Here is a 264,296-nt window from a genome sequence, read left to right as displayed (position 1 = left end):
AAAAATTTTGGGAAAAAATTGTGAATGCTGAGAAAAAAATAGTGATATGAGAAATTATATTGAAATTATTATATTTTTTCAAAAAATTTTGTGTTTATTGAGAAATTATATTGAAATTATTATATTTTTAAAAAATTTGTCTTAACAATTCACCAGGTGGTATGCCGTCATTTCCGCTGGTATAATGTATCAAATGCCACAGAACGTCGTTTATTCGCCCGAGTACTGGAGTTTTGCGTCAGCATCGGACAAAACGGTCAACCCGTTTCAAATCTCACCAAGACGGGGGTGAAGTATAAACAATTTTTTTTTTCTTTTCGTTTATCAAATTTGGTTTTCGGTAATAAATGGAAATTTAAACTAAAGAAAGGGAAATTACAGCAACAAAATAGAAATTAGGACCAAAAAATGTAAATTCAAACAAAAAAAATAGAAATTAAAGAATTAAATAGAGAAGTTAGGGCAAAAAATAAAAATTTGAAACAAAAGGATAGAAATAAAAGCAAACAAAATAAAATTAGGACAAAAAAATAAAAATTAAAACAAAATAAATAGAAATTAAAGCAATAAAATCTTAATTATTTCTTCTTTTGACCCACACAATAAACTTAGAACAAAAAATAAAAATTAAGAACAAAAATAAAAAATTCTCTAGAACCAAAACAATTATAACTTTAAAACAAAATAAATAGAAATTAACAGCAACAAAGATAGAAATTATAGGACAGAAAAAATAGAAAATGAGAATAAAAAAATAGAAATTAAATAAAAAAAGTAAATGTAATCAAGTTCGTTGTCTTAGCCATTACTGAATAAAAATAAATCTAGAAAACAAAAGAAGTAGAAATTAAAACAAAAATGTAAAATCTATTTTGGAAATTCACTGAAGAAAATAATAAATGGAAATATTTTGAAAAAATATTGTAGAAAATAAAAAAAATTCTTTGGAAATAAAAAGACTAAAACATAAATTTTCAGGAATACCTTAGAAAATAGGAAAAAAATTTGAAAGATTTTTCTTGCAAAATTTCGCAGTCACAGTATTTTTTTTTTGTTTTTATTTATTTACTTATTTTTTTTAAAAAGATGAATTTAAAGCCAGAAATGAAAAAAGATGGGAAAAAATTGCAAAATTATTAAGATTTGATATAAAATATACATAAGAGTTAAATACCAAGTATATTTGTTCTCTGATGTAAGAAAATACACCACCTCATCATTTTCAACCCACTACCACTAATTCTAATATTATCACGCTATTTTGGTTTCAGTCTTTCACTAAAGAACGTCTCACTCAGCCTATAATAGAAGAAATAACAATTTTCAAAATTCTCAATAATTTTCGCAAAAGTCAAATTCGCAGAAGGAACATTTTCGGAAATCTTATTTGAAAATTTTCTATTCTCATAAAACTTGGAAATTTCAATTTTCACAATTTTCATTCTTTTTTCTCAGTTTCGCTTATTAAAAAAAATTGCAACGAGAATTCGAGAGTAATAATTATAATAATTTAATCTATGGGGGGAATATTTATTTTCTATAAAATATAAAATCAGATGTTTCAATATTTTAGATTTGACACTTTAAAGGTACATTTTAAATACAAAAATTAAATTATTAAATACGAATTAAATACAAATACAATTTAAATAAATAGAAAAATAATACTTTAAATTACATATTAATTATTATATTTAATAAATTATAATAATTCACGGCTGCAAAAATTAATTTTACCAAATAATACAAGTGTTTTATAATTTCAGACCTTGAGTTTAAAAATTTAGAGATTGTAGAGAATAAAATAAATTTTAAAATCAAATTTGAGTTTTGAATTGAATTAAATTAGAAAAATTGAAAAACAAAAAAAAAATAAATAAAATTTAGAAAAATTAAAGATTCAAGAGAAGAAACAAGTTTTTAAAATTAAAATTGAAGAAAATAAAAGTAGATGTGAAATTTAGAAAATTTAGAGATTGCAGAGAATAGGAAAAGGATTTGAAAAATAAAATTGAGAAATTGGAAAATACATGAAATTCAAAAAGAATTTATAATTACAAAAAGTAAATACTTTGGGAAGGATAAATTGAAAAATTTTGAAATTTTAGATTTAAAAATTTGGAAATTTCTGAAAATAAGAAAAATTGAGAAATCCAGAGATTAAAAAAAATTTTTTGTTAACGGTAATTGATAGAAAAAAATTTTGAAAAACAAATTTAAGGAAATTGATTTATATATGAAATTAAAAAAATGTTTAATTGCAAAGAATGAAAAAATTTCACTTTCATAAATAAATTCAGGTGAAAATAATTTTTAAGTTTTACAAAATTTAAATTTTAAATATGAATTTAGAAAAATTATAAATTGCAAAGAATAATGAAATTTGTGAACGAAATATTAAGGAAATTGAACATTTTTATGTGAAACTTTTAAAATGATTGATTACAATGAATAAAAACATTTGGAAAAAGAAAATTAAAAAAAATTAAAATTTTGTATACGAAATTTAGAAAAAATGATTTCAGAGGATAAAAATTTTTAAAATCAGAAAATTGAGAAAAATAACACTTTTTAATACGAAATTTTTGAGAAATTAAGAATTTCAGAGAATAAACAAAGTTTTGAGGACCAAAAATTGTGGAAAACAAAATTTTTTGTCATGAAATTTTGAAATATTTTAGAGATTGCAGAGATTAGGAATAAAATTTGAAGAACAAAATTGAGAAAATAAGAAATTTAGATTTAAAATTCAACAAAATTTAATATTGCAAAAAAAGAAAAATTTTTTTTAAAAAAAATTTACATTTTAATTATGAAATTTAGAAAAATTAATTAATGCAAAGAATAAAAAAAACTCTAAAGAAATTGAAAGTTCAGATATGAAATTCTAAAAAATCAATGATTATTATTGACAAAATTTAAAATGAGAATAATTGAGAAAAATGAAATTTTTTATATGAAATTTAGAAAAATTAATAATTACAAAGAGAAAAAAATCTGGAAGTCAGAAATATAGTGAAAACAAAATTCAGAAAAATTAATGATTTTCGAAATTAAAAAAGAAACAAATTTAGAATAATTAATAATTTTTAGAAAATAAAAAAATTATGATAACCGAAAATTGAGGAAAATAAATTTTTAGACATGAAATTTAGAAAAATTAATATTTTCAGAGAATAAAAACATCTTTGATAACCGAAAATTGAGGAAAATAAAGTTTTAGACATAAAATTTAGAAAAATTAACATTTTCAGAGAATAAAAACATCTTGATAACTGAAAATTGAGGAAAATAAATTTTTAGACATGAAATTTAGAAAAATTAATATTCAGAGAATAAAAGTATGTGAAAAACCGAAAAACAAAACCGAAAAAATTGGAAATTTAGATATGAAATTCGAAAAAATGAACACAAAGCATGAAAAAATTTGGAAAATTAAGTTTTAGATTTGAATAAACAAATATATCTAAAATAATTTTTGTTATATTAAATTATTAATTAAATATATATAAATATTTGAGAAAGAAATCGAAAATCGAAGGAATGAATTTTGCGCGTAAAAAATAATTAAGACTGTAATGTAAATGAATTTTAATGAATCTCATCATCCTGACATTTATAAGAGAAAATGAATAATATATATTTTGTTTTTTGCAATTAATATACTGAAATGAAACGGCAAATTAGTGTCAAATGAAAATTCCTCTCTTCACGAATCGTTTAATTTATTAAAGTAATTTTCTTGCAGGGACATCATCTGTAAATTCTGCACAAGCCAATCATCCATTCATCACGATTCCTCTAAACGTAGCAATGACTGCCGCCGGACTCTCATTGCCAGTGACATCGAAAGCCATGTCTCCGCCACATTCTCTCACGTGTACTTCGAATTCAGATTTACCTTCGGACCTTAGCAAGGATCGAAAGTGAAGTGATATATAAGATAAATTTATGTTATATATTTAAAACTAGAATTTTTTTTTTTCTGTGAAAATTCACAAAGAAAAACAAAAAAAAACCAAAAGGTAAGTGCCAAACTTCATCTTGAAAATCCTCAGGAAGCTTGCGGGAAAAAAAGAGAAGCGAAACTCTTCGGGGAATTTGAAAAAAAAATTTTCCCTGTAAGAAAAAAAAAATATCAAATATCTTGTTAGGAGTTTTCAATTTTTAAAACCAACAAATTTTTGTTTATATAAAATTGTCTTCCTGAATGTCGTAGAAAAATTTCTTTATATCGTAAAGAAGAAATGTCGAATATGGCAAAAAAAAGGTTCTTTATATTTGTAAAGAAATGGCGAATATCGTAAAGAATTTCTTTCTTATTTTACTTGATGATATTAAAATTTAAATTTAAGTTTTCTTTAATTGTTGAAACATAAACGTAAATTATTTTTAATGGTACGAAATTTAAAATATCGTCTTTTTTATTTTTGTGAAAAATTCACAGATTTCTTTTTTTGGTTGTAAAATTTCAGGCCTCGGACTAAATTTCAGGCTTCGTTATAGTATTTACTACTTTGTTCAATTATTTCCCAAAATTCTAAGACGTTTATTTACAAGAATTCAATTACTTTTACAAATAATAAAATTCTTTGTTGTAATTCAATTATTTACAATTTAATTTTAATAACATTTTTCCTACGAATTCTTTTTTGTTTAATTTTAATAAACTTGTAAAAATTCAATTATTTAAGAATTTTTTTTTAAATTCTTCCCAAAAATTTAATTTGTTAATAATAAAATTTTTTGCTGGAATTTAATTATTTTCAATAGAATTTTAATAAAATTTACCAAAAAATTCCTTTTTTTTGTTAATTTTAATAAATTTATGAGAATTCAATTATTTTCATAATTGTTTCATAATTGTTTTCATAATAGAATTATTTGCAAAAATTCAATTATTTTAAAAAAATTTTTATAAGATTCTTAGCAAATATTCAATTGTTGAACTGAATTTTTAAAATTTTTATATTCTTTTCAATTTTTTTCATAGGAATGCAATTATTTTAAATACAATTTTTTAAGAACCAAATAATACAATTATTTAAAATATATTAAATAAACATCTTCGAAAGAAATTGATAATTTTCAAAAATTTGGATAAAATTTAATTATAAGAATTAAATTATTTTCAAAAATTCTGATAAAATTTATTCATAAGAATTCAATACAATTTTAATTAAATTCCTTGAAAGAATTAATTTTTTTTCAAAAATTTTAATAAAGTTCTTCGAAAAATTTAATTATTTTCAATATTTTGAAAAAAATTGTTTAAAAGAATTTAATTATTTTCAATACAATTTTAATTCTTCGTAGATATTCAATTCTTTTCTAAAAATTTTTAATACAATATTATTTGCAAGAATTCAATTATTTTTAAAAGTAATGAAATTTTTCTAAAAAATCCAATTGTTAAAAATTTTTTTAATAAAATTCGTTGTAAGAATTTAATTATTTTCACAAATAATACAAATATTTGCAGGATTTTAATTATTTTAAATAGAATTTGAAATTAAATTCTCGAAAAATGTAATTATTTAAAAAAATATTTTTCGTTAAAATTCGTCAAAAGGAATCAATTAATATTTTTAAAAATTTTTGAGAAAATTTGTTTATAAGAATTAAATTATTTTCATAAGTAGTAAGATTCATACCAAGATTTCAATTTTTAATAATTTTAATTTGTCCCAAGAATTCAATTATTTTTACTTATAAAAAATTTGTTAAGGTATTGAATTATTTAAAAAATAAAAAGAATTACATTTATAATTTTGTCGCTTGAGTCAGAGGCCTGTAAATTTATTATGCAAAATTTTGAAAAAATGAGTAAATTTTTGATTCGTCGATTTCTATAAAATAGAATTTATATTAAATCAAATTTTCCTGTCGAGAAGTTTTATTTCAATAAATTTCTATTTGGTCGTGATAAATGATGTATTTTTTTTATTAATAAAATATTATTTGTTATTAATAATAGTAATTTAATAAAATAGCATAAAATATTTAAAACATAAAATAAATAAAAAAAAAATAATAATATTAAATAATAATGGTTAAAATTTTCATTTAATTGAATTTTTGACTAAATAGAACTTTAGATAAAAATTCTGTTTCAATTAAAAAATGGAAAAAAAATTAATGTTTTAATCAAAATTCTACTTTATAGAACTTAAATTTTCTTTTCTGTAAATTTTTCTGAATACCAATGAAAATATCAGTGATGAGATTTTAACAGTACTTAAGAATTAGTTGAAATTATTTATAAGTAAATTATTCCTTTTTTGTGGATTGATATTTCTTTCTTTTTTATGTTTTTATTTTAAGGTTTTTTTTGCTTGTTTTTCAAAGAGACGATTTTTTAAATAAAAATAATATTTGATTCTCGGTTTTTCGGGTTTGGCCATTTTTTTCTCGAGATTCAATTTTTTTTTTTTTTTTAATGCGAATTATTAAAAAAAAAGAAAGTATTATTATCACAAAAAGCAGAGGAGAGGGAAAAATAGAAGAGGGCCACCTCTCACTGCAGATCTCATTTATAATGCTAAATACGAAACAGTTTTCCCCGAATAACAACCGCAGAGAGTCCAAATATTTCTATACTTTTTGTTTCCGTGTTTCTTCCTCATTCTGTTGAAAGAATTTTACCCTGTGATTTTAGCGTCGCTAAATATTACTTTGATAATAAAAAAAAAAATTATTGTTCATTTTCGCTACTGAGTAAATTACGCGAAATTTCGTTTCATTACGAAAAATTTATTTTCTATTGAAAATAGAAAATAAAATTAAATATAGAAATAAAATTAAATTAAATTCGAAATTTTAAATTAGAATTTAAAATATTTTTTTGTAAATCAAAATTTTAGAGAAGCATATTTCCTGATAATAGCGCAGCAAATTTAATTCAAAGGAGAAAAGTAACAAAATTTGTAATAGAAATTACATTTTTTGTTTCTTTTTTCCAAACAGTAAAAATCGACAGTTTTCAAAAATATTAAATATGATTTTCAAATTTTTAGAATTTAATTAATTTTGTTAATTTTATTAATTATTAATTGCCTAATTATTCTAATTTTTATGGTTTATTATCTTTTTTTTTTAATTTTTGTCATTTTTGATTGAAAGGGAAATTTTCTTTTTTCTATTAAAAAAAAATAAAAATAAATATATAATTGTACGTGTGTCGAGAATCAAAGAGATGGAAAAATACGTAATTCGTTAGTAAGGAAGTGTTAATCATGACAGTTCCTTTTTTCCTTTTTGGAAAGCAGGAACTAGTCTTGCTCTTTTCTGTAATGTAATCGAAAAGAAAAAAAATTGCCCAAGGGAATAATCCCGTATGGCGAAAGTGCATTGACTTAAAAATAACTCCCGCTGCGCTAATTTCGGATCCAAAGCAAGATAACTTCTCCTCAGCCACTCCAAAAGAGCTTTAGTAGTTATCCCGGAGAAGTCTTTCTGCGAGAAATATGCTTTTGCTTATTCTAAACTCTACTCCAAAATTAGAAACTGAATTTTCCATTTTTTATTTTTCAAATTTCAATTTTTTTTCTTTTTTTCTTGAAAAAGCCAATAAACTTTTATTTATTAGCAGAAATATCGGGGATCACAGTGAATATGTTTTTGCTTTTCTAAACTCAACTCCAAATTAGAAAATTAAATTTCAATTTTTTATTTTTCTAAATTCTACCAATTGTTATTTTTTTTTTTTTTGAAGCAACCAATAAACTTTTCTTTATTGATAGAAATTTTAAATTCAATTTAATTTTTTACATTAAATAAACAAAATCTTTCTTTTTTTAAATTTTTGATAATTTTTAGAAAATATGTTTTTCTAATTAAATTAAAAAAATTTCTTAACGACACTAAGAAATTAAATAATTTCAAGTACAAAATTTGTAAACAATGATGAAAATTCTTAGGAAAATTTAAATTATTTTCTAAAATAATAAAATTTTTTGCAAAAAATAATTAATTTTTATAAAATACTTATCAGAAATTAAATTATTTTTTATGCAAAAAATTTCTCGAAAGAATTCGAGAAATTAAACAAAAACGAATTATTTAACGAAATTATTACAAAATTCATCAAAAAAGAATTCAATTTTTTTTTTCCTTTTTGATTCATTTTTTTGTAGAAATTTCAATTATTTTTAATACAATTCTTAGTAGAATTCTAATTATTTTTAACATAATTTCAATAAAATTTTTCGCTGGAATTTAATTATTTTCATAAAAAGTGAAATTCCTTGCAAAAATCCATTAATTTTTATAAATAATAAAATTCTTTGAAAAAGTTCAATTTAATTGTCTGTATATTCAATTCTTGATATTTTTATAAATAATAAAAAACTTCTTAGAAATTTCAATTATTTTTAATATACAATTCTTGGTGGAATTTTAATTATTCTTAACATAATTTCAATAAAATTTTTCGCTGGAATTCAATTATTTTCATAAAAAATGAAATTCTTGGTAAGAATTCAATTATTTTGATAAGTAATAAAAATCTTTACAGAAAATCAATTATTTTTAATAAAATTTACCAAAAATTCGGTTTTTTTCCTATTTTTAATAAATTCATGCAAAAAAAATTTCTCATAAAAAATTCTTTGCTGGAATTAAATTAAATTCAGTTCAATTTTCCAATTCAATTTTAGTAAAATTTTTTCAAAGAGTTCAATTATTTTCATAAATATTAAAAGTCTTTGCAGGAATTCAATTATTTTTAATAGAATTTTAATAAAATTTCTCAAAAAATTCATTTTTTCGTGAATTTTAGCAAATTTATGAGAATTCAATTATTTTCATATAATTGAATTCTTTGCTGGAATTCAATTGTTTTTATAAATAATACAATTGTTTTTTAGCATTTCAATTATTTAAAAAATTTTTTAGCAAAATTCTTCCTGAAAATTTAAGTCGTAAATAATAAAATTCTTTACAGGAATTCAGTTATTTTTCAGCATTAAAAATGTGCAATGTAATTTTATACAAAATTTTTAATCTCAATGAAATATTAAGAACATTAATTCTTTTGAACTAACAAAATTTTATAAATGTAAAGTAAAACAATTTTAACGGTAAACTAAAACTTTTTGAACGTTCAAGTAAAACGATTTTAACGGTAAACACAACATTATTATTTATTAAATAATGTTTTTAATTAATCAATTAATTATGATATTCGTCATCAGTTTTCCAAAAATCCCAAATTTTAATCTTTCCATCATTAGCAGACGATAATATTTTGTGATCATCCATTTTGATTTTTAATATTAATCCATTACTTGCGTTCAACGTTCGAAAACACAATTCTCTTGGATTAGACGTAGGATCGAGACAAGCTACCATATCCCAAATTTTTATTTTTTCATTTTTTGATCCGCTTATTATGTACTTTTCGTTGAAAGTTATACTTCTGACCATTTCATAATGGTCTTTTAACTCTTTGAGGCAACAAAGCGTGTCTACTTTCCATATTCGAATAGTTTGATCAGCGCTGCCGCTAACAATTATATTATTTTCATATTTTAAGCAGGTAATACCTCGAATATGTCCTGTTAGAGTGGAATGAATCCTAAATGTGGACCTATTCCACAATTTTATTGTTGTGTCAGTGCTGCCTGACGCAATATATTTTTCATTTAAATCGACAACATTTACTGAATTTTCATGTCTCAAAGAAATTTGCCTATCGAATATTTTTGGAGAAATAATTGTCCATACTGCAAGTGAACAATCCTTACTGGCCGTTATTAATGTATTATCTTTTAAAGCTATGTCCATTACATTATCAGTGTGATGCCTTAGGATTTGTATTATTTCACCATCTTCTGTATTCCGTACAATAATTTGCTTATCACACGAAGAGGAAATGAGATAATTTTGATTATAAAATTTCAATCCCAATATTGCAGCACTGTGGCCGCCCTACAGGATTTTCGTAATTGCTTTACTTTCGATATTCCACACTCTAATTTTTACCATCATTGTGTCCGGAAAATATTTAATTATTATTGAACGTGCGATTGCATAAATTACTTTGGCCTTTTTCACTTCTGTTTCATATTGAGTGACACAAATTTCTTTGTTTCTCCAATTATCATCAATTTCTTTTGCAATTGATGAAATAGAATTAAACATATTTTGGTAAAAATTATTTTCGTCACTTCGAAAATCAATTTCTTTTCCTAAATGTTTGTTGAACTCCATTTTTTTAATAACTGTTCGCCACAAAGAATTATTTTCAGCCTTCTTTTTCTATCAATTTTTTCCACAATCTTTCAGTGGATATGACTTTGTACCATTCGGTATTTACATATTGTACGTTGTTGAGTAAGGGGGCATCGAAATTTTTAAAAATCTTTGCTACGATGCAACCTTGTCCGCGTTTTGAAAGCAATGATATAATATCTGCTGATCGATCCCTCTCAAGTTGGTAGTCCGCATATTTTTTAACTTTCTTAAGATCTTCATCATTCATCATTCACCATGAAAGTGGAAATCTTTTCTAAACGTTGCCAAAAAAACTGCAAAAATCCCACCTCCAGGTAAAAATCAAAATTTGTTCCATAATAAAAATGTAGAAAATAACGTAATAGGAAAAGGGAACCGGATATTGATAAATTGCTCCACACGCTGTCAGGATATGAATTCTATGTGAATTTCTGTTCACCATGAAAGTGGAAATCAAATTTGGAAAAAAATCTGCAGCTCGATGTGAACGGTGGACGTCGAAGGGCAGTATTTATAAAACAAGATGGCGACCAGCCAGTCCTACGTACCCAAATTTGGAAAAAAAACTGCAGCTCGATGTGAACGTTGGACGCAGGAAGTTGGCATTTCTCAAAAAAGTTGGCTAGCAGACAGTACTACGAACCCAAATTCGAAGAGAAATCTTCAGCGGAAAGGCGAATTCAGTTATTTTCGTAAATAATAAAATTCTTTGTTGTAATTCAATTATTTTCAATAGGATTTCAATTATATCAATTCAATTTTACTGAAAGTTCTTCAAACATTTTTTTTTAAATTTTAATAAATTAGTTAAAATTCAATTATTTTTACAAATAATAAAATTCGTTTTTAAAATTCAATTATTTCCAGTAGAATTTTAATAAAATTTATCAAAAAATTCTTTTTTTGTTAATTTTAATAAATTCATGAGAATCCAATTTTTGTCACAAAAAAATTCTTCGCAGAATTTTAAATATTTTCAATTAAATTTTAATAAAATTTCTCCTAAGAATTTCTTTAATAGGAATAAATTCGCAAAAATTCAACTCTTTACAATTGAATTTTAATAAAATTTTTCAAAATAATTCGGATATTATCAAAAATTCTAATTAAGTTCTTTTCTAGAATTTAATTACTTTTAAACTTCAAATTCTCTTTTTTTGACAAATATTTCGTTGAAAAAATTACTGCGATCCCTGAAATATTAATACAAAAAAATGAAAAGTATTTTTTCAATTAATTAGAATTTAGTAGAAAAATTTATTAATAAATAAATAAACAAAAAAGGAACTAAATAATGTAAGCAACAATTCAAAAAATTACATACGTAAATGTAATAAAAAATAAATAAAATAAAAAAAAATCAGATTGGTAGGACTCGAACTCTTAACATAGTATTACGAGTCGAGGACGCTAACCACGTGACTAAGCCACTCCTAATTATAATATATACTATAATTAAAAATTTTTAAATAGATAAAGTAAAAAAAAGTAAAAATTGTTTTATTAATAATATTAATATTAAACAAATCAAAAGAAAAATTCACAAATGGAAAAAACTAATTTTGGAGAAGAGTCTAAATAAGCCCAGAATCCGATATTGTTTATTTTTTCCCGTTTAATATTCTCATATTTCTATAGATTCGATTTTTTTTTCTCTAGTAAATAAGATTTCTAGTCGTCGAAAGAACTGTTAACGTGCAATCGCTTAGGGCGAGAAAAAGAAGTATATTTTTAGAGAAGTGCGCAAGATAATAATTATTATATTTTATATATAAATATATATTATATTTTGCATCTTGTGACATACACTGCGGCCTTTCGCGTAAAAATTAAGGGGTCACAAGAGAATTAAAATTATATAAGTGAATATTTTTTAAACACTAAAAATGTCCTTATAGTCAACCAACTAGTTTATCATCATATCTGCCCTTTCACAAATTTTTCTCATTATTTATTAGTCTTTTTTTCTTTAGTCCTTTTTAGTTTTTTTCATTGTTAAAATATATAATTTTTATTCATTTCATTTAAAATATAAATTTCTTTTTTGGAGTTGAAACATAAATCGAAATTAATTATAATATTAATTGATTATAAATTAATTAATTGTCATATTTTATTAATTATGATATTAATTAATTATAAATTAATGAAATGTAATATTTTATTAATTATTATAATATTTTTTTTTAGTAGAAAAATTGAGTGCGGTTGGTGGGACTCGAACTCTTGATGTCGTATTGCGAGTCGGGGACGCTAACCACGTGACTAAGCCACTCTTATTACAAAATTAATTAATAATTATAATAATTACTTTAATATTAATATATTAATTTATATTATTTATTATTATTAACATTATTATTATTATTAATGTTAATATTAATATTATTATTGGTAATTATTATTATTTTTTTTTATTAGTAAATTAATATTAATTTAACTCCAAAAAAAAATTTTCTTCTTGTAATATTTATGTAAGTGTATAGGAAATGTTTTTAGAAAAATTTGATATGACGAGTGAAATGAGAAATTTTTGAAGTCGAACCCTGGCGAGAGGCTGTTTTGTAAATACTAACTTTGTAACAAATTTTTTATTTTTTTTTTTTTGATAAAAATAAAGGGCGTGTTATACATATAGCTGCGAATATGCAAAGCATGATGAATAGCTATTCTATTTGTTCTTTCTCGTTAATTAATTAAAATAATTAAATAAAAAAATACTATTTCGAATTTTGTAAATTTTGAAAACAGAAAAAAAATATATTCTCAAAGTTTGAAAATAAAAAAAATTAACATAACGGGGTTTGCACTTATTAAGTAATTGGCTACAATTATTATAATAGCCATAAATATTATTTTATTATGCGAGCGTATAGTCGTAAATAATATTACCATGGCTTTTTACGTTCAAAGTTATTAAATTAAAAGCTATAATAATATCGGGTTAGATTCTTCTTTAACACTTTACCATCGAGTATACATTAATTTTCATCCCTTATTTTCAAATTACATATTTTAGAATATCTATTTCATTTTTTTTCTTTTATACATTTCTGTTCGAGTTGAAATTTTTTCTTTGGGAAAAAAAAATATGAGAAACGTTTTTTAATGTATTTTCTAAAGAGGGGAAAAAATGATTTTTAATAGTATTATAAACGTTGAGGTACTTCAAAAGTACCGAAAAAGAAATGCTATTGTTGATCTCATCTTTCTGGTATCAAACCAAGATTTTTGATGATATTTTTGAAATTTTTTGTTAATATTAGAAATTAAAAATTTTTTAATTAGTAACTGTTGGTAAAAAATTTTTATAGTGACTGTATTTTTTCGAATTTGAGAAAGAAATTTAAGACTGAAATTTTGAAAATACACTGTAGAAAAAAATTGATTGTAATAACCGATTACTTGTATCAAATAAATATTTACTTGAATCAAATAATTTTTATTTAAATCAAAATAAATTGTTGTTGAAAGAATAATTTCAGTATTTGCAGCAAATGAACTTTAATCAACTTAAATAAATTTATTCAAATTAATATTAATATTATAAATAATATTATAATTGTTATTATAATTAATAATAATAACAATAATAATAATAATAATAATAATAATAATAATAATAATAATAATATAAATTTATTTATTCAGTGAAGATTTAATTCATTATTTGTTGTATCAACGAATAAAAATTTTCAACTCTGTGAGGATTCGAACGCATGACGACACGCTCGATCTGATTCACATTTCTTAATGCCTTAACGACCGTGACCAATTCCTAGAATTAATTAATTATATTAATAACAATACATATCTTACACATAAATAATTAATTATTTCTAGTCAAAATAAATAAAATAAATAATAAAAAAGTAATAATAATAAGAAACGGCTTTTTTGTAAGTAGGTTTAGACATTTAAATAAATTTATTCTACTTTTTTTTAATATAAAAATATAAATTATTACTGACTTTTGCTAATTTTATTAATTTGATACAAATTAAATAAAGTAATCGTTTATTTAAATCAAGTCAACCTTTTTTTCAGTGCAAAATTAAAAAAAAGAAAAAATTATTAGAAACTTTAAAAGAAAATAAATAAAATATTAAAAGAAGAAAAATGTAAAAATAATTTTTACTTTTTTTTCTATTAGAAAAAAAGAGAAAAAAATCAAGGTTGGATATCGAGGGATTTTCACATAATGCTAGAATTGCTGTTATAAATATTTGCAATTGTTCATTGCTGTACATCGTCAAAAGATAAAAGGTGCGTCAACTTATTTTTTGTAAATAAAAAAAATCATGCGAATTGATAATCTTTCAATATAAAAAAAAATGAGGAAAAACATTGCCCTCAATATTTATATTGTATATAACGCAATATATAAACAAATACAATAAATATTGCTTAGGGAAAAAAATCTAATAAAACGATTATGTCATCGCAAACCTTTATAATAATGTACAGTATTGTAACAAAAAATACGTTATATATATTTTATATATAACTTTTTTATTACTCGCTTTTACGATAAATATTTGCGCAAAAAAAATGGTTTGTAACATGTTAATTAAAAAAAAAAGAATTAAAAATATACAAATGCACGTACCGCAAAATTAATCTTTATTTATTTATTATACCCTTACCTTTTTTTAATAAATTTTTAATTATTTTTTTAGTTAATAACAAAGACGTTCAAAATAAAACAATTTGCATAATAATTAATTAACATTAAACTACGTTCTTTATGTTTTAGTGAAAAGTAATTAGAAATTAATTTAAAAATAAAATAAAATTCAAAATTCTCGCGCTAATATAAGACAAGTGGCGCCAAAAAATGGGTGTGAGTTTTGGCGCCACTTGTCTCATATTAGCGGATTTTTTGGGAACTAAACTCTACTTTTTATTTAACTTTTTCTCTATTTTTTTGTTAGAATAAACGTTTATTTATTAATATTATTAGTTAAAATAAAACCTAATACAGTAAAAATATTTTAAAATTGAATATTTAAGTAATTTAATGAATTATTAATTTTTAGGTTAGTTCCCAAAAAATCCGCTAATACAAGACAAGTGGCGCCAAAAATTAGACCCACTTTTTGGCGCCACTTGTCTTATATCAGCGGATTTTTCAGGAACTAAACTCTACTTTTTATTTATTATTTTATTTAAGTTTTTTTCTATTATTTTGTTAGAATAAACTTTTCATCATTAATATTATTAGTTAAAATAAAACCTAATACAGTAAAAATAATTAAAAATCGAATATTTAATTAATAAAATTAATTATTTAATTTTTAGGTTAGTTCTCAAAAAATCCGCTAATATAAGACAAGTGGCGCCAAAAATCAGACCCATTTTTTGGCGCCACTTGTCTTATATTAGCGGATTTTTCAGAAACTAAACTACTTTTTATTTAATTTTTTTTGTATTATTTTGTTAGAATAAACTTTTCATTATTAATATTATTAGTTAAAATAAAACCTAATACAGTAAAAATAATTAAAAAAACTAATATTTAAGTAATTTAATTAATTATTTAATTTTTAGGTTAGTTCCCAAAAAATCCGCTAATATAAGACAAGTGGCGCCAAAAATCAGACCCATTTTTTGGCGCCACTTGTCTTATATTAGCGGATTTTTCAGAAACTAAACTACTTTTTATTTAATTTTTTTTGTATTATTTTGTTAGAATAAACTTTTCATTATTAATATTATTAGTTAAAATGAAACCTAATACAGTAAAAATAATTAAAAAACTAATATTTAAGTAATTTAATTAATTATTTAATTTTTAGGTTAGTTCTCAAAAAATCCGCTAATATAAGACAAGTGGCGCCAAAAAATTGGTCTGATTTTTGGCGCCACTTGTCTTATAATAGCGGATTTTTCAGGAATTAAACTCCAGTTTTTAGTTTTTAATTTATTCATCATTTTTGTATTCTTTTGTTAAACTATACGTATATTTATTTATATTATTAGTTAAAATAAAACCTAATACAGTAAAAATAATTAAAAAAACTAATATTTAAGTAATTTAATTAATTATTTAATTTTTAGGTTAGTTCCCAAAAAATCCGCTAATATAAGACAAGTGGCGCCAAAAATCAGACCCATTTTTTGGCGCCACTTGTCTTATATTAGCGGATTTTTCAGAAACTAAACTACTTTTTATTTAATTTTTTTTGTATTATTTTGTTAGAATAAACTTTTCATTATTAATATTATTAGTTAAAATGAAACCTAATACAGTAAAAATAATTAAAAAACTAATATTTAAGTAATTTAATTAATTATTTAATTTTTAGGTTAGTTCTCAAAAAATCCGCTAATATAAGACAAGTGGCGCCAAAAAATTGGTCTGATTTTTGGCGCCACTTGTCTTATAATAGCGGATTTTTCAGGAATTAAACTCCAGTTTTTAGTTTTTAATTTATTCATCATTTTTGTATTCTTTTGTTAAACTATACGTATATTTATTAATATTATTAGTTGAAATAAGACCTACAAAATTATAATTAATTAAAAAACGATTATTTAAGTAATTTCATGAACTATTTAATTATTAGGTTAGTTCCCAAAAAATCCGCTAATGTAAGACAAAATAGTTTCCAACTTTTAACATCACTTGATATATTGACAAAGAATGATTTACAATTAATTTATTTAACAATTCATTAACTTATTATTAAAAAATATTTTTAAAAAATTAAAAAATATTTTTAAAAAAGCCTTATTTATTAATTAACAAGCATTTTTTAATGCGCATGCGGGACTTTCAAATTTGAGCTAAAGAATTGTGATTTAACAAGAAATTTGACATGTTTCTCTCAAAATTGTATTAGGAGAACAGAAGAGGTTGAGGATATTCTTAATTTAATGGCGCGTGCGCAATAGAAACTATTTTACAGAGCTCAAAATTTCAACGTTTTTGAAAAGTTCGTACCAGGAGAACATGAGGAGGTTGGAGTAATCTCCGAAAATGTGAAGTGGCGCTGCCATTATGTTTTAATTTGAAATTAATTAAGTTTTTAATAAATATATGAACAAGAAATTATGTACAATTAATTTATTTACTAATTAATTAACTTATTGAAAAATATTAAAAAATAAAGCCTCATTTATTAATTAACAAGCATTTTTAAATGCGCATGCGTGATTTGTAGATTTGTGTCGAAGAAATGTTTGAGAAACAAGAAAATCACTTGTTTCTGAAAAAATTGTATCAGGAGAACAGAAGAGGTTGGACGGTATTCTTAAATAGATGGTGCATGCGCAATAGAAACTATTTTGCAGCTCAAAATTGTCCTAAAATGCATCAAATTAAAGACGTTTTTTGAAAAATTCGTATCAGGAGAACATGCTGAGGTTGGAGTAATCTGAAAAATACAGAAATGGCGCTTAATTCAAATGTTATTTGAAATTAATCAAGTTTTTATTATAAATAATAGAAAAAAAATTAAGCTCAATTAATTTATGTAATAACTAATTAACATAACATTCATGATCTGTGTATTAAACATGAAAATGAACACGTTTTTGATAAAATTATATCAGGAAAGCAGAAAAGGTTGAATGTTTTCTTCAGTAGTTAGTCCACTTGCCACCAGATTTCTTGCCGGATCTAGGTGAATTATATTAGATTAAATACTCAATTACAAAAAAAAGTATCAGGAGAATATAAGGAGGTTGATGTTTTCCTAATATAAAAAAATCGCACTATTTCGATTTTTTGTAATTAAAAATTCATTAATAATAATTTTTAAAAAAAGTGAAAGTTAATTTACTCTTTTAATTAATAAAGTCAATGCTTTTTAAAAATGTATCAGGAGAACATGAGGAATTTATAGTATTTTTAAATATCTCGTGTCCAGCAAAAGTAGGTATTTTTGGCGATAAAATTTAAAAATTTATTCTAAGGCGTTTTTTTTTCAACGGAACTGCCATCTAGCGGTGACCTCGACGTTCTCAGGTGGAGAATAACGTCTCCATATTGAATCTCAAAAGATCTTATTATTTTTTAATTATTTATGATTCTTCTTTAAATCAATTATTGTTTAAAATAACAAAACATTTAGATTTCCAAAGATTTGAATTTGAAACATTTTCAAAATTTAATTATTTCTAAAAATCCATGTTATCATTAAGCATTAATGCTTTTAATATAAAATAATTATCTAAAATTTTAACCAAAATTCATTTTTAAATAAATTTTTATTAGAAAATTCTACGCGAATTCAATTATTTAAATACAAAAATAAATAATTTATTCAATAATTGAATGTTTATTAAAATTTAAATTTCACGAAGAATTTTATTAACAACTTTTGAAAATAATTAATTTTTCTTTAAGGAATTCAATTAAAATTTTACTTGAATTTATTATATTAAAGAATTTTATAACAATTTTTGAAAATAATTAAAAACTTTTTGAACAATTTTCTTAAAATTTTTAAAAATAATCGGATTCCTGAGAAGAATTTAAAAAATAATAATTTATGAAAATAATTGAATTCATGCGATGAATTTTATTAAATTCTGTTTAAATAATTGAAATTCTGACAAGAAGTTTATTAAAATTTTTGACAATAATTTAATTCTTGAAAAGAATTTCGCTACCTATTTATAAAGATAATTTAATTATTGAAGAGAATTTAAAAAAAATTTTTGAAAATAATTCAATTTCTGCAAAGTATTTTATTACTTTTCAAAAGAATTGAATTCTTATATGATAAATTTTGATATTTATCAAAATAATTGAATTTTAGAAAAGAATTTTATTAAAATTCCTTAAAATAATTTATTTTATGTGGAGAATTTTGTTGTTTAACAAGATAATTGAATTCTTTTGCAGAATTACTTAAAAAAAATTTTGAAAATAATTGATTTTCCGAGACGAATTTAAAGTTATTTATGTAAATAATTGATTAATTGCAACAAATTTTATTATTTTTGTTTTTGAATAATTAAATGTTTCTTAATTTTGAATTCTTTTGTCAAATTTCAATAAAATTTTTAAAGAATAATTGCATTTTTCAAGAAATTTATTTAAAATAGTATTCAAAATATTAAAAATTCCGCCCGTAAAAATAATTGAATTCCTAAAAAAATTTTTATTATTTATGAAAATAATTGAACGTTTTCGAAGAATTTTATCAGAAATTTTTTCAAAATAATTAAATTTTTTGATAAATTTTATGAAAACAGTAAATATTGAAAATCATTGAATTACGAAAAACTTTTGAAAATAATTGAAATTTTGCAAAGAATTTTATTTAAATTTTTGAAAATAATTGAATTTTTGGCGACAAATTTTGCTATATTTATAAAGATAATTTAATTATTGACGAGAATTTTTTTTTTAATTTTGAAAACATTTTAATTTCTACAAAGTCTTTTATTACTTTTCAAAAGAATTTAATTCTTACGATGAATTTTGATATTTATCAAAATAATTGAATTTTGGAAAAGAATATTATTAAAATTCCTTAAAATAATTGATTTTATGGGTAGAATTCTTTTATTAACAAGAGAATTGAATTCTTTTGCAGAATTATTAAAAAATTTTTGAAAATAATTGAAATTTTGAAAAGAAATTTATTTAAATTTTTGAAAATAATTGAAATTTTGAAAAGAAATTTATTTAAATTTTTGAAAATAATTGAATTTTTGTCGAAAAATTTTGCTATTTATAAAGATAATTGAATTCTTGACGAGATATTCGTCAAAAAATTTTATAAATAATTGAATTTCTTCGAAGAATTTTATTACTTTTGAAAATAATTGAATTCTTCTGATGAATATTGTTATTTAAAAAAATAATTGAATTTTGCAAAGAATTAAAAAAATTTTTTTTAATAGGATTGAATTTTATAAAGAATTTTTTTTAATTTTTGAAAATAATTGAATTTTTGTCGAAAAATTTTGATATTTATAAAGATAATTGAATTCTTGACGAGAAATTCGTTAAAATTTGTAAAATAATTGAATTTCTTCGAAGAATTTTATTACTTTTGAAAATAATTATGAATTCTTCTGATGAATATTGTTATTTATAAAAATAATTCAATTTTGCAAAGAATTAAAAAAAAAATTTTTAAATAATTGAATTTTACAAAGAATTTTTTTTAATTTTTGAAAATAATTGAATCTTTGTGAAGAATTTTGTTATTTATAAAGATAATTGCATTAAAACTTTTGAAATAATTAAATAATATTAAAAAATTCATTCTTGTCAGAAATAGAAAAAGTTTTTTCGCATAGTTTATGAGACAAACAAAAAAGAATCTAAAAATTCGGAATTTTTTTATGAATTCTGGAAATTTAATTTTTTTCAGTACTTTTAATAGTAAAAAATCCCTGACTTTTCCCTGAATTTCCTGATTTCCCTGATCTATGGCAAAACTTTAAATAGATATTTTAAATCTTGGTTTGTTTTTAGTTTTAAGTTTGCTGAAAAAAATTGCTGTGTTAATAAAATACAAAAATAGCAATCTTTAAAAATAAGAAACCACTGGCAAAATTTTCTATCTTCTCCTAATTCGGCTCACTGCAGTTTTTTAATTTTTCCCATGCCACAAATTTTTATTTTCGCGTTCTTTTTCTGCATAAGTATCTTAATAACAAAAAAACTGGAAATTAAATAAAATATTTTTCTCCTTAAAGTAAAATAATAATTTTTTTTTCAAATTGCAGAAAAGAAAAAAAGTTTTTTGTTTTTTAATTTTTAACGGTCAATTGGATTTTGTTCAACACAATAAAAAGATCGTCAATTTTTATTTTTTTGATTTAATCAGATAATTATATTTTATTTATTTCCAGTATGAGAAGATCCACTGGGTTTTCTCTAAGGGCACTCTGATTAATGTCTAAAATGTGCAAACGGTAAGACTTTTTCGACATGTGTATTTTTTTTTTTATTATTTTTTTCATTCATTTTTACTTCACGTAATAAAAAAATGATTTGTTTATATTTATACTTATCGCCTTGAATTACATTGCATATAAAATGAAAAAATTCGTGTGTAATTTATAAAAAAGACTATGTATATAATAAATATGCCAATAAAGCATATTAAGATATACATTTACACAAAAAAAGAAACATTTTTTTTTTTTTGGAGCAAGATTTCTATTTAATTTTTGCCCCGGATTTTTTTTTTGGTGTTAGGGCAGGGGTATAGATGGGGTGCAAGAGCGAATGATTTTCTAGTTTTTCGTCGGTATAACAATCTTGTACTTAGTTATAAATTTATAATGTTTTGTCGATCATCATCATCATCATTATCATTTTTTTTTTTGCTTTTAAATTTTAACTACAAACTCGTAATAGACTTTCCCATGAAGCAAACTCATACTTATAAATTAATATTTAATATCGTGAAATCTTTTCTTTTTCGAAGTATCATTATAGCATTTTTTTTTTTTTTTTTTTCTCTTTTTTTTATTCTTGAACACCGCGATTCTTTACAATCGGAAACAGGGTTTCATTTTCTCTCTCAGACTCTCTGTTCTTTCTTTCATTCTTTTTGTTTTCTCGTTCAATCTCTAAATATATTGGGGCTGAGGGGCGAAAAAAAGATATATTCGCACTTTTTATATCCAAATCACTTATCTTTACACAGAAAAAAAACTTAAATTACTCAAAATACTCTCATTTTTTTCCCTTTTATTTTCCAAACGTGAAAACTTCTGTTTTTTTAAATCGTCGAAAAAAAGATTCCATTTAGAAAAATGCACTCGTTACTTAAAAATCTCTCTAAAAAAAAAGAAAATTTGAATAGCAAAATTTCAACATGAAATTCAAATTCAAAAATATTTTTTTGGAATTTAGATAGTAGTACTTTTTTTCAATAAAGTACTGCGATTTTTAAATTTGAATTTATTGAAATTCAGCGAAGAGACCAAAACTTGTAAAACAATAAAAAAAAGTTTACAAAAATTGGCCTGATATGAATAGATTCTGAAATAACTTATCAATGACTACATTTAGCAAAATTCTAATAAAGATTTAAAAAATAAAAAATAAAATAAAAATTTCCCGCATCCAAACATCGTCGAAATTTGCTAAATGTCTCGTAAATATACATATACACTCTATGAATAAAAATTCTCGACAAACAAAAAGAAAGGAGAAAAAACTATAAAAAAAATAATAATTAGAAGACTTTCTCAGACAAGTAAAATTAATAAAAAGATAAAATATGTTTATACACTTGAATTAAGCTTGTTATAAAGTAAGAATCTTTTCTAAATATATATGTATATAATATGTGGCTAAAATCAATATGCGGGGCACCACCTGCTTGATTTTTTTTTTTTTTTTTGATACCTTTACGATAAAAAAAAATCATCAAGGTATCATTTCAATTTAACGGTGCAAATATAATTAGCAGTTTAGATAACAAACTGTTCTCTAAATATTTATTCGAATTCACCTTAGATCTGCAGAATTATTTTTTTCTTTTTCAAATTTGTATTTAATTAAAAAGAGAAGAAAAAGTCAATTCGCGCAATAAACGAGAAAGAAAATTGCGGTAAATCACGCGAATTTTTTTTTATTGCAAAACTTAAAAAAAAAGAAATTTCTTTTAGAAAAAAATTTTTTTTTAGAAAAGAAATTTTTCTTTTGTATCAATGATTAAAAAAAGAACTGCAGATCAAAGACTCGACGAATCGTTGATTTTACAAATATTGCTCGATTTTTCAGTGATCATTTCCTTTTTTTCATAAATGATCCTTTTACTCGATTATTATTATTTTTTTTTAATATCTCTGTTTCACAGAACACTTATAAACCCCAAGACATATATATTTGTACATAGTTATCATAATCAATGGGAAATTGTATGTTTAAGCCCAATTGAATCTCATTACGATTCACTTACAACATCAAAAATAGACTATTACAAGAGTGCATTTTATAGTACAGAATACACCCTGTCGATCGTCTTTTTCTATTTTAGTGTTTTGTTTACTTTTTTCCTTTACTCTTTTTCTTTACTTTTATTCTCTTTCCTTATACTGTTTTCCCTCTTTAAAATCATTTTAGCTCTTTTTTTTTTTTTTTTTTCTTTAGACACATCTTTTTTTTATATTTAATTTTTATTGAAATAGTCTGAGCCGTAGTCGATATGTACATAACAGTATATCAATCATTATGATTAAATTAATTTCGTATCTTCTCTCAAAAATGATTATATTTATCAAAAAAAAAAAAGATTTTTGATAAAATTTAGTGGAAAAAATTGCAAAAAATTTTTAAAAAAATAAAATTTATTGTAATTTAATTCATTTTTATATTGTTGCTATATTAATTATTAATTAATTATCAATCTTCAATTTAATATATTTAATCATGAGATTAGATATCAAAGAACTCGTATTTTTCACTTTGAAAAGTTTTTAATACTTTTAATGAGAAAACAGTTTTATAAAAGCCATTCGTTTTATGAAACTAAGTTTGAAAATTAGTATCAAAACTAATAAATTAATAAATTAGTTTCGAAACCAATAAATTAGTAAATTAATTTCGAAACTAATAAATTAGTAAATTAGTTTCAAAATTAATATTTTAGTAAATTAGTTTTAAAACTAATGAATTTTATGAAAATGTTTTCAAATTATCAGTGAATTGAAATTTGTATTTTTTTCATAATTTTGAATTAATATTCTAACTAAATAGATTTCTATTTAGTTTTCAACACTTTTAACAAAATAAAATGTTTTTAATTGATTGCAAATATTTTAACTAAATAAAATATTTTAATTGATTGCAAATATTTTAACTAAATAAAATATTTTAATTGATTGGAAATATTTTAATTGAATGTAAATATTTTAACTAAATGAAAATATTTTTTTACTCAATTTTTTTTACCAAAATGTACAATTTCTCTAAAAGCGAATAATTACGAAAATTTTTATTCAAGCAAATTCTTTTGGAAGAATTTTTATTTAACCGAATTTTCATTTAGCCCAATTCTCAGTTAGTAAAATTTTTAAAGAGCTAAATTTTTTATTTACAATTAGTAGAATTTTCATCAAATTTTTTTTCATTTTCTCTAATTTTCATTAGTTTTTTTTTATTTTCTATAATTTTCCTTAAATTTTTTTTTCATTTTTTATAATTGTCATTCATTTTTTTTTTCATTTTCAATTTCTGTAATTTTCATTGAATACGAAACGAAAATGAAATATATTTGAACATTTCTGGAAATAAAAGGACGAATAGTTCTTTCATTTCCAGAAAATCATCAAAAAATTCTAATCAATTGAATAATTTAGAAAATAAAGGGAAATTTTTTTAAATTAAAAATAAAGAAATATAAATTTTCTGGAATAAAAATTCTAACGCAAAGAACACAATTCTTCTAAATAGAGAATATTTACGAAAATTGTTATTTAACCAAATTCTTTAAGCAGAATTTTCATTTAATCAAATTTTCATTGAGCCAAATTCACAGTAAAATTTTTAATGAACTGGATTTTTTCATTATTTCATGTTTACTTAAAGAAATTTTTATTTTTCTTATTTTTTATTTGGTACAATTTTTATCTTATTTTTCATTTGGTAGAATTTTTAATTTTCTTATTTTTCATTTGGAAGAATTTTTACTTTTTTTGGTTTGGTAGAATTTTTCTTTTTTCTGTTTTTTATTCAGTAAATTTTTTATTTTTCTTACTTTTCATATGGTAGAATTTTTCGTTTTCTTATTTTTTTATTCGGTAGAATTTTTATTCGAGAAAATTTTCATTAATTTTTTTCTATTTTCAATTTCTGTAATTTTTATTAATTTTTTCTATTTTCAATTTCGGTAACTTTCATTAATTATTTTATTTTCAATTTCTTTAATTTTTTTTTATTTTAAATTTCTGTAATTTTCATTAATTTTTTTTATTTTCTATTTCTGTAATTTTTATTTAATCCGTTCTTTTATTTTCAGATAAGAATCTAGTTGAGAAATAATCAAAAATTACAATCAACTGAATAATTCTGAAAATAAAGGAAATGTCTTTAAATAGGAAATAAAAAAATACAAATTTTTTTTAATAAAAATTCTACCGAATGAAAAATAAAAAAATCAAAATTCTACCACAAAGTACAATTTTTCTACAAATGGCGAATATTTATCAAAATTTTTATTTAATTCCTTAAAGAGAATTTTTATTTAACCGAAAAAAAATTCTAATTTTAAAAAAGGAATTGAATTTTTCATTCAGTAGAATTTTCATTTTACTATTTTCTTATTTTCTGTATTTTTCATTTATTCTTTCTTTCATTTTCCAGAAAATAATCAAGTTGAATAATAATCAAAAATTATAATCAATTGAATAATTCTAGAAAAAAAAATGTTTTTAAATAAAAAATAGAGAAACTGAAATTTTCTCTAATAAAAAAGTTCTACCGAACAAAAAAATAAAAAGAAAAATTCTACCAAAAAATAAGAAAAATATAAATTATACAAAAAGAGGGGAAAAAATAAGAAATGCGAAAATTCGACTAAATAAAATAGAAAAATTGTACCAAATATAAAACAGGAAAAATTCGACCAAATAAAAAATGGCAAAAATTCTACAAAAATAAGATAAAAATTGTACCAAATAAAAAATAAGGAAAATTAAAAAGTAAGTAAACATTGGGCTAACTGGAAATTCCTATTAAATCCTGTTAATTAAACCAAAAATAATTCTTTTAAATTAATTACTAAACTTTTTTTTTTTGTAAATTCATGTTAAATACAAACTCTAAATTAATTCTGTAATTTACAAATTAATTCCTAAATTATCCAAAAGGATAATTCCTTTAAAATAAAGGAAGGAAAATATTAATATTAATATTCAAATATTCAAAAATTCTTGAGGGAAAATATACTAACATTTTTTTCTTTCATGAAATATAAAAAACGTTTTCCTTAAGTTTTTTTTTTTGCAGAAAAGAGAATCTGCAATTAATTATCAATGCATTCACAATTAATTGTTAAAGTTCTGTTTGCTTCTTTTAGCAAACAGAATTTTTTTGTTCTGTTTCCATTTTTACTTTTTTTTTTTTCATTTGCTTAAATTGTTCATACCACGTGTACATATTTCCTACGATGCAGACACTGTTGTATGTAAAACGCAAGAGGATAGGTAACGTATCGTCTTATGCTCGGCCACGTGATTTCTTGCGCGAGGATGCTTCTTCTGTGTTTGGTTGAACGCCCGTTGTCGCGGCCAATACTCGTTTAGGGCGGCTCGTGGTACTTTTGCTTTCTTGCACTTTTTGCATGGCACCACCTAAAAATTTTAGGCTCTCTCTCACACTGTTTCTCGATTTTTTTTTGTTTCTTCTTTTCTTTTTCAATTTCTTTTATTTATTATTTATCTCTCATCAAAAACTTCCAAAAAAATGAAGAACTTTATTTTTTTTTTTATTCACTATTACTTTCTATTTTATAATAGCAAGTAATTATTTTTCCTCATTATTTTTGTTGTGATTTGTATTTGATTTTGATTTTTATTCTTATTTGTATTTGTTTGTTTTGAAAAACATTTTTGAGCAAAGAGAAAAAAATTTGTAAATTTACACTTGCCTTCGAGAATATAGTAGATTTTTAAGATTTGATTAAGGTTTGGAATTTAAAACTTTCATCGAAAGTAAATAGTTCTTAAATTTAGTTTTTTAAGCATTTCTTTAAATTTTAAGAAATATTTATTTTTTAATAATTCAATTTTTAAATATTTTAGTTCAAGTTTTTAAATTTTAACAGAGTGTCTACTATTTTCGTTGAACAAAATTCCCGGCTTTGTCCTAATTTTTCCCGTTTTTTTCCTCATCAAATTTAAATTTATTTGATTTCAAACATAAATAAATCTACAAATGGCTTTAAAAAATTTTTATTAGAGTTTCTATGAAAAATTAAATTCTTTTGACGAGTTTCTTTAAATTTTTTGAAAATATTGTTTTTTGAATAATAATAATAATTGAAAATTTAGAAAATTATTGAATTATACAGAGAATATTTGTTATTTTTAAAAATAATCTTGTCTGTTCATAATTACAATTGAAAATTTGATTCATTCAATTTTATTAAAATGTATTAATACTAATTGAATTTTTGCAAAGAATTTTACTATTTATAAAAGTAATTGAATTCTTGTGAAGAATTTAATAATTTATCAAAATAATTGAAATTTTGCAAATTTTATTAAAATTTTTGAAAATAATTGAATTTTTTACTTAAATTGTGATGAAAATAATTGAATTTGTACGAAGAATTTTTATTATTCATGAAAATAATTGAATTCTTGCAAAGAATTCATTATTTATGAAAAAAATTGAAATTTTGCATATTTTATTAAAATTTTTGAAAATAATTGAATTTTTTTTCACTAAAATTCTAATGAAAATAATTGAATTTGTACGAAGAATTTTATTATTCATGAAAATAATTGAATTCTTGCAAAGAATTTTATTACATTTTTTTTTAAATTGAATTCTTTTGAGGAATTTTATTAAAATAGTAGATTTTAAAAATATTTTAATTTCAGCGAAGAATTTCATTAATTGTGAATTGTAATTGAATTCTTGCAAAAAATTTTTGAAAATAATTACATTATTCGAGGAATTTATTTAAAATTGCATTAAAAATAATTGAAATCCTATGAAAAATTGTATTATTTATGAAAATAATTGAATTCTTACAAAGAATTTTATTACATTTTTTTTAAATAATTGAATTCATGAGAAAAATTTTATTACTTGTAAAAATAATTTAATTCTTACGGAGAATTTTATGAAAAATTTTGTAAATAATTTAGAGAACAGTATAAATATCTATAAAAATTGAAGTAAAAAGCGATTTTTTAAAAAACAAATAAAAATAATAAAACTTTTTTTAATTTGGTGGAAAAATTCCCGGTGTTGGCATAAAATTCCTAGCTTATTCCCGGTTTTTCCCGTTCAAATTAAATTCTCGGCTATTTACCGGTTAGTTGACACCCTGTTTAATTTTTAAATATTTGAGTTCAATTTTCTTATTTCAATTTTTTTTAATCTTGAAACATTTTAATTTAAGTTTTTATAAGTTTTTGTTTAAATGTAAATGTCTTGAGGATTTCTCATTAATCCATTATATTAATTACAAAATTAAAAATAGATTTTCTGTAAGAAATTTTAAATCGGACGAAACTGAATTAATTATATAAATTTTCGTGTTTTATATTCTCAAATTCTTTTAAACAATTACACTTCATAGTGTATATTAAATTTTATACTTTGCACAATATATTTTCTCAAAAATCTAAATATTTTTGTTCTTGAAATTAGGCAATAATTATTTTCAAAATTAAGAAAACTTGTTTCAATTTTCAATTCTTTCTTCAAACCGGACAATTTTTTAAATATTTTCAAAAGTTAAAAATTTTAAAAATCAATGATCGAAAGTTTGTCAATTTTATTTTTACTATTTGCTTCTGCAATTGATTTAAAAACAAAAAATAAATTAATTTAAAACTAACAATAATTGAAAATCTAAATCTAAAAATAATTCAAAATCTAAAATAAAAATAGGTACCAGTGGAAAAGAATTTTATTTTGAAAAAACGTAAAAAGAATTTTCATTTAAGAAATAATGTAGATTGAAAATATTTATAATTGTAATTATAATTGTAATTGTAATTATAATTTTAATTCATAATTAAAATTTTAATTCATAATTATAATATTAATTTATAATTAAATGTAATTGAAAAAATATTTACAAGATTGGAAAATATTAAAAATTTAAATGCATAAGATTATTAAATTTATAAGATTTGTAAACATTAAAAATTTAAATTCATAAGATTTGTAAACGTTAAAAATTGAGATTCATAAGATTCTTAAATTTACAAGATTTGAAAATATGAGAAAAATTCCCGATCAAAGAAATAAAGAATTGGAAGTGAAGCAAATTGTTTGAATATTAAGAAATCTATTCGCTGGAATAATGAAATTTATCGGGCAATAAAACCGTATTTTAATAACTCAAGACTTACCACGGGCCTTTGCTTTTGAAACCCCGCTGGTATTGTTGCTTTGGGGCTTATTAACTTTTTTTGGATCGTCTTTTTTCACCTCCACAGATTTTTTAGAAGCACTGTCCGATTTGCCGGGCGATGAAGAACTACTTGCCTCCTCGGCGGCGATTTTATTGCTTCTATTCATTGCCCGCTCTTTTCTACTTGGTCCTTTGGCCATTGATTTTGCAATGGCCAATGCCTTATTGTTCGATCGTTTTTTAGTAGCGTTTGCTTTTGGTTCGGGTTTCTCATCATTATCATCATCGTCATCATCATCATCGTCGTCGTCGTTGTCTTCATTGTCATCGTCATCGGAATCTTCTTCAGAGTCGTCATCTTCCGAGTCGCTCGATTCACGTTTCCCCTTCTTGCGTTGACGTTTTTGTTTTGAACCGCCTCCGCTGCCGCCGCCACTTTTTCTTTTCTTCAATTGTGACTCGTCTTTGAAGAGCGAAAGATCCACTGAAAAATGAAAATTTATTTCCGTTATTTAGATTAAATATTTTTTTTTTGTTATTAAAATTTATTAAAATATACATTTTATCCATTTTTATCAATTTTACTAAAATTCTTATTTACAATTTTTTATATTTTGTTTGTAAAATTAATTACGACTTTTACACTAATTACTAAGTTAATAACAGGCCTCGAAACCTCGAATCGACTTGAAGATGCAAAGAAAGACGCTTTAATCGATACAAAGCACAAAAAAGTCGAAAAAAACCGTTCATTTTATTCAAAAATTGCCACAAAAATTGATTTTATATTCTCTGACTTTTCAATGATTTACGGACATTTTTAAAAATTTTATTCGCTATCCTGATAATAACTTCAATTCTTTGAAGTTAACAATTCTTTAAAAAAATAATAACTTCAATTCTTTGAAGTTAACAAAGTTAACAATTCTTTCAAAAAGAAATAACTGTAATAAGTTTTTGCAAAATTCAATTATTTTCAACCAAGTTTTTCATATTTTTTTCAAAAGCACGATTAGTTTTAAAAATTGCAATAAAATTCTTTAAAACATAAAATTTATTTCAATAAAATTTGCCGGAATTTCCGATTGTCTGAAAATTTTTCAATTAATTATTCTTCGGAATCCAATTATCTTAAAAAATTTTAACTTCAATTTTTTCAGAATTTCTAAATGAAATTTATTTTAAACTTGAATAATTTTGTTAAATAATTATTTAAATACTTATTATTTATTTTCTCACCAGAATATTAAATTTTTAAACTTTTCCATTTAAAAACTTCTGAAATTGAATTATTTCTAAAAATTGCAAACTGTAATTCTTCCAAATTCTTCAATTATTTCTAAAATTTTGAACTGAAATCATTCAAAAGTTTAATAATTTTTAAAATTGAAAAAATGAAAAATTTTTGAACTTCTATATGAATTGAAAAATTCATAATTTTTATTTTGTAACCTTCTGAAATTTAATTATTTCTAAAAATTCATATAAACTTCTCCAAAAATTACTATAATTATTACTATAATTATTTAAATAATTTCTCTAATTTTTTTTCGAAAACTTTGAACTAAAATTCTTCTCTAAATCAAATATTATTTTTAATAATCTTGAGAAAGATGTTTAAAAATTCATTCATTCAAAAGAAGGAAATTGAATTGAGTTTAAAATTGTTCAATAAATAAAGTTCTTTAGATTTTTTGTAATTAAATTAAATTATTATAATTTTTAATATAATTATTTAAATAATTCTTCGACTTATTTTCTAGAACTTTGAACTAAAATTCTTCTCTAAATCAAATATTACTTTTAATAATCTAGGAAAAGATCTTTGAAAATTCATTTATTCAAAAGAAGGAAATTGAAATACGTCTAAAATCCAATTGTTTTGAACTCAATTTTAGAAAATTTCCGATTATTCAACTAATTTCAATAAAGTTTGAGTTTAAAATTTTTCAATAAATTAAGTTCTTTATTAAATTAAGTTCTTTCGGAAATTTTTAACTAAAATTCTTCTCTAAATCAATTGTTGATTATTTTTAATAATTTACAGAAAGTTTTTAAGGAATTTAATTATTAAAATATAAAAATTCAATTGTTTCCATTTCAATTATAGAAAATTGAAATTTCAACTAATCTCACAAAAAAATTTGAATTAATATTTATTCAAAACAACCAAGTTCTTCAAAATTCCTAGTTAAATTATTCAAATTTACAAAAAATTTCAGTTTGAAACCTTTTGAAATTTAATTTATTTCTAAAAGTTTATACTAAAACTCTTCAATAGTCAATTATTTTTCATAATTTATAATTAAAATTCTTCACTTTCCAATTATTTACAAAAAAAAATTGCAACTGATTGTTTTTGCTTTTTCTTTCAAGTTTTTAAAGCTTTACAAAAATTTAAGTATAATTTAATTAAGATTTTCAATATTTTCAAAAGACAACAAAAACAAGGATTTTTTGTAGAATTGATAAAACAATTTTTTTTTTACTACTTAAGACAAAAATCCTTGACTTTCCTAATTTCCTCGACATGTGAAAACTCTGTTACTGTCGAAATTCACACAAATGCAAAAAAAAAGTTTAACTCAAAACTAAATTTTTTATATTTATTTTAATGAATGATTATTTGTCTTTTTAGGAAAAAAGTTTGTTCTATGCCCTAAATGACTTGCAACAAAATTAAGACACTTCAAAGGGAAATTTTTTAATTTTTCGCTTTTTAAAATCGAAATAAGTAGCGTTTTATATATAAAAAAATCATACTATCCGAGGTCTGTTTTAATTTTTTTAAATAAATTTTTGTCAACTGCTTCTATTTTGTATTTTTTATTTTTTAAAGAAAGCTTCAGACTTTAATGACAAACGACGTTCTCAAAGTTTCGAACGTTCAAATGAACGACATTTTTTTACTTCTTTTGAATTGTATTATTTTCACAACAAAAAAAATTATTCAGTACATTAAAAAAAATTAATTCATAACTAAGTAAATATTTAATTTTAATTATTTTTCTTTTCTTTGGATGGTAATTTTTAAAAATATTTTTAAATATATAAAAATATTAACTTAACACTTGGGGGGGGGGGGGGGGGGGGGAGAAAAAAAATTCTCTTAATTTTTCAAAATACTTACGTCCATCGGGATGTTCCTCAGTAACTCGAGGCTTCTCCGAAACACCAGCTTCAACGTCAATCGCCCTCTTTAAAATATTCTCAGTTCGCAGTAGCTCAAGTTTAGTGAGTTGATATTTATTTTTCTCGACCTTATTGAGATTTAAGTTTGTCAATATGCAGTCGAAATCTAAAAAAACAAGAACAAATAAATTAATTACAGGTAAACTAATTACAAATAAATTACAAAGAAAATTAATTTCAAATTAATAATTTAGAAAAAAATTAAGATAATTTACTTCTTAAATAACAATTACTGAATTATTATTATTAATGTATAAATGTTCTTTTTATTATTAAATTTATTATTAACTTTTAAATAATTTGAATATTGAATATTAATATTTAATATAAATAATACTTTTTAAATTCAGAGGTAAAATAATATGCGATGATATTGTAAAGACTTTATGAAAGGTATACAATAAAATCTTACTTTACTTTTTAAATTCAATAAACAATAATAATTATTAAACTTACTTGTAAATAAAAAAAAAAGAAATAAAAAATATTAAACTTATTAAATTCAATAAAAATTAATTTAATTACTTTATGAAATTAATAGAATTTTTTTTTTTTTTTTGAAGTTGGAAGAAAATTACCTGTGTGATCGTAAAAATCGGGAGAATAAATTTCCCCGTTATTTTTATCTTGTGAGAGCCAACGAATGCGAATGCGCTTACTGCTTTTGTAAATATTTTGCATAGCCTGACAAACGAAGAAACTGCCTTCCGTATTTCTTACAGCGAGAAATTCGTTTCTGAAAATAACAACGATCAATTAAAAATTAATGTAAAATGTTTCTTTTTTCTTCTCTTTATTTTTTCTCTTTTCAATTTAAATACAAAATTCTATTTTAAAAATAAGCTTTTTAATTCTAATTTATTAAAAAATTTTCCAATTTAATTACAATAATTAAAAATTTTTTTTTAAAACTTTTTTTAATTTTTTTAAAAGTTCAGCGATTCTTGAAAATAAAATTCAAGGTTTTTTCAAAGTTTTCGTTTTTAATTTATCAATTAAGGTTTTGCTGCAAAATTCAAGAAAATTTCAAGGTTTTCAAAGTGAAAAAAATATTTCAAGATCTCTAGACACCTTATTAATAGAAAAGAGATATTTAATTTTATCAATTAAACTATTAAAATACAATTTTTTAAAAGAATTAAAAATATTAATTCAAATTCAATTCATTAATTTATTTAATTGAAATATTTTTTTTCGAAGTTAAAATTAAAAATTTCAACAGGCGACTTAAAAAAAATAGAAGAGAAAGAAGAAGTGTATTGAGAATGGCACTAACTTGTAGAAAACGATGAGCTTGTCGTCCGGAGCTTTGGTTGAGACAGGTTTATTAAGTGTTTTGACAATCATCGCAATTTCGGGCAATGGACTCTGATAGGGTTGTGTTTTTATGCGATTTCTCTTCGGCTTTGGACCACCTCCACCACTGCCACTGGCCGTTGCACTTTTCAAATCCTTGAGCTCTTTGGGTTTTCGTTTTGTGGCCCTCGTCGTACTTGCGACTTTTGTTTCCAATTTCGGCAAAGTCGTCACTGTACTTTCAGTGGCGCTTGGCTTGGCAACCGGCGATGGAACTTTTGGTTTTTGCGTTTCACTTTTTGCCGGTGATTCCTCTGTTTTTTGCGTTGGCACTGTTTTACTTGGTGACGAGCCCGGTGTTAATGTTGTTGTTGTTGCTCCTCCTGCTGCCGCTGCAACTTCCGTTTCCTTCGAGCCATTATTAATTGGCGATTTCTTCTCATCGATTTTACTCTGCGGTGAAGCGCCCACAACTGTAATTATTTTTTAAATAACATTAAGTATAAAATAGTTCTTTTTTTTTACTATTTACTACTTTTTACTTTTACTACGTAAACTGTAAAATTATTCGAAAACATCAAAAAAATCATTTTTTAAATGAATATTTAATCATTATTATTCAATAGGAACTAAGATTTTCAAAAAATTTAAAATTGAAACCTTTATGGAATTCAAAAAATTTATAAGAATATTATTATAAAACATAAGGATATCAATCACTCCGAGTCTTCGAATCGGAGTGATTAATATCTTCATGTTTTATAATAATTTAAAATTCCATAAAATTTTTCAAAAAAAATTAAATTATTTACAAAAATTTTAATAAAATCCTCCGCAAGAATTCAATTATTTTCAAAAATAATAAAATTTTCTTAGGATTTCAATTATTTTTAATACAATTTTAAGTAAATTCCTCGAAAAATGTAATTAATTTTCAAAAATTTTTGCAAGAATTCAATTACATTTCACAAATAATAAAATTTTTCGCTGAAATTCAAATATTTCCAAAATCTACTATTTTAATACTCAAAAGAAATTAAATTATTTAAAAGTTACAAAAAATGCAAGAAATCAATTATTCTCCTAAATATTAAAATTCTTCATAAATAGTCCATTATTTTCAAAAACTTTAATAAAATATACAATACTTCAATTATTTTTATAAATAATGAATTCTTTGCAAGAATTCAATTATTTTCATAAATTATAAAAGTCTTCGTACAAATTCAATTATTTTCATCATAATTTTAGTTAAAAAATTGAATTATTTTCAAAAATTTTAATAAAGTTTGCAAAATTTCAATTATTTTGAAAATAAAAATAATCACAAGAATACAATTATTTTCATAAATAATAAAATTCTTCACGGGATTTTAATTATTTTAAAAAAATGTAATAAGAATACGTTGTAAGAAATCAATTATTCTCCTAAATAATTAAATTTTTTTCAGGATTTCAATTATTTTTAATACAATCTCAAGTAAATTCTTCGAAAAATGTAATTATTTTCAAGAATATTAATAAAATTCTTTGAAAGAATTCAATTATCAATTATTTTTAATAATTTTTGAAAAAGTTCCTTGAGAATTTTCAATTCAATTTTACAAAATTTCGATTATTCGGAAATTCTTTATTGAAATATTTAGAAAACTTGAAATAATTTCAAAAGAAAAATTCAATTAAAATTAAAAAAAAAATCAATTCTAAAGAATTATCAGTTAAAAGTGAGAAAATTTTATATTTTGAAAGATTTTAATTAAAAACCTTTTTAAAATTCAATTATTATCTACAACTTTAAATAAAATTAATTTTTAAATCAATTTTTTAGTATTTAAATAAAAAAAGAAATAATTTATTGAGTAATTGAATTTTTCTCAAAATTGAATTCTCATAAAGAATTCTATCAACAAATTTTTAAATAATTGAATTCTTTCAAGGAATTTTAATAAAATTTTCAAGAATAATTACATTTTTCGAGGAATTCGATTAAAAGTGTATTAAAAATAATTGAAATTCTACGATGAGTTTTATTATTCATGAAAATAATTGATTCACTGTAAAAAAATTTTTATAATTTACACAAATAATTGAATTATTGCGAAGAAATTTATTCTTTCAATGATTTTTTTTTAATTATTGAAAATAATTAAATTTCTTCGAAGAATTAAAAATATATCGGAAATAATTGAAATTCTTCAAAGAATTGTAATTGTATTGAAGATAATTGAATTTTTTTAAATAAATTTTTTCAAATTGTTTTAAAATAATTGAAGAATTGTTTCAAAGAAATTTATTAAAATTTCCGAAAAAATTAAATTCTTTCTTGGAATTCAATTAAAATTGTGTTGAAATGTCATAAGCAAATTTTATCTAAATAAAATTTTCAAGTATAATTACATTTCTCGAGGAATTCGATTAAAATTCCATTAAAAATAATTGAAATTCTACGATGAGTTTTATTATTCATGAAAATAATTGAAATCCTGTAAAGAATTGTAGTATTTATGAAAATAATTTGAATTTCTTGTGAAGAATTTAATTATTTATAAAAATAATTGAAATTTTGCAAATTTTATTAAAATTTTTGAAAATAATTGAATTTTTTTACTAAAATTGCGATTAAAATAATTGAATATTTTAACTAAAATTATGATGAAAATAATTGAATTTATACGAAGAATTTTATTATTTAAGAATATAATTGAATTCTTGCAACGAATTTTATTACATTTTTTTTTAAATAATTAAAATTTTGAATATTTTATTAAATTTTTGAAAATAATTGAATTTTTTTACTAAAATTGTATTGAAAATAATTGAATTTGTACGAAAAATGTTATTATTTCGGAGAATAATTGATTTCTTGCAATGAATTTTCATTCCATTTTTTTTAAATATAATTGAAATCCTGTAAAAAATTGTATTACTTATGAAAATAATTGAGTTCTTGCAACGAATTTTATTACATTTTTTTACATTGAATTTTTTTGGAAAATTTTATTAAAATAGTAGATATTAAAAATCATTGAATTGAGGGAAATTTTTAAAAATAATTGAATTCTTTTACTAAAAATGTGTTGAAAATAACTGAATTTGTACGAAGAATTTTATTATTTAAGAAAATAATTGAATTCTTGCAAAGAATTTATTACTTATGAAAATAATTAAAATTTTGCATATTTTATTAAAAGTTTTGAAAATAATTGAATTTTTTGTACTAAAATTGTGTTGAAAATAATTGAATTTGTACGAAAAATGTTATTATTTTGGAGAATAACTGATTTCTTGCAATGAATTTTCATTCCATTTTTTTTAAATATAATTGAAATCCTGTAAAAAATTGTATTACTTATGAAAATAATTAAGTTCTTGCAACGAATTTTATTACATTTTTTTTACGTTGAATTCTTTTGGAAAATTTTATTAAAATAGTAGAAGTTGAAAATCATTGAATTGAGGAAATTTTTAGAAAATAATTGAATTTTTGTCAAAAACTTTATTATTTTTAAAGATAATTGAAATTTTGACGAGAATTTATTTTGAATTTTTTAACATAATTGAATTTCTGCAAAGAATTTTATTACTTTTGAAAATAATTGAATTTCTGTATTAAATTAATTTGTAACTTCTCCAAAATTCAATTTTTTCCAGTACTTTAATAAAAATCCCTGACTTTTCTCTAATATCCCGGACCAGTGGTAACCCTGATTTTCATTTTGCAATGATTGCTTTATCGAATAAAGAGAAAAAGAAATAAAACCTGGAGTTGTTTCCGGTTTGACGGCAGTCTCCGCCTCGGACTGTGACTCAAGTTGCTTCTTGTCTTGAGTTTGTTGCTCCTGACTGGGAGTTTCGGGACTCATGTTGTTATTTCGGCTGGGCTCGCTCGATTTAATGGGACAATTTTGTTCTTGCTCGGTTTGGACTTTACTGGACTCGACGCCATTGGCAATGACCTTGTCGGAGTCGGTTTCCTTTTCCGCATTATTGGTGGTGTAAGTTGAGGGTTGTGCTTGATACACTGGTGGCCTGTGATCTTGCACAAGGCTCAGGGGCTGTTGCGGATGATTTGGCGGTTGTAGAGTGACGTAACTCAAACCACTGGTGTTCAATGGTTTCATTCCACTGTTGGACTCGGTTCCTGGCACGACTTTTTGGGCCATCATGTTCATTGGCAACACTGAATGGCCTGCGGACGACGGGGATGCACCTACTCCAGGCATTGATGATTTTATCGCAGGTGCACTCATGCCCCCCTTTTTAATTTATTTTAACGCACTATTTAACTCTGCAATAGAAGAAAAAAGAAATTTTTTTTTTGTTAATTACGAAATTTTGACAATTTATAAACGTGTAAATAAATTTTGGCAAAATACCATTTTTTTTTGCAACAAAAAAAAACTAATTTATGAAATGGAAATTAAAATTAAATAAAAACAAAACTCAAATAAAATAGAAATTAAAAAAAAAATATGAGACTGAAGTCCGCAACGTTTTTAAAAACGAAAAATCAGAAAAAATTGTTTTGTTAAGTTAAAATCATTTCTAATTTTTATTTTCGTGAGTTTTTAAAAAATTATTACTTAATAATTTTTTAAAAACTCACGAAAATAAAAATTAGAAATGATTTTAACTTAACAAAACAATTTTTTTATTTGATTTTAGAAAATAACATCATTTTGAAACTAAAATAAAAAAAACGTCGCATTATTTTTGAGTTTTAGTTTATAAAAACGTTGCGGACTTCAGCCTCCTGAAAAAACTGAAATATAATAGAAATTAAAATGAAATAAAATAAAAATTGAAATAATATAGAAATAAAAATAAAATAACTAAAATATAATAAAAATAAAATAAAAACAAATCTCAAATAGAAATTAAAATAGAGTAAAAATTTAATATAAATAAAATAAAAACTAAAATGGAAGTAAAATAAAATAACAACTAAAATATAATAAAAATAATTAAAATTTTCTTCGAAGAATTATAAAATTATATTGGAAATAATTGAATTTCGAATTTCTTCGAAGAATTGTAATTGTATTAAAAATAATTGAATTTCTTCAAAAAGTTTTTGCATGAATTCAATTACATTTCTCAAATAATGAAATTCTTCGATGAAATTCAAATATTTTCAAAATCTACTATTTTAATAAAATTCCTCAAAAGAATTCAATTATTTAAAAAAAAATGTAATAATATTCGTTGAAAGAATTCAATTATTTTCATAAATAATAAAACTCTTCACAGGATTTCAAATACTTTTAATACAATCTTAATTAAATTCTTCGAAAAATGTAATTATTTTCAAAAATATTAATAAAACTATTTGAAAGATTAGAATTCAATTATCAATTATTTTTAATACTTTTTCCAAAAGTTCCTTGAGAATTTTCAAATCCATTTGTTTACAATTTAATTTTCCAAACTTTCGATTATTAGGAAATTCTTCAATTAAATATTTAGAAAATAAGAACTTAAAATAATTTCAAAAAAAAATTCTATTAAACTTTTTCAAAAAAAATAATTCTACAGAATTGCCAGTTAAAAGTATGAAAAATTCATATTTTTAAAAATTTCAATTTAAAACCTTTTCAAAATTAAATTATTTTTCTAATTAATGATACATATTTAATATTCAATTATTATCTAAAACTTTAATTGAAATTAATTTTAAAATCAATTTTTTATTAGAAAATTCTATGAGAATTCAATTATTTAAATACAAAAATAAATAATTTATTGAATAAATGAATGTTTTTCAAAATTGAATTCTCAAAAGGAAATTTATCAACAAATTTTTAAATGATTAAATTTTTTCGACTAATTCTAATAAAGTTTTTAAGAATAATTACATTTTTCGAGGAATTCGATTAAAATTGTATTAAAAGTAATTGAAATTTTATGATAAGTTTTATTATTCATGAAAATAATAATTCAATAAAAATTAAGACAAAATAGAAATTACAATAGAGTAAAAATTCAAACAACAAAAAAACTAAAATAAAATAGAAATGAAAATAGAGTAAAAATTAAAGTAAATATTAAATTGAAACACAAACTAAAATATAATAGAAAATAAAATAAAGTAGAAATTAAATTAAAATGAAAACAAAACTAAAATAGTATTTAAAATATAGTAAAAAATAAAATAAAATAATGTAGAAATTGAAATAAAAGCTAAAATATAATAGAAATTAAGGAAAATAAAAATTAAAATACAATAAAAACTAAAATAGAGTAGAAAATAAAATGAAATAAAAAGTGGAATAAAATAGAATAAAAATTAAAATAAAATCTAAAATAATATAGAAATAAAAATAAAATAACTTAAAAAATAGAAATTAAATTAAAATTAAAAAATAAAGTAATAAAAATTGGAATAAAATTAAAATTAAATTAAAAACTAAAATATAATAGAAATTAAAAATACTAAAATAGAATAGAAATTAAATTAGAAAAAAAATAAAAATTGAAGCAAAATAAAAATTAAATTTACATAATTTTTTGTTTATCTTTTTTTTAATAATAACAATCATTTGATATGTTTTTCCATCTCAAAATTTTCAATCTAGTGAAAATTCACCTGAAAATAGTTCCAAACGAAAAAAAATTACAAAACGCCAGCACTGAAAAAAGTACAATTAACAAATTTCGAAAAAAAAATCAAAATTCATAAATGATTAAAAGGAGAAAAAAATTGTAAAGTGCAAATAAAATAAATAAACCAGAAAGATAATGATATCAGTTTCATAATGTAAACCTCATTCGTACAAATGACATTGAAATTTATCAACGTGAACTTTTTTTTTACAATAATTACATATTTTTTAAACTATTTTCGATTTTTCCATTTTTAAACAATATCCTAAATTCGGTGATTCAACTCTTTTCGGAATAAAATAAAATTAATATTTATACAGCTAAATAAACACATGTGTTCTTTAAATAGAAAAATCGTTTTCAATTCAATATCCTAATCGAACTTATGAAAATTCAATTTTCCAACAGTGAAATTCTTTACAAAAAAATTTTCCATCAGTAAAATTCTTCATTAAAAATTTTTTTTTTGAAGGGGAAAATAAAAAAAGTAAACGTATCAATCAATAACAGTTGATTTAGAAAATTGTGAGAAAAAAAAATTTTTTGGAGTAAAAATCGAGTAAAGGGAAAAAAACCGAAAAATAAAATTTGAAAGTATTGACATTCGACAGAGTGAAAATCTGAACAGAAAGAGTTCATAAATCAAAATTCAGGAGGCTAGGGAAAATAAACGGCAGGGTGACGGCAGGTTATGAATCAGAAATACTAATGGACTGCAAAGAAAAAAAGAAATCTGTTAATCATTGAAAAAATTCGGAAAAAAAGAATAAAAATTTTATCAATTGGAGAAAAAAATCCAAGATAAATACGTTTGAGAGTTGAAAATTGTGATTGTTTGTGTAACATTTACGTGTAAACTGTACTGAAGCGTCCGAGTAATATCAAGAAGCAAGAGAGAAGGGCCGGGAACAGAGGTGGGGGAGGTAATTAGGGGAGTAAACATAAACATGAATCGACTTTTATATGGAAATTTGATATCACTGACTCTATAGATATTTATCATATTAAAAACATATTCAAATTTTACTTCTCAGATATTTACCTAAACGAAGCAAAATTGCTTTAATAACGATATAACACTCTTTTTCTCTCGCAATGATCTTGGCTCGGAGGTTGACCGCTGCTTTCACGCACTCCACGGTTAACTCATCCTTCTCAAAAACATTTCTTTTATATATATTTATTTAAATAAAACACAATTGTTCTACCACCATTCAACACAACGCGATTGATACATCGCGAAATACGTGTGAAAATTTTATTTTAAATACTGATAAAACACTAATTAAGAAGGACAAAATGCCTCGCACAACAGACAGAAACGAAAATCCAGGAATGCCAGACGTTAGATGGCGTCTTTCCGACGCCATATGTAACGCTACGTCACAAAACGCGCGGGAGGGCGGAGGCGACAAAAGAAACTTAAATAAACTTTTGAAAAAAAATACTTTTCCGTTAGATAAAAATTGGGGGAAAGTAATTCAACTTTACGAACATACCTTTTTTTCATAAGTTGTCTTTCCTTTTTATCCAGACAATCCATTAAATGTGTTGTTGAACTCTCCTGTGCATTCTAACCTATAAAAATTCTTCAACACCACTTGAGTTTGTTTTCCCTTCGTTAGTAGGATATTTCCTTTTACATTGGACCCGGAAACTTGGGAAATATCACTGAATGTATTAATTTCACGAAATTTTGATAATATCCCGAGTTTATTATCACTTTACTTTCTTGAAATTCGTGTAAACTTTGAACGCACACAATATCACTACTGGAGTCAGTGGAACACAGGGTTGGGAAGGTACTAACGTCTAAATTATCTAAATAGTTCAAAACGTCAATCTATGTAAATTACTGTATGTTAAGATAAAACTACGTAGTGAGGGACGTACAATACTGTAACTACCGGTCATTTCGATTTTACGTACCTTCCCAACGCTGGTAATTTCTTACCGCCAAAGTCAAACTAACGTCAAATTAGTTTTTCTTCGAAAAAATTAGGAAAGCAATGAAAACGGTTTAGAACTAAAAGGAAATTTTCGAAAATAAAATTAATTTCTGACCCACAGGCCCAACGGGGTCCTAGTAATTATTATATTATATAGAAAATATAAAAAAGAGAAAACTAACCTCAAAAAAAAAATTGACAAAAAAATATTGTTTCTTTGTACAAAGTGAAAAAGATCCTAAATAACAAAAAGGAAAAAGTTTTGTTTTTACGATTTGTTAGTTGTTGCTTGTTGCAAGGTAAAAGATCATTAAACTCGTCACCAGGTGGAGGTAACATTCATTTCTCGGGAAAGTTTTATCCATTTTTTATCAAAGTAGTGAAACTATTTTTTTTTTTTGCTAAAAAAGTCGCAAATGTAATAAAGTAGATAGTGTACACGCAGGTGAAAATGGAGTAAAAAAAAATAAATAAATATAGGTGTGGTATTGCCGGTATAAATATAAATTATAACCAATCATCAGTGTACATAACCCCAATGACAGCACAAAAATGCTTTACAGAGATAATTTGGAATTTTTTTGAAACTTAAGAATATACATGATAATATTTGTGACTTGTATAACTTTTACCTCTATAGCATTTCCGGATAAGTAATGCATTGGCTACGACGTTGGAGAGAATTTATTTTTCTGTTCGTGACAACAGGTTGATAATAACAATCAGCATATAATTATAACACTTGAAAAAACAAGTATATCTAATTTTTGTACAGCATTTTCTTTTTTATTTTTATTTATATACAAAAATAATTAAGCACAAAAAAAATGGGTCTTGGAAGTTTTCGCTATCGTATTTTAATCAGCGTTATTTTGATATTTCTTCTCTATCAATCGTCGAAAATTTGGTTTCCATTCACGGGATCGAGGAAAGACTCTAATCAGGTAATTAAAAGATTTTAAAGTTCATAAAGTTCACAGTTTAAAAATTTTTTCACTCCATTCATTATTTTTTTGTAAATTTCAAAAATTTTATATTTTTAAATATATTTTGAACATCAATTTTTGAATAATGACAGATTCAAAGTATTTTAAAAATTCTCTTATAAAATATAACAGCAATTTTGATCAAATTCTTTGGGCGAATTCAATTATTTTCATTAATAATAAAATTCTTCGGAAGAATTCAATTATTTTTAATAAAATTTCAACAAACAAATACAATTATTTTTAAAAATATTATAATTGAATTCAACAATTTTCAACAATTTTGATAAAATCTGTGAAAGAAATTATTATTTTTAAACGTTTTAATAAAATTATTAGATTGAATTTAATTATTTTCAACAATTTTGACAAAATTCTTCGAAACAATTTAATTATTTTTCTAATTTATAAAATTCTTCGCAAGAATCCACTTATTTTTAATACAATATTTTAATAAAATTTCTTGAAAAAATTCAATTATTTTTGAAAATATTAATTGAATTTGTTTATTTTCAACAATTTTGATAAAATACTTAAAGAAAATTATCTCTATACATTTTAATAAAATTCTTTTGAAAAAATTCAATTATTTTCAAAAATTTTGATAAAAATTCTACGAAACAATTCAATTATTTTTATAAATTGTAAAATTCCTCGCACGAATTCAATTATTTTTAAAAATTATAAAATTCTTCCCACGAATTCAATTATTTTTAATACAATTTTCATAAAATTTCTAGAAAAATACAATTATTTTTAAAAATGTTAATTGAATTAAATTAATTTCAACAATTTTTGATAAAATACTTTTTAAAAAAATGATTTTTTAACGTTTTAATAAAATTATTAGATTAAATTCAATTATTTTCAAAAATTTTGACAAAATTCTGCGACACAATTCAATTATTTTCAAAAGTTTTGATGAAATTCTGCGAAACAATTCAATTATTTTTAATGCAATTTTAATAAAATTTCTTTAATAAAATTTCTACAAAAAACATTCAAATTTTCAAAAATTTTGACAAAATTCTTCGAATCAATTCAATTATTTTCAAAAATTTTGATAAAATTCTTGAAAACAATTCAATTATTTTTATAAATTGTAATACATAAAATTTTTCTAAAAAATTTAATTATTCTTAAAAGTTTTTGATAAAATTCTTTGTAAATTTCAATTATTTAAAACATTTTCAATTAAACTAATTAAAAATAAAACTACTTTATTTTCACAAAAGTCAAAAAAAAAAAAAATTTAATTATTTATGAAAACTAATAAAATTGTTTAAAAGAATTTAATTTTATATCAATAATTTTAATAAAATTTAATAATAAAATTATTAATTAGAATTAATAATAATTAATTACAATTAATAATATACACAATTCTTTTAAAAACTTAAAAGTTTTATAAATAGTATTATTTGCGAGAATTCAATTATTTTCAATAATACAATTTTAATGAAATTTCTCGAAAGAATTATTTTTATTTAACTTTTGAAACAGATTTTGTTTCCTTTTTCTTTTATCAAACAAAAGGAAATAATTTTTCAAATTTTTATTTTTTATTTTATTAATGAAAAGAAAAAGAAAGCCAAAAATATGCAGTTAAAAAAGTTTCCTTCATTTATAACACGCTAATTTTATGTAGAACAGGTGAATCATGGAGACGCACCGGCAGATTTAAATTCAAATGCTCCAGTTGTGCAAACAATTCTCGTTACAGTTTATTACGAGGCTTTATGTCCTGATTCACGGAGTTTTTTCGTCAAACAATTGCTTCCAACTTTTGAGAGAATTTCCGAGAATATTCACCTTAAACCAGTACCGTACGGAAAGGCAAAGGTTATTATTTTTTTATTTACTTTCAATAAAAATATTTAATATTAATTATTTATTTATTTATTTATAATTAATATTAATTAATATGATTCTATGATTCTAATTTAATATTTTTCTTTTTTTTTCTTTTTCTTTTTCCAAAAAAAAGACAACAAAAACAGATGAGGGTTTTAGTTTTGAATGCCAACATGGACCAAGAGAATGTGAGGCAAATATGATTCACGCCTGTGCGATTGATGTTATAAAGGATCAAAAACAACAATTAGAATATTTAACGTGTATGATTAAAAAAAATTACGAACCCCAGGATATCATGAAGAGTTGCGCCAATAATATGGGAATAAAATATCAGCCAATAATTGATTGCTATTTATCAAAGGGGGAAAATTTATTGGCCGAATATGGCGAAATGACGGAGGCGAATCGAAAGCGAATTAGTTTTATACCTGCAATTTCGCTCGATGAGGTGAGAAATTAACATTTTTCTTCTCTAAACCAAAACTATTATCAAAAGTATAATTATTTCATTTATTAGGTAAATAATAATTATTTCTATTATTAACGTTCGAAATTATTTTCAGGATTTCAGTAATCAACCAGCGATTCTGAAAAATTTACTCAAACAAATATGTCTTCTTCTAAAAAAACAACCAGACGGTTGTTTTTAATCTAGAGCACAAATACTATATTCACACTTCCATTTTTAAACACTGAAATTTAAAAAAATAGCAAATTTTCACCTATTGAGAATAGTTTTTATATTCTCAATTATAAAATCATAACGAATATTTTCATTATATTAGAAAATTGATTAAGACTTTGAAAATTTCTAAAAGGAAATTATTGAAAATAAAAAGAAATTATTGAAAGTGAAAGAAAATTATTGACGAGAATAAAAGAAATAAAAGACGTGAAAAATGAATACATAATAAAATATTAAGAAAGATATTAAATAATTATGTTAAAGTTACTTTTACACATTTTTGATAAAATAAACTCAGGTTGATTAAATATAATGTTAATTATTGCGTATTTAAAAAGAAAAAAAAACTGTTGTTTCATATCTTCCATGTTCGTGTTGTTCGATATTATATCAATTTATATATATTGTATATTATATTATATTATATTATACATTTAAAAGAAAAGGTATGTGAAAAATATATATATTGATTTCTAAAAAAAAGACTCTTTCTTTTTACCTTCAAAATTTCGGGATTTAAATAAATTTTAAGAAGATTTATTTTAAAAATACAATACCTTATTTTAAAAAAAGTGACGATTTAGTCTAGTAATTGAAGATTGTCTAATTTTTCACTAGAATAAAAACCAGCTTTTACATTTCGTCCGCCAAAAAATCGTCCATTTAAATCGACCACTGCTTTAATTGCACTCTCTATCCTTTTGAATTCAACGAATATTCTCACTGCCTCCTCGGCCGGTGCTTCGCGAACTTCGTGAATTATTACTCGCGCCACATCTCCATATTTTGTGTTACATTCGTCTTTTACCTCTGGCTCCAAATCCTCGTCAACTTCTCCTGGTCCCACCATATTTCTCAAGAGCACCACCTAATTAAACGAAATTTTTTAAAAATTTATTTCCCTTTATTTAAAACTTATTTTTTAAATAACTAATTTAAGTTTAATTTTTAATTTTTTTTTGTTTTATTTCTCTTTATTAAAAAAATATAGGTACTTTATATTAAATTTCTTATACATTTTTTACTATTAGGTTTTATTTATTTATTTTGCAAGTCAGGATTGGCAGGAAAATTTGATTTTGTTTTTCCCTGATTTCTATTAGACAGAATTTTAGCTATTTTTCTGTTATTTTTTATGAAATTCTAATTTTCAAAAATTTCAATTCGCAATCTTCGAAAATTTAATTATTTATAAAAATCGCAATTGCAACTCTTCCAAAATTCAATTATTTTTAGAATTTTGTGATTTGTAAAATTATTCGAAATATTAATATTGAATAATAATAATTATTTGTTAACGAAAATTCAAATTTTCAAAAACTTATTTAAAACCTTCTAATTGAATTCTAAAATTAAATTATTTAAAAAACAATTGAAATTGCATATCTTCCAAAATTATATTATTTTTAGAATTTTGTAATTTGTGACATTATTCGAAATATTAATAGATCTAAAAAAATAAATATTTAATTACTATTATTATCATCTTTCTACGGAAATTCAAATTTTCAGAAATTGCTATAAATCTTCCAAAATTCGATTATTTTTAGAATTCTCAAGTAAAATTTATTGTCACATTTAATTTAAACCAAAAAATGTTCACTCTCAACTTATTCAACACAAACTTTTATTTTTAATTTTCACCAAAAAAATTTTCACTTTCGGGAAAAAACCTCTTACTCTAAATTACACTTAAAATATTTTCACTTTCAAACAAAAAATTACTTAAAAAATTTTCATTTCCACTAAAAAAATTCACTTTCAATTTCGCCAAAAAACATTTCACTTTCAATAAAAAAAATTTTCTGTGAAATTGTAAGTGATATTGTTTTTATTGAAAGTGAAAGTTAAAATATTTTTTTAGATAATAAAGTGAAAATATTTTGCGTTTTAAATTCAAAGTGAAAAAACTTTTTGAGTGAAAGTGAAAATATTTTTTGGGAAATTGAAAGTTAAAATATTTTGGGTGAAATTGAAAATTTGTTGGCAAAATTGAAATTAAAAATCTTTTAATAGTGAAAATTCTTTGAGTAAAATTCTAAGTGAAAATTTTTTCATAAAAAGTGAAAGTATTTTGGGTGAAATTGAAAGTGAAAATTTTTTAATTGACAGTAAAGAAGAAAAATTTTTTTTGGTGAATGTGAAAATATTTTGAGTGAAATTGAAAATGTTTTGATTGAAAGTGAGAATTTTTCGGGTGGAGGTGAAAATTTTTTGCCTTAATGTGAAAATTTTATGAGTGATAGTGAAAATTTTTGCGTGAAAGTATCTGCCAAAAAATTAAATTTGACGAATAAAAAATCATCTTAAAAATCAGAATTCATGAAACAGTTTAAAGTAAGAGAAAAATTAAATGCAAAAAAAAATTATTTTATTAACATTTCATTTAAGTAATAAAAAATATTGTTTACACTGATTCACAAAATTTAAAATGATTTATAAAATAGTAAACATTTTGAAAAATCTTTTAAAGTTAAAACTTTCTGTCGAAAAATTTATTTAAATTTTTTTAATATATCTTTTTCTAACATTCATAATTTTGTTTGACACTAAATAAATTCATTTAGTTTTTAGTGTAAACTTTGCCAAAATGATTAAATTGTTTCTTTGATAGTTAAAGTTATGTTTAGTAATAAAATATTTATATTTGTAAAATAAGGTATATTTTGTAATCCCTGAATTTTTTATTTATTTATTGAAGAAATTTATTATTATTGCAAAGAATATAAATATAAAATCTATTTTTAACGTTGGAGTTAATTATATTTATTTACTTATTTATTTCTTATTAATTTATTAATAATCAATAATGGATTATTTCCTCTCTTTTCGCACGTTTATTTACGAATTCTATTTTTAATTTTACTTTTCTTACATTCAATTTTCATCTTTAATCATCAAATCTATTCACTTGTTTATTTTTATCTAGTTATTTAGATTCTGACTCTAAAATTCTATATTTTCTTCAATATTTGAATATTTCATAGTTTCAAATTTTGTATCAAATCAAAATGTATTTTTGTATTTTTTAATTTTTAATTCATTGAAATTTCATTTATTTTGATATTTTCAATTTCAATTTATTTTTTATCCTTAATTATTATTTTTTATACTGAAACTTTTTAAATCAATTTTTTTTAATTTATTAATTTTTATGGGCATATTTCTAGAACTTTTAAACTTTTAGGTATTGGAAAACTTAATTTTTCTTTTTAAGGCACATTCTTGAAATTAATTTTATTGTTTTGTGCATTGATCAAATAGTAGAAAAAACCTTGCGATACTCATTTCTACATATTGTATTGTCGTTCCCTACCTAATTAAAATGATTATTATACACAAGGTATATTTAAAGAGCACAATAATTTATCAGATTATGGTACTGCAAAATTATATTTATTATTTTTAAAATATAATAATAAACGGAAACATAAAGTTTAAAAGTTCTAGAAATATGCCCTTATATGTTACTCTAAAAATAATTATTAGATACTCAAAAAAATGATCTATTGCTATAATGCTTTTAATATTTCATTATTACCTAAACTTTTAACTCAAATTAATTTTTAAATCAATTATTAATAGAAAATTCTACGAGAATTAAATTATTTGAATACAAAAATAAATAATTTATTGAATGATTCAATGTTTCTTAGAATTGAATTCTCATAAAGAAATTTATCAACAAACTTTTAACTAATTAAATTCTTTTGATGAATTTTAATAACATTTTTTAGAATAATTACATTTTTCGAGAAAATCGATTTAAATTGAATTAAAAATATTTGAAACTTTGCGATGAGTTTTATTAAATATGAAAATAATTGAATTTGTAAAAAATTTGTAAATAATTGAATTCCAGTAAAATTTTTATTATTTATGAATATGAAAATAATTAAACGTTTGCGTAGAATTTTATCGAAATTTTTTTTTAAAGGTTTTGTATTAGAATTCGTGGTAATTTCATAGTTTATGAACCAAACATAAAAGATACAAAAATTCAGAATTTTCTTCTAAATTCTAAAAATTTAATTTTATTCTAATACATTTAATAAATAGTTAGGAAGAAAGCAGTAAATAGGAACTTTTAGTAGATGAGTGCGAAGCCTGTATAAAAATGTTTTCTTTCTATTCTATAAATTATTCTGTATATCAGATTTTTTGTTTAAATAAAATAAATAAATTTCGATAATTACCTTGCTTGGTGATTTCATTATTTCCGTAATACTGGGCTCCTCGGGAGGTGGCATTTGTTGTTGTTGCATTGGAGGTGGTGAAATTGGAACTGGAGGCGGAGGTGGCATTAATTGTTCTCGTTCACTGACAATTCTACCACCGCGTTTACTTGTTTTTTCAACTTGCAATGCAACTGACATTCCTTGCTCCTTTTTCCCGAGGCCTTGTCCCTCTTTGAAACCATATTTTGCCATTATTTTCGCCGCTATTGAACTCGAATTAATACCAAGATTATTGTTTTGCTTCGAAAATAATGGAGGTGCTTCGGAATATTCCTGTAACGATGGCGGAGGCGCAATCGCTGCTCCACCCTGCATTGCTCTCGACGTTGGAGTTCGTTCCTCGTCTCTCTCGGGAACAATCATTGTATTCCCCGCAGGAGATTGTTGCTGCCAATTGCAATTTATTATAAATTATCATCAAAAATATATCAAAAAGTGAATAAAAATACAACTACAATTTATTTTAAATTATTAACAAAAATATAAATAATGTGAATAAAAATACAAATAAAATCCTTCCTCGATGAGAAAGCAATAAATAAAATTAATAAAAGCTAGAATTTTCCTGACTATCCAAAGCCATAAATTAAAGAAGAAGAAAATGTATAAAACAGGATTGCCACAAAAAATTAATTTTGTTATTCCCAGACTTTTCCCTGATTTACAGATAAAATTTTGAATTTTTCTCTGACCCTCAAGAATATTCTGATTAAGATTTTCAAAAAATTTCAAATTCAAACCTTTATGAAATTTAATAACTTATAATAATTTAAATTTTCATTTAAAATTGTTCAAAAAGAAAATTAATTAGTTTACAAAAATTTTAATTTTAGTAAAGAAATTCAATTATTTTCAAAAATTTTAATAAAATTTGAAAAATTTCAATTATTTTGATAAATAATTAAATTCTTCACAAGAATTCAATTATTTTCATAAGTAATACAATTCTTCGTACAGATTCAATTATTTTCTTCACAATTTTAGTAAAAAAATTCAATTATGTATTTTCAAAAATTTTAATAAAATTTGCAAAATTTCAACTATTTTGATAAATAATTAAATTCTTCACAAGAATTCAATTACTTTCATAAGTAATAGAATTCTTCGTACAGATTTTAATTTTTTCATTAATAATAAAATTCTTTATAAGATTTCAATTATGTTTAATACAATTTTAAGTGAATTTGTCGAATTTTAATACTTTTTGCAAAAGTTCCTTGAGAATTTTCAAATCCATTTGTTTACAATTCAATTTTTCAAAATTTCGATTATTCAGAAATTCTTGAATTAAATATTTAGAAAATAAAAACTAGAAATAATTTCATAAAAAAATCCAATTAAACCTAAAAAAATAATTCATTAGAATTGTCAGTTAAAAGTATGAAAAATTCGTATTTTCTAAGATTCTAATTTGAAACCTTTTCAAAATTCAATTATTTCTAGAAATTTATGCTATAATGCTTTTAATTTTCAATTATTATCTAAAATTTTAACTGAAATTCATTTTTAAATCAATTTTTATTAGAAAATTCTCCGAAAATTCAATTATTTAAATACAAAAATAAATAATTTGTTGAATAAATAAATGTTTTTCAAAATTTAATGTTTACGAAGAATTTTATTAACAACTTTTGAAAATAATTAATTTTTTTTAAGTAATTTAAGTAAAATTTTATTGAAATTCATTGTATTATAGATTTTTATACCATTTTTTTGAAAATAATTGAAAACTTTTTAAAGAATTTTATTACAATTTTTGACAATAATTTAATTCTTGAGAAGAATTTCGCTACCTATTTATAAAGAAAATTTAATTCTTGACGAGAATTTTTAAAAAATTTTAAAAATAATTTAATATCTGCATAGTATTTTATTACTTTTCAAAAGAATTGAATTATTGTAATGAATATTGATATTCATCAAAATAGTTGAATTTTGTAGAAGAATTTTTTTAAAATTACTTAAAACAATTGATTTTATGGGGAGAATTTTGTTGTTTATTAAAATAATTGAATTTTTTCAGAATGTCTAAAAAATTTTTGAAAATAATTGAATTATTGCAACGAATTTTATTATTTTATTGAATAATTGAACTTTTTTTAAAATTGAATTCATTCCTCAAGTTTTCAATAAAATTTTCAAGAATAATTACATTTTTCGAGGAATTCGATTAAAGTTGTATTAAAAATAGTTGAAATTCTATGATGAGTTTTATTCATGAAAATAATTGAATATCTGTGAAAAGTTTTATATTTTATGCCCAGAATTGAATGATTGCGAAGAAATTGATTTATTCGATGGATTTTATTAAAATTATTGAAAATAGTTGAATTCTTTTAAATAAGTTTTTTTAAATTCTTTCAAAATAATTGAATTATTTCGAAGAAATTTATTAAAATTTTCGAAAAAAGTATAATTCTTTCTTGGAATTCAATTAAAATTGTGTTGAAATGTTATCAGCAAATTTTATCTGAATAAAACTTTCAAGAATAATTACATTTTTCGAGGAATTCGATTAAGCTTGTATTAAAAATAATTGAAATTCTATGATAAGTTTTATTATTCATGAAAATAATTGAATCTCTGTAAAAAATTTTATTATTTGTGCAAATAATTGAATTATTGGCAAGAAAATTTATAAAAAAAATTTGTAAATAGTAGAATTCATGTGAAATTTATATTATTTATGAAAATAATTTAATGTTTGCTTAGAGTTTTATCAAAAAATTTTTAAAATAATTGAATTCTTTTGAAAAATTTGTTTAAAATAGTAGATATTGAAAATCATTGAATTGGGGAAAATTTTTGGAAATAATTGTAATTTTACCAAGAATTTTATTAAAATTTTTGAAAATAATTGAATTTTAGTGAAGAATTTTATTATTTTTAAAGATAATTAAAATTTGGACGAGAATTGTAATTTTTTCAACATAATTGAATTTCTGCAATCATTTGTAACTTTTCCAAAATTCAATTTTTTTCAGTACTTTAATAAAAACCCCTGACTTTTCCCTGATATCCCTGACCTGTGGCAACCCTGTAAAAGTACGAATAAAAATAAAATGAGTAAAAGTACAAATAAACAAAAAATGAATGAATCGAATAAAGACAATAAAATAAAAAATGAGGGTGTAAAACAGGAAAAAACGACAAACCTGAATATCCTCAAATCGTGTGCTGTCTCGCCTACGTTTTCGTAATTCACTTTCCTGATCATGTTCCCTGTCCCTCAAGTCCCTTAACTCCTTGACAACTTTCTCGTATTCATTAGGCCACATTGGATCATATTCATTAACAACATTCCAATCAAATTCACTCGAAATTCCAATATTATTCCCTCCTGAACTGACAAGAGGACTCGATATTACCTGCTCCTCCTCACGCTCTGTTTCCCTAGATTTCGACTTTAAATCAATTACAGGTGCCAATACTGCACTCGCTTTTCTATATTGTTCCCGTTTTGGCTGTAAATTCATCAATTATTATTATTTACAATTAGCCGATAAATTGTTTGTCTCAAAAAGAAAAGAATTGTAGGTTAGGAATTGCTTTCCTACCTGAGTTGTGGCCGCTTTTTTTAATTGTAATTGCGATTGAAGTAATTTTATACCAGACGACCAGCCGGCTACTTTTTCCGCGGCACGATGCTTATCAAAATCGTCGTAAAGTGACATTTTTATTCATTAACTGAAAAGAATTCGATTTACTTTTCAATGTTTTCAATCAAAGACAAAGTGACATTTTCAAGTTGACATGTCAAAGTTGACGACGCCATTATGGAAAATGACGTCACTGCTGAAATCTGATTTCTCATTGGTCGAAAAGTGACGCGCTTATTTTCAAAAAAATTCTACAAATATTCCTCCGCGCGTTTATTGATTTCACCAAATTATCCAAAAGTGTCGAAATTTCAACTCCCCGAATGTTCAAAACTCCGAAATTCAACTCCTCGAATGTTTAAAATTCAAAACCTCGAATATGTTCAAAATATAAAAAAAATTTTGGCGCGAAATTTGAATTTAATTTAGAATCGAAGATAAAAATAAGATATATTATAATAAATATAATAAAAATTATATAAATAAATAAATAAAAATATATTAAATATTAATAAATAGATTGGATTAATTTGATCGATAAAGCAGAATATAAAAGATGAAGCTGAGGTTATGTGATCGATTCATAGATGTCGCTAGTGAAAAATTCCATAGTTCCTACACTTCCCGCAGTTAAAAAGTAGATGGCGCTACTCAAATTCAAATAACTCTCACCTGATTGGCTAAAAGCAGAACGCGCGAATATTTGAAAATATTCTCGCAATTTTGAAAACTTTTTGAATTAATATTAATTTTTCTTTTTAAATATTTCAATTTTTAAAATTAATTTACTGAAAATCATTGAATTCTTGTAAAGTATTTATAAAAAAAATTTTAAATAATAAAATATTATGTCGAATTTAATTATTTTTAATAATTGTTATAAAATTCTTTAGTCAATTTTTAAATAATAAAAATTTTCGTAAATAAATTCAATTATTTTTATATAAATAATAAAATTCTTATCAGGATTTCACTTATTTTCAATAGAATTTTAATTAATTTCTTCGAAAATTTCAATTATTTTTAAAAAATCTCGTTAAAATTCTCCGAGAAAATTTCCATATTTTAAAAATAATTGAATTTTTCACAGTTCAATTATTTAAAAAACTTTTAATAAAATCCAATTAAAGAATTCAATTATTTTTAAAAATAATGAAATTTTCGCTGGAATTCAATTATTTTAAATACAATTTTAATTGAATTCTAGGGAAAATTAAATTATTTTTAAATATTTTCTTTTAAATTCTTCGAAAGAATTCAATAATATCAATAAATAGTAAATTAAATTATTTGTAGAAAATATAAATAAAAAATTTTTTTACAGGAATTCAATTATTTAAAAACGTTTTAATAAAATTCTTTTCAAGAATTCAATTATTAAAATTATTCATAGAAAATTAAATTCTTTTAAACAATTTTATTAGTTTTTGTAAATAATTACATTATTTTTTTTTTTTTTTTTTGAAGAATTTCTTTAAATTTCGTAAAAATAATGTAATTTTTAAAAATAATTTTAATTGGAAATTTTGAAAATAATTGAAATTTACAAAGAATTTTATTAAAAACTTTTGAGAACAATTGAATTGCTTAGAAAAATTTTATTACAATTTTTAAAAATAATTGAACCTGTTAGAAAAATTTTATTAAAATTGTATTTTGAAAATAATAATTTTAAATTAAAGGAAAAGGAAAAAAATTCATTTTTCGTTTTACGTTCATAAAAGAAGAAAAAGACAAATTTTTTATAAAAATGTGTTTTAATAAATACCAATAAAAATCTACAGTGATTACAAAGTTGAATAAAAAATTACAAATCCTGTTATTACGAATTAATACATTTTCAAGGACACGGTTTTTTTTCGTCCTTATTTTTTTTATTTTTTAATTCTTTTATTCCTTCAATAATATTTATTACTAGAATGAATTCTTAAATAATGTATAATACTTTGCATCGATAATAATAGAAAAATATTGTCACTTTTATTTTGCTTAGAAGCTAATGTGGTGCATTGAATGTTCTCTTTCTAAGCTACAAAAAAAGTACATAATCAGCTGAAGAAAAAATCAAAAAATCCCAACCAGAAGCTATTAGGTATGAAAAAACCAAAATTTGATGATTTCTTTTTGTTTTTCTTTGAATGAATTCCATCGGAAAATTACAAAAAAAAAAGAATCTAATTATCAAGGTACTTTTCTTCTTTTTTTTCCCCCTATCAGAAAAATGCATCACATAAATATTACTAAATTACTAGATAACAATATTGCCTGAGATTTGTATATTAAAAAACAAATTATTATTATTATTATTGTATGCAAAGAATTTGTACCCACAAAAATATTTTTCATATTATAAAATATTCTTCACAATTTCTAAAAAAGGTTTTCTACAAATTTTTTCTACAAAATGTTTCAAAAATTTTCTAAAATTTTTTACCGAAAGTTTTTACTAAAAGTTTTTTCCAAAAGTTTTTACCAAAAGTTTTTTTTTCCAAAAATTCCTTTCATACACAGAGAATTCGTCCATTTTGAGACATGAATTTTAAAATTTCGATGCAAGGAAGACAAAAATATTATTACATTGTCATTAATTATTCTATACGTATACATTTTGTTTGTTTTTTTTAACCAGCTCGCAAAACTTTCAAATTCTACGCTATAAGAAGAGTAGAAATGAAAAAAAATTATCTATACAATAATTATTTTTTGGAAAAAAAGTTTTCATAGAAAACGCGACAATTTGAAAGTCCGAGTGGTTTAATATTGTCAGACATGTATAAAAACAATTTTTCTTTTAAGATTAATTTATATAAATATTATTATAGGCCTTTGAATTGTTTTATTGATAGAGACTCAAGAATAAGAGTCGGTATCAATTTTTTTACAGTCATTTCGATAAGGAATCGATGTGAAAATATTTTATTCGTGACAATTTGAATTTATAAATGTTTTCCTACTATTTTGATTTTTATTTCCTTATTTTTCTATTTTTTTCATTTTTTTTATTGTTCCTATTAACATTGTTTTTTACCATTTTTAAATTTTTACTCTCCGAAGGAATGAAAAAAAGTGTTATTTTCTGATTCTTTTGAATTTCGAGTCGCAGGCCTCGGAACAAATTTTAGGCGTAAAACAATTGTTTTTAATTTATAAATTTTAATTAATAATAAATTATTATTTTCAAATTTTATTTTAAAAATGTCCTAAATGGAACCGAGGAAAAATTTGTTTTATTTTAATTTTTGGAATAATTCTCAAGAATTATTTATTATTATTATTCTTGAAAAATATTCATTATTATTTTTAAGAAATTTTAATTTCAAAATTTCAGAATTAAATTCAGACAAAATTCATTTTTGTATTTAAAACTAACTTTCAAGATTATTTTAAAAGAAATTTTATTCTAAAAATTTCAAATCTGACCTGAGTCAAATCAAATCAATTCAAAATTAGTAAAAAAATTTTCTAATTATTATTAGAATTTAACTAATTTTTTAGAAGTTAAAAATTCTTTTACTAAAGTTTTAAAGTGAAAAGTTGATAAAAATTAGTAGAAAATACTTATTTAAATTTTTTGTCAACTTTTCATTCAGATTTAAAATTAGAAAGAAAGAAATTTGCGAGTTAAAGTAATTTTTAAAATAGAATGAATTTACAAAAAGGAAAAATTGTCTAACGAAAAAATAAATTTTGAAAAATATTTTTTTCAAAATTTTTTAAATTCATAATTGAATAAATTTTAATAATTTCACTTTTTAAGGTCAAAAAATTTAAATTTTTAAAAATATTTATTTAAAACATTTTGAAATTTATTAATTTATAAAAATTATTTAAATAATAATTTGCATTATTTATCAAAATTAATTGAATAAAATTTTTAATTATTTATAAAGGAAATTAAACTAAAATTCAATTATTCATCAAAATAATTGATTGAAAATTCAATTATTTTTCTAAATAATTGAATAATTTTTTATTTACAAGTAATGTAACAAAATAATTGAATAAAAATTCAATTATTTAGAATTTAATCTATTCAATTTATTTAGAAAAATTCAATTATTTTTCTAAATGATTGAATAAAAATTCAATTATTTTTCTAAATAATTGAATAAAAATTCAATTATTTTTCTAAATAATTGAATGGAAATCCAATTATTTCTCTAAATAATTGAATGAAAATTCATTTACTTTAAAAATTCAATTATTCATTAAAATAATTGAATGGAAATTCAATTATTATTCTAAATAATTGAATAAAAATTCAATTATTTAGAATTTAATTCAATTAAATTTATTCAGAATAATTCAATTATTTTTCTAAATAATTGAATGAAAATCCAATTATTTCTTTTAATAATTGAATGAAATTTAATTTACTTTAAAAATTTCAAAATTATTCGTAAAATCTAACACTTTTGAAAGTCAATTTATTACAAAAAAACTAATAAAATAAAAATTTCGAGGCCTGCACTCTATAAACTAATGAACTTTTTTACTAATAACAATAATTGTTATTAATTTTTATTAACAGAAATTCATAGTAATTATTATTAATGAAATTTAATAATTTCTTTTTAATTTCTGCATAAATTGTATTATTTTTAAATTTTCTATTTGGAATAGATTCTATTAAAAATTATAGATTTTTTCTAATAGAGAGAGAAGAGTAAAAATCTCTTACTTTAAAATCAAATTGTCAGGAATAATCTATTTTTTCCACACAGATAATCAAAATCGATTTTTTTTTCGATAAATAATAATAATATAAATAGAAAAGATAAAAAAAATTACTTTTTTTCTTTTTTTCCTTAGAGAGAGAGAGAGAAAGAAAATTTTGGCAGAACTAGACTAAAGCTTCCGCATGATAATGATGATAATGATGATGAATATGTTCGTGAACGTGTTTTTGTCCAGCGGCCGCGGCGGCTGCTGCCGCTGAATTCTGCGAGAATTCACGTTCCAACCAACGAACAACTTGCGCCATTGCCCTCGCTTGATCCTGTTCCCTTGTTGCGTGTTTCAATTGATGTTTCTTACTCCCCTTATTACCAGTGATTGGCGACTGTATATGTTGAATGTCATTTTTCAAATTGTTCGCCTGTGCAAAGGCATTATTTTTATTGATTATTTGCTGTGCAACTTGGGCGACGTGACGTGTCGCTGCGTTTTGTTGGAGAACTTGCGCTTGGATTTGCGAATGCACGTTACTTTTTGGCGAGCTGACGGGTGTGTTTCGCGGTGCATTTGGATGATTTCCCCTTGTTTTCCTTCCGTTTGCCTTTGATTTTGTTGGCACTTTTGTTGTGAATACTGGTTCTCGATTTGGTTTATGATAGGCGGTCGAATGTCGATGCGTCGTCGTGAACTGCCTTTGTGTATAGGGACTCGGCGGCTCTGCATAGGGACTTCGAATAGGTAATTGTTCATTCTGGTGGTGCTTCCTGACAAAAGAAGATATTGACTTTAATTGAGAATTCGTATTATTGATTGTGGGAATTAATTGAATTTTAAATTGGAATTATAATAAAGAGTTTAAAATTCATTACCTAGAATTATTAACACCAAGATTATTTTTTTCCATATTCGCTTGAATTATTTCGAACAGTTGTTGTCGTTGCATTGCCGCGCTTCGTTTTCGATGATTTGATACAAGGGGTGTCAATGGTGTGAGGGTTGGCGAAATGTCACTGGCTTCACTTACATCGCCCTCGGAACTGTTTGAATAGGGCGAAATGAGATGGGGTACCGGCCCTACTCTTCTTCGTAGCTCTTCTTCCTTTGATGGATTTGTGGGAACGTTCTCCGCGTCTTCGTCACTTGGATTTTTCACCGGTTGCTCCGACTGAAAGTAAAAAGGAAAAAGAAATGAATTCAGTGCAAGAAAAAATATAAATTCAATATTTTTTGAAAGCCATAAAATTATATATAAATAAAACCAAAAACATCTTTTATTTATAAGAAAAAATATAGTTATATTTCTCTCAAATTCTAAGTTACAGGCTTCGGATTGACTTTAAGGCGCAAAAAAAGTCGTTTTTAGTCGATTCAAATACGGAAAAAGTCAAAAAGTCGAAAAGTCGTTTATTTTATTCAAACTTGTCAGAAAAAGTTAATTTTCCATTTCCCTGATGTCCAGAAAATGTTTCCACTGTTTCCCTTATTTCCATAATATTTAACTTAAATTCCAAGTTTTTGTAAATTCAATTACTTTCAAATAAATTTATCACATTTTTCGTATTTTTCTGCATAAACACAATTGTGTTTCAAATTTTTATAACTGCAATAAAATTCTCCAAAAAAAAATTTTTTATAAATTTTAATAAAAATTACAATAAAATTCCATAAAATACAAGATTTATTTAATATAAAATTTAAGGAGACTTTCAATTGCTTGAAAATTCGCTTCAATTAATTATTCTCGGGAATTCATTGTAATTAAAATTCTTCTGAAATTTATTGTTTTCTATTATTTTTGAATTTAAATAATTGAATTCTCGAAGAATTTTAGAAACTTTTTTTGAAAATAACTGAATTTTTATAAAAGAATTTAGAAAATTTAGATCAATTTAGAAAATATTTGAAATTTGAAAATAATGAAATTTTGGGTAAATCAAGTATTTTTAAATTTTTAATTGAAGTTCTTCAACAATTTTATTATTTTCAAATATTTTCTAAAAATTCTTTTACAAAACCAATTATTTTCAAACAATTTTACTAAATAAAAAAAAGAAAAAAAAAGAAACTTCTTTGAACTCTTTTATCTTTTTAAATTGATTAATATTAAGTAATTGAATTTTCGAAGAAATTGTGAAAAAAATTATTAAAAATATTTGATTTTGAAAAGAGGTTTGGATAAAAGAATTTTTCTCGGGAATTCAATTATCTTCAGAAAATTTTAATTAAAATTTTTCAAAAACCTAATTTTTCTCAGAATTTCTAAATTAAAAATATTTTTAAACTTGAATAATTTTGTAAAATAAATATTTAAATCAGTTATTTATTTTCTCACGGGAATATTAAATTTTCCAAAATTTAAATTTAAATTTTTCAAAAATCTACTTTTTCTCCGAATTTTGAAATTTAATTCTTCTAAACTTGAATAATTTTGTTAAATGAATATATTTAAATACTTATTTCATTTTGTCACGGCAGCATTAAATTTTTAAAAATTTCAATTTAAAAACTACCAAAATAGCAATTGTTACAAAATTAAATTATTTTTCTAAAGTTTTTAACTAAAATTAAAGAAAAAATTCGATTTTTTTTAAAATAAATATTTAAATATTATTTAAATTCTACAGCATAGAAATTTCAATTTCAAACATTCTGTTAAATATTCCTAAAAATTACAACTGTAACCCAACCAAAATTTAATTATTTTCTAGAAATTTTAACTGAAATTCGACTCTAAATCAATTATTATTATTTTTAACAATTTTCCAAAAGTTTCTCAAGAATAATAAATAATAATTGAATAATTAATTAATATTTTAAATTAAGGTGAATTATTGAAAATATACCAACAGAAAATATTGAAAATATTTTATTTTTAAAAACTTATAATAAAAAAATTCTATTAATTAATTTTTCTCAAAAAATACTTTAAAAAAATCAATTATTTTCAATAAAATTTTTAAAAAATTTCAATTATTTCGAAATTATTAAAAATATTTGACCGAAAATATTGAAAATTAATTTTTAAAAAATTGTATTAAAAAAATTCTTAAAATCAGTTTTTTTTTAAATATTTCTCATTATTTTTTTAAAAGATAATTTTTTTTATACAGAATTGACAAATTTCCAAATATTTTATAACAAGTGTTTTTTTATAAAGAATTAAATTTTTTAAAAGACTTTTTGTAAAATATTTTTAAAAATAGCTATAAGTTTTCAAAGAATATTTATTAAAAATATAAAAATAAAAGATTTTTTCAAGAATTTAAAAATAAATCCAAAAAAATCGATTTTTAAAAAAGTTTACTTTTCTCTTTCTGCAAAAATAAAAATTGAATCTTCGTAATTATGTATTGAAAATAATTGTATTTTAAATTTTTGAGAATTTAATTATTTTCCAAATTTGCAATTTTAAATTCTTCGAAATTTGATTTTCAGAAATCTTAGAAAAAAATACTTGAGAAAAAAGCAAAAATTTTTTTTTTTAGAAAGAATTCTGTTTTAAGCGCTAAAAGGCTTGAAAAAAAAATTATGACACTATAATTACTTTTTACAGTATAAAAATCGAAAAAAGTGGTTTTTTGTTGTAATATTTGGAAGATAAGTCGATAAAGTCCCATTTTTTGAAAATAGGTCGAGAAAATGCGTCTTTCTTTAAATCTGTTGCAATATTTGGAAAAGAAGTCGAAAAAGGCGCATTTTTCGAAAATAAGTCGAGAAAATTCGTCTTTTTTGAAATTCGTTGCAATATTTGTAAGAAAAGTCGAAAATGACGCATTTTTTGAAAATAAGTCGAAAAAATTCGCCTTTCCTGAAAACAATCGCAATATTTGGAAAAAAAGTCGAAAAAGACCCATTTTTTCGAAAATAAGTAAAAAAAATACGTCTTTTTTGAAATCAGTTGCAATATTTGGAAGAAAAATGGTGAAAGTCGCCCTTTTTGAAAATAATTTGAAGAAAATTCGTCTTTAGTATATTTAAAAAGATAAATAAAATGAAAAAATAAATAAATAAATATTGTGCCCACCTGAAAACGATGTCGAGGTGCTCTTCTTCGGCGATGAGTCCTGTGAGATGAGACTTGATTAGCGTGACTGCATGGATCGACGTGTGTCACATGACAGCAGGGGGAATTTCGATTTTGACTCGAAGTGGTTTTTGGCGTTCCTTGAGTCGTTGTTCGTTGATCGGGCGAAACAGTGAGTTTTACTTTAATTTGCCCGCACGATGGTGCTTGAATTTTCGATCCAAGAGTATCGTAAATTGCCTTCACAAGACCTGCAATGTCGTCCTTTGATATTCTCCCGTGGCCGTCGACTCCATAGAGGGTGAAGGAAAATTCCTGCCTTCTGCCTCCTCCCTCCGCCACCGAGACATCGCACTCGAATTCCTATTCAACAAGAAAAACAAAAATACGTTATTGCATTATCAACAATATTCAAATCAATTCATTCTCTTATACTTAATATTACTTTTCACTTTTTACTTCCTTTTTCCTTATTTTTTTCTTTCTTCTTACTTTTTATTTTTTATTTCTTACTTTTTACTTCCTTTTTCCTTATTTTTTACTTTTAACTTCTTTTTTTCTTACTTTTTACTTTGTAATTCTTTTTTTTTGTTTTTAATGTTTACTTTTTACTTCTTACTTCATTTTTTATATTTCAGGGTTTGAACCAGTAAAAGTATTTAAAAATACGGAATTTGCTAAAATTCTTCTTTAAATCGATTATTTTTAATAATTTTCGAAAAAGTTCTTTGACAATTTTCAAATCCATTTGTTTACAATCTTCAATTTTACAAAATTTCAATTATTCGTAAATTCTTCAATTAAATATATATTAGAAAATAAAAAACTTAAAATAATATAACAAAAATTCAATTTAACTTTTTTAAAAAATTAATGTCAAAATTCAATTATTTCGAAAAATTCGCGCTATATTGCTTTTAATATTCAATTATTATCTAAAATTTTAACTGGAATTCATTTTTAAATCAATTTTTATTATTTTGAAAATAGAATTGAATTTCGCAGATTTTATTAAAATAATTGAAAATAATTTAATTTGTACGAAGAATTTTATTATTTACGAAAATAATTGAATTTCTAAAAGGAATATTATAATTTACGAAAATAATTAAATCCGTGTAAAAATTTTATTATTTATGAAAATAATTGAATAATTGCGAAATTTGGAAAATCATTGATTAAGGAAAATTTTTTTAAATAATTGAAATTTTGTCGAGAATTTTATTAAAATTTTTGAAAATAATTGAATTTCTGCAAATAATTTGTAACTTCTCCAAAATTAAATTTTTTTTAGTATTTGCAAAAAAAGTTTTTCTGTAAATCCATTATTTTAAATAATTTTTAAAAAAAATTTTTGAAAATTTTCAAATGTATTTGTTTTTTACTGAAATTTATTGTTAAATCAATTTTTATTAGAAAAAATGTTATTATTTATGAAAATAATTGAATGATTTAGAAGAAATTTATAAAAAAATTTGTAAATAAATGAATTCCTGTGAAATTTTTATTTAATGAAAATAATTAAATGTTAACGTAAAAATTTATCAAAATTTTTTTAAATAATGAATTTTTTTGGTATATTTTATTCAAGTAATAAATATTGAAAATCATTTAATTGAGAAAAATTTTTGAAAGTAATTAAAATTTTGCCAAGAATTTGATTAAAATTATTTAAAATAGAATTGAATTTCGCAAATTTTATTAAAATAATTGAAAATAATTCAATTTTTTTTTACTAAAATTGTGTTGAAAATAATTGAATTTGTACGAAGAATATTATTATTTACGAAAATAATTGAATTTCTACGAAGAATTTTATTATTTACAAAAATAATTAAATTTGTATACAAAGAAATTTTACTATTTACAAAAATAATTGAATGTTTGCGCAGAATTCAATTATTTATGAAAATAATTGAATTTGTACGAAGAAATTATATTATTTACAAAAATAATTGGATTTTTGCGCAGAATTTAATTATTAAATAAAAATAATTAAATTCTTGCAAAGAATTTATTTATTTATGAAAGTAATTGAAATTTTGAAAATGTTATTAAAATTTTTGAAAATAATTGAATTTGTACAAAAAATTTTATTATTCACAAAAATAATTGAATTTCTACGAATAATTTTATTATTTACAAAAATAATTGAATTTTTGTGCAGAATTCAATTATTTATGAAAATAATTGAATTTTTACGAAGAAATTACATTATTTACAAAAATAATTTGATTTTTGCGCAGAATTTAATTATTAAATGAAAAGAATTTAATTCTTCTGTGGAATTTATTTATTTATGAAAATAATTGAAATTTTGAAATGAAAAGAATTGAATTCTTCTGTGGAATTTATTTATTTATGAAAATATTTGAAATTTTGAAAATGTTATTAAAATTTTTGGAAATAATTGAATTTCTACAAATAATTTTATTATTCACAAAAATATTGAATTTCTACGAATAATTTTATTATTTACAAAAATAATTGAATTTTTGTGCAGAATTCAATTATTTATTAAAATAATTGAAATTTTACATATTTTATTCTAATTTTTGAAAATATTTGAGTTTTTACTAAAATTGTGTTGAAAATAAATAAAGAATTGAATTTCTACGTAGAATTTTGTTACTTTTGAAAATAATTGAATTTCTGCGAAGAATTTTATTACTTTTGAAAAGTAATTGAATTTCTGTAATCATTTATAATTTCTCTAGAATTCTCCAAATTATATCGTACAATTTAAAAAACTTTCGTTCGCTTTTAATCAAATTACGGATTTTACGGACTTTTTTTTAAAAACAGACTTTTACGGACTTTAAGCAAATTTACGGACCTAGTTCGAGTCTTGTTATTTTTAACTTCCAACTTAAAAAAAAATTTCTCAACACCAGAAAAATTCTCAAAAAAATTTCCCTTCAATTCAAAACAGTGAATAATTACGAAACAATAAAACTCGAAACAAAAATGCTTCCACCATTTCCCTTTAGGCAGAGATATTAAATCATAAATCAAGAATCGTTTTTTGTTGAACTCAGCATTTAAAATTGAAGGATATTTACCTCGAAGCTAAGCTGCCGAGTGGGATTTGAATTCGTTTGCTCTTCATTGGTAGCTGGAGGCGTTGGAGAAACGGGGGTGTTAACTGCAGGTGGTGGAGATTCAGATTGTCGGTGATGGGGTGGCGGCGGTGCTGGTGGCGGTGAACTATTGCAAGGTATCGCGTCATTTCGCAACAGTAATTCAGAATCACTTCCGTCTGCACTGCCTCCAACGACTGTAAAAAACAGAAAAAGAACCAAGATTAACATTTAATTTATATTTTATAAACTGCAATCAAAAATTAAAAATATTCAATTAAAATCAACCATTAAAATCATCTTTAATGCGAGTCTTTACAAATAAGGAAATCTAATTAATTCACAACCCATTGTTGTCTACAGCACTATAAAGGCACATTCTATAATCAACACAAGATTGCGACTCAAAAAATTGCCGAGGGGGAAAATCACAAAGGGATTTTTTCGTCCTTAAAATAATAATCAATCTTTGTAATTATCTTTATGGATTCTTATTTTTTTGTATAAAAAGAATTGGTGAGCAATTTGTTATTATTATGAAAAATACAAAGATTTTTATTTTTAAATATCAGCTGAAGTTATTAATTGAAAGTGGAAATAGAATAATTAAATTCTTCGCAAAAATTTTCAATTTATTTTGTAAATAATTAGAATTCAATTATTTTCATAAATAATTGAATTGAGCGTAAAAATTCAATTATTTTCAACACAATTTTAGTAAAAACTCAATTATTTTCAAAAATTTTAATAAAATATGTAAAATATCAATTATTTTCATAAATAATTGAATTATGCGCAAAAATTCAATTATTTTTGAAAATAATAAAATTTCTTTGTACAAAATTCAATTATTTTTGTAAATAATAAAATTATTCGTAGAAATTCAATTATTTTTGTGAATAATAAAATTCTTTGTACAAATTCAATTATTTAAAAATATTTTAATAACATTTTCAAAATTTCAATTATTTTCATAAATAAAGAAATTCTTTACAAGAATTCAATTATTTTTGTAAATAATAAAATTCTTCGTAGAAATTCAACTATTTTTGTAAATCTTAGTAAAAAATTCAATTATTTTCAAAGCAATTTTATTGAAAAATTCAATTATTTTCAAAATTGTTCAAGAAATTTGCAAAGTTTCAATTATTTTCATTAGATAATTAAATTCTTAACAAGAATTCAATTATTTTCGTAAATATTAAAATTCTTTGTACAAATTCAATTATTTTTAACACAATCTTACTAGAAACTCAATTATTTTCAAAAATTTTATAAAATATGCAAAGTTTCAATTATTTTCAAAAATAATTGAATTCTGCACAAAAATTAAATTATTTTTGTAAATAATAAAATTTCTTTGTACAAAATTAAATTATTTTTGTAAATAATAAAATTCTTCGTACAAATTCAATTATTTTCAAAAATTTTAATAACATTTTCAAAATTTTTATTATTTTCATAAGTAAATAAATTCTTCATAAGAATTCAATTAATTTCATAAATAATTAAATTCTTCGCAAGAGTTCAATTCTTTCCATAAATAATAAATTCTGCGCAAAAATTCAATTATTTTTGTAAATAATAAAATTTCTTTATACAAATTGAATTATTTCCATAAATAATAAATTCTGCGCAAAAATTCAATTATTTTTGTAAATATTCAAAATTTCTTTGTACAAATTCAATTATTTTTGTAAATAATAAAATTCTTCGTCCAAATTTAATTATTTTCAACATAATTTTAGTAAAAAAAATTGAATTATTTTCAAAAATTTTTATAAAAATTTGCAAAATTTCAATTATTTTCATAAATAATTAAATTCTTCGGACAAATTCAATTATTTTCAAAAATTTTAACAAAATTTGGCAAAACTTCAATATTATTTTTTTCATAAATAATTAAATTTTTATTTGCAAGAATTCAATTATTTTCATAATAATAATATAATTTTTCCCATGATTCAATTATTTATAAGAAATTATTATTTTTAATACAAAATTTGAATGAAATTCCTGGAATGAATTCAATTACTTTCCAAAATTGTAAAAATATTCTTTGCAGGATTTCGATTATTTTCTAAAATAATTTTAATAAAATTAATTACAAGAATACAATTTTAATAAAATTTCTAAATTTAATTATATTTAAAAAAAGTTTTAGTCAAATTCTTCGAATGAATTCAATTACATATGATTAAATGTTATTAAAATTCCTTAGTTGAATTCAATTATTTTTAATACAATCTATAAAAAATTCCTAGTGAAAATTGAAATAAAATTCTTTTTTTTTCATTAAATTATTTTTTTGTTATTAGTTTTTATAATTCAGTAAGAAACTATTCAAAAATAATTAAATCAAAAAAGAAAGAAAAATCAAAGTAAAAAACGAGCTTTATATAAAAAGAAAAAGAAAAAAAAAGAAATTAAAAAGAAAGGAATAGAGAATAAAAAATTAAAAAAAGAAAACAAATAAAACGAAAATTAAGAAAAGATTTTTTCTTTAATTTTTGATGAATGAAAAAAATGAAAGGAGAATTTAAAAAATGCCATTGAAGAAATTGGAGTTGTTTGACAATGTGTTACAAATTACGAATTCGACTGAAGAATATAGGAATTGACGGTGCTTTACAATGAGAATTCAGTTAGTCTAAACAGACTGTTAGATAAGTACATTGGGTATAGTAAACATTCGAGCAAAATCGACTGTGTTCATATATAACATTGCGTATGTATTTATATGTACGCTTCCAAGTCTCACTATCAGTATTTTGCTCACGTATAAAGCTTATTAGTGAATGAACATTCTCCAAACGTTGATTGCAAACGTGCCGACACCTCATTTTTTTCCCTCCTATTATTATACTATATACATATATATACGCCGTCACGATAACAATTTTCATTGAAAATTATATTTCCCAATCGCTAAAAATAATTTTCCCTATAAATTCCATTTTCTCTTCAATTTCATATTCACAATTTTTTCACACTTTTTTTATAAGTAATTTAGACATTTTTTAAATTTTTCTATTCATTTTCACATTTTTTCCTGTCAATTTTCCTATCCGTTTTCACAATCTTTACAGTTTCCTATTCATTTCCTAAAAAAAAATATTCAAAACGTTCACAATGATAGATAGAGAAAAAATGTCACATTCTGTTCACCATATGTTATATTCATTCCCATCTGGCATTAAAAAGAAAGCATTCTCTAAAAATTTCCAAATTTGGAAAATATCTTTTCTTTCGGGGAATATTAGAAATTGTTTTCTTTTGTCTGAATTTTTGTCTTTGCGTCGATAAAATAATAATAACTAGGGAGTGTTAGTATAACTAAACTAATAATTAAGAAGCATAGTTACTCCGAAATAATCTCAGAACGAAAGAATATAATTTTTAACGCAAACGAAAATATAATATAAACTTGAAATTAGTTTTGAAGAAACTATTTTTAAACTATTCGAAAGAAATCAAGTCGGATTCAAAATCTTTTTTCAAATAATAATTTATATATTTTTTTGATAATTATTTCTTAAATTTTTCTTTCAGCTCGAACAAAAATTGCAATTTTTATCGAATTTTTCGTAAACATTGACTTATTTTGCTCAAAAATTTTCCAAATTATTCAATGAATATTGTCAGTGAGATATTCGATGCAATTACAATTATTTTAATAATTATTTATGTAAAATTATTGCAATAATTATTTTAGTAATATTATCGCAATAATTATTTCAGTAAAATTATATACAATAATTATTTTATTAAAATTATCTCAATAATTATTTTAGTGAAATTATCGCAATAATTATTTTTGTAATTATTCTAATAATTATTTTTAGTAGAGTTAAAACTATTTTCTATAATAATAATTTAAAAATTTTCTTTCTTAAGTCAGAATTCAATTATTTTTCATACAATTAAAGTATAAAAATTCTATTATTTTCCAAAAGATTATAAAAAATTTTCGCAAAAATTTAACTATTTTCAAAATAATAAAATTCTTCACACGAATTCATATATATTCATACGTAGTTAAATTCTTAGCAAAAATTCAAATATTTTTGTAAATAATAAAATTCTTTGTACAAATTGAATTATTTTCAACACAATTTTATTACAAAATTCAATTATTTTCAAAAATTTCTAATTATTGCAATAATTTTACAAACATAATTATTGCGATAATATTACTAAAATAATTATTGTAATAATTTTACTGAAATAATTATTGCAATAATTTTACATAAATAATTATTAAAATAATTTTAATTTTATCGAATATTTCAATTATTTTCATTAAATAATTAAATTCGCAAGAATTCAATTCTTTTCATAAATAAAAACCTTTCATGAACGAATTTAATTATTTTCAATACTATATTTTAGTAAAAAATTCAATTATATTCTAAAATTTTAATAAACACCTTTGCAAGTATTTAATTATTTTTGCAAATAATAAAGTTCTTCGTATAAATTCAATTATTTTCAATACAATTTTAGTAAAAAAACTTCAATTATTTTCATAACTAATAACATTCATGAACGAATTTAATTATTTTCAATACACTTTTAGTAAAAACTTAAATTATATTCTAAAAAATTAGGGGAAAAAAACGTTTTGCGCAGAAGACAATATTTTCTTATTTTATTTTATTATTTATTCATTTATGACTTTTTAATTTTATTTTTGATTTTATTAATGATTTCAAACTGTAATATTTTTTTCTTTTAACTTATATTGATCAGAAAATTTAGATCTTATTTGCGTTAAAAATTATTTTTTACTTTTAAAGTTTATAAATTTCAAATTATTTTTTCCAATTTCTTTTGTGAAAAACTAATATAAGAAAAGATTAAATTCTGATTTGAAAACTTTTGAAAAACCAGAGGGAAAAGTTTTGAAAAATAATTGAAATTTAGAAAGAATTTTATAAAAATCTTTTGAGAATAATTGAATTTTTGGGAAGAATTTTACAATTTTTCTTAAGAATTTGATAAAAACTGTTGACAATAATTGTAATATTTTTAAAAATAATTGCATTCTTTCGAAAAATTTTATTAAAAGTTCTATTGAAAATAATTATTAGTTCCTGTAAAGAATTTTATTATTTATGAAAATAATTGAATTTTTTAAAGAAATTAATTAATTTTTTTAAAAAATAATGGAATTCTTTTGAAAAATTTTATCAACATTTTTGAAAATAATTCAATTCTTTCAAGAATTTTATTATTAATTGAATTCCTTCCAAAATTTTTATTAGAATTGAATCATGGAAAAGATTTCAATTCATTTGAAACATTTAAATAAATTTTTTTTTTATAAATAAATTATTGCAAAGATTTTTAATATTATATTTGAAAATAATTAGTTTTACTAAAATTGCATTCAAAATAATTTAATTCGAGAACAAAATTTTTATTTATGAAAATAATTGAATTTATGTGAAGAATTTTAATATAATTTTAAAAAATAATTAAATTTTCTCCCAAAATTGAATTAAAAATAATTAAATTTCAACAAAATATTTAATTGTTTACGAAAATATTTGAAATCGTGCGACGAATTTTATTATTTATGAAAATAATTTATTGAATTCATGCGAAGAATTTAAATATTTATCAAAATAATTGAAAATTTTGCAAATATTATTATAATTTTTGAAAATAATTGATTTTGTTTATACTAAAATTGTGATGAAAATAATTGAATTTGTATGAGGAATTTTATTATTTATGAAAATAATTGAATTGACTTTTGAAGAATTTAACTATTTATGAAAATAATTGAAATTTTGCATATTTTTAAAAAAAATTTTGAAAATAATTGAATTTCTTTACTAAAATTGTGTTGAAAATAATTGAATTTGTACGAAGAATTTTATTATTTATGAAAATAATTGAAATTTTGCATATTTTATTAAAACTTTTGAAAATAATTGAATTCTTTACTAAAATTGTGTTGAAAATAATTGAATTCCTCCAAAGAATTTTATTCAGAATTTTTGAAAATAATTAAATTTATTGAAAGAATTTTATGAATAATTTAGAAAATATTTGAATTTAATCGAAAATTTTTATTAAAACGTTAAAAAGTAATTAATTTTTAAAGAATTTTTTTTCAAATTGTTGAAAATAATCGAATTCAATTAATATTTTAAAAAAAAATTGTATTTTTTCTAGAAATTTTTTTAAAAAATTGTATAATTAAAATAATTGAATTCCTTCGTGGAATTTTACATTTTAGAAAAAATAATGAATTCTTCAAAAAAATATTATTATTTATATATAATTGAATTTTTTTGAAAATAATACAATGTTTTGAAAGAATTTTATTTAAAATTTTGGAAATAATTGAATTAAATCGAAATATGTTATTAAAATGTTTAAAGGATTAAAAGAATTGAATGAATATTGTACTTAATTTTTTTTTTGTTGGAAAAACTAAAAAAAGAATGAATTCTGATTAGAAAAGTTGAAAAACTAAAGGAGAAAATTCGTGATTTCGAGAGAATAATAAGAATTAAGAGAATATTGTTTCCAATTTTTTTTAGACGAAAAAATTTTTTCCTAAAATCTAAGAAAAGAATGAATTTAAATCTGAAAACTCGAAAAGCCAGAGGGGAAAATTGGTGATTTGAGAGAGAAGGAGAGAGAAAGATGCTTTACAAAGGAATTCCTTTGGCGAGACCGCCACATCACCTTTCTAGAGTCTGTCTTCTCTCTCTAAATAAGAAAAAGAGAGAGAACTGAGTCATTAAAAAAATGAGTAAATTCGGAATTGTGACTTTTTGACAAAAAAAGAAAAAAAAAAAAAAAAAAAAAGTAATTTGTGAGGAAAATGTGGAATTCTCTTTGCAGTTTAAGTCACAAACAACATAACATCAACATCGAATGTAACGAATGCAGTTGAATGTTGGAGAAGGTTCTCGCTTGGTGAGACAGTGAGGTGAAGAAGCAAGAAGCAAGAAGAAGAAGAAGAAGAAGAGAGGTGGAATGGAATGGAAAGGGGACTGGGGAGCCGCTCTGTCGGGTCTCTCTTCCTGGAAACCAACAATAATAGCGGTCCAGGAGAAGAGTAGTGCCGCCTGCCTTCGACCGCCAACTGCCTCTCTTCTCTCTTGCTTCTAGGAATATACCTAGATCTCTCCTCTCTCATGTCTTACAATCCAAGACTCGAGTGAATCAGAAAAATACGAGAAAAATAGCAATGCATTCTCGCGCACAGAGACGATTGTCTATATAATTCTCTAGCTCTGCAGAGTCTATTGCTCTCCATAGTAGAAAATACAGAATGAAGAATCACAACTACTATGCGCTCGCTCTCGGTTATCGAGAGAGGATAACGAACGGTACTAGTAAGCAAGCAAGCAATCGAGAGAGAGAGAGTCGGAGAGAAAAAGGGAGCGAGAGGGAAAAAGACAGAAACAGAGAGAAAGGGAGAGAAAGAGAGAGAAAAGGAGGGAAAGAGAGAAAGAGAGAGAAAAAGAGGGAAAAAGGGAGAAAAAAGGAGGAAAGAGTGAGATAAAGAGAGAAAAAGAGGGAAAAGGGAGAAAACAAGAGCGAGAGAGAGAGAGAAAAGAGAAAAATCTAGAGGTAAAAGAGAAAGATCCAGAAAGAGAGGCAAAACACAAGAAAAGAAGAGAGGTGGGAGAGGATGCAATGCACCCTGGTGGCTGCTGGTCATCCCGAGTGCGATTGAGACTACCGAGATTTTTATGCCTCGCCCTAAATTTAGATTTAAAGCAAGTCCACGATGAGACGCGGGCTACTGCTTTTATGAGCACCGGCTGTTTGCTCCTTTTTTCATCTTTCCCTTTCTTCTTCTTCTTCTTCTACTTCTTCTTCTTCTTTCTCTCCTTCTACTTCATCCTCACGTCTTCATGTGTTACACATATTTTCAAAATCCAACATTGCCACGCGACCAATTAATTTTCCTCACAAATTGCATCAAAGACTCACACAAAGCAACCTGGAAAATTTCGAAATACATTAATATTTTAATTTATACTCCCGAAAAAAAATTCATTATATACCTAAAATTAATTTTTTTTTCCCCTAAGAAATTAGACGAAAAAAAAATTGCTTTTTTAGAAGAAAATAATTGTGACACTCTCTCTATTAGAGAATAGACACCAAAGAAAAAAGAAAACTGGAAAATTACAAACAATCTAAAATAGTTTCAGCGAACTTGAAAAATAAAAAACAATAATTGTTGAAAATAATTAAATTATTTCGAAATATTTAATTAAAGTATTCAAATTGATGGATTTCTCCTCAAAAAGATATTTTTGAAAATAATTCAATTCTTATAAAGAATTTTAACAAAATTTTTTTTTTTTTTACTTCGAAAATAAAAAACAAAATTTTAATTGTTGAAAATAATTAAATTCATTCAAAATATTCCATTAAATTTGTATTCAAATTGATGGATTTCCGCTCAAAAACAAATTTTTGAAAATAATTCAATTCTTATAAAGAATTTAAACAAAATTCATGAAAACAATAATAGAATTGATTCGGAGAATTTTATTAAAATTTTCAAAATAATTTCATTTATTAGAAGAATTTTATTATTTATGAAAAATTTAATTATTTTCACAAATAATAAAATTCCTTGACAGAATTCAATTATTTATATAAAATTATAAATAATAACATTTTTTCGAAGAATTTTATTATTTATGAAAATAATTGAATTCCTGAGAGGAATTTTACTAAAATTATATTTAAAACAATAATTGAATATTCTTACAATAAATTTTGTTAAAATTGTTTACAAATTAATTGAATTCCTGCGAATAATTCCAATATTTACGAAAATAATAATTGAATTCTTGCGAAAAAATGCATTATTTATTAAAATAATTGAATTTTTGCGAATTCTGTTAAACATTCTAAAATCACAATTAAAAACTTTTTGAGAAATTTCATGAAAATGTTTTTTGAAAATAATTAAATTGTTTCCAAGAATTGAAGTATTTATAAAACTATAATTAAATTTTTGCGGAGAACTTTATTAAAATTTTTTTAAATAATTGAATTCTTTCAAGAAACTTTATTAAAATTATTGTATTCTTATAAACAATTTTGTCAAATTTTGTTTTTTTCACAAATAATTAAATAGTTTTAAAGAAAAAAAATTAATTTTATTAAAATTTTTGAAAAAAAATGAAATTTTTTAAAGAAATTTTAATAAATTTTTTTTTTAAATAATTGCATTTGTTCCGACGAATTTAATTATTTTTGAAAATAAATAAATTATTGCAAAGATTTTCAACATAATTTTTGAAAATAATTGTAGTTTTACTGAAATTGCATTCGAAATAATTTAAATTCGAGAAAAAAAATTTTTATTTCCTAAAATTATTGAATTTATGTAAAGAATTTTAATATAATTTTAGGAAATAATTCAATTTTCTCCTAAAATTGAATTAAAAATAATTAAATTTGAACAAAGTATTTAATTATTTACGAAAATATTTGAAATCGTGCGACGAATTTTATTATTTATGAAAATAATTTATTGAATTCATGCGAAGAATTTAAATATTTATCAAAATAATTGAAAATTTTGCAAATTTTATTAAAATTTTTGAAAATAATTAAATTTTTTTTACTAAAATTATGATGAAAATAATTGAATTTGTATGAAGAATTTTATTATTCATGAAAATAATTGAATTCTTTCGAAGAATTTTAATAATTTTTTTTGAAAATAATTACATTCTTCGATGAATTTACTTAAGATTGTATTAAAAATAATTGAAATCCTGTGAAGAATTTTAATATTTATGAAAATAATTGAATAATTTTGAAGAATTTAATTATTTATGAAAATAATTTAAATTTTGCTTATTTTAAAACATTTTTTGAAAATAATTGAATTTCTTTACTAAAATTGTGTTGAAAATAATTGAATTTGTACGAAGAATTTTCTTATTTATGAAAATAATTGAAATTTTGCATATTTCATTAAAACTTTTGAAAATAATTGAATTCTTTACTAAAATTGTGTTGAAAATAATTGAACTATTGTAAAAAATGTTATTATTTACGAAACTAATTGAATTCATTCGAAAAAAATTATTAAAGTTTTTCAAAATAATTCAATTCTTTCCAGGAATTTTAATATTTTCGAAAATAATTAAATTATTGCGAAGAATTTTTTATTAGTTTTCAGAAATAATTAAATTCTTTCGAGGAATTAAATTAAATTTTCTGAAAATTATAAATAACATTAAATAATAAGTTAAATAGATATTATTTGAATTTTTTAAAATTTTGAATCTGAAATTATTCAAAAATTAAAGTTGACATATTTAAGAATAAAAAATATTGTAATTTGCATAAAATAATGACTTGAGTATCGCATTTCACACGATAGTAAATAAATAAATAAAATGATGAATAATAATTTAAATAAATATTTTTTGACACTCGCTGACCAAAAAAAAAAAAAAAATAAGAAAAAATAAGAAAAAAAGAGGAACTTGTCACGAAATTGTTTTAATTTAAATCAATGAAGCTAAGCATCCTGCTGTTGCTTTCCATCAATGGAACAAACTCGAAACCTAACAGTGGGGGTAGAGAAGTCGAGAGGAGAATGTTAAATGAAAAAAAAGGAAGAAAAAAAAACTGCGCCTTTCGTTTGACTCTGGTTTGTATACAAATAAGGATACCTGCCAGGCAGTGGCTTCGCCTATAATGTGGCAATGATAATTACTGAGCAACCTACCATATCCGGACCTGTCGTAAAAGATCTAACCACCTTAATTAACTTTAATATTCCTAAATTTGTTTAATTAAAAAAATTCCCCTTTACATCAAACATTATTTACCTCAAGGTATCACCTCGTTAGACCTTCGTTATAAATAACGAAAAAAACAGACCTATTTCGTCACACACACTCACACATACTCTCGCACAATTTTTAAACGACTTCTTTTCAATTCAAAACCGAGAACAGCATCACAACCATCACAAAAGAAAATAAAATGGAATTTTAAATACAATTTTCAAACTTGGAAATATTTCCGATTTTGAGATTAATATACAAATAGTTTTTCTTTCTATTTAGATTATTTTCATTAGACTCTTTCAGAAAAAAAAATAAAATGCTAAACACAAACAAAATAAATACAAAATGCAAAAATGGAGAAAAATATACACAGTTTGAGACCAATGGATATTAAAGGCAAAAATTGAAGAAATAATAAATAATTCAAAAACCATTTTTCTCTTATTTTACATAACAATAGGTCTAGAATCTTGACTTGCAAATTTCGAGAAGCAACAGTTTGCGCCACAAGTATAAATATAAAATTCGAATATTTTTAAATAAACGGAGAGAAGTGGAAATTCTATTAAATAGAAAAAAGAATTCACTTTTTTTTCTATGCCAAAGAAACTAAAATAGCCAAAATGTTACAAAATTCTAATTAACGAAAATAATTAGGTAAAATTCTCATTTCTGATAAAGAAAATGGAAAACGAACAAAAATATAAAAACAAACTACATACAATTTTTTCGACATTTCCGAAACTATTTTGTACAAATTTTCTTGAAATGGAAAATTCGAAAAGTCCGACAATAACTTTTCTGACTCTACGAAAAATTCAATTATTTTCAAAGTTGTAAATCAAAATTTTTTAAAGAACTACTTCGTTTTAAAATTTTAATTAAATTCTTCTAATGTTCAATGTTTCTTCTAAAATTTAATTTAACGTTCAAAAATTTAATGTTTCAATTATTTAGAAAAGATGAAATTAAAATTTTTTTTAGAAAAATTAGAGTTTTCGATAAAATTCTACGAAACTTAAATTAACTTTAGAGAATTTTAATTTTAAATCTTTATAAATTTAATTACTGCTAAAAAATTTAAATTTCAACTTTACTGAAAATTTAATTACGCACTTAAATGCACTTTGAATTTTTTAATATTGCTGTTAAAGTCCAAAAAATAGGCTAAAAAATTCTGGCATTTCGTGAAATTCAATTACTTTTCAATTTTTAAATTGTGGTTCTTCGAAAATTTAATTATTTTTTTTTTTAAAAAGTCAAAATTTTTAAAATTAAGATTTAAAACCTAAAATTCAATCATTTCTAAAAATTGCAATTATGATTTTTTCAAATCTATGCAATTTTTAATTGAAACTCTTTACTGAATTAATTATTTTTACTTAAATCATTAATTTTTGTTTGATTACAATTATTGTGATAATTTTCTCCAGTAATTAAAATACTAAAAAGTTTTTAAACTTTTGAAATTCAATTATTTTTATAAATAGCAATTATAATTTTCCCAATTCACTAAAATTTGTAACTAAAATTCTTTGGGAAATTAATCTTCATCAATAAATTTAAGAAAATTTTTTGAGAAATCAGTTATGAATATTAGAAAGAAATATATAATTCTATTTCTTTTTTTAAAAACAAAAATTGACTTTTAGAAATATTTTTAATTCTAATAAATTAAAATATATATCTAAAAGTGAATTTTTGTCAGAAATCAGAAAAAAATTAAGATTTTGTTTTAAAAATTCATGAATTCAATGTTTTTAAATAGAAAAACAATACTCAAGAAACTAAAGTCTTTTTTCTTCAAATTACGTCAAAAAGCAGAATTTTCGAAACATTTCTAGATATTTGATACTTTTTCACTACTTTTGACAAAAAATTCCCTGACATTCCCTTTATTTTTCCAAATCAATGTCACCTTTTTCTTCAATTTCCGTCAAAAATAAATTTTTTTAAATCATTTCTCGATATTTGATATTTTTCCTCTACTTTTGATGAAATTCACTGAATTTTCCTTGATTTCTCTGACCGATTTCTCCAATTTTTGTAAAATAACGTCAAAAACCAGATTTTTTGAATCAAATTTGATATTTTTCCAGAACTTTTGGTAAAATTTCCAGATTTTCCAAGAATTTTTCTGACATTCATCACTTTCTCTGACTATTTTCCTCATCTTTCTGAATCGCATCGAAACCCTGAAAATGAATAAAAATATAAATAAAAGGAGAAATAAAATACAGAATTTAAATTGCGCCATTTTCGAAATTACAATGAGAATAAATTTCTTTTCAATTTTTTTTTTCAAAAAGAAAAATTGAAAATAATTCTCTCATTTAGTGAATTTAAATTAATTCAAAAAGGAAGTAATAGAAGAATTAAATTACTAAAGACAAAAAAATTTCATCTTTTAAAAAATCCTAATTAAAAAAAAGAAACAAAAATTCTGCCAAAAGAAACATAAAAACGTTTCTTGGCAGAATTTTTGCTTTTTTTCCCTTATTACGATTTTTTAAAAGGAGAAATTTTTTATCGTTAGTCATTTAATTAACATTCACAAAAATACAAATTCAAAGGGAAATAAAATATAGAATTCAATTTTTCGCCTTTTTCGAAATGAGAATAAATAAATTTCCTATTTTTCTTAAAAATATTAATAATTCAAAATAATTTTCAAACTAATGAATTCAAATTAATTCGAGAAGAAAATTAATAGAAGAATTAAATAAAAATTTTCTCTTTTAAAAAATTCTAATTTAGAAAAAAAGCAAAAATTCTGCCGAAAAACATGAAAATTCCCAAAAATACAAATACAAAGGGAAATAAAGTACAGAATTCCATTTTTTCACCATTTTCGAAATTACAATAAATAAATTTCAAATTTTTCTTCAAAATATTAATAATTCAAAGTTCAAACTAATTCTCAATTAATGAATTAACTTTATTAAAGTCTGTGGTTTTTCATTCTGTCCGTTCGCAGTATGAAGTTAGTTGTTAGTTATCATTTGCGAATTATTATCATGATTTTTTTGTTTGTTTATATTTTTCGTGATGTTTTGACATTTCCGATGTTATGTTATGCGGTAGTGCGGGTGTTTTTAAAAAACGTTAAATTGTGACAAGAATTATTGTGTTTGAAAAATCGTGGAAAAATATCTGGTATCAGGCGAGAGGTTACCGTTTTCAGTGGAAAAAAAACTGTAGATTGGTAAATTCTAATTATTAATTAAAATTTTCTTCTTAATTAAATCATTTATATTATTTCATTTTATTTTGTTAAATAAAAATCTCAAAATAACTTAAAAACAAATTTTATTCGTATATCTTATTATTATTATTATTATTTTTTTTTATTTATAATTATAATTGATAATATTTATTGTATTTTGATTTATTATTATTATTGAAAATTTTATGCATTTTTAAAATCTAAAAAAACTGAAATATCGAATTGTCAATAAAAGTTGTATTATTTTCAATTTTCAACGATTATTAATTTTAATTAAAAAATTCAATTTTCCTGAATCAATAAAAAATATCGTTCTAAATTTTATTACATTGGTCGTTTTCGTAAATTACTATTCAATAATATTAATTATTCAAAATAATTAATTTTTTAATATTTAATTTTTCAAAAATTTAATTAATCTTCAATTATTAACTTATACAGTGCAGGATCTAGAGTCTAAATTTTTTGGGAAGAGCGATCCCTTTAGTGTGTGCTTTTTTTGATTGCTATTATGAGTGATAATAGCTCCTGGTTCTTTTATGTTTAAAAAATTGTTCGAAATAATTAATTTTTCAAAAATGAAAAAAAAAAATTCAATTGTTTCAAATTTTAATTAATTTTAAAAAAATGATTTTACACAAAAAATTTATTTATTTTTAAAAATAATTGCAATTCAAAATCTATTTGAATTTAGTATTTTAATAAATTACTTTTTTTATTATGTTAAAAATAAATTGTTTTTTTAAATATTTTATTAATTTTTTACAATATTTGAATTTTAAATAATTCAAAAGTCAATTATTAATTATTCAAAAATAAATCAAACAATTTTAATTAATTCAAAAATAAATTATTCTGTTTTTAATAAAAATTTAATTATTTTGAAATCATTGAAAAATGTAATTGTTCAAAATAATAATTAATTATTCAAATATCAAAAATACAATTAATTCAAAATTAAATTATTTCATTTTAAATAAAAAATTGAAATTAATTTATTGGCACTTACGTAAAAAATAAACGTATTTCTGTGTGTGTTTGTGTGTAGAATTAACTTATAAGTGCTTTCTTTTGCAAGAATTAAACTTATCGTTATCTTCTGTTCAAATAAAATATAAAATGTTAACGTTTTTTTTAACACAATATTATAGAAAATAGATTTTCTAAAAAGAAAAAAAAATAATGAACTTAAAAAAAATACTTTAGGCACCGCCTTTCATTTCAACTATTTAAATACTATCAAGTCTTTTAAAGACTATATAAAGTCTTCAAATCATGAAAAATACATAATAAAAAATTGAATTATTCCGAAATAAAATTCAAAAATCAACAAAACAATCAATTTACAATTAGAGCCATTTGGGGTAATTGTAAACAAGGGATAAATGTAAACAATAGATGTTTCAACTAAATTTACAAATTTAAAAATTAGTTTTAAAAACTTGAAAAAAATTGTTCATAAATTTAAATTACTTTAAAAATATCCAATTAAAATTATTAAAGAAACACAATTATTAAACAAAAAATAAAAAATAATTCTTCAGAAAAATTTAATTAGGGTTTCCAAAATTGATTTAATGATTTTTAGCGAAAATTGAATTATTTTCATAAATAATGACATTTTTTGAAGAAATTCAATGATTCTCAAATTTTTTGCAAGAATTTAAATGAAATTCAATATATTAATTTTAATTAAAGAGGCATTTCACGTCAGAAATATCACGATTTGCAAAGGGTATGCCGATTTTCGCAAAAGTTTGTGGGATTATAGTTCTATATAAGAGACTTCTTTCCCCCAAATTTTTTCAAAAAAAATTCAAAATTGTTGAAGATACGCCATTTTGAATTTTAATATTAATTTTATAAAATTTTGAATATCTCGGAATATTGTTTATGGATTTTTATGAAATTTACACATTTTTCAGGTAAAAGTATGTACTTTAAAATGCAAATAAAGTTAATAAAAAAAAAATTAATTTTTAAATAAAAAATTAAAAAAAATTTTTTAAAACAATTTTTTGTTTATTTACTCCTCTCTGAGAAAAATGTTATTAACATATTTGGATTCCTTATGAATTCACCTTTAATTTCATAAAAAAAAATTGATGGAGACTCAACTGGTTCCAGAGATATTGAATTTTTTGTAAAAAAATAGTCATAGTTACAGCAGCAATGCACGACTGCGGTAACGTACTACGCGACTTGTGCAGTATGGTGCTATGGCGCGGCGACGCTTTTTTTTACAAAAAATTCAATATCTCCGGAACCAGTTGAGTCTCCATCAATTTTTTTTTATGAAATTAAAGGTGAATTCATAAGGAATCCAAATATGTTAATAACATTTTTCTCAGAGAGGAGTAAATAAACAAAAAATTGTTTAAAAAAATTTTTTTTAATTTTTTTATTTAAAAATTAATTTTTTTTTATTAACTTTATTTGCATTTTAAAGTACATACTTTTACCTGAAAAATGTGTAAATTTCATAAAAATCCATAAACAATATTCCGAGATATTCAAAATTTTATAAAATTAATATTAAAATTCAAAATGGCGTATCTTCAACAATTTTGAATTTTTTTTGAAAAAATTTAGGGGAAAGAAGTCTCTTATATAGAACTATAATCCCACGAAGTTTTGCGAAAATCGGCATACCCTTTGCAAATCGTGATATTTCTGACGTGAAATGCCTCTAAAATTAAAAATATTGAAACATAAAATTATTAAAGAAGATAGGAAACAAAAAAGTAAATTACAACTAAATCAAAGAAGATAGAAGAAGAAGATATTAATATAGAGAGAAGATATAAAGATAGAAGATGTTAATTGAATAATTTTATATTTCTAAAAAAAATGTATTTTTCATTCTTTCCAGCATTTCCATTTTTTAAATTTATTTAAAACATTATAACGTCATAATAATAATTAAAATACCCTTAAAAATAATAATAATCATTTTAAAGAATTGCTATTTTAATAGAAAAAATATATTTATATATATATTAAAACATAAAATTATTAAAATATTAAACAAAAAAAAAATATAAACTGCGAACAGATATTTTCAATTAATAAATAAAAATTTTAATTTATTTATATAAAAAAAGAAAATGCAAAAATATATTAATTAATAGAAGATGAAATAATTTCTTTAATGGCATTTGAACCATAATGACGTCACAATTTGTTCACAGCATTTGCTAAAAAATTGTGACATCATAATGGTTCAAATTCGCTGAAAAAATAAAGTTTTAATTATTTAAAATAAAACGTTGAAAAAAAAATGCACGCGCGCTCGCGCGCGTCAGTTTTTGCTAGTTAACTATATTAATCTCTGTGGTTTTTCATTCGTTCTGTTCGCAGTATGAAGTTGGTTGTTAGTTACTTTTTTGTTTCCCAACTTTTTTAATTATTTTCTTTTTCAATATTTTTTATTATTTCCATTAAAATTAATGTATTGAAAATCATTGAATTCTTGCAAAAAATTTCAGAATAATTCAATTCCTTCAAAAAATTTTATTATTCAGTAATTAAATTCTCGCAAAGAATTATTAAATTAAAATTAAAAAAATGTTTAAAACCCTAATTAAATTTCTTTGAAGAATTATTTTCAATTTTTTTTTTTTTTTTTTTTTTTTTTTTGAATAATTGAATTTCTTTAATAATTTTAATTGGAATTTTTTAAAGTGATTAAAATTTATTAACAATTTCTTTCAAGGAATTTCATTAAAATAATTGGAAAACAATTAAAGTAATTGAATTCTAACAAAAAATTCCTTTATTTATTGAGTATAATCAATTTACAATTAAACTTTTATTAAAATTATTCATTGAAAATTAAATTCTTTTATATAATTTTATTAGAATTTTTCTAAATAATTACATTTTTTTGGAGAATCTCTATAAAATCTTTTATAAAAAAAATGTAATTTTTCTAAAATAATTTTAAATGAAAATTTTCAAAATAAATGAATTAAAGAAACAATTTTTTTCAACTTTTTAAAATTATTGTGTCAGGTAATAATTATAATTAAATATTTGATCATTCACAAGTTTACTAAAACTGTATTTTGAAAATAACTGAATTCCTGAGAAGAATTTTATTAATTTTCGAAAGTAATTGAGTTATTTGAATGAATTTTATTAAAAATTTTAAAAAATTGAATTGTTTTGAAGGATTTATTGAAATTGTAAAAAATAATTCTATTTCTTTCGAGAAATATTATAAAAGTTTTTAAAAAAATTGAATTCATTCATGAAATTATATTAAAATTTTATTAAAAAATATTGCGAACTTTTGCAAAAAAAAATTACTTTAAAATTTTAGAAAAAAATTTGATTATTTCGAAAAATTGTATGAAAACATAAAACAATTCATTTTTCTTTTTCAATATTTTTATAATTTTAAAATTAATGTATTCAAAATCATTGAATTCTTGCAAATATTTTAGAATAATTTTACAGATTTTAGAAAAATAATTGAATTTTGAGCAAATAATTTAATTCTTACGAATAATTTTACTAATTTTAGAAAATAATTGAAATATTTCGAAAAAATTTCTATAATTATTTATTTATTCATTTTTTTATTTTTACAATTAATTGAATTTCTGTGAAGATTTTACTAATTTTTTTTATTCAAGAATTCAATTACATTTTCACAAATATAATAAATTTCCTGGAAAGAATTCAATTATTTTCAACAATTAATAAAATTCCTCACAAAAATACAATTATTTTCTAAAATTAATAAAATTCTTCACAGGAATTCAATTATTTTCAAATATTAATAAAATTCTTTCCAGGAATTCAATAAACTTTGAAAATCAATAAAATTATTTACGTAAATTTAATTATTTTCAAATATTAATAAAATTCTTTAAAGGAATAGGGTCATTTGGGGTAATAATGTAAACGGAATATCTATTTTTCACAAAAAACGTTAGTTTTTTTTTGTTAAAAGGTAAAACGGACGGATTTCTTTTGCATGAACTTGTTACTTTACTTCCCTAGAAAAATTTTATGAGGTACAAAAAAATATTGATGCACCTGAATCGCCTAAAACTGAATGTTTACATTTACCCCGAGATGTTGAAATTTTCCTAAAATTCGGGGCAAATGTAAACACCTCTGTAGTTAAGCGAGGTTTAAGAAACAAGTTATTTCAAGCATACACTGTAAAAAAAATTTTGGAAATTTTCCCAAAAAAATTGAGGAAGCAAATTCACATAAAAAGTATAAAAATTTCCCACAATTTGGAAAAATTCCTTTAAAGATTTAGGAAAATTCCTAAAAATTTGTAAATATTCCTTAAAACGTTTAGAAAAATCCCTTTCCCAACAGAATTTAGAAAAATTTCAATTCGTATCGAAAAATTTCCAAACACTCAGAAAAATTACCATTTTTTTGGGAAAAAATTTTTTCTAAACACGTTTTAGGAAAATTCCCATGCAAAAGTTTGGAAAAATTTCCGAAATTTTTTACAGTGTACTACTGTCTTAAGGGATGGAAAAACTGAAAACAAATTATTCGTAGACGTATAGTAAATCAACCAGTTGACTGATAATGTATCTTATAAAAAACAATCAACCATTACGAAATTAGTAATGTAAAAACTTGAATAACTTAAACAAATTTTAATAGATTTTCATTCAACTTGGTAAAAAGTTTTTTTTATTTTTCTGAATAAGAATTCGAGTTTTCGAATTCTCGGGGTAAATGTAAACACTTAATTATTTATTAATTAAATTGACGAAAATCAAAAATCAAAGTCAATTTTTGATAGGGCATTAATAAGGAAGAATTACATATTTTTGTTAGATTTTTTAATTTATTTTTATGTTATCTTTTAATGCAAAAACGATTAAAAATCAAAGTTTTACTGTTTCAGTTTTTTTTTTCTCGCATTTGCATAAAAATAAATTAAAAAATCAAACTAAAATTTGTAATTCTTCCTTATTAATGCCTTAACAAAAATTGACTTTGATTTTCGTCAATTCAGTTAATAAATAATTAAGAGTTTACATTTAATTGAATAAATTACTATTTAAATGTATTTGAAACATTATGATGTCATAATAATTAAAATTCATTTAAAAAAATAAAATTTTAATTATTTTAAATAAAACGTTGAAATAAAAATGCACGCGCGCTCGCGCGCGTCCTTTTTTGCTATTATTCCATATAAAATGTCAAATTCGACCCCGTTGCGTTAGTTAAATATTTTGTCACCAGATGGTGTATCGCAGTTCTGCGGTTCCTTATAGCTTTTCAAAAATTAAATTATTCAAAAAAAATTCAATTTTAAATCTGTAAAGTTCATTTATTGTTAAAAATATAAATAATTAAAAAAGTGTATTATTCAACAATGCATTTAGAACATGCACGCGCGCTTGCGCGCGTATCTTATGCTAGTTTAAATTAATTTAAGCAGGAATTAACAGAAGAATCAAATGACTAAAGATAGAAATCTATTTTCTTCCTTTAAAAATTCTGATTATTAAAAAAAGAAAAAATTCTGCCATAAAACGGAATAAAAATTCACAAAAATAAATTTTTATTTTTGTGAATTTTTATTCCGTTTTATGACAGAATTTTTCACAAAGAAAAATAAAATAGAGCAGAATTCAATTTTTTGCTATTTTCGAAATTGCATTACAAATTTCCATCTTTTCTTGAAGTGAATAAGTCAAACTGAAACTAATCGAAGAGGAGGCGAATAATAGAAGAATTTAAATAACAAAACAATTTTCCATTTTTAAAAATCCTAATTAAGGGAAAAAAGAAAGAAAAAGAGAGAAAAGAAACCGACAAGAATTACATCAGTTTCGTAAATCGTAAGTTGAGCTGCTCATTTTCTCGGTAAAGTCCATGTAATTAACAGCAAAACGTTAGGAGACCGTAATTTTTCATTTCTGACAAGGAATTGGATCCTTGCCGATGTGAAAGATTGTTAGAAGAATTTCTCCCGGCGTGAAGGCTTTTTCTCGGTACCTTTTTTCATCTTTCGGCATCCCTTTGGAGTTTACCGTCCATTGCCTTGGCGTTGCGTTGCGTTGGGTCGGAAAACTTAAGGCTTAGAATCCCCCAGCGGACAACAATGTTTGGTGGCATGGATATAGAATCCTGAGGGCAACATTTTTAGGGCGTAGGTAAAGTTTTGCTCGTTAGTCGAGTGAAGGAGAGGAGGACGACGACGACTTTTCAAGATTCCAGAACCACCTTCCGAGTTTATGCTGGTGAACGAAAAGTAATGTACCACCAGGGGATAAAGGGAAGACGACACCAATGAATTGTTTGTCGGTCTATTTTCAAAAGGATCTGCCTAAGGAATGTCGGCGAAGGATTTTTTTTTCCCTCTCTTTTTCTTTTTTCTCAAATTCTCTTTTCCCTTTTTCTTCTTCGTCTTCCAGTTTCGAATTTTTCAAAACAGACCGACTATTTTGACGAATTTCTAACGACCATGAAAATTATGTACAAACCCTATTATCACCTTGATCCGAACTCGACATAATAACTTCTCATTTGTTCCGAGAACATTTATTTTGCCACCTTTACAAATATTCATTGCTAAATTTCTTTCTTTCTCCTTTTCACAAATTTTTATTTTTTCAAACTGTCTTTGAAATTTGCTTTCTATTTCTTCTTTTATTAAACATTTTTAAATCTTTTTCGATAATTTCTTCGATTGATTTCAATTAATAATAATAAATAAAAATAATAACAAAAAATAATAATTGATAATTAAATCTTTTTCGATTCTTAATCCAGACCCGCAGAATTTAAGAACAAAAAAAATATTTTAGACGCAATTCGAAGCAGAAAAAAAGCAGAAAAAGTCAGGATTGTCAAAAAAATTTGATTTTCTATTTTTGTGGTTTCGAGAAAATTTTTTAACTTCTTTTCCTAAGCGAATAATAAATTCAATTACGAGTTTTTGTAAAATTCAATTATTTTCGCTTAAGAACTCAAAATCTTTTCAAAATCCTTTGAAATTAAATTATTTATGAAAAAATTTCGACTGCAAATTATTTGAAATTTAATTATTTTCTAGAATTTATGTAATGAAAATTTTTTCTCTGAATCCATTAATTTTAATAATTTTCAAAAAGCTATTTCAATAATTGATTTAATAAACAGTTAAAGTTGAAAAATTTCAAAAAATAAGTTTTTGTATTCAAATAATTGAATTCTCGAGAAACTTTCTGAAAATTATTATAATTTTTACAACAAAATAATTCAATTTTGAAAATCTCAAAAAATAATTCAACAATGAATCCGTTAATTTTAATAAGTTTCAAAAAGATTTTTCAATTATATTTAAGAAAAAATATAATTTCACAAAAAATAGTTGATTTTCTATTAAAATAATTGAATTCTCGAAGAACTTTCTGCTTTTCTAAAATTGAATTACTCTCCTGAAGAACTCAAAATTTTGCAAAAATTTCAATTCGAAATCATTTGAAAATAAACTATTTTTATGAAAAGAATTTCTACTGTAAATTATCTTTAAAATTTAATTATTTTCTAGAATTTTCAACTGAAATTCTTCTCTGAATCCGTTAATTTTAATAATTTTCAAAAAGCTGTTTCAATTATTTTTACTAAACAGTTCAACTTGAAAAATTTCAAAAAATAAGTTTCTCTATTCAAATAATTGAATTCTCGAGAAACTTTCTGAAAATTATTTAATTTTTCCTTGAAAATAATTCAATTTGGAAAATGTAAAAAAAATTTAATATTTGTATATTGAAAATAATTGAAATCTCGAAAAACTTTTTGAATATTATTAAAAATAATTGAAGAAGCGAAGAATTCTAATTAAAAATTCGAGGAAATAAAAAACAGTACAAAATTTGTAATTTCTAGAAAGAAGTTAAAAATTTAGATGTGTTTTTTTTTATAAAAACTTCAATTTCAAATTTTTTTTATAAAATTCAATTATTCTCCTCAAGAACTCAAATTTTTCCAAAATTTCAATTTAAAAAACATTTGAATTGAATTATTTCTAAAAAAAAATATTGTTAAACTAAAATTTCCAACTAAAATAAATTCTTCTCTAAATCCAAAAAAATTTAATAATTTTCAGAAAACGTTTTCAATTTTTTTTTTTTAATTGAATAATTAAATTTTATAAAATTCGAAAAATATTTAATGTTTTTGTATTTAAGGTATTTGTCGCGCGACTGGTCACTATCAAAAGTTTGTATCCGTTGACTGTACTTATGAAACGATTAAATGAATGCGAGTTTCCGAAAAACTTTTGCGGACGTACAGTTTGACACACAGATGTTCTCAAAGTATATTCATAACCTCTCGCATGAAAAACGATCGTGGCAACGTCGCAAGTTTGGCGTATGGCCGTCTTTAAAATTTCGCGCCAAAAGTAGCAGACAAGCTGTAGTATTTAACAAGCGCTATTGCCACGTTTACAAATTCACCTGTCATTTACAGTAAATGTTAAAATAATTTTTCAAGTTTGATGTTAAATATCTTTTAAACAAGACGGTGAAAAATTTTCATTTTTTTTATAAAAGTTCATTTTGGTTCAATAAATAAAACTTTAGTTTTTCTAAAAAATCTGTCGATTAGTATAAGTGCAAAAATTAAAAATCTGTGGTTTTCATATGGTTTTCCTATACCGTACATGTTAAAAATCGAAACTTTGATTTCATTTTTTGAGACTTACAGACGGTCAATTTTATTTTAATAGGCCTTATTTTGTAGATAAATATCCAAAGAATAATTATGTGAAATTTAAAAAAATTCTGTCGAAAACGAATTTACGCGACAAATACCTTAAATAATTGAGTTTTTGTAAAACTTTTTGGAAATTAGAAATCTTAAGTAAATAATTTAATTAAAAAAAAAAAAATAATAATAATAATTGAGATTTTTGGTAATAAGAAATTTTCTAAAAATTTTATTAAAAATAATTGATTAAGAGAAGAATTTAAATTAAAAATTCAAAAAAATAATTGAATATTGCAAAATTTATATAGTTTTTCAATGAAATATTATGAATTGAAGTCGTTTCAAAATATTTGGAATTTAAATTTTTATAAAAACTGAATTTTTTAGAATTAGTTTTTAAACTAATAAAAAATTTCAAATTTCAAAAATTTCAATTGAAAATGTTCTGAAAGTTAATTATTTTAAAAAATTTCTACTACAAAATTTTGCAAATATTTAATTATTTTCTAGCATTTTTAACCAAAATTTTTCTCTAAATCAATTATTTTAAATATTTTAATAATGTTGAGAAAATTTTTTACTTAAAAACCTTTTACATTTCAATAGTTTTCTATTCTATTTTAATAAGTTGCTCTCCATAATTTTCAATTATAATTATTTTAACTCCAAATTTTCGAAAAATATCAAAATTCTTTCAAACCTTTTAAAATTTAATTAGGATATTTAAAAATGTTCTCTATAATTCTTCTAAAATTCGATTATTTTCTAAAATTTTAAAACAAAATTTTCTGTAAATCATTTATTATTTTTAATAATTTTCAGAAATTTATTCCCGAATTCAATTATTTAAATATTCAATTTTTTTTATAATAATTGAAACTATAACTCAATTATTTTTCAATTTTTTTTAATAATAATTGAAACTATAACTATTTATAATTTTTTAAAGTTTTTCCGAAGAAAAAGAAAATTCAAAAATAATATTTAAGTTTTTCAATATTTTCCAAGGACAACAAATACGAGAATTTTGAATTTTTGTAGAATTTCCAAGAATTTGAATTCGTTTGACTACTTCGGTTGGAATTCTCGGAGTTTTTTTGTCTTTCCTGATTTCCCTGACCTATGACAATTCTGCTACTGTCGAAATTCCTAAAAATGTAAAAAAAACAGTCTAATTAAAAATAAATTTTGAAAATTATTTACTAGAAAATTTTTAACAACTATTCTAATGAATATTCAATTTTTTTTTGACAAATATTTGTTTTATGAATTATTGTCTTATGTCATTTAGATTTGAAAGAAAAAAATCAAGACACTTCACAGTTTTCACTAATTTTTTTCCACACTGTCAAAATCGAAATAAATTGCATTTCATACCAAAAAATTGGTATTTTGTTGCAAAATGTGTAACGAAAAGTCGAAATAGTCGATGTTTATTAAAATAAGTCAATAGACTTTTACTATTACGAAAATATTTTTTTTTCATTTTTCCTAATTTTTCGAAAAAAAAGTCGAAAAACTATTCGAGGCCTGTTATTAGAAGTCAAATTCTATAAAATTGAAATCAATTTCAAAAAATACAAAACAAGTTGAAACTCTTTGCTCCTAAAAGGTTCCGCGACACAAATAATTTGAAAAGCAAAAAAAAAAAAAAAAAACCAAAGAGTCGATATTTATCAGAAAAAGAATTCATATATTCCGGAGAAATCCAGTGCAAGAATGTAGACTAGAATGAGATAAGTCACCTATTCTTTTGACCTGAATAATACCTATCTCGAGCAATAAAGATACACACAAATGTCAGGGTGAAGAATATTACATAATACGTCGTCTCCCAACAAACAAAAATACTATACAAGAATTTCTCAATTTTTTTTCCAATATCGCACTCGATACAAAAATAATTACCAACATTCCAAAAACAATTCCAATCACCAAAAAACCAATTTTCGATTTTTCAATCCAAATTATTTGGAAGAATTTAATTTTTCCGATTGTAAAATTTTCTCCGCTCTTCCTTACTACAGGAAGGAATATTGATTTTTCTCTCTCACCTAAAAACGAAAAAAAAATGACCAAGAAGGGAATTATTGAGAGAGTAAAAGAATTTATGATTGTGTAACGCATTAATGTGAAACGTTAGCTTACGACAGATAAAACTGGTTAGGGGTTATTGCACGTTGGAGAATGAAATGTTAGTGTGTAGAACTCTAAACCCGTTCATGCAACTTTTGATGACGATCTGAGATATAGAAAAATGATAAGCACAAGAAAAAAAAAAAAAAAAAACCCCGACTTCAAAGCCGCATAATGTACATAAATGGGTTATTCGCGTGTTTGTACTCGGTTCACGTTGCAAAATGCGTGCACGAGATCCTCGAGACTTCCAGAATACTTGACAGGCAAGTGATAAAAATTCAAATGCACACCAGGAAAAGCGACATTCAATGGTGACCGATCCTCATTGTAAACACAATAAATCTACATTTTTATCATTTACATGACTTCATTTGTCTTCAAAATGAAAAAAAAAAAAAATTTGTCTTCAAAAGAAAAAAAAAACTATTTTTGTCCTACAAGTTAACTACTATGTTATATTCCTCATCGTAAATTTCAAAATTATTCCAACTGTCCTTCCTTTTCTCTCCATCCTCTACTTCTTCTTTTTATTTTTTATTCCCTCACAAAGATGGAAATAACATTTTTTTATAGAGAGAAATCCGGTCTGAATCTTAAAATACCATCCTTCAAAATCTAGAAGATATTTTTTTTATTTTTTTGGGAAAAAAAGAGACCTTTTAAGAGAGAAGGTAGTAAAAAAAAATTTTAGTATCGGAAGAAACGAAATCATTTTCGAAATTATAGTTCTTTTGGAGATTTTCATTATTGGGAGAGGGAGAAATAAAATTTTGATGAGAAGAAAAAATACTTCCGGAGAAATATGGAAAATACGTCGTTCGTATTTTTTACCTGATTTCGACAAGAGAAAAATAGCGAAAAATTCGAGGAAAAAATGGACAACGAGCAAAATTCGATTTAATAATTAAAAGAAAATTTAAGTTTACGAAAAATTGAAATTTTACAAACTGAATGAACTGACGAAAAAATTTTAAACCAAAAAAAATACGTAAAAAAATCAAAAAATTCGAATTTAATTTGAATTTAAGAGAAATCGAAAATTTGGATAAACGAATTTTTAGAATAAATAAAGAATTTAACAAAATCCAAAAATATTTGAAAAAATAAAATTTGAAAACTCAAATAACGAATTCTATAAATGACAGGAAATTTTTTTTTGAGATTAAAAGAAAAACGACAAACACCTGCCAAAGAATATTATTTCAAAGAATTCTCTATTTTCGAGTAGAAAAAGAAAAAGAAGATAAATTTTTTTAAAAGAATTTCTAACTTGAATTTTCGAAAATAAAATATTTTATTCTCAATTTTGAAATTCATTCTCGAAATAAAAAATATTGAAATAGAGAAATAGATTCATTTAGTAGAAAGTTCAAAGAAATGATTTTTTTTCGAAACCCTTTTTTCGGATTCAAAAAAAAAAAAATAAAAATACTTTTTTACAATATTAATTATTTGCAAAAAAAATTTCAAAATTCTAGAAATATGACAATTACTCAAGCAATTTACAAAATATTTCTAAAATAATTCTAAAATTCAAGAAAAATACGGAATGAAACACAAAATTCGAAAAAAAGCCACAAACAAAAAATTTTCCCAGGAATGAATTTTTCGAATAGGAAAAAAAGGAAAATTAACGAAAGTTTGTATAATCCAATAAACACAAAAAGCAACCATTGAACCTGCTAAAAAATATTATTCCATTCGTCTGAATTCACTTTTTATTTTTCAGAGTTTTGTCAATTTCCAATTAAAATTGTTTCGCAATTTACAAAATTGCAAGAAAAAAGGCAAAAATAACGAAAATGGAGGAAGCAATTAAAAAAATTAATTGAAACGATTCCTGAGCGAAAAAAAATGGAAAATTCACGAAAAATGAGAAACAAAACCGGAAAATTAAGACTTTTTAGAAAAAAACGAACAAATAATAAAATACAATTTTCAAAAAAATTCAATTGAAATTTTTTCATCGATTTCTAATTAGAATTTTTTTGTAATGTTTCAGAATTGTAAAAAATATAAAACAAGAATGCAAAAATAATGAGTTAAAAAAATTAATTGAAACGATTTTTGAGCAAAAAATATGGAAAATTGACGAAAAATTTGAAGCAAAACAGAAATATTGTAATTTTTTTAGAGAAGAATATTCAAAATAGGAAAAAATATAATTAACGATCAAATAAAATGCAATTCAGATAAAATTTCAATACCATCTTTTCGTCAATTTCTAATTCAAATTTTTTGGTAATATTACAAAATTAAAAAACAATAAAATAAAAATAAGAATGCAAAAAAAAAATTAAAAATTGAAAAGCAGTTAAGAAAAATTCAAACGATTTTTGAGAAAAAAAAATTGAAAATTGATGAAAAATACGAAACAGAACAGAAAAATCGAAACTTTTCAGAAATTTGGTAAAATCTTTCAAAAATAATTTAAATTTGGTAAAATCTTTCAAAAATAATTTAAATTTAGTAAAATCTTTGAAAAATAATTGAGTTTTTAAAAAAAGTAAAAAAAAATAATCAATTTTTTCAAGTATTTTAATTATAAATGATTTTTTAAAAATTCTAAAACAGTAAATTTAAAAAAATTCTAATTTACTTTGTTCGAAGGTAATAGAATCTTAAAAAATTATGATAAAACAATTCTAAGAATTAGTTTTTTTATAAATAGGTATTGTAATGTAATTCTTCAAAAATAATTAATTAAAATTAATAATTAAAAATAAAATAATTATTTTGTGTATGTTGTTATTTTAATTTTCGGAAATATTGAAAATAATTGAATTTTAAAAAATTATTTCAAAATAATTCAGAAAATTACTTTTCTCAAAACTATTTTTTTAATATTATTTTTAGAATCTAAGTTTCATTAATTTTCATTTTTATTGAATTTACACTTGTTTTCAATGAATAATCATTCATTAAAATTCTTGAGAATTCAATTATTTCCAAAATTTTCAATTAAAATTCTTTAAAAGTTAATTTTCAAAAATTGTAATAAAATACTTGAAAAAAATGATTTATTTTCAATTAAATTTTATCAAATTTCAATTATTAAAAATCTTTTTAATTGTATATTTTGAAAATTAAATGAGAAAAATGATTCAAAAATAATATCTGAAAGATTTGTCAAGATAATTATTTTTCACACTATAAAATCGAAATAAGTTGCATTTTATACTAAAAAATAAGGTATTTTGTCGAAAAATTTGGAAAAAAAGTCGAAAAAGTGGCCATTTTTTAATGGAAGTCGATAAAAGTCGGATTATTTGAAAATAGTCGAAAATGTCAAAAATAACGAATTAAAAAATTAAATGAAATGATTTCTGGGCGAAAAATATGGAAAATTGACGAAAAACATGAAACAAAATATTAGAAGATTGCAGGAAACAAGAAAACAAATACAAGAAGGCAAAAAAAACGAAAAATGCAAAAGCAAACAAGAAAAAAGGAATGAAACGATTTCTGAGTCCAAAAATTGGAAAATTGACGAAAAATACGAAACAAACCAGAAAAATCGGAACTTTTCAGAAAATAAAAGCAAATAAAAATAGAAACTAATAGAGAATAGTAAAGAAAAAGTAATTCATCGAACAAATAATAAAATACAATTAACACACAAAATTTCAATTCCTCCTCTTTGTCAATTCAATAAGAAAAAAGAAATGAAATGACCTCCGAGCCAAAAAAAATGGAAAATTCACGAAAAATACGAAACAAAACAGAAAAATCGAAGCTTTTCGGAAAAGAAAGGAAATAATAATAGAAAGTCATGTAGAATAGCAAGGAAAAGTCATTCGACGAACAAATAATAAAATACAATTTACAAAAAATTTCAATTAAATTTTTTCATCGATTCCTAATTAGAATTGTTTCCTAATAAAAAAAATTGCAAAAAAGAAATAACAAGGAGGCAAAAATAAGGAATTAAAAAAATTAAATGAAACGATTTCTGAGCGAAATATTGGAAAATTGACGAAAAATACGAAACAAAATAGAAAAATCGAAACTTTTCAGAGAAGAAAAGGAAATAAAAATCTCTACATAATAGAGAATAGTAAAGTCATTCAACGTACAAATAATAAAATACAATTAAGACAAAATTTCAATTATTCTCCTCCTCTTTGTCAATTCCCAATTAAAATTGTTTCGCAATATTTACAAAATTGCGAAAAAGAAAAGAAAGAAAAGAATGCAAAAATACTGAAAACTGAAGAAGCAATTAAGAAAAAGAAGAAAAAGAAGAAAAAAAGAAAAAAATAAATAAATGAAACGAGCCCGCAAAGAGAATGACTTGATTAGTGAACGAGTTGAAAAATTCACCAATTTTCGAGGAATTTCCAAAGGTATTAAAAGCGGCGAGTACAAAGGGAAACGACAAAATAATTAAAGAGCATGAGGTTTTCAAGCATTTGCGCGCACACGGGAAAGAAATGTTTTCTTAAGGAGTTAATCCTCTTCAAACGGTTAACGCCTTTTATGCTAACTGCCGCCTGTATCTAACAAACTCACGAGGGTCCAATAATGAAATCCCATTCGTGTGGCCTCTCTCTCTCTCTCTTATTCTCTCTCTACAACCCTCGTCGCATCCCCTTCAATTAAAGGGTAGTGATAGAGGTGCTCCATTACCTTGAAAATCAACCCCCTTCTGTTTGCACACGATGCTAAGGGTTAAAAAAAAAAGAAAAAGGAAAATAGAGAGCGTAATGCACGCGATTCTTTCGCAATCGTCGTCGCGCATACCGGCGGAAACCTTTGATCGTCGTAAAACGTAAATTCTTACAACGTGACTCTCTCTTGATTCACCGCTATATACTACTTATGGAGTATAGAATATCGTCTGCAGTAAACTCTTTATTTTTTTTTATTATTATTATTTCGTCTCGTTATTTTCTTTCCGTCTTTTATTCACTTCTCTATACTATATAGAGGGTTATAAAATGTCGCGAGATTTACAACGTATACCACGTGGAATATCTTTATTCTAGGTATTGCCTCCTCGCCGGGGTGGAAGAAAAGGAAGATGAAGATTTCGTATCGTATCGTATCGTTCATTTAACTTTAACTCCTCTTCCGAATTGCTGGAATGCTGAGCTGAGAGAAGTATCTGGTGAGAAGCAATAATCGCTTCAAATTGAAGCGATAGGAACGAGTGGGGACCAACTTTTTTAAAGTTCATTGTGGACCACCCACTCAAAAACGTCTCTGGTGGTCGTCCAAACACCTTTACTCCCAAGGGGAAAATATCTAGAATTACAGAAAAAATTTGTTAACTAAATTTTCTTACAAAAATTTATTACAAAAATCTTTCTATATGGAAAAGAAGGAAAATCGTAGATGTTTCGATAAATATTTTTCTGAATTCTTCCCTTTTTTTCCGGGAGGGAAAATTGATTTCGAAATTTTTCTTTTCTGATGAATTTAAATTTTTTCTTTCCGAACTTGAACGAAGAATTTGATTTTGATTTCAAGACAGATTTCTGATTTTTCTCCTAATCCGACAATAATTTGAAATTCTGACTACTTTCGTATTAAACTTCATTTTATTTCAAAAATTTTAAACAAAAAGTTCTCCAAAAACTTTAGTTTCAAACAAATTTGAATTCCCAAAAATATTCAAACTTTTTTCAATAAATTGTATTTTTGATGTTTCGATTGTTTGGATTAAGAAAATTTTAGTTTAGATGTAATTTTTGTTTAAAATAAAATTTTTTTTTTAATAATCTTTCACGAAATTCAAAATTGAAAATTAAAAAAACTTTGATTTCATTATTTTCGAGAATTCAACTATTTTCGAAAAATTGTAATAAAAATATTTTAAAAATCATTTTTTTTTAGAAATTCCAATAAAACTATTAAAATTCTGACTCTGTAAAATTCACTTTGTTTCAATAATTTTAAATAAAAAATTCTCAAAAAAAATCGATTTTATAAATTTTAATTTGATCCCCGAAAATATTTAAATAATTCGAATAAAATTTGACGAAATTCTAAATGAAAATTATTTGCAAAAAGTTTCATTTAATTATTTTCGAGAATTCAATGATCTTCAAAAAATTAAATTGAAATTTGAAAAAGAAACTAATTTTTTGTTTATGTCTAATTTTTAATATAATTATTCCAAATATTCTGTAATTTAGCTAATTGAAAAAAAATTTTTTTTTGTCAATTCAATAGATGATTTCATTAAATTTTAGACTTATTTCAAATAAATTTATTTTTCTCTTCTCGTCGAAATAATTAAATTCTCTAAACAAAAAATTCTTAAACTTCTTCAAAATAATTAATTCATCAAAGAATTTTATTTGAAACTTCTAAAAAATTGGAATTAAAAAAATAATAATTTCAAAAATAATTTACGTTTTTGAAAGAAATTTTTTGAAAATTCTATATAAACAAAATTCGATCTTTTAAGAATTTTAATTCAATATTTTCTGAAGATAAATGATATTTTCGGGGTTTTTCAAATAATTTAAAATTTCTGAAAATAATAGAATTTTTGCAGAATTTTGACTTGAAATTTTTGAAAAAACGTGAAATTTACCAAAAGTTCGAAGTTTTTAACTATATTATTTGGATTTTAAAAGTAAGTAACATCGAAAAATTTAAATTGCATCTAAAAATACTTCAAATTCATTTAGGTCATTATTTTGAAAAATTTTGAGAATTTTTTTTAGAGAATTTAATTACTTCAAAGAGAAAAGAAAAATAAATTTATTTAAAATAAGTCTAAAATTTAATGAAATCATCTATTGAATCATCAAAAAAATATGAATTATCTTCAGAAAAGATTAAATTAAAATTCTTAAAAAATCAAATTTTGTTTTTAGAATTTTCAAAAAAATTCTTCCAAAAACGTAAATTATTTTTGAAATTTTTAATTTTAATGTTTTTTAAATGTAACTAATGTCAAAGATTTTCAATTTCTGTCAATTTAATAAATGATAATTTAATTAAATATTAGAGATATTTTATTTAAATTAAATTTCAATTTTTTTGTGGAATTTAATTGAATATTCTTCGAAAGTTCTCGAAAATTCCAGGAAAATCTTTTTTTAAATTATTAAAAATAATTCATTTAATAATTAATTATTTTAACAAAATTTTACAAAAATTCTAATAAATTTCAAATTATTTGAAAAAATTTCAATTCATTTTACTTTTTTAAATTCAATTATCATAAAGAGAATAAATTAAAATTTTTGAAAAAGTCATTTTCTTAGAAGTTTCAATAAAAACCTGAAAAAATAATTTTTTTTCAGAATTTTCAATTTTCTTTCTAAAGTAGAATTATTTTTAAAATAAACAATTTGAAATCTTTTTAAATATATTTAAAAGTAATTAAATATAAATTATTAAGTCCTTAAATTTATTAATTAAATAAAAAAAACGTGATTTTACAAATTAATTTTAACCTTAACAATATTTAAATATTTTAATCTGCAGTTTCAATTGTTTGTTGTTGTTCTTAAAACCCCAAAAAAATTTTCAGGTTATCGTCAAATTCAGTAATTTTGAAAAATTTTAAACAATAAATTACGCAAAAATTCGATTATTCAATAAAATTTTAATTAAATTCTTCAAACTATTACATTATTTTTCAATAAAATTCTATCAAGTTTCAATTTATTATTTTTTTTTCCCAGAAATTGAAAATTTCAAAAATTTAAATCCATAAAGTCTTCTGAAATTCGATTATATTTTTAAAAATTGCGACTGTAATTTTTCCAAAAATTCCTTTCGGAATGAATTATTTTGAATAATTTCAAGAAAGTTTTTCGAGAATTCGATTGTGCAAAAAATAAATAAATAAATAAATTCAATTAAAATTTGTCTAAAATTCAATTATTACAGAAAAAAGAGAAAGAAAATGAAAATTTTGCTTTAAAATTCATCACAATTTTAAAATCTTCAAAGAGAACAGAAAAATTCAAGGAAAATTTAAGATTTTCAAAATTATCAAAAAACGTCAAAAATCAGAATTAAATTTCTTTTAGCATTTCATAAAATTTTCTGAACCTTTTCCCTAATTTTCTAGAACCAATTTTTCCTTTTTCTGACTTTTTCCTCATTTTTCTGAACAATTTTTCCTATTCTGACCTTTTCCTAATTTTCTAGAACCAATTTTTCCTTTCCTGACTTTTTCCATACTTTTCTAAACAATTTTTCCTTTTCCAACTTTTGCCTAATTTTCTAGAACCAATTTTTTCTTTTTCTGACTTTTCCCTTATTTTCCTGAACAATTTTTCCCTTCCTGACCTTTCCCTAATTTTCTAAAACCAATTTTTCCTTTCCTGAATAATTTTTCCTTTTCTGACCTTTTTCTATTTTTCTCGCCAAATTTTTCCTTTTCTAACTTTTCCCTGACCTGCCTCAACTATTTCAAACTCGATAAAAAGACTTTCCATTGAGTTCGAAATGGTCATTTTGGTATATTTTAGAAATCGATTCACTTTTCCAAATACTTTGAGAAAGAGATTATACAAAAGCGACTAAAGAGTGGGTATACAAATTATATTTTCTAGCCAAAAAGGAAATGCGATAAGATTCATTTGTCATGTCTAGCCTCTAGCGATCGTTGGAGTGTTTACTCAGGACCAAGTCCTGTCGCGTTTCCTTCTTTTTTCTCTCCCCAAGTTTTTTTTTTTTCTTTTAATCTTTCCCGACAAACTAATCTCGTTAGCAAACAGTTGGAGTTGAATTCTCTTCTCCTTCTCTCTCTCTCTCTCTCTTTTTTTTTTTAAGTGTTTTATTAGAGGATCGAAGAAGAAGTTAGCTACCTGGTAACGCAGTAGTTTTGGAATTAATTGAATGGGACGATTCTTAGATCCCATTCATGAAGTCGATGCTGGGTAAAGTTAGTACAACCGGTGGTCGTCGTCGTCGTCTGGAAGGGATAAATAGAAGAGAAGAAGTGGACGCAAAGCGCCAGGGAAAGTGCACTGTATAAACTCTCAAGCTCAACTTTTAAGAATAACTCATTCGGCCTCAAAAATATTTCTACAAAACTCCAACGAGCAAATAAAAACTGAGAATAATAATTCCAAGAGAAATTCAAAATTCTAATTCTATACAATTTTGAACAATTGGAACAATTTGAACAATTTAAAATTACAACCCCAATTTTCGAGAGTATTTTATTTTAGGAACAAGAATGATTTTTACCTTGACGATTTCCTTCTATTTTCGGTTTCATAAAAGTAACTTTTTTTCGGTTTTTCACTCGAGTATAGTATCAAGGTCTTATTGCCAATGAATTTTTATTTACGACGGTGAAATAAATCTATCAAGATTTAACTTCCACTTGTGTTAAATTCTAAAGAGTCTAATCTCCTTTGATATATTTGCGCTTGTACCTTTACTACCAGACTGAAATAATATTTTCGCCAAACACGACTTTTTCAAAATTACACTATTCGGCTCCTTTACTTAAAAAAAAAAAAAAAAAAAAAAAAAAAAAAAAAAAAAAAAAAAATACTAGCGAACCTAAGAAAAAAACTAGTAATTTTTTTAACAATCTAATTGCAAAGAATTCGACACTATTTGAAAAACGAAAAGAATTCTAACTAAAAAAAATTGTGAACAATAAAATGAACGACAATCTTTTTCTTTTACTCTATAAAGAACAATTTTAAAATTATTTCAAAATCAAAACTTTAAAAAATTCTCTTATTAACTGATGAATTCTTATTATTTTCAAAAATTTTAAACAAACGTAGCGAAACAATTTAATTATTTTTGTAAATAATAAAATTTCTCACAAAAATTCAACTTTTGTAATAAATAGATAATAAATTTTTTCAGAAGAATACAATTATTTTTATAAATAATAAAATTTTTCACATAAATTCAATTATTTTCAAAAAATTTTACTAACATTTTCAAAATTTCAATTATTTTCATAAATAAATAAATTCTTCGCAAGAATTCAATTATTTTTATTAATAATTGAATTCTACGCAAAAAATCAATTATTTTCATTGAATAATAAAATTTTCCTCAATAATTCAATTATTTTTGTAAATAATAAAATTATTCGTAGAAATCCAATTATTTTTGTGAATAATAAAATTCTTCGTACAAATTCAATTTATTTCAAAAATTTGAATAACATTTTCAAAATTTTATTTATTTCATAAATAAAAACATTCTTTACAAGAATTCAACTATTTTTTTAAATAATAAAATTTCTTTGTTCAAAATTCAATTATTTTTGTAAATAATAAAAATATTCGTACAAATTTAATTATTTTCAAAAAATTTTACTAACATTTTCAAAATTTCAATTATTTTCATAAATAAATAAATTCTTCGCAAGAATTCAATTATTTTTTATTAATAATTAAATTATACGCAAAAAATCAATTATTTTCATTAAATAATAAAATTTTTCTCAATAATTCAATTATTTTTGTAAATAATAAAATTCTTCGTAGAAATTCAATTATTTTTGTAAATAAAAAAATCTTCGTAAAAAATTCAATTATTTTTAAAGCAATTTTATTGAAATATTCAATTATTTTCAAAAATTTTTAAGAAATTTGCAAAGTTTCAATTATTTTTATTAAATAATTAAATTCTTCTCAAGAATTCAATTTATTTCGTTAAATAATTAAATTCTTCACAAGAATTCAATTCTTTTCATAAATAATGGAATTCAGCGGAAAAATTCAAATATTTTAAACACAATTTTTGTAAAAACACAATTATTTTCAAAAATTTGAATAAAATTTATAATTTTATTTAAATTATAATTATAATTCGCAAAAGTTTAATTATTTTCAATACAATTTAAATTAAATATGTCAAAAAATTTTAATTTAATTAAAAAAAAATTGTGAAAATTCAATTATTTTTTTTTATTTTTTTTTCATAAAAAATACAATTTTTTGCAAAAGTTTAATTATTTTTAATACAAATTAAATAAAATTTGTCAAAAAAAACCATTATTTCAAATTTTTTTTTATAAAATTCGTCAAAAGAATTTAATTATAAAAAAATTTTGACACCATTCTTTGTAAGAATTAAATTACTTTCATAAATAATAATTATAAAATTCTATGCAGGAATTTAATTATTTTCAATACAATTTTAATAAAATTTTTGAAAGAAATTCAAATATTTTCATAATTTCTTTGCAAAAATTTAATTATTTTCATTAAAATTCAAATTAAATTCCTCAAAAAAATTGTATTTAAAATTTTTTTTTATAAAATTCGTCAAAAGTATTCAATTGTTTTAAGAATATTTGATACAATTTTTTAAAAATTATATTGAAGATAATTGAATTTTATCGAAAAATTTTATTATTTATGAAATAATTGAATTTTTGAGAAAAATTTTTTTAGTTATGAAAATTATTGAATTTTTGAAAAAAATGTTAGTTTTTATGAAAATAATTGAATTTTTGTGAACAATTTTATTATTTACGAAAATAACTGAATTTTTGTGAACAATTTTTGTTATTTATAAAAATAATTGAATTGTTAGCAAGAATTTATTAATAGATTCTGCAAAAGAATTTAAATTTTCTTTGCAAGAATTGAATTTGTATTTTTACAAATTTCATTATTTTCAATAAATAATAAAATGCTTCGCAGGAATTTAATTATTTTTAACACGATATTAATGAAAATTTCTAGAAAGAATTGAATTATTTTTAAAAAATTTAATAAAATTTGTTTATTAGAATTGAATTATTTTAAATACATTTTTTATTTTTCTTGAGAGAATTCAATTATTTTGAAAAATTTTACGAAAACAGTCTTTAAAAGAATTCGATTATTTTCTAAAATTTTGACTAAATTTGTAAATTAAATTATGATTTTTAATTTTATGTTTTATATATTTGTGTCAATATTGTTGCGCTATCTTTGAAAAACTCTAAAATCAAAAATCGAGAGTAAAATCGAATTAAAGAGAAAAATTTCATAGGAAAAATGAAAATGAAAAAATATATACTTGAGTGGGAAATATTTTTTCATTGGTCAACGTTGTCGACTGCAACTTGGGTGGAAAATTAAAATCGAAATAAGGAATCAAAGTAGAAAGTAAGATTCAAAAACAAAATAGAAAGCAAGATCTAAAGATAAGAACCAAACATCGAAAGTAAAATCAAATTTAAGAAAAATTTCAGAGAAAAAATCCCAATAAAAAAATAAATCAAAAGAAAATAAAAAAGAAATAAATAAAATACATAAAATTAAATCAAAATTCAAAAAAATCACTAAAAGAGTAAAATGAATTGCAAAAATCGCCCCTCAAGAAATCAACGATATTTCGAAATAAATAAATTGTAGCTGTAGAAAATGAAAATAAAATCCAGTGGGGAAAAAGTAACGATCCATTTGATTCGCAGATCAATAAATCGGGACATTATCATTGGAAGGCAAAGAAAGGCAAAGAAAATATAGTCACGATGAAAAACAAGCTAAGCATCCGGTATCAAGAGCTGATTAAGATTCGAAAGCGAAGTTTAAACTCGACGTCTTAGACTCTTAGAGAGTAGTGGAGTATAATTTGGAAGGTATTTGCTCGGAAGATCAAAGGCAATCGCATAGAGTGGCCTAGTCACGTTCTCTTGATCTACTCGTTTATAATAGAGCCCGATTTCTTCGCCTCTGGCAAGCCTTTGCTTTGCCTTTGCTAGAGAACAAGAATCTAAGCTTGCTTTATATTTATACATATACAAAATACAAAATACAGCCAGAGAAGCAGATACCATCAGCAAGCTTTGAAAACCAGGGTAAATCATTTCCTGAGAACAAACTAGTTAGGGACGTAGATTAGTTAATCCTCTCAAAGATTCAAAAAAAAAAAAAAAAAAAAAAAAAAAAAAAAAAAAAAAAAATGAGAAGGATCTGCATCAGTCTGGATCACCACAATCTTCAATTTTCGGAACTGGAAAATAAAGATTCAAAGCAGAAATATAACATTAATCGCAAATCGAAAACAATTCTTAATTCAAAATTGTCAGAGAGAAGAAAATATTGCATCAAGATTAGAAAAATATTAATTAAAATTTCCAATCAATTTATGAGCAACCAGATATTTCCTAAAATATTTTATTCTAATAAAATTCGTCGAAATTATTTGCAAAAAAAAATTCATTTAATTATTTTCGAGAATTTAATTATCTTCAAAAAATTAAATTTAAAAACAATAACTTTTTGTTTATAAAACCGATTTTCAATAAAAATTACTCCAAATTTGTTGATTCCCAAAAATATTCAAATTTTTTCAAATAAGGTTTGACGAAATTCCGTTGGAAAATTATTTACAAAAAAATTCATTTAAATATTTTCGAGAATTCAAATATTTTCAAAAAATTATTTTTTTATTCATTTTGACGAGTACGATGATTATAATAATTATAATAAAAGTATTAAAAAATCAATTTCTCTAAAAAGAATTTTCAATAAAACTCTTAAAATTCTAACTCTTTGTAAAATTCATTTTGTATATAATTTTAAATCGAAAATTCACCAAAGAAAACTCGAATTACTAAATTTTAATTTGATCCTCTAAAATATTTAAATCTTTTCAACGGAATTGGAAATTAAATAAAATTTATTTTCAATAAAATTGAAAACTATTGATAAATTAAAATTTAGATTAATATTGAAGTAAATATGTAAGAACAAAAAAAGATGAAGAATTTAATTCTTCAAAAAAAAAAAAATGTTGATACTATTTTTCACAAAAATTGAAATATTTTCAAAAATAATAAAATTTTTCACAAGAATTTGATTATTCTTATAAAATGTATTAGTCAAAAGTATTCAATATTTTTTGTTTAAAAATTTGATACAATTCTTTAAAAGAATTCAATTATTTCTTTAAATAAAAAACTTTTTCAGAAGAACTCAATTAACATGAATTCAATTTCAATTAAATTTATTTATAAAATTCAATTATTTTTAAAGAATTGAATAAAATTTCTTGAAAGAATTCGATTATTTTCATAACTGTTGATAAAAATTTTTAAATAATTTAATTTCTGCGATAAATTATATTTTTTAAGCAAATAATTGAATTTCATCGAAGAATTTCATTACTTATGACAAGAATTGAATTTTTGAGAAAAATGGTTTTAAAATTTTTTTTTAAACAATATAGAGTTTTTGCGAAGAATTTAATTATTTATAAAATTAATTCAATTACCTCAATTGAAAATTGAACTGAAATAATTGAATGCTTGAATTATAATTCAAGCATTCAATTATTTTCAGTACAATTTTAATTAAAATCCTCGAATGAATTAAAATTTCCTTTGAAATAACTGAATTTGTATTTTTATAAATTTTATTATTTTCTTAAATATAATAAAGTTCTTTACAGAAATTCAATTATTTTCAATACAATTTTAATGAAAATTTCTATAAAGACTTTAATTATTTAAAAAAAATTTTGATTCAATTTTTCCTTGAAAATTTAAATATTTTCATAAATAATAAAATTTTTCACAAGAATTCAATTATTCTTAAAAAATTCGGCAAAAGTATTCAACTTTTTTCAATAATTTTGACACAATTCTTTATAAGAATTCAATTATTTTCATAAATAATAAAATTCTACGGAGAAATTCAATTTTAATAAAAACTATTGATAAAATTCAATTAGTTTTAAAAAAAAATTAATAAAATTTCTTGAAAGAATTCGATTATCTTCAAAAAATTTGAGAATAATTTAATTTCTTCAAAGAATTATTTTTTTTATGAAAATAATTGAATTCTTGTGAAAGATTTTATTATTTATGAAAATAATTGAATTTTTGCGAAGAATATTATTATTTATGAAAATAATTGAATTTCTTTGAGAAATTTTAATTTTTTATAAAAACAATTCAATTACTTGAATTGAAAATTGTATTGAAAATAATTGAAGAATTTGTAAAGCATTCAATTATTTACAGTACAATTTTAATTAAATGCCTGGAAACAATTTAAATTTTCTATGAAAAAAAAAATTGAATTTGTATTTCTAACAAATTTTATTATTTTCTTAAATAAAAAAAGTACTTCGCTGTAATTTAATTATTTTCAATACAATTATAATAAAATTCTTGACAAGAATTATTATTTTTTATGAAAATAATTGAATATTTGGGAAAAATTTTATTATTTATGAAAATAATTGAATTCTTGACAAGAATTTTATTATTTATGAAAATAATTGAAATCTTGACAAGAATTCTATTATTTATGAAAATAATTGTATTTTTGCGAAGTTATGAAAATAGTAATAATTTAAATCTAAAAATTCTAAATGTTTATATTTATAATTGAGTTTTTAAATACGTAACTCAATATTATTGCAATAAAATTTTAGTTCGGAGACGAAATAAATAAATTTCGTTCAGTTAGAAACATATTCGGAACATTAGGGACAAGATTTTGTTCCTTTAATTCTGAACGTTTAAATGAACGAAATTAATTTATTTCTTCTTCAAATTAAAATTCTATTACAACAATTTTGCGTCAAGTGTAGAAAAAAATAAATTAGGCAAAGTTTAAATATATGTTAAATTTTTTTCTTTTTTTTTGTTAGATTTTTCTATTGTTACTTTTTGAAAGTATTTCGTTCATTTTGTTACGCTCGAACTAATTTTTACAGAAATGTACAACTTTTACTGCGCAAAAATAGTAAAAATTGACAAAAAATGTAAAATGTGCACAAGTTTCTGCCTAAGTTTCACTTTGAAAATAGTAGAAGTTATTGTAAATACAAATTAAAAAACAAATTGTTTTTGTAAAACAAAGTTTTCTCGTTTTTTTATTCGTTATATTTCGTTTAAATTCAGAGGAGTTTGTATTTCCCAAGTTGATGATAATCCAAATTCTTCAAAATTGATTATCATCAGAAACTATAGAAGAATTGAAATTCCTCCAGTTGATGATCATCCAAATTGTCCAAAATTATCACCAATTAAAGAAATTGTTATTTTTCTCGTTGATGATAAACCAAAGTATCCAAAATTATCTCCCAACTAAAAAATTTGTTATTTCTTTCGTTGATGATAATCCAAACAGAGAAATATCATCAGCTAAGGGAATATCATCAACTACGAGAAAATCATCAGCTAAAAGACTATCATCAGCAAAGGGAACATCATTAAACAGAGGAGCATCAACTAAGAAAAAATCATCAGCCAAAAGACCATCATCAGCAAAAGGAACATCATTAAACCAAAAATCATCAGAACCACGATCCACTATCCAAACAACAACCAAAATACTTTAAAACACGAACACAACATCAATTGAAATTAAAAAAGACCATAAGCTAAATAAGGACCCCAACATTTCCTGTAGTATTTCAAAAACAAAAAAAAAAAATTGAAGAAGTAAATTATCAAGATGAACGAGAGCAGACGGAGCAATCAGATAGCATCTCAAGAAAAGGGCAAAGATGATGGGAATATTACCAGAAAAGGACTTGTAGTTTGTGAACAACTTTGTCCGGCACCATCTCACAAGTCCGGTAGCCATGGGATCCACATGCGTGCTTCAATATACACTCCAAACAATTTTTCCCTCCTCGTCGTCGTTGTCGTTGTTATTATTGTTGTTGTTCTCTCCTTGTTGACGACGACCCTATTGTTGCTCCTCTCCTTTTAGTGTCGTCTACGTGCCGCGATTATCGTACACCCACAATTGTTTACGTGTCCATATTTTTTCCTTTCTTTTTTACTCCTTTTTCCTTTTTTGCTTTCTTTACTTCTTTTTGCCTTTTTTACTCCTTTTGGCTTTTTTACTCCTTTTTGCTTTCTTTACTTCTTTTTGCCTTCTTTACTCCTTTTTGCTTTCTTTACTTTTTGCCTTTTTTACCCCTTTTTGCTTTTTTGCTTTTTTGCTCCTTTTGGCTTTTTTTTTACTCCTTTTTGCCTTTTTTTGCGACTTTTCGCCTTTTTTACTCCTTTTTCCTCTATTTCCACTTGTTTTTGCTTCTTTTTACTTGTTTTTGCTTTCTTTTACTTTTTTCTTGCTTCTTTTTTTGTTGCACCTTTTTCTTCAACTATTTTCGTTATCCTTTTTCAATTCTTTTTTCCTCGAGGGGCCTTTTTTCTCCTCTTTAATCTTCAACTCCCTTTTATCTTGTTATATCTTCCGGTCCCTTTTTCGTTTTGCCTTTGCTTCTTTTTATCGCTCTTAATAACCTTTCCTCTTTCTTGTCTTCCTCCTTTGATCTTTCTAGCTTATTTAACTATACACTCCTTTCTCTTTAGGCCTCCAAAAGTTTTCTCTCTCTCTCTTTCACTGACACAAACACTATCTCCTAACTCTCTTTTTCTCTCTCCTCTTGCTTTTGAAATTCCACTATTTTCTAACGTCGTTGTTTGGCAGTCGTCATCACTTCACTTCTGAACTTGGGGGATCATCAACACCACTCACACCTTCAGTTGGAAAACACTCACTTTAACGCGAGAGAGAAAAAAAAGAGAGAAAGAGAGAAAAAAAAATTCAAAGAGAGGCAGCAGGATGAAAATAAGTATCCTTGACACGTAGAGGCAATATTGGAATTATAATCAGCACGTGGGTTTTTATTTTTATTATTTTTTCGCGAAAACTAATTTTCCGATTCATTTAATAATTCTTTTTTTCCAAATTCAAAATCTAAACCGAATTAAACTAAACCGATCACACTTTTTTTTTTCTTGGTTCTTTATTTTTTCCGGGATTTTTTATAAAACGAGGACTCGTGAATGTCTCGAGACCATGACGTTACTACAACTACAGTCGTTGTTTGACTACGGCGATCGTCCTCGCGTGAACCACGTTCCCCGTAATTCCTCCTCTCCGACGACGGGGCTTTCTCCCCACTCTCGAGAAATTTCTGTTCATCTCTCTCGCTCGCTCGACTCGCTCTCCTCAGGGACGTAGGGAGGTCACTTGGAGCCCTATTTCTAGAGTCAAACAACAGTCGCGAGTCGCCGGCAACAGTTCACTAGCAAGTTCAGAAGACTCGGCTGTGTAAGGAGGAAGCACCACAAGTTTTGCCTCTTTAGATCCAAAGAGAGAGAGAGAGAGAGAGAGAGAGAGAAAACTCTCTCTCTCAACACCCAGTGACAGAATATTTCACACGTTGATAAGAAGCCATTCATAAAGCCGATGCGAAAAACTTGCAGGGAATCTTGGAAAAAGTATACAATTATAAATGGGGGAGTAACTGATACGGATTACGTTTCCACAACTCGAACAATAATATTGTATACGTAATTCGAAAATAGAACCTGCGAAAAAAAGAAAAATATCAGAAAAAATAATTTCTAATAATTTTTAATGGTTTTTCATTTAAGAATTAAATTTCTGCTAAATTGATGCTGAATTAAAATTCAATTAGATTTCTTTACAATAAAAAGATTATTAATTAACAGTTTTGTCAATTGAAAATTCTGTCATCTGTGAAACAAAACTTCGTTGATATCAACAAATTTTTATTGAAGAGAATTTCCAATTTTTTTAAAATTTTTAAAAAGAATTCAATTAATTTCTAAAATTTTAATAAATTCTTCCAAACAAATCAATTATTTTCTAAAAAAATATAAATTCTTCGAAAAAATTCAATTCTTTTCAAAAATAATAAAATTTTTCACAAGAACTCAATTATTTTTATAAAAAATATAATTTTTTGCAGAAATTCAATTATTTTCATAAATAATAAAATTCTTTCCAAAATTCAATTATTTTTATAAAAAATATAATTCTTTGCAGAAATTCAATTATTTTCATAAATAATAAAATTCTTCGCAAAAATTCAATTATTTTCTAAAATAATATAAATTCTTCAAAAAAATTCAATTCTTTTCAAAAATAATAAAATTTTTCACAAGAATTCAATTATTTTCAATAAAAAATATAATTTTTTGCAGAAATTCAATTATTTTCATAAATAATAAAATTCTTCTCAAAATTCAATTATTTTCATAAAAAATACAATTCTTTGCAGAAATTCAATTCTTTTCATAAATAATAAAATTCTTCGCAAAAATTCAATTATTTTCTAAAAAAATAATTTTTTATTTTATCAAAAAATATAAATTCTTCGAAAAAATTCAATTTTTTTCAAAAATAATAAAATTTTTCACATGAATTTAATTATTTTCATAAATAATAGAATTGTTCACAAGAATTCAATTATTTTTATACAATTTCAATTAAATACGTCAAAAACTTCTTTTCATTTATAATTTTTTTTATAAAATTCGTCAAAAGAATTTAATAACTTAATAAAATTTTCGATACAATTCTTTATAAGAATTCAATTATTTTCATAAATAATAAAATTCTTTAGAAGAATTAATTTATCTTCATAAAAAATGTAATTTTTTTTATAAAATTTCTCAAAAAAAATTCCACTATTTAAAAAAATTTTCATACAATTCTTTATGAGTATTCAATTATTTTCATAAATAATAAAATTCTCCGGAAGAATTTAGTTATTTTGAATTTAATTTCAATAAAATTTCTTGATAAAATTTCATAATTTTTAAAAAATTTAATAAAATTTTTTGAAGGAATTCGTTTATTTTAAAAAATTTTAAATAAATTTTAAAATAATTGAATTTCTGCAAAGAATGATATTTTTTATGGTAATAATTGAATTTATAAAAATATTTGAATTCTTCCAGAATTTCTTCAATTAAAATAATTGAATCCAAGTGAAGAATTTTTTTTTTTTTTTTAATATAATTGAATTTTGGTGAAGAATTTTCTTATTTTCTGGAAATAATTGAATTCCTGGAATAATTGTATTATTTAAAAAAAATTAAATCATTGTGAAAAAATTTATTATTTTTAAAAAGAATTGAATTTTCGTAAAGAATTTTCTTATTCTCTTTGGAATTAATTGAATTACTAGAAAAATTGTATTATTTAAAAAATAATTGAATCTTTGTAAAGAATTTTATTATTTTCGAAAATAATTGAATTTTGGTGAAAAATTTTATTATTTTCTGGAAATAATTGAATTCCTAGAAAAATTGTATTATTTAAAAAAAAATTGAATCCTTGTAAAGAAATTTATTATTTTCAAAAATAATTGAATTTTTGTGAAGAATATTGAATTCCTGTGAGAAATTTTATTAGATAGGTATTTAAAAAATAATTGAATCTTTTGTGAAGAATTTTATTATATTGAATTCGTCTTAAGAAATTTGTTGAAATTGAATTGAAAATAATAATTGAATCCTTGCGAAGATTTTGATTAAAATTCTATTTAAAACAATTGAATTCTTTCAAGAAATTTTATTTAAATTACTTTTAAATTAATTGAATTCTTGCAAAAAAATGTATTATTTTGTTAAAATAATTGAATCCATCTAAAGAATTTGATTATTTCTAAAAAATATAATTGAATTCCTGCTAAGAATTTTATTATTTAGGAAAAGAATTAAAATTTAGAGACAAATTTTTGAAAATAATTAAATACCTGCGAAAAATTTTATTTATAAAAATAATTTGAAATTGGTCGAAAATTTTATGAAACTTTTTGAAATTCTTACGTAGAATTGAATATTATTTATGTCAATAATTGAATTCTATGGAAAATTTTATTAAAATTATATTGAAGGTAATTGAATTTCATCGTAGAATTTTATTATGTATGACAAGAATTAAATTTAAAAAAATTATTATTATTATTTTTATTTAATAAAATTTTTGAAAATAATTGATTTTTTGCGAAAATTTTAATTATTTATAAAAAGAATTGAATTCTTATAAAGCAATTTATCAAAATTTTGATTATTAATTTCTATAAAAATTATTTCAAATAATAACTGAAAATAATGAATAATAATCGAAATTATCAAAATTCCTATTAAAAAAATTTTTTTTCAACAAATAGAATAAAATAATTAAATACAAATCAATTATAATTTGATATAAAACAAAAATTGAAAATGAATCGAATAAAATAATTTAATCCAAATCATTTAGTAAAATTACTAAAATTGTTATCTATAAAAGATTGAAATAGAAAGGAATTTTTGATTTTCTCCTATCGCTGGTTTTTTTTAAATGCAACAAAAGAGGAATAATTACGTGAAAGAAAATGACTTTTCTATAGAGTATTTGGTTTTTATCTACGCTTTTAAAATAGCAACCCCTACACATTTTGAATAAGAATGAAGCTCTAGTAAAGTTTATCGATTCCTAGTATTACAACATTACAGTGTTTATACCACATGAAATGTTTCAACCCCCCCGGAAATTATATTCTGCCTGGATAAATCAATAAATATTCATAGAGCATATAATATCCATATGGGGGGTGAACACATTCACGATAGTATTTTAATGCCGTTCTATTGAAATCCAATCTATACATACCGACAATTTTTTAACAAAGTGAATTTCTAATTTCATAGAATTGCAAATTTTTCACCTCTATAACCAAAGTTAATTCTTTTTCAAAACATATGAAAATAAAAACCAATTCTATCGAAATCTATCGAAATCTATCAAAATCTATCAAAATCTATCGAAATCAAACATTAATTTGATATGAAATCAATCAAAATCAAAAGCAAATTCTATTAAAATTCTATTAAAAATAAAATTAATTTTATAGAAAACTATCAAAATAAAAAGCTAATTCTATCAAAATCTATAAACAATTTTCAAGAATTAAATTCTGTTTCTGGAAATTAAAATTCGATTAGATTTCTTTTAAATAAAAAGATCGGTAATTAAAAATTTTTTCAATTGAAAATTCTGTGAATAAAACTTCGTTGAGTATGCAGATCAACAAATTTTTACTGAACAGAATTTTCAAATAATTTTTTTTCTAATTTCTCCGAAGAATTCAATTATTTTCTAAAATTTTTAAAAATTCTTTCAAACAATTCAATTATTTTAATAAATAATAAAATTCTTCGCAAATAATTAATAAATTCCAATAGGGGAATGTAGTCAAGGTTGGCCTACTGTCTAGGTAGGCCACTCGCGTTTTTTTGTCAAGTTCACTAGCGCCACCCACGCGCATTTTTGTCGAAGCTTGTCTTAGTGAAACCTAACTTTTTGTTCAATTACATTTTCGGAAAATCGAAAATTGTGTTTTCTGTGACGTCGGTACAAAAAAAGCTCAAAAAAAGTTTTGTGCATAATGTGAAAAACCATTAATAAAAGATAAAAAACAAATTGAATCGTCAAGGCAAGTATGCAGAAAATTTGTGGGACTCATGGTTGAAAGGAAAACAAAGTAAAAAATCGAATCCCGAAACGTATTTCTTTATGGTTACAACAATTCGGTAATGTTACTTACTGTCAAGGTCGGCCACTATGTGTTTAAAATGCGCAAAGTTGAGGACGAGCTACTTCATTTGCAAAAACTGCAATTCTGTATAACTCATAATATAATTGATCATCTTATTAATATTTTTATTTAATTTTATTAATATTTTAGTGCAAAACTTTTTTTTATTTATATTTATTTTTTTATATTGTTTATTGTTATTATTTTGTTATTTCATTAAGTTACAAACTGTAAACAATAAAGAATCAATTTTCCGTAACTCCAAACATGTTATTTTATTTTTTAACGATTAATGCCCTTTGAATTTTAAACATGGCCGACCTTGACTGTAATGGCCAACCTGGACTACAAATTTTTTTTTTTTTTAATCTTTATAACTTTTTCATTTTTAAACCTGTCAATTTACTTTGTACAGAAAAAATGTTCCTATTAAACAGGACTTTCCAACCATATACTTCAATTGTCCAAATTCATTTTTAAAAAAAAGTTATAAACAAAAGTCAAAAAGGTGGCCGACCTAGACTATGTTCCCCTACAATTTAAATTAAATTCCTCAAAAGAATTCAATTATTATTTTAACAAATTATTATAAATATCGTCAAAAATTTTGATACAATTCTTTATAAGAATTCAATTATTTTGATAAATAATAAAATTCTTTTCCTGAATTCAATTATTTTTGTAAATAGTAAAATTCTTCGCAGAAATTAAATTTTTTTTAATACAAATTTAATTAAATTGGTAAAAAAAAAATTGCAATGATTAAATGATTTTCAAAAATAGTAAAATTATTCGCAAGAATTAAATTATTTTTGTAAATAATAAAAGTCAATTTTATTTATTTGAATTCAAATTTAATAGAATTTTTTGAAAGAATAAATTAGTTTTAAAATTTTTACTAATGGAAAATAAATTATTTTCAATTAAATTTCAAATTAAATTCTTCGAAAGAATTTAATTTAGTTTCAAAAAGTTTCATAAAATTTTCGAACAATTTGAATTCTTTTCAAAAATAATAAAAGTTTTCGAAGGTTTTTAATTATTTTCAAAAATTTGTCTCTAATATTCAATTCTTTCCCTAGATATTAAAATTCTTCGCAGGAATTAAATTATATTTATAGAAATAATCTAATTTTTCATATGGATTTCAAGTATTTTAATAAATAATACAATTTTTTGCAAGAATCCAATTAATTTGAAAACAATTTAAATAAAATTTCTTGATTAAATTCAATTATTTTAAATATAATTTTAAACAAATTCTTCGCAAGGATTCAATTATTTTCAATTTAATTTCAACAAATTTCTTAGGACGAATTCAATAATTTCTATAAATAATAAAATTTTTCACGAAAATTCAATTGTTTTTAATAATTATAAATTTCTTTACAAGACTTCAATTTTTTTTTAAAATAATACAATTTTTCTAAGAATTCAATTATTTTAAGAAATAATAATTTTTTTCCACAAGAATTCTATTATCTTCATAAGTAAAAATATTATTCGCAGAAATGGAATAATTTTTAAAACAATTTCAAAAAAAAATTTTGAAAGAATTGAATCATTTTCATTAATAATACAATTTTCTGGAAGAATTCAAATATTTTCATAAATTTAATTATTTTTATAAATAATAAAATCTTTCACAAGAATTCAATTATTTTCATAAAAAAATACAAAAAATTGTATTTTTTGTATAAAAAATACAATTCTTTGCAGAAATTCAATTATTTTCATAAATAATAATATTCTTCGCAAAAAATCAATTATTTTCAATAAATTTTTAAATTAAATTCCTCAAAAAAATTCTATTATCTATTTTAACAAATTTTTATAAATATCAACAAAAATTTTGATACAAGTTTTTATAAGACTTAAATTTCAGTAAAATTCTTGATAATTTTAAATTATTTTTAAAAAATTTAATAAATATTCTTTAAAGCATGCGATTATTTTCAAAAATTTTTAATAAATTTTCAAATAATTGAATTTCTGCAAAAAATTATATTTTTTATGAAAATAATTTGAATTTTTTCGAAAAATTTTACTTATTTCGAAAATAATTGAATTTTTGAGAAGAATTTTATTATTTATGAAAATGATTGATTTTTTTAGAAGAATTTTATTATTTATAAAAATAATTCAATTAATTGAATTGAAAATTGCGAGAAAAATTGTACTAAAAATAATAAAATTATATCTAATACAATTTTAATGTGCCATTCGAACTTTTATTTATTCAATAAAAAAAAATTCTCTCCTCGTGTGCTGGACGTTTCTCATAATCGAAAAATAATTAAAATTGAGTGAAAAGATTCTCGAATTGAAAACGTTGGCACGTTTTTTCTCCCCCTAACGTCATGAATTCTCATTCCGAAAATTTCCCAGAACCTTCAACCCCTACTGCTTCCCCCATTATCCATCCCTTTTTCCCAAATATCCTCAATAACAGACTGAACGTTAGGAAATCGCCAAAAAAAAAAGATCGTTTAAGATGAATTGCCCGATAAAAAAGAGATAAACAGTATTGCCACAAAAAATTTTACTTTTTTCCCTGACTTTCCCTGATTTCCAGTCAGAATTTTTATTTTTTCCCTGACCCTAAAGAATATTCTGATTCACTCTAAAAATAATTAGAAACTCGAAAAAATGTTCGAATTTATTGTTACTTCTAACTTCTTTGAAATTATTTTCATAATTTAAATTCAATTATTATTTTCTAGAATTTTTAACTAAAATTCTTCTTCAAATCAATTATTATTTAAAAGAACGAAAAATTTAGATTTTCAAAGATTTGAATTTGAAACCTTTTCAAAATGCTAATTCTATTAATAGTAAATTAACCGAAATTTTAACTATTTTTTAAAATATTGAAATTAAATTTTTATTTTTAAAATTTTGTTAAATTTTAAACCGAAATTCATTTTAAAATTTAATTTTTACGAAGAATTTTATTATTAACTTTTTAAAATAATTAATTTCTTTTAAGGAATTTAATTTAAATTTTCTGAAATTTATTATATTAAAGAATTTTATAACAATTTTTGAAAATAATTGAAAACTTCTAAAAGAATTTTATTAAAATTTTTAAAAATATTTGAATTTCTGAGAAGAATTATTTTAAATAATAATTTATGAAAATAATTGAATTCATGCGATGAATTTTAAATTTTGTTTATAATTGAAATTTTGACAAGAAATTTTTTAATCAATTTTTGACAATAATTTAATTCTTGAGAAGAATTTTGCTATCTATTTATAAAAATAATTAAATTTTTGACGAGAATTTAAAAAAAAAAATTGGAAAATAATTTAATTTCTGCAAAGTATTTTTATACTTTTTAAAAGAATTGGATTTTTGGAATAAATTTTGATATTTATCAAAATAATTGAATTCTGGAAAAGAATTTTATAAAAATTCCTTAAAATAATTTATTTTATGGGGAGAATTTTGTTGTTTAACAAGATAATTAAATTTTTTTGCAGAATTTATTTAAAATTTTTTGAAAATAATTGTTTTCTTGAGACGAATTAAAAGTTATTAATGAAAATAATTGAATCATTGCAACGAATTTGATTATTTTATTGAATAATTGAATGTTTCTTAAATTTGAATTCTTTCGTCAAGTTTTAATAAAATTTTTAAAAATAATTGCAACTCAATTCAATTAATTTGAATATTTTCAATTCTTGTCATAAATAAATATATAGTTTGACAATTATTTCAATAAAAATTTAATTCTTTGCAAAAATTGAATTATTTTAAAATTTGTTTAAAATTTATGAAAATAATTGAATTCTTAAGAAGAATTTTATTATTTAAGAAAATATTTGAATTCTTATAAAGAAATGTATCCACATTTTTTAAAACAATTATTGAATACTTTCGACGAATTTTATAAAAATTTTTCAAAAGTATAGAATTGTATTTTTTGAAAAAATAATTAATTCTTTCTAAAATTTTATTAAAATTCTATCGAAAATAATTAAATTCCGGCAAAGAATTTTATTATTTATGACAAGAATCTGAATTCTTGAGAAAACGTGTTATTAAAATTCTTGAAAATAATTTAATTCCTTAGAAGAATTTTATTATTTATGAAAATAATTTAACGTTTTCGTCAAATTGTATCAAAAATTTTTTCAATAATTAAATTTTTTGATAAATTTTATGAAAATAGTAAATATTGAAAATCAATGAATTTCGAAAAACTTTTGAAAATAATTGAAATTTTACAGAGAATTTTATTTAAATTTTTGTAAATAATTGAATTCTTGTGTTGAATATTGTTATTTATATAAACAATTGAAATTTTGCAAAGAGTTTTATTTAAATTTTTGAAAATAATTGAATTTTTGGTGAAAAATTTTGCTATTTATAAAGATAATTGAATTCTTGACGAGATATTCGTTAAAATTTGTAAAAATAATTGAATTTCTTCGAAGAATTTTATTGCTTTTGAAAATAATTGAATTCTTGTGAAGAATATTGTTCTTTATAAAAATAATTGAAATTTTGCAAAGAATTTTATTTAATTTTTTGAAAAGAATTGAATTTTTGGCAAAAAATTTTGTTATATTTATAAAGATAATTGAATTCTTGACGAAATATTCGTTAAAATTTGTAAAAATAATTGAATTTCTTCGAAGAATTTTATTATTTTTGAAAATAATTGAATTCTTGTGATGAATATTATTATTTATAAAAATAATTGAAATTTTGCAAAGAATTTTATTTAAATTTTTAAAAAGAATTGAATTTTTTTTTTTTTTTTTTTTTTTTTTTTTTTTTTTTTTTTTTTATTTTTTTTTGAATTTGCTACTTATAATATAAATTTTGCATTTCATCGAAGAATTTTATTACTTTTCAAAAGAATTGAATTCTTATTATGAATATTGTTATTAATGAAAAAAATTGAATTTTGCAAAGAGTTTTTTAAAAATTCCTAAAAATAATTGAATTTCTGTGAAGAATTTGGTTATTTATCAAGATATTTAATTGTGTAAAATCTTTTGAAATAATTAAATATTATTAAAAAATTCATTCTTGTCAGAAATAGAAAATTTTATTAAATGTTTTCTATTAGAATTCGTGGTAGTTTCATAGTTTATGAGGCAAACAAAAAATAAACTAAAAATTCAGAATTTTCTTATGAATTCTGAAAATTAAATTTTTTCCAGTATTTTAAAAAAAAATTCCTGACTTTTTTCTTATTTCCCTGATCAATTCTACTTTCCTTGACTTTTTCCTGAATTCCTTAATTTCCCTGACCTGTGGCAACCTTGATAAATCCCTTTTTTCTCTGAATTAAAAAATTTGGAGCAAATTTTGCTCCAAATCAAAACTTTCATGCCATTCGAAAATAATTTCGAATTAAAAAAAGAAGAAGAAGATGAAGAAGAAAGAAATAAAGAAAGAAGAAAAAAACAAGGACAATAATTAGAAGGATTCTTATCAAAAATTGCCCGCGAGAATATCTTGAAGATTCTCTACGCCGAAAGCTTAAAATTACAATTCATGCGTAAAAATAGCTTTCCCAAATTATAAATTCCCTTTGAGGATATTCCGCAAGCAGGTTTTTGATTTTTTCAAGTCCGAAGGTTCCACTTTGCTTTCACGCTTAGTCCCCAACTTCCGTCGGCAGTGTGTAATTTTCCAAAGTAATTTAGCGAGACGAAAGAGAGAACTCTAGTGAGTCTACCGAAAAATGGGGGAAGAGGGGGAGAAGAGAAACAGGGGCCTTATACATATATATATACACACACAGATGGCGAGAAATAATGCCGCCACGGTATTCTCTTATTAAAAGAACAACAATTCCGCAAGCTGACATGTCGGTGAGTGAGCACAATTTTCTGACCAAAAACCGACTACACCGTTTTTTTTTTTTTAAAGAATGCTTTATAACTTTCGCAATCAACCAACATCTCTATATATTTATATGAGCACCACTTCTCTCTTATATTCAAAAATAAGAGGAAAAAAATTAAACGGGAAAAAACTTTCATAGACATGCACCAATCAACAGTAAAAATACAGTGGTATTTGTCTGGTACATTTACATGTACTACAAACTCCATGATGGAAAAAAGAAGAAAGAAACCGCTCATTTTCTTCAGATCTAGAAACACACACAAAAAAAAAAAAGAAATGAGAGGAAAAAGAAACCATCAACCTACAATTCGAAATTATTTTCATTTCTTTCCAGCAATTGTTTCCGGCGACTATTTTTTTAGTTTTTTTTTCTATTTCCTTTCTTTGTTTTTAAAATTTAGTTAAATATTCAATTTATTCTTATGGACATTACAATTTTTTATTTTCAATTAATGTATATTAATTCTTCAATTTCAGAGTAAAAATTTTTAAAAATCAATTATTAAAGAAAATAATTAATTATTGTTTAATATTTTCAATAATTTTAATAAAACTCTTCGAGAGAATTCAATTATTTTCATATAAATAATAATATTCTTTGGAAAAATTCAATTATTTTTATAAATAATACAATTCTTCGCAAAAATTTAATTATTTTGAAAATAATTTCTAAAAATATTTTACGAAAGAGTTCAATTATATAACAAAAATTGTAACCAAGTTATTTTTTTGAAAAATTTAATTCTTTTCACAAATAATAAAATTCTTCGCAAGAAATCAATTAATTTTCAATAGAATGTTAAATAAATTTTGCACAATTTTTTTCAATTTTAATATTTGTAACAATTCAATTATTTTCGTAAATGATAAAATTCGTTGCTGAAATTAAATTATTTTCAATAGAATTTTAATAAAATTTCACTAAACGATTATTCAATTACTATTTTTTTTTTTTAATATTTCGCAAGAATTCAATTATTGTCTATAATTTTAATAAATTCGTCAAACAATTCAATTATTTTCATAAATAATAAAATTTTTTACAAGAATATAATTATTTTTTTTTAAATTTTAATAAATTCTTCCAAACAATTAAATTATTTTTATAAATAATAAAATTTGTTCAGGTACGAAAATTCAAATTATTTTCAAAAATACTAACATTTTTCACAAGAATTCAATTATTCTCATAAATAGTAGAATTTTTCGAATAAATTCAATTATTTTTTAAAATTTAATAAATTCTGCCAAACAATCAATTTTTTATAAATAATAAAATTGTTTAGATACAAAAATTAAAATTATTTTCAAACATAATAAAATTCTTCACAAGAATTGAATTATTTTCATAAATAATAGAATTCTTTACAAGAATTCAATTATTTTCATTGAAAAAATACAATTCATTGCAAAAAATTTAATTATTTTCAATACAATTTAAATTAATTCTTCAAAAAATTTTAATACTTTAAATTTTTTTTTTATAAAATTCGTCGAAAGAATTTAATTATCTAAATAATTTTTTTTATACAATTCTTTATAAGAATTCAATTATTTTTATAAAAACTATAATTTTTTGCAAAAATTTAATTATTTTCAATACAACTTACAATAAATTCCTCAAAAAAATTCATTATTTTTTAAAAAAAATTTTAATTAGGTAATTTAAAAAATGTTGTGAAAATTTTTATAACAATTCAATTATTTTCATAAATAATAAAATTCTTCAGAGGCATTTAATTACTATAAATCTAATGTCAATAAAATTTCTTGATAAAATTCAATTCTTTTTAAAGAATTTAATAAAATTTCTTCCAAAAATTCGATTATTTTCAAAAATTTTGATAAAAATTTTAAATAAATTTTAAAATAATTAAATTTTTGCAAATAATAATATTTTTTATGAAACTAATTGAATTTTTGCAAAAAATTTTATTATTCATGAAAATAATTGAATGTTTGTTGAAGATTTTAATTATTTATGAAAATAATTGAATTTTTGCGAAGAATTTTATTATTTATGAATTTTTGAGAAGAATTTAATTATTTATGAAAATAATTGAATTTTTGAGAAGAATTTAATTATTTATGAAAATAATTGAATTTTTGAAAAGAATTTTATTATTTATAAAAATAATTTAATTACTCGAATTGAAAATTGTATTGAAAATAATTGAATGCTATAATTTTAAAATTGAAAACATTTAAGAAAAAAAAATTTTTTGAAAAGGTTAGGGAAAAACAAAAAAAAGAATTAAAACTCTTGAAAAATTTAGATAAAAATGTGAATTTTCGTTTTACCGAAGAAAATTTTAAGGAAACGAAAAATCTGGTTTTTTATAGAACGTGAAACAAATTTTTCCGGTAGAAAAATGTGGTCTTTCGTTTCACCGAGGAAAATTTTACAAAAATGAAAAATCTGATTTTTTATGGAACGAGAGTAAAAGAAATTTTTTCCGGTAGAAAAATGTGGATTTTCGTTTCACCGAGGAAAATTTTACAGAGACGAAAAATATGTGATTCTTTGTGGAACGAGTAAAACAGCTTTCTTCCGGTATAAAAAGCATTACGAGTTTCTTTTTTCTTAAACAATCGTTTTTATGAGAGAAAAAAAATATTTCAACCTGAGAGTGTATTACTATACATATTCTACCATTACTCTAATTCCTCTTTATTTCAGATAAAATTGTTCAAATTCAGTGGTAAAAAAAAACATTATCACTCATTAAAAATAAAAAAAGCTTATTTTAAAAATCTAGAACTGATAAGCTTTTTTCTTCTTTAAGGGCATTTGAACCTTGATGACGTCACACATGCTTTGCATAATCTGTAACGTCATCAAGGTTCAAATGCCCTTAATAAGTGGATTTTATTTTTCGAAATCTACAACTAATGAAGAAACCTAAGGAGTAAATTAATTTTTTAATTCAACATAGAACAAGACAAAAAATGAAAGAAATTTATTTTTTCTTCGAAAATAAATTTAATTTATTCTCTAAATAAATAAAAATTTCTATTTTGTATTAATTCAAAAATTATTTTTTTTATAATAATTTATAAATAGCTATTTTTATAGTTTAGAATATTAAATTGATTTTACAAGTTAAATAATGATTTTCTATTCCAAACAAATTTTGTTTCAATAAACAAATTTGAAGAGAATAATTGAATTCCTTCAAAGAATTTTTTTATTTATGAAAATAATTAATTCTCGCAAAGAATTTTATTAAAATTTCTAAAAATCCTGATTAAATATTCTTTTGAAGAATTTCTTTGAATTCTTTTAAAATAATAAAGTTCCTTTAATAATTTTAATTGAAAATTTTGAAAGCAATTGAATTTTTAAATTCTATTGAAAATAATTGAAATCCTGATGAGAATTTTATTATTTATAATAATAATTTAATTCTTGTCAAGAATTTTACTATTTATAAAAATAATTGAAGGCTTCCGTTTCCGGTACCGTTTCGGTGTACACGCGTGTGGAAAGAGTTAAGAGTTTTTTTGAGAAATATAAAGGTTTTAAAAAAGGGTGGGTAGTGTAGAGTGCTGAGTGTGTAGTGTAATTTGCGGTAGTGTAAAGGAAAGGTATGTTGGTATAGAGTAGTGAATGTGTGAGTGATAAAAAAGGTAAAAAAGAGAAGTGTGTTTTGTGAGGTTAGGTTGCTTGAAGTGAGAGAGAGGAGAGAGAGACAGTGGAAAAATTTTGAGCATTTGAGTGATAAGGTAGATTTCTGGAATGGCTGAGTTTGACTCAAGTAGTGTTAGCGAGAATGAGAAAAAGGCGCGGGTATTTGAAAGGGGAATAGGAAAGAATGGAAAAAAGATGACGTGTGAGGATTGCATGGATTTGTTAGAATTAGTATGGATGATGAAGGACGCGATGGATGAAGGAGCTAAGAGAGTGAAGGAAAATTTGATGGATATATGTGAGGATGGGGAATCAAGGGACAAAGAGATAATGGAAATTGAAGAGAGGTTGGAGAAATTGCAGGAAATGTGGAATGAATGGGATAGTAAGTGGAAAAAGGATAAGGAAAGCATGTGGAGAAGAATGAATGGATTAGAAAAATTTATAAAGGAAGTGAATGAGGGGACAGAGAAAGTTGAGGGAAGTGAACATGATAGGTTGAAGTGGAAAATGGCGGATTTGACAAGACGAGTGGATGTAGTAGAAAATGAAAAAAGGAAAAAGAATGTAGTGATCAGAGGTATGAATGTAGGTGTGTTGGAGGGTAAAAGAGCAGTGGAAAAAGTGTTGGCGTGGGTGGGGGTTAATGTCACAGTGAAAATGGTACAAGCGTTAGGAAGGGGTGAATATGGGGTTCCAAAGTTATGGTTGGTGGAGTTGGGTAGTGAGGAAGAGAAAATGGATGTAATGAGGGTGAAAGGAAGACTGAAAGGAAGTGTAATAAGAATAGATGAGGATAGATGTTGGAGAGAGAGAAGAATGCTATGGCTATTGAGAGAAAGAGCGTGGACGGAGAGAGTGAAAGGAAAACAGGTAAGAATGGGTAAGGATTGTATTTGGGTGGATGGGGTAAAGTATGTTGTGGGGGAGGATATGGGTGGAGTGATGGAAGTGTGTAAAGTGTGATAGACAGGTATAGGCTGAGAATGAGGTGAGAAGATTTTGCTTGGATGGATGGATGGGTAAAAGTGGATGACTGGAGGGTGTAAGAGAGGTGAGAAAGGAGTAGAAGGTTTTTGAAAAAGGGTGGGCGAATTGGGTCGAAGCCAGCATGGGCATAGAAGGAACTGGAAACGGAAGCCCGGCACTGGCGATAGGTTAAGAGCGTAAGGTAGAGAGCGAAGAGAGAGTTGCGTTTTTAGGTTAAGTTGTATGAAGAGAATGTTTAGTTGTAAGGATTTTTGTAAATATAGGTTAAGATTGTTATGTATGTACTTGGGAGTCTCGAACCCTACCTATTGTAGGGAGAGTAAATAAACTATAATAATAATAATAATAAAAATAATTGAATTGTTTCTTAAGAATTTATTAAAATTTTAGGAAATAAATGAATTTTATGAAAATTTTTGAAAATATTGCAATTCATTTCAAGAATTCTATTAAAATTGTTTTGAAAAAAATTGAATTTCTGCAAAGAATTTTAAATTCTTGTTGAAATTGAATTTTATTGAAATTTTTAAAAATAATTAAATTCTTTCATGTAATTTTATTTAAATTGGATTAAAAATAATTTAATTTCTGCAATGTATTTTAGTATTTACTTAAATTTAGTTAAATTGTTTCGAAGAATTTATTAAAATTTTAAGAAATAATTGAATGTCATGGAAATATTTGAATTCTGCCGAGGAATTCAATTAAAATTTTTTTGAAAATAATTGAATTCCTGCAAAGAGTTTTAGAATATTTATAAAAATAATTGAATTGTTTCGAATTATTTATTAAAATTTTAGAAAATAATTGAATTCTTTTGAAAAATTAATAACGAATTAAGAAAAAAATTAAATTCTTTCGTGAAATTTTATTGAAAATACTTGAATTTTTGCAAAGATTTTACTATCTAAAAAATAATTGAATTATTTAGAACGATTTATTAAAATTTTAGAAAATAATTAAATTCTTTCATGAAATTTTTTTAAAATTTTGTTAAAAATAAATGAATTTTTGCAAAAAATTGTTCTATTTATAAAAATAATATTGAACTCTTCTGAAGAATGTTATTCTTTATGTAAAAATAATCGAATTCTTGCGAAGAAAGAAAATAGAAAATAATGTTTATAAAAACTCTAAAATAATTGCAAAACAATGAAAACTGAAAATTGAATTATTTTCAATACCTACAATTTAAATTAAATTCCTCAAAATAATTCTATAATTTAAAAATTTTTTTATAAAATTCGTCAAAAGTATTCAATTGCTTTCAAAAGTGTGGATAAAATTCTTTATGAGAAATCAATTATTTTCTTAAATAATTAAATTCTTCGTAAGAATTCAAATATTTTTAAAGAATTGAATAAAATTTCTTGAAACAATTTAATTATTTTCATAAATCTTTTAATAAATTTTTAAATAATTCAATTTCTGCAAAGAATTTTATTTTTTATGAAAATAATTAAATTCTTTCGAAAATGTTATTAAAATTATATTGAAAATAATTAAATAAAAAGAAAAGAATTCAAAGAATTTTATGAATTTTTGAGCAATTTTAAATAAATTTCTAGAAAAATGCAATTATTCTTAACAATTTTATTCAAACTTGACGAAAGAATTCAATTTTAAGAAACATTTAATTATTCGCAATAAAATAATAAAATTCGTTGCAATAATTCAATTATTTTCATATAAATAACTTTTAATTATTATATAAATATAAATTATTTATTTAATTATATAAATAGCAATTAAGTTATAAACAAAATTCCTAAATAATTATTTGCAAAAAAATAACAATTAAGTTATAAAAAAAATTCATAAAATATTTGTTTCCGGAAAGAAAATAGAAAAAAGTGTTTATAAAAATTCAATAATAATTGCAAAACAGTGAAAAATGAAAATAGCAAAAATTATTTTAAAAAAATTACTAAATAATTATTTCCAAAACAAAAATGTAAAAAATGCGACAAAATAATATTTGATAAAAACGAATTCTATTTATAGACGGAAAAAAGAAACTCTTGGACGTAATGCTTTATCTGATTCTCTATCTCTAATTCCACTATATATAAGAGAGTTGTTCTCGGGTTTCGGAAGCGGAAGACCCGGACCTGAAACACCATTAGTTTCTCCCCCTAAATCTCGAGTTGATGGTAATAGAACTTTTGGGAGTCCTGCATTAGATACCACACAGTAAATCGCATGTCACGTTCAGACATTCCACATATATATATCTATACATATCTGTATTCCATTCTCCAATTGAGCACAAGAGGGAAATGACATTTCCAGATATTGCTCTATAGCGCTTTAATTTGATCCATTTTCAAGAAGCTGCGGATAATCAACAAATTTATATCTGGACAAAAGGGTTTAGGAGAGAGAGAAGAATCATAAAAGACCAGTGAAGCCCTCAGGGCGATAGAGCGTGTATAGGATTTGTGGAGCAAGAAAACTTTATGAAGAGACGTCTTTTTTTCATCTTCTTCTTTTTTTTCAAGAAAAAAGGGGAAGTCCCTAATCTACTCAATAAATAGACTCATGAAAATCCAGTCTTAAAGAAATATAAGCAAACTTCATTGAAACCTCTTCAGAGAGAAAAAAAAATATAGGGGGGGACTCGTAAATTAAAATAAAAAAAATACTATTTAATTGTGAGAAATTATTTGATGAATTAGGGACAATATTAATTTGAGAAAATGGACCAGTTAACTAGACTAGAAATAACATTGACTTAAGGAGACGAATCATTAGCTAAACTAGAAGTATAATTTCAACATAAGGAGACGAATCATTAGCTAAACTAGAAGTAATTTCAACTGAATAATGATAAAAAAATTCCCCGTTTTTTTCAAAGTTTTAATTAACTTTTCGATTAATAATAATAAACAACACTCAACTGAATAAAGTAATTTAAATCAAAAATATCTCAACTGCCTGAAACTTTTGCGTATTTTTCATAAATTTTATTACTTTCAGAGAAAATTTTGCTACGTTCGAAAAGTATATATTTTTACAAATTTTTAAAATGTACATTGAACGTAGCAAATTTTGCTTCGAAAATATGAAAAGTTTCTAAAAGTGAATTCTTCGAATTAAGTAAAAAATAATTTTATAAATAATATAAATACTAAATAAACATAATACAAAAATCAATTGATGCAGAAATTAAAAAATTCGTTATTTTCAGATAACTTTGCTGTTTTAAATTATTAATTTAAGGGGATGATGAAAAATTTTAGAAAAAAAATAACGAGCACGAGCGTAATGGAAGAAAAAAATTACTGAAATTACACTTGGCACACGAATTTAAGAATTATTATCGAATTTGTTGTATAAGATTCTTTTCCCTAGCAAAACAATCATCTGGCCCCTAAATAGTAAATCATTTTCAAGTTTAAATTTGACATCCATAGTATATTTTTTCAAGTAGAAAAAATTATTCAGATTATTCAGTTATTATTGACTCGCGACGAAAATTATCATATTAGAGCTAAACTGGAAATAATTTCAACTGAATAAAAAGAAAACTCAGTTGAATTAGAAACGAAAAAAGAAGACCAATGTTTTTTCTATCAAAACAATCATTTGACTTTTTAATTAAACTAAAAAAATTTTCAAGTTTAATCTCAAAAAGTTGATAAACTCATCCCAGACTACTTTTTTAATCAAAAAAATAATTTATTTTTTTTTGACTCGCGATAAATAATAATTACAATAATTGAATGTAAATGTTAAAGTTTTAATAAATTTTTTTGAAAATAATTGATTTCCTAAAAAGCATGTTATTATTTATGAAAATAATAAATTGAATTCTTGCAAACAATTTTATTAGAACTTTCTTAAATAATTAAATTTCCCAAAAAAATGTATTACTTTCAAAACTAATTGAATTCTTGTGATGAATATTGTTATTTATGAAAATAATTGAATTTTGCAAAGAATTTTATTAAAATGCCTCAAAATAATTGAAAATTCGGGAATAATTTTGTTATTTATCTTTAATAATTGAATTCTTTCGAAGAATTATTTATGTTAAAGAATTGAATTATTCTTGGGAAGAATTTTATTAAAATAAAAAGAAATGATTGAACTAATTCAAAAAAATTTAATTTAAATTGCAGGTATATTTAAACTAATTGATTTCTTTCAAACAATTTTATTAAAATATTTGAAAATAATTGAATTCCTGTGAAAAATTCTTATATTTTTGTAAATAATTGAATTCTTGCAAGAAATTAAAAAAAAAACATTTTGTAAAATAATTTGTTTATTCGAGGAATTGAAATTAAATTTTTAAGAATAACTTTGGAAATTATTGAATTAAACAAAGAATTCAATTTCGATTCCTGCGAAGCACTGTATTATTTATGAAAATAATAAAATGTAATTAAAATTGTTATGAAAATAATTGAATGCTTAATTGAATTACAATTCAAGCATTCGAATATTTTTCTGTGAAATTTTCAATTCAAATAATTGAATTATTTTTATAAATAATAAAATTCTTCTCAAAAATTAAATTATTTTCATAAATAATTAAATTCTCTTCATAAATCCAATTATTTTAATGAATAATAAAATTTTTCGCAAAAATTCAATTATTTTCATAAAAAACATCATTGTTTGCAGAAATTTTATTAATTTAAAATTTATTTATAATTTTTAACACAATTTTTGAAAATAATCGAATTTTTTAAAGAAATTTTATTAAATTTCAAGAAATAATTTAATTTTATCAAGAAATTTTATTTAAATTAAATTTACAATAAGTGAATTCTTCCGAAGAATTTTATTATTTATGAAAATAATTGAATTCTTATAAAGAATTTATTGCATTAAAATTTTTTTAATCAATTGAATATTTTTAACGAATTTTATAACTTTTCTTTTAAATAATTATAGAATTTTTTTGAGGAATTTAATTTAAATTGTATGGAAAATAATTAAATTTCTGCAAAGAATTATACTTTTTATGAAAATAATAATTAAATTCTTATGAAGAATTTGATTATTTATGAAAATAATTGAATTCCTATAAAGAATTTTTTCGAGAATTATATCAAAATTTTTTTTTTAATAATTAAATTCTTTCGACGAATTTTATAAAAAAAATTTTGACGAATTGAATTAAAATTGTATTAAAAATAATTGAATTATTGCGAAAAATATTATTAAAATGTTTAAAAAGAATTGAATTTCTCTGAAAAATTTTGTTATTTGTTGAAAATAATTGAATTATTCATAAGAATTTTATAAACATTGTTTTCAATAATTAATTTTCTCGAAATATAATAAATACCATGAAAATTTTATTTTAAATAATTTGAATTCTTGTGGAAAATTTTATTTGTAAAAATAATTGAATTTTTCGATCAATCAATTGAAAATTGTATTAAAAATTGTTGAAATTCATCGATGAGTTTTATTATTTATGAAAATAATTGAATTCTAGATTAGAAGTTTATCAAAAAATTTGTTTTGAAAATTAAATTTCCATGAATTGATTTTTTCGTTTTTTTTAAAATGCTATTCTGTAATTTAATTCCTGTGGAAATTTTATTATTTATGAAAATAATTGAATTTTGGATGAGTTTTATCAATTTTTTAAAAATTGAATTCTTTTGCGAAAATGAAAAGACTAGATATTGAAAATTATTGAATTTCAAATATTTTTCGTAAATAATTAAATCGTTTGAAAGAATTTAATTAGAATTTTTGAGAATAGTTTTTTAATTTCCAATTTTTTGTAGTGGAAATTCTAAAAAAAAATAACAGAAAGTAGTAAATAGTAGTTTTTAGTAGATGAGTGCGAAGCCTGTGTGCAGAATTTTCTGTTTTGATATTTTTTATGTACTGCACATAGTAAATTTACTATGTAAGAAAAAAATGAAAAATCGACTGATTGTTTTCGATAAATAAAATAGACGTCAACATTTAAGTGAGAAATAGATGTATATATACGTTGGAAAATAGTGTTTGTCCAATGAAGTCATGCCAGCTGTTTGTTTATCTCAATGAACATTTCATTCACTGTTTAGGCAGGGTTCACCTCAGTTCCGATCCGCGGCTGAAGCAAAGGCGCTCCCTTCTCCTTCCTCTTTTTTATCCGCACACAATTTCTCCTCTCTCTCTCTCTCCTAGAGTATTTTTACTCAATGATGATGATTCCCAAATAATCAGCAAAGAAAAATCTCCTTCCAAATTAATTGAATTCGCAATTTTCACACATCATCGAAAATGGTTTTTTTTTTTTGGAAAAATTATAATAGGATTTACGACTGCGTGGGACCATCTGTAATCCAACACAATTCCAACATCTGGCAACTCGTACAACTCGTCTTCTTTTCCATATAGTGTTTTGATACGAAACCTCCGTTTGATTCTCCTTGCGGACTGAAAACAAAGAGAACAAACTATATATGTGTTTTAAGAGAATGTGTATATACTCGAAAACGAAAACTGAGAAATCGTTGGCGACTTTTTTTTTTGTTTTATTTTTTGTTTTCGGGGGACTGTACCGGCATGCTATTATCTAGCGGTGTTTCAGAAGAAAACATTGGCGTCGCATCTCTTTACCAGGCACTGCTGATTTTCAAACTGAAAGAGGATGTTCGAGCAAAGTGCACCTTTGGTGTTCCGTCACAGACGGCCTTTGCCTCAAAGGAAGAAACGCCAAGCGTTTTAAACGGACTGCCTCTCTCTCATGACAGCCACCAGTCGGAAAAATATCCTTTGCGGAACTCTCCCCCTTTTCAAACCAAATCGACCATCAGCTAAAAGGATTCATCTCTCTTTCTCTCTCTCTCTCTTTCTGTCTTTTTTTCTTTCCTTTTTGAAACAAGATGATGCACTCCGAAACTACTAAAGCGATTCACTTTTATCTCTGTAAAAAATAGAATATGGTAGATTTAAATAAAATGAAAGCGCGTAGAAACAATAAGAGAATTAAAAGACACGCTTAAGAGCAAACAGAATAGAGACAATAAAAAGAGGAAGAAAAAAAAGATGGAACAAAAAAAATGGGGGGCGAATATAAAACAAAAAAGGGAAAATAAAACAAAAAAAAATGGAAAAATAAAACAAAAAGAAAAAAGAAAATAAAAAGGAGAAAATAAAAAAGAGAAAATAAAACAAAAAGAGGAATATTAAGATGAAAATAAATTAGCAATCAATATAAAAAGAGAAAAAAATAAAACGAAATATTGAAAAATAAAACAAAAAGAAAAAATAAAATTAAAAAGAGAAAGTAAAGCAAAAAGAGGAAAATTGAGATGAAAATAAATTATTAATCAATACAAAAATAGGAAAAATCAAAAAAGAATAAAATAAAACAAATAAAGGAAAAAAAATAAAATAAAAAAAGAGAAAATAAAAAAGAGAAAATAGAAAAAGGTAAAATAAAAAGAAAAAATAAGAAAAAACAAAAGAAAAATTAAAAAGTTAAAATAAAACTAAGAAAAGGGAAAATAAAACAAAAAAGAGAGTAAAAAGCAGAAAATAGAACAAAAAAGGAAAAATAAAACAAAAAATGGAAAAACAAAGTAAAAAAAGGAAAATTGAGATGAAAATAAATTATTAATCAAAATATAAAAAGAGGAAAAAATAAAACGAAATATGGAAAAATAAAATGAAAAGAAAATAAAAAAGAGAAAATAAAACAAAAAGAGGAGAATTGAAATGAAAATAAATATAATATAAAATATAAAAAGTAAAATATAAAAAAGAAAAAGTAAAAAAAAAAAGAACAAAATAAAACAAAAATAGGAAAAATGAAAGAGAAAATAGAAAAAGGGAAAATAAGAAGAAAAAGTAGGAAAAAAGGTAAAATAAAACTAAAAAAAAGGGAATATAATGCAAAAACTAAGAATAAAAACCAGAAAATATACCAAAAAAAGGGGGAAAATAAAATATTGCAAAAAGAATAAGAATAAAGAGGAGAAAACAAAAAAACTAAATAAAACGAAGGAAATGTAAAATGAAAAAGGAAGAAATTAAAAAATAATAAAAAAATAAAAAAGGAAAATAAAAAGAAAAAATAAGAAAAAAGAAAATGAAAGAAGGAAAAACGTAAGAAAATAGAAGAAAGATAGAACAAAAAAAGAGGAATATAAAAGAAAAAATGGAAAAATAAAGCAAAAGGAAAAGAGAAAATAAAACAAAAAGATGAAAATTGAGATGAAAATAAATTATCAATTAATATAAAAAGAGGAAAAAATAAAACAAAAAATGCAAAAATAAAATGAAAAGAAAAAAGAAAATAAATTAAAACCAAAAGAGGAAAATTGAGATGAAAATAAATTATATCTATCTGTATAAAAAGAGGAAAAGTGAAAAAAGAATAAAATAAAACAAGAAAAGGAAAAATAAAAAAGAAGTAAAAAAAGAGAAAGTAGAAAAGGGAAAATAAAAAAAAGAAAAAACAAAAGAAAAATTAGAGAAAATTAAAAATGCAAAATAAAACTAAAAAAAAAAGGGAAAATAAAGCAAAAATAATAAAAATAAAAAGCAGAAAATATAACAAAAAAGTGGAGAAATAAAACAAAAAATGGAAAAATAAAATAAAAAAAGTGAAAAAAGGGAAAATTAAAAGAATAAATAAGAAAAAAGGAAAAACAAAAGAAAATAGAAAAATTAAAAAGGTAAAATAAAACTAAAAAAGAGGAAACTAAAGCAAAAAAAAAGGATAAAAAGCGGAAAATAGAACAAAAAGAGGAAAATTGAGATGTAAATAAATTAACAATCAATATAAAAAGAGGAAAAGTAAAAAATAAAGAATAAAATAATAAATAAACCAAAAAAAGGGAAATTAATAAAGAAAAAAAACGAGAGAATAGAAAATGGGAAAAGAAGAGAGGAAAAACAAAAGAAAATAAAGAAATTAAAAAGGTAAAATAAAACTAAAAAAAGGGAAAAATAAAGCAAGAAAAGAAGAAAAAGAAGAAAATATAACAAAAAAGTGGAGAAATAAAACAAAAAATGGAAAATAAAACAAAAAAAAAAAATAGAAAAAAAAGAAAATAAAAAAGGAAAAATGAAACAAAAAGAGAAAAATTGTTAAATTTAAATTAGAAGAATTTCTAGAATTTAGAATTTCGGAGTTACATTGAAATTTTACTCGATTTTTTGTATTTTTTTCATTCAATCAATTTTTCCTCTTTTTTTGGATCGTTTTCGAATTTTTGATTCATTTTCTCCTTAGATTTGAGAAAAAAAATTTAATTCAAGTTGGATAATTCATTGTTTGTTAAAAAAAAATCCATTGTTTTCTAATTCAAAGATAAAATAATTGAATTTTAATTAATTTCGAATTTCCCGAATGTGCTACTTTTTTATTAAATTTAAACTCTAATAAAAAAATTTTCTATTTTTCTGAATGAAAGTCAAAAAAAAATTCAATCTGTAACAGTGGAATTTTGAAGTAAATTGAAGTTCTATTCTAATAAGAATTCAGTTTTAGAGTGATATTAAAATAAAATATTATTGTCACTCGATTTCTGTTCGAATTTTTTCCATTTTTATCGATTTTACTCTTCTTTTTCCTATCGTTTTCGAATTTTCAATTTATTTTCTCTTCGAAAGAAAAAAAATTCACTTTCTTAATAATTCCGTTCAAGCATCGAAATTGATATTTTATAGGAAAAAAAATTATATTTTGTAGAAAAAATTTTCTAATTGAAAATAAAATAATTATTAATATAAAATAATTATTGAATTCAAATTCCTAGAGTTGTTAAAATTCGAGAATTGAATATGAATAAAGTGGAACAAATGCGGAGAATGGATTTTAAATAGAAAATGGAGAGTCGATTAAATAGAAATGGAATAAATTTTTCTAATTCTCCTTGAAATTGAATTTTTGAATTTTAAACTGAGTTTAGAATCGATTGAAATTAGAATAGATTTTTCGTACTCGATTTCTTGTTTGTATTCGTTTTTCGACTTTTAAAGGTTCGATAGGTCGTCATGAGGGTTCGTCTTTGTAATTTTTTTTTTCGTCCTTACCTTCGAGACTTTTCAAATTGATGCTGAGCCTTGAAGGGTTCATTCTACTTCCCTCACTCGGGATATTCAATCATTTGTAGAAGAAGATTTATTCGATGGGCTTGGCAAGACGTTATTTTACATGAGAAAACAAGAGTAGAACAAATTGTTGTTAGTTTTTTTTTCCCTCTGTATATATAGTTGATTATGAGATTTCTTCTTTTTTAAATATTTATGAGGAAAACAATAATTTTCAAGAGTTTGTTTTCAAAAAATCGTGGAACATTTCTTTTTCTCTAAATTTAAATATAGAAATCGAAAATTTAAATTTTCTGAATTTTGCCAAAAATCCTTTATTTGTTGATTTTTCTTTCTCTTTATTTTTGTTTATTCTTTTTAATTTTTTGTATTTTTCACATTAATTTATTTTTATTTATTTATATTTTGTTTTTTTTTAATTTTTAAATTTCTTATTTTTCTTTTTTTTAATTTTGGAATTTAAATCAATTATTTATTTTTGTTTATTTAAATTTTGCACTTTTTTAAATTTTGAATTTCTCTTTTTTATTTTTTTTTTATTTTGGGATTTAAATTCCAAAATAAAAAAAAAATAAAAAAGAGAATTCTAAAAATTATTATAAAATTTTTCCCATATTAATTATTAATTTCGTTTAAAATTCTTGAAAATCAATATACAATTCATTAGGGAAATTTCTCTTGAATTGATACAATGATCAACTTTTTCGTTGGAAAAAAATTACCTGAGAACCTTTTTAAAATTTTTTCGTTTTAGATTTTAATCCGACAAAAAAAAGAAGATGACGTGTTTATGATAATTTTCTTTTTTTAGTTTTGAATGGATTTCTTTTTTTGTTGAAAATATTGAGAATACCGAAAACAATAAGAAAATTCAACTTGCCTTTCAGTTCTTTGAATAAATCAAGAAAGTTAAAAGGGTTCATAAAAATCTACTTGAGACTTTTATCTCGCTATAAGATAAAGAACGAAATGGAACTTGGAAAATAAATGTCAATAGAAGTTGAATTTTGTTTAAGGCACTTTATCTTCATTTTCGTTTTATTACTCACTCTTTTCGTTTCTTTTTTCTTTCTTTATTTTCTTCTTCGTTTCTTTTTTTTCTCTTATTTCTTCTCGCATTTTTTTGCGTTATTTAATTTATTCTTTTTTTTATTTTTTCCGCAGAGTATTTTTTCTTGGTTGTTTTTTTTTTCTTTTTCTTATTGCATTTTGTACTCTTGTCGATTGTTTGCTTGTTTGTTTATTTTATTTCTTTATTTATTTGTATTTTGTGTATTTCTATTTTGTTCTATTTCAATGTTTATATTCAATATTTTTTAATTATTTCGTGGTTTTGTAAACATTATTTATTTAGATTTGTCTATTCTTTGTTTTTGTAAAAAGAAATTTGACAAAATTTTACAATTTTGTACTTTTCGATTTTCACTCAAAATTTATTGGAAAATTAATAGTAAAAATTAGTGGAAATTTTTTCGAATTTAAATTAGTGGATTTTTTTGCTTCTTTTAAAATAATTTAGTTTTAGAGTGTACTTCTGCTTTTTAAACCGTCATTCTTCTTTTTTTGCTTGTCTTTTTTTTATCTGTTTTCTCTCTCTCTTTGGGTATTTAATGTTTTACATATTTTGCACCTGTCGTTTCAATTCTCCTTTACGAATTCATATACTTCTATAATTTCTCCAGTAAATTTTATTTTTATAATTTTTTTTAGTTTTTTTATTTATTTATTTTTTTTATTTTCTCTTTCCTATTTTATTCCTTTTGCTTTATTTTCTTTTTTATGATTTGTTTTTTCCCCATTTTTAGTGATATTTTTCCTTTTTAATTTTTTTTTTCTTTATTTTCTATGAGTGAAAAAAATACAAACAGAAGTAGAGTGCCAAAAATTCACCTAAAAATCGAATTTCAAAATTGAATTCAAAGTAAATTGAAAAATTAAATTGAATTCACTTGTCCAATAAAGTGTCATTTCTCATAAAAAATCTCTTTCTCGATTTGAGTGCGAGGTGAAATATATAAAATAGTTTCCCTTATGCGAAAATAAAAGAATTATTGAAGACCTCGGTAGTACAAGTGAGAGAAGAGTCTTCTTACGCCACTGGTCGCCTCTTCCCTGGTGCACACAGCAAGGCTAGTTGTTTCTTTTCTTTATTCCTTTGTCGGAAAGTCGGCTGATAAAAGGAAAAAGACAGCTGCGGCCGCCGGGGGAATATAGTGAGTGGGGGCCCAAGAGAGAGCGAGGGCAAGAAGAATAAAACGCAAGGCTTGAAAAAAACTTGGTTGTACCGCAGAGTTAACTCCGATATGTCGCTGACAGCGCTCAAAAAATCGGACACTGACTATTAATAATCTTCACGCACCCACACACCTTGAACAAATCCAATTTGTCCAGTTCCCGGCGACTGGCGAGTGTTTAATCCCACTGCGAGTGTTTCGAGAATGTTCATTTCTTCACGCTTTCATTCGAATCAACAACCTGGAATTGGGATTTCAATGGTGAACCTGGAAGTTGCGAATCATCTGCAAGTGGAAAAAAAATATTATCATTCTGCTAAAGAAGAAAAATAGCTGGAATAAAAATAACATTCTCTAAATAAAAATACCGCATGTAGATAAAAATTGCACGACTCGGCTCGACTTTAAGGGGCGAAAAAAAGTCACATTTGTCGATTAGAGAGACAAAAAAAGTCGATTTCCTTCAGTGATATCAAAAAAATTTAATTTTGTATTTTCCACACCTTTCAACGATTTCCAAATTCAATTAATCAAAACTTCAATAATTTTCTCCAATTTAATTAGTTAAATACTCGTTATTTAATTCCAAAAAATCTTTTGTTATTTACCGTAGAAAACCACACGAATTAAAATTTTTTAAATTTCGATTTCTAACCTTTTGAAATTTAATTATCTTCTAAAAATTACAACTGTAACACAGCAAAAATAAGAGGCTTAAGTTCGCAACGCTTTTAAAAACGAAAACAAAAAACAATGCAATAATTTATTTTATTTTCACTTTAAACTCATGTTATTTTTTATCAATTGGCTTTTAAATAACAACTATTAAAAAGAAAATTTCTCAAAAACGGACAAAAAATTAGAGATGAGTTTAACTTAAAAAAATTCTTTTTCGATTCTTCGTTTTTAAAAACCATGTAGACAATATAATTTTTCGAAAAAATTACAATCACAAAAAGAAAATTTTTTGACAATTTAAAAGTCTAATCAATTTTTTAATGGATTTTAATTACAATTTTTGAAAATGATTGTTTCTTCGAAAATTGTAATATGTAAGAATTCCAGAAAATAGTTTATGTAAAAAAATGTTAATTAATTAATTTATTCATAAACAGGAGATTTTAATGTTAATATTTTTTGTAAATATTTAAATTTTTAGAAATAATTAAATGAAAATATTGAAAAGAATTGAAAATTAAAGAAACTGTAAGGAAAAAATTCTAAGAATTACTTTCTTAAAAAAATAAGTTTAATGTAATTTTTAGAAGCTAATTTTCATTAATTTTCATTTTTAAATTTTCATTTAAAGATTTTTCACTAAAATTTTTGGGATTTCAATTATTTTCAAAATTTGCGATATAAATAAAAATACTATACCTATTTAAAAAAATAATCAATTCTTTTTTAAAATTCAATTCAAAATTTTGAAAATATTAAATATTTAAAAATATTTTTAACGACTTTTTGAAAGAAAATAAATTTCTAAATAATATAAAGAATTGAAAAATTTCCAAATAATTGAAATTTAGTTAAAATATATTGAAAATAATTGAATTTTAAAAATTTATGATAAAAAATTCTTAGAATTGGTTTTTATTAAAGTATTGCAATATAATTTGCAAAATCGAAAAATTTGGAAAATTCAATTATTGGAACAAAAAAATTCTATTTTTAATAATAATTGTATAATTGCAACTCTTTTAAATTATTTTTAAATTATGAATATAAATTATTGGAAATATTTAACAAAAAATATTGAAAATAATTGATTTTAAAAAACTTAAGTACAAAAATTCTTAAATTTAGTTTCTTAAAAATATTTTTAAACAATTTTTAAATACTTTTTGTTTGATAATTGATTCTTTTAATTATATAGAATTCAAAAATTTTCAAATAATTGAAATTTAGTATGATTTCTCAAAAATAACTGACTTTTTTAAAAGAATTATTGAAAAATATTAGAAAATAATCAATTTTTTGAAGAATTTTAATAATTAAAAATATGATAATAGGTACATCATTTTGACAAAATTTTATTATTTTCTACAATTTTTAGCTAAATTTCTTCTCTAAATAATTTATTTTTAATAAATTTCCAAAAGTTCTTAGGAGAATTTAATTATTTGAACAGAAAAATTCTATTTTTCATAAAAACAGCAATTTTGCAACTCTTTATAGTTTTTTAAAAATTATTAACGTAAATTATTAAAAATATTGAAAAGAATTAATTTTTAAAAAAATATAATTACAAAATACTAAAAATTTGTTTTTTAAAAATATTTTTAAATAATTTTCAAAAGATAACAGATTTTTTAATCATATAGAATTGAAAAATTTCCTAACAATTGAAATGTTCAAAATTTTTTTTTAAATTAATTCAATTTTTTAAAAAAAATTTGAATTTTGCAAAGAATTTTATTAAAATGCCTCAAAATAATTGAATTTTCGGGAATAATTTTGTTATTTATCGACATAATTGAATTCTTTCGAAGAATTATTTATGGAAATAATTGAATTCCTGAGAAGAATTTTATTATTTATGAAAATAATTGAGTTATTGCAAAAAATTTTATTATTTTTAAAAATAATTGAATTCTTTGAAAGAATATTATTATTGACTGAAAGTAATTGCATTTTTGCTGAAAATTTTATTATTTTCTAAAAGTTATTGAATTCTTAGGAAAAAATTTATTTATTTATGAAAATAATTAAATTCCTCATAAGAATTTTATAAACATAATTTTAAATAATTGAAATCTTGTGGAAAACTTTAGTTGTGAAAATAATTGAATTTTTCGATTAATTAATTTAAATTAATATTAAAAATAATTGAAATTCTTCGATGAGAGTTTTATAGTTTATGAAAATAATTGAATTCTTGCTTAGAATTCTATCAGAACATTTTTTAAAAAATTAAATTTCCATGAAAAATATGAAATTGTGAAAGAAATTGAATTATTGTGAAGAATTGTATAAAAATTTTGTTAAATAATTGATTTTTTGGAAATTTTTTTGAAAAATTGATAAATTAATAAATTAACTAAATTCTTCTGTAAATTTCATTGTTTAGGAAAATAATTGAATTTTGGATGAGTTTTATAAATTTTTTTAAAATGAATTCTTTTGCGAAAATGAAAAGACTAGATATTGAAAATAATTGAATTTCGAATATTTTTTGAAAATAATAGAATCGTTTTAAAGAATTTGACTAGAATTTTTGAGAATATTTTTTTGATGTCTAGTACTTAGCGAATTTAAAGCAATAATTTTTCGAAAGATAAATCAAATCGCAATTTTGGACTTAAAAAATAAAGTTCAATTCCAAACGAAATGGCAAAAGGACAACGAACCAAAAAAGTAAAAAAACAATTTTAAAAAGCGATCGTTTCTTCTAATCCCGCAAAGACTATACAGAAGTATTTTATATACTCTTGTTAGTCTTTCGTTTCTACAATCTTGATTTCTCTCTAAGAAACTTAGAATGAAAAAGAGAAAAAGGAAAACAACGAATAACATGGAATTAAATTTTGAACCAAAGACTCTAGAAACTGGAATCATAAAAAGAGTCTGAGGATATTATCGAAGAATCAACTAGCGTGCTCTTCAAAAACAAGTAATCATGGATGAAGAGTGAAGAATCAAGAACCATGTAATCAAGGATCGTGCGCTTTTGTCGAGGAGTTTGAAAACAGAAATTACCAATAAAGAATAGGAATCATGAGAATTCACTGGAAAATAATATTCTATAAGAAATAAGAATATATTTTTAATTTTATCCAAAACTGAAAAATATTTTTCCAATTTTCTTCAGTTATTCCAAAAGTCTAAAAAAAATTGTAAAAAAAATTGCGAGAACTAAAAAAATAACTAAAAAACTAAAAAAAACTAAGAAAACCAAAACATTTCTTTCTTTTTTTTATTAGAAGAATAAAAAGAAGAGAGGTGCGGATAAAAATAGAATAGGGAAAAAAATATCAATGGAGCCAAACATTTCTCTCGTGTATATAAATCAAGAATGAAAAACCTCTTGATAAGTATCTAAACTAAACAGCCAGAGAATAAATATTGTGAATAATCAGGAAAATGATAATATAATCTAAAGCAAGAATGCGTAACAGAGTTATTCAAGTACCCGGAAGTACATATCAAAGAAACAACTATCAATGAATAAAGTCAGAACTATTTTCTCGCTGAAGAATAGATTTTACACTCGAATATTTTTTAGAGGCAAAATATTTCCTCACTGAAAAATATTTTCTTTACAGTTATTTTTTTTTACAATTTTACAAATATTTTTTACAGTTAAAAGCATATTTTATAGTCAAAATATTTTTTCCCTTGAAAATTATTTTTCTCAGCTAAAATATTTCTTATAATAAAATATTTTTTTGGCCAAAATAATTTCTTATTGAAAAATTTTCTTATTTTTACAACTCAAATATTTTTTTACAGTTCGAAATATTTTTTACAGTCGAAAATATTTTTAACAAACCAAAATATTTTTTAAAAGCAATATATTTCTTGTAACAAAATATTTCTTGTGACAAAATATTTTTTACAGTCCAAAATATTTTTTATAGTCAAAATTTTACTGACTGAAAAAAAATTTCACAACATTTCTAGTAACAAAATATGTTTTACAATCAAAATATTTCTTGTGTTTTTTACAGTCCAAAATATTTTTCACAATCAAAATATTGCTTGTAATTAAATATTTTTTATAGTAAAAACATTTCTAGTAACAAAATATTTTTTACAATCAAAATATTTCTTGTGTTTTTTACAGTCCAAAATATTTTTCACAATCAAAATATTGCTTGTAATTAAATATTTTTTATAGTAAAAACATTTCTAGTAACAAAATATTTTTTACAATCAATGTTGTGTAAAAAAAATTTTTAGTAACAAAATATTTTTTTCAGATTAAATATTTTTTAGTTTAAATATTTCTTGTAACAAAATATTTTTTACAGTCAAAATTTTGTTTCAGTGAAAATATTTCTGAATTATTATGAATGAATTATTATTCATTGAAAAATTCTTTTGACTGGCAGAAATATAAAAATAATGAAAAACATTAAATAAATGCAACAACTTTGCAGCAACAGAAAAAATCTTGGAGAGAAAATAAAAAAATTTCCTCAGATTCATAAAACAAGAAATTTTGTGAATATTTTCGAAAATTGTCAAAAATAAAATTTTCCCTAAAATTAGAATCCTAATGACACACTAATTCCACTTTCTATTTCATTATCCGCTCTTCCGCTTTTCAAAAACAACTTAAAATTTATCAAGAATAGACTGCGAGTTATTAACAACTTGAAAAAAATATAAAAAGTTATCAAACAGTTGCTACACATCTGCCACGATGCTGCGGGAATTAGTAAAATGTTTTCGAAAAAACTGCCGAGGATTTAGAAACTTGAAAATTAGTTGCACGCACCTTCATCTTTCCTTGGTTTGAAAACAAAATTTCGAAATTTTCAACTTCGTCGACAGAAACTTCAAAACATTTTTATTAAATAATTCGACAAAAAAAATAATTAATCCTTCAAATCACTGACGAGCAAAAAAAAAGTAAAATGTATTTTTTTTTAATTAAACGATTCCTGCGTAAACTATCAATTTTGGATTTTGATAAAGACGATAATAATTGGAAATTAATTATAGAAATCGGAAATTTGATAAATTTCAGTTTGATGAATAGAATTAAAATTTGGATAAATTTTACTTCGTATAAATTATAATTTGAATGAATTTAAATTTCAAAAAATTGGAATTTCGATCGATTAAAATTTTAAATTAAGTAAAATTTGATAAAACAAAAAATTCGGAAAAATTTTAATTCGTTTGTTATTATTTGGAAAAATTAATCTGTGATAATTTGTAGTTTAAATGGAATTAAAATTTGAATGAATTTAAATTCATATAAATTGTAATTTGGATAATTTTAAATTTGAAAAATTGGAATTTTTATTGATTAAAATTTTGAATTGAATAAAATTTGATGAAATTTCCAATCAAGAAATATTTCAAGTAATTATTGTAAAGTTTCAATGAATTTTGAACCTAGTAAATTTGAAATCAGTGAAAAATTTTGATAAATTAAATCTCAGATCAATATTGAATTTATTTATAAAATAGAAAAAAGTGAAAAATCTATAAATCTGCGATCCATAAATTAAAATCTAAACTCAGGAATGTTAAAAAAATTTCCTCTTAAGCTAATGAATTTTTTTCAACATTCCTAAGCTTCTTTATTTCTTTTTACATTATAAATTTAACTATTTTTGAAATAAATTACAACCGAAATTTAATCGAATCAAGAAAAATAGTGAAAAATGTAACAAAAATTATTTTACACTCTAAAAATTAATCGAATCACAAAAGAAGGATGAAAAAGGTAAAAACTATTTTTGAAAATTAGATCCAAAAATTAATCGAATTGTAGAAAAAAGGAAAAAAAAAGGTGAAACTATTTTCGAAATAAATTTGAACCAAACTTTTCAATCCAAAAATTACTCAAATCATGAAAAATAGTGGAAAAGGTAGAAAAAAAAAATTTTTTCGAAATAAATTTTAACCAGTTTTGAATCTAAAAATTAATCGAATAATTGTAGAAAAAATGCAAAAAAGGCGAAACTATTTTCGAAATAAATTTCAAACATATAGTTTTCAATCCAAAAATTAATCGAATCATGAAAAATTGTGAAAGGGGTAAAGAAACTATATTAAAAATAAATTTGAATCAATTTTGAATAAAAAAATTAATCGAATCATAGAAAAAAGGCGAAACTATTTTCGAAATAAATTTGAACCAGTTTTGAAACAAAAAATTAATCGAATCATAGAAAAACGGTAAGAAAAATATTTTCTAAATAAATTTCAATTATTTTTGAATAAAAAAAATTAATCGAATCATAGTAAAAAAAAGGTAACAAAACTATTTTCGACATAAATTTGAACCAGTTTTGTGTCCGAAAATAAATCGATACATGAAAAATAGTGAAAAGGGTACCAAAATAATTTTTAAAAAAAATTTAAACAATTTTTTCAATAGAAAATTAATCGAATCATTGAAAAAAGTCAAAACTATTTTTTAAATAAATTTGAACTATTTTTGAATCTGAAAATTAATCGAATCGTAAAAAATAGTAAAAAAAGTAAAAAAAAAAAAATTTTCGAAATAAATTTGAACCAGTTTTGAATCCAAAAATTAATCAAATCGTAAAAAATAGTGAAAAGGGTAAGAAAAATATTTCCGAAATAAATTTGAATTATTTTTGAATCAAAAAATTAATCGAATTGTAGAAAAAATGCAAAAAAAAGGTAACAAAACAATTTTTAAATAAACTTAAACCATAGTTTTTAATTTAAAAATTAATCGAATCATGAAAAATAGTGAAAAGATTAAAAAAAACTATTTTCGAAATAAATAAAACATAGTTTTCAATCCAAAAATTAATCGAATCGTAAAAAATAGTGAAAAGAGTAAAAAAAAACTATTTTTTACGATTTAATTATTTTTTGGATTCAAAACTGGTTCAAATTTATTTCGAAAAAAGTTTTTTTTTGATTCTTCACTATTTTTCATGATTCGATTAATTTTTGGATTGAAAACTATATTTCGAATTTATTTCAAAAATAGTTTCACCTTTTTTTGCCTTTTTTCTACAATTCGATTAATTTTTGGATTCAAAACTGATTCAAATTTATTTCGAAAATAGTTTTTTTTAACCTTTTTCACTATTTTTCATGATTCGATTAATTTTTTGATTGAAAACTATGGTTTAAATTTATTTAAAAATTGTTTTGTTTTCTTTTTTTTTTTTTGCATTTTTTCCACAATTTGATTAATTTTTTCATTCAAAAATAATTCAAATTTATTTCGGAAATATTTTTTTTACCCTTTTCACTATTTTTCATGATTCGATTAATTTTTGGATTCAAAACTGGTTCAAATTTATGTCGAAAATAGTTTTGTTACCTTTTTTTTTTACTATGATTCGATTAATTTTTTTTATTCAAAAATAATTTAAATTTATTTAGAAAATATTTTTCTTATCTTTTTTCTATGATTCGATTAATTTTTTGATTCAAAACTGGTTCAAATTTATTTCGAAAATAGTTTTAAAAAAAATTAGTATCATCACCTTTACTTTTTTTTATGAAATAAGGGTCAGTACGAATTTTTTTCCCAAAAATAGTTGCAAAATAGTTGCAAGAAGAAAGAATAAGTGTCAAAAAGAGTCAAAAAGAGATTTATAAAAACTTTCCCTAATTCCATAGCGTTGGAGGAGAAAATATGTAAAAAATTGTTCATAACTAAAAACATATCTTCATGAAAGAGAATTTTTCTCAAACAGAAACTAAAGAAACCTGGTGGAACGGTTCCTCTCCTTTTGCTCGTAAACCGCTATAATATAACGTCTCGTAACATTCGAGCTATAGTTGCCTCTCTATTTATTACGTCCAGATCCCTATTACGGGACAGTCTCCTTCGCCAAAGTGGAACCGATGCGACCGATAAGAGGACATTTCGTTTGGGTCGCATATTTCGTCCGGTTTTTCTAAAAGCATAAGATCAAAGAGTTCTTCGAAGCATTACATACTTATACGCATTCAACAACCACAACGACAACAATATTCTCAATCTTCTCTTTTTATATATCTCGCCTCTAGTTTTTCAAATCAACAAACTAGAAACTAGATTCTATCATTTATATTCGACTTCTTTAGAGATCTCATTAAAACTTAAATAGTCAACAATCGTAGACAGAGAAATAAATACGGGGTTCAAAGTTGAGACCTCAAAAAAAGAGAGTGCGAGAGATTTGCATTTATTTTATTTCATTAAAGTAGGATAGATAGAAAGAGGATCTTTATGAACCAAAAAAAAAAAAAGAAAAAAAAGAAAGAAGCAAAAAAAAGAGAAAGAAAGAAAGAAAAAACCTTGCACTGAATACATTAAACCAGAACCAAACGTGGAACAGAAAAACCGGAATCGAAACTGGCACTCGAGTGAAAATATGATTCTTGCAACCAGGGTCGAAACGTAACCCAGAATCAAGAGCAACAACTAAAAAAGCATTCGATTAAAATCGAATTCCATTTAGATTTAAAACTCATTTCCATTTCAAGTTATTAAAATGAAACTGAAGGAAAATAAAAAAGATACTGGTAATTTGAAAATTATTACTAAATTTTCGATTCTTTTACGATTCTAATGATTGACTTTAATTGCTGCAAAAAAACCACATTGTTAAAAAAATTTAAAAAGTCAATTCAATTTTATTCATAATTGTCACAAAAATCTATATTAACATTATTTTATATTTTCCTGACCTTAATTTTCAAATTCAAGTATTTGAAAATTCAATAATTTTATTAAATAAATATTTAAATACTTGTTATCTACTTCGATTTATTATTTTATTATTTTTAAAAAATTATTCTTAAGAAATTGTTGAAATTAATTTCTTAAAAAATTAAAATTAAATTTGCTACGAATTTTATTATTTATAAAAATAATTAAATTATTCCCAAGAATTTTATTTGAATTTTAATAAAAATAAGTAATTTCCTGCAAAAAATTATATTATTTATAAAAAATAAATGAATTTTTGCTAAGAATTTTATTAATTCTAAAAATAATAATTGAATACATGTGTCAAAAATTTTTTTCCATAAAAATAATTGAATTGTTCCCAAGAATTTTATTTGTATTTTAATGGAAATAATTGATTTTTTGCAAAAAAATTTTATTATTTATAAAAATAATTGAACTCTTGACAAGAATTTTATTATTTATCAAAATAATTGAATTCTTTGGAAAAATATTATTAAAATTTATGAAAATAATTAATTTCCTGCAAAAAATTTTATTACTGAAAGTATTTTAATATTTACGAAAAATTTTATCATTTTCTGAAAGTAATTGAATTTCTTAGAAAAATTTTGATATTTATAAAAATATAATTGAATTTAAAAATTTTAAATTTTGTTTTAAAATTAATTGAATTGTTTCGAAGAATTTTATTTGTATCTTGAAAAAATTGTTCAGAAATAATTTTAGAAAGATTTGATCATTATTATTTTTCACACTATAAAATACGAAATATTTTGCATTTTGTACTAAAAAAAAATGATATTTTACTGAAATATTTGGACAAAAAACGTCGAATAAGTCTGACGAATTCTCCAAAATAATTCTAAAAAATTTTAATGTTATTGAAATATTTAAAATTTTTAAAAATTAGAATGTAAAAATTCTAAGAATTTCTTTTTTCTAAAATATTTTAAAATAATTTTTAAAAGTAAATTTCCATTAAAATTTTTGAGAATTTGATGATTTTAAAAATTTGCAATTATAATTCTTTAAAAGTTGATTTTCAAAAATTGTAATAAAATACTTCAATTATTTTCTGAACTTAATTGAATTTTTGCTAAAAAATTTTATTATTTTTGATAATAATTCAATTTTTTGGTAAAAAATTTTATTATTTTTGAAAATAATTCAATTTTTCGGTAAAGAATAATTTTATTATTCTCTAGAAATAATTGAATTTCTGGGAAAAATTTTATTATTTAAAAATTAATTGAATCCTTGTGAAGAATTGTATTATTTTCTGAAAATATTCGAATTCCTGTAAAATATTAGATTATTTCAAAAAATAATTGAATCTTGCCAAGAATTTTATTATATTTATAAAAAGTAATTGAATTCTTCCAAAAACTTTTATTATTTATGGAATAAGGACTGAATTCTTTTCAAGAAATTTTTTTTTAAAATTGTTTTCATAATAATTCAATTCCTGTAAAATGTCTTTTATTTATGAAGTTAATAATAGAATTCTTGCGAAAAAATTTATTATTTCTTAAAATAATTGAATCCAAATGAAGAATTTTATTATTTTTTAATATAATGAATATAATTGAATTTTGTTGAAGAATTTTATTATTCTCTGAAAATAATTGAATTCCTTAAAGAAATTGTATTATTTAAAGAATAATTAAATCCTTATTGTGAAGAATTTTATTATTTATAAAAAATTACTGAATATTTAATCCAACTGAAGAATTTTATTATTTTTGAAAATAATTGAATTTACTTGAAGATTTTTATAATTCTCTCTGGAAATAATTGAATTTCTGTGAAAAAATTTATTATTTAAAAAATAATTGAATCTTTGTGAAGAATTTTATTATATATAGAAATTATTGAATTCATTCAGAGAGATTTGTTGAAATTGAAATGAAAAAAATTGAATTTCTTCGAAGACTTGTATTATATTGTTAACGAAAATAATTGAATTCTTTGAAATTTTTGAAAATAATTGAATTTCTTCGAAGAATATTGTATTATTGTTTACGAAAATAATTAAATTCTTTGAAATTTTTTTGAAAATAATGTAATTCCTACGATGAATTTTCTTTTACTATGAAAAAATTTCTATTGTTTTCCTGAATTTGTCTAAAATTTTTGAAAATAAAGAATAAAATAATGTTTTTAGTTACTTAGTAAATTAGTGATTTTTTTTTAAATTCTGAATCTGAAATTATTCAAAAATTTGAAGTTGATATTTAAAAATGACCAATTTTTGTAATTTCTAAAATTTTTCAATACAATTATTACAAGTAAATTTTCATTAATTTTCATTTTAAAATTTAGACTTGAAGATTTTTCGTTAAAATTTTTGAGAATTTAATTTTTATAAAAATTTGCAATTAAAATTCTTCAAAAGTTGATTTTCAAAAATTGTAATAAAATACTTAAAAAAAAAATATAAACTATTTTCAATTAAATGTTTACAAAATTTGTTAATTATACGTATATTTTTAAAATTTTTACTATCGTAATAAAATTATTCAAAAATATAATTTTGAAAAATTTGTCTATAGTTATTTTTCACACCATAAAAATCGAAATAAGTGGCATTTTATACTAGAGAAATTGTGGTATTTTGTTGCAACTTTTGGAAGAAAAGTCGAAAAAGTCTCAATTTTTGAAAATAAATCGAAAAAAGTCGAAAAAGTCATAATATTCGAGGCCTGGGACTGTGAAAAATATAAAAACAATTCTATTCGATCGTCGCAGAGAAAATAGAATAGAAATTCCAAACAGGAAAAAATATTTCCATTTTTTTGCGCCTAATAAAAACAATAAAAAAATTCTCTTCTCTCGTTGCAGAGAAAATAGAATAGAAATTCCAAACGGAAAAAAGTCGTCAAATAGAGAAAATTCGTAGAAAAAAAACATTAGTGAAAATGAGTAACTGAAATTCCAATGGTGCTAATGTAAATTCTATGAAATTTGCCTATAGAATTTGGTGTCCCCATGGGGGAAAAAAAAGAAGAGAGAAGAGAAGAGAAACCCTATGGAAATTTTTCCGTCAACTTAACTTTCCAGGGAGTTAATCCGATTTTCGAAATGTGCAGAGGGAAAAACGAGGAGACTCAGCGACGACGACGAACAAGCAGCTGCCGTGAATCGAAATCGTGCGCATATATATTTGGTTTTGAGAGAGATACCTAGTGAATTTTTTTTCTTGTTTTTTCCTCATCTGCCCTGGTTTTTATTTTTTTTTGCGGGTGCATTTTCAATAGAAGAAAAAGCCAAGGCAAGGCAAGCCAAAGCCAAGCCCCCAGTCGAAATAACGGGGTGATAATTATATCGAAATCAATAAAGATAAGCGGATGATATTTATGTTACTATAGTAGCCTGGCGTCGGTTTTACCGGTCCCTCGTTTTCTGTGGTTTGGTGGCGAGCTGGGGCACAACGGGACGGAGGGGAGGAAACAGTCGGCGCTTTTGATCTGAGCCGCGAGCGCCGACAAAGTCGTCTCTCTTACTCCGTCAATTCCCGTGTGAGTGAGCGAGACGGACAACTCCCTCTCTTTCTCTCTCTCTCTCTCTCGCTCTCTCTTGTTCACTCGCTCTCGTCACGCGAGAAAGACGACAGTAAACGATAACAGAAAAAGAGAAACCGAGATGGAAATAAAATAGAGAAGAAACGATACCAAAGCAAATGGAAAAGAAGGAGAAAACGATTCGAGAAAAATAGAGAATGATGTGGAGAGATTCGCGCAAGAGACCAAGTTTGTGAGTGAGAGAGAGAAAGAGAGATTCGTTGAGGGGTCATTCCATAACAAATCGATCGTATTTCGGAGCCATACTTTGAACGATACAATTCGGAAATTCTCTAATCTTCGCCGCCGACTATCAGTCTCTCTCTCTCTCTCTTCTTTTAGAAAAAAAACGTTATGCTGAATTTTCCTATTTTTTTCGGTTCACCTTCTTCTTTTTTTTTTGGTTTTTTGAAGATACCGTCTCTCTGCCGATGAAGAAGAAGAAGATTTAAAATTCGTGATGATACAGCTGCTTGATTTTTTTCTCTCTCTCTCATTCCCTTCCTCATCACGCCTATAAAAAAATAAATGATTTCAATATATTTGTCTAGATTGTCATTCACGCAGTAAATTATAGTCCAAGGGAATATTCATATAAAATTTATATAAACGTTTTCTAACCGTTTAAATGAGACGCTAATTTACTATTTTCAAGATCAGAGACATTTTTTTGGATCTAAACATAAAATGGAGAGCAAAGGACGAAGATCAATAAGAAATAAAAATAAATACCTACGATAATAAAAAAAAACAAAAAATAAAGTAAATAGATAATAAAAAACAATATAATAAGAAAATTTTATTAATAATCAATATTTTGGATGTTATTTCGAAGTTTAAAGTTAGTTATTTTTTTATATTCATGACTTTTATCAAAATTTTTGAAAATGTTATATTCACAAAAATTTTAATTTTTGTATAAATTTTTAGAAATTTCCCCAACTTTCAATGAAACTCTCTGACATTCCCTGAACGTACCCTGTTAATTGTGTCCACCCTTTGGTAAAAAAAACTAAAATTTTCAAAAATTATCAAAAATTCGAAAAACCGAGTTTTCTTAAAATTCAACATTTTTTTCTTCTCTTTTGTGGCACTTATAGCTTTATTATTTTTGGGCTCTTCAAAAATACTTTACTTATTTAATAATCTCCACTCTTTGGTAAAAAATCAAAAATTATTTAATTTCTTCAAAAATTCGAAAAACCGAATTTCTTAAAATTCAACATTTTTTCTTCTCTTTTACGGCATTTAGCTTCATTATTTTTGGGCTCTTTAAAAACATTTCTGGACTTTACCCTGACTTTCATAATTTTTTTTAAATATTCGAATTTCTGTAAAAAATGAGATTATTTAAAAAATTAATTGAATCTTGTAAAAAATTTTATTATTTGTGAAAATAATAGAAATTTTTCAAGAAAATTTTATTATTTATGAAAATTATTGAATTCTTTACAAGAAATTTTTTTAAAAATTGTTTTGATAATAATTCAATTCCTGCGAATAGTTTTATTTATGAAGATAATAATAAAATTCCTGCAAAAAATTTTATTATTTATTAAAATAATTGAATTTTTTTTACAAGAATTTGATTATTTACTGAAAGTATTTTAATATTTACGAAAATTTTTATCATTTTCGGAAAGTAATTGAATTTCTTAGAAAAATTTTGATCCTAATTATAAAAATATAATTGAATTTAAAATTTTTAAATTGTTTTAAAATTAATTGAATTGTTTCAAAGAATTTTATTTGTATCTTGAAAAAATTATGCAGAAATAATTTTAGAAAGATTTGATTATTATTATTTTTCACACTATAAAATGAGAAATATTTTGCATTTTGTACAAAAAAAAAATGATATTTTACTGAAATATTTGGAAAAGAATTTTATTATTTCTGAAAGAAATTCAATTTTTTGGTAAAGAATATTATTATTTCAAAAAATAATTGAATTTCTGAAAAAAATTTTATTATTTCAAAATTAATTGAATTCTTGCGAAGAATTGTATTATTTTCTGAAAATATTCGAATTCCTGTAAAATATTAGATTATTTCAAAAAATAATTGAATCTTGTCAAAAATTTTATTATTTATGAAAATAATTGAAATTTTTCAAGAAAATTTTATTATTTATGAAAATTATCGAATTCTTTACAAGAAATTTTTTTAAAAATTGTTTTGATAATAATTCAATTCCTGCGAATAGTTTTATTTATGTATGAAGATAACAATAGAATTCTTGTGAAAAATTTTATTATTTATTAAAATAATTATGAATTCTTGCTAAGAATTTTATTATATCTGTACAAATAATAATTGAATTTTTTGACAAAAATTTTTATTTTTTATTAAATTGTTGAATTCTTGATAATAATTTTACTATTTATAAAAATAACTGAATTCTTCTGAAGAATTTTAAAATATATAAAAATAATTGATTTTTTTCGAAGAATTTTATTACTTATTAAAATAATATCTACTTGAATTCATACGAAAAAATAATTAATTATTATAATAATTGAATTCTTGATAAGGATTTTATTATTTGTACAAACAATAATTGAATTTTTTGGCAAAAATTTTATTATTCTCTCTGGAAATAATTGATTTCTTGTGAAAAATTTGTTTATTTAAAGAATAATTGAATCTTTGTGAAGAATTTTATTATTTTTAAAAATTAATGAATTCTCTCAAAAAATTTTGTTGAAACTAAATTAAAACTAATTTAATTTTTGCAAAGAATTATATTATTGTTTATGAAAATAATTGAATTCTTGCGTTTAATTTTTTAATTTATAATAATATTTGTTTGTTTTGCTGAATATGATTGAAGTTTTTGAAAATAAAAGAATAAAAATAATTTTTTTCACTTATTTAGTTAATTAGTGAATTTTTTAAAATTTTGAATCTGAAATTATTCAAAAATTGAAGTTTATATTTAAAAATAATCAATTTTTGTAATTAGCACAATAATAATAAATGAAATATTGCGTTTCTAGCTGAAAATTTGCTAGTGACAATAGTAAAATAAATACAAGTATAAAATAATTACTATAGTAATTAATAATGAAAATAAAAAATAATAGTAAAAAAATAAGTAATAATAAAAAGAATTAGCAATGACAATAAAGAATATTTTGAACAAACTAACGGACGCGACACGCTTGGAAAATGTATAGAGAACGCCAGCACTCTAATCCATTTCAAATGACAATTAGAGTGTACGCTTATTAATTAAATTAAATAATTAGTAGAACAAGACATGACTTTGCGAAATAATACGAAACAATTTGAATAATTTCAGGTTTTCCATATATAATGAGGAGTCAATTATATTCCGAAAACGATTACAAAATATCTTCAGTAATGGAACACGATGCGATCAAGAGAAGCAGAAAATAATTATTTAATGGGCATTTCTATGAAAACACAATAATGAGGATTATAGTTATAATTAAATTGAATATTTGTTTCCCTTGTGATGAAAAAAAGGGGAAAAAGAAAAGAAAAAATATTAAATGCTCTCTCTCTGTGAGAATGAGAAAAAAGAAAGAATAATATATATACGGCAAATGAAATTGAAGATTACCAAGCAAATAATATTCATATCTGGCGATATTAAGTTCATACTTGCTTTTTATATTAAAGAAAAGGGGAAAGAGAGGAAAAAAACGACCTCACGATCAACAATTTACAAGTTTCTTTTACCTTTATCCTTTTATCATTGAAAACAGGGAGAATATTGCAAATTATAAATTTACACGTATTTTAAATAAATTTTATTAAAAAGTCTTATTTGAAGTTTTTTCTTTTCTTTCTTTTTTATTAAATAAAGTAGAAATTTGTTTGATAAAATCATAAATTTATTATGTTTGTATTTTAAATATCAATCTAAGTTATAGAACAAAAATGCAATTTATAATTTCTTTTCATAAAATATTGAAAATTGCATTGAAATTTTTGGTTCTTCATTAATTTTAATAGCATTAGAGAATAATAATTTTTAATTTATTTCTATTAATTCCCATTAATTTAATTTTTAATAGCCCCTACAATTTTTTTTACGATTTCTAAATAATTTTTCATAGAATCCTTTAAAATATTAATTTATATATATTTTTATCAAAATATTTATTCTTTTCCGCAATTATTTAAGGGAAAGGACCAGTGAAATTTATTTTGTTGATAGACGAGAATAATAAATAAAAATTGTGGAAGAAGTTAAATTTCGAAAGAATCACCAGTGGGATTTCAACAAATAAAAATTTACATTCTAAAAAGGCGACAATTTTTTTTCTTCATTCTCTGGAATCCAGAACTATATTCCACCATGAAAGATAAAATCGAAAAATATTTGTTGACCATTTTTCAATTTTTGTTATCCTTCAGAAAATATTTTGTAAACGTTGAAATATTTTGAAATCCATACAAGAACTTCTGATTCTTCGGAACCATGGAAAACCTAAACAAAAAAATTGCAAATTAATAATGAAAATTGTTAAAAAAAATTAAATTTGAATTTTTCCATGAATTCAAGGTTTTAGTATGTAATTTAAAAAAGGAAAATTTTTTTAAAACCAATAAATTGTTTTTGAATTAAAGACATTTTTTTTAAATTAAAGAATTTTTTTTTTTTAATCGAAGAAAAATTAAATTTTAATCGAAGAAACAAGCCAAAGCTTAAATAATTTTTTTAAATAAACGAAAACTATTTCACTTTCCCTGATTTTCTTGACCTAAGGCATCCATGAAAAAATAGAAAAATAAAATAAATTATCTACTAAAATTGAAAAACGAGAGTCTAGTTTGCAACATTTTTAAAAACGAAACAGTAATTAGTATTTTTTCCCCTTAAAATTGGTGAAAAAGTGAATTTTTTTCTAACAATAAGTGACAAAAAATTATAATTATAATTATTACAATTTCAAATAGGTACAATTAACTAATTAATTATTATTCTTTAATTTCTAAACGTTTTAATAAAATTCTTCAAAACAATTCAATTATTTTCAAAAATTTTAATAAAATTCTTCTCAAGAATTCAATAATTTTTAAATAAAAAAATTTTTCGCAGGAACTTATTTATTTCTATGTATAAATAATGAAATTTCCATAAATTTTAATAAAAATTCTTATCAAGATTCCAATTATTTATAAATAACAAAATTCTTCACAAGAATTCAATTCTTAATAAAAATTATAAAATTCTTGGCAAGAATTCAATTACTTTACATAAATAATAAAATTCTTTGCAAGAATTCAATTATTTTCAAGATAATTTAGAAGAAATTCCTCAAAAGATTTTCACTTTTTAAAAAACTTTTTATTAAATTATTCACAAATAATTCACAAATAATCAAATTCTAGACAGAAGTCCAATTACTTTCAAAAATTTCAATAAAATTTTTGGCAAGAATTCAATTTTTTGGCACATAATAAAATTCTTCGAAAGAATTTAATTATTTTCAATATAATCTAAAGAATTTTCTATTCTTTATAATTTTTCTTTGATTAAATTCATTTAAAGAGTTGAATTGTTTTCTATACAATTTTAACTTCATTTTTAGAAAAAAATTTTCGTAATAATTCCATTACTTTCATAAATACCAAAATTCTTGATTAAAATTCAATTTTTTTAAATACAAAAATTCTTCGTTGCAATTCAATTATATTCATAAATAATAAAATTTTTAGCAGAAATTAAATTACTTTCGTGAATTTTAATAAAATTCTTCGCAAGAATTCAATTATCTTCAAATAAAAATAATATTCTTGCAAAGAATTCAATTTTTTTGGTAAATAATAAATTTCTTCGCAAAAATTTAATTATTTTCAATATAATTTAAAGGAAATTTCCATTATTTATAAAATTTTTTTTTTATTAAATTCGTCGAAAAATGCAATTACTTTCAATATAATTTTAACTAAATTTTTCGAAATAATTTTTATTTTCTTCGATACAATTAATTGCTTTTTCAAAAATTTTAATAAAAATTTTCGCAATAATTCCACTATTTTCATAAAACCAAAATTCTTCTTTAGAATTCAATTATCTTTATAAATCATAAATTTTTTGGCAGAATTTCAATTATTTGCAAAAATTCGACTAAAATTCTTGTCATGAATTCAATTATTTGCAAAAATTCGAATAAAATTCTTGTCATGAATTCAATTATTTTTTTAAATTCGAATAAAATTCTTGTCAAGAATTCAATTATCTTCATGAATGTAAAAATTCCTCACAAGAATTAAATGTTTTTGCTAAATAATATTTTTCTTCGCAGGAATTCAATTATTTAAAAAATTTTTAATAAAATTCTACGCAATAATACCATTATTTCCATAATATACCAAAATTCTTTTTTGAAATTCAATTATCTTAATAAATAATAAAATTTTTGGCAGAATTTCAATTATTTAAAAAAAATTCTTGACAAAAATTCAATTATCTTCATGAATATCAACATTCTTCCCAAGAATTCAATTTTTTTTTTGTAAATAATGTTTCTTCGCAGGAATTTAATTATTTAAAAAAAATTTAATAAAATTCTTCGCAATAATTCCATTATTTTCATAAATACCAAAATTCTTCTTCGGAATTCAATTATCTTCATAAATAATAAAATCTTTGGCAGAATTTCAATCATTTTCAAAAATTCTAATAAATTTCTTGACAAGAAATCAATTATTTTCATGAATATCAAAAATTTTTTGCAAGATTTCAGTTTTCTTGTAAATAAATGTTTCTTCTTAGGAATTCAATTATTTAAAAACATTTTTATAAAATTCTTCACAATAATTCCATTATTTTCGGAAATACCAAAATTCTTCTTCGGAATTCAATTATCTTCATAAATAATAAAATTTTTGGTAGAATTCCAAGTACTTTTAAAAGTTTCTAATAAAATTCTTGGCTAGAATTCAATTATCTTCATAAATAACATATTTCTTTGCTGGAATTAATTTTTTTTTGTTAAAAAATATGTTTCTTTTTCAGGAATTCAATTATTTAAAAAAATTTTAATAAAATTCTTCCCAAGAATTCCATTATTTTCATAAATTTCAAAATTCTTCTTTGAAATTCAATTATTTTCATTCTTCGCAAAAATTAAAAATTTTTTTGTAAATAATATGTTTTTCGCAAGAATTAAATTATTTTAAAAAATTTAATAATATTCTTTGCAAAAATTAAATTAAACGGAGTACAAAAATAAAAAAATTTAAATTAAAAAAGAGGTGACTATCTGTTATCACAGACCTAATTTTCATTAATTTAAATTCATCTTTAATTTACATGTTTGTAAATTTAAATGATTTTTAATCAACTTTTTTAAAGGATAAATTTTTATCAGACTATTTGTTAAAAAATAAAATAAATTTGAACCCAAACAAAATAAATCCTCCCTTAATTTTTCCTTTTTAGTTTTTAAAAACATTTTGTCCTTTAGCTTCATAATTGAAAATAAAAAAAAATTCCAATTGACAATTTATTTCATCCCAAGAGCGTATTGTGAAAAAAAATCAGAATACCAAAAAGAAATCGTATTTAAAAAATAATTTTCCCAGACCACCCTGCCAGGAACCACACTAAATTCATAAATAAACGGAAAACCACATCCTAAATCAATTTTGGTTAAATTTTGGTAAGGCGAATTTCCGGAAATTGAACGTTATTTCATTTTGAATCCCGTGTACAGACTCACACACAAATATCGGAATTCGAAAATGTCGCTCGGTTAAAGTGATCGATTTAGCAAGAGAAGAGGACACTGACAGGGATTCCGGGGGTGCATAAAGCGAGGAATCAAGTGTTGAGTTCACACCAGCTCACAACCCAATGTGCTTTTTGATGTGGGTGGGCAAAACGCGAGACGAGAGAGAAAGCCAAAGGGAAAAAGGCAGGCGAAAATGAAGAGAGGGACACAGAGAGATAAAAAAAAAGAAAAAAAAAAAAAAAAAAAAAAACGAGGGACGAGGATGAAGTAACTCGTCACATTCTGTCCGTTCAACGTTCGTTCGTTCATTCGTTCATTCGCTCATGTATGTGTGTTGCCACTCCCTCGTGCCGGCGTCCACCAACTTTGCTATTAATAAATAACATTGCGGCCCCGCATTACAGCAAAAGCTTATGGTTCCGCTCTAAATCCATTCTTATATACTTAAATTCTTCTATGAGAGAGCACGGCAAAGTAACGAAAACATCGCCTCGGGGGGAGTAAAAAAGAAGAAGAAGAAGAAAAAAATGATGAAAGGCAAGAGAGAACTTTGTGTGTCTCTCTATATATTTCTCTATAATAAAAAGTCGAGAAAAAAAAAATAAAATAAACTCCAGTGCATTTCACCACAGCGGGAGTTCATATAACGAAACACTTGCTGGCTTTATGAGAGACGTAGGGGTTGAAAGTATTGGAACGTGCCTCGTCCTAGGAGTCCTAAAACAGAATGGAGAAATCAATTTCATCTTGTATGTTTATGCAATTTAATATTTTTACTCCTCTAAATTCAATTTTCAGGCTCAACTTTTAACAGGCAAATAAAAACGAAGACCAAATAAAAAAAAAAAAGTTTAAACTGATCAAAAAAAAGTCGTTTATTTTACCACCTCATTCTTTTGTTATTTATATCCACAGGGTTGCCACGCTTTTTCTCATTTAAAATTCCCTGACCTTTCTCCAGGTTTTCCAAGTTAAAAAAAGGAATTTTTCCAGATTTTTAAAACTACATTTATATTTTACTAAATTTTGTTTTTAATTTTATTTTTAATTTTACCAAACTCCCTGATTTCTAGACAAAACGACTTTTTTTTTGTTCTATTACATTTATTACGAATTTATTTTATTCTTCATTTCTAGAATTTTAAACTAAAATTCTTCTTTAAATCAATTTTTTTAAAATAATTTTTGAAAAAGTTCTTCTTTGAGAATTTTTAAATCCATTTGTTTAAAATTCAATTTTTTCCTAAAATTTCGATTATTTTGACATTCTTCAAATAAATAAATTAGAATTATTAAAAACTTCAAATAATTAAAAAAAAAATTGCATTAAACTTTCTAAGAAAAATTAATTCTAAATTTCCTTAAAAGTCTTGTGAAGAATTTAATTATTTTTATAGATAATAAAATCATTTCGCAGGAATTCAATTATTCTCAAAAATATGAATAAAATTCTTCGAAATAATTCAATTATTTTTAAAATTGACAAAATTCTTCGCATGAATTCAATTATTTTCAAAATTGATCAAATTATCAGCAAAAATTCAATTATTTTCAAAAGTGATAAAATTTCTTTGTAAATATTCAATTATTTTCGATATTAATTTTTACGTACTTTCGATTATTCTGACATTCTTCAATTAAATATATATATTAGAAAAAAACCATGAAGAATGAAAGAAAAATTCAATTAAACTTTTTTATAAAATGAATTCTACAGAATTGTTAATCAAAAAGTAGGAAAAGTTCAAATTTTCAAAGAATATTTGAAACCTTTTCAAAATTCAATTATTTCTAAAAATTCACGCTATATTGCTTTCAATATTCAATAATAATCTCAAATTTTAACTGAAATTTATGTTTAAATTAGTTTTTATTAAAAAATTCTGCGAGAATTCAATTATTTAAATACAAAAATAAATATTTTATTAAATAATTGAATATTTCTTAAAATTGAATTTTTATAAAGAATTTTATTAAACAAATTTTTAAATAATTGAATTCTCTTGACAAATTTTAATAAAATTTTTTAAAAAAGTTCTTTTTTCAGGAATTTGATTAAAATTTTAATTAAAAATAATTGAATTTCTCCAAAGAATTTTTAAGGAGTTTTTGAAAATAATTGAAATTTTGCAAAGAATTTTATTAAAATTTTTGAAAATAATTGAATTCTTGAGACGAAAAATGAAACCTTTTCAAAATTCAATTATTTCTAAAAATTTACGCTTTATTGCTATCAATATTCAATAATAATCTGAATTTTTAACTGAAATTTATTTTTAAATTAGTTTTTATTAAAAAATTCTGCGAGAATTCAATTATTTAAATAGAAAAATAAATAGTTTATTAAATAATTGAATGTTTCTTAAAATTCAATTTTCATAAAGAATTTTATCAAACAAATTTTTAAATAATTGAATTCTTTGGACAAATTTAAAAAACATTTTTAAGAATAATTTTATTTTTCGGAAATTTGATTAAAATTTTATTAAAAATAATTGAATTTCTCCAAAGAGAAAAAAGTTTTTAAAACTTTCTTTTTTTATAAGAGTTTTTGAAAATAATTGAAATTTTGCCAAGAATTTTATTAAAATTTTTCGGAAAATATTTGAATTTCGGAGAAAAATTTATAAAGATTATTGAAATTTTGACGAGAATTTTTGTAAATTGTTGAACACAGTTAAATTTTTGCGAAGAATTATATTACTTTTGAAAATAATTGAATTCTTGAGATGAACTTTATTAAAATGTCTTTTTAAATAATTTAATTTCTTTGATGAATTTTAATAAAATTTTTAAGAATAATTTCATTTTTCGAGGAATTTAATTAAAATTGTATTAAAAATAATTGAAAGTCTGAGATGAGTTTTATTATTTATGAAAATAATTAAATGTTTGCGTAGAATTTTATCAAATTTTTTGTAAACAGTTGCATTCTTTTGGAAAATTTTATTAAAGTAGTAGATTTATTAAAAATCATTGAATTAAGGAAAGTTTTTAAAAATAATTGAAATTTTGACATGAATTTTATTAAAATTGTTGGAAATAATTGAATTTCTAAGAAGAATTTTACTACTTTTGAAAATAATTGAATTTTTGCAATCATTTGTAATTGCTTCAAAATTTAATTTCTTTTAGTATGTTTTTAACTAAAATTCTTCTATAAATCCATTATTTTCAATAATAATTTCTATGTTTTATAAATTTCTTCGCATAAATTCAATTATTTTTGAATTTCAGTTATTTTTATGAATTTTAATGAAATTCTTTCAAACAATTTTATTATTTTCAAAAATTATAATAAAATTCATTGCCCGAATTAAATTATTTTCACAACTTATAAAATTCTTTGCAAGGATTCAATTAGTTTTAAAAATAATAAAATTCTTTACAGAAATTCAATTACAATTTTCAATAAAATTTTAATAAAATATCTCGAAAGAAGTAAATTATTTTCTAAGTTTTAATAACATTTTTCGCAAGAATTTTATTATTTTTAGAAATAATAAAATTGTTTGTAGGGATTCAATTGTTTATAATTCAATTTCAATAACATTTTTCTCAAAAATTAAAAATAATTTTATAAAAAGTAAATTTTTCTTCGCAAAAATTTAATTTTTTTTTGTTAAGTAAGAAAATTCTTTACAAGAAATCAACTATTTTCATAAATTTTAATAATATTTCTCCGAAGAATTCAATTAATTTAATAGTATTTTTCGAAAAAAATTCAATTATATTCAAAACAATTTCACGAAAGAATTTAATTTTGTTCTTAATTCGTTATAAAAATTTTCAATAGAATTCAATTATTTTCTAAAATTTTAATAAATTCTTCGAAGAAATTCATAAATAGTAATATTAATATTTTCAACAACAATAACATTTTTCTCAAAAATTAAAAATAATTTTATAAAAAGTAAATTTTTCTTCGCAAAAATTTAATTTTTTTTGTTAAGTAAGAAAATTTTTTACAAGAAATCAACTATTTTCATAAGTTTTAATAATATTTCTCCGAAGAATTCAATTAATTTTATATATAATAAAATTCTTGTCAAGAGTTCAAATATTTTTATAAATAAAATTTTTTGCAAAAAATCAATTATTTTCACTAAAATTCAAAATAAATAAAATTCTTTGGAATAATTAAATTATTTCTATGAATAAAAAATTCTTGTCATGAATTCAATTATTATTTTTAGAATTAATAAAATTCTTAGCAAGAGTTCAATTATTTTTATTAATAATCAAATATTTCGCAGAAATTCGAATATTTTTAAAAAATAATAAAATTCTTGGCAAGAATTCAATAATTTGTATAAGTAATAAAATTCCTGTTAACAGAATTTCAATTATTTTTAAAAATGTTGATAAAATTCATAGAAATAATTTAACTATTTTCAAAATTTTAAATTCTTTGAAAGTTTTAATAAAATTCTATGAAATAATTCAATTATTCTAATAAATACTAAAACTCTATGTGAGAATTTGATTATTGTCATAAATAATAAAATTCATTCAATTTTTTCATAAATCATAGAATTTTTCACAAGAATTCAATTATTTTTATAAATAATAATTTTCGCAGAAATCTTCTATTAAAATTTTTCGCCGGAATTCAATAATTATTTTCAATACAATGTTAATAAAATTTTTAAAGGAATTAATTTATTTTCAATACAATTTAAATTAATTCCTCATAGAATTTAATTATTTACAGAAATTTTTATGAAATTCGTCAAAAAAAATTATTTTTAAAAATTTTACGATAATTCTATGCAAGAATTTTCCGATACAAAGAGAAAAATCTGGAAGTTCATTCCAAGAGTCGTTAAATTTGTTTTTTTAAAATCTCCGTTTTTTATTTTCTATATTTTCATTTATAGGAAATGCCTTTTTGATGAGAATGTAAATATTTCCAAAGTCCGAAATTCACTAAAAGTATCAATAGCTAATAAAACAGGTAGCCATAACAATAAAATTACCAAGTATTGAGAGAAGAATACAAATTACATAATCTCTAGAGGAAAAAATTTCGAAGTACAAATATTCACTATAAGCTTTCAATAGTTTAGTTTCCATAATTACCTAGTACTGAGTGAAGAATATAAATTACAAACTCGAGAGAAAAAAAAATTCGTAATTTAAATATTCACTAAGTTTTCAACAGTCACAATAAATAATTTTCAGAAAGTAATAGTTTAGTATAATAAAATTACCAACTACCGCGTGAAGAATTATTAAAAGTAATAATAATGAATGTACTTTTGAAATCTAATTTTATAATTAATCACTCAAGTCCCACACTTGAAAGGAAAAGCGTGTGTCTTGTGAGTTGGAAAACCTATCGACCTGAATAGATGAAAGAAAGAAGAAAAAAAAATTAGAATTACACTTGCCTATAGCAATGAATATTGAGTATTATAATGAAGAAAAGACTTTTTTTTACGACAGCTGCTATATTCAATGAAGCATTTATTTCTGCCTTGAGTCGAATATGAATTGACTGATATGCATTTGAAGTACTTTATATAAGCGGAAAGGTGTCGAATGCTATTATATTTTGCTTTATTTCAAACCTCAACGTCACTTCCGGCACTTTTGGCTCCATACGTGGCTAAATTATTGTATCAATCATTCTCGATTCAATTTACAGTTAGGGCATCAAATATTTAATATTTAATTTCCTCTCCAGTTAACAAATTAAATATTTCTTTCTATTCTTCTTTTCATTTCAAAACACCATTCAATTAATCGCAAACTACTCTTTTCTCATTTTTCAAAAATATTTTTCTATACTTGTTATTAAACAAAAAATTATTAGATACACAATTTGCAAAATAATTCAATTTTTATATTTAAAATAAATTTCAATTTCAAAACAAATTAAAATTTAATTATTTACAAAAATTGCAACGAAAATATTTTAAAATTTAATTATTTTCTAGAATTTTAAAAATTCTTGTCTAAATTAATTATTTGTAATTATATATCGAACGTTCTTTGCTAATTCAATTATTTCAATATAAAAATTCAATTTTCTGTAATAAATTATTTTTCAATTTCCTGAAATTTTCTCACGAATTCAATTATTTACTTAAAAAATTAATTTTTTTGAAGTAATAGTCACTGTAACTCTTTATATGATTTTTTAAAAAAAATTATTAACGTGATATTGTCTTGTTAAAGAATTATAAACAAAAATATTAAAAATAATTGATTTTTTGGTCAATATAGTAAAAAAAAATGATTTTTTAAAAAAAAATATTTTAAATCATTTTTGAACAATAATAGGATTTTTAATTATCTAGAATTGAAAAGTTTGGCAAATAATTGAAATTTAACATAATTTTTAGAAAATAAAAACTTAAAATAATATAAAAAAATGCAATTAAACTTTTTAAAAAAAATTAATTTCAAAATTCAATTATTTCTAAAAATTCACACTATATTGCTTTTAATATGTTCAATTATAATCTAAAATTTAAACTGAAATTCATTTTTAAATCAATTTTTATTAGAAAATTTTGCTAGAATCCAATTATTTAAATACAAAAATAAATAATTTATTGAATGTTTCTTAAAATTCAATTCCCATAAAGAATTTTATCGACAAATTTATAAATAATTGAATTCTTTCGACGAATTTCAATAAAATAAATTAATAATATTAAAAATAATTTATTTTTTGGTCAATATAGTAAAAAAATTCTTAAAATTAGTTTTTTAAAAATATTTAAAATCATTTTTGAACAATAATAGGATTTTTAATTATCTAGAATTGAAAAGTTTGTCAAATAATTGAAATTTAACACAATTTTTTGAAAACAATTGAATTTTTTAAAAGAATATTTGGAAAATAATAAAAAATACTTCCTACAATTTATAAAAAATTTTAATTAAAACATAAAAATAAGTAATTTTTGCAAAAATTTAATTATTTTTTACAATTTTTAAATGAATTTCTTATGAAAATCAATTATTTCTAATAATTTTTCAAAAGTTCTTCCAGAATTCAATTATTTAAATTAAAAAATTCAATTTCTTATAATAATTTTAATTTTAACTCTTTATGATTATTTTTTAAAATTGAATTATTAATTAATGTGAATTAATGAAAATATTTAATCATAAATATTAAAAATAATTGATTTTTGAAAAAACATAATAAAAAATTCTGTTTTTTTTTTTGTTTTGAAAAAATACTTTTTAAATAATTTTCGAAAGACAATCAATTTTTTTAATTTTCAAGAATTAAAAAGTTTCCAAATAATTGAAATTTATAGTTAAATATTTAAAAATAATATTTTTAAAAAGAATTTTTACTAAAACTTAAAAAATAATCAATTTTTCAAGAATTTTAATTACAGATGGAGAAAATAAATGATTTATCCCAAAATTTTAATTATATTTTGTAAAATAATTGAATCTTTTAAATTATATTTAAAAAAACTTTTCAAATTATTTTCTTAAAAATATTGTAATGTAAATATTTCTAAACTAACTGAATTGTTTGAAAGAATTTTTGGTCAATTTAAACAATATTAATCAATTTTTTGTAGAATTTTAATTAAAAATTTTGAAATTTTGATTTCTTTAAGATTTAAATAATAATTCTAAAAAAATTAGATGTTTAAAAATAATATATTGTAATTATTTTTTGTATATATTCGAATTTCCGGAAATATATGTATATTTGAAAATATTGAGAACAATTAAATTTAAAAAAATATATATAATGAAAAAATTCGAAGAATTACTTTTGTAAAAATTTTGAATGTAATTTCTTTTAGCTAATTTTCCTTTCAAGATTTTTTACAGAAATTTTTGAGAATTCAATTATTTTCAGAATTTACTATTAAAATTTTTGAGAATTCAATTATTTTCAGAAGTTACTATTAAAATTCTTCGAAATTAGATTTTCAAAAACTTTATTGTACTGAAAAAAGATTAATATTATTTTCAATAAAAGTTTACAAAATTTCAGATATTTAAAAACGTTTTAATAATATGTATTCGAAAATTTAATTATCTTACAGAAATTATTCAGAAATAATTTTTCAAACATTTCACTTCCTAGTTTTTTTCACACTTTAAAAATTGAAATAAGTTGCATTTTGTATTTAAAAAAAGTGTTATTTTGTTGCAATATTTTAAAGAAAAGTCAAAATAGTAGCTTTTTGAAAATATTTGAAAAAAATTCAAAAAGTCGATATTATCTGACAACTTTAATTAAAATATTTTAGACAAAAGTCTTGTTATAAAAATTCATTTTAATTAAAAGTATTTTTTTTTTACAAAAGAATAATATTAATTGTCAAAAGGGAGCATTTTCGAAGAATATTGATTGGGGAATTTTTGTTTCTTTGTCAAATTGAAAGAATATTATAAAAGTAGGAAAACATTATTTTTGTTATGAGAATTTTTCGCCCAGAAGAGGTTTCAATCGTTATTATTTACTTACACCCTTCCGCACCCTCGACTCGATTATATGACGAAGGGAGAAAGTGCTCTTTCGACACACGATGAATTCTCATCATGAAAAGACTTCTTCACGCAGCTGGAGGCAATTCAAGGGTACAATATTTTTATAAATACCATCAAATTGAAAATTTTCCATGTTAAATACCTTTTTTCCGAATCCTTCAAAAAAAACATTTCAAACTTTCTTCTTCACTCAAAAAAAAAGAAATTCGTTTGAAAAAATTCCACAATTTTCCAAAAAAAATCCAAACATCTCTATCCTCGCAATTGAATTTCGATAAAAATCTCTCCTTCCTTTTCTCTCTCTCATTCCTTCGATCCATCACTGTCAATTCTTCAATTCGAACAAAATTTTCTATTTCGCTGATGAAAAAACTTCGCTATCACTCGGAAACGTTGAGAATTTCGATCATTATTGCAATTCCCTGAAAATAATAAATACAAATAAGATTAGAATTCCAATTTCACATCATTAGAGCTCATTAAATCTGCGATTGCAAATAATTTCACTTACAGATAGCGACAAAGTATATCAGATATTTTATCAAATTGGAAAAAAAATGAAAATTTTTAATTTCTAATCACTTTAATCGAAACTAAATTACTGGACATCATTCGTGAAAAAAAAGAAACGAAAATCACAAAACTGGTTGATAAATAAGAAAGATAAGGAAAAAAAGTTGTCTCGATTCGTCAATATTATAATTTTATTCAGTCTATATACCTTCCTCGCGATGCACAAAATAAATAACTTCTTGCGCAAGTATATCCAGTAGTTCTCATAAATATTTATAAAATTTCCCTTTTATAAACTATTAACCACCAATCATAAAAAAAATTCCCTCAAATCACATTATCTCTAATTCCCGTTTCTCCCCTGTAATTACTAACATAAAATCGAAAAAAAATCCCAAACGACAAAAATTAAAGAATCAAAAAAAAAGAAGAAGAAGAAAAAAATAAATTCGTCAATAAAACAAAATTATTTGAAACACGATCATCAAATTTAATTACCAAACTCTTCGCTAATTCCAATTTCCATCTTCTTTCTATTAAATTAAATTTAATCGATCGTAATTTTCATTTCTTCTCTCTCTCTCCTAAAAAAAAAATTTTAAATCGTTAGAAATCTTCTCTCTTTCTCTCAATCGATTAATCCAGCAATTTTATTCGGGTTATGCAGTTTACTTTAATTATTCCCAGTCATATCGTGATTTATGTTTTATGTATAACTGTTCGGACTTATCTTTTCAAGAGCTGAGAGTCACTGCCTTTGATGTGCCGCGAAGCTTCGTTAAGTTTTTATTAACAGTATAAATAAAATTGTGAAAATAAAAAAAAAAAAAAAAGGAAAAAAGGAAAAAAAAAGGAGAAAAGAAAAGAAAAAAAAGAATATTTCCAAGGCATTCTATAAGACGTCATTTCAGAACGATATATTTACACATGTGCATATCTTTACTAATTATTATCCCTCTTTATGATTATTTTTATAGCGTGTAAATATTAAAAATAACACCTTCAAAGATTTTTCTCTACCTTTAAAAAGAGCTTATTATATTCCATCAAAATGTAATTTATAAACTTTATGGTAATTTGTTTAGTATAGGCAAAGGCAGTTAATTAAGTTATATAACTCAAGAATCAACCACACACACACACTCTGGTGTACATTATGATTAAAGGCAAAAATTCACATTATCCGCTTTAAGAGTACAATTAAACATCAAACGCGTATATTTTCATCGAAATCAACTCATTAAAGAGTTAATTACGAAAAACAGGGATTTTTAAACAAAATTCACATTTTTACAATTATAATTTTTCAATTTTGAATTATGATTTAGACACAAGTATTATTAGTGATAATTAGTGAATTACAAAAAAATTTTAATTTAAAAAATTCACGAAAGAATTCAATTTTTTTCTTAATTCGTTATATATACAATATTTGAAAACAATTCAATTATTATTTTCTAAAAATTTTAATTAATCTTTCGAAACAATTCAATTATATTTATAATTATTATAGTAAAATTCTCTGCAAAAATTCAATTATTTGTAATACTTTAATTACATTTCATGAAAGAATTCAATTTTTAAAAAATTTTAATAGTATTTTTCGAAAAAAATTCAATTATATTCAAAACAATTTCACAAAAGAATTCAATTATTTTCTAAAATTTTAATAAATTCTTCAAAGAAATTAATAAATAGTAATGTTTTAAAAAAAAAATTGTTCCGAGGAATTTCATTATTTCCAAAAATTTAAATAAAATTCCTTGAAAGAATTCAATTATTTTTTTCAAGAAATTTCAATAAATCCTTCAAAACAAATTCCAATTATATTTATAATTATAGTAAAATTCTCTGCAAAAATTCAATTATTCTTAAAACAATTTTAATAAAATTTCACGAAAGAATTCAATTTAAAAAAAAATTTTAATAGTATTTTTCGAAAAAATTCATTAATTTTCTAAAATTTTAATAAATGCTTTGAAAAAATTCAATTATATTCAAAACAATTTCACGAAAGAATTCAATTTTGTTCTTAATTCGATAATAAAAATTTTCAATAGAATTCAATTACCTATTTTCAAAAATTTTAATAAATTCTTCGAAGAAATTTATAAATAGTAATATTAATATTTTCAACAACAAAAAATTGTTCGGAGGATTTTAATTATTTCTAAAAATTTTAATAAAATTCCTTGAAAGTATTCAATTATTTTTTTCAAGAAATTTTAATAAAATTCTTCATAACTATTTAATTATTTTCATAAATAATGTAATTTTTTGCAGGAGTATAATTATTTTATTATTATTTTTTTAATAAAAATTAATTTTTATTCAATGCAATTTTAATAAAATTCCTCGAAAGAATTTAATTTTTTTCACAGAATTTCCACAAAATTCTTCAAAATAAATTATTTTATTATTATTTTTTATAAGAATTCAGTTTTATTCAAATGCAATTTTAATTTTATAATAAAATTCCTCGAAAGAATTTAATTTTTTTCACAGAATTTCCACAAAATTCTTCAAAATAAATTATTTTCATAAATGATAAAATTAATTGCTCGAATAAATTATTGAATTATTGAATTCGTCCGAAGAATTATATTCAAAATTTTTTTAAATAATTGAATTCTTCCGAAGAATATTATAAAAAATAAAAAAAATAATTGAATTGTTGCATACAAATTTATTTAAATTTTTGAAAAGGATTAAATTCTTGCGAAGAATTTTATTAAAACTTTTGTAAATAATCAAATTGTTTCGAAGAATTTCATTAAAATCTTGGAAAATAATAAATATGTTAATATATTATTAATAAATAATTAAAAACAATTAAATGGTTAATAAGTAAAAATTAATTTCATAAATGATAAAATTCTCCACAAAAAATTCAATTATTTATTTAATTCAAACAATTTTTTTTAAAGAAATACAAATATTTTCAATACAATTTTAATAATATTTCTCAAAAGAATTCAATAGGCACTTTTTAAAATATAATTTTAACTAAATTCCTTGCTAAATTCATGGAAAGAATTTTTTGTCAAAAATTATAATAAAATTCTTAGCAGGAATTCAATTATTATTGATATAAATAATAGAAATTTTTTTAAGAATTCAATTATTTTCTAAAATTTTTATAAATTCTTCGAAAAAATTCAATTATGTTTATAAATAGTAAAATTCTTTGCAAGAATTCAATTTTTTTCTTAATTCGTTATTAACATTTATTAATATTTAGGTTTTATCGAAATTATCGAAATTTTGTTGCATTTTCTATTTATCGCGCAGATAAAATTCTAAATAGATTTTGTAAATAAAACCGAATAATATAAAAAAAATTCCAGAAGTAGAAAATATAGATGATTCAATAAAAAAAACAAAAATCTCGATTAAATTTTATTTTGACCTTGCATTTCATATGAAACGATAAGTTTAAGTTCCTCTCATATATCTATTTCTAATCATTCTTAGACTTATGCAATTTAATATAATAGATAAAATAACTATTCTTTTCGTCATCAAAAGAAACTTGCCCTTGAAAAAAAAAACGATAAAGTCTATTTTATTACCAAAAGAAATTAAATTTTCTTATTTTCCTTATTTTTCACTGATTTCTAAATTAAATTATTAAAAAATTCAATAATTTTGTTGCATAAAACAAAAACAAAAAAAATATTCCACATTTATTTTTCCCCAGGAAGTAAATATATTTAAAAAACTCAATTTCAAATATTGTGAAATATTTTAATTTAGTAAAATTTTTCGAAAATAATTAAATTTTGTAAAAGAAATTTTAGAATATATTTTAAAACAATAAAGTTGCTGAAGAACTTTAATTAAAAATATGTAAGAAAATACTTGATTTCAAAAATTTTTTAAAAGTTCTTCGAAAACTCAATAATTTAAATACAAAAATAATAAAAAATAATCGTTTTTCTGAAGAATTTTAATTACAAATATGAAAATAAACGATTTTTGCAAAATTTTAATAATTCTATGAAATTATAATTATTTAAAATTTTAATGTATACGATTTTTGAAAAAATTTTAATTTAAAAAATTTATAATAAAAAAATTCTAAGAATTAATTTTTAAAAATTATTATAATAGAATTTTTGGAAAATAATTGAATTTCCAAAAAGAATTCGTGGAAAATTTCAAAAATTTATCAATTTAGTTTAAAATTTTTTTAATTAAGCATAAGAAAATCATTGATTCTTAAAAAATTAAACTCAAAAAATTTTGGAAATTAATTTTTTAAAAGTATTTTTAAATGACTTTTCATAAAGATAGATTTTGAGAAATCAGTTACTTTTAAAATTTGCAATATTAATATTCTTCAAAATTTGATTTTTAAAAATTTTAATTAAAATACTTTAAAAAATAATTTTAAATTTAATTTACTTTAAAAAACAATCATAAACATCATTACTAAATATTTAAAAAAAACAATTTTGCATCTTTATTACAAACATAATTTATTTTCTAAAAAATTTTACTAAATTTCCATTATTTAAAAATCTTCTAAATATATTATGTTCAAAATTTTAATTATCTTGAAAAAATTTATCAAAAATAATTTTTAAAAGGTTTACATATATTTTGCGAGCTATTTTTTACACTATAAAAATCAAAATAAGTTGCACTTATTACCTTAAAAAAAAGTTGTAAGTATTTTGTTGAAATATTCGTAAAAAATGTTGAAAAATTCCCGATAAATAATTTAGAAAAAGGAATTAAAAATACGAGACGTAGAAGTTAAGTTATAGATTTAATAAAAAAAAAATAAAAATCTAGTTTAAATGTACGAGATTTATTTTGACCTTGCATTTCATATGATAAACGATAAGTTTAAGTTCCTCTCCTATCTTTTTTTAATCATTATCTTAGACTCATGCAATTTAATATAATAGATAAAATAACTATTATTTTTGTCATCAAAAGGAACTTGCTCTTGAACTTTAGATAAAAGTCGATTTCTTCCGTTTGGTATTAAACCGTAAAAGACGAAAAATATTCCAATTAAAATCTCTTATTTAAAATTGCATTAAAACAGCATTAAAATCGCAGTTTCAAAAATTAACCTCAAAAAGAAATTAACCCTAAAAAATGTTGAAAAACCTCAGCAAAATATCGAGTTAAATACCTATATTAAATTACGGTAGAAGGCCCTAATTTTTTTTCTCCTTTTATAATGATCCTCAAGATGCAATTAGAATTCGCTTATTAATATTAAATGAATGCACGTGTTCGGACAAGAAAAATACATGTGTGCCCCTCACGTGCGTCGATATGTTCAGACAAGAAAATTCATCTGAATTGATGAACAAACCCGCGTGTTCTCCCTCTCGTGTCATCTCTTCTCTCTGCGAGGAAAAAGAAAACAACAGATGCGAGAAAATAAAAAGCCGGCTTACCTTTCCGGAAGTTCCAGAAGGAGAAGTAAGTCCTTGACGAGTTGCTTCGCCATCTCGGCATCGGGAAACAATGCATTTACAGTAGGAACACATTCATATTTTTACACCTTTTCACATAAACAAACTGCAACAAAAAGAAAATTCAAATATAAATTTAGAGAATTTTTCTCTTTTTTACATATAAAAAAATCCGCTTGCGGAAGAACCTCGTGGGTATCGATTCATTTCTTTTCTCTAAACGAAACAAATATAGCCATTGATTGTTCTTTTTACTTACATTTACTTCAAAACGAAATGTTTTCCAAGTTCTCTAAGCACTACATTTTGAAATTACAATTTTTACTTCCGCTTATAATTAATAAACGATTCTAATTAGATTGTAACGAACTACAAAACGCCGGAGTTTAAGAGATTTTCACGAATTCCAGGAAACGGCCGTTTGGCGCCACCTGTCGGTAACTTTTCGGATTGATTTCTCTATTCAACGGATGGTAATCTAAATTCCTACTATTATCCCATTACCCTGTCGCCATTTAAAAAGTAAGGTTATGTTTTTGTTTACAACGTGATCTTTTGTTTGAATCGTTTAAATTGTCAATTTTTGTTTAAAAAAAGAAAAGTTTACAGTTACAAATAAAAATATTTACATACATGTATATTATGAAAAATTCTATTAAATAAGAAAGCAAGAAATGAGCAGTGGAGGAAAGAATCCGTATTATCGAAACAATAACAAATGGAAATACATCAAGAAAAAGAAAGCTGCAGAAAATGACAAAAATGAAGAAAATAAAAATGATCCTAAGAATAAAAAAAGAACACGAAATGAAGGTAAAGCTACAGAATAATTAATTATCATGCAATTAGATATAAATCTATTTAGCGATAGACGTCTAATTATATATTGACAACTCATTTTTACTTCTAGGTTAGTTTATAAATTTCCAAATATTATCAAAAATGTTAAAAAAAAGAAAAATTATATTAGAAAAATTCATATTTTTCATAAATTAATAAATCTATATTATTCAAAATTTTATAAATTCACTTATTAAGTATATAATATTAAATATTCTTGTTTATTATTATTAAAAAATTTTAACAAAATTTGTCACAAGAATTTAACTTTCCCTGGAATTTAATTAAAATTTAATTTAAAATAATTTAATTCCAGCGAAAATTTTATTATTTATGAAAATAATTGAATTCTTAAATTGAATTTTATTAAAAGTTTTTATAAAATAATTTAACTCCTGTGAAAAATTCAATGATTTTTTTAAATAATTGAATTTTCTCGGAGAATTTTCACATGATTTTTAAAAATAATTGAAATTTTTGAAGAAATCAGTTAAAAATAGAATTAAAAATAAGTGAAATTCTGATAAGAATTTTATTATTTATATAAAAATAATTGAATTTGTTTACGAAGATTTTTATTATTTATAAATTGACTTTTTGCAAAGAATTCTACTACAATTATTGTGAAAATAATTGAATTCTTCCTAAAATTCAATTACTTTCAAAATTTTCAGTAAAAATTATTTTAAAAAAACCTTTTTTCCAAGAAAATTGAAATAAATTCTTCAAAACAATTTAATTATTTTAAAGAATTTTAATAAAAATCTTGTCAAGAATTAAATTATTTTCAATACAATTTTAATTACATTTTATCGAAAGAATTCAATTAATTGAAAAAAATTTTGATAAAATTCTTGAAATGAATTCAATTATTTTCAAATTTCTTTTTCATTTTTCTATATTTAAGCCTTTTTATTAATTATTTTACTTTTATGAAGTTTATAATTAATTATTTTAGAAGAAAAAATATTTTTCTATTGAAACATTAATTAATTTTTGTTTTAAAAATATATTAAAAATATTTCACACAATTTCTTAATGAATAATTTAAAACAGAAAAAATTTTTTTTGAACAAAAAATTATATTGCTTTCATTTGTTGATCATAAACTTTGTGAATTTCACTGATTTATTATTTTAATTTCGAAGAAAATCCTGAGAATGATGGATATGAGGCAGCAACACATCCAGATGATATGGAACCGCAACATGCCAAGAAAAAGAGAAAGAAAGATATTCCATACACTGGATGGGATCTTTATTTTCCTGATGAAGGTAAAAAAGAATCGAAATTTTCAAATATTTTACAAAAAACGTAAACATTCTTTACTTGACATGAAAAATCGTAGTCTTAAAATTTTTTTCAATTTATTCTGCAAATTACAAAAAGTGATTAAAAATCTTTATGAATATTAAAAAAAAATTTTTAAAAGCGAAAAATAATTTACAAAGATTTTAATTTACTTTGCAAATTACAGAATATGCCCAAAAATCCGAAACCGTTAAGAAAATAAAAGTAATGGAAAGTTATTTGGTGGAAAATCAAGAATTAATATCAAAAGCTCACTTGGATGTCGGAGGACCATTCAAACTTGACGTAAATAAAGTATTCGACAGTCAAATTTTTAAGGAACAATGGCCAGATTTTCCAGAAGAGATCAAAAATAATCCATCACATACCCTTAATTGTATTGGCCTTGCAGTTCACCAGGTTCTTCAAATTTCCTTTTCTTTTCAATTTGATCAATTTTTCAAAATTTTTATTTATTTATTTATTTAAAAATAATTATAAATTAGTTTAAAAATGTATTTTTTAATTTTATTTTAATTAATTAATTAATTTATTTGTTTAAAAATAATCAAATTAAATAAAAAATGTAATCGTTTTTTTCAGACAATTGTGAATACACTAAAAGTAAACGACAGTGAGAGTTCCGATGAAGTGCCTTTAATTAGAGTTAGAGTTGTAAATTATTTACCAGTTGTTCCACTAAAGAATTTACGAGTCAATTATTATGGTACAAATTTTTTTTTAAATTACACTTAGCGTTATTATTCAGGTTTGCCATAAAAATTCGATTTTGTTTTTCCCTGATTTTTCCATGATTTCGAGACAGAATTTAGACTTTTTCTTTGACTGTAAACAATATTTTGATTCACTCAATTTTATAAAAATTCATCAAGAATTAAGTTCTTTAAAATAAATTCAATTTTAAATTTTCAAGTAAATTATTTTTATGAATAGTAAAACTCTTTGAAGGAGTTCAATTATTTTTAAAACAATTTTAATTGAATTCCTGGTCAGAATTCAAATATTTTCAAATATTTCCATAAAATTCAATTATTTCTTGAAATTTTAATAAATTTTTCGAAACAATTCAACTTTATTTATAAATATTTAAATTCTTTGCAGGGATTAAATTATTTTTAATCCAATTTAAATCAAATTACACGAAAGAATTCAATTATTTTTAAAAAGCAATAAAATTCTTCTGATGAATACAATTATTTTGAATATACTTAATTTTAATAAAATTCTTTACACAAATTCAATTATATTCGAAACAACTTTAATTGAATTTCTAGAAAGAATTTAATTATTTTCAAATATTTCTATAAAATTCTTCAAAGCAATTCAATTTTTCCTAAAATTTTAAGAAATTCTTCGATCATTTCAATTATTTTTATAAATTGTAAAATTCTTTGCAGAAATTCAATTCTTTTCAAAACAATTTTAATAAAATTCCTCAAAAGAATATAATTATTTTAAAATATTTACATAAAATTCATTTATTTTCTAAAATTTTAATAAATTCTTCGAAACAATTCAACTATTTTTATAAATAGTAAATTTATTCGCAAAAATTAAATTACTTTTATAAACAATAAAATTTTTCTCAGAAATTCAATTATCTTCAATACAATTTTAATAAAATTCTTCTTCATAAAATTCAATTGCTATCAAAATTTTCAATTAAATTTATTTAAAAAAATCCATTATTTTAAAAAAAAATTCAAAGAAATTCATCCAAAGAATTTAATTAGGATTTTTAAAATTTGTAATAAAATTCATCGCGAGAATTCAATTATTTTCATAAATAAAAAAATTCTTCGAAGGAATTCTATTATTCTCTTGAAATTTTTTGATAAGATTCTTTGCAAGAATTCAATGAAGAAGAAGATTGTTTTATTAATTATTTAATTGTTTTAAGTTAAAATTATTATTAAAATTAAATGTATTATTACAAATTATTATTATTATTATTTTCATTATTGTTTATAATTAAAAATTACTGCTTTTATAATAATCGATATTTTGAATTTCTTTTTCAAAGGACAACTAATTACAATCAGAGGCTGTGTGATGCGAGTGGGAAAATGTTTGCGATTAGCTCAATGGCTTGTATATAAATGCACCAGATGTAATTTAAAAACAGTTGTTTATCAACCAGGAGGAGTGCCAACAGTTCCCAAAAAATGCGACTGTGGAGCAATGAAATTCGAAATGGAAGACGATTCACCTTATACAATAACCATACCTTTTCAAACAATTAGACTGCAAGAGCATTTAGGTGATAATCAGGTGAATTTTTGAAATTCAATTCAATTTGTAATTTTGTACATCTATCACTTTTAGAACTTCGGAAAATAAAACTAAAATTAAAATTTTCAAGGACGATAGACGTGGAACTCTGAGAGTTATTGACGTCGAACTTGTTGACGATTTAGTTGACACTTGTATGCCAGGAGCAGATGTCGTCGTAACCGGAATTGTTAAAGTATAAATAGAAAATTATTTAAAAAAAAAATTAATTATTAAATATTATTGATTATTAAATAATCTAAAAATTAATAATTAGAGATTATTAAAGTAAAAAGAAATTCTTAAATTAAAAAAATTAATTATAATTAACTGGGTATTAAATTATTAAATATCAAATTAAAGGTTAATATTTATGGTATTTTCAGGGTCAAGAGAATGAATCGAAAGCGAAGAAGACTACGGATCCAAAATTTCAATTGCACATTGAAGCAGTTTCGATAACGAGTAATAAGACAAATTCAAAAACAAAGGGTGTTATGATGATTGATCTTAATTATCACGATTATGCCGCTATTTGTGTTAGTCGATTTATAAATAACTATTTAATAATTATTTACAATAAAATAATTACTAAATAATTACTTAAAATTAAACATTTGTTTCTTTTTACAATTTTTTTTCTCTATTACAGGAAATTAAGGAATATAAAAACCAGGTTTTTGCCCTATTGATTCATTCAATGTGTCCAAGTATTTACGGTCACGAATTAGTAAAAGCGGGACTGTTGTTAAGTTTATTTGGAGGAAGTTCACCAAATGGGGAAGTTCGTGAAGATATTCACGTTTTACTTGTTGGCGACCCGGGACTTGGAAAATCACAAATGTTAATTGCTTCCTCCCGCATTGCTCCACGAGGTTTTTCAATTTTTTAAATTCAATTAATTAAAATATATTTATTAATAATCGTATTCGGGTTTATTCGCTATTTAAAGATAGAATTTTTTTGTTTGATTTTTGTTGACTAATTTTTCATTGTTTTTTTTTCAAACTGTTTTGAATTTTAAAATTGAAAAAATTCTAATTTAAAGTTTTCAAGATTGAATAATAACGAAAATTAATTAAATTGTTCTGAATCAAAAATCATAATTAAATTTGTAAAATTAATTTAATATTCTAAAATATAAAAATAGTTAAGTACTTTCGAATTATTGTAGAAAAACAAATTTTCGTGATGCAAAAAATTTGTCTGTACAAGCAAAAAATTTCAGAATTATTTTATTTGCATAATTTTGCATTAAAAAGATAATATTTTTTAATTTTAAAAAATAAAACTGTTCTTAAAAAATGTTATTTTTGTGACTTATAATTTTGAGTGAAAAATAATTTTATTCTTGCATTGAATTTTATTAAAATTTTTGATGGACATTAATTAAATTTTTTCTAAGATTTTTATTGAGATTTTTGAAAAATAATCGAATTCCTAGAAAGAAATTGTGAAAATAATAATTGAATTGTTTAGAAGTATTTTATTAAATTTTTTTGAAATTAACTGAATTCTTTGTATAGAATTATATTATTATTCACATAAGAATAATTGAAATTAAATTAATTAATTAATTGAGAAATTTTGTTGAAATTTTTAAAAGTAGGATTCAATTCCTGCAAAGAATTTTATTGTTTTTGAAAATAATTTAATTGTCTCGAAGCTATTTTACTATAATTTTTGATAATAATTGAATTCCTGCAAAGAATTTTATATTTTGTACGAAAATAATTAAATTCTTCCAATATTTTTTTTTATAAATTTTCAAAATACATACTTGGATTTTTTAGAAAGATTTTCATTAAAATTTCTAAATATAATCAAATTTATTCGAGGAATTGAATTAAAATTTTATTGAAAATGATTCAATCTTTTCGAAGAATTTTATTTTTATAAAAATAATTAAATTGTATCAAAGATTTATACTAACATTTTTGAAATGTATAATATAATTCCTGCTAAGAATTTTGTATCTTCTAAAAAAAATTAAATTCTATCTATAAATTTTATTACAATTTTCGAAATTATTTAAATTGTTTGGGGGAATGTTATTAAAATTTGTAAAACTAATTAAATTCATTTGAAGAATTGAATTATTTTTGCAATGAATGAATGAATTGAATTTGTAGAAAAATTTTATTAAAATTATTTTTAAAAAATGTTTAATTCTTTCGAAAAATTCTATTAAAATTAGTGAAAATAATAATTGTATTCCTGCGAGGAATTTTATTTAAATCTTTAAAAATAATTCAATTTTTTCATTATTTAAATTGTGTCGATAATAAAATTGAATACCTTTGAAAAATTTTTATTATTTTTTTAAATATTTGAATTTTTGCGAAGAATTTCATTATAATTTAAAAAAAATTAAAGTACCTAGAATTAATTAGTTACCCGTGAATTTTTTCAATTTTGAATTTAAAATAATTAAAAAATGAAATTTGATATTTAAAAATAAAAAATTTTCTATGTTGCTTAATAATAAGTGCAGTACTGTGTTCAATAGTCAAAAACGAATTTAAAATTTAAAATAATTTAAATTCACTAAACTTAAAATTTATTTAAATTTAAAATTCATTAATTTAAATTTAATGTAAATAATTAAATTTGCGCATAGAAAAAGTTGTTAAAATTTAATTCTCAATTACTACTTACGAATTTCCAGGTGTTTATATCTGCGGAAACGGAAGTACAGCGTCGGGTTTGACAGTTACGTTGATAAAGGAGCCAGGAACAAATGACTACATTCTCGAACCTGGAGCTTTGGTCCTAGCAAACAGAGGATGCTGTGTTATTGACGAATTCGACAAAATGACGAATCAACATCAGGTAAAATTTATATAACTTTTCTAGATATTAAATTCACCATATTATAAATTTATATTAATAAATTGTAAAATTATTATTTATATTGATAAATTTTATTATTTAAAAAATTATTATTTATAAAATTTATTATTTGTAAAATCGAAGAATTACTAAATAAAAATTTACTGTTTTACTTACTGCAAATAACAATTCTCCTCGTTTTGAAAAATAATTTCTTTCTTTCCTTTTTGAAAAATAGGCTCTATTGGAAGCAATGGAACAGCAATGTGTGAGTGTGGCGAAATCTGGTGTCATTTGGTCCCTTCCGGCAAGAACTTCAATTCTCGCTGCGGCCAATCCAATTGGAGGACATTACAATAAATCTAAAACAATTCGAGAGAATTTAAATCTCAGTCAACCGCTGTTATCTAGATTTGATCTAGTCTATCTTCTTCTTGACAATCCTGATAAGGTAAAATAATTAATTAATTTTATTATTAAACTACAAAGAAACTAATTATAATAATTAAATCAATTTCTCAAAAAATAGGATCGCGATGCACACATTATTCAACATATGGCACAAAATAAAAGAGAAAGAAGTTTTAATGAACCATCGCCATCGGATCATAGAAAATTATCATCTAAAGATGATTCTCTTAAGTAAGAAATTTATCTGTTTCTCTATTATTTTCAAATTTACGAGTGCTGCCTTTTAATCCATTTTTCTCAAAATTCAAATTTTAGTATTTTTATTTGTTTTTCTTTAAACAGAAAGCATACATTGTTTACCGAGCCTTTTTTGTTTCTAAATTATTAGAAATTTTAACATTATATTCAAAACTTTTTTTAGAGAAGAATTAGTACATTTTATAAAACATAATTCGAAATTAATACCGCAAGGAATTTTACGAAAATATATTGCGTACGCACGACAATATGTGAGGCCACGATTGACAACTGAAGCAGAAAATGTCTTGGAAGAATTTTATCTAAGTATGAGAGAACGTCAGGGAAAAATTGGAAATATTCCCATTTTTTTTCGCACACTCGAAGGATTAATTCGACTGACTTTGGTAAAATATAATTTTGATAATTTAATTAATAATTATTAATTTATTATTATTTAGTTATTATTTTAATAAGTATAATTTTGAAAAAAATAATTTTGTAGTCATTAATTTTTTTCTATTAATATTAATAATTTTTTTTCAAGGCTCGGGCAAAGGTTGATTTAAGAGAAACTGCAAGTGAATTCGATGCATTGGAAGTTGTGGAAATTATGAAAGAAACGATAAACAACATACCCGAAGATGTGAGTCCATTTTTCCAGGGTAATCTTTCAGGTGGCGGCAAAATTACGAAAAATAAGGTAAATTATTAATAATTTAAATAAAATTAATGACATTTTTATATCCGAAAACCCCGCATAATAATTTTCGACACTGAACGTTCACGCTAATTTCAGGAACTTAAAAAAAATCAAAGATTTTTATTAAAATTTTCGTAAAATAATTTAATTCCTACAAAAAAAAATTTATTATTTATAAAAATAATTGAATTCTTTCGAAGAATTTTAATATAAACTTTGTAAGAATAACTGAATTCTTTGTAGAATTTTATTATTTATAAGAATAATTGAATTCTTTCGAAGATTTCTATTAAATTTTTTGATAATAATTGAATTCTGTCGATAAATTTTATTATAATTTTTCAAATTATTTCAAAGTTTTTGAATGAATTTTGTTAAAATGTTTAAAAATAATTAATTAAATTCATTTGAGGAATTTATTTAAAATTTTATTGAAAATAATTATTTCGAAAAATTGTATTATTTATGAAAATAATATTGAATTGTTTCAAGAAATTTTATTAGATACAATTTTTAAAAATTAATTAATTCTTTGTAGAATTTTTTTTTTTTTTCTTAATAATTGAATTCTTTTGAGGAATTTTGTTGAAATTTAAAAAAAAAAATAACTAAATTCATTTGAAGAATTGAATTAAAATTGCTCTGAAAAAATTGTATTAAATTTTAAAGAATGTTATTATATTTATGAAAATAAATAAATTTCGTCGAAGAATATTAATTAAATTTTTAAAAATAATTAAGTTTTTCTAATGAAATATCATTATTTTTCAAGATTTGAATAGAAATTTATTATTTTGAAAAATTGTAGGATTATTTATGAAAATAATTGAATTGTTTCGTATAGCTATTTACTAAAATTTTTTATAAGAATTGAATTATTTTCATAAATAATACAATTTTTCAAAATAATAAATTTTTATTAAAATCTTGAAAAATAATGAAATTTCATTCGAGGAGTTTAATTAAAATTATATTGAAAATAATTGAATTATTTTAATGACTTATTATTTATGAAAATAATTGAATTGTTTCAAGAAATTTTATTACAATTTTTGCAAATTAATTAAATTTTCCAGAAGAATTACATTAAAATTTTTTAAAAATTATTAAATTCTTTCGAAGAATTCTATTAAAATTTGTGATAATATTTGAATTTATGCGAGAAAATTTTTTGGTAATTTTCGCGAAGAATTTCATGAAAATGTTTAAAAACATTAAATTAGAATATTCATTAGTTAATATGTGAATTTTTTTTAGATTAAAGCATTCTTAAATCTATTGAAACAAGAGAGAAGATCGGAAAAGCAGCTTTTTACATTTAGTGAATTATGCGAAATCTTGGAAAATGGAGGAATATCAATCGACGACATGAGAGAATTCATTGACAAGCTCAATGAGAAAGGTCATCTTATCAAAAAAGGAACAGACTTGTACAAATTCATGCCTTCTTAGTTTATAAAAAAATCACTAATACTATTTTTTTTTTTAATTTAAGAAAAAAATTGTGTTTTTAATATTATATTTTTGTACATTATATGTATTTGTTATTTGTTTATTTATTCAAGAACTAATTAATTAATTAATTATTAATTTATTTAAGAATAAGGCGAAGGTTTTCAATTACAAATCCGTACTATCAATTTTGATTGACTTAAATTTAGTTACTGTTTACTTTAAAATTCCAAATTTTTCCATTTTTTTTTTATTTATTTTTATTGTCGAATTTTTTGTAAACTTTTTCTCGTGATTCTAAAAAATTAGTTGTGTATGGATTTTGTAAAGTTTTAAGTAAACAATAAAATTTCGAAAATTGTCGAAAATAATTGTTTTTTTAATTTTAATAATAAGAATTTAAAATTAAGAAACAGAATAATAATAATAATAAAATAAAAAAATAATAATTTGAATGAAAATATTAAAAATAAAAAATTTAATAACAAATATAGATTCTAATAATGTGAGAAAAAAAATTGTCGAACCTTAACAACAATTTAAATAGCGAAAGTTTGAAATTCGGTCTTTCTTCTTAGAAAAAAAATACTATTTTTGCTCTATTTTTAAATAGTCGAATGAATTTGATTACCTACGTTAAGTAGAAATTAATTTCCGAATTTTTAAACTTGAAAACAGTCGGCCTTGCACGGCAGACGACAGCAAAGATATCGGCAGTAAGGTTGCTTCCGTTTGTGACAACAATTATCACTGCAAAGTAATCTCGGAGGAATGTTTCCCGAATGTCCCGATCTTGACGGCAATGTAACGATGCACCTGTAAAAAAAATTACTAGATTAGTAAAAAGAAAAATTTCACATTCGAAAAAATGAGTACAATTAGTCGAGAAATTTTTGTATTTATTTATTGTTTATATTTTTTGTTCCGACAAAGAACTAATTTCCGAAATCAACATAAAAAAACCGTCAGATTTTTTTATATTAATTTTTTAAATTAATATAAAAAACTGGACGATTTTTTATATTAATTTTTAAAATCAATATAAAAAACTGTCAGATATTTTTATTAATTTTTGAAATTAATATAAAAAACAGTCAGATTTTTTATATTAATTTTTGAAAATAATATGAAAAACCATCCGATTTTTTTTATTAATTTTTGAAATCAGTATAAAAAAACGTCAGATTTTTTATACTAGTTTGAAAAACAATTATAAAAAATCATCCGATTATTTTTATTAATTTGTAAAATAAATATAATTAATTTTTGAAACTATATAAAAAATTGTCCGATTTTTTAAAATATTTTTCGAAATTAATATAATTAATTTTTGAAATAAAAAATAGAGATTAATTTTTTCACAATAAATAGAAAAGAAAAGAAACCTGTGTCGAGCGAACATTTTTCCTCAATTATTATCGAAAAAGGGAATTCTGTTGAGAGATTGATTCGATATTTTCGTGAGACAAGCGCAAGGATTCTTTTGAGGAGTTGGCGGGTGGCACTTTGGTGGAAAATGTCCAATTGCCAGAGGTCGAGTGCAAATTGTAATTTTATCAGGAGAAATCGTGGAAAATGATCGAGGAGATGGTCCGATCGACACAGGAGGAGTGCAAATTGTTAATCGACAAACAGAAATTTCTGGAGAGGATACCAACACAGGATAAGATGGCTTTGACACTTGGCAATTCGATGGAAAGGAACCGAAAGATCCCGCTGTTGCTTTTGTTGAAAAATTCGACATTGTTATTTTCACCACAGTTTTGTATATTCAATAATTTTCGAAAATATTAATTTTAATACGTAATTACGATTTTTTTTAATTTACTATAATTACTCAATTTAAAATAATAATTTTTTTTTATATTTCATTTACTTGAAAATTTTGCGTTATGGTTGGACCGAAAAATTAGTGAAAACTGAAATTGACTGAAATTGACTGAAATTTAGAGTGTTTTGTTTTGTTTTTTTTTGGGAAGAAAAATTTCTAACCATTTTTCCGAAGAATTTTACTTATTTATAAAAATAATTTAACTGTTCCAAAGAATTTATATTATTAAAATTTTAGGAAATAATTATGAAAATAATTGAATTCTCGCAAATAATTTTATTAAAATTTTAAAAAATCCTAATTAAATTCTCTTGAAGAATTTCTTTGATTTTGTTTTTGACAATAATTGAATTCTTTCAAAAAATTTCTTTAATTTATTGAATATAATCGTTTTGCTAATCATTGTAATTAATTATTTTACTATTAAAATTTTATTAAAATTATTGATAGAAAATTAAACTCTTTTAAAGGATTTTTTTAGAGTTTTTGAAAATAAATGGAATTCTTTTCAAGAATTTAATAAGTTTCTTTGAGAAATAATGTAGTTTTTTTTAATAATTTTAATTGAAAATTTTGAAAATAATAGAATTTTACTATATTTATAAAGATAATTGAATTGTTTCAAAGAATTTATTAAAGTTTTAGAAAAAATTTGAATTCTTTAGTGAATTTTTATTGAAATTAATTGGATTTCAGCAAAGATTTTATTAATATTTTTAAAAAATAATTGAATTGTTTCGAAGGATTTATTAAAATTTTAGAAAATAATTGAAATTTTTGCAAAAAGTTTTAACTTATTAAATTCTTTACAGAAATTTAATTATTTTTTAAACAATTTAAATAAAATTCCTCAAAAAATACCATTAGTAAAAAAAAATTTTTTTAATTCTTCGTGAGAAATTCAATTGAATTATTTTAAAAAATTTTAATAGTCTTCAAGGAATTTATTAAAATTTTAGAAAAAAATTGATTTTAGTGAATTTTTATTGAAACTAATTGAATTTCTGCAAAGATTTTACTATTTTTAAAAAATAATTAAATTGTTTCGAAGGATTTATTAAAATTTTAGAAAATAATTGAATTTTTGCAAAGATTTTACTATTAAAAAAAATAATTGAATGGTTTCGAAGGATTCATTAAAATTTTGGAAAATAATTGAATTCTGTAGTGAAATTTTTCTATTTATAAAAGTATTTGAATTGTTTCAAACTTTCAAAGAATTTATTAAAATTTTAGAAAAAAATTGAATTCTTTAGAGAATTTTTATTGAAATTAATTGAATTTCTGCAAAGATTTTACTATTTTAAAAAAATAATTGAATTGTTTCGATAGATTTATTAAAATTTTAGAAAATAATCGAATTTTTAAATTTTTTCAAAAATTTTAGTATTAGAAAAAAATAATTGAATGGTTTCGAACGACTTATTAAAATTTTCGAAAATAATTGAATTTTTGCAGAGATTTTACTATTAAAAAAAATAATTGAATAATTGAATATTGTTTATTATAATAAATTATTAATTAATTAATGCCAAAAATAAATTAATTAATAAATACTAACAATAAATAAACTGTCAAATAAGTACATTTTTTTAAAAATCAATTACAAATTTCAGGTACACTTTCATTTTTTTTTTTTTACTTAATTGCAAGTATATTTCAATTTTTTTACATTTATTTATGCTAACAAAGTTGCATCAAAATTAAACCAAAAGAAATAATTATTTTAATGGACTGGCGAATTATCTTGTTTACTAAAATTTATCAATTTAATAAATACTTCAATTTATTTAACAATTCTCGAATTAATTAACAATTTTTATCATAGACTTAATGTAACGAGTATTGAAAATTTGAAATTAATTGGCAATTGACTTAACAATTATTAAATAAATTGACTATTAAACTTAACAATCATCAAATGAACTGACAATTAATTTAATAATTATTAAATAAATTGTCAAATAACTTAACAGTTATTAAATAAATTGACAATTAACTTAATAAATAAACAAACTGAAAATTAATTTAACAATTATTAAATGATCTGACAAATAAGTTGAGAATTATTAAATAAACTGACAATTGATTTAACAATTATTAAATTAACTGACAATTAACTTAATAATTATTAAATAAATTGACAAATAACTACATATTGCTAAATTAAATTGATAATTAACAATTTTTAAATTAAATTGATGATTAACAATAAATTTAATTGTTTCAAAATTAACAATCAACTTAGCACTTAATAAATTTAACAACCATTAAATTAATGTTCTGATTCGATTTGTCACGAAACTGAGAAAAAAAAATAATAAATTTTAATAAACAAGATGTTGATTTTGGATTAATGAGACATACAGGTTGCACAAGGTGGAGGACTAGCGAAGAAATTTTGATTTTGAGATTGTTGTTGAGGACAAGATTGCATTTGCAGTCTGGGGGCCAGAGGCTGAAAGGAAGAATTTGGAGGTGGCCAGGACGCGACCCGATAATTAGAGGACGATGAATTATTATAAGGCGGAGGACAATTATTAGATTGTGAATAAGAAGCTGGAGGATAATTACGAGGTGGGGAATTAAAAGAAGGACAGTTGGAAGAAGGACATTTTGGAGCAGGAGGATTGAAAGATGGACAATTTGAATACGGAGAACCAGCTGAAGGAAAATTAGGAGACGGAGAATTGGATAAAGGCCAATTAGGAGGTGAAGAATTAGCAAAAGGACAATTCGAAGTTGGAAAATTGGGCGCAAAATTACGAGCCGCAGGATTGGATGAAGGACAATTGGGAGGAGAATTTAGTGAAGGACAGTTGGGAGGTGAATTTAATGAAGGGCAATTAGGTTGTGAATTTTGTGAAGAACAATTCGAAGATTGAGGACAATTGTTTGTCGGTCCTGGATTTGAACACTTCAATCGACAATAAGCAGCCAGAGCCGACTCTCTTGCTCTGTCGGCGGAGTAGAATTTTTTCAAAGCCACTTCCGCGTCTCCAAGATCGGTTAATTTGAGTAGAGCTTTCTTTCCTGGTCCACAAATCGGAAAGAGTTTCGTCATACATTCCGGTCGTCCCAGACAATCGACCAGCATGCAACTGTCTTGCAGTCCATTTCGTTTTATGCAATCGCATCGCCACATTATGCTGCTTCTCAATTCACAACTGTTGCAGGGCTTCGCTGGAATCTGTTTAAATAAATTTTTAATAATTAGTAACGATTAATATTAATTCGTATTAATAATAATTAATGACTAATCTATATTAACAATCGTTGTATTCCTGTAAACTGTTCGTAGTTTGAAGTTAGTTAATTGTTGTTTGCTTTTTTGTTTCCTAACATTTTTAATAATTTTTTATTTTTAATTGTAACCATTCTTAATTTTTTTATTTTAATTTTCTTTTTAAATTTAAAAATTTTTTTTAATTAAAGTATCGAAAATCAATGAATTTTTGCGAAGTATTTATCAAAAAAATGTAAAAATAAACGAATTCTTTTAAAGGATTTTACCACAATTTTTTAAATTAATTAAATTCTTGCTAAGAAATTTATTATTTAGATAAATAATAATTGAATTTTTGACAAGAATGTTGTTATTTATGAAAATAATTTAATTCTTCCGAAAAACTACAATATTTACGGAAAAAAAATAATAATAAATAAAAAGAAAAAAAAATAATTGAATCGGTTAGAGAAATTATATTAAAATCAGATTTAAAATAATTGAATTCCTGAGAAGAATTTTATAATTTCTGAAAATAAATAAATTTCTTCGAAGAAAATTAATAAAATATTTTTTTCAAATAATTGAATTTTTCTAACGAAATTTTTATTAACATTTTTGAAAATAATCGAATTCTAGCTAAGAATTTTATTTCAATAAAAATAATTGAATTGTTTTGAAGATTTGTACTAAAATTTTTGATAATAATTGAATTCTTGACAAGAATTTTTTTATTTATGAAAACAATTTAATTTTTCGGAAGAATATTATTAAAATTTATGAGAAAATAACTGAAATCTTGCAAAGAATTTTATTATTTATGAAAATAATTTAATTTTTTAAAAATAATTGAATCCTTTCGTGAAATTTTATTAAAATTTGTTTGAAAATACATTGAATACCTGCGAAGTATTTATCAAAAAATGTAAAAATTGAATTCTCGCAAAAAAAATTTTTTTTTTTTTTGAAAATAATTGAAATTTACAAAGAGTTTTATCAAAACTTTTGAGAATAATTTAATTTTATCGAAAAATTTTATTACAATTTTTAAAAATAATTAAACCTGTTTAAGAAATTTTTTTAAAAATTAGATTGAAAATAATTGAATTCCTGTGAAGAATTTTACTATTTATAAAAATAATTGAATCCTTGCGAAGAATTTAATTATTTATGAAAATAATTGAAATTTTGCATATTTTATTAAAATTTTTGAAAATAATTGAATTTTTAAATTTTTGTTGAAAATAATCGAATTTGTACAAAGAATTTTATTATTTTTCTCAAAGTAATTGAATTACGACAAAAATTTGATTATTTCAAAGAAATAATTGAATTTCGGCGAAAAATTTGATTGTTTAAAAAAAATAATTGAATTTTTCCCAAAAATTTCATTATTTATGAAAATAATTGAATTTTTCCGAAAAATTTTTATATTTATGAAAATGATTGAATTCCTTCGAAAAATGTTTAAAAATAATTGAATTCTTGCTAAGAATTTTATTAATTTATAAAAATAATTGAATTCTTGACAAGAATCTTTTTATTTATAAAAATAATTTAATTCTTCGGAAGAATATTTATTTATTTTCTGTAAGTAACTGAACTTTGGTAAGAAATTTCATTATTTTAAAAAAATAATTGAATTCTTACCAAGAATTTTGTTATTTATGAAAATAATTGAATTTTTCCAAAACATTTTATTATTTATGAAAATAATTGAATTTTTCCAAAACATTTTATTATTTATGAAAATAATTGAAATTGAATTATTCAAAAATTGATGTTTATATTTTTTGAAAATATAAACTACATATTTTAATTTGCAAAATAATAACAATGACTAATAATCAATAATGACCAATAATTATTGATTAAAATAAAATATAAAATTAAAAGTTATTTCAAAAAGAAAATCTTCGAAGACGTATAAATTAGTAATAGAAAATGTAGATTGATGACGGCTTTGTAAAGTTTACTAAAAGATCACAAATACATTTTTTTAAATCGTTTATGTAACTTCATTGAAAGATTATTATCTCAGAAAAAAAAATGTTTCAAAAATACAATTGTAAGAAAAGTGACATCAAAATCAGACTCAATCTATTTTTCATTTCTTTGATTACAAATTAATTTTTTCCACTAATCGATCACTCACTATTTTTTCAGTCAAGTATTTACATTTGACACGTTTTTTAAATTAATCTAAGAGACTATTTTTCATAATTAATTGCTTCTAACGCTTAATTGAATTAACTTTTTTTGCAATCCATAAAAAGTAACATCTGTTCTTAAATTAAAATTAAATTAAAATTATTATTAGTTTTTAATATTTTTTAATATATGTCCGGTTGAGACTTTACGCGAGCAATACGTGTCGGGTAACCGCGGGCTGAAAAAGTTGTTTCTTTTTGGTTTAAAGGGTTAGTGGACTTGCGATTTTTATTGCAGTTATTAAAGTGAGGTGTGAGTTGTTCAAGGAAATGTTTGTAAAGTGGGGGATTGAATGAATGATGAAAAATTTGATTATTAAAAAGTGGAGCTGGAGATAGTTGAGGTTATGTCGATAGCAAGTTCAGCGAACATGGAAGACGAAGATAATTCAAGAGAGTCCCAACAGATGACGCCATTTAATAGAAGCCTATGGAGATTTAAAAGTATATCATCCATAGAGTGGTATGAAGACCACTTTATATCGTTTCGTCCCGGTCCCCACTACTTGGACTCATCAGTAAGGCTACGTAGTGGGAGACCTGCCCTAGACGGGGGAAGCAAATTCGGAACTTGTATATATGCTACAAGACTAGCCCGTATTGCACTTGTGAGAGATCTATATGGGAAATTGGCGTAGATGCGAGATCTATTGGCCAATCCCCACATACTCCCCCCCTAGTATCATCGAAGTAGATGATACGATTGGTTAAAGGAATAGGAACGAAGGGAAAGCTTCAGGAAACTCAAGTACTATGTACGAGTGGAAAGAAGACTTTGCGTGCACAATGTGCAGATCAGAAGGTTTTTGGAAAGAGATAGACGGAGCGCGTTGCGAGCGAGAGACAGCGAAGGCATCTGTTTTCTAGTGCTCACCGCTTCGTGGCAAGTGCGAGGAAAGGTACGAAAGGAGCGTTGTGAGCGACCCCGAAAACTCGAGCTCTTCGTTAACACCGTCGCAGAAAATTGCAACACGAAGCGGCCCGTCGGCGGTCACCAATATGGAGATTTAAAAAGTATATCATCCATAGAGTGGTATGAAGACCACTTTATATCGTTTCGTCCCGGTCCCCACTACTTGGACTCATCAGTAAGGCTACGTAGTGGGAGACCTGCCCTAGACGGGGGAAGCAAATTCGGAACTTGTATATATGCTACAAGACTAGCCCGTATTGCACTTGTGAGAGATCTATATGGGAAATTGGCGTAGATGCGAGATCTATTGGCCAATCCCCACATACTCCCCCCCTAGTATCATCGAAGTAGATGATACGATTGGTTAAAGGAATAGGAACGAAGGGAAAGCTTCAGGAAACTCAAGTACTATGTACGAGTGGAAAGAAGACTTTGCGTGCACAATGTGCAGATCAGAAGGTTTTTGGAAAGAGATAGACGGAGCGCGTTGCGAGCGAGAGACAGCGAAGGCATCTGTTTTCTAGTGCTCACCGCTTCGTGGCAAGTGCGAGGAAAGGTACGAAAGGAGCGTTGTGAGCGACCCCGAAAACTCGAGCTCTTCGTTAACACCGTCGCAGAAAATTGCAACACGAAGCGGCCCGTCGGCGGTCACCAATATGGAGATTTAAAAGTATATCATCCATAGAGTGGTATGAAGACCACTTTATATCGTTTCGTCCCGGTCCCCACTACTTGGACTCATCAGTAAGGCTACGTAGTGGGAGACCTGCCCTAGACGGGGGAAGCAAATTCGGAACTTGTATATATGCTACAAGACTAGCCCGTATTGCACTTGTGAGAGATCTATATGGGAAATTGGCGTAGATGCGAGATCTATTGGCCAATCCCCACAAGCCGATCTACGGAAGATAAAGTAGATTCTCCGCGTGGCGCAGTTTTGGAGTCAACGAAAAGGGGGAGTACAAAAGGAGTAATAATAAAAAAAAAAAGAGGACGACCTTCCAAGGCGGAACTTGCGAAAAGGAAAAACAACAAGGGTGTTAAAAATTTAGATAAGTATTTTAATAAGAAATGGGATGAAAAAATGTCCGAAATAACAGGGAAAAGTGAGTTTGTAAATAGTGGTGGAAATGCATCTAAACAATCAGAAAAAGACACAGAAAAATCAAGAAGTGAAACGATAAATAAATTGCTAGATCAGAACTCTAATATTGAAGAGGAAGTGTGTGTTATTGAGGAAGATGAGTTAGAAAAAATTTTGGATACATGGTGGGACAAAAAAACAAAAGAATTGACAGAGTTACTCAAACGTGCAGATAAAGATGCGGTCTCGCAAGAAGCTGAAGAAGAAAGGATCACGAGAGAGGAAGCAGCATTAACAGCTGTAAGGAAAGCAAGAGAAAGAGAAATTAAATTGAAGGCTGAAATCAATCGACTCAAAGAGGAAGTTCAAAAATTAAATTCATCAATTCAAAATTTAGAGAATGGAGCTAGAAAAAAGAAGCGAACGCCCGGAAGAAATTTAAGCGAATTTAACCAATATCCGAGAAACCAAAGCCAGGAAGAAGGAGACAACACTCAATTGAGAATGGAAAACAGCGATGATACTCAAAACAAAAATGAGGAAGAAATAAATCTAACAAGCGAGGATAATCGAGCAAAAATACCCGAACTCTTGCAAAAAAATGAATTAGAATGGCAATTCAAAGAAAGAAGAAAAAGAAGATGTTGGATAAAAGTGACGGGATTCAGTGTTGTACGAGGGCCACATATGAAAAACGAAATTCAGGAAGTCTTAAGGGGACTAACCGGTGTTCAAATTACGATAAAACAAGTGAGGGTTATTGAAGGGGGAATTCTAGTAAAATTGTACTCTTTGGAAGAAAAAAAGTATCTTTTGAGAAACAAAGGTAAATTACATGGAACGGACATCTGGATACAAGACGATTTAACGCCTAGAGAGGAGGAAATCAAGAAATGGATAAGGCAAGAGGTTAAAAAAGTACAAAATCAAGGATTTGAAGCCAGGTACCGGTATATGAGGTGGACAGTGGGGAATCGCAATTTTCGCTGGAATGAAGAAGAAGGAATAACCGAAGACAAGTGGTTTCGTCAATCGAGGTAATGAAGAAGAAAGGATTATCAAAGTTATTTCTTGGAATATTGCTGGAACTAAAAACGTGTTGGATTCGAAGAACTTTTGGGAAAATTTCGATCTCGTTATTTTTCAAGAAACTTGGTTGGAGGAGAAAAACGTAGCGGACTTTAAGAATAAGTTAAGTAAAGATTTTTATTGGTCGACTAAATCAGCAACTAGACAGTGTAAAAAAGGTAGAGCTAAAGGGGGGATATTAATTGGAGTAAAAAAAGAGGTGAGTGATAAAGTGAAATTTGAGGAATGGGAATTTGGTTTGATATTGTATGGGGGGTGGAAAGCAAACGGAAAGAAGGTGCGTATTATTTCTACTTATAACAATGTTGGTATATCTAAATTAAAAGAAGAACTAATTAAATGTATAGAAAAATCTCGACGTGAAGGGGAAGAATTAATCATTGTAGGAGATTGGAATGCGAGAACGGGGGAGGAATTGGGAGGATGTGAATGGGATAGACTAGATCCTTACAGGGGGTACACTAGAGATCGGAAATCTAAGGATAAGGTTCTTAATGCTGAAGGCAAAAAACTTTTGGAAATTTGTGAAGAACAAGGTTTAAGAATTTTGAATGGTAGAATAGAAGGAGATACAGAAGGAAATTGGACGTGTATCTGTGGAGAGGGGGGATCGGTTTTGGACTATATAATAGTAATGGAAAACAGTGATGAATGTCCAGTAAAGAAATTGGAAGTTGAACCTAGAATTGAATCGGACCACTTTCCAATTTGCTTTAACTTAGAATTAGAGGGTAAATTAGTTACAGTAGACCAGAAGGATAGGGTTAGGAAACAAAGGAGAAACATTCTCAAGTGGGAAAAAGAAAAAGAAGAAGAATATAGAAGGGAAATGGAGAACTTATGGGACGAGGGGGAAAAAAGCGAAATCTGGGAAGATAGATGGAATAATTTTAAACAAAGCATATGGAAAGCTGCGGAATTAGTAGGGCTTATAAGAAAGGAAAGTAATGGAAATTTTACAGTAAAAACAGGTTTCGATAAGGATTGCGTAGAACAGAGATCGAAAGTATGGAAAAGTTTAAAAGAATTTCGTAAAAAAAGAGATGACGAAAGTAGATTAAAATTAAAAAGGGAAAAAAGAAAACTGAAAAAATTATGCGATTCAAAAGAAAAAGAAATAAAAGAGGAAAAATGGAATAAAGTAAAAGAAAGCAAAAGCATGAATAGTTTCTGGAAAGCGATAGGGGATTTTAGACCGCGAAAGAAAAAGAAAAGAGGGATGGCAGTAAAAAAAGAAAGATGGTTGCATCATTTTCAGGGATTATTAAATGGGAATAATGAAAATATAAATGAAACAACTAGGGAAAATGCAACAGGGAATAATAATTCAGAAAATAGAGAAGTAGGTTCAAGCATAGAAACAGACAATGACGAGGATGACAACGACTTAAATGCAGATATATCTTTCGATGAATTAGCTAAATGTATCATGAGAATGAAAAAAGGGACAGCTCCTGGAGAAGATGGGGTACCAATAGAGTTCATAATAGGAATTCCTAGAGTATGGGCTTTAGAGTTACATAAAATAATAAACGGTTTTTGGAATCAAGGTAAATTAGGAAAAGGTTGGGAAAAAGCGAGAATTATAGCTATCTATAAGGATGGAGACGAAAATGACACAAATAACTACAGGGGTATATCTTTGCTGGATACGGGTTACAAAATTTTAGCTTCACTTTTAGACGAGCGCATTAGAAACTGGTTAGAAAAAAACAAATTGTGTAAAGAAAATCAAGCAGGGTTTCGCAAAAAAAGGTCAACCAGAGATCATATTTTTGTCCTAAATTCATTGATAAAAAATAACTTAAAAAGGGAGAAAGGTAAACTACACGCCGCATTTATTGATTTTAAAAAAGCTTTCGACACAGTCGATAGAGAAATTCTCTTTAGGAAGCTGTCGAACTTAGGAATAAAAGGAAAAATGCTCAAAATGATCATGGAAATATATAGAGTAACATCGAATGAAGTAGTGACTGAAGAAGGACTTACGGACTCATTTGAAACAAATAGAGGAGTAAGGCAAGGATGTCCTCTTAGTCCTACATTGTTTAACATTTTTATAGAGGACATGGATGAAATTTGGGAAATTAAGAAAGAGGGTGGCACGGTCATAGGGAAAGTTAAAATTTATTCTTTGAAGTTCGCAGACGATTTAGTATTATTGGCAGATTTTCCAGAAGGGTTGAGGCAAATGCTAAAATCACTAGAAGGGTACGTTACAAAAAATGGATTAGAAGTTAATATTAAAAAATCGAAGGTCATAGTGTTTAGGAAAGGGGGTAAACTAAAGAAAGGGGAAAAATGGGAAATATTCGGAGAAAAACTAGAAATTGTCAACGAATACAAATATTTAGGCTTTTGGTTCTCTACAAAAGGATCTCATGGAAGGCACGTAAAAAAAATGGCAGGTAAAATGCAAAAAGCAACAAATGCTGCTTGGGGCGTCTTAACGAGAGCTAGAATAGGGGGACTAAATACAAGACTTTATATTATGGATATTTTGTCTAAATCGGGAGGTTTATATGGAGTTGAAATTTGGGGATGGGAAAAATGGGATACAATGGAAAAAGCGCAAGGAAGATTTGTGAAAATGGCGATGGGACTGGACATCAACACCCCAGATTACATCTGGAAAATGGAATCTGGAAGAGTTAGTCTAGATGTAGAAGCTAAACGAAGGGTATTTAAATATCTCAAAGAAATTTTAAACATGGAAGAAAACAGACTTCCGAGAATATGCCTAAATGAGGAACTAAGAGGCATTAAAAACAATTTTCCATCAGCATGGGGAGCAAAAGTCCAAAAAGTTCTTAGCGAAGTAGGAGACGGCAGAACAATTCAATTATTGGGTCCAGAAGAAAATATGAGAGAGATTTCCGAAAATATAAAAAGAAATATAAAAGTCAAAATGGATCAGGACATTCAACAACAGTGGTATAAAATTGATAAGTCTTCATATTGCAAAAATTATGGGAAATGGAAATCTAAAATAGGGAGAGAAAATTACTGGGAAATTAAAGAACTAAGTTTCAAGGACAAGGAACAATGGGCTCGGATTAGATGTGGCAATGTAGGGAGGGCCGGGAATAAGGGTTTCACAGATGTAAGTTGTAGACTCTGTGGATCAGAAACAGAGAACATAGAGCATATTTGGGTGTGTAAAAAAGCTAGGGAGCTAATTGATAAAAAGTGGGTGGAAGAAGTTGATAAGTGGACCGATTGCGGCAAAAATTTAAGCTTGCAAAAAATTTGGTCAACAATGTCTGGCAAACCGATCCTCGCTCTCTGCAGATACGCAAGAGCCTTTGAAGATTTATCAAAATGTAAACAAAGCGGTTTATAATTTAAGATATTTAAATGTTTAAAATCTAGTGTTAAATTAATTTAAGTTATTTATGTTAAAGATTCGAAGAAAATATTTATGTACGGGAAATGTAAAAGGCCGAAAGGTCATACATATGAATCCAATATAATAAAATAAATATTTTTTAATATATTATTTTTAATATTAACTGTTCTAATTACTTACAATTTAATAATAAATTCAATAATCCACTTAATAATTTACGAAATTAATTTAAGAATTTAAGAATTTAATAATTGAATAATTGAATAATTGTATAATTTAAAAAGTAAATTTAATTATTTAATAATATTCAACGTATGAAAAATATTTTGCTTCTTACATAACATGCTGGCGAATTCATTTGTGTCGGAACTGGACAAAGAGTTGGTGGTGGACACGGTGGCTCATCCCATTCGCACGGCTTTCTGTAAAAAAGAAAAATATCAATTAGTAAAGTTGCACAATTTTGGAGATAAAAAATAAATACAATTTAAAATTTGGAAGATAAAAAATAAATACTATCTGCAATTTGGAAGATAAAAAATAAATACTATCTGCAATTCTACAATTTGGAAAATAAAAAAGTAAATACAATCTAAAATTTGGAAGATAATAAATAAATAAAATTTTAATTAGAAAAATAAAAGAAGAAGTAAAATGCAAAATATATAAACTTCAAAAAAAATTAAATTTTAACCTACTTTCTATCCATTGAACTTATCAAACATTTTAATTGTGACAAAAGCTCTCGTCTCCTCTGACAATTAGAATTTTTTCCATCACAAGGCATAATTTTAATTTATAAAATAGGAACAAATAAAATATTTTTTTTTATTTTGATAATATCACTTGGAATTTTTATTCATTAATTTTTAATTTAAATTTTCGAAAAGTTGCGAAAAAAAATGTATTGTTTTTGTTTGGTTCCAAAAAAAACTGATTCTTTTGTTTGTAAAACGTTTCCAAGGAAACGAATTCCAAATCAAAACTTTTCACATTTAAATTTAAAATCGAATAAAAATTTTTGACCATTTTTTACTCTCAGCCAATTTTATATTTCTTGTTTTAACTAAACAGTAAATTTATTTATTAATTAAAAAATTTTCATTCGTTTCGGAAAAAAATTTCAGAAATTTTTCTAACCAATAAGATGTTTGTAAATATTTTTCTACGTTTCTTTACCAAACGATTAAAAATTCCTCTTTTTCATTTATTAAATTGAAATTTATAAAATTAATTTATTATTTAATCAAATTTATTTATTAATTAAAAAATTTTTATTTGTTTCAAATTTATTTATTAATTAAAAAATTTTTATTTGTTTCGGAAAAAAGTTTCAGGAATATTTTTTGAACCAAGAAGATAAATTTTTAAATATTTTTCCACATTATTTTTTTCTATCAAACGATAAAAATTCCTCTATTACAGAAACAAAAAATCTATTATTTTCTATTGCAGAATTCTATAAATTATAATCGTAAAAAAATTGTAATTTTACTGATTAAATTATTAATATGTAATTTAATGTAATTAACAAATACAGACTTCGCACTCGATAATTAATTTTAAAAAAGTAGCTTTCAAACTAAAAAACAGGAGTAAAAAAAGTAGCTATTTTCGAGGAATTGAAATTAAATTTTTAAGAATAATTACAATTTTCAAGTCAATTCCTGTAAAATTGTATTAAAAATAATTGAAATCCTGAGATGAATTTTATTACTTATAAAAATAATTGAATAGTTAAAAAATTAATTGAATTCTTGCTAAAAATTTGATTATAAAAATAATAATTTAATTTTTGACAAGAATTTTTTATTTATGAAAATTTTTTTATTTTATTTATGATATTTCGGAAAAATATCATTAACTAGTGAAAATTATTGAATTTCTTAGAACAATTTGATTATTTTCTGTAAGTAAGTTAATTCCGGCGAAAAATTTGATTATTTCAAAAAAATAATAATTTAACTCTTGTGAAAAATTTTATTAAACGTTTAAAAAGAATTGAATTTCAGTGAAAAATTTTGTTATTTTTGAAAATAATTTAATTCTTCAAATTAGAATTTTATAAACATTGTTTTAAATAATTAATTTTTGGGAAATATAATAAATATTATGAAAAGTAGTAGCATAACGTAAATAAAGTAATAAATAGTAGGTTTTATTAGATGAGTGCAAAGCTTGCAAATAAATTAATTAATTAATTTTATTTAAAGAAGTTGATACTTAAAATCACTCGAAAAAGTTGTCGAACGAAAAGCCGAATTTCAATTTCCTGGAGAAGGATAAATTTCCGGATGTCGATTTCGATAGTACTTTCCAGGCGGACATAATGGCCAGGGTTTAATTAAACAATCCGGTTGTCCCTGACAAAGAGTCAAAGGACAATCATCTTGGAGGCCATTTCTAATAAGACAATCGCATTTTGTATATAAAACTCCTCCTCGCATTTCTGGATTCATAAAACTGCACAAATCCTGTAAAAGAAAATTAACTAAAATTAGAGAATAATTAGAATTAATTAATAACTAGAATTAACAATCATTTTTAAATTTAAACTCAATTAAAATACAAGTTTTATTAAATTTAATTAATTGTATTAAAAAGAAATAAATTGATTTTGAAATTTAAATAAATTAATTTAATAACCAATTAAATTTTCATAATTTAATTTACCTCTTCTTCATCAACATTTTTTTTACCCTTCTTCTTTTTCTTCACTTTTTCCTTAGTTTCAATTCTCTTCAAATTCTTCAGCTCTTTATTCTGATTCGAAGAATTCGATTTTTCTTCCTTAATCGGAATACACAAATAAGTGGGCGGTTTTTGTTCCTCTTTTTTTGTTGTCGATATTACTTTTTTTTCCGTTTCCATTTTGTGTTGACTAAATGCACGTGTTTATATATAAAATTAATATAATGACAGAAGGTTAATAAATTATTAATGAATAATGATTCTATTATGAAATTATAAATACGATACAAAATAAATAATTCAAGTAAAAAAAAAAAAAAAGTAAATCACAAACTGGTAATCAATTTAATTATTATTACGCAATAATAAATCATCAAGAATAATATTTTTCTCCTTTATGTTAATTAAATACTGCAATTATAATTAAAAATATAAAAATATTATTATTACAAAAAACTAACCATTCTAAAGCAGTGACAGCAGATTTTAAGTTACAAATTAATTCACCGTAATTCGAATTTATTGTTTTCGTTTGACTCATAATGAGTGAAATTTTCTTTTTTTTGTTAGCAAATAAGTTTTATTATCAAAAATAACTTGAAAATTTAGAAAAAATTTTGAAAAAAAATCTAACATTTAATTTTGAAAAGGGCCAAAAAATTATTATTGACAGTTTGTTAATGTGGTTAATGTGTCATTTTTACTGTTTTTACTGTCATTTTTTTCGTTTATTGTTTTGACAATTACTTGTTTTTAAATTTTTCATTTAGGTAAATAAGTACGAAAAAATATTTCTTATTATAAAAAATCTCTTTTTTTATTTTCTTTTTAATTTCATAAATCTTTTTTAAATTTAAATTTAAAATTAAAAATTTTAAACCTCTTTTATTTAAAAAATTTCTGCGAGTAATTTTTGAAAAAATACAATTATTTGAACAAAAAATATATTTCTGTGAATAAATATATAAATATATAAATAAATAAATGAATAAATAAATAATAAACAAATAAATAAATAAAATAAATTAATGTTTCAATACAATATTAAAAATTGTTTTTTTAAAATTTTATTCTTTAAATTTGTTCTCATTTGACTGGTGTGTTTTTATAATTTTATTATACTTTGCAAAATAAAGTAAATTAATTATAATTAATTATTTAATTTATAATTTTATAAATTAAACTATAATTTCTTATAGTTTAAATATAATTTCAATAATGTGAAGTGTAATATAAAAGTCAGTGTCACTGCTACAAAGAATTAAGTTCGTATTTTGCAAAATTATTCATTACTTTGTTTTACTTTATTTTATTAAATTATTTAAATTTGAATTTTTTAAATTTCAATTATTGAAATTATTAAAAATATTGTAATCAATATTCAGTTAATTATCAATTCTGTCGTAAAATAAATAAATTTGTTAAAAAAATTAACTTTTTTCTTTTTCTCAAAACTGTTGCATCTGAAAAATAAAATACAAAAATTATTTAATAAAATAATTTTGTATTTTTATTTAATAAAAATACAAATAGAATAAAAATAGTATAAAATATAAAATAAATAACTTTATATTTAATAAAAATAAATAAATAAAAATAAAATAGATTTTCTGTTAGAAATAGAAATTTATAAATAAAAGAAATTAGAAATGAGCAATAAATAGAAAACAGAAAATAAATTAATAAATTCAAGAATTAAATCTCACCAAAAGTAAAAAAAAAAAATGGTAAAGCCCAGTGAAATGATTAATAAACAGTATTATCATTTGGATCCAGTTTACGAAATTTCAAAGGTAAACCTCCTTTCGGCGAGCTGAGTGCCGAAAATCTATCAAATTCTATAAAAGTCTTCTTTAACAATGTCACCTCAAATTTTGAGATAATGGAAATTATGCCAAGTTTCACTTGCAGAAGACCTTGTCGAGAGGCTGAAAAAAAATATTGAATTAGCAAATTAAAAATCTCAATTAATCATTTTTGATGATCTATATTATCTATATATATTAATAATCTTTGTTCGCAGTTTGAAATTATAGTTGTTATTTACTTTTTTGCTTCCTAACTATTATAATAATTTTTTTAAAAATGTTTCCAATTTGAAAACTAATTTATTGAAAATCATTCAATTCTTGCAAGGAATTTTATCAAAAAAATTGAAAATAATTAAATTCCTTCGAAGAATTTTATTATTTATGAAAATAATTGAATTCTTAAGAAGAATAGATACTATTAAAGGTTTTAACAATAATTAAATTTTTTCCAAATATTTATGAAAAATTAAATTTTTTTAAAAAATTCTTTTAGAGTTTTTGTAAATAATTAAATTCTTTTAAAGAATTTCTTTCAATTTTTAAAAATAATTGTATTCTTGCTAAGAATAAAATAAAAATAATTCAAATATTATTTTTACATATTATATAAAAATAATAATTGAATTCTTGATTAGAATTTTTTTATTTATGAAAATAATTCAATTCTTCGGAAGAATATTATAAAAATTAATAAAAATAACTGAATTCTTGTAAAGAATTTCCTTATTCATTGAAAAAAATTGAATTTTTGCTAAAAATTTTATTATTTTCTGTAAGAAACTGAATTCCGGCGAAAAATTGAATTCTTGCCAAAGAATTTTATTATTTATGAAAATAATTTAATTCTTTTGACAAACTTTTCAAAATAATTGAATTCTTTAGTGAAATTTTATTAAAATTGTATTAAAAATAATTCCATTCTTTAGAAAAATTTTATTATTTATAAAAATAATTGAATTCTTGCGAAGAATTTGGTTATTTATAAAAATAATTGAATTGTTTTGAAATATTTATTAAAATTTTAGAAAATAATTCAAATCCTGCGATGAATTTTATTATAATTATGAAAATAATTGAATTATTGCGAAAAATTTTATTAAAATGTTTAAAAAGAATAATTGAATTTCAGTAAAAAATTTTATTATTTTTGAAAATAATTAAATTTTTTATAAGAAATTTATAAACATTGTTTTAAATAATTAATTTCTTCGAAATATAACAAATATTATGAAAATTTTATTTTAAATAATTGAATTCTTGTAGAAAACTATATTTGTGAAAATAATTGAATTTTTCGATTAATTTAATTAAAAATAGTATTTAAAATAATTGAAATTCTTCATTAAGTTTTATTATTTATGAAGATAATTGAATTCTTTCTTGGAATTTTATCAAAATTTTTTTTAAAAAATTGAATTTCCATATAAAATGTTATTATTAAATTCTTTTGTAAAATTTTATGAAAATACTAGATATTAAAAATAATTGAATTTCGAATATTTTTTTAAAATAATTGAATCGTTTTAAAAGAATTTGATTATCATGTTTGAGAATAGTTTTTTAATTTCTATATTCAAAAATGCAAAAAATTTACCAATGCAACCACGTGCTCCCAATCCAAAAGGTAAATAATAAGAGCAATTTCTTATCTTATTGTCTGCAAATCGTTCAGGTTTAAATGCATAGGGATCAGGAAAATATTGCGGATCATAGTGAAGTCCTAGCAATGGCACCAAAATTGGTGTTCCTTTTTCTATCATCAGGCCGGTTTCTTCAATTTTATAGTCACTTGTTGCTTTTCTGTCCATAATTGGCATTGTAGGATACATACGCAAAACCTCCGAAATAATCATTTCCAAATATTGCAAATCATTTACCTGAAAGAAAATAATTCAGCAAAATTTTACTTTTGTAACTACAGAGATTATTAATTTACGTATAAATATAAATATCCACAAAAAAATATTATGTTGAAAAAAAACATTAGTCAGGAAAAGAGATTCGAAGTTTTAGAAATAAATATTTTTAAAATTTCGAATAAATTTTAATTAAAAAAAAAAATAGAAAAATTAATAATTATTAATTCAATAAGTTTAATTAAAATTCAATTCAAATTAAAAATTGAATTTTTTATTTCGAATGAAAGAATTAATGTACTCTAAACCTGTGACGTAATATAATGATTCACAAATGCCTTTAAATTATTAATAAAATAAAATTTTTAATTATTTTTTTCCTTCAAAGGAAAATAAATTACAGAAAAATATTTACCATATCGTATGTAATTTTCTCATTTTCCTTAAGTGCGCTATTAATTTGTTTCCTCAATTTCATCTGTACATCCTGATTTTTAGCCAATTCGAATAAACAATATCCCATGACTACCGCTGGTGGTTCAAAACCAGCAGCAAAAAACATTATTGTCTGAGATGCTAAATTATCGTCATCAAGTTCTACAAAAGAAATTTTGAAATTAATTATTAATTTTTCAATAAATTTCAAGAGAAAAAAGACAAAACTACAGTTTTTCCAAATTTTTTCCAAATCACTTACTAAAACCATCTGGAGAGATAATGTCACTTTCGCGAAGTTGTAGAACCAAATCAATAATATCATTTCCTTTCAATTCTGAATTTTTTCTCTCATCCATAACATCTTCAAAGAGATTTTTAAAAAATTTATACGCATTTTCCAAAATAAATCGACATCCAAATATATCAGCAAATTGAGGTGCAAGAAATATAATTGTTAATTGAAATGCCCTTTTAATACTGTAATTTCCAAACATTCCACTTCCAATTTTTCTTATTTGTGCCTCCGGATTCTTCAAACTATTGCACTTTATTCCAAACATTAGTCCAGTGAGATCTGTCATGAATTTTGCTGAAAGCTCCTTGGCATCAATTTCTCTACCGTAATCTATTGAATAAAGAAAATAAATTTTTAATTATTTTTTTACTAGCAAATAAATTAATTTTCTTCGAAATACAATTTTAATAAAATTTTTGAAAATAATTCAATTAATTTGAACTATTTTAATAAAATTCTTCGGAAGAATTCAATTATTTTCTAAAATAGTGAAATTCTTTGAAGGAATTCAATTATTTTCTAAAATAGTGAAATTCTTTACAGAAATGTAATTATTTTTAAAACAATTCTTAAAAAATTCCTCAAAAAATTCACATTATTAAAAGAAACTTTTAATAAAATTCTTCGCAAGAAATTCAATTATTTTTAAAAATGTTAATAATCTTCATTAATTTCTTTTAAATTTTAATAAAATTTCTTCAAAGAATTCAATTATTCACAAAAATTTCAAATAAAATTCTACGAAACGATTGAATTATTAAAAAAAAAAAAAATTTAATAATATTTTTCACAGAAATTGAATTCTTTTCAAAAGCTATTTAAAATATTTTTCTAAAAAATCGAATTAGGATTTTTAGTAATTTTAATAAATTTTTTATTACAGGTCAATTGATGACAATAAAATTTTAAATAAATTCCGCGAATGATTTAATTATTTTCAAGAATTCTTTTATAATTCTTCGCAAGAATTTCATTATTTTCAAAAATTTTAATAATCTTCTTAAAAATTCAATTAATTTTAAAAAGATTAATAAAATTCCCCGTAAAAATTTAATTATTTTAAAAAATAATAAAATTCTATATGTAAAAATTCAATTATTTTAAAAAATAATAAAATCCTTTGTAGGACTTCAAGTTCTTCTAGTACGAATTTGAATGAAATTTGTTGAAAAAATTCAATCATATTATATAAATAATTCAATTATTTTTAATACAGTTTAAATAAAAATTCTCGAAAAAATTGAATTATTCAAGAAAATCTTAATAAGATTTTTTACAAAAATTGAATTTTATTCAAGATATTTAAATAAAATTATTCTAAAGAAATAAATTACAATTTTTAAAAATTTTGAAATTTTTTACCAAATTCGTTGAAAGAATTTATTTATTTACAAAGGTTGTAATAAAATTCTCAGTAAAAATTCAATTATTTTCTAAAATAGTGAAATTCTTTACAGAAATGTAATTATTTTTAAAACATAAAATTTCATTATTAAAAAAACTTTTAATAAAATTCTTCGCAAGAATTTTAATTATTTTTAAAAATTTTAATAATCTTCAACTATTTTTTTAAATACAATTTTAATAAAATATCTTGCGAAGAATTCAATTATACAAAAATTTCAAATAAAATTCTACGAAACAATTGAATTATGAAAAAAAAATTTAATAAGATTTTTCACGGAAATAAATAAATTCCTCGAATGATTTAATTAATTTCGAGAATTTTTTTTTATAATTCCTCGCAAGAATTTCATTATTTTCAAAAATTTTAAGAATTCAATTATTTTCAATACAATTTTAATCAAATTCGTTAAAAGAATTTAAATATTTACAAAATTTTCAAAAGTTTTAATAAAATTCTCCGTAAAAATTCAATTTTTTTCAAAAATAATACAATTCTTTGTAAATATTCAATTATTTTCAAAATATTAAAATTCTTTGTAGGATTTCAATTATTTTCAGTAAAATTTAAATGAAATTTATAAATAATTCATTTATTTTCAATACAGTTTAAATAAAAATTCTCGAAAAAATTGAATTATTCAAGAACATCTTAATGAGATTTTTCACAAAAATTGAATTTTTTTCAAAATATTTGAATAAAATTCTTCTAAAGAATTAAATTACGATTTTCAGAAATTTCGAAAATTTTTACCAAATTCGTTGAAAGAATTTAATTATTTGCAAAAGTTTTAATAAACATTTTCCATGAAAATTAAATTATTTTCTAAAATAGTTAAATTCTTTACAGAAATTCAATTCTTTTTGAAAAAATTTAAATAAAAATACTGAAATAAATTCCATTATTAAAAAAAACTTTTAATAAAATTCTTCGCAAGAAATTCAATTATTATCAAAAATTTTAATAATCTTTTAAAGAATTCAATTATTTTCAATGCAATTTTAATAAAATTTCTTGAAAGAAATCAATTATTTTTAAAAATTTTAATAAAAATCGTTGAAAGAATTTATTTATTTACAAAGGTTGTAATAAAATTCTCAGTAAAAATTCAATTATTTTCTAAAATAGTAAAATTCTTTACAGAAATTCGAATATTTTTAAAACAATTTAAATAAAATTACTCAAAAAAATTCCATTATTAAAAAAACTTTTAAAAAAATTCTTCGCAAGAAATTCAATTATTTTCAATGTATAATTCTATTAAAATTCCTTGAAAGAATTCAATTATTTTTAAAAATTTTAATAAAATTTCTTGAAAAAATTTAATTATTTACAAAACAATTTAAGTAAAATTACTCAAAAAAATTCCTTTATCAAAAGATTTTTAATAAATGTCTTCGCAAAAATTCAGTAAATTATTTTTAAAAGTTTTTAAAATCTTTATTAATTATTTTCAAAAAAATTTTAATAAAATTTCTTGAAAGAATTCTGTTAATTTCGAAAATTTTATAAAATTCATTGAAAGAATTCATAAAAGTTTTAATAAAATTCTCCGTAAAAATTCAATTATGTATTCTCAAAAATAATAAAATTCTTTGTATGAATTCAATTATTTTCAGTAAAATTTAAATGAAATTTAAAAAATTCAATTATTTAAAAAAGTTTCATTAAAATTCTTTGCAAAAATTCAATTATTTTTAAAAAATGTACAAAGAAAATGTTTCGAAAGAATTGAATTAGGATTCTTATAGATTAGAATGTTAAATTAAGTTCACAAATTAAATTATAATTTTTGACTCAATACAATTTTGTTTAAATAATTTTTATTATTATTTAATTTTTAAGGCATTATGTTAGACTTTTATTATTTTTTAATTCAAAACATTGAAGAAGAAAATTTATTAATATAGAAGAAAACAAAAAGCAAACAAATTTATTTAATAAAAGAATTGAATTAATAAAATTAATTAATAAAAAAATTGAGAAATTTATTTGAATTTTAATTATTTTTTAATTCTAATTCAAAATGTAATTCTTATAAATAATGATAAAATAAAAACCTTCCAACTGAAGAGAATCCAAATATTCAGTGAGATCGTTTCCAATCACTGCGAAACTATCAAAATTACTCCTCATTTTTCCAGGTGTAAATAAATTGGTGAATTTTTGCCTCAAATATTTCCAATGTGGATTGTCAATGAAAAATACTGAATGATTAATACCATCATTTTTGCCGGATCTCATCCATTTATCCGTAAACGAATTGAAATCTTTTATAAATATTCGTTTAATAATTTCCGGATCATGAACTAAAAGACATGGCTCGTCCACCATATAAAATCCCATATACGGTTCATTTTTATTTTCATCGTAGAATTTTTTTAACAAAGTACCAGGAGATTTCTCATGTTTAAAATATTTTCCACAATTTCCAACGAATGGCGTTGGCGGAACTTCAAAAACTCCACGATTTTTCCAATATCCAAATTTACGAGTTGTATAAAAATATCCACTTGTTATAATTAACGTTATCACTGTAATCGCTCCACAAAAAATCCATGATAGGAATTCCATTCTTCAATCTCGAAATAAAAACTGAAAAATCATTTTCTAATTAGTTTTTGCTTTCCTGATTTTTAAGGAATTTTATATCAAACAATGTCAACAAATTGCAAGCATTAAATAATAATTTTTTTTTCACTCAATATTAATTTTATAGATCACACGTCCTTTTGTCTTTAAGTCTTTTAAGGAATTGAAAACTGCAAATGTGTTATTACAAATTAAGATACCACGTGTTTCTGTTTATCCTACAATCACGACACAATTTTCATAATATAATGCACATTCTTAATGAAAATTTACAAAGTGAAACATTAATTATTTAAACGTATTATTAACGTAACTTCTCAGAGCAATTTGCCAGTGATTCAATAAGAACAATATTAATTCATTCATTCATAAGAAAAGAAAAAAATCACAAAAAGACACAAGGAGTAAATAATTTACCATAACATATTTTTTTTAAAATAAAATATTTCTCACAATAATTCCTTATGTAATAAAAATTTTTTCCAAATAAAATATTTCTCACAATAATTCCTTCTGTAATTAAATTTTTTTTTGCAAATAAAATATTCTCCACAATAATTCATTCTACAATTAAAATTTTTTTACAATAAAACGCTTTTCACAATAATTCATTATGCAATTAAAAATTTTAATTAAAATTTAAAAAAAATTTATTTTTAAATATTTAAATAAAAAGAAATAATTCTATTTTTTTTATAAAAATAAAATATAAATTGGAATATATAGTTTTAATATTATTATAATTATAATAATCATATCTTCTGACAAAGGGAATTCAGGGAAAAGTCAGGAATTTTTATTAAAAGTACTGAAAAAAATTAAATTTTTAGAATTCATAAGAAAATTCTGAATTTTTGTGTCTTTTTTGTTTGACTCCTAAACTAGAAAATTACCACAAATTCTAAAAAAAACCTTCAATTTTTTTAATTTCTGACAAAAATTTCTTTTTAAATAACTTCAATCTTGAACAACTATCATACAATAAATAAATTATTTAATGAATAATTTTATTTAAATATTTCAAAATTAATTCAATTTTAAAAGAGTTGCGTTTACAATTTTTATAAATAAATGAACTTCAAACGGTTTCAATTTGAAATTTTAGAAAATTTCAATCTTGAATGAATATCATTAGAAATTTTAATGAACTTAAAATATTAGGAAAATTTTAATAATTCAAAATCTTCTAAAATTAGTTAAATTTGTCAATATATTTAATTAATTATTGAAAATAATGGATTTATAGAAGAATTTTAGTTAAAAACACGAAAAAATTGAATTTTGAAGAAATTACAAATGGTTGCAGAAATTCAATTATTTTCGAAAGTAATAAAATTCCTATCGCAAAATTAAATTATGTTCAGAATTTACCAAAAAAATCTCGACAAAATCTCAATTATTATCTTTATAAATAAAAAAATGTTTCTTTAAAATTCAATTATTTTCAAAAATTTTAATAAAATTCTTGTCAAAATTTCAATTATTTTCAAAAATTATCCTTATTTCAATAATTTTCAATATCTATTATTTTAATAAAATTACCTAAAAGAATTCAATAAAAATCTTCGCAAAAATTCAATTATGAAAAAAAATTTTTAAAAATTCTCCGTAAAATTTCAATTATCTTTACAAATAATAAAATTCTCCGGCAAATTTCAAATATTTTTATAAATAATAAAATTTTTCTCCGAAATTCAATTATTTTGAAAAATTTTAATAAAGTTTCTGGAAAAATCTCAATTATGTTGAAAAATTTTTAAAACTTCTTGTCAAAATTTGAATAATTCTTTTTAGGAATTCAATTATTTTCATAAATAAAAGTATTCATTACAAAAATTCAATTATTTTCAAAAGTAATAAAATCCAATTATTTTCAAAAATTTTAATAATTTTCAAAATTTGTCTTAATTCAATGATTTTCAATAAATTACCTACTATTTTAATAAAATTTTCCAAAAGAATTTAATTATTAAACAAAAATTTCGATAATACCTATTCTACTCGAACATTCAATTATTTTTCGAACAAATAAAAATTGTACAAGAATTTAATAATTTAAAATAGAATTTGCATAAAATTTTTCAATAGATCAAATATTTTACAATTTGGCATTAAATTCTTCACAGTAATTCAATTATTTTCATAAATTTAAAAATTCTTATTATTTTCATAAATAAGAAAATCATTCGGAGGAAGTCAATTATTTTCATAAATAACAATATTCATCATAAGAATTCAATTATTTTCAAAAGTAATAAAATTCCATTATTTTAAAAAATTTTAATAAAATTCATTGCCAAATTTTTAATAAAAATTTAAAAAAAAAGCTTTAATAAAAATTTATTCACAATAATTCAATTATTTTTATAAAAATAATAAAACTCATTGCAGAATTTCAATTATTTTTAATACAATTTTAATTGAATTTCTCGAAAAAAGGAATTATTCTTAAAAATTTGATTAAAACTCGTCCAAAGAACTCAATTATTTAGAAATTTGTTGATAAAATTCTTTATGAAAAATTAATTTTAAAATTAATACTTCAAAATTTACAAAAAGAATCTCGACAAAATCCCAATTATTATCTTTATAAATAAAAAAATTCTTCTTCAAAATTAAATTATTTTGAAAAATTTTAATAAAATTCTTGTCAAAATTTCGATTATTTTCAAAAATAAAATGCATTTTTCTAATTTCAATGATTTTCGATTTCTACTATAGTAATAAAATTACCCAAAAGAATTCAATTTTTTAAAAACAATTTTAATAAAATTCTACTCAAACATTCAATTATTTTCATAAATAATAAAAATTTCCCAGGAATTCAAATATTTACCAATTTTTCATAAGTTTCTTCTGAATAATTCAATTATTTTCAGAAATATAAAAAATCATCGTAGAATTTCAATTATTTTTAATACAATTTTAAACGAATTCCTTGAAAAATGTAACAATTCTAAAAAATTTTATTAAAATTGGTCAAAAGAATTCAAATATTTAAAAATTAATAAAATTCTCTATAAGATTTAAATTTTAAGAAACATTCAATTATTCAATAAATAATTTACATTATTAGTATTTAAATAATTGAATTCTCGTAGAATTTTTTAATAAAAATTGATTTAAAAATGAATTTTAGGTTAAATTTTAGATAATAATAGAATATGAAAATTATTATTAAGAAATTACAGTAACAATAATATTCTTATAATATAAAAAAATTATTTTAACGAGTCTTCGACTCGGAGTGATCGATTTCTTTATGTTTTATAACAATATTTTTAATGTTGATTAATTTCAAAAAGGTTTGAATTTGAATGTTTTGAAGAATTTTAATTCCTACGTAAAAATAATAATAATTAAATATTTAAAATACTTAAAAAAGAAATTATTGTTTTCGAATAATTTTACCATTAAAGATATTCGTAAATAAATTTAACAAAACATTATTTTCAATAAAATTTTTTCCTTTACTTTCTAAAAATTAAAAAATTTTCAGTTTCATTTTCAATTAAATCTTCTAATTGACAAATATAATTTATAAACATTTTTTTCCTTTATTTTTAAAAAATGCTGGATTTTATTAAAACAATAAAATTGAAATTAAGAAATAGAATTGTTGCAAATTGTTTCCTTAATTAAAATTGAGAATTTTCTACAAAAATATTAAGAAATGAGAATTTCTAATGTTTTTCTTCCCAAAAGAAAAAATTATTTTATTGATAGGTATTTTTTTTATTGAATTCAATTTTTTAAAATTATTTTTCTAATTGATTATTGAATGAAACAGTCACTTTTACCTCAAAATTGTGCCGAAGGAAGCAACTCCAATGGCGAAGCTCCCAAAAGAGATTAAATCTCACCATTGGAAAATCTTTATATTTATAGTCATTGAAAATGTATTTCGTGACACGTCAATTTACGATCGAAAATGTTGTAACAATATAAACACCCAAATTTCAAAGGATAATTGGTTCAAATCTCGAATCATTAGATTTTAAATATTCAGTAGTCGAGAGTTAATTCCACAATTACTGTTTCATACGCAGTTTGATAAGTGTCTCCAACGTCATGAAATTTCGAATCGAATTCAACAAGTAATTTACTCGTTGAATTAATGAGCAGCCCTATAAAAAAAGTATACTTATTAATAAAATAGTAAACATCCTTCGACAAAAAAAATCGAAGAGAAAAAAAAAATTTTTTAATTTTTACATTCACCTGTTTCACTGCAAGCCCTTTGGTCCACATTTTTTCTAGAGTCTATTATTTATGACGAAGGCACAATAATCATTGGATTTTCCTCTTCCTCTTTACGTCAGACACAAAATTTCATTCCAATTTTATTTCAGAATGTAAATTGTCAATTCATTCTTTTTCCCTTTTTTTTTTTTTGTTTCATCGTTAATAATTTTAATTCTTCCATTTCATTCTCATGTTTAGTCAATTCACATAAACTGAAAGACATATTATCACGCAGATAGATTATCGCCTTGAATTTCTAAAACAAACAAAAAATAATTAAAACGAAGATAAAATTTTATAATTTTATAATTTCAATAATTTAGAATAAAGATTATGAAAAAAATAAGGAATAAATTTACTGAATTTGAATTGAATCAGTAAATTTTTTGTTAAATTTTCCACCAAGTTCTTTGACTTGATTTTAATTTTTTTTGTCTTTTTTTAAATAAGAAATAAAATAAGAAAGAAATTACAGTTTACAAAAATTATTTAATTACAGTTTTATAATTATAATAGTTAATAATATTTTTATAATTATTGTTATAAAAAAAACAGCTTTTTATTAAAACCGCGCGTTTTTCTCATTATTTTCTAACAAAAAATATACTTTTTCAATAACAAATAATTTTATAACTAATTTTCAATGTACAAAAATTTTACCAATAATTGAAGAGGATTTTTTTCCAGTGATGTTTTTGTTTGCCTTTTATTTTATTTTTTCAGATTCCACTTCCAGCGAATTCCTCTTTCTCCAATAATAATAAAAAAATTATGAATTTAAAAGTAGATTTGACGTTTGAAATTTTCACTGCACAAAATCGACAAAAATATTTCTATTTTTTACTTTCGGATAGGAAGATAGCAAGGAATTTGCTTTTCAAAGTAGAAAATTTTGTTTCTTTATAATAAATAAGTTATAAATACCATGTGAAAAAAGTGCTTATCAAACAAGAATTAAGAAATTATTATTAGTTTAAACTATTTTTAATAAAATTTACAAATTAAATTATGATTTTGTTCAGTTAATTAAACAATTTTGTTCAGTTAATTTTTCAGATTGATTTTAATTTTCGAAATTATTGTTATAAAAAGATTTTTTAATTATTTTTACGTCTACCAGTAAATTGAATTATGCAAATAAGTAATTTAAAAACTCAAATCAACAATTTATTCTACACAACTTTTTGATACTAAATTAATACCAATTTATACGGAAGATTTTCTTTTACGAGTAATTATTTTTGTCACTGAAAAAAAATGTAAATTCTTAATTTAAAAAAATATAACTTAACTCTTTTTTGAGAAATATAAAACTTTTTGTAAAATGTAAAACGAAAAGTGCTACAAATGTAAAGAAAAAAAGTCTCAAAACATTTTGTAAATATTTGAAATTTCTTATTAACAATTTGCAATTTTTTTAAATAACATTTGCGCCATAATAATTGCAATAATATTTGAAAATTTACGAATTTTCTAAAAATTTATTTGTAACTTTCAATAATATTCGCAAAAAAACGATTTTTGAAAAATTTTGTAAACGCAAAACGCACAAGAAGTGACATTTTTTAAAATATAATTTATGAATTCTTAAGGTCAGAGAACGTAAGGAAAAGTGAAAAAACGTATTTGGAAATTTTTGGCCAAAACAAAATCCTTGAGAGAAAAATTAGTTTTCTTTGTACAGAATAATGTATTAAATTTTACTTAATAACATAAAATACCTACTTTATTTTGTATTTATATAATTATAAAAATTAAATTCTACAATTTATAGAGAATATAATAATTATACTCTAACTTGAAAAATTTAATTATAAAGTAACGTTTATTTTAATATGTGCCAACACATTTTCTTAAATTAAGAATATTATACATTTTTTATTTACAGTGTCATTGTCGAAAAAAATTTTACTAATAGAGAATTGAAAATATTAGTGAAATTTTATTCTAAACAATTATTTCCATCTTCGTTTAATAGACCAGAGTAAATAATATCACTAAAATTGTTTTCTTTCGTTAAAAAAAATTGTTCAATTCGCCACATCGAGTTTTCGCATATTTAGGAATAAACCACCTTTTGAGGAACTAAGCACTGATAGTTTATCAAATTTTATAGAAGTATTTTTTAACAGCGACACCTCATATTTTGAAATAATGTAAATTATACCAAGTTTCGTTTGCAAGAGACCTTGTCGCATCCCTGAAAAAAATAATTCGTCAATTATATAATTTTTATTATATTATTATCTAATTATTTTTTCTTATAAAATAAATAAATAGATTTCTAATAAAGAAAAGAGTTGAAAGAAATCAATTATTTTCAAAAAAATACAATAAAATTCTTCGTAGGAATTTTAATTATTTTCCTAGATAATATCATTTTTTGCAAGAATGCAATTATTTTTATAAATAATATAATTCTTCGCAGGAATTTAATTATTTATAATGAAATTTAAATGAAATTGCAGGAAAGAATTCCATTATTTTTTCAAATTTTTATACAAATTTGTCGAAAGAATTCAATTATTTTCAATAAGTTTTTTAACTAAATTACTGGGAAGAATTTTCTTCGAAACAATTAAATTACTTTCAAAAAATTTAATAATATTCTTCCCTCAAAATTTTTTTATTTTCGTACGTTCTAAAATTGTTTTGAGAAATTAAATAATATCAATAAAATATTGATAAAAATTTCTTCTTACAGAATTCAATTACGTACTTTCAAAAAAATTTAATAAAATTCTTGGCAAGAATTCAATTATTTTCTAAAATTTTAATCAAATTCTAAGCGAAAATTCAATTATTTTTATAAATAATAAAATTCTTTTCAGAAATTCAATAATTTTCAATATTTAAAATTTTAATAACATTCTTTGCAGGAATTAAATTATTTTAATACAATTTTAAAAAAAATTGAGGAAAAGATTCAATTATTTTTTTAAATTTTTAAAAAAAATTGGGGAAAGGATTCAATTATTTTTTTAAATTTTTAAAAAAATTGGGGAAAGGATTCAATTATTTCTATAAATTTAAAAAAAAATTCTTCACAGAAATTCAATTCTTTTCAATATCTAAAATTTTAATAAAATTCTTTACAGGAATTCAATTTATTATTTTCAATACAATTTTTTTTAAAATTTACGAAAGGATTCAAATATTTTTTTAAATTTTTAATAAAATTTTATAAAGAATTTCTATAAAAACAAAAATTTTTTATAAAAAATTCAATTATTTACAATATTTTAAATCTTAATCAAATTCTTTGCAGAAAATCAATTATTTTCTAAATTTTTAATAAAATTCTTCTCAAGAATTCAATTGTTTTTGTAAATTGAAAAATTCTATAAAAATTCGAAGTAAGAATTAAATTATACTAAACTTAAAATTAAATAAAGTCAGAAAAACTATATAACATTTTTTTAACAGAAAAATTATCGAAAGAATTAAATTATTTTCAAAAAATTTTAGTAAAATTGTATTGAGAACAATTAAATTTCTGAAAAGAATCTTTATTGTTTATGGAATTATATTCCAATTCTTTTAAGGAATTTTATCAAATTTTCAAAAAAAAAGTTAAATACTTTTGAAGAATTCTTTTAAATTTTTTGAAAATAATGTACTTTTTTATAATGTTATTTGAAAATTTCGAAAATAATTGATTTATAAGAAGAATTTCCTTAAAGTTTTTAATATAATCGTGTTCGTTAATAATTGTAAATTTGTAAATTAAAGATTTTATTAGATATTAAATTTATATTAAAATTTTCTTTAAATAATTGAATTCTTCTCAACATTTTATTAAATTTTTTGAAAATATTTTAATTCTCGGGAGAAATTGTTCGAAAATTGTACTAAAAATAATTTAATTCTTCCGTAGAATTTAAATAAAATTTTTATAAACAATTGAATTCTTTCGGAAAAATTTATTAAAATTTTTAAAAATAATAATTGACTTCCATCAAGAAATATATTTAAAATTGTATTGAAAAGAATTGGATTCCTCGAAAGAATTTTATTAATTATTTAAATATTTAAATTCTTGATAAGAATTTATTTAAGTTTCTTAAAACAATATAATTGTTTAGAAGAAAATGATAATTCTTCCGGGTAATTTTTTTAAAATTGTATTGAAAATATTTAAATTCCTATAAAGAATTTTATTATTTATAAAAAGTATAATTCAATTTTTACGTAGAATTTTATTCAATTTTTTTCAAAATATTTGAATTCTTATAAAAATTTTTTATCAAAACTCTTTAAAATAATAATCGAATTTCTGTGAAGAAGTTTATTATTCATAAAAATGTAATTTAATTACTGCAAAAAAATTTATTGTATAGAAAAATAGAATTGAATTCTTGTGAAAAATTTCATTATCCTTATAAAAATAATGAAATTCCTGCCAAGAATTTTATGAATATTTAAATAGAATAAATAAAATGAAATAATGTTTTATTTCATTAACGTAAGTTTTAAAAATTAAATGAAAATTATTAAATTCGAAAATGGGAAATTTTTCTTTACCAATACAATTCCGTCCACCAATACCAAAAGGCATGTAAGCATATGGATTAATAGACGATTTTCTTTCGTTTGAAAATCTTTCTGGATCAAATTCATGAGGATTTGGAAAATATTTCGGATCGTAGTGCAAACCCAGCATTGGAATAATTATTGGCGTTCCTTTTTCAATCACAAGTCCCGTTTCTTCAATTTTATAATTTCTTGTCGCTTTCCTATCGATAAATGGCAATGTCGGATATTTTCTCAAAGTCTCCGACAAAACCATGTCCAAATATTGCAAATCCGTTATCTGTGAAAAAAAAGAAAATTATAAACTTAATGATACGTTCAAAGAATTTTTATGCAAGAAAAATTAATTTTTTTAATAGCATCAATTTTTAATAATTATTTTTTTGAATAATAGAAATAATTTCTAATAATAATTTTTGGGTATCTTAATTTTTTTTGAATAATAAAAATAATTTGTAATAATTATATAACTTTTAATAAATTAAAAATTATTTAATTTATAACAGGAAATTTGTCTTGTTTACCATCTCATATGTTATTTTTCCGTTATTCATTTTAAGAGCTTGATTGATTTCGTTTCTTAATTTCGTTTGCATTTCCGGATGTTTTGACATTTCGAATAGAGCAAAACTCGTAACTGCTGACGATGTATCATAACCTGCCGCAAATATAATGAGCGCTTGTGCTAATAAATTATCGCCTTGAAATTCTGCAAGTAGAAGAAAATTTAAATTATATAGTTATTACTCAAAAAGATAAAAAAAATAAAAAAAGACAAACCACTCTTCAATTATGTTAGGAAATTTTATGAATTAAGTGCCTACTTAGTGTACAAAAGATTCTCTGTTTGGTACCGTTTATGTAACAAATAAAAATATAAATAAAAATATAAATAAAAATAAATAAAAATAAATAAAAAAAAATAAAAATAAATAAAAAAAAATAAAATAATAAATAAAAAGATAAAGAGATAAAACGACAAAGAGATAAAAAGCAAAGAAGATAAGAAAAGAAAATAGATAAAAAAGATAAATAAATAAAAGGATAAAAAGATGAAAAAGCAAAATAGAAAGAGAAAAAAAAGAAAATAGATAAAAAAATAAAAACATACTAAAACCATGTGACTCTGGATTATTGTCATCATTATCTCGCAGTTGAATCATTAGGTCAATTAAATCGTTTCTCTTCACATTCGATTGTTTGCGTTCATCTAAAATATCCTGAAAGGCTGTACGAAAAAAATTCGTCGCACTATCCAGAAAAAATTTGAATCCAAAAAGTGTTGCATATTGCGGCGCAAGCCAGACGCAAGCAAGTTCAAGAGCTCTCTTCACATTATAAGTGCCAAACATTGCTTTTCCAAATTTTCGAAATTCAGCCTCAGAATTCTTTAAACTATTCAATTTTAATCCAAACGACGCTTGTCCAATCAAATCGGTAGTGAATTTGCCGGCGAGATCTTTAATATTCACAGGTTTACCAGCTCCTGAAAAATAATTAACACCATTAATTAATTAATTAATTATTATTAGTTTTAATTAAAAAAAATCTTTACTCAAAAAAAAAAAATAAATCTTTACTCTATGATTTTTTATTATTACTAGCCACACTATCCGCGCGCAAGCGCGCGGGAATGTTGTATGTTTCCAAAATTTTTCAATTTTCCATTATTTCTCTTTAATAGAAATTCAAATAATAATAAAGCTAAATGGCATAAAAGAGAAGAAAAAATGTTGAATTTTAAGAAATTCAATTTTTTGGATTTTTTTTTTTTTTTGTTTTAATAATTTTTTATTTTTTATGAAAGAGTCTCGAGACAATTCAATAAGTAAAGTATTTTCCAAGAGCACAAAAATAATGAAGCTAAATCCCATAAAAGAGAGGAAAAAATGTAGAATTTTAAGAAATTCGAATTTTTGATAATTTCAGATTTTTTACCAAAGAATCAAGACAATTTAATAAGTAAAGTATTTTCAAAAAGCACAAAAATAATGAAGCTAAATCCCATAAAAGAGAGGAAAAAATGTTGAATTTTAAGAAATTCGGTTTTTTGAATTTTTTCGAATTTTTGATAATTTCAGATTTTTTACCAAAGAGTCGAGAAAATTTAATAAGTAAGTATTTTCCAAAAGCACAAAAATAATGAAGATAAATCCCATAAAAGAGAGGAAAAAATGTTGAATTTTGAGAAATTCGGATTTTTGAATTTTTTCGAATTTTTGATAATTTTAGATTTTTTACCAAAGAGTCCAGAAAATTTAATAAGTAAAGTATTTTCCAAAAGCACAAAAATAATGAAGCTAAATCCCATAAAAGAGAGGAAAAAATGTTGAATTTTAAGAAATTCGGTTTTTTGAATTTTTTCGAATTTTTGATAATTTCAGATTTTTTACCAAAGAGTCCGGACTATTCAATAACTAAAGTATTTTCTAAAAGCACAAAAATAATGAAGCTAAATCCCATAAAAGAGAGGGAAAATGTTGAATTTTAAGAAATTCGGATTTTTGAATTTTTTCGAATTTTTGATAATTTTAGATTTTTTACCAAAGAGTCCAGAAAATTTAATAAGTAAAGTATTTTCCAAAAGCACAAAAATAATGAAGCTAAATCCCATAAAATAGAGGAAAAAATGTTGAATTTTAAGAAATTCGGTTTTTTGAATTTTTTCGAATTTTTGATAATTTCAGATTTTTTACCAAAGAGTCCGGACTATTCAATAACTAAAGTATTTTCTAAAAGCACAAAAATAATGAAGCTAAATCCCATAAAAGAGAGGGAAAATGTTGAATTTTAAGAAATTCGGATTTTTGAATTTTTTCGAATTTTTGATAATTTCAGATTTTTTACCAAAGAGTCCGGACTATTCAATAACTAAAGTATTTTCTAAAAGCACAAAAATAATGAAGCTAAATCCCATAAAAGAGAGGGAAAATGTTGAATTTTAAGAAATTCGGATTTTTGAATTTTTTCGAATTTTTGATAATTTTAGATTTTTTACCAAAGAGTCCAGAAAATTTAATAAGTAAAGTATTTTCCAAAAGCACAAAAATAATGAAGCTAAATCCCATAAAAGAGAGGGAAAATGTTGAATTTTAAGAAATTCGGATTTTTGAATTTTTTCGAATTTTTGATAATTTTAGATTTTTTACCAAAGAGTCCAGAAAATTTAATAAGTAAAGTATTTTCCAAAAGCACAAAAATAATGAAGCTAAATCCCATGAAAGAGAGGAAAAAATGTTGAATTTTAAGAAATTCGGTTTTTTGAATTTTTTCGAATTTTTGATAATTTCAGATTTTTTACCAAAGAGTCCGGACTATTCAATAACTAAAGTATTTTCTAAAAGCACAAAAATAATGAAGCTAAATCCCATAAAAGAGAGGGAAAATGTTGAATTTTAAGAAATTCGGATTTTTGAATTTTTTCGAATTTTTGATAATTTTAGATTTTTTACCAAAGAGTCCAGAAAATTTAATAAGTAAAGTATTTTCCAAAAGCACAAAAATAATGAAGCTAAATCCCATGAAAGAGAGGAAAAAATGTTGAATTTTAAGAAATTCGGTTTTTTGAATTTTTTCGAATTTTTGATAATTTCAGATTTTTTACCAAAGAGTCGAGACAATTTAATAAGTAAAGTATTTTCCAAGAGCACAAAAATAATGAAGCTGAATCCCATAAAAGAGAGGAAAAAATGTTGAATTTTAAGAAATTCGGATTTTTGAATTTTTTCGAATTTTTGATAATTTTAGATTTTTTACCAAAGAGTCCAGAAAATTTAATAAGTAAAGTATTTTCCAAAAGCACAAAAATAATGAAGCTAAATCCCATAAAAGAGAGGAAAAAATGTTGAATTTTAAGAAATTCGGTTTTTTGAATTTTTTCGAATTTTTGATAATTTTAGATTTTTTACCAAAGAGTCTAGAAAATTTAATAAGTAAAGTATTTTCCAAAAGCACAAAAATAATGAAGCTAAATCCCATAAAAGAGAGGAAAAAATGTTGAATTTTAAGAAATTCGGTTTTTTGAATTTTTTCGAATTTTTGATAATTTTAGATTTTTTACCAAAGAGTCTAGAAAATTTAATAAGTAAAGTATTTTCCAAGAGCACAAAAATAATGAAGCTAAATCCCATAAAAGAGAGGAAAAAATGTAGAATTTTAAGAAATTCGAATTTTTGATAATTTTAGATTTTTTACCAAAGAGTCCAGAAAATTTAATAAGTAAAGTATTTTCCAAAAGCACAAAAATAATGAAGCTAAATCCCATAAAAGAGAGGAAAAAATGTTGAATTTTAAGAAATTCGGATTTTTGAATTTTTTCGAATTTTTGATAATTTTAGATTTTTTACCAAAGAGTCTAGAAAATTTAATAAGTAAAGTATTTTCCAAAAGCACAAAAATAATGAAGCTAAATCCCATAAAAGAGAGGAAAAAATGTTGAATTTTAAGAAATTCGGTTTTTTGAATTTTTTCGAATTTTTGATAATTTTAGATTTTTTACCAAAGAGTCTAGAAAATTTAATAAGTAAAGTATTTTCCAAGAGCACAAAAATAATGAAGCTAAATCCCATAAAAGAGAGGAAAAAATGTAGAATTTTAAGAAATTCGAATTTTTGATAATTTCAGATTTTTTACCAAAGAATCAAGACAATTTAATAAGTAAAGTATTTTCAAAAAGCACAAAAATAATGAAGATAAATCCCATAAAAGAGAGGAAAAAATGTTGAATTTTGAGAAATTCGGATTTTTGAATTTTTTCGAATTTTTGATAATTTCAGATTTTTTACCAAAGAGTCGAGACAATTTAATAAGTAAAGTATTTTCCAAGAGCACAAAAATAATAAGGCTGAATCCCATAAAAGAGAGGAAAAAATGTTGAATTTTAAGAAATTCGGTTTTTTGAATTTTTTCGAATTTTTGATAATTTCAGATTTTTTACCAAAGAGTCCGGACTATTCAATAACTAAAGTATTTTCTAAAAGCACAAAAATAATGAAGCTAAATCCCATAAAAGAGAGGGAAAATGTTGAATTTTAAGAAATTCGGATTTTTGAATTTTTTCGAATTTTTGATAATTTTAGATTTTTTACCAAAGAGTACAGAAAATTTAATAAGTAAAGTATTTTCCAAAAGCACAAAAATAATGAAGCTAAATCCCATAAAAGAGAGGAAAAAATGTAGAATTTTAAGAAATTCGGTTTTTTGAATTTTTTCGAATTTTTGATAATTTCAGATTTTTTACCAAAGAGTCGAGAAAATTTAATAAGTAAAGTATTTTCCAAAAGCACAAAAATAATGAAGCTAAATCCCATAAAAGAGAGGAAAAAATGTTGAATTTTAAGAAATTCGGATTTTTGAATTTTTTCGAATTTTTGATAATTTTAGATTTTTTACCAAAGAGTCCAGAAAATTTAATAAGTAAAGTATTTTCCAAAAGCACAAAAATAATGAAGCTAAATCCCATAAAAGAGAGGAAAAAATGTTGAATTTTAAGAAATTCGGTTTTTTGAATTTTTTCGAATTTTTGATAATTTCAGATTTTTTACCAAAGAGTCGAGACAATTTAATAAGTAAAGTATTTTCCAAAAGCACAAAAATAATGAAGCTAAATCCCATAAAAGAGAGGCAAAAATGTTGAATTTTAAGAAATTCGGTTTTTTGAATTTTTTCGAATTTTTGATAATTTTAGATTTTTTACCAAAGAGTCCAGAAAATTTAATAAGTAAAGTATTTTCCAAAAGCACAAAAATAATGAAGCTAAATCCCATAAAAGAGAGGAAAAAATGTTGAATTTTAAGAAATTCGGTTTTTTGAATTTTTTCGAATTTTTGATAATTTCAGATTTTTTACCAAAGAGTCGAGACAATTTAATAAGTAAAGTATTTTCCAAGAGCACAAAAATAATGAAGCTGAATCCCATAAAAGAGAGGAAAAAATGTTGAATTTTAAGAAATTCGGATTTTTGAATTTTTTCGAATTTTTGATAATTCTAGATTTTTTACCAAAGAGTCTCGAGACAATTCAATAAGTAAAGTATTTTCCAAGAGCACAAAAATAATGAAGCTAAATCCCATAAAAGAGAGGAAAAAATGTTGAATTTTAAGAAAATCGGATTTTTGAATTTTTTCGAATTTTTGAGAATTTTAGATTTTTTACCAAAGAGTCCGGACTATTCAATAACTAAAGTATTTTCCAAAAGCACAAAAATAATGAAGCTAAATCCCATAAAAGAGAGGAAAAAATGTTGAATTTTAAGAAAATCGGATTTTTGAATTTTTTTGAATTTTTGACAAAATAATTGAATTCTTTCAAAAAAATTTTTTAAATTTTTTGAATATAATCAATTTAAAAAAAAATTTATTAAAATTTCTGTAACAATTAAATTATTTTGAAGCTTTTCTTTAACTATTTTTAATGATATTACTTGAAAAATTTTTTTTTAATGAATGTGAATTTTTCAAAAACTTATTTCTAATGAAGGTGATTTTCTAATGTTCTTTCTTCTAATAAAGAGGATTAGAAAATATTTTTTTAGAAAAAGTGACCACCTACCAAATAATAATTGAATTCTTTCGAAAAATACATTTTCGCTCGTAAAATGTAAATATAATTAACATAATAAATATAAATATTAAATATACACGCAGAGAAAAATGAAAATAATAAAAATATAAATATTTTCATAAACAAAAATTCTTACCCTCCAATTGAAGTGAATTTAAATAATCATTAAGATCGACTCCAACTTCCTGCACATTCTCAAGCATACTCTTCATTTTTCCAGTTGTAAATAGGCCAGTAAACTTTTGTCGAATATATTTCCATTGGGGATTGTCAACGAAAAATAGACTATTATTGCTCACAACGTCATGTTCACTCGAGTGCATAAATTTATCCGAAAAATAATTAAAATCCTTTATGAGAATTAATTTCAGTAATTCAGGATCACGTATCAAAAGGCATGGCTTATCCAAAACGTAAATTCCCACATACGGTAAATCTTCATTTTCATCGTAGATTGTTTTAAACAATGCACCAGGAGATTTTTTATGTTTAAAATATTTTCCAAAATTCCCAACAAATGGAGTCGGTGGGATTTCTTCAACTCCACGTTTCTTCCAGTATTTAAAATTTCTTGTCATATAAAAGTAGGCAACTAGAATCAAAATCGATGGCACAACAATCACTCCGTACAAAATCAACGACAACGATTCCATTCTTCCTTTGAAAATTCACCGATTTTTTCTTTCTAAAAAAAAAAAAAAGATTTAAATCAACTGTTAATAATTTTTAAATCAACTGTTAAAAATTTTTAAATCAACTGATAAAAATTTTAAAATCAACTTTTAAAAATTTTTAAATCAATTTAGGAATTTTTAAGATTTTAATTAAAGTTAATTTTCACTTATGTCGTTTACTTGTAATCAAAAAAATTTTTTTCTCAATATTCCTTGAATGAATTGATGAGGGAGACTGTCGCACATATCAACATTGAATTCTGTTCTTATTTGAGACGAATTATGATGTCACAATGATGTTCAAAAACATCAAGTACTTATCATTTTTAATGAACAGTTGCAAGATTGAAAAGTAAGAGCGTAATTTGAGATTTATTCGACTCACTATATCAATTAAAAGCAGTTACCTTATTATCTTACATTGCAAAAGATAAAATTTCAGAAAATGTATACAAAAAGAAGAAAATAAAAACAAAGCAAAAAAAAAATTAAATCTATATTAATTATTAAATAAATAACGTTAATTTTCTCTAGATTGATAAATAATATAAAACTACTGACAATTATTCATTTCTAGAATTCATCAACTAAAATTCTTCTTTAAGTCAATTTTTTAAAAATAATTTTTGAAAAAGTTCTTTGAGAATTTTCAAATTTTCTTTAGTTTACAATTTATTTTTACGAAATTTCAATTCTTCTGACATTCTTCAATTAAATATATTAGAAATTAAAAACTTTATATAATTAAAAAAAAAGTCCATTAAACTTTTTGAAAAAAATTAATTCTACAGAATTTTTAATGAAAAGTATAAAGAATATTCTGATTCACTCTAAAAATTATTAGATATTTAAAAAAATGTTTTTCAAAATTATTTTCATCAATTCAATTCAACTATTATTTTTTAGAATTTTTAACTAAAATTTTTCTTTAAATAAATTAATTTTAATAATTTTTTAAAAAGTTTTTAAATAACTTTCAAATCCATTTGTTTACAATTAAATTTTTTTAATTTTTAATTTTTACTCGAAAATTCTTCAATTAATTATATATTAGAAAATAAAAGCATAAAATAATTTTTAAAAAAAATTCAGTTAAACTCTTTCAAAAAAAAATAATTCTGCAAAATTGTTAGTTAAAAGTATAAAAAATACAGATTTTCAAAGATTTTAATTTAAAACCTTTTCAAAATTCAATAATTTTTTAACATTTACGCTGTAATGCTTTTAATATTCAATTATTATATAAAATTTTAACTGAAATCCATTTTTTAATCAATATTTATTAGAAAATTCTACGAAAATTCAATTATTTATTTTTTTATTTCTTTATTTTACAATCAATTAAATACAAAAATAAATATTTTATTAAATAATTGAATGTTTCTTAAAATTTAATTCTTATAAAGAATTTTATCAACAAATTTTTAAATAATTGAATTCTCTTGACAAATTTCAATAACATTTTTAAGAATAATTTCATTTTTCGAGGAATTCCATTAAAATTTTTCCATTTTAATTATTAAAAAATAATTAAAATTCTATCCAGAATTTTATTAAAATTTTTCAAAATATTTAAATTCCAGAGAAAAATTTTATTATACTTTTGAAGATAATTGAATTTTTGACGAGAATTTTTAAAAATTTTTGAACAATATTGAATTTCTGCGAAGAATTATATTACTTTTAAAAATAATTAAATTCTTGAGACGAATTTTATTAAAATTTCTTTTTAAATAATTCAATTCTTTTGTGAAATTTTATTGAAATAGTAGACATTGAAAATAATTGAATTTGACAAATTTTTTGAAATTAATTAAATCTCTACGAAGAATTTTATTAAAATTTTAAAAAATTGAATTAATACCAAGAATTTCATAAAATTTTTTGAAAATAAAGGTTTTTAAAATAATTGGATTTTTTTGATAAATTTTAATAAAATTTTTAAGAATAATTACAATTTTCGATGAATTTCATTAAAATTGTATTAAAAATAATTGAAAGTCTGCGATGAGTTTTATTATTTATGAAAATAATTTGTAATAATTTGTTTAAAAATTGTTTAAAAACTAATTCATTTTTTATTCTTCATCTGTAATCATATAAAGTTTTGTTAATTGCAAAATTAGGAAAAAACTCGAGAAATAACTGCAATTTTCTAGCTGCATTCTAAAAAAAGTTGGTAAATAACATTAATAATTTGTTTAAACAAATAAAATTTCTTTGTAACATCAAAATATATTGTATTTATTGACATGAAACAATTTTACTGTATAACTTTGATGATTTTATTTTTATTTTTTTGCAATATACGAAATAAACACCCGGTCAATTTTCAGTAGTCTCATATATATACTATTTTTAATTGTTAAAAATAAACAAGAAGAAATGAAAAAAAAATTTAATTTTTTTATTTTTCGAAAGTTTTTTTTAAAAATTTTTAAAAAATCCCTTTTTAATGTTAAATTATTGAAATAAAGTATTTTCAAAATTTTTACTTGAAAAAATAATATCACAAAATTGATTTTTTCTGCATTAATTTGAAAGTAACTATTTTTATATTTTAGAATTTTGAAAATAATTTTGTTTAAATTAATTTTTGTTATTGTTTAATCTTGAAAATATTAAATTAGAATTTTATTTAATTTAAAATTTGAAACATTTAAGAAGAAAATTAAAAAAAAAATCAGGAAAGAAAGAAGCAGATATAAAGAGTTAACTTGAAACTGCGAACACACTATCGGAATACAACGATTATTAATATCGAAGATGTAATTTTAGAAAAATCCGTAGGAAAAAAAAACTATTCTACCACTAAATTAGAAAAAATATTTTATAATCATACTTCTGATTTTTTTAGATTTTCAATTTGAATATTAGAATAAAGAATAAGAGTATAGATGTAAATTTAAAACCTTTTATTTATCGGATTTATTATTTCCTCCTAAATAATTAAACTAGACGCAAATATTTTAAATCTAATTCTAATTGACATAAGATCTATACTTTTAAATAATGTATTAGTATTCGTTAAAAATTATTATTATTATTATTTAATTATTTTAATTATTAAATTAATTTAAATAACAGTATTAAATTATTATTATTATTATGAATTTTATGATTATTATTATTATATATTTGAATTTAGCTCTATTTTACAAACTTTTTCAATTTTAATAACATTTACGACTTGTTTATAAGAAATTAAATGTAATTTTCCAATTATCATAATTTAATTTTTAATTATATAGCAGAGATGAGAAAATGGGTAATTTGTATAAAAATAGTAAATTCGTATTATTTCCGACTACTTTCCCTTTAAGTCGAGTTTGCGAATATTCAAAAACAAACCACCTTTCGAAGAGCTGAGAATTGATAATTTTTCAAATTCAAGATCAGTTTTTTTTACTATTGACACCTCATATTTTGCAATTATTAAAATTAAACCAAGTTTTGTTTGCAAAAGTCCTTGTCGAGTTCCTGTACAAAAAGAAAATTATTTTTAAAAAATATTAGAATATAAATAATAATAAATAATTATTAAAATAAAATAATTATAATAAATTATTTCTAGCGACGCAGTAATAGATTTATAAGAGGAAATTAAACAATAGAAATTTAAATTAAATTCAAAATTATTAAAATAAAATAATTATAATAAATTATTTATAGCGACGAAGTAATAGATGTTTAAGAGGAAATTAAACAATAAAAATTTTAATTAAATTAAAGATTAAAAACATTAAACAATTGAATAAGCAAATTGTGAAAAGGGCTCAACTCTGAAAATCGTAAGTTATTTTCACATCACGATTACTAGTAAAAAATTATTATTACGGTTTTCAGAGTGGAACCCTGAATTAACGATTCAATTACAAATTAAAGAATTTTCTGGGAAAATTTTTGTTACCAATACAATTACGTCCACCAAGTCCAAAAGATAAATAAACATTTGGATTCAATGACGATTTATTTTCACTAGAAAATCGTTCCGGATTAAAGACACGTGGATTTGGATAATATTGCGGATCATAATGGAAACCAAGTGATGGTATAAATATTGGCGTTCCTTTTTCAATCACCAATCCAGTTTCTTCAATTTTATAATCTTGGATTGCTTTGCGATCAATAATCGGCAATGTTGGATACATTCTCAGTGTTTCATATACAATCATGTCCAAAAATGGCATTTCAGTCACCTGAAAAGAATTTAAAAGCATATATAGTGAAAGAAAAGAACAAATAATTTACAACTAATAAAAAAAAATTAATAATCAATCATTTCAATTTTGGAATAATTTCAGATTCAAAATCTTAAAAAATACAATTATTAACTAATTCAATAAAATTTCTCAAAACAATTCAATTATTTTAAAAATTTGATAAATTTATTTAAAAAAATTCAAATTAATATGAAAAATTTTGATTAACTTCTTTTTGAGAATTGAAAAAGTTTCAATACCATTTTAATTAAATTTCTCCAAAAAATTTAATTATTTTCGAAAATTTTAATAAAATTCTTGACAAGATTTCAATTATTTTCACAAATAATAAAATTCTTCGTAGGAATTCAAGTATTTTCAAAACCTACAATTTCAAATATATATTAAATTCAAATTATTTTGAAAATTTTTAATTAAAATTCTTTATAAGAATTGAAATATTAATTCAATTATTTTCAATACCTACGATTTTAATTAAATTAAATTCATATTATTTTAATTATATCAATTATTTAAAAAATTTTAATAAAAAATTTTTTTTGCAGAAATTTAATTTTGAAAAATTTTTATAATATCATTTATAAGAATATTCACTTATTTTTAATACAATTTTAATAAAATCTTTCGCAAAAATTCAATAATTTTCATAAATGATAAAAATTCTTGTCGAGAATTCAAATAGTTTTAGAAAATAATAAAATTCTTCGCGAATATTCAATTATTTTTACTGCCCACAATTTCATTTATATTAAATTCAAATTGTTTTGAAAAATTTTGATTACATTCTCTATAAGAATTGAAATATTAATTAAATTATTCTCAATACCTACAAATTTCAATTAAATTAAATTCAAATTATTTTGATTATTAATTTTTTTCAAAAATTTTAATAAAAATTTTTGCAGAATTTCAATTACTTTAAAAATTTTTTATACAATTATTTATGAGAAAAAAAATTTAATTATAAGAATTCACTTATTTTTAATACAATTTGAATAAAATCGTTCGCAAGAATCCAATCATTTTCATAAATAATAATATTCTTGTCGAGAATTCAATTATTTTTTTTAATAATCAAATATTTCGCAGGAATTCAAATAGTTTTAGAGAATAATAAAATTCTTAGCAAGAATTCAATTATTTTTATAAATAATAAAACTCCCGTCAAGAATTCAATTATTTTTTTTAATAGTCTAATATTTCGCAGGAATTCAAATATTTTTAGAAAATAATAAAATTGTTAGCAAGAATTCAATTATTTTTATAAATAATAAAACTGCTGTCAAGAGTTTAATTATTTTTGTAAATAATAAAAAATTTTGCGTCCAATCAATTACTTTTAATAAACTGCAAATATAATTCTTCGGAATAATTAAATTACTTTTATAAATAATAACATTCTTCGCAGAAATTCAATTACAATTTTCAAAAATTTTGATAAAACTCTTTATAAGAATTTAAATATATTTTTGATAATATAATAATTATTAAAAATAATAATTTATAAGAATTCAGTTGTTTTCATATTCAAAATTCTAAAAGAAATAAGAAACAATATAAAAGAAATATTTTTAATTAAATAGTAAAAAAAATATGTAGTAAGATACCATGTCGTATGTTATTTCTCCATTATTTTTGTCCATAGCTTCTCTAATTTCATTTCGCAATCTAGTTTGCATGTCCGGATGTCTCGCTAATTCAAATAAACAAAAACCCATAAGCACTGAAGCGGTCTCGTATCCAGCAACAAATATCGCAAGTGCCTGGCATATTGCATTATCGCCTTCGAATTCTAAAACAGGCAAATTAAAAAGATAAAAACAAACATAAATCAGAGATTCGAATTTTCAATATTCAAATAAAAATCGTTTTCTACTCTTCAATTTGGAATAAGTAAAAATTCACTCAGAAGGAAAAATAAGTGATTTTCACTCCAAAATAAGTAAACAATCACTTTTTTGATTTGCTCATATGGACGACTTTTGACTTTTTCATTCTAAATGAATTTTCACTTATTTAGATTTAGGGAGTAATTTTAAATTGAATTAATTGAAAAAAATTGTTTTAACTCTTGACAAAAAAACTAATAATTTTCAATACAATTTTAATTAAATTTCTCAAAAAAATTAAATTATATTCGAAAATTTTAATAAAATGCTTCAATTTTTTTCATAAATGTTTTTCAAATGCTTTCAATTATTTTCATAATTAATAAGATTCTTCGCAGTAATTCAATTATTTATATACAAATTGAATAAATATTCTCAAAAGAATTAAATTATTTTTAAAAATAATTTTAATTTAATTTAATTTAAATTCAATTTAATTAATAATTTAATTCTTTTAAAAAAAATTAGTATAATTATCAGTAATGAAACAAAAAATCAACCAACTGAAGGGATGAGCGTCAGGATCAAGTTTCTCCTGTTCCCTGAGTTGAATCATCAAATCAACGAAATCGTTGTGCTTAATGCCAGACTGTAGGCGTTCTTTGAAAATTTCACCAAAGGCTTTACGGAAAAATTCACATGGACCATCGCCGAAGAATTGAAATCCAAAGAGCGTTGAATAATGCGGTGCAAGCCATATTGTAGCAAGTTCAAGAGCTCGTTTAATATTGAACACTGGAAACATTTGCTCTCCAAATTTGCGAAATTCTGCTTCCGGATTCTTCAAACTATTCAAGCGCAATCCAAACGTACCAAGTCCAATTAAATCGGTTGTAAATTTCCCCGCAATATCTTTCACATTCACCACTTTGCCCTCTCCTGAAAAAAAACGATTTCAATGAAATATTAACAGGCTTCGCACTTATCTACTAAAACCTAATTTACTACTTTTTTTACGTTATGCTACTATTTGAGTACTTCTTTAAGATTTCAGCCTCAAAAAGCTACTATTTCTGTTTTTTTTTTGAATTCCCACTACTTTAAATTTGTTAATACTAAAAATCAAAAAACTATTCTCAAAACGTATAATCAAATTCTTTAAAACGATTCAATTATTTTCGAAAAATATTCGAAATTCAATTAATTTCAATATCTAGTCTTTTCATTTTCGCAAAAAAATTCAATTAAAAAAAATTGATAAAATTCATCCAAAATTCAATTATTTTCATACGTAGGTAATAAAATTTCCACAGAAATTCAATTAATTTAGAATATCATTTTCAAAAAAAATTTTGAAAAAAGCAATTATTTAACAAAATTTTTAAACAATTCTTCACAATAATTCAATTATTTTCATAAATAATAAAACTCATCGACGAATTTCAATTATTTTTAATACTTTTTTAAATTAATTAATCGAAAAATTCAATTATTTTCACAAATAAAGTTTTCCACAAGAATTCAATTATTTAAAATAAAATTTTCATAATAATTATTATATTTCGAAAAAATGAATTATTTAAAACAATGTTTATAAAATTCTTATAAGAAATTCAATTATATTCAAGAATATTCAAATTTTTCACAAGAATTCAATTCTTTTTAAATATTTTATTAAAATTTTTTGAAAGAAATCAATTATTTTTATAAATAATAAAATTCTTTTCAGGAATTCAATTATTTTCATAAATAATAAAATTCTTTTCAGGAATTCAATTATTATCATAAATAATAAAATTTTTATCAGGAATTAAGTTATTTTTGAAAATTTTAATAAAATTCTTAGCAAGTATTCAATTATTTTCATAAACAATAAAACACATTTCAGGATTTCTGTTATTTTTAATACAATTTTACAGGAATTGCTCGAAAAATGTAATTATTCTTAAAAATTTAATTTCAATTTCTCAAAAAAATCAATTATTTGAAAAAATATATTTTTTAAAATTATCTTTGGAAGAATTCAATTATTTACAAAAATATTAAAATTTTTTAGAGAAATTTAATTATTTTCAAATATTTTAATAAATCTGTTCGAAAGAAATAAATTGCTATTTTAAATACAATTTTAGATAAATTTTGTTGAAACAATTCAATTATTCTTTTAGATTTTAATAAAGTTCTTCCGAGGAATTCAATTATTTACAAAAATAATTCTTCGAAAGAATTCAATTATGTCGATAAATAAAATTATTCTCGACTATTCAATTATATTGGGGCATTTTAATACAATGATTTGTAGGAATTCAATTATTTTCAATATAATTTTTAAAAAACTCACGAATTCAATTTTAAAATTCATGAAAGAATTCAATTTCTTTTTAATTTTTAATAAAATTTTACGAAAGGATTCAATTATTTTGTAAAATTTTGAATAAAATTCTTCACAGAAGTTCAATTATTTTCTAAAATTTTTATAAAATTCTAAACGAAAATAAAATTATAAATAATAAACTTATTTTCAAGAATTCAATTATATTCTAAAATTTTAGTAAAATTCTTCTCAGAAATTCAATTATTTTCAAAAGTAATAAAATTCTTCTTGCAAAGTTCAATTATGTTCAAAATTAAAAAAAAGATTCTCGTAAAATCACAATTTTCTTTATAAATAACAAAATTATTATCCAAAATTCAATTAATTTAAAAAATTTTCCTCATTTCAATGATTTTCAATATCTTCTGTTTTAATAAATTTCCCAATAGAATTCAATTATTTTCATAAATAATACAATGCTTTTTAGAAATTCAATTATTTTAAAAAAAATTTAATAAAATGCCGCATAGATTTTCAAATATTGTCAAAAATTTTAATAGAATTCTTTGTAAAATTTAATTATTTTAAAAACTTTCTACAATTCAATGATTTTCAACATCTACTATTTTCATAAAATTTCCAAACAGAATTCTATTGTTTAAAAATTTTTTTGTAAAAATCTACGTAAGAATTCAATTTATTTCATGAATAATAAAAATTTCTCAGGAATTCAATTATTTAAATTAGAATTTGCATAAAGTTATGCAAATTCGTTGCAGGAATTGAATTATTTTTATAAATATTTAGATTCTTTCATGAATAATAAAATTCGTTGCAGGAATTGAATTTATTAGCAGAATAAGAAAGAAGTATATATTTTTGATGAAAATTAGGAAAAAGTCAAGAAAATAAAATATTGATTGGAATTTTTGGTCAGTTTTGTGAAGTGTCTAAAACGAGTTTTTTGGTCGTCAAGTTTAATTTTTCGATAGCTACATTTTCACTTCTTTTTTTTTTTAGTTTGAAAGCTACTTTTTGCTACTTTTTTAAAATTAATTATCCAGTGCGAAATCTGCATTAATTATTTATTTTTATTATTTATGACTTATTAGAATTATTTTATTTATTAACAAAAAAATTCAATATTTTATTTACAAAATTTTTTTTATTCTTCTATTTTATTTTTAAAAATAAAATTTTTTTATTACTTTATTTTAGAAATAAAAATTATTTTTAATTTTCTGCAATTTTAGTATAAATAAGCAAACAGTTAATATCAATTTATTTGTAAAAATTTAATGTAAATTTTTCATTCAGATTTTCCAAATGAAAAATTTCTTGTTAACAGTTTTTTTTTTTTTTTTTTTTACTGATTTGTACTAAAAAAGAGTAGATAAAAGAACAGAATAAAAGATACAAAAGAAATAATACCTTCCAATTGCAGTGAATCCAAATGATTATCAAGATCATTTCCAACTTCCCGTACAACATCAAACATATATTTCATTTTTCCAGTTGTGAATAGAGATGTTAATTTTTGTCTCACATATTTCCAATCTGGATTGTCAATGAAGAAAATGGAATTATTACTCATAATATCGTGTTCACTTGGTCGCATCAATTTATCAGCGAAATAATTGAAATCTTTAATGAGAATTCGTTTCAAAATTTCAGGATCACGTATCACGAGACCCGGTTTATCCAATAGATAAATTCCTACATATGGTAAACCTTTTCCTTTATCGTAAAAATATTTGAGCAACGCTCCTGGCGATTTTTGATAAGTTAAATATTTTCCCCAATTTCCAACGAATGGAACTGGAGGTATTTCCACCACGTTTCTCTTCTTCCAATAATTAAAATTGCGTGTCATGTAAAAGTAGAGTGCAATTATAAAAAATGTTGGGATGAAAATAATTGCATCGAGAATCCAGGAAAATGTTATAAATCCCATTTTTTTTTATTTTTTCGATTTTTTCAATTTTTCAAATTTTTCAATATATTTTCAATATTTTTGCAATATATTTTCAATTGATTTTGGAATATATTTTCAATATATTTGCAATATATTTTCAATTTGTTTTCAATATATTTTCAATATGTTTTCAATATATTTTCAATTACACTCTCAATATTATTCGACGCTTTGTAAAAATTGACTTCACCATTGTCCTCGAAATCAGGTGTAACTGACATTATCTGCCAATAATATAAAATATAAATGATTTTGACTTTAAAAGTAGATGATAACGTATTAACATAATCATAGTACGACTGAAAAAAATATGTAATACACTACCAGTCAAAATTTCCAACTCTTTCCATTATTGCGTAGAATATTTTTTTCTTTCTCGTCATGACAAATATTTTTAATAATTTTTCGCTAATTCCTGGTTGAATAGAAATTTCCTTTTCGAAATATCCTGACTTCTCCATGACCTAAAAAATTTATATCTCTTTAGATTTACACAAATATTTTTTCAAATATAAACTTTAATTTTTAAATACTTTCAGATTCAAAATTTAAAAAATTATATTTCTAAATACCTAATTAATTATTATTGTTTATTACTTTCAACAATTTTAATTAAATTCTTTGCCAGAATTCAATTATTTTTATAAATATCTATATAGTAAAAATTCTTTGCAGGAATTCAATTATTTTCAATACAGTTTTAAAAAAATTTCACGGAAGGATTCAATTATTTTGTAAAATTTTTGAAAAAAATTCTTCTCATAACTAGAATTATTTTCTAAAATTTTTATAAAATTCTAAGCGAAAATTCAATTATTTTCATAAATAATAACAGTCTTTGGAAGAATTTAATTATTTTTATAAATATAATAAAATTATTTGCAGGAATTCAATTATTTTCTCAATACAATTTAAAAAAAATTCACAAAAGAAATCAATTATTTTTTTAAACATTTAGTAAAATTCTTCACAGAAATTCAATTATTTTCTAAAATTTTTATTAAATTCTAAGTGAAATTTCAATTTCTTTTATAAATAATAAAATTCTTTGCAGGAATTTAATTAATATACAATACAATTTTAATAAAATTTCACGAAAGAATTCAATTATTATTTTAAATTTTTAATAAAATTTAACGAAAATATTTCATTTTTTTTTAAATTTTTAATAAAATTCTTCACAGAAATTCCATTATTTTCTAAAATTTTAATCGAAAATAATATTATTTTTGTAAATAATAAAATTTCACCAAAGGACTCGACTATTTTTTTAAATTAAAAAAAAATTCTTCATAGAAATTCAATTATTTTCTAAAATTGTTTTAAAATTGTAATCGAAAATACAATTATTTTTGTAAATAAAAAACTTCTTTTCAGGAATTCAATTATATTCTAAAGTCAGAGTAAAATTCTTCACAGGAATTCAATTATTTTCAATATCTAAAATTTTAATCAAATTTCACGAAGGAATTAAATTATTGTTTAAAATTTTTAATAAAATTTCTCGAAAGATTTCAATTATTTTCTAAAATTGTTATACATTCTTCGAAACAATTCAATTATTTTTATAAAGAGTCAAATTCGTCGCCAGAGTTAAATTAGTTTTATAAATAATAAAATTTTTCTCAGGAATTCAATCATTTTCAAATACAATTTTAAAAAAACACGATTATTTGAAAAACTGTAAATAAATTCTTTATAAAATTCAATTACTTTCAAAATTTCCAATTATAATTATAACAGAAACGTTATTATTTAAGAAAAATTCTAAGAAATTCTTCAAAACAATTTCTTTAAGATTTTCAAAAATTTCAATAAAATCTTCGTAAGAATTCAATTAATTTCATAAATAATGAAATTCTTCGCAAGAATTCAATTATTTTCATAAATAATAAATTTCTTCGAAGGAATTTAATTATTTTCAAATTTTTTGATAAAATTCCTGGTAAAAAAATTCAATGATTTTCAATACATTAATTTTCAAATTGAAAACGTTTAAAAAGAAAAATTATTTAAAAATAAAAATATTAAAAAAGTCAAAATGGAATGAAAAAAAACTTTTGAACAGTAGTGTAAGATTTATTTTAATTTATGTACGTATTAATATTCAAGATGTTAATTTACAAAATCATTTTTTTAAATTCTCTTTTATCAAATATTTTGCGCACATATTATATCTCCAAAATAGAATAAAGAATATTTTTGCAACAATACAGTAAAATTATAAATATATATATTAATAAATTTTTCTAGAAAAAAAAAATATTATTTTACGCAAAAAAAAACTAATATTTAAAAACTTACAAATTTTTCTTCGCAAAATTCCCACTCATTGAATTTTCCATTGGGGGAAAAAAATTCCTTTTCCAATTATTTTTATTCCTAAAACAATAAAATAGAAAATTTTTATTAATTTCAACGTCACATTAGTAATCATAGGTTGTACATTTTCGCGTGTTGACATTTTTGTTGTTGTATCAAAATAATATTTCAATATTAGTGGTAACAATATAATTGGCATCTCATTATTTTTAAACACACAGTCGTTAAAAATATTTTACGTCCACTCTCTATGAAATTAGTGTCAATTATTGAAATTTAAAGATCGTTACTTCTATATTTACTCGTACGTTACACATATTTTTATCTCTTAGCTTTTATGTAAAAAAAATATTTCAAACTATAATAAAACAGTGTCGAAAACAATTTTAGACGAATTTAAAACTAATAAAAATTTTTTATTACCTTAAACGAATCCGTATAAAAGAAGCTTGAAAATTCATCAACAGCATCAAACCACCAATAGTCTCAATAACAGTAACAAAACAGCAAAAAAAAAACAAAATCAAAAATGCAATTCCTTTTCTTCTTCGTATTCATCTGCACCATTGTAGTAATTATCGCTGTAAGTTTTTTGAAGTTTTTCTACATTATAAACTTTACATTTTTTTTATTTACAATTTTGTAAATTTAATATTTCAATTTAATATTTTCTTTTTGTTGAATACGTTCTTTGTAATTATTTTGTAATAAAAAGAGCTCTTTTTTACCAAATAATTTCAATTTATTATTTAATATTAAATATTAATATTTTATTATTAATTTAATATTTAATATTTCATTTAGAATTATTTAAATTTTATTTATATTGAATATAAATATTGAAATAAATATTTTTACAATATGTAAGTCAATTATGTAAATAGTTTTTAACTCACAAAATTATTTCTCCTTTACAGGGCAATCCACACAAGAATTTAACCAGAAGCCTTGTGAATGGTAATTGAAATAAATTAATTTTAAATTAAAGTTAATTAAAATTAAATTAATTAACTGAAATAAAATGCTTATCAAAACAGTTGATTAATAAATTTTTGTTCTCATTGTTTTTAGAAGCCGAAGATTTTGAAAGTGCCGCAGGCAAAACTACCAAGGCACCAGTACATAATTAATTAACAGAGACAAACATCGATGCTGCAATGAATTCAAAATTTACAAATTCACTTTACAAACACCAAATGTTATTAATTTTCTAATGGAAAATTGAAAATTATTTGATCAATTATTAAAGATATGATGATATAAATAAATATTCTACTTTTATTAAAACCTAAAATACTAAATTAAAATTTCTCACCAAAAAAATCTTAATTTACTAGAGAATTTTTTCAGTTTATTTTAAATTTAAATAATTTTAAATTAAAAATTTTAATTAAATTAACTTTTTCTTTAAAAAAATGTATTTTATGGTAAATTTATATATATTTAATTAATATTTTACTAGCAAATGAATTTTAACATTTCTCGAAAGAATACAATTTTATTATTTTTTAAAATATTAATTGAAATCGATTATTTTCAAGAATTTTATTATAAATTAAATTCTTTTCACTAATTTTGATAAACATCTTTAAAAAAAATTATTTTCAAAATTTTTAATAAAATTTCTTCAAAAAATTAAATTATTTTCAAAAATTCAGATAAAATTCTTCGGAACAATTTAATTATTTTTATGAAATGTAAAATCCTCCGCAAGAATTCAATTATTTTCATAAATAAGAAAATTCTTCGCAGAAATGAAAATATTTTCATAAATAATAAAATTCTTCAAAGAAATTCAATTATTTTCATACATAATAAAATGTTTCGAAGGAATTCAATTATTTTCAATACAATTTTAATAAAATTTCTTAAAAGAATACAATTATTTTTAAAAATATTAAATTATTTTTAAAAATTGTAATAAAATTTTCCTAAACAATTCAATTATTCTCAAAAGTTTTTTAAAAAATTCTTTGTAAATGTCAATTAATTTGAAAACTTTCAATTAAAATAATTTTTAAAAATTACATTATTTTTACGAAATTTAAAGAAATTCTTAAAATGAATTTAACTTTCAAATTTTTTAATAAATACTTTACAAGAATTCAATGATTATTTCAGTACATTGACAACTTAATTATTTCTGGAAATAAATGAATTCTTGAATAGAATTTTATTAAAACTTTTTTAAATAATTGAATCCCTGCGAAAAAATTTATTATTTCTACAAATCATTGAAATTTTGCAAAATTTAAAAAAAAATGTGTATTTTTGAGAAGAATTTTATAAAAATTGTATTTAAAATAATTGAATTCCTTGGAAAAATTTACTATTTATTGATATAATTGAATTTTTACTAAGAATATAGAAATAATTTAATTTTTTCTGGAATTCAAGTACAATAATTGTATTTAAAATAATTTAATTCCGCAGCAAAAATTTTATTATTTATGAAAATAATTGAATTTTATTAAATGTTTTATAAATAATTTAACTCCCGTGAAAAATTCAATTATTTTTTAAAATAATTGAATTTTCCCGGAGAATTTTTACAAGATTTTTAAAAATAATTGAAATTTTTGAAGAAATTAAATAAAAATGGAATTGAAAATAAGTGAAATTCTCATAAGAATTTTATTATTTAGGGTATAAAAATAATTGAATTGTTTACGAAGATTTTTATTATTTATAAATTGACCTTTTGCAAAGAATTTTATTACAATTATTGAAAATAATCGAATTCATCATAAATTTCAATTACTTTCAAAATTATCAGTAAAAATTATTTTTAAAAAACTCAACTATTTTTAAGAATATTGAAATAAATTCTTTAAAATTTCAATAACAAGTTCAATTATTTTTTTAAAAAATTGCAATATAATTTTTCTAAACAATTCAATTATTTTCAAAAGTTTTTAATAAAACTCTTTGTAAATTTCAATTATTTTCAAAATTTTTAATTAAAATTATTTTAAAAAATTACATTATTTTTACAAAATTTAATGAAAATCTTAAAAAAAAAATTGTAATTATTTACAGAAACTCTATTTAAATTGTTTAAGAGAATTTCATTTTCTATGAATAATTTAAATATAATATAATAGAAAAATTGTTAATTACAATTAATAATAAACACGATAATTTTAAAAACTTTAAAGAAATTCAATTATTTTAAAGAATTTTAATGAAAATCTTACCAAGAATTAAATTATTTTTAAAAACAATTTTAATTACATTTTCTCGAAAGAATTCAATTATTGAAAAAAATGTTGATAAAATTCTTGAAGTGAATTCAATTATTTTCAACTTTTTGGTAAATGAAAATTATTTCAAAAGTTAGGAAACAAAAAAGCAAACAGCAACTAACTTTAAACTGCGAACAGATTAACGGAATACAACAATTATTAATATAGAAGATATTTAATTTCAAAATTTAAATTTTTCTCATATTTAAAAACAAGTCTTCCTTGAATAAAGTAAAATATCCTTTTGGATCTATTTCTGCTGAAGAATCATCTGCGAGAGAAACTTCGAATCTTGAAATTATTTGAGCGATGCCCAATTTCGATTGCAAAAGTCCCTGTCGCATTCCTAAAGTGAAAATAAATTATAATAGATTAAATTGTACAATTGATATAATTATAACAACTAAAGTTTAACAAAAAAATTAAATTTCCACTTAATAAAAATTTAATTCATATGCAATTTCAAAATTAAATTCAGTTAATTTTTAAAAATTCAAGAATATTTTTCAACAAATTGAAAAAGAATTTACAAAATATACTAAATATAATATTTAGGATAGTAAATAAAATATATTAAATTAAATATATACTAAATATAATATTTGAAAAGGAAAATTAAAAACAAAAAAAAAATTGGTTAAAATGAACGTTACCAATACAGCTTCGTGGTCCAATTCCAAATGGCATGAAGACATAAGGATTTCTTGATAACTTATTAAATTCGGAAAAATTCTCAGGATCGTAGTCATTTGGATTTGAAAAATAATTTGAATCATAGTGCAAGCCCAGCATTGGAATCAATATTGGCGTTCCTTTTTCAATAATCAATCCAGTTTCTTCAATTTCATAATCACTTGTTGCGATTCGATCAATTATTGGAAGAACCGGATACATTCGCAAAGTTTCCAAAATCACCATTTCCAAATATTCTAAATCCATTATCTGTAAAAAATGAAAACAAAATTACATTAGTCAAAATAACAGGACAATAGAATAAAATTATTTTTTAATTATTTATATTGTTAGAAGAAATTAATTAAACATTTTTTGAAACGAATACCATATTGTATGTAAATATTCCATCATTTTTTGATAGAGATTGGTTTATTACGTCTCTTAATTTATTTTGAATGTACGGTTTCCGGGCTAATTCATATAAAGTCGATGACATTGTTAATGCAGAGGAATCATAACCAGCGAGAAAAAATATCATCGCTTGAGATAATAAATCATTTTCATCCAGTTCTGCAATAAATAAAATAATAATTAATCAGAAATAATAAAAAATAATAAAGTTCTCTAAATATAATAAATTCTATTATTATTATTTTGACTGACCTCGGATAGACTTTTAAGTATCAAAAAAATTCTAAAGTATAAAAACAATTGAAAAAGTTCTTTTCATTCAGGGATGTTAATAAAAAATTTGTCTTTCTATTTCTCTGATTTACAGAGAAAAAATATTTTAACTTCCTCCCTTATCTCGATAATAATTTCAATTCTCAGTTTTTGTAAAATTCAATTTACTTTCAAAATTTTCAGTCTGAATTCTTCGAAAATAAAATTAAAAAATTTGTGGTAAAGTAATATTTTTATTAAGTACCTATTGTTATTCATATTTCAATAGGAATTCAAATTTTTAAAAACTTCGATTTGAAACCTTCTCAAGTTTAATTACTTCTAAATATTACAAATAATTTTTTCTAAATCTAATTATTATTTAAAATTTTTTTAACTAATTACTGTCAATTATTTTATGAAAATTCTTTGACAATTTAATAATTAATGTGAAAAATAAAATACACTTAAAATATATCTCCAATTCAATTGCTTTTACATAATTCAATTACACGAAATTGAAAATTCAACTGTTTTCAACAAAATTTGAATTAATATTTTCCCAAAGAAATTTGAATTTAGAATTTAGAATTTTATTTAAGAAATCAATTATTTTTATAGATTTTAATAAAATTCATTGAAAGATTTCAATTATTTTCAGAAATTTTGATAAAATTCTTTTTGAGAATTAAATTATTTTCAAAAATATTAATAAAATTCTACGAAAGAATTCAATAATTTAAAAAAATAATAAAATTTTACATAAGAATTATTTTAAAAAAATTTTTTAATTTTAATTAATTCTTCGTCGAAATTAAATTATTTTTATAAAATTTTAGTAAAATTCTTGGAAAGAATCCAATTATTTATAAATTTAAATAAAATTCGTTGATAGAATTCAAATTTTTCAAAAATATTGAAAACATTCTTTATAAATTCTTTCTTTTATTTATTTATAGGAATTTTAATAAAATTCTTCGCCGAAATTAGATTATTTTATAAAATTTTAGTAAAATTCTTGGAAAGAATTCAATTATTTATAAATTTTAATAAAATTCGTTGACAGAATTCAATTTTTTTCAAAAATATTGAAAACATTCTTTATAAATTCTTTCTTTTATTTATTTATAGGAATTTTAATAAAATTCTTCGGAGAAAATCAATTATTTCTTTAAATTTTAATAAAATTCTTCGCAAGAATTCAATTATTATCAAAAATGAAATTATTTGAAAGAATTGAATTAGATATTCTCAAAAATTTTTGATAAAATGTTTTATAGGAATTTAATTATTTTTAAAACAATTTTAATAAACTCTGTAATAAAATTCCTCAAAAGAATTTAATTATTTTCGAAAATATAAGTAAAAGTCTTCACAAAAATACATTTATTCTTATAACTGTAATAATAAAATTCTTTTCAGGAATTCAAATATTTTCAATTCAATTTTCATAAAATTTACAGAAAAAATAAAATTATTTTCAAAAATTTGAAAAAAAGTCTTCATAATAATTAAATTATTTTTAATTTAATTTTAATTAAATACCTCGAAAGAATTCAATTATTTTCACTACATAATTTGAAGAAATTCTTCGTCTAAATTTAAATATTTTATAAAATTTTAATAAAATTCTTGGAAAGAATTCGCAATTATTATTTATAAATTTAAATGAAATTCTTTGAAAGAATTCAATTGTTTTCAAAAACTTTGAAAAAATTCTTTATAAAATTCTTTATTTATTTATTTATAAGAATTTTAATAAAATTCTTCGAAGAAAATCAATTATTTTCGAAAATTTCAGTAAAAGTCTTCCCAAAAATACAATTATTTTTATAAATAATAAAATTCTTTTCAGTAATTCAAATCCTAAAATTCTTTTTTAGAATTCAATTTTTTTATACATTAAATACTAAAAGTTTGACATTTTTACTGTTTTATGCCCTAAAAGATTTTTATAAAAAAACAAAACACTTAAAAAGAAAAAGTTTTAATAATAATAGTAAACAAATTTTAAAATATCTGTACCAACAATAAAACTGTTCAATCAAATAAAAAACTATTTAAAAAAAAGTATAATTTAAAAATTTTGCAAAACTTACTAAAATTAATTTCTTCCGAAGAACTTTTTGCAAAACTCTCCCTCAATTGAATCAATAAATCAATTAAATCGTTCCGCTTAACTTTCGACTTCTCCCGTTCATGTAGCGATGCACGGAAGAATTTTCTAAAAAATTCAATCCCATCATTTTCAAAGAATCGAAAATCGCAAAAAGTGGAAATTTGCGGCGTCAAACATATCGACGTGACTTCCATGGCTCGTCGCAAATTTGAAACGCCAGTCATTTTTCTTTTGACAATTTTTTGAAATTCAGCGTTCGGATCTCGTAGGCAATTTAATTTCAAACCCAATACAGTGAGTCCCACAACGTCAATTGTAAATTTAGCGCAGAGCTCCTTAATGTTCACTCGTTTTCCAAAATCTAAAAAAAGAAAAAAAACGAATAATTAAATTAATAATAATTAGAAAATTATACAGAATAATTATTTTATTTTTAGATAAATTTTACCCTCCAAATTAAGAGAATCCAAATAGTAATTCAAATCTTCTCTCACATCCTCTAAATATTCAAACATACTCTTCAATTTACTGGACGTAAAAAGACTCGATAAATTTGATTTGAAATATTTCCAAGTTGGATTAGAAATTAAAAAAATACAATTATTACTCAACTTCTCCTTTTCGCTCGAGCGCATCAATTTATCGGAGAAATTATGAAAATCTTTGATGAGAATTTTTTTTATTATTTCCGGATCGCGTAGCAATAGACAGGGCTTATTAAAAATGTAAATTCCCACGTAAGGTAAATTTTCATTTTGCTCGTAAAAACTTTTCAATAAATAGCCCGGCGATAATTTTAAAGTCAAACACTTGGCGAAATTACCAAAAAAGAAACGCGACGGAATTTCATTGACACCACGATTTTTCCAATAATGAACATTACGAGTCATATAATAATAAATAACAATTATTAATGTTAATAAAATAAAAATTATTCCATTTAGACACCAACTGGAAGATAGAAAAAACATTTTTCTTATTTAATTTCGATTTTTCAAAGCATAGAAATTATTAAATTTCAATAAGCAAACTATTATTTCAACTTTTCATTAATAAACCAACGGAACAAATGCAACAGAAGGAAAATACCACAGATGTGTGTTTTCAATCAATGAACTGTAATAAATGATGGAAAACAAAACATCCAGGTCAAAAGTTCGAGAAAAAATATTTTATCAATTATTCGTTAAACAAGGAAAAGAAATAAAATTTCTATATTTATCTTTTGCGATTTGAATTATTGCTGTAAATTTTTATCTTTTATTTATTTTCGGAAATGATTAAAACTATTATATACAAATAAAAAATTAATATAAATATTAATAAATAATAAAAAATAATAAAAAAATACAAATAAAACTTCGACTGTTTTTTATTTTCTATTTTTATTATTTATTTTCAAATATGAATTTTTGAATAATTACAGATTCAAACTCCAAAAGATTTTACTATTTAAAAAAATAATTAAATTGTTTCCAATAAGGATTTATAAAAATTTTAGAAAAAAAATTTAATTCTTGCAATGAATTTTACTATTTATAAAAGTAATTAAATTGTTACGAAGGTTTTTTTTTAAAATTTTAGAAAATATTTGAATTCTTTTGAAAAATTGTATAAAGAATTAAGAAAAAAATTTAATTCTTTTGTGAAAGTTTATTAAAATTAATTGAAATTTTGTAAAGAATTTTACTATTTATAAAAAAAATGTAATTCTTCCGAAGGTTGTTATTTATGAAAATAATTATATTCTTTCAAAGAATTGTTTTAAAATTTTAAAAAATTATTATAAACAATAACATTTGCTAGTACAATAATATTTAAAAATAATTTTTTCAAGTGAGAAAATAAAATTCTTTGAAATTTTTTGGGCTCTTTTTAAGAGCCCAAAAATAATGAAGCAAAATGCCATTAAAAAGAAGAAAAAATGTTGAATTTTTCAGAAATTCGGTTTTCCGAATTTTTGATAATTTTTTATTTTTTACCAAAGTGTGGAGATTATTAAATAAGTAAAGTGTTTTTGAAGAGCACAAAAATAATGAAGCTAAATACCATAAAACAGAAGAAAAAATGTTAAATTTTAAGAAATTCGGTATTTCGAATTTTTGAAAAAATTAAATAATTTTAAATTTTTTAACAAAGAGTGGAGATTATTAAATAATTAAAGTGTTTTTAAAGAGCCCAAAAATAATGAAGCTAAATGCCATAAAACAGAAGAAAAAATGTTGAATTTTAAGAAATTCGTTTTTTCGAATTTTTGATAATTTTTGATTTTTTGCTAAAGGGTGGAGACTATTCAAATAGTAATATTTTCCTACCGAAATAGCTAATGGTAACTAATTATTATTTTATTCCGGTCATATTAAATTCCCGGCTATTTCCTGATTTTCCAGATTGGTAGAAACACTGTTAAATGTATTGGTAGAAATTAAAACCCGTCGAAGACGGGTATGACAGCTAGTATAATAATAATAATAATAATAATAATAATAATAAATATAAAAATAAATAAAAACTAAATAAGCGTAGGCAAAATTATATTTACACCTCTTATTTAAAGTTTATAAAAAACATTTTTTAAAAAATTGATTTGCATAATGTTAAGAAAAAAAAATTATTCATTTCCTACTTTATATTTTTTTTATGATACTTTACTCTATAATTACAATGTAAATATAGTAAAAAAAATGTCAAGACATATTATTAGTATATAGTCAACTGATTTTCAACTAATTTTTATTTATTTTTCTTTTTATTTAGATAATTTGATTTTATCTCACATCCACTGTGAGCTTATTTAAAAAAATTATTAAAAAAAATATTGACAATTATAAAAATAATAAAATTAAACTGAACTCGGTTAAAGTAATTACTTAACTTTCTTTAGTGTATAAAAACGACAGAAAAAAATGGAAAATACTTTAAATATTAGACAACTGTCAAAAAGTGAAGAGTCAAAAAAAAAAAAAAATGAAACTATTTCTGTTGTTTACTGTCTTTTCAATGATTGCCGCAATATGGGCCGTGAGTTTAATAAAAAAGAAATTATTTATTTGATAAATATTATTCAATTAAAATTTTTTTTAGATAATTTCCATTATTAATGGATTTATTATTTGTTTATTTTATTATTTTAGCATTTTATAATTTTATTCTTTCATTATTTTATTATTTTATCATTTTATAATTTCAATATTTTATTATTTATTAGGTATTATTATTATTATTAGTCCCTAACATTTATTTTTATCAAAATTACTGAAAGATTTTTCTCGTTATTCTACTTCGCAAAATGTTTCTCTGACATTTCCCAAATTTTCACGTTCTTTTAAAGATGAGGCTCTTTTTTTCCAAAAAAGAAAATAAAAATTTTTAAATACAGGCACCTTCAACTAATGCTGATTCCAACGAAGATGTGTCTCTTATCAGGAACTACCTAAAAGGTATTTATTATTAAATTAATTTAAAATAATAAACCTACAATATTTAAATAAATATTTTTAAATAACATTTAAATATAAGATATATAACAATAACAACATTTAAATATTTAAATAATAGTTATTTAATTTAAATTAATTTCTTTAAATTTTTTTAAAATAATGGAGTTTGTTTAATAATTTTAATTAAAATTTTTGAAAGCAATTGAATTTTATGAAGAAGAATTTTATGCAAATATTTGAAAATAATTAAATTCTTTCGAGGAATTCTATTAAAATTGTTTTGAAAAGAATTAAATTTGTGCAAAAAATTTTACTATTTATAAAAATAATTGAAATTTTTTGAAGAATTTATTAAAATTTTAGGAAATAATTCAATTGTTTTGAAGAATTTTATAGAAATATTTGAAAATAATTAAATTTTTTCAAGAAATTCAATTAAGGTTTTTTTTGAAAATAATTGAATTCCTGCAAAGAATTTTAGTATTTATAAAAATGGTTAAATTGTTTCGAAGAATTTTTAAAAATTTTTGTAAATAATTGAATTTTATGGAAATATATGAAAATAATTGAATTCTGACGAGGAATTCAATTAAAATTGTTTTGAAAATAATTGTATTCCTATAAAGAATTTTACTATTTATAAAACTAATTGAATTCTTCCGTGAAATTTTATTAAAATTGTATTGAAAAAAATTGAATTCCTGCATTATAATTTGATTAAAATTTTATATTTTGGAAATAATTGAATTTATGTGAAGAATTTTTTTTTAAATTAAAAAAATAATTGAATCCTTTCGTGGGGTTTTTTTTTAAAATTGTATTGAAAATAATTGAATTCCGGTAAAGAGTTTTACTATTCATAAAAATAATTGAATTGTTTCGAAGGATTTATTAAAATTTTAAAAAATAATTGAATTCTTTTGAAAAATTTTACAACGAATTAAGAAAAAAAAAATTAAATTCTTTCGTAAAAATTTTGTTCAAAATAATTGAATTTTTTTAAAAAAATTTTACTATATTTATAAAAATAATCGAATTCTTCCGAAGATTTATATTAGAATTTTTGAAAATATATGAACAATACTAATTAATTTTGTACGTGAATTTTTCAAATTTTGAGTATGAAAATTAAAAATTTCTATTTGGAAATAAATAATTTTGTAACTTTTAATAAAAAATTTTCAAAAATAATGCTTTAATACAAATAAAAAAAATAGGTAATATTTAATAAAAATAGAAAAATAATATTGATAGAAATACCAAAAATAAATACAATATCTAAAAATAAAAAATAATTGAAAATATATTTACAGAATCATCACTTGCCGACTTGACGAGAGACTTCGCAGAAAATAATGGAGCAAGCAACTTCGATTCCGGTAATATTTCTTGAGTACATAATTATTTGTTCATCGAAACATTAATTTGTTCATTTTCACATCGCAGCTGCTGAAAGTTTTGATAGTGCAGCGGAGGAACAGAAGAAAAAACGTAAACGAAAGACAACTGTTGCACCTTCATAAACCAATTTATTCTCCATCTCTGAAAAAAAAGAAAAATCTCAATTAATTTTTGCTTCCACTTCGAAAGTTATTCTTAAGAATTATTCTACAATTAATAATTTTTAATTTTTTAATAATAATATGCAATGAGTAATAGTAAAAAAATTACAAATAAAATATTGTTTGTAATCAAAACAATATTTTTCCAATAATAATAAATTTTAGTTCATTTATGAAAAACCGAGAAAAATTGTGTATAAACCCAATAAAAAAAAATCAAATGGCAAAAATTTAATCTCAATATTCAGGAAGTAAATTTTCCCCCTCCATATTCCCTATATCGTCCTTTTGTCCGTAAATATCAGAAAGGTTCAGGTCAGTTTTGGTTATTTTGAGGATTTAGTATACAAGAAGTTTTGTTGTGAATGACAAGTTAGAAAATTTTAGTCATAAATTCAGAAACTTTCGAAACATTACAAACAAATACAAAACCAAAACTTACACTTAACATTATAATAAATATTAATATTACGAAGAATATTAATCGTTATTAATTAACAATAAATAATAAGTGATAAATATTACACAAAGTGTCACAAAAAACTGAAAGAAAATCAAGTGAGTGCAATTTTAATAGTAATCGAAAAAAATGTAAATGTCTCTAGACTACAAGATTACTAAATTATTAATAATAAATTAATAATTATTACTAAGTTATTAATAATTTAGTAATAAATATTAATTAAATTATTAGTAATAAATTTGTAGTTCTTAATAAATTATTTATTTAAAATTAATAATCATTACTAAGTTATTATTAATTTAGTAATAAATATTAATGTTAAATAATAAATTCATCATTTTTATTTTTAAAAAATGTTAAATTTATAATTAAATATTCTAATATTCTTTTTTATAGGAAAAAAGTTAAAATGGCATTGAAAAAAGAAGAAGCGATTCAAATTAACGAACCAAAAGAGGAGAAATCAGGTGAACCATCATTTTTGACTGATTCGGATTTCGATTTCATTGACACCACCTACAGAATTCTTAGAACATTAGAAAAGGAACCAACTGATCAGAATCAAAGAATTAAACAATCTCAAAATGTGAACACTCAATTGGCAGAATTGCAGAAAAAATTAAATGCAGCCAGAAATAAAATCAAAAAAATACCAGGAATTGAATTCAGTCAAGAGGAACAATTAAAAAATTTGGAGAAATTACATCAGAATTTAATTAAGAAGAGAGAATTAATTACAAAATATCGTAATATGACAAATGTGTAAAGTTTTTTTTACTTCTAGTAAAAAAATTAACAAAAAAAAAATTCTTAAAAAAAATTAGTAAAAAAAAAAATTTTATACAAAAAATTTTAATAACTATCAAATAAATAATAAATACAAATATCTTATATAAATAAATAAATAAATAAACAAATAAATAAATATGTTCTTTTTTAAATATTCCTTTAAAAAATATTCCATTCAGAGAAGTAATAAATAAAAATATTATAAATAAATAACTAAATAAATAAATTTAATGTATTTCAAATTCTCCTTTCAAAAATATTCCATTAAAATTTTTTGTTCTCAAAATTATTTATCATCAATGGTAAACTAAACTTTGAACAAAAAGTTCTCTTCTATATTAACGACTGAGAAGGAAGAAAAGTTTTGAATCGAAAAATTTGTAAAAAAAGTCGACAAATTTTGAAATTTAAATTCTTTTCAGTTTCAATTTAATAAAAATTATAAACCTCAAGAAATAAGAAATTTGAAATCGACTTTAAAAAATTAATATTAACATTAAACCTCAAAAGCAAGCAAAATGAAAACTAGATTTTTTTTGCGAAAAATTCACTTAAAATTCTAAATAAACAATTTAAAAAATATTTTCTGGAAGTTTTAACAATTTTAATTTTTCAAATTTCGTTTACATTTTATAAAAAGAATGGAAATTTGTTTGTAAAATCACTCGTCGATTTCTTCTTTACCAACGTTTGAGAAGAAGAGAACGGGAAGAAACCAGAAGAAGAATTGATATGAGAGTTCAAGTAAATTGAGGGCGCTTGAGCTTGTGAATTAAATTTCAAAATTCGTTTCAAGAATGAAAAGAAAGACGAAAAATACAGAAAAAGTATTTCACATTTTTTGGGAATTATTCACAAACAAATTTTTGGCAGTTTTTCTTTTTAAAAAACAAGGGATAGAGAAGAATATGCATGATTTTAGGAATTTTATTAATATTTAAAGGAATAAAAAATAGGAAAGGAGAAAAAGTCTGCAACTTTTATAAACTTTAAATCAAAATTTTGTTAGAACGCTAATTTTTTTGAAAATAATTGAATTTTATGAACAATTTCTTTCAAGTTTTTAAAATAATCGTGTTTGTTAAAAATTAAAATTAAACATTTAATTATTGAATGTAATTAAAATTTTAGAAATTAATTTAATTCCTTTGACAAATTTTTTAACGAATGAAGAAAAAATTGAATTTTTTCGTCAAATTTTTTTGAGAATAATTAAATTTTTGCAGAGAATTTTACTATTTATAAATACCTATAATTATTGTTTCCAAGGATTTATTAAAATTTCAGAAAATAATTGAATTTTTTCGAAAATTATTATTAAAAAAATTATTGTTATGCAAATTACAAAATTTTTTATTTTCAAATATAAATTTTAAAATAATTTCATAATCAAAATTTTTAAAATTCACTTATTGTAAGTACAAAATTAATTATTATCGTTTATATTTTCAAAAATTTTAATATAATTATTGAATTCTTTCGCAAGAATTCCATTATTTTTATAAATAATAAAATTTTTTACAAAAATTCAATTATTTTTAACAAAATTTCACGAAAGAATTCAATTATTTTCTAAAGTTATAATAAATCCTAAACAATTCAATTATTTTTCAAATAGTAAAATCTTTACAATAAAATTCATTTATTTTCTAAAATTTTAATAAACCCTTCGAAACAATTCAATTATTTTTATAAATAGTAAATCTCTTTGCAGGAATTAAATTATTTTTATTCCAATTGGAGTAAAATTACATACGAAAGAATTGAATTATTTTCAAAAATTTCTATAAAATTCAATTATTTCCTAAAATTTTAATAAATTCTTCGAAACAATTCAACTATTTTTATAAATAATAAAATTCTTTGCAAGAATTAAATTAATTTTTTATCTAATTTAAATAAATAACGTACATGAAAGAATTTAATTAATTTCAAAAATTTCCAGAAAATTCAATTTCAACAAGAATTTCAAATTCTCTAAAAATTCGATTATTCTCAAAATATTTAAAAAAATTCTATATGAAAATTAAATTATTTTCAATGCAATTTTTCAAATCTATTCGTCAAAAAAATAGAAAGAATTCAATTATTTTGAAAAAATATTAAAATTCTTCTGATGAATACAATTATTTTGAATATATATATGATTAATTTTAATAAAATTCTTTACAGAAATTCAATTATTTTCGAATCAACTTTAATTGAATTTCTAGAAAGAATTTAATTATCTTCAAATATTTCTATAAAATTCTTCAAATCAATTCAATTTTTCCTAAAATTTTAATAAATTCTTCGAAACAATTGAATTATTTTTATATTATAGTAAAATTCTTCGCAAGAATTAAATTATTTTTATAAATAATAAAAATTCTTCTCAGGAATTCAATAATTATTCTTAACTCAATTTAATAAAATTCTTCTTCATAAAATTCAATTGCTTTCAAAATCTTCAATTAGAATTATATTAAACAAACTGCATTACTTTAAAAAAATTCAAAAAAAATTTTCAAAAGAATTTAATTGGGATTTTTTAAAATTTTAATAAAATTCGTCGCGAGAATTCAATTATTTTTATAAATAAAAAAATTCTTGGATGGAATTCTATTATTCTCTTGAAATTTTTTGATAAGATTCTTTGCAAGAATTCAATGATTGGCAATACATTAATTTTAAAATTGAAAATATTTAAAAAGAAAATTTTTAAAAAAGTTAGGAAATAAAAAAGCAATTAAGAACAAACTTCCAACTGCGAACAGATTACCGGAATACAACGATTATCAATATAGATTTTTAAAAAATTGAGTTCCTTTATGAAATGTTATTAAAATTGTATAAAAATAAATTGAATTTTCAAAGGTTTTATAACAAAATTAAGAATAAAATTGCATTCTTTTGTGAATTTTTTTTTTTTTTTTGAAAATAATTGAATTTTTGCAAAGATTTTATTATTTAAAAAAATAATTGAATTGTTTCGAAGGATTTATTAAAATTATAGAAAATAATTGTATTCGTTCGTGAAATGTATTAAAATTTTGTTTAAAAATAATTGAATTTTTGCAAAAAATTTTACTATGTATAAAAATAATTGAATTCTTACAAAGAATGTTATTATTTATGAAAATAATTGAATTCTTGTGAAGAATTTTATTAAAATTTTTGAAATTAATAAACAAGAATAATTAATTTGTAAATTAGTTAATAATTAAATTTTTTGAATGTTTGAATTTGAAATAATTTAAAAATTCATGTTCCACGCGTAACATTTACTAGTTTACTTAAAAAAATTGTTATTTCCAAACTAACTTTTACTGTTTCCGAAGAAAATTTCAGTATAAAAATTACAAAAATTTACTTCTAAAATACTTGTAGTAAAATTTACTCTGGATATAATAATTTTTTTACACCAAATTGTACTAATACGTTCGAAAAAAATTTACCAAGTTTTTTTTCTTCAAAGAAAAGAAGAAAAAGGGAGAATAATGCAAAATTTTAGTCTTTTAATAAATTTGATTAATTTAACCGAATAAAAAAGGGGAAAAGAGGAAAAAAAGAGATTAGGCAAATAAGAAGACTAACTGTGATCCCCGAGAAGAGAAAACGAAATAAAAGAAAAAAAAGAGAAAAAATGTTGGAAATTAAACTGAGAGGATCGATTCTGGACATAATGATTCCTTACATAGGTATATAGAGATGAGAAGAGAGAAGTTAAGGTTGAATGAAGAAAAAAAGAAAAAAAAAAAGAAAAAAAAAGCAAATTCTTTTCCAAAGCGCGGCACGTGCGAACGGAAATGCGCAGGGGCTGAAAAAGAAGAAACAGAAGGCAGTCATTTGATGATTTGATGGGATTATCATGGAGAGAAGAAGTATATATGATGTCGGTGTCTTTCGAAGCGTTGCCCTGTGGTTACTTCAATTAGATGAAATCGTGCCCGTATCGGACTGCACTGCGAAGAAAGATTCAACATAAAAGGGACACCTTCACGTATCAAATGGTCCAAAAGGCGCAAGACAAAGATAGGAGAATGAGAAAATTCATGGCATCCATCCTCAGCAGTCACGAAACATCCAAAGACGTGCTTCATTCCATTGGATTATCGCTAATCATCTCGAATCGACGCAATTTCCATCTTTCAATATCAAAAAATTACTGTACACAAGATTCAAACATGATTTTCAATTTTCACTCCATCTGAAAAATCAAAGACAAAAAAGAATTAGTTCTTTTTTCATTTTTAACAACAAATATAATAATATTTATTTTTCATAGTTCGCAAATTTTCTTTTTTAAACATTTGACAACATTTTGAAATAAATCCAAACAAAATTTTCCATTTTTCCCTGACCCTGAAGAATATTCTGCGATTCACACTAAAAATGATTAGATACTCAAAAAAACAAATAGAATTTTCACATGATTTCCAATTATTTGAAAAAATGTAATAAAATTATTTGCTCTAAGAATTCAATTATATTTTCATAAATAATACAATTTTTCATAGGATTTCAATTATTTTAAATACGATTTTAAATTAATTCCTCGAAAAATGAAATTATTTTCAAAATTTTTTTGCAAAAATTCAATTACATTTCACAAATAATTAAATTCTTTTCTGAAATTAAAATATTTTCAAAATCTACTATTTTAATAAAATTTCTTAAATGAATTCAATTATTTAACAAAAATGCAATAAAATGCGTTGCAAGAATTCAATTATTTTCATAAATAATAAAATTCTTTGTACAAATTCAATTATTTTCATCACAATTTTAGTAAAAAGAATTCAATTATTTTCAAAAATGTTAATAAGATTTGCCAAGTTTCAATTATTTTGAAAAATAATTAAATTCTTTACAAAAATTCAATTATTTTCATAAATATTACAATTCTTTACAGGATTTCAATTATTTAAAAAAAAATTAATAAAATTCGTTGCAAGAATTCAATTATTTTCATAAAGAATAAAATTCTTTACAGAATTTCAATTATTTAAAAAAAAATTAATAAAAATTCGTTGCAAGAATTCAACTATTTTATAATTTTATAATTTTTGATAATAATTGAATATTAAAAACATTATAACATGAATTCAATTTTAAAAAAAAATTTTGATATATTTCGATTAAATTCAATTATTATCTAAAATCATAATAAATCCTTCGATAGAATTCAACTATATTTTTCTAAATAGATACTAAAATTCTTTGCAGGAATTAAATTATTTTTAATCCAATTTAAATAAAATTACACGAAAAAATTTAATTATTTTCAAAAACTTCCATAAAATTCAATTTCAACAAGAATTTAAAATTCTCTAAAAATAATTCAATTATTCTCTAGTTAAAATACATAATAATTTTTGATAATAATTGAATATTAAAAACATTATAACATGAATTTTCAAAAATAATTGAATTTTGAAATTAGGTTTTAAATCAAAATCATTTAAAATATATATCTGTAGAATTTTTTTTGTTGAAAAAGTTTAATTGAATTTTTTTTTTGAAATTATTTCAAGTTTATATTTTCTAAATGTTCAATTATTAAAGAATAACCGAATAATCGAAATTTTGTAAAATTAAATTGTAAAAAAATGGATTAATTGTATTAAAAATAATTTAAATAATGTGAAGAATTTTATTATTTAGAAGAATAATATTGAATTCTTGCAACGAATTTTTATTACAATTCTTTTTAAATAATTGAAATATTGTTAAGAATTTTATTATTTATGAAAATAATTGAATTCTTGCAACAAATTTTATTAAATTTTTCTTTTAAATAATTGAATTTTATTCTTTTAAGAAATTTTTTTTAAAATAGTATAGATTTTGAAAATATTTAAATTTCAGCGAAGAATTTCATTATTTGTGAAATGTAATTGAATTCTTGCAAAAAATTTTTAAAAATAACTTAATAATTTAATGTTTGCTTTAAATTTTATCAACTCTTTTTTTCAAATAATTGAAATCTTTTGAAAAATTTTATTATAAAATAGTAGATATTGAAAATGATTGAATTGAGGAAAATTTTTGAAAATAATTGAAAATAATTGAAAATAATTGAAATTAAAAAATTTTAATAAAATTCCTAGCAATAATTCAATTATTTTTATAAATAATAAAACTCTGAAGGAATTGAATTATTTACAATAAAATTTGTTGATGAAATTGAATTATTTAAACAAATTTTAATGGAATTTTTTGGAAGCATTCGATAACTTTAAAAAAATTGATAGAATTCTTTAGAAGAATTCAAATATTTTCAAAAAAATAAAATTTTTCAGAAGAATTCAATTATTTTTCAAAAAATAATTGAATTTTATTCTTTTAAGAAATTTTATTAAAATAGTATAGATTTTAAAAATATTTAAATTTCAGCGAAGAATTTCATTATTTGTGAAATGTAATTGAATTCTTACAAAAAATTTTTGAAAATAACTTAATAATTTAATGTTTGCTTTAAATTTTATCAACTCTTTTTTTCAAATAATTGAAATCTTTTGAAAAATTTTATTATAAAATAGTAGATATTGAAAATGATTGAATTGAGGAAAATTTTTGAAAATAATTGAAATTTTGTCAAGAATTTTATTAAAATTTTTGAAAATAATTGAATTTTTCAAAAAATGTTAGTTTTGATTTTGTTTATTTTAATTTGACAAATGGTAATATTAGATTTTCTTTTTCTTTTTCTTTTCTTTTTTTTGAGAGACAGAATTCTATTAAAAAGTCTGAAAATTTAAATTAAAATTCTCGAATTGTTTGCAAAATCTATTCTTCTAGATGTGATTAAGATAAAAAGAGACGAATATATAATGAAATTAAATTTTTGAGTTAAAATATTGTATATATACAATATATTTTTAGTGGGATGAAAATTTAAATGTGTGCAAAAGTGAGTCTTTGTTGGGTATTATTTATCGATGAGGCAAAAATCTTTGATAATGTGAAAAGAATTTATCCAGTCGAAATTTGATACCACACGAGTATGTGTTTAAATCTGACTTTGAATTCTTTAAAATATATTTGGGAACGTTGGAAAAAGTTATATATACTTTGTCAGGCTTAATATCTGGTTTTTTGGATATACAATAAGAAAAAAAAACCGAGTAACTCATTATAATGATAACTCTGTGAAAAACACCCACATTAAAAATATTTTTCAAAAATAAGACACTTTTTATTTATTATTATTATTCTTCAGTTTGAGATATTTATGTATTTGGGCATTGAAATGTGCAATTATTTATACGATACTTTTTAAATATTTAATGAAAGAATGAGTATTTAGTTTCGACAAGTTTTTGTTTTTTAATTTATTGGTCATTGTTTGAATTCGAGATATTTCGTTAAGATTTTGATTTTAGGAAAATATTACTTTTTATGCTTAAAATTAAATAGAAATTATTTGTCAATTCGATTTTGACCTAAAAAAGGGGATTTTTTAATTATTGATAAACTATAACTAGCAAAACTACACGCGCATAAAATTTCCGTTGACAATAGTCGGCAGAAAAATTGTAATTTTTAAAGTTGATCTAAAAAAAGGAATAAAAATTGAAATCAAATATTAAAATCGAGAAAATTAATTCGATTCTAGAGAATCTGCTAAATCAAACTTCGAGTGTGTATAGAAATTTTGTTAGGTAAGAATTTAAATAAATAATTTATTAAATTATAAAAATAATAAAAAAATAATAATTTCTCTGTTTAAATGTTTTGAATTTTGCGTTAATGTATATTCTGAATTCTTCTTCCATTTTAAAAAGACATTTTTGACGACTTCTTATACTAATTTTTACATTACTCCTTGTAATGTTTTACAAAATTAAATATGCAATAATTTGCTTCTTGCCTAGAATTTTATTTAAATTTTTAAAAATAATTGAATTGTTTTAAAGAATCTTATAGAAATTTATAAAAATACTTCAATTCTTTTCTATAGAATTCAATTAAAATTCTATTAAAAATAACTGAAATTCTACCATGAGTTTTATTGAATTCTTTTGTAAAACTTTATTCAAATTGTGGATACTGCTACGAATTTTACTAAAATTTTTAAAAATAATTGAATTTCTGAAAAATAATTTTTTGACGAGAATTTTATTAAAATTTTTGAAAATAATTGAAAGTTTTACGGGAATTTTTTAAAATAGGTAATGGAACTTTTGCAATCATTTGTAACTTCTCCAAAATTCAATTTTTTAAAGTGCTGTTTTTAAGTAAAAAATAAAAATTTTTGAAAATATTTAAATTTCTGCGATGAGTTTTATTATTTATGAAAATAATTGAATTTTTGTGAAGAATTTTATTATTTTTTTTTTAAATAATTGAATTTTTTTGGAAAATTAAATTCAAATTGTGGATATTTAAAAACATTGAATTGAGGAAAATTTTTAAAAATAATTGAAATTTTGCTAAGAATTTTATTAAAATTTTTGAAAATTCAATTGAATTTTAGAGAAGAATATTTTTACTTTTTAAAATAATTAAAAATTTGACGAAAATGTTAGTAAATTTTTTTAAAATAATTGAAATTCGGAGAAAAATTCTATTACTTTTGAAAATATTTGAAAGATTTATGAGAATGTTTGAAAATAATTGAATTTGAGAGAAGAATACTTGTAATTTTCAAAATAATTGAAAATTTGACGAGAATGTTATCAAATTTTTGTGTAATATTTAATTTTGGAGCTAAGAATTTTATTACTTTAAAAATAATTGAAATTTTGCCAGGAATTTTATTAAAATTTTCGAAAATAATTGAATTTCGGAGAAGAATTTTATTACTTTTGAAAATAATTGAATGTCTGCCATCACTTGTAATTTCTCCAAAGTTTAATTTTTTAAAAAATGTTTTTGACTAAAACCCGCTGTCTTTGCAGTGCAGTTGCAGAAGATAAAAAAAAAGTGTCAAAAAGTATTAATAGCCGCGTGAGTCCTCGACCAGGTTAATTTAAAAATTGAGCGTTGAGTTTTCTTTTTTTCTCTCTCTTTCTCTAATAATCAATTAACGTGAATTCCTGGAGACAAAAAGTATGGCGAGAAGTGCTTGTGACACAATATTGTCGTTATATACGACGATATGTATTGTATATCCATGTGGTTTGAGAGTCAGCGAATTGCCCTTTTTAGACCCGCATTATAGGTTACCTGGAGGCCCACCTGGAGACGTCGGCGCGGGGGGTCGGCTACACGTTGACACAACTCATTTTTACGCGGTATATCCCTCGATGGGCGGCCAGATCACACCACCATCATGTGTGTTTATACAACCAACTTTGAATAATGGTGCAAGATACCATCGACCTGCACAAGATTTTAGTCGCCTGTGGTGATGAGCCTTTCTCCTGGTTATGGGTGTTCCAAAGTGCCCCACGATCACGCGACCAATTCCAAATAGAATTACCCTCCTTTTTAAAATTCGAGTATTAAATCACTGAATCATATTCAGAAAATGCGATGACACACGTTGTATTCAATCTGTAATTTTCAAAAAAAGGACTATTAAAAATCACGTATTTTCCCATAATATACATATTTTTTTCTCTTATGTCTATATTTAGAATAAAAAAAAATTAGAAAAAAAGAAAAGATTTTTAATTTAATTTTTAAATTTTGAATTGAAAAAATTAGTGAATAGAACAAAAAATTCATTTCAATTTGAAATTTTGAAACAATTATTTCCAAATTATTTCGAAGGGAAATTAATTTCATTGGCTACTGCGTGTGAAACGCGGTAATTAATTATTATGCAAATTTCAAATTTTTTTATTATCAAAAATCAGCTTTAATTTTTGAATGATTTCATATTCGAAATTTTTTAAAAACTCACTTATATTAACTAATTAATTATTATTTTCGAAAGAAAAATAATGTTTTAAAACAATTCAATTATTTTCAAAAATTTTAATAAAATTCTTCGCAAGAATTCAATTCTTCTCATAAAAAATTTAATTCTTCGCCGAAATATAATAATTGTTTTTAATACAATTTAAATAAAACTTCTGGAAAAAATTACATTATTTTTAAAAAAATTTAGTACTGCTCATTATAGAAATTCAATTATTTTTAATACAATTTGAACTAAACTCTTCGTAAGAATTGAAATTTTCTTAAAACCAATTCAAAAGATTTTAATAAAATTCTTAGCATGAATTCAATTATTTTTACGTATATTAAAAGTTTTTCAAGGAATTCAATTATTTATTGAAGACAGTTGAAATTTAATAATTTCTACAAATTTTAATGGAATTCTTTGAAAGAATTCAATTTTACTTTAGAAAAATTGATAGAATTCTTTAAAAGAATTTAAATATTATGATAAAAATAAAATTGCTTGGAAGAATTCAATTATTTTCAGCACTAAAATTCCTTGTAAAAATTCAATTCTTTGCAAAAAATTTTAATAATTATTTTCTTCATAAGTATTCAATTATTTTCATAAATAATGTAATTTTTTCCGGGAATATAACTTTTTTCAATACAATTTTAATAAAATTCTTGAGACATATTCAATTATTTTCTTAAATTTGATTTAAATTAATTTCAATACAATTTTAATAAAATTTCTAGGAAAAAATTCAATTATATTCAAGATAATTTTAATAAAACTTCTATAATAACAGATTAAATTATTTTTAAAAATTGTAATAAAATTTTTCTAAACAATTCATTTATTCTTAAAAATTTTTAATAAAATTCTTTGTAAATTTCAATTATTTTCGAAATTTTCAATTAAAATTACTTTAAAAAATAACATTATTTTTACGAAATTTAATTAAATTCTATTCAAGAATTTAATTTTCAAGTTTTTTAATAAATAATTTAACAGAATTCAATGATTATTTCAGTACATCAACAATTTAATTATTTCTGGAAATAATTGAATTCTTGAATAGAATTTTATTAAAAAAATTTTTAATAATTAAATCCCTGCGCAAATAATTATTAATAATTGAATGTTTGAAAAATTTAGAAAAATAATTGAATTTTTGAGAAGAATTTAATGAAAATTGTATTTAAAATAATTGAATTTCTGTGAAAAATTCAATTATTTTTTAAAATAATTGAATTTTCTCAGAGAATGTTTACAAGATTTTTAAAAAAAATTGTAATTTTCGAAGAAATCAATTAAAATTATATTATTTTCAAGAATTATTGCAAAGTATTTATCAAAAAAATTTGAAAATAATATTGAATTCAATTATTTTCAAATTTTTTGATAAACACTTTGCAAGAATTCAATGATTTTAATTAAAAATTTTTTTTTTAAATATAATAAAAATTCTTTACAGGAATTCAATTATTCTCCTAAATAATAAAATTCTTCACAGGACTTTAATTTTTTTAAATTCAATTTTAAGTAAATTCTTCGAAAAATTTAATTATTTTCAAAAATATTCAAAATTTCATTACTTTTGAAAATTCATGCTATAATGCTTTTAATATTCAATTATTATGTAAAATTTTAACAGAAATACATTTTGAAATCAATATTTCATTAATTTTAAAATTGAAAACATTAAAAAGGAAAATTATTTAAAAAGTTAGGAATCAAAAAAGCAAAAAGCAAAATTTATTTCCAAATCTTCAAAAAATAATTAATAAATAATCGAAATAATTATAAACAAATAAACAAAAATCAGTAAAATAGTTAAAATAACAGTAAATCTGAAATTGAGTATTTTTTTCTCATTTTTATTCGACATTCTTCTTGCGCCCTTTTCCCTATATAAACGCTTGCGCGGTTTATGCAAGAGGGTAAAGTTTCTCCCTCTTGTTAGATTAAGAAATGGAAGCTCTCTCTATATAAACATCAATGGCCGCGATTTCGAATATAAAAAGAACTGACAGAATATTCGATTCTACTTGGAAGAAAATTTTCTGATTGATGTGATTACCGAAAATTACTCTCTTTCCCTCCGAGAACAATTTAATATAATATAAACTAAATTATAAAAAAGCTATTTCCCTAAACTAATAATACAAAAATCCGCAAAATTTATTGTTTTTCTAGAAAAATTCCAATACACGTTAAAATCAAATCGAATTAGAATTGAAAAACGATTTTTTTGGTTAATGTGCTGAGGGGATGATTTTTTCGGCCGCATATCTTGAATGTAAATCGTCGAGAGCGCATGAAAGCAATAAAGGAAAGAGAAAAATAATATATTTTATACCAGGCTAACGTCAACGTGACTTTTTCTCAAAAGATAAGCGGTACTGCATAAAAGATGCCGTGAAGCAGTTTTAAAGCCAGAAGCGCGTTTTCACAATATTTAAAAGTTGAAGGGGGAGAGAGAGAGAAAGAGAAAGATACAGTAGTCATATTTTTTTCTATGATTCTCAAAACAGGATAAGTGGAATAGGAAGATACTTTTAACTCAAAGTAAAAAAGAAGACAGAACACGATAGACGTGTGTCTTAAATTTAAAAAAAAGGGCGCAGAGCCATCACTATATATATATGACGGACTACTTTAAAATGTTTCATCAGAAAATATTTCCATGTTTCTATAATATATATACATTATATCAAAGGAAACACTCAAAGTTGAAGACTAATCGAAATTCATGTATTTTTTCTCATGAGAACTATTTTCTAAATTCAAACATCAAAGCGAAGGAAATTCATTTTTTCAATCCACTTCTGTTCTAATTAGTTCACAATTTTTCTAATTCAGATTTAAGGGAATAAATTTTATGATAATATTTTTGCAAGAGAAATTTAGAAATTATTCTATTGTCCATTATTTTAAATGTATCAGTGAATTTTCATCAATTTGAAAAATTAAAATATTGTTAAAAACTATTTTAATTATTCTAACTTTCATAATTCTGAATCTAAAATAATTTAATTCTTGCCTGGAATTTTATTAAAATTTTAGAAAATAAATAAATTGTTTTCCAAAATTTTGTTAAAATTATTAAAAATAATTCAATATTCTCTGGAGGATTTTAATTAAAATTGTATTAAAAATAATTGAATTCGTATAAAGAAAACTTTATGACAATTTTTGGAAATAATTGAATTCCTTCCAAGAATGCGAAGAATTTTATTATTTATGACAATAATTGAACTGTTTTGAAGAATTTTATTGAAATTTATAAAAAAAAAATTTGTTACAAATTTTTTTGATAAATTTAATTAAATTATATTCTTGAGAAAAAATATTATTGAAATTGCATTTATTTTAAAATAATAAAATTTTAGGAAAAATTTGTCATATTTTAGAAATAATAGAATTTTTATGAAAATTTCATTTAAATTGTTGGAAATGTTTCGATTATAATGGACATTTTTATTACAATTTTTTAAAATAATTCAATTGTTCCGAAAAATGTTATCACAATTGTATTGCAAATAATTGAATTGATATGAAGAATTTAATTAAAACTTCAATTAAAATAATTGAATACCTGCGGAAAATTCTATTATTTTTGAAAATAATTGAATTGTTTTGAAAAATGTTATTGAAATGTAGGTAATTAAATTAAATTAAATTTAGTTATTGAACGCATAATTCAATTCTTAAGAATTTTTATTATAATTGCTTAGATTATAATTAAATATCTGCGAAAAATTTTATGAAAAATATATTTAAAATAATTCAATTCTTTCAAAAATTTTGCTAAAATTGCATAGAAAATGATTAAATTTTTGTGAAATATTTTATTGTTTATAAAATTATTGAATTCTCGAGAAAAAATTTTATTGAAATTGTATTTATTTTAAAATAATAAAATTTTAGCAAAAATTTTTATTATTTATAGAAATTATAGAATTCTTGCGAAAATTGCATTTAAATTGTTGAAAATATTTGAATTGTAATGAAGATATTGATTAAAACTTTTCAAAGTAATTCAATTGTTTTTAAAAATTTTATCATAATTAAATTGAAAATAATTGAATTCCGCAGTGAAGAATTTTATTACATTTCTAAAAATAATTGAATTCGTTCAAAGAATTTATATAAAATTATGTTGAAAAATGAAAATAATTGAATTTAGAAGAACTTTATAATAATTTTCGAAAATAATTGAATTCTTTCAAACAAAAATTTTATTAAAATCATAATTGAATTTCTGCAAATAATTTTGATATTTATGAAAATAATTGAATTTTTGGGAAGAATTTAATAATTATTTATAAAATTATTGAATTCTTGAGAAAAAATTTTATTGAAATTGTATTTATTTTAAAATAATTTTAGCAAAAATTTGTAATATTTGTAGAAATGATAAAATTCTTGGGAAAATTTCATTTAAATTGTTGAAAATGTTAAATTTATGAAAATAATTTAATTGTTGCATAAAATTTTATTTAAATTTTCGAAATGGATTGAATTCTTCAGAAGAATTTTATTAGAATTTTCAAAAATAATTGAATTCTTTCGAATAGGAATTTTATTATAATTTTTGCAAATAATTTAATTCCTTTCAGGAATTTAGTTAAAATTATATTAAAAAGTATTGAAATCTTTTTGAGAAATATTAATAAAATTGTATTAAAAATATTTAGATTTCTTAAAAAAATTGTATTAATTAATTTATAAATCATTGAATTTTTTGCGAAGAATTTTATTACCATTTTTTTTAAACAATTAAATTTTTGCAAGGAATTTAACTAAAATTGTTTTGAAAATAATTGAATTCATATAAAGAATTCTATAAAAATTTCTAAAAAAAATAATTGAATTCATTTAAAAGATATTTTAAAAAATTTTCAAAACAATTGAATTCTATCTAGATTTTACTAAAATTGTATTGAAAATAATTGAATTCCTGCAACGAATTTTATCATTTATGAAAATAAGTGACTTCTTGTCAAGAATTTATTTCTTGAAAATAAATAAATTCTTTCGTGAAAATTTAATTAAAATTGCATTGAATAAAAAAAAAATTAATTTTAAAAAGTAATAAAATCAGTGTTAAAAAAGACTTCCTTCCTTTTTTTTAATTAACGAAAGAGATGCCATTAAGTAGTTTTGGGACGAGGCTAATCGAATTGATCTGACTGCCGACACTGTTAACCGGCTTGCTTCCTCGATAAGACTGGGCAACATTAGTATCTATTAAGATACCGCGCGTCTTTGATGTTAAATGTTGTGTTTCCTCCTCCTGTTCCTCGCTACCATTTCCCATTATTATACATACATGCAGTCTGCACGAGTATATACGATAGTTCAAAAGATACTCGAGGGAACATTTTCCACATATTTATACACAATACTCCGTTTATCTCAAATCCTGGACTTTAGCTTTCTCCTCAGTCTCAGTTTATGATCATTGCCAATGCCAACAAGATGGAGATCTCTCAATTTTTATTTTTATGACTTCATCAAAGATTCTCCAATTCTCCTGTAAAATCAAAATATATATTAATTTTAAAATCGTAATAATAAAAATGGTTGGTAATAAAAAAACAGTAATAATAAAAATAATAATAGAGGTAGATAATAAAAAATAGTAATAGTACTAGTAAGTAGAAAAAAATAGTAATAATAATAGTAGTAAATAATAAAAATAGTAATAATAAAAACGGTAGTAGGAAAAAAAGTAATGGTGGTAGTAAGTAAAAAAAATAATAGTAGTAGGTAAAAAATAGTAATAACAATATCAGGTAATAAAACAATGACAATAATTGAATTTAAAACCACAATTTCGAAATTCGATTTAAATCCTGCATTACAAATATAAATAATTAATTAAATAACTAGCAACAATTCTGACTTCTCGCTCACTTTTTTAAATAAAATTAGCAATTTTAAAAATAATAGAACGTAAAAAATTTCAATTCAAATTTTTTTTAGAAAAATAAAATATGAATTGGAATATATAGTTTTAATATTATTATAATTATAATAATAATATATTCTGACATATGGAATTCAGGGATTTTTGAAAAATTATAATAATTCAAAATTTTATAAAATTAGTTAAATTTGTCAATATATATTTAATTAATTCTAAAAAATAATGAATTTATAGAAGGATTTAAGTTAGAAACACTAAAAAAATTGAATTTTGAATAAGTTACAAATGATTGCAGAAATTCAATTATTTTCAAAAGTAATAAAATTCTTATCACAAAATACAATTATGTTCAAAATTTACAAGAAAATCTCGACCAAATCCCAATTATTATCTTTATAAATAAAAAAATTCTTCTTCAAAATTAAATTATTTTCAAAAGTTTTGATAAAAGCCTCGGCAAAATTTCAATTATTTTCAAAAATTTTCCTGATTTTAATAATTTACAATCTACTTTTTTAATAAAATTACCCGAAAGAATTCAATTATTTAAAAACAATTTTAATAGAATTTTACACAAACATTTAATTATTTTCATGAAAAATACAAATTTACAAATTTTTTATAAGTTCCTTCTCAATAATTCAATTATTTTCAGAAATAATAAAACTCATTGCAGAATTTCAACTATT

The 264,296-nt window shown here is 21.9% G+C and overlaps 13 protein-coding genes and 1 long non-coding RNA gene across 18 annotated transcripts; 5 read left to right on the top strand and 9 right to left on the bottom strand.

The window, feature by feature from the left end:
* Positions 1-9,171: 9,171 nt before the first annotated feature.
* On the bottom strand, positions 9,172-10,143 carry LOC122507223 (F-box/WD repeat-containing protein 1A-like). Its single transcript, XM_043619831.1, has 2 exons — positions 10,042-10,143; positions 9,172-9,930 (listed from the first exon to the last, which is right to left on the bottom strand). The coding sequence occupies exons 1-2, from the start codon at positions 10,141-10,143 to the stop codon at positions 9,172-9,174; spliced, it is 861 nt and encodes a 286-aa protein (XP_043475766.1).
* Positions 10,144-26,190: 16,047 nt separating this feature from the next.
* Positions 26,191-42,140, bottom strand: LOC122507099 (protein SIS2-like). 2 transcript variants are annotated; one of them, XM_043619624.1, is made up of 7 exons: positions 41,849-42,140; positions 37,507-38,034; positions 33,727-34,219; positions 33,029-33,186; positions 32,389-32,556; positions 29,257-29,742; positions 26,191-26,514 (listed from the first exon to the last, which is right to left on the bottom strand). In XM_043619624.1, exons 2-7 carry the CDS (start codon positions 37,994-37,996, stop codon positions 26,381-26,383), a joined length of 1,929 nt encoding a protein of 642 aa, XP_043475559.1. In that variant the 5' UTR covers positions 37,997-38,034; positions 41,849-42,140; the 3' UTR covers positions 26,191-26,380. The 2 variants fall into 2 exon arrangements, with proteins under 2 accessions (XP_043475559.1, XP_043475558.1); XM_043619623.1 differs by lacking the exon at positions 41,849-42,140 and adding an exon at positions 41,392-41,702.
* A 204-nt stretch (positions 42,141-42,344) lies between these two features.
* Positions 42,345-46,032, top strand: LOC122507100 (GILT-like protein 3). The gene is made up of 5 exons (XM_043619625.1): positions 42,345-42,597; positions 42,939-43,242; positions 44,938-45,126; positions 45,272-45,589; positions 45,705-46,032. The coding sequence occupies exons 2-5, from the start codon at positions 43,126-43,128 to the stop codon at positions 45,789-45,791; spliced, it is 711 nt and encodes a 236-aa protein (XP_043475560.1). The 5' UTR covers positions 42,345-42,597; positions 42,939-43,125; the 3' UTR covers positions 45,792-46,032.
* A 315-nt stretch (positions 46,033-46,347) lies between these two features.
* LOC122507098 (splicing factor 45) lies at positions 46,348-53,835 on the bottom strand. The gene is made up of 4 exons (XM_043619622.1): positions 53,622-53,835; positions 53,220-53,528; positions 50,023-50,451; positions 46,348-46,694 (listed from the first exon to the last, which is right to left on the bottom strand). Exons 1-4 carry the CDS (start codon positions 53,736-53,738, stop codon positions 46,407-46,409), a joined length of 1,143 nt encoding a protein of 380 aa, XP_043475557.1. The 5' UTR covers positions 53,739-53,835; the 3' UTR covers positions 46,348-46,406.
* A 4,293-nt stretch (positions 53,836-58,128) lies between these two features.
* On the bottom strand, positions 58,129-108,100 carry LOC122507077 (protein naked cuticle homolog). 2 transcript variants are annotated; one of them, XM_043619585.1, is made up of 5 exons: positions 107,731-108,100; positions 65,427-65,641; positions 62,365-62,727; positions 59,210-59,505; positions 58,129-59,104 (listed from the first exon to the last, which is right to left on the bottom strand). In XM_043619585.1, exons 1-5 carry the CDS (start codon positions 107,792-107,794, stop codon positions 58,507-58,509), a joined length of 1,536 nt encoding a protein of 511 aa, XP_043475520.1. In that variant the 5' UTR covers positions 107,795-108,100; the 3' UTR covers positions 58,129-58,506. The 2 variants fall into 2 exon arrangements, with proteins under 2 accessions (XP_043475520.1, XP_043475521.1); XM_043619586.1 differs by having other exon boundaries at positions 58,645-59,124.
* A 144-nt stretch (positions 108,101-108,244) lies between these two features.
* On the bottom strand, positions 108,245-171,831 carry LOC122507078. 3 transcript variants are annotated; one of them, XM_043619587.1, is made up of 5 exons: positions 171,630-171,831; positions 171,353-171,476; positions 149,609-149,737; positions 130,022-130,453; positions 108,245-109,536 (listed from the first exon to the last, which is right to left on the bottom strand). In XM_043619587.1, exons 2-4 carry the CDS (start codon positions 171,403-171,405, stop codon positions 130,333-130,335), a joined length of 303 nt encoding a protein of 100 aa, XP_043475522.1. In that variant the 5' UTR covers positions 171,406-171,476; positions 171,630-171,831; the 3' UTR covers positions 108,245-109,536; positions 130,022-130,332. The 3 variants fall into 3 exon arrangements, 1 of the variants encoding a protein (XP_043475522.1); XR_006302083.1 differs by lacking the exons at positions 108,245-109,536; positions 130,022-130,453; positions 149,609-149,737 and adding exons at positions 135,904-136,599; positions 165,397-165,492; positions 165,562-165,841 and having other exon boundaries at positions 171,630-171,643; XR_006302084.1 differs by lacking the exons at positions 108,245-109,536; positions 130,022-130,453; positions 149,609-149,737 and adding exons at positions 135,904-136,599; positions 165,562-165,841 and having other exon boundaries at positions 171,630-171,643.
* A 72-nt stretch (positions 171,832-171,903) lies between these two features.
* Positions 171,904-181,511, top strand: LOC122507075 (DNA helicase MCM8-like). Its single transcript, XM_043619584.1, has 14 exons — positions 171,904-172,183; positions 173,359-173,484; positions 173,688-173,920; positions 174,104-174,227; positions 175,545-175,792; positions 175,884-175,988; positions 176,179-176,331; positions 176,445-176,667; positions 178,461-178,624; positions 178,863-179,075; positions 179,154-179,266; positions 179,457-179,679; positions 179,820-179,975; positions 181,233-181,511. The coding sequence occupies exons 1-14, from the start codon at positions 172,045-172,047 to the stop codon at positions 181,425-181,427; spliced, it is 2,415 nt and encodes an 804-aa protein (XP_043475519.1). The 5' UTR covers positions 171,904-172,044; the 3' UTR covers positions 181,428-181,511.
* Positions 181,512-185,611: 4,100 nt separating this feature from the next.
* Positions 185,612-186,403, bottom strand: LOC122507222 (putative protein TPRXL). The gene has a single exon (XM_043619830.1). The coding sequence runs from the start codon at positions 186,401-186,403 to the stop codon at positions 185,612-185,614; it is 792 nt and encodes a 263-aa protein (XP_043475765.1).
* LOC122507129 lies at positions 186,402-198,106 on the bottom strand. Its single transcript, XM_043619688.1, has 4 exons — positions 197,803-198,106; positions 197,357-197,603; positions 195,467-195,551; positions 186,402-186,448 (listed from the first exon to the last, which is right to left on the bottom strand). Exons 1-2 carry the CDS (start codon positions 197,998-198,000, stop codon positions 197,394-197,396), a joined length of 408 nt encoding a protein of 135 aa, XP_043475623.1. The 5' UTR covers positions 198,001-198,106; the 3' UTR covers positions 186,402-186,448; positions 195,467-195,551; positions 197,357-197,393.
* LOC122507221 lies at positions 192,006-195,123 on the top strand. The gene is made up of 4 exons (XM_043619829.1): positions 192,006-192,057; positions 192,167-192,786; positions 193,039-193,481; positions 193,593-195,123. Exons 1-4 carry the CDS (start codon positions 192,006-192,008, stop codon positions 195,121-195,123), a joined length of 2,646 nt encoding a protein of 881 aa, XP_043475764.1.
* Positions 198,107-199,180: 1,074 nt separating the features above from the next.
* LOC122507219 lies at positions 199,181-222,660 on the bottom strand. Its single transcript, XM_043619828.1, has 13 exons — positions 222,411-222,660; positions 221,693-222,241; positions 216,107-216,481; positions 215,520-215,704; positions 214,987-215,275; positions 212,495-212,662; positions 210,263-210,344; positions 205,686-206,200; positions 202,185-202,550; positions 201,903-202,084; positions 201,226-201,508; positions 199,527-199,748; positions 199,181-199,283 (listed from the first exon to the last, which is right to left on the bottom strand). Exons 2-12 carry the CDS (start codon positions 222,207-222,209, stop codon positions 199,567-199,569), a joined length of 3,144 nt encoding a protein of 1,047 aa, XP_043475763.1. The 5' UTR covers positions 222,210-222,241; positions 222,411-222,660; the 3' UTR covers positions 199,181-199,283; positions 199,527-199,566.
* Positions 222,661-225,354: 2,694 nt separating this feature from the next.
* On the bottom strand, positions 225,355-242,694 carry LOC122507218. The gene is made up of 11 exons (XM_043619827.1): positions 242,044-242,694; positions 241,576-241,956; positions 239,199-239,383; positions 238,792-239,080; positions 238,333-238,484; positions 232,721-232,795; positions 232,028-232,553; positions 228,847-229,221; positions 228,061-228,245; positions 226,141-226,429; positions 225,355-225,710 (listed from the first exon to the last, which is right to left on the bottom strand). The coding sequence occupies exons 1-11, from the start codon at positions 242,564-242,566 to the stop codon at positions 225,538-225,540; spliced, it is 3,153 nt and encodes a 1,050-aa protein (XP_043475762.1). The 5' UTR covers positions 242,567-242,694; the 3' UTR covers positions 225,355-225,537.
* LOC122507134 lies at positions 235,142-236,161 on the top strand. The gene is made up of 3 exons (XR_006302091.1): positions 235,142-235,476; positions 235,811-235,850; positions 235,965-236,161. It is a non-coding gene; the product is annotated as an uncharacterized LOC122507134 (long non-coding RNA).
* A 4,237-nt stretch (positions 242,695-246,931) lies between the features above and the next one.
* LOC122507132 (mediator of RNA polymerase II transcription subunit 9-like) lies at positions 246,932-247,859 on the top strand. The gene is made up of 2 exons (XM_043619693.1): positions 246,932-247,155; positions 247,457-247,859. The coding sequence occupies exon 2, from the start codon at positions 247,470-247,472 to the stop codon at positions 247,824-247,826; it is 357 nt and encodes a 118-aa protein (XP_043475628.1). The 5' UTR covers positions 246,932-247,155; positions 247,457-247,469; the 3' UTR covers positions 247,827-247,859.
* The last annotated feature ends 16,437 nt before the right edge of the window (positions 247,860-264,296 follow it).

Source organism: Leptopilina heterotoma, unplaced genomic scaffold (assembly GCF_015476425.1).
Source record: "Leptopilina heterotoma isolate Lh14 unplaced genomic scaffold, ASM1547642v1 Lhet_45, whole genome shotgun sequence".
Lineage (NCBI taxonomy): Eukaryota > Metazoa > Arthropoda > Insecta > Hymenoptera > Figitidae > Leptopilina > Leptopilina heterotoma.
This window is presented reverse-complemented; position numbering and strand designations above follow the sequence as displayed.

Excerpts from the sequence above, each read along its gene's own strand:
- LOC122507219 (XM_043619828.1), bottom strand. The coding sequence starts at position 222,209 with ATGGAATCGTTGTCGTTGATTTTGTACGGAGTGATTGTTGTGCCATCG. Across the intron at positions 206,201-210,262 it reads GGAGACACTTATCAAACTGC|AATGGAATTCCTATCATGGA; the intron begins GTATGAAACAGT and ends TCGAGATTGAAG. Across the intron at positions 202,085-202,184 it reads TATCTCTCCAGATGGTTTTA|AACTTGATGACGATAATTTA; the intron begins GTAAGTGATTTG and ends TTTCTTTTGTAG.
- LOC122507222 (XM_043619830.1), bottom strand. The coding sequence starts at position 186,403 with ATGTGGCGATGCGATTGCATAAAACGAAATGGACTGCAAGACAGTTGC.
- LOC122507098 (XM_043619622.1), bottom strand. The coding sequence starts at position 53,738 with ATGTCACTTTACGACGATTTTGATAAGCATCGTGCCGCGGAAAAAGTA. Across the intron at positions 50,452-53,219 it reads CACGATTTGAGGATATTCAG|CAACAATCTCCTGCGGGGAA; the intron begins GTTTGTCGTTTT and ends TGCAATTGGCAG. Across the intron at positions 46,695-50,022 it reads TAATGAAATCACCAAGCAAG|GTGGTGCTCTTGAGAAATAT; the intron begins GTAATTATCGAA and ends TCGTTTAATTAG.
- LOC122507218 (XM_043619827.1), bottom strand. The coding sequence starts at position 242,566 with ATGTTTTTTCTATCTTCCAGTTGGTGTCTAAATGGAATAATTTTTATT. Across the intron at positions 228,246-228,846 it reads TCCTGACGCTCATCCCTTCA|AATTCGAAGGCGATAATGCA; the intron begins GTTGGTTGATTT and ends TGCCTGTTTTAG. Across the intron at positions 226,430-228,060 it reads GAGAAATAACATACGACATG|GTGACTGAAATGCCATTTTT; the intron begins GTATCTTACTAC and ends AATTCTTTTCAG.
- LOC122507100 (XM_043619625.1), top strand. The coding sequence starts at position 43,126 with ATGGGTCTTGGAAGTTTTCGCTATCGTATTTTAATCAGCGTTATTTTG. Across the intron at positions 45,127-45,271 it reads TACCGTACGGAAAGGCAAAG|ACAACAAAAACAGATGAGGG; the intron begins GTTATTATTTTT and ends TCCAAAAAAAAG. Across the intron at positions 45,590-45,704 it reads CTGCAATTTCGCTCGATGAG|GATTTCAGTAATCAACCAGC; the intron begins GTGAGAAATTAA and ends AATTATTTTCAG.
- LOC122507078 (XM_043619587.1), bottom strand. The coding sequence starts at position 171,405 with ATGGCGAAGCAACTCGTCAAGGACTTACTTCTCCTTCTGGAACTTCCG. Across the intron at positions 149,738-171,352 it reads CTTCTGGAACTTCCGGAAAG|GCGTGATGAGGAAGGGAATG; the intron begins GTAAGCCGGCTT and ends ATTTTTTTATAG. Across the intron at positions 130,454-149,608 it reads ACCAAAAAAAAAAGAAGAAG|TCCGCAAGGAGAATCAAACG; the intron begins GTGAACCGAAAA and ends CTTTGTTTTCAG.
- LOC122507132 (XM_043619693.1), top strand. The coding sequence starts at position 247,470 with ATGGCATTGAAAAAAGAAGAAGCGATTCAAATTAACGAACCAAAAGAG.
- LOC122507223 (XM_043619831.1), bottom strand. The coding sequence starts at position 10,143 with ATGTTTAATTCTATTTCATCAATTGCAAAAGAAATTGATGATAATTGG. Across the intron at positions 9,931-10,041 it reads CAGAAGTGAAAAAGGCCAAA|GGCGGCCACAGTGCTGCAAT; the intron begins GTAATTTATGCA and ends AAAATCCTGTAG.
- LOC122507129 (XM_043619688.1), bottom strand. The coding sequence starts at position 198,000 with ATGGAAACGGAAAAAAAAGTAATATCGACAACAAAAAAAGAGGAACAA. Across the intron at positions 197,604-197,802 it reads AAAATGTTGATGAAGAAGAG|GATTTGTGCAGTTTTATGAA; the intron begins GTAAATTAAATT and ends TTTCTTTTACAG.
- LOC122507099 (XM_043619624.1), bottom strand. The coding sequence starts at position 37,996 with ATGAGTGCACCTGCGATAAAATCATCAATGCCTGGAGTAGGTGCATCC. Across the intron at positions 33,187-33,726 it reads AAGCTCATCGTTTTCTACAA|AAACGAATTTCTCGCTGTAA; the intron begins GTTAGTGCCATT and ends TGTTATTTTCAG. Across the intron at positions 29,743-32,388 it reads TGAGGAACATCCCGATGGAC|TGGATCTTTCGCTCTTCAAA; the intron begins GTAAGTATTTTG and ends TTCATTTTTCAG.
- LOC122507075 (XM_043619584.1), top strand. The coding sequence starts at position 172,045 with ATGAGCAGTGGAGGAAAGAATCCGTATTATCGAAACAATAACAAATGG. Across the intron at positions 173,485-173,687 it reads TCTTTATTTTCCTGATGAAG|AATATGCCCAAAAATCCGAA; the intron begins GTAAAAAAGAAT and ends TGCAAATTACAG. Across the intron at positions 179,976-181,232 it reads GCAAAATTACGAAAAATAAG|ATTAAAGCATTCTTAAATCT; the intron begins GTAAATTATTAA and ends AATTTTTTTTAG.
- LOC122507221 (XM_043619829.1), top strand. The coding sequence starts at position 192,006 with ATGGGAATTTGGTTTGATATTGTATGGGGGGTGGAAAGCAAACGGAAA. Across the intron at positions 192,058-192,166 it reads GGAAAGCAAACGGAAAGAAG|GAGATTGGAATGCGAGAACG; the intron begins GTGCGTATTATT and ends TAATCATTGTAG. Across the intron at positions 192,787-193,038 it reads GCGTAGAACAGAGATCGAAA|GGATTATTAAATGGGAATAA; the intron begins GTATGGAAAAGT and ends CATCATTTTCAG.
- LOC122507077 (XM_043619585.1), bottom strand. The coding sequence starts at position 107,794 with ATGGCTACCGGACTTGTGAGATGGTGCCGGACAAAGTTGTTCACAAAC. Across the intron at positions 65,642-107,730 it reads AAACTACAAGTCCTTTTCTG|TCGTTGGAGGCAGTGCAGAC; the intron begins GTAATATTCCCA and ends TGTTTTTTACAG. Across the intron at positions 62,728-65,426 it reads CTCGGCAGCTTAGCTTCGAG|GAATTCGAGTGCGATGTCTC; the intron begins GTAAATATCCTT and ends CTTGTTGAATAG.